This window comes from Pseudophryne corroboree, chromosome 8, assembly GCF_028390025.1.
Source record: "Pseudophryne corroboree isolate aPseCor3 chromosome 8, aPseCor3.hap2, whole genome shotgun sequence".
NCBI classification, from domain to species: Eukaryota; Metazoa; Chordata; class Amphibia; order Anura; family Myobatrachidae; genus Pseudophryne; species Pseudophryne corroboree.
Genome location: NC_086451.1, coordinates 467,939,125 through 468,227,482, shown reverse-complemented (window position 1 = coordinate 468,227,482; position 288,358 = coordinate 467,939,125).

Below are 288,358 nucleotides of genomic sequence, written 5' to 3'. Positions count from 1 at the left end.
CGTCGCATATGTGCAGTGCCTTCGCAGTAGTACACATGCTTATGTTACTTTGCTTTGATTTTAAATGTGATTGGACAATTAAGTCCTCAAAGATTTCAAACTGAAGAGTTTGTCAGCCTAATTGCCCAATAACTTTTTGTTATTTTTATTTGTTAAAGTTACCAAGTGCTGGTTCCCCCCCTCAAAGAAAAAACCCAGCATAATTTAAATGTGTATCATAATGTACGTTACCTTTTTTTTTTTTTTTTCCTTCGGTGTGTAGTGTGTGTTAAAACGGTGTTTGTGAAAAAACAAAACAATCAGCTCCTAACTGTCAGGTAACACTCTTTGGTGTTGAAGTGTCGTTTCTTAGTTCATTAACTAGCCATGTCACACTCTTCAATGTACACTTTTTTGAAACTAAAATCATCTGTACCTATGTTTTTTAAATAAAATAAAATAAAACACAAAACAACATTTGTGAACAAATATGTTATGTATTTTTTTTTATTTTTTTTTGGGGGGGGGGGGGGTTCTGTTTTGTTTTGTTTTTTAATAAAAGTTGTTGTTGTTTTTTTTTAAATGTTGCAGAAAAATTATTTCCGAAAGCAATTATTTCCCCTACAGGGGGCCTCCATACGTTGTAGGCTTTGCCCTATCAAGGCATTGGGATCGCCAACTGCATCATCTGTAATGAATGTAATAATAACTACATTAGTTACTCACATTACACATTATAGAAGCAAGGTACAAAACACACTTTACGCGCTCATTAGCTAGGTCAGGGATGACAAATCTTTGGTGGTTAAGCTGCTGAGGAACTATACATACCAGCATGGCCTGCAAGGTTTACCAAATATACCCATGCTAAAACGGATGCAGGCCATGCTGGTATGTGTACTTCATCCACATCTGGAGTGGCCTGGACTCACCATTTAGTGTGTAGGCCCAGCCTCATCAGACGGCGTCTGTACATCTGCAGGTGAACTACATATCCCAGCATGTCCTGACTCAGTGCTAACATGCCTTAATCCCTTAATCCCAACACCTGTACCTGTATAGAAGTTAAAACTAGTTCCCAAAGATATTTCTGTGTTACAAATGACTTACTCTCCCCCGACGGATGAGCAGCACCCTCCGCCTCCTCAGGGGCCTCAGCTGCTCACTCTGATTGGTCTTTTGTGCAGGAGAAGGGGCCTTGAAAGGGGAAAGGAGGTTGATGGGGGAAGGAGTTTGAATGGGGAAGGAGGTTGGATGGGGAAGGAGGATGGATGGGGAAGGAAGATGGATGGGGAAGGAAGTTGGATGGAGGAAGGAAGTTGGATGGAGGAAGGAGGATGGATGGGTGAGGGTGTTTGAGAGGGGTGGTCGGATTGAGAGGGTGAGGGCGGTTGAGAGGGGAGGTAAGATAGAGAGGGGGAAGGGGCTTGAGAGGGGGAGGAGGAGGAAAAGAAGGCTGGAGCTTCTTGCAGATCGGGATGTTGTGGGGGGAGGGGGGTTCAGAGGAGGATGAGGAGGAGGAAGAGGATTGATGGGGGGTAGGTTGTTGAGGGGGGGAGGGAGTTTGAGAGGGGGTGGAGGAGGAGGAAGAGGATGATAGTGATTGATGGGGGTGGGTTGTTGAGAGGGGGAGGGGGGTTCTGTGGAGGATGAGGATGTGTGATGGGGGAAAGAGGATGGATGGGGAAGGAGGTTGGATGGGGAAGGAAGATGGATGGGGGAAGGAGGATGGATGGGGGACAGAGGTTGGATGGGGGAAGGAGGATGGATGGGGGAAGGAGGTTGGATGGAGGAAGGACGATAGATGGGAGAAGGAGGTTGGATGGGGAAGGAAGATGGATGGGGGAAGGAGGATGGATGGGGGACAGAGGTTGGATGGGGGAAGGAGGATGGATGGGGAAGGACGATAGATGGGAGAAGGAGGATGGATGGGGAAGGAGGTTGGATGGGGAAGGAGGTTGGATGGGGGAAGGAGGTTGGATGGGGGAAGGAGGATGGATGTGGGAAGGAGGTTGGATGGGGAAGGAAGTTGGATGGGGGAAGGAGGATGGATGGGTGAGGGTGTTTGAGAGGGGTGGTCGGATTGAGAGGGTGAGGGCGGTTGAGAGGGGAGGTAAGATAGAGAGGGGGAAGGGGCTTGAGAGGGGGAGGAGGAGGAAAAGAAGGCTGGAGCTTCTTGCAGATCGGGATGTTGTGGGGGTAGGGGGGTTCAGAGGAGGAGGAGAAAGAGGATTGATGGGGTGTGGGTTGTTGAGGGGGGGAGAGGGTTTGAGAGGGGGTGGAGGAGGAGGAAGAGGAGGATGGTGATTGATGGGGGGTGGGTTGTTGAGAGGGGGAGGGGGGTTCTGTGGAGGATGAGGATGTGTGATGGGGGATAGAGGATGGATGGGGAAGGAGGTTGGATGGGGAAGGAAGATGGATGGGGGAAGGAGGATGGATGGGGGACAGAGGTTGGATGGGGGAAGGAGGATGGATGGGGGAAGGAGGTTGGATGGGGGAAGGACGATAGATGGGAGAAGGAGGATGGATGGGGAAGGAGGTTGGATGGGGAAGGAGGATGGATGGGGAAGGAGGTTGGATGGGGGAAGGAGGATGGATGTGGGAAGGAGGTTGGATGGGGAAGGAGGATGGATGGGGGAAGGAAGTTGGATGGGGGAAGTAGGATGGATGGAGGAAGGAAGTTGGATGGGGGAAGGAGGATGGATGGGTGAGGGTGTTTGAGAGGGGTGGTCGGATTGAGAGGGTGAGGGCGGTTGAGAGGGGAGGTAAGATAGAGAGGGGGGTAGGGGCTTGAGAGGGGGAGGAGGAGGAAAAGAAGGCTGGAGCTTCTTGCAGATCGGGATGTTGTGGGGGGAGGGGGGTTCAGAGGAGGAGGAGAAAGAGGATTGATGGGGTGTGGGTTGTTGAGGGGGGGAGAGGGTTTGAGAGGGGGTGGAGGAGGAGGAAGAGGAGGATGGTAATTGATGGGGGGTGGGTTGTTGAGAGGGGGAGGGGGGTTCTGTGGAGGATGAGGATGTGTGATGGGGGAAAGAGGATGGATGGGGAAGGAGGTTGGATGGGGAAGGAAGATGGATGGGGGAAGGAGGATGGATGGGGGACAGAGGTTGGATGGGGGAAGGAGGATGGATGGGGGAAGGAGGTTGGATGGGGGAAGGAGGTTGGATGGGGGAAGGACGATAGATGGGAGAAGGAGGATGTATGGGGAAGGAGGTTGGATGGGGAAGGAGGATGGATGGGGAAGGAGGTTGGATGGGGGAAGGAGGATGGATGTGGGAAGGAGGTTGGATGGGGAAGGAGGATGGATGGGGGAAGGAAGTTGGATGGGGGAAGTAGGATGGATGGAGGAAGGGAGTTGGATGGGGGAAGGAGGATGGATGGGTGAGGGTGTTTGAGAGGGGTGGTCGGATTGAGAGGGTGAGGGCGGTTGAGAGGGGAGGTAAGATAGAGAGGGGCAAGGGGCTTGAGAGGGGGAGGAGGAGGAAAAGAAGGCTGGAGCTTCTTGCAGATCGGGATGTTGTGGGGGGGAGGGGGGTTCAGAGGAGGAGGAGAAAGAGGATTGATGGGGTGTGGGTTGTTGAGGGGGGTTCAGAGGGTTTGAGAGGGGGTGGAGGAGGAGGAAGAGGAGGATGGTGATTGATGGGGGGTGGGTTGTTGAGAGGGGGAGGGGGGTTCTGTGGAGGATGAGGATGTGTGATGGGGGAAAGAGGATGGATGGGGAAGGAGGTTGGATGGGGAAGGAAGATGGATGGGGGAAGGAGGATGGATGGGGGACAGAGGTTGGATGGGGGAAGGAGGATGGATGGGGGAAGGAGGTCGGATGGGGGAAGGACGATAGATGGGGGAAGGAGGATGGATGGGGAAGGAGGTTGGATGGGGAAGGAGCATGGATGGGGAAGGAGGTTGGATGGGGGAAGAAGGATGGATGTGGGAAGGAGGTTGGATGGGGAAGGAGGATGGATGGGAGAAGGAAGTTGGATGGGGGAAGGAGGGTGGATGGAGGAAGGAAGTTGGATGGGGGAAGGAGGATGGATGGGTGAGGGTGTTTGAGAGGGGTGGTCGGATTGAGAGGGTGAGGGTGGTTGAGAGGGGAGGTAAGATAGAGAGGGGGAAGGGGCTTGAGAGGGGGAGGAGGAGGAAAAGAAGGCTGGAGCTTCTTGCAGATCAGGATGTTGTGGGGGGGAGGGGGTTCAGAGGGGGAGGAGGAGGAGAAAGAGGATTGATAAGGGGTGGGTTGTTGAGGGGGGGCGGGGGTTTGAGAGGGGGCGGAGGAGGAAGAGGAGGATGGTGATTGATGGGGGGGTGGGTTGTTGAGAGGGGGAGGGGGGTTCTGTGGAGGATGAGGATGTGTGATGGGGAAAGAGGATGGATGGGGAAGGAGGATGGATGGGGAAGGAGGTTGGATGGGGAAGGAGGATGGAAGGGGAAGGAGGATGGATGGGGGACAGAGGATGGATGGGGAAGGAGGATGGATGGGGGAAGGAGGTTGGATGGGGGAAGGAGGATGGATGGGGAAGGAGGTTGGATGGGGAAGGAGGTTGGATGGGGAAGGAGGATGGATGGGGGAAGGAGGTTGGATGTGGGAAGGAGGATGGATGGGGAAGGAAGTTGGATGGGGAAGGAGGATGGATGGAGGAAGGAAGTTGGATGGGGAAGGAGGATGGATGGGTGAGGGTGTTTGAGAGGGGTGGTCGGATTGAGAGGGTGAGGGCGGTTGAGAGGGGAGGTAAGATAGAGAGGGGGAAGGGGCTTGAGTGGGGGAGGAGGTGGAAAAGAAGAAGGCTAGAGCTTCTTGCAGCTCGGGATGTTGTGGAGGGGAGGGGGGTTCAGAGGGGGAGGAGGAGGAGGAGGAGGAAGAGGATTGATGGGGGGTGGGTTGTTGAGGGGGGGGGAGTTTGAGAGGGGGCAGAGGAGGAGGAAGAGGAGGATGGTGATTGATGGGGGGTGGGTTGTTGAGAGGGGGAGGGGGGTTCTGTGGAGGATGAGGATGTGTGATGGGGGTCGGGATGGTGAGGGATGGATGCTCCATCTTCCTACTGTTCCGGTTGGCTTTGTGCTCAGCCTAAAAAGAGAGAAAGAATCAATTTTTTCATGTTTTTTTTCATCAAAAATGTAATTTATAGTGTAAATGTTAGTGTAATATGCTTCATTTTAGATATTTGTCAGGGTTAATTTTTTTAGAATAAAAATAACTTTTTTTTCTTTTTACCCTTTGCCATTTCTAATATTGACAAAAGTAAAATTGCACACACACACTGGAATATAGTGTGCCACAGGAGTACACGGGAGTTGTGTGGCGTACCACTGTACATTGGCCTCCCACCTGGCCCTATAGGTTTCATGATCCTGCTTGTCCACTTTCATTGTACCTAACACATATGTTAATCCACACTACGCAGGGCTATTTCCATTTTAATGGTACACATTGTGATGATGCTGCTTCCTGCATGTATTAATGAAGGAACACACTCCATGCACTATAAACGTTTATGTAAAACCAAAGTGCGGTCTGTCTCCAGCCTACAGCCTGTGTGGCGATTGGCCACACCCCAACACATGATCCCCTAACCACTCTGTTCCCCAGTGTGTCCTGGAAGCCCTACCCCCACACAGTCTCTAAGCATACAGTACAAGTGTGATGTGTAATGTTGTTTGCAAATATTTTTACACTTTTAAAGCTAAAATGCACACTCGCGCAAACACAGCTTTTATGCGTATTACTTACATTGGCGGATTTGCTGGCGCAGCTGCGCCAGCAATTGTGGCAGACGGCGGCGGAGGTCGGACCACCTCCGCTCTAACTGTACAATGGTCCGCTTTGTGCGGACCCTTGCCTGCAGGACTCTGTGGACCTCCGCGTAGGCCGCACGCTTCAGAGAGTTCGGAATGTAGGGCCCCGCGCGGCCTACGTGGCGGTCCATTATAGCTGTCAGGAGCTGCAGCTCCCACATAGAGAAAGCGGCAGCTCACATGGTGCCAATGGCGTTTTCATTACATGGGCAAATATTTGTACTGTGTGCTAAATGTTGATTGGGCCAAATGTGATGTTGTCATCGGTATTGATAAACTTTATTAATATCACTACATTAACAGTGGTATGGTTTCACTTGCGTACGCATAAGTGAATGTTCGCAGCTTTCACTGTAAAAAAATTCTCACATACACACACACACACACACACACACACACACACACACACACACACACACACACACACACTGTCAAAGTCGGAAAAATATCATGCTACACGTTGCCATATATTCACCTCATGCGCTTGCCCGCTGCACGTGCACATTCTCTCCCGTTCGTGCGGATACTCGCAGCTGCGTGATGGCGCCTCCTCGGCCATGCGCTCGAGCGCGTGGTATGTGCATTTACGGTAGAGTTTGTGTGCGTCTAGCGGGCGACTCAATCGTTAAATAATAAAACCAAATAGTATGTTTTATAGATAATGTTCCCCTTAATAATAACTGTAAGTTTGTTTAATGTAACTGGTCGCTGGACAGAGGAATTCCTCTTTGCATGATACGAAGGGGCAGACAGGGTTTGAGCAGTGGTGTTTGGTACCTAACTAAAGAACATTTTATTAGAAACAATCCGGTGCTGGTTAGGTAAAGATTAATCGCTCCTGCGTATAGTTATGTCTATTAGTAGTTTCTGGACATTTACTATATTTGCGGTTCATTATCCATGCGGCGGGAATTCTCAGATTCCCTCCCACCGGAGCAGTTTGATATAGTCACAGCCCACCTGTTCAAACTAACCTATGACCTTTTGTTATGATGCGAGGAGACATTCCTGTGTCCAATGAACAATGAGATTGTAGGTCCTTTTGTAGTATACTGTACGCAGTGTATATAAGGACAGCCAGCCTGGACAGCTCAGTCTCTTCTCTCCACAAACGGTTTTCATCTTGACTAACTCGGAGCTGGTACCAGGACTAGCGCAGCGATCATTCCCCAGTGTGTGTAAGTAATTCTCTGTAACCATTCTAAATCTCTGTTTGTATTTGCCATATTCTCTCTCTCTGTTATTGTATAAGATTGTGACGATATTGTATATGTATGTGTAGTTAGCCTGCTTAGATATTGATGTTAGCCTGTAGTGTATGAACTGTTAACTGTTTTAACTTTTACATAGCTAGACATTGTTAGTAAAGGTGTTGGAACCTTAGCAAGGTATTGTGTGTTTATTACATTGCTGAGAGTATTCAGAGTGTCTCAATCGCTCATGAGGCTTTCATACAATAGAGGTTAATTAGCATTGCATTGTGCTCACATTACAAAACCAAGGTTTACAGTACAAACTCAATCTTTCACTGTGTTGCATACAAGGTTTACTGAGTGTCATCCTGTGAGCGTCTGCGCCGCTCGTGTTCTCCTCGTGGTCACGAGCGTATGCTACGCTAGTAGCGTAGTATTACGGTAGTCGGCCGTCTATAGCGTGCTCGACACCACGCGTTAAGTTGTGAGCGAGCGTGTCGCATGTGCGTCTCGACCACGACTAAGCGTCTGCTACGCTAAGTGCGTACCCTTACGGTACCCCATATGCCAATTGCGTACTGAGTCTCTTACCCATTTTATAGTGAATGTAATAAGATAAATAGTTAGCTTTATCAACACACACACACAACAAATTATACATAAATATATATATATATATATAGAGAGAGAGAGAGAGAGAGAGAGTGTGTGAGAGAGAGAAAGAGAGAGGAAGACTGAGTGCGCAAACTCACCACATTTGGAGGCATCAATCAGCTAAACAATCCCAGATTGTAGTATTAGTGTGGTCAGATGGTTCGGTAGTTTTGTTTAAAAATTAAAATTATAAAGGGAAAAATTTAAAAAACATGAGAATGGGGTTTTATAAACAAATTCCAAGCAAAAAAAACTAAACTATGTTAACATCATAATTTTTTTTTAGCTGAACAATCCTAAAAAATCAGTACTTAAAAATATATGTGTCCAACACGCAACGATACGGTTGTTCAATGGCCAATTACAGACGTCTCAGTTCACATTCAGTTTTGATACTACTCAAAACACATACACATCACCCATTAAGAAAAACCATGTTTTCAAAATGTCTGCCAGACAAGATTTGTAAATTTTACACCTCTAAGCTAGATTCACATATGCTAAACCTCACATTTAACACAATACTTGCAGAATGATTTGTATAATGTGTTCATAGCATAAGCATACCTGAAATATTGCCGCACTATTCGTGCCCTAATGGCATGGCCACGCTGGGCCTCCATGCCTCGCCTCAATGACCGCCCAACCCCTGGCTCCTCATCCTCTCTGGGCAATTCCTCTGTTCGAGGAAGCTCCACTCGACTCCTCACAGCAATATTGTGCAGGATTGCACACAGGACCACAGTTTTACTTAACATTTCCGGCAAATACATGAGGTCGCCACCAGTGCGGTGGAACACACGGAAGCATCCTTTCAGGATGCCAATGGTGCACTCCACCAGCTGCCTAGTGGCAGTAAGCGTGGAATTAAATGCGGCTTGTGGCCCTGGCTTGGGTGTGCTGTAAGGAGTCATGAGCCAGGGGGTGCAAGGATATCCACGATCTCCTGTAAAAACACAATACAATCATAAGTGTCACATTTAAAGAACATCACCAAAAAAAACAAATCTTTAACACATGATGCAAATACTACTCACCCAATAGCCACATGTCTTGGCCTTCCATCATTCTTAATCTTTGCCAGATCCCTGATTGCTGAATGACATGGGCATCATGGGCACTACCGGGGTACTTTGCATTCAGGGACAGGATCTGGAGGGATGGGCCACAAACAACCAACACATTCAGAGAGTGGAACAGTTTCATGTTCCTATAGATTTCCTCATTATGTTTTGGAGCCACAAGTGGAACATGTGTCCCATCCACAACCCCAATAACGTGTGGGAAGCGACTACCCCCTTCCTGGAATTGCAGCTTCCACACAGCTAGGGACCCAGCATCCAATGGCATTGATATGAACTGCTTGATTCGCTTGAAGAAAGCAGCTATGACGCAACAAAGTACTTTAGAAAAGGCTGCAACGTGCTGGTAGGAACCCGTGGTACAGAAATGTAACACAGCAAGGAATTGTGTCAATGCTGGTATTGATGTAGGATACCAAATTGATGTATCTAGATCACTCTCTATTATGGAGAGAGTTTCTAGGATGACATGAGGGGGCAGCCTGTAGTGGCGCAACACCTCATCATCTGGCATACCAAAAAGGGGCGACACGGGTACAGAAAATACTAGGCCTTGCACACCTCCGTTGCCTTCGGGTATGAGGGGCAGGTTGGGGTTGGACGGTTGGGGAGGCTAGATATGTGGCCAACAGCATCTTGAAAAGGTTAAAAATTACAATCAATACAACATCCAATATGTTCAAAGAAATTCAACATAAAATACAATACTTAATCTTCCCAAAAACTTACTTCAGTCTCATAATCCATCGCTAAATGTTCCACACCAGGAGACAACAAATAAACATGAAGCAAACTATTACACTTAAAAAAAACAAAAAAACAAAAAACACATAACAAACAAAATACACTACAAACACAGAGTTAGCATGCTGCATATACGTACCAAACAATTAAAAAACACACAGATATATACTTACAGGGATACTTAACACACAAAACTAACAAACACCCCACCACCCCTAGCACACCACAGTCCATGCACATACTTACCAGCAGATAGAAATAAATGCACCAATTGAACTGAAAATGCCTCACTTGGGCCAAAAACCAAACAAAAAATATGCACCCTACAAAAAAACAAGATTGGAAACTCAAACTAAGAATCAGACTCCCAGAACAAACACCCCACCACCCCGAACACACCACAGTCCATGCACATACTAACCAGCAGATAGAAATAAATGCACCAAAATGTTAAGAAAAAAAAGGCACACTTGGCCCAAAAAAAAACCACAAAACGCTCTCTAGAAAAATTAAAAACGGATTGTAAACATATAATAGCTAAACTCAAACAATACACTCCAACAATTTTTTTTTTAAATGCAGATACTCACCAACAGATATATATATATATATATATATATATATATATATTATATATACACACACACTTGCTGAAATATAATAAAACAAAATTCTGAAGAAGTCTGATTGAGACGAAACGCGTTGGTTTCCCTGTAGTGACCCCCCTTGCCTATCTTAAAAAGTTAAGTCCGAATTCCTTACCTTTTACAAAGATTTTTTATGCTTTTACTTGTGAAATTTTATGTCCTTATATTCCACTTTTACATATTAAAAAGTTTGTTTTTTAAATTTTATATTTTTTGGTTCATAAATCTTAATCTTTAATGATTCTGTTTTAAACAACCCCAGTCGCCGATACCCATATTCCCCCATTCTATAGAGATATATATATATATATATATATATATACACACACACTTGCTGAAATATAATAAAACACAATTTTAAAAAATGAAGGAGAACCCTACAACAAATGTTGTCCAATAGATTTGGATTCAAACAATAAAAAAAATCGACATTTAACCTACATAATAAATTACATCCTAAAAATGCATACCATTTGCAAAAAAACGCAGCAAAACCGTGGCAGCAGAAGTTTGCACAAAACATACATAAACATAACTTACCTAGCACACCTCTCCAACACAAAATGTTCTTATCTCATCTCCTGCATACACCCACAAACACAGGCCGCATGCAGGATGATTAAATAGGGTATGCAATTAGAGTACGACCAACAATTGTGTATGCAACACCTGTGCAATTTCCCGCAAAAAATCAATCCGCAGGGATAAAACCAGCAAACACAATCTAACGCACGTGCCATCACCAACATGGATTCTGAGACAGAGTGCAGCAGAATGGAGGTAGAGATGCAGCAACTGCAGAGGAAGATGAAAGAGATTGCAGCCAGAGAGGAAAAGGCTGAAACAGCCGGGGCTCCAAAAATGAGCTGCCAGTGCAAACGATGAAGGAGCAGGACCCAGTACTCAACCACCCCCTTCTACAGGGCCCCAAACAGAAGAAGAGTCTGGTGTGAGGGCCCTGCCTGAGGAAAATGTGGCCCAAAGTGAGGGAGAATCCGTGATGAATACCCAAACCCAGCAAAGCACATCACTACCTGAAGAGGAAGCTGGTGATAATTTACAGACTGATGCATCACAGCCACCCGCCAAAAAGAGAAAGAGTCAGCCCCCATTTACAAAGAGGGAGTTGGGCATTTTGGTCCCAGAAGCCATGGATAAAATCCATTTTGGCAACAAAAACATGGGTGCTGGGGCAAAAGACCGCATCTGGAGGGAAATTACAGACAAGATAGATGCAGTTGGCCCAATTGTCTGCACACCGTTGGAAGTCCGAAGACGGTAAGTACATACTGAGGCACATTGGTAATCACTATAGTATGCATTTTTGAAGATGTTCGCCTTAAGTAAAAAGTGTGGTTGCCTATAGCAACCACAACCACGACATGTTGTCTGAAACTATGCTTCACATTAACTTACTATGCATTTGTTTTCCTTTACCCAAAACCAAAACACATACAGTATGTAGTTGGGCCGACTTCAAGTCCCGCCTGAAGCAGAAAAGGGCAGCGGAGTGGAATGCTTCAAGGGCAACAGAGGGAGGCCCTGCCCCTGACACTGTGGAGTATACAGATCTAGAGGAGAGAGCGATGGTCTGTGTGTCCTAGGAGGAGGTGGCAGGTGTGTCACAAATGGACACAGACACACCTGAGATGTTCTGGCCACATGACTTGCCAGGTAAGTTCCCTAACATATTTTGGGAAATGTTTACGTTTACATGTTTGTAATTGATGCTATTTTTTTCCCTTTTATCCGCATATTCCGATTTGGCCCATAACACAGCACAGGAGGGGCATCTCAGTGAGTTACAGGAGGGGCATCTCGCGGAGGCTGAGGCGGGGGGAGGTAGTGACACCTCCAGTGTGGGGCAGGATATACCACCAGCCCAGCCACACACTGGCCCCCCAACCCAACCCTCTCTCCCGGGGATTCTGGCCGAAATCGGCCGACATGGAGTTATGAACAGCGAATTCCATGAAGTGATGACCTGGGAGGCACGTGAGATGTCCTTACGGCTCACTGATCTGACCACCTGTATTCGGCAAGGTGTGGGCAACTTCAGGCAAGGTATGGCCGAATTCACCTCCTCGGTCCAACAATGAAATAGCAAAGTTGGACAACACCTGGGCCATCCCCTACCCCTGCCCAGGAACAAGAACCCACTGGGCAGGGCCCTCGAAGGTCAGGTCGCAGACCAGGGCCGTTTCTAGACAATTTGGCTCCCAGTGCGAGATTTCAAAATGCGCGCCCCCCCCCCCCCCCCAATTGCTATAAAAAAAATTGCGTGCCCCCTTTCATATAGCCGTAAAAAGAAAACGCTCCCGACAAGGGTGTGTGGCCTGATTAAAATGGGCGTGGTCTCATTAAAGTGGGCATGGCCTCATCTGATATCATCACACCCACCACAGGGGGAAAAAAATAAAAATAAAAAAAGTCCCCTTTTTACACATTACAACAGGCAAGTGTCCCCATATTACACAGCACGGCAGGCAGGTATCCCCATTTTACACAGTGCGGCAGGCAGGTATCCCCATTTTACACAGTACGCAGGCAGGTGCCCCCATTTTACACAGTGCGGCAGGCAGGTATCCCCATTTTACACAGTGCGGCAGGCAGGTATCCCCATTTTACACAGTCCGGCAGGCAGGTGTCCCCATTTTACACAGTACGGCAGGCAGATATCCCCATTTTACACAGTACGCAGGCAGGTGCCCCCATTTTACACAGTACGCAGGCAGGTATCTCCATTTTAAACAGCGCGGCAGGCACGTGTCCCCATTTTACACAGTACGGCAGGCAAATATCCCCATTTTACACAGTGCGGCAGGCAGGTATCCCCATTTTACACAGTGCGGCAGGCAGGTATCCCCATTTTACACAGCGCGGCAGGCAGATATCACCATTTTACACAGTACGCAGGCAGGTGCCCCCATTTTACACAGTGCGGCAGGCAGGTATCCCCATTTTACACAGTCCGGCAGGCAGGTGTCCCCATTTTACACAGTACGGCAGGCAGATATCCCCATTTTACACAGTACGCAGGCAGGTGCCCCCATTTTACACAGTACGCAGGAAGGTATCTCCATTTTAAACAGCGCGGCAGGCACGTGTCCCCATTTTACACAGTACGGCAGGCAAATATCCCCATTTTACACAGTGCGGCAGGCAGGTATCCCCATTTTACACAGTGCGGCAGGCAGGTATCCCCATTTTACACAGCGCGGCAGGCACGTGTCCCCATTTTACACAGTACGGCAGGCAGATATCCCTATTTTACACAGTGCGGCAGGCAGGTATCCCCATTTTACACAGTACGGCAGGCAGATATCCCCATTTTACACAGTACGCAGACAGGTGCCCCCATTTTACACAGTGCGGCAGGCAGGTGTCCCCATTTTACTCAGTGCGGCAGGCAGAAATCCCCATTTTACACAGTGCGGCAGGCAGGTATCCCCATTTTACACAGTGCGGCAGGCAGGTATCCCCATTTTACACAGTGCGGCAGGCACGTGTCCCCATTTTACACAGTACGGCAGGCAGGTATCCCCATTTTACACAGTGCGGCAGGCAGGTATCCCCATTTTACACAGTGCAGCAGGCAGGTGTCAAGTGGGGGGGGGAAGGAAGGGGGAGAGAGATAGAGATAATACTTACATCTTCCCGCTCTTCGGGTCCCGCCGACTCACGTCCCTCGCGCCGGCCGCCTCCTCCTTCCAGGCTTATCTCCTCTCCTCCCTCTCCCTGAGTGCTCCTGCTTGGGGAGCGGGGCTTCACGGAATGACGCGTTTGCGTTGTGACGTCACGACGCAAACGCGTCATTCCGCGAAACTCCGCCCCCCGAGCAGGAGCGCTCGGGAAGAGGGAGGAGAGGAGATAAGGAGTCACAAAGTGCCGCGGCGGGCGCCCCGTGCGGTTGCACGGCTTGCCCGCCGCTAGAAACGGCACTGTCGCAGACCAACCAGTGACCATCCACTTCAGGCGGGACGAAAAAGAAAAAGAAGTAATTTCTCTCCAGATGCGGACACATTACCCAGCACCTATGTTTCTTCTGTTCCAAAATGGATTTGCTATGGTTTGTGGGACCAGAATGCCTAACTCCCTCATGCTGAATGGGGTTTGCAGGATTGTTGTTGTTTTTTCTTAGCCTGTGATGCATTATCCTGTGAACTTGTCCCACCTTCCTCTTCACATTGTGGTGTGGATAGTTGTGTTTGGGTATTGTGGCCAGAATCTTCCTCATTTTGACCTACATGATCCTCAGGCAGATGCATGACACCAGTCTCTTCTTGTGTTTGCTGCCCAGTAGATGGGGAGGCCATGAGCACTGGGTTCGGTCTCCCTAATTTATGCACTGGCTGGTGTTTATTTGTTTGTAATGTATTTTTGTTTTCCCATAAAAATTGTCCAAAAATAACAATTATTATTAACAAATACACTTTTTCTGGCTAATGTGTGTTTGTTATTGTTGGTGGGTGTATTTTGTTTTTTTGAGACATCATATTTGGCTACGATTTATTATGCATGTGTTAAAAACAGAACAGCGTAGCATGTGTTTTATATATAAATGCTGTTCCTACAACAAACATGTCTGTGTCTCCTTGCAAAATATAATGGCACATAATTGTTTGGTTACCATGGGCAACATGGTTCCGGTATGAATGGTCGACTATGTTATAGTCGACAGTCATTAGGTGGACCACTATTGGTCGACATGGCATGGTCAACATGGACAAATGGTCGACACATGAAAATGGTCAACGCATGCAAGGTTGACACATGAAAAGGTCGACATGAGTTTTTTTTTTTGTATCGGTTTCTGCGTAACGTGACGGGTAACCCCGTGTGCACAGATTACCGTTTCCCAATCGTAGTCCGCGTGGATCATAAAGTATGGAAAAGTTCCACAAAAGAAAAAAAAATGTGAAAAACTCATGTCGACCTTTTCATGTGTCGACCTTTCATGTGCCGACCATTTTCATGTGTTGACCATGTCAATGTCGACCAATAGTGGTAGACCTAATGACTGTCAACCATTACATGGTCGACCATCCAAATGTATACCGGGCAACATGCCATATTGAATGTAACTGAAGGGCCCTACACATTGATCGATCCACCGCCGAGCTGCCCGACGGCGGATATGGCCAACGGGCGACCCGGCGACGGGGGGGCAGTGATAGGGGGAGTGAAGTTTCTTCACTCCCCCTGTCACCCGGCTCCATAGAAGTGCAGGCAAATATGGACGAGATCGTCCATATTGGCCTGCATGCACAGGCGACGGGGCACAGGCGATGAACGAGCGCTGGGCCGCGCATCGTTCATCGCTGGTGCCTCCACACTCAAAGATATGAACGGTATCTCATTCATCAATGAACGATATCGTTTATATCTTTGAGTATTATCACCCAGTGTGTAGGGCCTATTAGAAGTGTGCGAAATCATCCATAGCAAGGTATTAGGTAAAGCAGCAGATAATCTCAGTATAGTTTTGCCTGCATTATGTTGGTAATGTTGTTTTAACAAACATAAAACTAATGTTGGCTTCTGGAAAACATGGCATGTATGCAGTGGCGGATTTGCCGCTAGGCAACCTAAGCGGTTGCCTAGGGCCTGGCGGGTCGCAAGGGGCCCGAAGCGGGCTCCCCGCTTGTGTCACTGAGACACGCTGCCGCTCAGTCCGGCGGCAGCGTGTCTCAGCTATCAGGAGAGGAGAACGCGGGCGCGCGGCTATGTCTGGCGGCGTGTAGGGACTTCAAACCAGCCGCGGGTTCGTGAGCCAATCAGAGCTTGCGGACCGGCAGCCAATCAGGAGCCGCCGGTCCGTGAGCTCTGATTGGCTCACGAACCGTCGGCTAGTTTGAAGTCCCTACACGCCGCCAGACATAGCCGCGCGCCCGCGTTCTGAGCAGCTTCAGCCCCAGCAGCAGCGCAGCAGTGGTAAGTAGCTGCAGCACTGCTGTGGGGGTATTTCTATACCTGGCACTGTGGGGGCAATTGGCTGGCACTGTGGGGCATTTGTATACCTGGCACTGTGGGGGCAATTGGCTGGCACTGTGGGGCATTTGTATACCTGGCACTGTGGGGGCAATTGTTTACCTGGCACTGTGAGGGCATTTGTATATCTGGCACTGTGGGGGCATTTGTATACCTGTCAGGTATACAATTGCCCCCACAGTGCCAGATCCACAACTGCCCCCACAGTGACACTGTGGGGGCAATTGTGGATCTGGCACTGTGGGGGCATTTGTGGATCTGGCACTGTGGTGGCATTTGTGGATCTGGCACTGTGGGGGCATTTGTGGATCTGGCTCTGTGGGGGCATTTGTGGATCTAGCACTGTGGGGGCATTTGTATACCTGGCACTGTGGGGGCATTTGTGGATCTAGCTCTGTGGGGGCAATTGTGGATCTGGCACTGCACTATTGGGGGCATATGCGTGTGTATCACGTCCCATTTTAATTGGGCACACCCATTTTTTTGGCGCAGACAGTACCTCTATGGGACACTCTCTGTCTGATTGGTCGCCGCTTAGCCCCGCCGGGAGTGCACACAGACGCTCTCATTCTAGTGAATGGGGCGCGTGCGTGTCACTGACACGTGCGCGCCCCAGATGCGGTGATAGGCCCAGGCACAGACGGAACTCCATCTGTAATGTGAGGGGGCATAAGTCAGAACAAAATTATAGTGCTATGGATTGTTTGAGGTAGGGGGGCCCCAAATCGGTATTTCGTTTAAGGCCCCATGAGGTCTAAATCCGCCTCTGCATGTATGTCATACTAGCCTAGTCTCCCGGAATGGCCGGGAGGCTCCCGAAAATCGGGTGACCCTCCCTGCCCGTCCGCCTACTTTGTTTGTAAAGTGGGCGGTCCGGGCAGTCGATGACGTGATTCTTGCTGAATCGCGTCATCATAGCTACGCCCTCTGCCATGTAATGCGGTGATCGCGCCTCCAACCCACCTCCTCCTTACGCCACAGCGCTCCCCGGCCCGCCTGTTGGGCCGACCTGGCTGCTCTCTCCCGCAGAGAGCAGCCAGAATGTTGGTAAGTATGATGTATGTGGGCTTTTAAGTGAAGTCATTGAGTTTGTACACTGGAAAAAAAACAATGGGGGTAGTTCCAAGTTGATCGCAGCAGGAAATTTTTTAGCAGTTGGGAAAAACCATGTGCACTGCAGGGGAGGCAGATATAACATGTGCAGAGAGAGTTAGATTTGGGTGGGTTATTTTGTTTCTGTGCAGGGTAAATACTGGATGCTTTATTTTTACACTGCAAATTTAGATTGCAGATTGAACTCACCACACCCAAATCTAACTCTCTCTGCACATGTTATATCTGCCTCCCCTGCAGTGCACATGGTTTTGCCCAACTGCTAAAAAATTTCCTGCTGCGATCAACTCAGAATTACCCCCTATGTTTGCCTGCACAAAGCAGACATGTGACACATTGCAAATACACATGTATTTGTTTGAAAAAAAACATGTGTGAGGCTTGTCAGTGTAACATTATTTGATATGGGTGAACATTTCAACAAATTGTGGGAGCGAAAATGAACATACTGTACCATTTGTGACTGCTTCTGCTACAATTGCAGTGTTGAAGCATTTGCTGATCAACAACTGCATTTTATTGGCAATTATTAGGTAGCTACCCCTGTCAGCAACTTGTAGCATGACTTCGCTAGCTGTGCGCAGGTCTAAACCTACTTCTGTGCAGCGAACGACTGATTTGTATCTGCTGAGATCAGGTTTGTAGCAGTGCGAAAACCACACTCGCTACTCTTAGCACATTCCCCCACGAGACACCCACCTTCACGCCCCTTTTCGCTAGTTAGCGAAGCCATTCCCCCACACCGCCTTCTACACGCCCCTTTGTCGTTGCGTGGCTGCGAACACAAAAAGCGTTTGCATTCCTGCACATCCGTCGTACGCCTGACTTGGCACATGCGCATTGATTGTTTTGCGCGTGCACACTGGGCCAATCTCCGCTGCTTGCGATGCAAAGATCCGCAGCGATCAACTCGGAATGACCCCCAATGTCTCAATAAATAATTTGTATATCAAACAGAATTAGGTTATTTTGATTGTCACTCATGCAATAGTATTAAAGCCTCTCACAGCTTGTGTCCTGTGTGTGAGTCACACAACCCTTGCAATAATGACACACTGGCATTACAAAGGTCAGCTATTTATTGAATTGAGGAACAAGTGAAGAGCTGTATGTTGGTGTAAGGACAGACATCAGCACATCAAGGCTCTCAGGGGACTACCCTATGGGTGCCTTCAACACAAACTAATGGCTTCCAACTCAACCTTGCACCATAAACATTCACCCAGTACGGTGGTGGCACTGCCCCCTGGCAGGGGGGTCCTGACTTTAATCAAGGAGAGTGCACACAGAAACAGACTAACTAGACCCGGCTGATGATCTGCAGTTCTTTCCCACCACAACAAATAGCCAATAATACAACCTAAAGTCATAATAAAAGGGGGCGATTCTCCCACAAAGAGGCTTAATAGATGTGACACAGGGGTGTATTTACTAAGCCTTGGACGGAGATAAAGTACCAGCCTATCAGCTACTAACTGCCACGTTACAGCCTGTGTTTGAAAAATGACAGGGGCTAATTGGTTGGGAGTTTATCTCTCTCCACTTTATCCAGAGCTGGATTAAGGCTTTGGGGGGCCTGGGGTACTTACGACAGGGGGGCCCTAAAATGTAATATTAAAATCGTAATCACTACAAAGTATAATATAAATATACACACACATATATATATGTGTTTGTGTATATATATATATATATATATATATATACACATAGAGTGACAAACACGCACATATACATATATATATATATATATATATATATACACACATATATACATACATACATAGATATATATATATATATATATACACATACATACATACATATATATATATATATATATATATATACACATACATATATACATATATATATATATATATATACACATATATATATATATATATATATATATACATACACACAAACTGTATAAATTATATATATACCCAGAACCTAAACTTTAACTATAGCCACACTTACTTTCTTTGGACAGCTGTCACTCAGCTGTCCTGTGTGCAGCGCCGGTGGGGAGCCGAGACAGGCAGCGGGGAGCCGGGACAGCCAGTGTTGTAGGAGTCTGAGAGCTGGCTGAGAATGGGTGCTGGGCTGGCTGCTGCCTCCACGGAGTCCACGAGCGGCTGTCCTCCCTCCTCCTTCCCTGCAGCCTGCGCGCCCAGCGGCAGCCAATGACTGAGCCGCAGGCTGTTGCTCTTCACGTTATTGGACAGCTGAGCCGTCGCTCAGCTGTCCTTCCATCAGAGGCAGTGAAGTCACTGCCGCTGCGTGTGGCGCCGGCTCCCGGGAGTGCAGCGCAATACGGCAGATCGGATCTCTGTTCCGATCTGCAGCGGCGACGGGGGGCCCTTTCAAAAAAGGGGGCCCGGGGTACTTATCCCCGGGACCCCCCTCTTAATCCGGCTCTGACTTTATCACTCTCCAAAGCTTACTACATGTACAGGCTTGATTGTTGTGTTGTGTTGCCACAGAGCTGCCTCTATTTGTACAGGTGCTATACAAATTATCCAGCGTTCTCAGTTATGCGCCTGTAGACTGCTCTGTCCCCTAGAACAGGTAATAATTTATGATCTCACATTGGAGGTCATTCAGACCTGATCGCACGCTAGGTTTTTTCGCTGCGGTGCTATCAGGTCAAAACTGCGCATGCGTATGAAGCGCAATGTGCAGGCGCGTCGTACGAGTATAAAGCGGATCATTGCTGAGCGATGGATTTAACGAAGAATCCATTCGCACAGCCGATCGCAAGGTGATTGACAGGAAGAAGGCGTTTGTGGGTGTCAACTGACCGTTTTCTGGGAGTGTTTGGAAAAACGCAGGCGTGTCCAAGCGTTTGCAGGGCGGGGGTCTGACAACAATTCCGGGCCCGGACAGGCTGAAGTGATCGCAGCGGCTAAGTTCAACCTACTCAGAAACTGCACAAAACTTTTTTGTACCGCTCGGCTGCAGATGCGATCGCACACTTGCAAAGTGAAAATACACTCTCCTATAGGCGGCGACTATCTGATCGCAGCACTGCAAAAAGTAGCTAGCGAGCAATCAACTCGGAATGACCCCCATAGTGCAATATGTATTTCCGCTGACAGTCTCACCTACATGGAGTCCCTGTGCTAGAACTCAGCCAGGCGGAATTTTTGTGACCAGAATATAGTAACGTTCTAAACAGAGTATTCCATCAGTCATCAGCTATATAGTAAGTGGAGAGGTGATGCTCAGTATATGTTTGCGGTTCTGCAAAAAAAATTGTTGTATGCAGCATTTCCCATTAACTTTCACGCTTCCCCGAGTGCGTCCTTATGGCGTTGCGGCCGTCCTGGTGCCAGATCACCAATCTGTCCTTATAGCCACAGCCAGCTTTCTTCCATAACACTAGGTTTACAGAGGGTAGTAAATTGACCCTTTTCATATTTTGAAGCATCGCTGCTCTGTTGTTTAGGTGCTTATGGCTACAAAATTGTGCGTCTTTTAATGGTCATTGTAACCACTACGTTTCAGGAGAAGGTGAAATAATGACCCAATGCACTGTAGCAAAGGGGATGCAATAAATTTACTGGCTGTCGAGATCCAGCCGGTCAGGAGACAGACGCCGGAATCCCGACAGCCGCTGGTTGGAATCCCGACCACAGCCCCAATTTCCCACTCGAGTGGTGGTCCACGCCACTATCCGAGGAGGAGCGTGGTGAGCGCAGAGAGCCCGCAAGGGGACTCGCTGCACTCGCCGCCGGGATTCCGGCAGTCAGGATTCCGGCGTTGGTCTCCCGACCACCGGTATTACATACCGGACCCAAGCAAAGTTATTGTAAAGCAACAGTTCCCTTAAACACATATAGGGCGAGATGTACCAAAGGCAAAATGCGGTAACAACTCTGAAAACTGCTGTTTCCTGATACCTAATGCTATCTATAGCTAGCAATGCCCTAATAGGATCGGATGGGCTTCCTAAAAGTGCCTCACACATGGCCGCAACCAGGGGGGGCTAGGGCTAGGGGGGCATGTGACCTGGGTGTATGATCAGTGGGGGCGCCAGGACAGTCACTTCAACCTCCCTAACACCCCCCCCCCCTGCGGCTGCAAGGAGCCAGACGCACGGCAATGAATAAACTGAAAGTAAACTACAGCCCTTGCAAGGGCTGCTGGGAACTGTAGTTTATGTTCAGTTTCTTCACTGCAATGCGCCCGGCTCCTTGCAGTGAAGAAATTGAAAATAAACTACAGTTCCCAGCAGCCCTTGCAAGGGCTGTAGTTTACTTTCAGTTTATCCATTGCAGTGCGTCCGGCTCCTTTTAATCGCAGCCGCAGAGGGAGGGGATGTCAGGGGGAGCCAGATTAAGAGGGAACAAAGGGGGCAAGTTACCTCAGCCCCCCCAAGGTGCAGTCCGAAAAGTGGGCAGAGCAACAAGGCACTGCACTGTCAACGCAAGCCCAGCCAGCATGGGAGAGAGGAGGGGAGGAGAGTGGAGACCTCACTATCCAGCATCATCCTGAACCTGCCGATATGGTGAGTGTGTCTCAGGGGAGGGGCATAATATGTACTTATGTGTGTGATTACTCTCTCTCCCTCACTTCTCTCTCCCATCTCCCCAGGGGCGTAAGATAATACCAGATGCCCGGAGGTGAAAAAGATCATATTGTGCCCCCCCCCCCCCCCCCCTCTGCCCAGTTCAGGTATACACACAAAGCCACATACACACGCATACACACACTTACATATATACAAATACACACCCGGCCGCATATACACACAGCCATATACACACACACACACACACACACACACACACACACACACACACAATACCACTTATACACACATATCTACATACTCACAGTCACATACACACACACACACACACACACACACACACATATACAAACACACATACGCAGCCACATTTACACACACACACACACACACACACACACACACACACACACACACACACACACACACACACATATACAAACACACATACGCAGCCACATTTACACACACACACACACACACACACACACACACACACACACACATATACAAACACACATAGGCAGCCACATTTACACACACACACACACACACACACACACACACACACACACACACACACACACACACACACACACACACTCTCCTCCATCAGTTCCCTCTTCTCACCAGTTGACGGGCAGCTGTGGTGTCAGCATGTGGGAGCCGGAGCCGGGTAGCTGCGCTGTGTGACGGGAGCCGGGCAGCCGTGGTCCGGAAGATGGAGCTGGGCAGATGTGCTGTCTGCGGGGGCGGAAGCCGGGAGTGTCATGCGTGAGCCGGGCAGCCGCAGTGTCACCAGAGGCAATAGAGAAGGTGCCCCCTTCATCGCTGGAGCTCGGCGGCAACCGACTCCATTGCCTCCCAGACTTCCGCCACTGCATCTCTCCCTCTCTCCCCCGTGGCGCGGCGTAATGAGGGATAATACTGTGCAGTGTAATTAGAATAAGTCTTGCACTTTTTTATTTTAGTTTTTTTATTTATGTATCTATTTTTGTATTTATTTATTTTTTATATTTTATTTATTATTATTTTTTTTTTATTATTATTATTATTATTATTTTTTTGGAGGGGGGAGTTGCCAAATTATTGCCTTGCCCCAGGCGCCGAAAATCCTAGTTTTGGCTCTGCCTCACATACTTCTGTATCTTTCATGATGAAAGTTCCATCTTTTCTTATTTTCCTTTCTAGTTTCTTCTTGTTTTCAGGTTATTGTGCTATGTAACAATTTCTGCATATTTACAAAGTTACTGGAAATGTTTCTAATAAACAGTAATTATTTGCAGTGTACATAATTGTCCTGCTTCTTTCCTGCCCATATTCCTCGTCACCTCTAGAGACATGTAGTTTAACACTAGTGTTGCCCAAAACATCATTGAATCTCTAAAAATTAGAGCCAACAGTGGTTGGAAAAAGCCAATGGTCAATTGACCCCCATCGGTAAAGGGAGGTATGAGGATATATCCGGTAAAGCTAGTGTTATTTTTTGCATTTACAAGTATATATGTATTCACAATCGACATCCTTCGGCTCTCCAGTTTCTGGAGGACTACTAGAACCAGAATTCCCTGAGATATGGGTATGTTTAGATCTACCATGTTGGGCCCATTTCAAATAAGTAAATAGTAAAACTAGTAGTTTGCAATAGCTGGAGGGCATCAGATGGCTTATGCATGATGAGATAGGGTTGACAACTTAAAAATCATTTCTCTGCTGCCACCTTGTGGATTATTTCAATAATTACAGCATAGAGAGTTGGTCAATCACAATATGTGCTCCAAAACAAGTTTGTTTTAGGATATAATAAGAGTGGGGTCCCCCCTCTCATAGGGATGACAAAAGAATACCCTAGGGTTGGATCTGCTCTTGTCTAACTTATGATATATATTTGGATCATTGGGGGCTGATCTAAAGTTTGGTGTCAGATGCGCTTTTTATTTAATACTGTTTGTAGGTACATGCTCTACAAACTCTTATGTATCTTATGCATTTTTTATTATAAAAAACAAAATGCAGAATTCCCATAATGCACTGGAATGGTCAGCAATAGAGATATGTATCCCACATGATTATAAACTGCAGGTTACTCAGTCACACAGAATTGAATATAAATAAGCCACCTGCCTCATCAAGGGGCCTCTGCTCTGGTGGTCCTACACTACGTAATAATAGCCCCACTTTGGGTCATATATTCACGTGTTTCTAAATCAGGCATTCCCAACCTCGGTCCTCAAGGCACACTAAACAGTCCTGGTTTTAGTGATATCCAGGCTTGAACATAGGTGACTTAATTAGTAGCTCAGTTATTTTGATTTAACCATCTGTGCTGAAGCCTGGATATCACTAAAACCTGCACTGTTGGTGTGCCTTGAGGACCGCGGTTGGGAATGCCTGTTCTAAATTGAGAGCCAACTCACCTTTAGGCACTATCAGAATCCGAAGCCTAACATCCGTCGCAGTCTCCCGGGGGTTGCCATCTCGGTGGTTGGCGCGGCTGTGATGGTGGGGAGCTGAGTGCAGCGGTCCTTGGGCACGTGTGTGGCTTCCGGAGGTCGGGGGCCGGTGTCTGGTGAGCCGGGCGCTGCGGTGGGTAGTCGCTGCATCAGAGCCCTCTATCGGTGACTCTGTTTCAGGAAGTCGGGGCCGGAGCTGGGTTAGCTAAAGTGCTGCAGCTGAGAATGTCCCCAGTGCTGGGGGTGGCCATGTTGGAGACCAGAGCTTGGCCAATTGAATTCACACTGTGCTTCCAGCCAATCCGGTGCAGTCTTCCCTTATAAAAGGGGGCTGGCTCAGGGAGAGAGTGCCAGTGCTTCAAGTTACTTTCCTGTGAAAGGTGCTCTAGCTCTGTGCTCCCAGGCTGCTCCTGGTTCCTGGTTTCGGTTGCGATCATCAATCCGTGACCTATCGCTGCTGTTGTCCTGTCGCTTAAACCCGTCGCCACTCATGGAGGCGCTCACAGGCTCCCAGTCGTTAAGGGACTTCGGGTGCTAAACGGTGGTTCCTGTGGGCGTCTCGCTAGCCCAAACCACAGTCTTTGTTTCTTCAGAATCTGAGTTCTTCAGCCTTGCTTTCCAAGCCCAAGCCACAGTCTTCGTTTCTTCAAAATCTGAGTTCTTCAGCCTTGCTCTCCAAGCTCAAGCCACAGTCTTTCAGTTCTTCAAAACCAGTCTCCTTCAACCTCGTCTACCAGTCACAAGCCCCAGTCTTTCAGATCTTCAAAACCCAGCCTCCTTCAGCCTTGTCTACCAATCATAAACCACAGTTTTTCAGTTCCTCAAATACCGGTGATCTTCAGCTCCATTCCTCAAATCGTTTAATCATTGACTCCAGTTATTTTCCTGTGTCTTTTAATTCCTCAAGTATCGGTGTACAGTTGTTTCTTCATTAAAGATACAGTTAACCTCCTACAAAGTCCTCACTATTTCTTCTGCTTACCAGCCAACTCTACACCTACTAGGCCTCCACCTCATGAGGAAGAATTACATTCAACCACCTCGTCTACTTCCAACACAGTCAGCTGTCCTCCCAGCCCAAGCTCGGTTGTCGGAACCTCAATCTCCGCCGAGCGTGACAGGCACCGCACAATCCTATAATATGGCACTAAAAGGATCAGCATTCCCTCCAGCTGCTGATCCCATACATGCCACTCAGAACAGTGATACAAAGAATGGAGCTTGCTCAAATCAATTTATGTATGGAATCCAGTAGTTGGAGGGTATGCTGATCCTTGTAGTGCTACCTCTCTGTTTGCATATACTTTTCTCTCTTCTGGCACAAAACTATAACATAAGTATACTACCCTTGTGTTAACCTGCTCTGCTGCAAAAATTCATCCAATTCATGAATCTTATTGTGGATTACTTATTATGACAAATATGTAGAGATAATCTGTAAATCTCCCAAGGTCCATCACTCCCTGATGTGAACTGGTGAAACATTTTTCACATACGAGGGGTGTGCAGTAAGTTTCCGGATGTGCAGTGCATAGAGTAGACACAATGTGACTGTCTGGTTGTAACCTGTAATCTCTGACTAAAGTTCTAGTGAAATGTCAGGGCACAGAACAGTACATAAGCAGCACTGCACACCGAAGAAGTAAGCATGATCCCTTCCTTCACAAACACGTTATGGAGCTCAACAGAGGCCACTGGAAATCTACTATGACTACAAGAGTGGTCTGCGACAGCAGAGGAGTACTGACCGACTGAACTGCTTTTGGGGAGGAAGCACCGTCCTAAACCACTGTGTTTCAGTGGTTTGCAGAATTTCGGCATGGGATACGGCTCCTGGAAGATGAGGAGTACTGCGGATGACCTGTGTCCGCCATCACCGAGGACAACGTTGCTACCGTGGAGGCCAGAGTTGAGGTGGACGTCAGTGAGATCTTGGCCTAGATAGAGAAGGAGATAGGCATCTCATTGAGATCCATTCTCTTGATGCTCCATGAAAAGCTTGGCGTACACAAGGTTTCTACATGCTGGGTGCCCCATCACCCTACTCAAGAGCAGAAGGAGGCTTGGGTGACTTGGTGCATCCTAGCCAGGTTTAATGGCAGTCGCAGTGGTGATGAATCCTGGATCTACAGTTTTGACCTCAAGGCTAAAAAGCAGTCGGCCCCAGTGGACCCCAGTTGGAGGTGCACCGCCACAGAAGTTCCGACGTGATGGCAGATTGTGGCTGTGTTTGTGGTCAAGACTGGTCATTTAGCTACCATACTACTCATGCAGCACTGGCAATGGGGACTGGTACACCAACCAGTGCCTGCCGCAAGAGCTGGAAGCCATTACCAGGCATTGTCCAGGAACTTGAGCTCGTGGTGCCCTTTTCCATCATGACAGTGCAAGTACAGCAAAGTGGTGGATTTTTTGGCCCATGAATGCATCCATGAGATTGATCATCCAGACCTAATCCCCTTCAACTTCTTCGTGTTCCCACAACTCAAGCTCAAGATGTGTGGGGTTCATTTTCAGTCACCGGAAGCTGCAGTGGAGATCTTGATCCAGCATGTAGAAGACACACCTGCTTTGGACTGTTCCGGCTGCTTCACCAAGTGGTTTGAGCGCATGCAACTTTGCATAGACTCCTCTGGTGAATACTTTGAAGAAATGTAATGTTCACTTTGTTCATAAATATTGGAGATGTGCGCCAGCCCATTTTTCGGGTTTTGGATTGGTTTTGCCAAAACCGCCCTTGTGTGTTTTGGTTTTGGTTCTAATTTAAAAAAAATAATAAAAACAGAGCTAAAATCACAGAATTTGGGGGTGTTTTTGTTCGTACAGTATTATTAACCTCAATAACATTAATTTCCACTCATTTCCAGTCTATTCTGAATACCTCACAATATAGGGGGTCATTCCGAGTTGTTCGCTCGTTATTTTTTTTTCGCAACGGAGCGATTAGTCTCTAATGCGTATGCGCAATGTCCGCAGTGCGACTGCGCCAAGTAAATTTGCTATGCAGTTAGGTATTTTACTCACGGCATTACGAGGTTTTTTCTTCGTTCTGGTGATTATAATGTGATTGACAGGAAGTGTGTGTTTCTGGGCGGAAACTGGCCGTTTTATGGGTGTGTGTGAAAAACCGCTACAGTTTCTGGGAAAAACGCGGGAGTGGCTGGAGAAACGGAGGAGTGTCTGGGCGAACGCTGGGTGTGTTTGTGACGTCAAACCAGGAACGACAAGCACTGAACTGATCGCAGATGCCGAGTAAGTGTGGAGCTACTCAGAAACTGCTAAGAAGTGTCTATTTGCAATTCTGCTAATCTTTCGTTCGCAATTTCAATATGCTAAGATTCACTCCCAGTAGGCGGCGGCTTAGCGTGTGCAAAGCTGCTAAAAGCAGCTTGCGAGCGAACAACTTGGAATGACCCCCATTGTTTTTATCCAGCTTAGGCCAAAGGGTTCACTACGGCTGGCCGGCGGTCGGGCTCCCGGCGACCAGCATCCCGGCGCCGGGAGCCCGACCGCCGGCTTACCGACAGCGTGGCGAGCGCAAATGAGCCCCTTGCGGGCTCGCTGCGCTCGCCACGCTACGGGCACGGTGGCGCGCTACGCGCGCCACACTATTTTATTCTCCCTCTATGGGGGTCGTGGACCGCCACGAGGAAAAATAAGTGTCGGTATGCCGGCTGTCGGGCTCCCGGCGCCGGTATACTGAGCGCCGGGAGCCCGACCGCCGGCATACAGAAGACCACCCTAGGCCAAAAGGTTGCACCGAGGTAGGTGGATGACTAAGCTAAGTGACAGAAGTGTGTGTGTGTGTTGGGGTGGGGGGGGGGGGGTACAAACATCTGGCACATCTACCAGTGGCACTGCAGTGGCAGACAGGTTATATATATTAAACAGGACATGCACAGTTTAACAAACCAATCATTTCAGCGACGGGAACCGTCACTTGTGGCTGAAATTACTGGTTTGTTTGGGCCCCCACAAAACAATTTTTTAGAAGGACTTCCTCTGTTAATAATTACTGTGAGGATGTTGATGATGAGGGTGTTAATTACATTATAATCTTGTACAATAAATTTAATGTCTTCGCCGCAAATGACGTAACATGGAGGAGGTGCCTAGATGGGTAACGTTCCTACCTCTACTAATTTTGGCCTCACAAATGAAGCAGATGCTTTCATAAACTTGTAAGTATTGGAGTAAAAATAATCCCACACCAAAGAGGTGGCTTTTTTGGTCTTATGCCCAGGCACTGCAATGGCTTTCTTTTTATCACGGTCAACAACTGCAGTGACTGGTGGCTGAGTTACACAAACCACATCATTATCAACATCCTCACTGTCAGATAGTACACATATATCCCCCTCATCCTGTCCCACTTCCACACATGAATCCTCAATTTGTATCATGTCCTTGTTACAAGCCACCTCTGGTGGGTCTGTGTAATTGCAGCCTGACTCCTATGTCGTCTGTGTGCAGTCCAGCTGCTGCATAATTAGGGCCACTAGCACTAGGCTTTGTGTGTCAGGCTGCTTACATGCAGTGACAGGGCCGTCTTTTCGTATGGGCTCAATGGGCTCTTGCCCAAGGGCCCCAGGAGTATAAGGGCCCTAGGCTGATAGCTGAGGGTCCCCTCTTTCCAGGGGTACCAGATTTTTGAAAATCGGTCCTGGGGAACCAGAGATATCCGACTTAAAAGCAGTGGTCCCCATCCAAGCCTGTTAATTGCTTTTCCCAGCCAGATATCTCGGGTTCTGTCTGACGTAGAGTTTTTCTGAGGGCATCCTCCAAAAGCTGGGACTCTCCCCTTTTGGTGGACACTGGCAGCTTGTCTCTACTATGCCCAGAACCAGAGATATCAGCCTTCCAGCAGCCTGTCCCTGCTCCAGCTCCATATGCCTAATATGCAGTTTTAGATTTTCATTGAATTGCTCTGGCTCCTGAACTCTGATCCCCAAGTCACCAGTATCTCCTGAAAGGTGGGACTCTCTAGTTTATTATTCCTTTCAAAGCTAAGAAATATATTTTCAGGAACTGGAGATATCTGCAGTCAAGCAAGCTGCCCTCCCACTGGAAAATGATTAATATTAAGCCCACTCCACTATCCACCCCTCCCCTACATATTAAACACCCCCTACCACCCTAGAAGTCATGTACCAGGGCTTCTTCATTCAGCCCAATGACCCCTTCTACAGTTTAGCCCCATCTGTGCTGTAAAGGAGTAATTAGCAGAAATTACTGCTCCAGGTCCTACATGCTGAGCGGAAGATAGAACACCCCCTACCGCCCGCGGGACATCAAAGCTGCCGCTGATAGCACCCCCCACCCCTACCGCTGGAGGATGGGTAGGGGGCCCAGTGCATTGCTGTGCCCAGGGGCCCACACTGCTGTTAAGATGGCCCTGTGCAGTGACTCTCCTCATTTAAGGGGCTTGTCCTTTTTGGCTGTCCTGATTGGATATTGTGTCTTTTATTACCCAGCCTGCCTAGGACCTAGCTGCTGGTTATACTCAGTCCTTATCCTAATTGTGTACAAACCTGATCTACTCAGTCTATCCTGATGAACCCTGAACAGTTCGTGTAATCCTGTCATGCTCTGAGCCTGCTGTTTCCCTGCAAGTGCCTGATCCTGGGTGTTCCAGTCTACACTGTCTCTGTTAAGAGCTTCTGTTTATGTACCTGATTCTGTGCACAATCCGGTTTACTCCAGTCTGTATTTGCTCAACTAGAGCTTCTGTTTGTATCCTGTGTAATTACCCGTGTCCTGTCAGTCTGGTCCCGCGGTATGTCATTCTGTGTCACTCGTAGCATCTATTCCACCATTTTATACATGTGCCGTTGGTGTTGCTATTAGTGGTCACTTCAGTATTCCAGCCCTGCCTGTTTGTACATCTGTAGCCGGCGCCGCTCCGCGGTCTGGTCCTGTATTTCTGTCTGCCTGTGCCGACGCTGCTCTGCGGTCTGGTCCAGCAAGTCCATTTGTGAGTTCCTGTATTGCGTGCTATCCGGTCCTGTATTTCTGTCTGCCTGTATTATATTAAGACGCTACCAGGGACTGCGCCCCTATCACCCTCGGCCATTACGGTTCAGTTCCCAGTGCTTGGTTTTCCATCTCCAGTACTGTGGCGCTAGTGTGTACCATCTGCCGCAGTGATCCCGTGCTAGTCGCACACAGTAGTGTGCTGAAGTTATTGTTTGTCCTGTGTGTCTGGTTCTTCCTTTTGTGTCCCAGTCTCACTCCAGTTCCATACTTGCCTTGCCCAGCCTCCCACAGCAGCCTTGCTATCATTAAAACCTGGGGGCACCTGAGTAGTGGGTGGACCTAATCCTCCAGGGAAAGGCGGCTGCTATAGGCGAAGTCTTTGACTGCAGGAGGCTAAAGGACTGCTGGGCATGAGCAACAGCGCCACCTAGTACCACCCTGGTGGCTCCCCTAACAGTGCTCCTCATCAGATTCATCACCGTCTTTACTTGTACTGCTCCCCACATGTTTAGAAATGGTGGAAGGAGGTGAAAGAGGCTTCTCTATGAGGACAGTGTGAGAAATGTCAGCTGACGTGGACACCCCTAAACGTTCCTCAAGAATGTCTGATGGTTCTGATTCTGAATGCGCAGTTTGTCTTACTGCCTCTACAGCTAGCATTCCTTTTGATTTTTTTTCTTTAACACCCTAAAATTAAATGGTTTACATACCCTGACCTAAGCCCTCTATGCCCCTGGGCATCTGCCTTAGCAGATGACGTTGACGGACTTGCATTGTCAATGTCATAACTAGTGGCAGCAGCTTCAGCACTAGTAGTAGCTTCCATTATCAACACAAAGTGGGCTTGACCTTCACTGATAGCATCACACAAATTAGTCAGAAATATATATATAATAAATAATTATACACTGCGGTTGACTTCACCGACAGCATCACACAAATAAGTCAGAAATGTATATAAAAATAATTACACACTGCGGTTGACTTCACCAACAGCATCGCACAAATTAGTCAAAAATATATATACAATAATTACACACTGCGGTTGACTTCACCGACAGCGTCACACAAATGAGTCAGAAATGTATATAATAATAATAATGACACACTGCGGTTGACTTATAATAATAATAATCATTTTATTTATATAGCGCTCTTTCTCCAACAGGACTCAAGGCGCTTTACAGATATAAAAAACAATGCACATGATACAGAGGATTTGAGTAATACAGCAATAGATCAGAAACACCGACATAAAAGAAAACCTTAAGCACACAGAAGCATAATGCAGGATTGGTGTAGGCATTTTGGATAAATAACTTCCAAGGGTACCAGTGCGGCAGCCATCTTGGGCGCACAGCGTAGGATTACCCAGGGTGGAATAGTCTACCCCTAGAAGAGATGACACAAAATGGGGGTGATTTCAGAGTCCTACAGTTCAGAGTAGGGTTCCAACAAACCATCAGGCCTATGTATCTTTCATCCCATCCACAAGCGTACCAGATGGGGCAGCCATGTTGTGCGCATTACGAAGGTTACACTGTGGGAGGTGAGCCATACAATGGCCCAGTGCATATATGGGAAAACTGACACTTGTGTAGTAGTGTGATGTACCCTGTATGTAGGGCGCAATGGCAGGGTGTGCAATCAGTGGAAGTAAACATTACAGGAAAAACACACAGTGGGGTGGAAGAGAGGAAGAAAAAAAAAACAGGGGGGGAATAAACAATAGCAGGTAACCAGTGGCAGAAGGAAAATTGGGATAACATTATTTTGATAAGATCATAGTATGGCTGGGTATGAGAATGTGGGGGGCACACTCAGGAGCAATGGAGATGTCACTGCTGAGCCTGGTCCTGGTGTTCTCCCCCCACAGTTCCCTGCTCATCTTGAGGGTTAAGCCCAGGGGCAGACTTCATGTTCTCAGCCAGAGAGGTGGTAAGTCTGGTCCTGGTGTTCTCATGGTAGAGGTGAGGAGAGGCCACATAATGATCCTGAGCTTTGTGGCTGTAATGCAGTCCTTCTGTTATCTTGTTGGTTTGTTTCCCTTCTGTTTTCCTTCGGTTTAATACAGGTATAACACAGCTATTGATTTTAGCTGCCACTTTATAACTAGCCACTTCTTATACTAGCCACTGCAGCGTCCTATAGGACTGGTGTCCTGATCTATACTGAATAAATAAGTCTAAAGACACATGTTCATCCTGATTGCAACCCCCTCCCCCACACAGCAACCCTTCACCCCCAGCAAAAGGTGTTTATCAAATCTAACAAATGTAAGGTCAGTAAAACCCCACTAAATCACTATAAATTTTTTGCAGATTACAGATATTAATCCATTTAGAACAACTTTCTAAACTTTTAACCATGCAATGTAATGTGCAATAGTCTGCAGTATTTACCGAATAAAACTTTAGCAAGAAAGTTGCAATAGTCTGCAGTATTTACCTGTTGAAGAAAATGAGAGACAGCAGTCAATTTTGATATCAGTTGAAGATGTAACTAATGACATACAGGTATAACACTGCTATTGATTGTAGCTGCCACTTTATAACTAGCCACTTCATATACTAGGCACTGCAGCGTCCTTTAGGACTGGCGTCCTGACCTATACTCACCGACAGCGTCGCACAATACGTGTATCAGTAGGAAATAGTATACTGCGGTCTGAGTGGCAGTGTCACAGTACTTATGAAAATAAAATAAAAATTGTATAGTACACTGAGGTACAGCACAAACAAACAAAAAATTGTAGTTATAATTTTAGGACTGATTGTTAGGCGCCGGGGTCCGCTCGTCGGTGCGGCCCGGCGCCTAGCAACCAGGGACGCCGTGCGCGTACAGCCGCCGGCTCCCTGGCAACGCTAGACGCCGGGCGCACGGAGCCGCACGGACCCTAGCAACGGGGACGCCACGGACGGACCGCGTTCCCCGTTGCTGGGTCCATTTTAATTAATAGGACACCTGTTTCCTGGCCATGCAGCTAGGCAGCTGTATGGCATCTAATCCAATCAGCCTCTAAACAGCTGATTGGAGGACTCCCTGTTAAATACACTTCCGGGGCTTCTCACAGACGCCGGTAATAGCTTCTTGCATGCTGTATCTGTTTGCTGAGAGTGTTTCCAGTCCTGCTGTATCCGGTCGTTCCTGTTCTCAGTTGTCCTGTACTCGGAAGTCGTCATCTGTTCCTGGAGTCCTGACTGAGCACCTTTGAACATCCAGTGGTGTTCGTGAGTCACGGCATAGCCGTGTGTTGCGGCTTGGCCGCTTTATTATTTATTATTTGTGTTTCGGAGCTTTTGCGGAGGATTCCGCTCCCACAGATCCACTCTGGTATCCAGCGGTGCTGGGTAGGAGTAACGGACTAGTGGATTTTGGTTGTCCTTTTCCCTGGTGGGTTTCCGCACATACCTCAGCTTTTGTCAGTTAGCTTGTAGCCCCTGGCCTGGTTGTTTAGTCAGAGGGCCCCTTGTTATCACCCTGTCTCGGATTTCCCTTTGTCTCCCATTAAGACCTGAGGGGGCATCGGAGTTGGGCAGACATAATCCGCCCTTCAAACGCGGCTGCCATGGGCTCAAGCAACCATAGTCTCGCAGGGGATTTCTGACAGCACTGGCGAGACAACGGAGTTAGGGCGCCAGGGGCTACTTTCTATTCCCGCTTCCTTCCCCAGCATTACGTTCCAGTGCTCCAGTCCTTGCAATAGGACCTCCTCAGACCAGAGTGCTGGAATCATAACATTATTACCGGCCACACCCAAATTTAAAATTAAACAGGGTTTGATTTTTTCCTTATTCAGTTTTGTAAGATTTATCGGCCTCATGAATCCCACTGGTTTAGGGCCAAATCCTGGCCAGCTCCTAGTTAGCCAGATTCAAGAACTTACTCAGATGGTTCAGGATCTTTCCCTTCGGGTGAAGTCGCAGGAAGATCTTTTACGAACTTCCCCGAGGGTAGTCCCTGAACCAAAAATGCACTTGCCTGACCGCTTTTCTGGTGATAGGAAGGAGTTTTTTAATTTTAAAGAGTCCTGTAAACTTTATTTTCGTTTAAGACCAATCTCCTCAGGTACTGAATCTCAGCGGGTCGGAATTATTATTTCTTTGCTCCAGGGGGATCCTCAGACCTGGGCTTTTGGTTTAAAAGCAGAGGATCCGGCATTGTTGTCAGTAGACGCCTTTCTGGGGTCTTTAGGGCTTTTGTATGATGACCCTGATAGAGAGGCATCCGCTGAGAGTCAGTTACGCGCTCACAGACAGGGTAGAAATCCTGCAGATGTTTATTCTACGGAGTTTCGCCGTTGGTCGAACGACTGTGGCTGGAATGACCCAGCCCTGCGCAGTCAGTTTCGCCTTGGCTTATCTGAGTCTATAAAAGACAGTCTCCTTCAGTATCCCGCTCCTGAGACTCTCGATAAACTCATGGAGCTTTCTATTAAGATTGATCGTCGTCTCAGAGAGCGGAGGGCTGAAAAAGGAGCACCTGTCAGGTCTACTCCATGTGTATTTTCCATTCCTGAGGACATAGAGGAGCCCATGCAGATGGGTCTCTCCCGGCTGTCTCCAGAAGAAAGAGCCAGAAGGCAAAACTCTGGTCTTTGTTTGTACTGTGGGGGTAAGGGACATTTTGCCCGTAATTGTCCGAATAAGTCGGGAAACGCCTCGACCAAGTGAATTGTGAGGGGGTTCACTTTGGTCTGCAGCTTATCTCCTCGAATAACTCCCTTTTAGTCGCAGCTAAAGTTTCCTTTGGCAGCCTCTGTTCTTCGGTGTCGGCTTTTGTTGACAGTGGAGCTGCAGGGAACTTTATGGACTTAACGTGGGCCAAGGCCTTGGGTATTCCTCAGTTAGCTTTGGGTAGGTGTATAACCATGCATGGTTTAGATGGGAGTCCCTTGTCCAATGGGGTTATTTCCCTCTGTACACCCCCTGTACTACTTACGGTAGGAGCTCTTCATTCCGAAAAAATTGAGTTTTTCCTTACCCATTGCCCAGCAGTTCCAGTGGTTCTGGGTCACCCTTGGCTGGCCTTTCATAATCCCATCATTGATTGGCAGTCGGGGGAGATCTCACAATGGGGTACCATCTGTAATAAGGAATGTATTACATTTCCCGTCAGAATAGCTGCTGCCATTCCCGAACCCATTCCCGTGGAATACCAGGACTTTGTTGATGTATTTTCCAAGGGCAATGCGGACATTCTGCCTCCCCATCGGCCTTATGATTGTGCTATTGAGCTAATTCCTGGTGCCACATTGCCAAAGGGAAGGTTATATGCATTGTCCGGGCCAGAAACTGCGGCCATGAATGAGTATGTTAAGGAGAGCCTAGGGAAAGGATTTATCAGGCCATCTAAATCCCCTTTAAGTGCAGGCTTCTTCTTTGTGGAGAAGAAAGATGGATCACTCAGACCTTGCATTGACTTTAGAGCCCTGAATAAGATCTCAGTTAAAAATACTTACCCTCTGCCGCTGATTTCTGTCCTCTTTGATCAGCTGCGTTCGGCTGTGATTTTTTCTAAAATTGACCTGAGGGGAGCGTATAACCTCATCCGAATCAAGTCGGGAGATGAATGGAAGACGGCGTTCAGTACTCAGTCGGGTCACTACGAGTATCTGGTGATGCCGTTCGGCTTGTCTAACGCTCCGGCAGTTTTCCAGGATCTCATTAACGATGTGCTCCGTGATTTTCTAGGAAGATTCGTGGTCGTTTACTTAGACGACATCCTGATCTATTCTGACTCTATTGAACAACATGTTACCCAGGTGCGTCAGGTTCTTCAAAAATTACGTGAAAATCACCTATATGCCAAGCTGGAGAAGTGTGAGTTTCATGTCACGGAGGTATCCTTTTTAGGGTACATTATTTCCCCTCGGGGATTCTGTATGGAACCTAAGAAGCTCCAAGCCATCCTTAGTTGGGCGCAACCCACCAACTTAAAAGCAATTCAGCGCTTTTTAGGGTTTGCGAATTATTATAGAAGATTTTTTCATGCTTTTTCCGACCTGGTTGCTCCCATTGTGGCACTGACTAAGAAGGGAGCGGATCCTACCAACTGGTCACGTGAAGCTGAGTTATCCTTTCACGCCTTGAAACAAGCTTTTGTCTCAGCCCCAGTCCTCAGACATCCCAACCCTGAATTGCCCTTCATTGTTGAGGTTGATGCCTCGGAGGTTGGAGTGGGGGCTATCCTATCTCAGAAGGATCCGGACTCTCTAGAACTACATCCTTGTGCCTTTATGTCCAGGAAATTCTCATCCGCTGAATCCAACTACGATGTTGGTAACCGGGAGTTACTGGCTATTAAATGGGCTTTCGAGGAGTGGAGGCATTGGCTTGAGGGAGCAACACATACCATTTCAGTATTGACTGACCACAAAAATCTTCAGTACATCGAATCAGCTAAGCGGCTGAATGCCCGGCAGGCTCGTTGGGCTTTATTTTTTACTCGTTTCAAGTTTATTATCACCTTTAGGCCAGGTTCCAAGAATACCAAGGCGGATGCCCTGTCACGCAGTTTTCTTCCAGTTCATAATAACAGTCCTGTTACTTCCATACTTCCGTCTTCAGTCATTTGGGCAGGCCTCACACAAGATTTATTTACCCAGTTAAAGCAGCTTCAACATCAAGCTCCTGGAAATACTCCTGCTGGTCGTCTTTACGTCCCTGAGTTTTTGAGAGCTACTGTTTTGACTGAGTTTCATGATAGCAAAGTTGCCGGGCATCCGGGGATCTCTAAGACTTTGGAATTAGTCTCCCGCTCAGTATGGTGGCCTGGTCTTTCTAAAGACATTAAGGAGTTTGTTTTTTCTTGTCAGGTCTGTGCACAGCATAAGGTTCCCCGTTCCTTGCCTATCGGGCAACTAATGCCCTTAAATGTTCCTCTCAGGCCATGGTCTCATATTTCCATGGATTTTGTGGTAGACCTCCCTCTGTCAGCCGGATTCCGAGTCATATGGGTGGTAGTGGACCGTTTTAGCAAGATGGCCCATTTCATTGCTCTTCCCCGACTGCCATCTGCCCAGGGATTGGCAGTTTTGTTTCTCCGCCATGTTTTCAGACTTCATGGGTTGCCCACTGATATTGTTTCTGATCGGGGTCCACAATTCATTGCACAATTCTGGAAGTCTTTTTGTGCCTCATTAAAGATGAAATTGTCTTTAACATCCGGCTACCATCCCCAATCCAACGGGCAGACCGAGCGAGTTAATCAATCATTAAAACAGTATTTGCGTTTGTACTCAGCCAAACTCCAGAATGATTGGTCCGAGTTTCTTCCTTTGGCGGAGTTTGCTTACAACAATTCTTGTCATTCCTCCACTAATGTGTCTCCATTCTTTTCAGTTTTTGGTTTTCACCCCAGAGCTAATTCTTTTTTTCAACATTCCTCTGTTTCCTCGCTAACCTTAACCTCTCATCTCAGAGTCATTTGGAAAAAAGTGCACCTTGCTCTCAGAAAAGCGGCATTTCGAGAGAAAAAAATTTCTGACAGGCTCCGGCGTCCTTGCACTTTTGAGGTGGGAGATAGGGTATGGTTGTCGACTCGTAACATTAAACTTCGACAAACCTCAGCTAGATTGGGCCCCAAATTTATTGGACCATTTCATATTATTAAAAAAATCAATCCAGTTGCTTTCCGGTTACGTTTACCAAGAGCTCTCCGGATCGGAAATACGTTCCATTGCTCCTTGTTGAAACCATACGTTTCTTCCAGTAGATTTCCTCGGAAGATCTCTCAGGGGAAATCACCAGTAGATGTACAGGGTCATCAGGAGTTCTTGGTGGAGAAGGTTCTCGATTCCAAATTGTCCCGGGGTCGGCTTTATTTTCTGGTGCACTGGAGAGGCTATGGTCCAGAGGAAAGGTCTTGGGTCCTGGATAAGGATCTCCATGCCCCGAGGCTCAAGAGGGCATTTTTTCGGGAATTTCCTCGGAAACCTGGCTTTAGGGGTTCCTTGACCCCTCCTCAAGGGGGGGGGGTACTGTTAGGCGCCGGGGTCCGCTCGTCGGTGCGGCCCGGCGCCTAGCAACCAGGGACGCCGTGCGCGTACAGCCGCCGGCTCCCTGGCAACGCTAGACGCCGGGCGCACGGAGCCGCACGGACCCTAGCAACGGGGACGCCACGGACGGACCGCGTTCCCCGTTGCTGGGTCCATTTTAATTAATAGGACACCTGTTTCCTGGCCATGCAGCTAGGCAGCTGTATGGCATCTAATCCAATCAGCCTCTAAACAGCTGATTGGAGGACTCCCTGTTAAATACACTTCCTGGGCTTCTCACAGACGCCGGTAATAGCTTCTTGCATGCTGTATCTGTTTGCTGAGAGTGTTTCCAGTCCTGCTGTATCCGGTCGTTCCTGTTCTCAGTTGTCCTGTACTCGGAAGTCGTCATCTGTTCCTGGAGTCCTGACTGAGCACCTTTGAACATCCAGTGGTGTTCGTGAGTCACGGCATAGCCGTGTGTTGCGGCTTGGCCGCTTTATCATTTATTATTTATTATTTGTGTTTCTGAGCTTTTGCGGAGGATTCCGCTCCCACAGATCCACTCTGGTATCCAGCGGTGCTGGGTAGGAGTAACGGACTAGTGGATTTTGGTTGTCCTTTTCCCTGGCGGGTTTCCGCACATACCTCAGCTTTTGTCAGTTAGCTTGTAGCCCCTGGCCTGGTTGTTTAGTCAGAGGTCCCCTTGTTATCACCCTGTCTCGGATTTCCCTTTGTCTCCCATTAAGACCTGAGGGGGCATCGGAGTTGGGCAGACATAATCCGCCCTTCAAACGCGGCTGCCATGGGCTCAAGCAACCATAGTCTCGCAGGGGATTTCTGACAGCACGGGCGAGACAACGGAGTTAGGGCGCCAGGGGCTACTTTCTATTCCCGCTTCCTTCCCCAGCATTACGTTCCAGTGCTCCGGTCCTTGCAATAGGACCTCCTCAGACCAGAGTGCTGGAATCATAACACTGATACAGCACACAGGGCACCCCTGGACTGATACAGCAGACAGAGCACCCAAGGACTGATACAGCAGACAGGGCACCCCAGGACTGATACAGCAGAGAGAGCACCCCTGGACTGATACAGCAGACAGAGCACCCCAGGACTGATACAGCAGAGAGAGCACCCCTGCACTGATACAGCAGACAGAGCACCCCAGGACTGATACAGCAGACAGGGCACCCCTGGACTGATACAGCAGACAGGGCACCCCTGGACTGATACGGCAGACAGGGCACCCCTGGACTGATACGGCAGACAGAGCACCCCTGGACTGATACAGCAGACAGAGCACCCCTGGACTGATACAGCAGACAGGACACCCCTGGACTGATACAGCAGACAGGGCACCCCTGGACTGATACAGCAGACACGGCACCCCTGGACTGATACAGCAGACAGAGCACCCCTGGACTGATACAGCAGACAGAGTACCCCTGGACTGATACAGCAGAGAGAGCACCCCTGGACTGATACAGCAGACAGAGCACTCCTGGACTGATACAGCAGACAGAGCACCCCAGGACTGATACAGCAGAGAGAGCACCCCTGGACTGATACAGCAGAGAGAGCACCCCTGGACTGATACAGCAGACAGGGCACCCCTGGACTGATACAGCAGACACAGCACCCCTGGACTGATACAGCAGACAGAGCACCCCTGGACTGATACAGCAGAGAGAGTACCCCTGGACTGATACAGCAGAGAGAGCACCCCTGGACTGATACAGCAGACAGAGCACTCCTGGACTGATACAGCAGACAGAGCACCCCAGGACTGATACAGCAGAGAGAGCACCCCTGGACTGATACAGCAGAGAGAGCACCCCTGGACTGATACAGCAGACAGGGCACCCCTGGACTGATACAGCAGACACAGCACCCCTGGACTGATACGGCAGACAGAGCACCCCTGGACTGATATGGCAGACAGAGCATCCCTGGACTGATACAGTAGACAGAGCACCCCTGGACTGATACGGCAGACAGGGCACCCCTTGACTGATACGGCAGACAGAGCACCCCTGGACTGATACGGCAGACAGGGCACCCCTGAGCTGATATGGCAGACAGGGCACCCCTGGACAGATACGGCAGACAGGACACCTCTGGACTGATATGGCAGACAGAGCACCCCTGGACTGATACAGCAGACAGAGCACCCCTGGACTGGTACAGCAGACAGGGCACCCCTGGACTGATACAGCAGACAGAGCACCCCTGGACTGATACAGCAGACACATGGCACCCCCGGACTGATACAGCAGACAGAGCACCCCTGGACTGATACAGCAGACAGGGCACCCCTGGACTGATACAGCAGAAAGGGCACCCCTGGACTGATACAGCAGACAGAGTACCCCTGGACTGATACAGCAGACAGAGCACCCCTGGGCTGATACAGCAGACAGAGCACTCCTGGACTGATACAGCAGACAGAGCACCCAAGGACTGATACAGCAGACAGAGCACCCCTGGACTGATACAGCAGACAGAGCACCCCAGGACTGATACAGCAGACAGAGCACCCCTGGACTGATACAGCAGACAGAGCACCCCTGGACTGATACAGCAGACAGAGCACCCCAGGACTGATACAGCAGACAGAGCACCCCTGGACTGATACAGCAGACAGAGCACCCCTGGACTGATACAGCAGAGAGAGCACCCCTGGACTGATACAGCAGACAGGGCACCCCTGGACTGATACAGCAGACAGAGCACCCCTGGACTGATACAGCAGACAGGGCACCCCTGGACTGATACAGCAGACAGAGCACCCCTGGACTGATACAGCAGACAGAGCACCCCAGGACTGATACAGCAGAGAGAGCACGCCAGGACTGATACAGCAGACAGAGCACCCCTGGACTGATACAGCAGACACATGGCACCCCTGGACTGATACAGCAGACAGAGCACCCCTGGACTTACACAGCAGACAGGGCACCCCTGGACTGATACAGCAGACAGAGCACCCCTGGACTGATACAGCAGACAGCGCACCCCTGGACTGATACAGCAGACAGAGCACCCATGGACTGATACAGCAGACAGAGCACCCCTGGACTGATACAGCAGACACATGGCACCCCTGGACTGATACAGCAGACAGAGCACCCCAGGACTGATACAGCAGACAGGACACCCCAGGACTGATACAGCAGACAGAGCACCCCTGGACTGATACAGCAGACAGAGTACCCCTGGACTGATACAGCAGACAGAGCACCCCTGGACTGATACAGCAGACAAGGCACCCCTGGACTTATACAGCAGACAGAGCACCCCTGGACTGATACAGCAGACAGAGCACCCCTGGACTGATACAGCAGACAGAGCACCCCTGGACTGATACAGCAGACACATGGCACCCCTGGACTGATACAGCAGACAGAGCACCCCAGGACTGATACAGCAGACAGAGCACCCCTGGACTGATACAGCAGACAGGGCACCCCTGGACTGATACAGCAGACAGAGCACCCCTGGACTGATACAGCAGACACATGGCACCCCCGGACTGATACAGCAGACAGAGCACCCCTGGACTGATACAGCAGACAGGGCACCCCTGGACTGATACAGCAGAAAGGGCACCCCTGGACTGATACAGCAGACAGAGTACCCCTGGACTGATACAGCAGACAGAGCACCCCTGGGCTGATACAGCAGACAGAGCACTCCTGGACTGATACAGCAGACAGAGCACCCAAGGACTGATACAGCAGACAGAGCACCCCTGGACTGATACAGCAGACAGAGCACCCCAGGACTGATACAGCAGACAGAGCACCCCTGGACTGATACAGCAGACAGAGCACCCCTGGACTGATACAGCAGACAGAGCACCCCAGGACTGATACAGCAGACAGAGCACCCCTGGACTGATACAGCAGACAGAGCACCCCTGGACTGATACAGCAGAGAGAGCACCCCTGGACTGATACAGCAGACAGGGCACCCCTGGACTGATACAGCAGACAGAGCACCCCTGGACTGATACAGCAGACAGGGCACCCCTGGACTGATACAGCAGACAGAGCACCCCTGGACTGATACAGCAGACAGAGCACCCCAGGACTGATACAGCAGAGAGAGCACGCCAGGACTGATACAGCAGACAGAGCACCCCTGGACTGATACAGCAGACACATGGCACCCCTGGACTGATACAGCAGACAGAGCACCCCTGGACTTACACAGCAGACAGGGCACCCCTGGACTGATACAGCAGACAGAGCACCCCTGGACTGATACAGCAGACAGCGCACCCCTGGACTGATACAGCAGACAGAGCACCCATGGACTGATACAGCAGACAGAGCACCCCTGGACTGATACAGCAGACACATGGCACCCCTGGACTGATACAGCAGACAGAGCACCCCAGGACTGATACAGCAGACAGGACACCCCAGGACTGATACAGCAGACAGAGCACCCCTGGACTGATACAGCAGACAGAGTACCCCTGGACTGATACAGCAGACAGAGCACCCCTGGACTGATACAGCAGACAAGGCACCCCTGGACTTATACAGCAGACAGAGCACCCCTGGACTGATACAGCAGACAGAGCACCCCTGGACTGATACAGCAGACAGAGCACCCCTGGACTGATACAGCAGACACATGGCACCCCTGGACTGATACAGCAGACAGAGCACCCCAGGACTGATACAGCAGACAGAGCACCCCTGGACTGATACAGCAGACAGAGCACCCCTGGACTGATACAGCAGAGAGAGCACCCCAGGACTGATACAGCAGACAGGGCACCCCTGGACTGATACAGCAGACAGAGCACCCCATGACTGATACAGCAGACAGAGCACCCCTGGACTGATACAGCAGACAGAGCACCCCTGGACTGATACAGCAGACACATGGCACCCCTGGACTGATACAGCAGACAGAGCACCCCAGGACTGATACAGCAGACAGAGCACCCCTGGACTGATACAGCAGACAGAGCACCCCAGGACTGATACAGCAGAGAGAGCACCCCAGGACTGATACAGCAGAGAGAGCACCCCTGGACTGATACAGCAGACTGAGCACCCCTGGACTGATCCGGCAGACAGGGCACCCCTGGACTGATACAGCAGATACATGGCACCCCAGGACTGATACAGCAGACAGAGCACCCCAGGACTGATACAGCAGACAGAGCACCCCTGGACTGATACAGCAGACAGAGCACCCCTGGACTGATACAGCAGACAGGGCACCCCTGGACTGATACAGCAGAGAGAGCACCCCTGGACTGATACAGCAGACAGAGCACCCCAGGACTGATACAGCAGAGAGAGCACCCCTGGACTGATACAGCAGACAGAGCACCCCAGGACTGATACAGCAGAGAGAGCACCCCTGGACTGATACAGCAGACAGAGCACCCCAGGACTGATACAGCAGACAGGGCACCCCTGGACTGATACAGCAGACAGGGCACCCCTGGACTGATACAGCAGAGAGAGCACCCCTGGACTGATACAGCAGACACATGGCACCCCTGGACTGATACAGCAGACAGAGCATCCCAGGTCTGATACAGCAGAGAGAGCACCCCTGGACTGATACAGCAGACAGAGCACCCCAGGACTGATACAGCAGAGAGAGCACCCCTGGACTGATACAGCAGACAGAGCACCCCTGGACTGATACAGCAGACAGAGCACCCCTGGACTGATACAGCAGACACATGGCACCCCTGGACTTATACAGCAGACAGAGCATCCCTGGACTGATACAGCAGACAGAGCACCCCAGGACTGATACAGCAGAGAGAGCATCCCAGGACTGATACAGCAGAGAGAGCACCCCTGGACTGATACAGCAGACAGAGCACCCCTGGACTGATACAGCAGACAGGGCACCCCTGGACTGATACAGCAGACAGGGCACCCCTGGACTGATACGGCAGACAGAGTACTCCTGGACTGATACGGCAGACAGAGCACCCCTGGACTGATACAGCAGACAGAGCACCCCTGGACTGATACAGCAGACAGAGCACCCTTGGACGGATACAGCAGACAATGCACCCCTGGACTGATACAGCAGACAGGGCACCCCTGGACTGATACGGCAGACAGAGTACCCCTGGACTGATACGGCAGACAGAGCACCCCTGGACTGATACGGCAGACAGAGCACCCCTGGACTGATACGGCAGACAGAGCACCCTTGGACGGATACAGCAGACAAAACACCCCTGGACTGATACAGCAGACAGAGCACCCCTGGACTGATACGGCAGACAGAGCACCCCTGGACTGATACAGCAGACACATGGCACCCCTGGACTGATACAGCAGACAGGGCACCCCTGGACTGATACAGCAGACAGAGCACCCCTGGACAGATACAGCAGACAGAGCACCCCTGGACAGATACAGCAGACAGAGCACCCCTGGGCTGATACAGCAGACAGAGCACTCCTGGACTGATACAGCAGACAGTGCACCCCTGGACTGATACAGCAGAGAGAGCACCCCTGGACTGATACAGCAGACAGGGCACCCCTGGACTGATACAGGAAACAGGGCACCCCTGGACTGATACAGCAGACAGAGTACCCCTGGACTGATACAGCAGACAGAGCACCCCTGGACTGATACAGCAGACAGAGCACCCCAGGACTGATACAGCAGACAGAGCACCCCTGGACTGATACAGCAGACAGAGCACCCCAGGACTGATACAGCAGACAGGACACCCCTGGACTGATACAGCAGACAGAACACCCCTGGACTGATACAGCAGACAGGGCTACCCCGGACTGATACAGCAGACAGGACACCCCTGGACTGATACGGCAGACAGAGCACCCCTGGACTGATACAACAGACAGGGCAATCCTGGACTGATACAGCAGACAGAGCACCCCTGGACTGATACAGCAGACAGGGCACCCCTGGACTGATACAGCAGACACATGGCACCCCTGGATTGATACAGCAGACACATGGCACCCCTGGATTGATACAGCAGACACATGGCACCCCTGGATTGATACAGCAGACACATGGCACCCCTGGACTGATACAGCAGACACATGGCACCCCTGGATTGATACAGCAGACACATGGCACCCCTGGACTGATACAGCAGACAGAGCACCCCTGGACTGATACAGCAGACAAAGCACCCCTGGACTGATACGGCAGAGAGAGCACCCCTGGACTGATACAGCAGACAGAGCACCCCTGGACTGATACAGCAGACAGAGCACCCCTGGACTGATACAGCAGACAGGACACCCCTGGACTGATACAGCAGACAGGGCACCCCTGGACTGATACAGCAGACACGGCACCCCTGGACTGATACAGCAGACAGAGCACCCCTGGACTGATACAGCAGACAGAGTACCCCTGGACTGATACAGCAGAGAGAGCACCCCTGGACTGATACAGCAGACAGAGCACTCCTGGATTGATACAGCAGACAGAGCACCCCAGGACTGATACAGCAGAGAGAGCACCCCTGGACTGATACAGCAGAGAGAGCACCCCTGGACTGATACAGCAGACAGGGCACCCCTGGACTGATACAGCAGACACGGCACCCCTGGACTGATACAGCAGACAGAGCACCCCTGGACTGATACAGCAGACAGAGTACCCCTGGACTGATACAGCAGAGAGAGCACCCCTGGACTGATACAGCAGACAGAGCACTCCTGGACTGATACAGCAGACAGAGCACCCCAGGACTGATACAGCAGAGAGAGCACCCCTGGACTGATACAGCAGTGAGAGCACCCCTGGACTGATACAGCAGACAGGGCACCCCTGGACTGATACAGCAGACATAGCACCCCTGGACTGATACGGCAGACAGAGCACCCCTGGACTGATACGGCAGACAGAGCATCCCTGGACTGATACAGTAGACAGAGCACCCTTGGACTGATACGGCAGACAGGGCACCCCTGGACTGATACGGCAGACAGAGCACCCCTGGACTGATACGGCAGACAGGACACCTCTGGACTGATATGGCAGACAGGGCACCCCTGGACAGATACGGCAGACAGGACACCTCTGGACTGATATGGCAGACAGAGCACCCCTGGACTGATACAGCAGACAGAGCACCCCTGGACTGGTACAGCAGACAGGGCACCCCTGGACTGATACAGCAGACAGAGCACCCCTGGACTGATACAGCAGACACATGGCACCCCCGGACTGATACAGCAGACAGAGCACCCCTGGACTGATACAGCAGACAGGGCACCCCTGGACTGATACAGCAGAAAGGGCACCCCTGGACTGATACAGCAGACAGAGTACCCCTGGACTGATACAGCAGACAGAGCACCCCTGGGCTGATACAGCAGACAGAGCACTCCTGGACTGATACAGCAGACAGAGCACCCAAGGACTGATACAGCAGACAGAGCACCCCTGGACTGATACAGCAGACAGAGCACCCCAGGACTGATACAGCAGACAGAGCACCCCTGGACTGATACAGCAGACAGAGCACCCCTGGACTGATACAGAAGACAGAGCACCCCAGGACCGATACAGCAGACAGAGCACCCCTGGACTGATACAGCAGACAGAGCACCCCTGGACTGATACAGCAGAGAGAGCACCCCTGGACTGATACAGCAGACAGGGCACCCCTGGACTGATACAGCAGACAGAGCACCCCTGGACTGATACAGCAGACAGGGCACCCCTGGACTGATACAGCAGACAGAGCACCCCTGGACTGATACAGCAGACAGAGCACCCCAGGACTGATACAGCAGAGAGAGCACCCCTGGACTGATACAGCAGACAGAGCACCCCAGGACTGATACAGCAGAGAGAGCACCCCTGGACTGATACAGCAGACACATGGCACCCCTGGACTGATACAGCAGACAGAGCACCCCTGGACTTACACAGCAGACAGGGCACCCCTGGACTGATACAGCAGACAGAGCACCCCTGGACTGATACAGCAGACAGCGCACCCCTGGACTGATACAGCAGACAGAGCACCCCAGGACTGATACAGCAGACAGAGCACCCCTGGACTGATACAGCAGACACATGGCACCCCTGGACTGATACAGCAGACAGAGCACCCCAGGACTGATACAGCAGACAGGACACCCCAGGACTGATACAGCAGACAGAGCACCCCTGGACTGATACAGCAGACAGAGTACCCCTGGACTGATACAGCAGACAGAGCACCCCTGGACTGATACAGCAGACAAGGCACCCCTGGACTTATACAGCAGACAGAGCATCCCTGGACTGATACAGCAGACAGAGCACCCCTGGACTGATACAGCAGACAGAGCACCCCTGGACTGATACAGCAGACACATGGCACCCCTGGACTGATACAGCAGACAGAGCACCCCAGGACTGATACAGCAGACAGAGCACCCCTGGACTGATACAGCAGACAGAGCACCCCAGGACTGATACAGCAGAGAGAGCACCCCAGGACTGATACAGCAGACAGGGCACCCCTGGACTGATACAGCAGACAGAGCACCCCATGACTGATACAGCAGACAGAGCACCCCTGGACTGATACAGCAGACAGAGCACCCCTGGACTGATACAGCAGACACATGGCACCCCTGGACTGATACAGCAGACAGAGCACCCCAGGACTGATACAGCAGACAGAGCACCCCTGGACTGATACAGCAGACAGAGCACCCCAGGACTGATACAGCAGAGAGAGCACCCCAGGACTGATACAGCAGAGAGAGCACCCCTGGACTGATACAGCAGACTGAGCACCCCTGGACTGATCCGGCAGACAGGGCACCCCTGGACTGATACAGCAGATACATGGCACCCCAGGACTGATACAGCAGACAGAGCACCCCAGGACTGATACAGCAGACAGAGCACCCCTGGACTGATACAGCAGACAGAGCACCCCTGGACTGATACAGCAGACAGGGCACCCCTGGACTGATACAGCAGAGAGAGCACCCCTGGACTGATACAGCAGACAGAGCACCCCAGGACTGATACAGCAGAGAGAGCACCCCTGGACTGATACAGCAGACAGAGCACCCCAGGACTGATACAGCAGAGAGAGCACCCCTGGACTGATACAGCAGACAGAGCACCCCTGGACTGATACAGCAGACAGGGCACCCCTGGACTGATACAGCAGACAGGGCACCCCTGGACTGATACAGCAGAGAGAGCACCCCTGGACTGATACAGCAGACACATGGCACCCCTGGACTGATACAGCAGACAGAGCATCCCAGGTCTGATACAGCAGAGAGAGCACCCCTGGACTGATACAGCAGACAGAGCACCCCAGGACTGATACAGCAGAGAGAGCACCACTGGACTGATACAGCAGACAGAGCACCCCTGGACTGATACAGCAGACAGAGCACCCCTGGACTGATACAGCAGACACATGGCACCCCTGGACTGATACAGCAGACAGAGCATCCCTGGACTGATACAGCAGACAGAGCACCCCAGGACTGATACAGCAGAGAGAGCACCCCAGGACTGATACAGCAGAGAGAGCACCCCTGGACTGATACAGCAGACAGAGCACCCCTGGACTGATACAGCAGACAGGGCACCCCTGGACTGATACAGCAGACAGGGCACCCCTGGACTGATACGGCAGACAGAGTACTCCTGGACTGATACGGCAGACAGAGCACCCCTGGACTGATACAGCAGACAGAGCACCCTTGGACGGATACAGCAGACAATGCACCCCTGGACTGATACAGCAGACAGGGCACCCCTGGACTGATACGGCAGACAGAGTACCCCTGGACTGATACGGCAGACAGAGCACCCCTGGACTGATACGGCAGACAGAGCACCCCTGGACTGATACGGCAGACAGAGCACCCTTGGACGGATACAGCAGACAAAACACCCCTGGACTGATACAGCAGACAGAGCACCCCTGGACTGATACGGCAGACAGAGCACCCCTGGACTGATACAGCAGACACATGGCACCCCTGGACTGATACAGCAGACAGGGCACCCCTGGACTGATACAGCAGACAGAGCACCGCTGGACAGATACAGCAGACAGAGCACCCCTGGACAGATACAGCAGACAGAGCACCCCTGGGCTGATACAGCAGACAGAGCACTCCTGGACTGATACAGCAGACAGTGCACCCCTGGACTGATACAGCAGAGAGAGCACCCCTGGACTGATACAGCAGACAGGGCACCCCTGGACTGATACAGCAAACAGGGCACCCCTGGACTGATACAGCAGACAGAGTACCCCTGGACTGATACAGCAGACAAAGAACCCCTGGACTGATACAGCAGACAGAGCACCCCAGGACTGATACAGCAGACAGAGCACCCCTGGACTGATACAGCAGACAGAGCACCCCAGGACTGATACAGCAGACAGGACACCCCTGGACTGATACAGCAGACAGAACACCCCTGGACTGATACAGCAGACAGGGCTACCCCGGACTGATACAGCAGACAGGACACCCCTGGACTGATACGGCAGACAGAGCACCCCTGGACTGATACAACAGACAGGGCAATCCTGGACTGATACAGCAGACAGAGGCAGAGCACCCCTGGACTGATACAGCAGACAGGGCACCCCTGGACTGATACAGCAGACACATGGCACCCCTGGATTGATACAGCAGACACATGGCACCCCTGGATTGATACAGCAGACACATGGCACCCCTGGATTGATACAGCAGACACATGGCACCCCTGGACTGATACAGCAGACACATGGCACCCCTGGATTGATACAGCAGACACATGGCACCCCTGGACTGATACAGCAGACAGAGCACCCCTGGACTGATACAGCAGACAAAGCACCCCTGGACTGATACGGCAGAGAGAGCACCCCTGGACTGATACAGCAGACAGAGCACCCCTGGACTGATACAGCAGACAGAGCACCCCTGGACTGATACAGCAGACAGGACACCCCTGGACTGATACAGCAGACAGGGCACCCCTGGACTGATACAGCAGACACGGCACCCCTGGACTGATACAGCAGACAGAGCACCCCTGGACTGATACAGCAGAGAGAGCACCCCTGGACTGATACAGCAGACAGGGCACCCCTGGACTGATACAGCAGACACGGCACCCCTGGACTGATACAGCAGACAGAGCACCCCTGGACTGATACAGCAGACAGAGTACCCCTGGACTGATACAGCAGAGAGAGCACCCCTGGACTGATACAGCAGACAGAGCACTCCTGGACTGATACAGCAGACAGAGCACCCCAGGACTGATACAGCAGAGAGAGCACCCTGGACTGATACAGCAGAGAGAGCACCCCTGGACTGATACAGCAGACAGGGCACCCCTGGACTGATACAGCAGACACAGCACCCCTGGACTGATACGGCAGACAGAGCACCCCTGGACTGATACGGCAGACAGAGCATCCCTGGACTGATACAGTAGACAGAGCACCCCTGGACTGATACGGCAGACAGGGCACCCCTGGACTGATACGGCAGACAGAGCACCCCTGGACTGATACGGCAGACAGGGCACCCCTGAGCTGATATGGCAGACAGGGCACCCCTGGACAGATACGGCAGACAGGACACCTCTGGACTTATATGGCAGACAGAGCACCCCTGGACTGATACAGCAGACAGAGCACCCCTGGACTGGTACAGCAGACAGGGCACCCCTGGACTGATACAGCAGACAGAGCACCCCTGGACTGATACAGCAGACACATGGCACCCCCGGACTGATACAGCAGACAGAGCACCCCTGGACTGATACAGCAGACAGGGCACCCCTGGACTGATACGGCAGACAGAGCACCCTTGGACGGATACAGCAGACAATGCACCCCTGGACTGATACAGCAGACAGAGCACCCCTGGACTGATACGGCAGACAGAGCACCCCTGGACTGATACAGCAGACACATGGCACCCCTGGACTGATACAGCAGACAGGGCACCCCTGGACTGATACAGCAGACAGAGCACCCCTGGACAGATACAGCAGACAGAGCACCCCTGGGCTGATACAGCAGACAGAGCACTCCTGGACTGATACAGCAGACAGTGCACCCCTGGACTGATACAGCAGAGAGAGCACCCCTGGACTGATACAGCAGACAGGGCACCCCTGGACTGATACAGCAAACAGGGCAGGCACCCCTGGACTGATACAGCAGACAGAGTACCCCTGGACTGATACAGCAGACAGAGCACCCCTGGACTGATACAGCAGACAGAGCACCCCTGGACTGATACAGCAGACAGGACACCCCTGGACTGATACAGCAGACAGAACACCCCTGGACTGATACAGCAGACAGAGCACCCCAGGACTGATACAGCAGACAGAGCACCCCAGGACTGATACAGCAGAGAGGACACCCCTGGACTGATACAGCAGACAGAGCACCCCTGGACTGATACAGCAGACAGAGCACCCCAGGACTGATACAGCAGACAGGACACCCCTGGACTGATACAGCAGACAGAACACCCCTGGACTGATACAGCAGACAGGGCTACCCCGGACTGATACAGCAGACAGGACACCCCTGGACTGATACGGCAGACAGAGCACCCCTGGACTGATACAACAGACAGGGCAATCCTGGACTGATACAGCAGACAGAGCACCCCTGGACTGATACAGCAGACAGGGCACCCCTGGACTGATACAGCAGACACATGGCACCCCTGGATTGATACAGCAGACACATGGCACCCCTGGATTGATACAGCAGACACATGGCACCCCTGGATTGATATAGCAGACACATGGCACCCCTGGACTGATACAGCAGACACATGGCACCCCTGGATTGATACAGCAGACACATGGCACCCCTGGACTGATACAGAAGACAGAGCACCCCTGGACTGATACAGCAGACAAAGCACCCCTGGACTGATACGGCAGAGAGAGCACCCCTAGACTGATACGGCAGACAGAGCACCCCTGGACTGATACAGCAGACAGAGCACCCCTGGACTGATACAGCAGACAGGACACCACTGGACTGATACAGCAGACAGGGCACCCCTGGACTGATACAGCAGACAGAGTACCCCTGGACTGATACAGCAGAGAGAGCACCCCTGGACTGATACAGCAGACAGAGCACTCCTGGACTGATACAGCAGACAGAGCACCCCAGGACTGATACAGCAGAGAGAGCACCCCTGGACTGATACAGCAGAGAGAGCACCCCTGGACTGATACAGCAGACAGGGCACCCCTGGACTGATACAGCAGACACAGCACCCCTGGACTGATACAGCAGACAGAGCACCCCTGGACTGATACAGCAGACAGAGCACCCCTGGACTGATACAGCAGAGAGAGCACCCCTGGACTGATACAGCAGACAGAGCACTCCTGGACTGATACAGCAGACAGAGCACCCAAGGACTGATACAGCAGAGAGAGCACCCCTGGACTGATACAGCAGACAGGGCACCCCTGGACTGATACAGCAGACACAGCACCCCTGGACTGATACAGCAGACAGAGCACCCCTGGACTGATACAGCAGAGAGAGCACCCCTGGACTGATACAGCAGACAGAGCACTCCTGGACTGATACAGCAGACAGAGCACCCCAGGACTGATACAGCAGAGAGAGCACCCCTGGACTGATACAGCAGAGAGAGCACCCCTGGACTGATACAGCAGACAGGGCACCCCTGGACTGATACAGCAGACACAGCACCCCTGGACTGATACGGCAGACAGAGCACCCCTGGACTGATACGGCAGACAGAGCATCCCTGGACTGATACAGTAGACAGAGCACCCCTGGACTGATACGGCAGACAGGGCAATCCTGGACTGATACGGCAGACAGAGCACCCCTGGACTGATACGGCAGACAGGGCACCCCTGAGCTGATATGGCAGACAGGGCACCCCTGGACAGATACGGCAGACAGGACACCTCTGGACTGATATGGCAGACAGAGCACCCCTGGACTGATACAGCAGACAGAGCACCCCTGGACTGGTACAGCAGACAGGGCACCCCTGGACTGATACAGCAGACAGAGCACCCCTGGACTGATACAGCAGACACATGGCACCCCCGGACTGATACAGCAGACAGAGCACCCCTGGACTGGTACAGCAGACAGGGCACCCCTGGACTGATACAGCAGACAGGGCACCCCTGGACTGATACAGCAGACAGAGTACCCCTGGACTGATACAGCAGGCAGAGCACCCCTGGGCTGATACAGCAGACAGAGCACTCCTGGACTGATACAGCAGACAGAGCACCCAAGGACTGATACAGCAGACAGAGCACCCCTGGACTGATACAGCAGACAGAGCACCCCAGGACTGATACAGCAGACAGAGCACCCCTGGACTGATACAGCAGACAGAGCACCCCTGGACTGATACAGCAGAGAGAGCACCCCTGGACTGATACAGCAGACAGGGCACCCCTGGACTGATACAGCAGACAGAGCACCCCTGGACTGATACAGCAGACAGGGCACCCCTGGACTGATACAGCAGACAGAGCACCCCTGGACTGATACAGCAGACAGAGCACCCCAGGACTGATACAGCAGAGAGAGCACCCCTGGACTGATACAGCAGACAGAGCACCCCAGGACTGATACAGCAGAGAGAGCACCCCAGGACTGATACAGCAGACAGAGCACCCCTGGACTGATACAGCAGACACATGGCACCCCTGGACTGATACAGCAGACAGAGCACCCCTGGACTTACACAGCAGACAGGGCACCCCTGGACTGATACAGCAGACAGAGCACCCCTGGACTGATACAGCAGACAGCGCACCCCTGGACTGATACAGCAGACAGAGCACCCCAGGACTGATACAGCAGACAGAGCACCCCTGGACTGATACAGCAGACACATGGCACCCCTGGACTGATACAGCAGACAGAGCACCCCAGGACTGATACAGCAGACAGGACACCCCAGGACTGATACAGCAGACAGAGCACCCCTGGACTGATACAGCAGACAGAGCACCCCTGGACTGATACAGCAGACAAGGCACCCCTGGACTTATACAGCAGACAGAGCACCCCTGGACTGATACAGCAGACAGAGCACCCCTGGACTGATACAGCAGACAGAGCACCCCTGGACTGATACAGCAGACACATGGCACCCCTGGACTGATACAGCAGACAGAGCACCCCAGGACTGATACAGCAGACAGAGCACCCCTGGACTGATACAGCAGACAGAGCACCCCAGGACTGATACAGCAGAGAGAGCACCCCAGGACTGATACAGCAGACAGGGCACCCCTGGACTGATACAGCAGACAGAGCACCCCATGACTGATACAGCAGACAGAGCACCCCTGGACTGATACAGCAGACAGAGCACCCCTGGACTGATACAGCAGACACATGGCACCCCTGGACTGATACAGCAGACAGAGCACCCCAGGACTGATACAGCAGACAGAGCACCCCTGGACTGATACAGCAGACAGAGCACCCCAGGACTGATACAGCAGAGAGAGCACCCCAGGACTGATACAGCAGAGAGAGCACCCCTGGTCTGATACAGCAGACTGAGCACCCCTGGACTGATCCGGCAGACAGGGCACCCCTGGACTGATACAGCAGATACATGGCACCCCAGGACTGATACAGCAGACAGAGCACCCCAGGACTGATACAGCAGACAGAGCACCCCTGGACTGATACAGCAGACAGAGCACCCCTGGACTGATACAGCAGACAGGGCACCCCTGGACTGATACAGCAGAGAGAGCACCCCTGGACTGATACAGCAGACAGAGCACCCCAGGACTGATACAGCAGAGAGAGCACCCCTGGACTGATACAGCAGACAGAGCACCCCAGGACTGATACAGCAGAGAGAGCACCCCTGGACTGATACAGCAGACAGAGCACCCCAGGACTGATACAGCAGACAGGGCACCCCTGGACTGATACAGCAGACAGGGCACCCCTGGACTGATACAGCAGAGAGAGCACCCCTGGACTGATACAGCAGACACATGGCACCCCTGGACTGATACAGCAGACAGAGCACCCCAGGACTGATACAGCAGAGAGAGCACCCCTGGACTGATACAGCAGACAGAGCACCCCAGGACTGATACAGCAGAGAGAGCACCCCTGGACTGATACAGCAGACAGAGCACCCCTGGACTGATACAGCAGACAGAGCACCCCTGGACTGATACAGCAGACAGAGCACCCCTGGATTGATACAGCAGACAGAGCACACCTGGACTGATACAGCAGACACATGGCACCCCTGGACTGATACAGCAGACAGAGCATCCCTGGACTGATACAGCAGACAGAGCACCCCAGGACTGATACAGCAGAGAGAGCACCCCAGGACTGATACAGCAGAGAGAGCACCCCTGGACTGATACAGCAGACAGAGCACCCCTGGACTGATACAGCAGACAGGGCACCCCTGGACTGATACAGCAGACAGGGCACCCCTGGACTGATACGGCAGACAGAGTACCCCTGGACTGATACGGCAGACAGAGCACCCCTGGACTGATACAGCAGACAGAGCACCCCTGGACTGATACAGCAGACAGAGCACCCTTGGACGGATACAGCAGACAATGCACCCCTGGACTGATACAGCAGACAGGGCACCCCTGGACTGATACGGCAGACAGAGTACCCCTGGACTGATACGGCAGACAGAGCACCCCTGGACTGATACGGCAGACAGAGCACCCCTGGACTGATACGGCAGACAGAGCACCCTTGGACGGATACAGCAGACAATGCACCCCTGGACTGATACAGCAGACAGAGCACCCCTGGACTGATACGGCAGACAGAGCACCCCTGGACTGATACAGCAGACACATGGCACCCCTGGACTGATACAGCAGACAGGGCACCCCTGGACTGATACAGCAGACAGAGCACCCATGGACAGATACAGCAGACAGAGCACCCCTGGGCTGATACAGCAGACAGAGCACTCCTGGACTGATACAGCAGACAGTGCACCCCTGGACTGATACAGCAGAGAGAGCACCCCTGGACTGATACAGCAGACAGGGCACCCCTGGACTGATACAGCAGGCAGAGTACCCCTGGACTGATACAGCAGACAGAGCACCCCTGGACTGATACAGCAGACAGAGCACCCCAGGACTGATACAGCAGACAGAGCACCCCTGGACTGATACAGCAGACAGAGCACCCCAGGACTGATACAGCAGACAGGACACCCCTGGACTGATACAGCAGACAGAACACCCCTGGACTGATACAGCAGACAGGGCTACCCCGGACTGATACAGCAGACAGGACACCCCTGGACTGATACGGCAGACAGAGCACCCCTGGACTGATACAACAGACAGGGCAATCCTGGACAGATACAGCAGACAGAGCACCCCTGGACTGATACAGCAGACAGAGCACCCCTGGACTGATACAGCAGACACATGGCACCCCTGGATTGATACAGCAGACACATGGCACCCCTGGATTGATACAGCAGACACATGGCACCCCTGGATTGATACAGCAGACACATGGCACCCCTGGACTGATACAGCAGACACATGGCACCCCTGGATTGATACAGCAGACACATGGCACCCCTGGACTGATACAGCAGACAGAGCACCCCTGGACTGATACAGCAGACAAAGCACCCCTGGACTGATACGGCAGAGAGAGCACCCCTGGACTGATACAGCAGACAGAGCACCCCTGGACTGATACAGCAGACAGAGCACCCCTGGACTGATACACAGACAGAGCACCCCAGGACTGATACAGCAGACAGAGCACCCCTGGACTGATACGGCAGACAGGGCATCCCTGGACTGATACAGCAGAGAGAGCACCCCTGGACTGATACAGCAGACAGAGCACCCCTGGACTGATACAGCAGACACATGGCACCCCTGGACTGATACAGCAGACAGAGCACCCCTTGACTGATACAGCAGACAGAGCACCTCTGGACTGATACAGCAGACAGGGCACCCCTGGACTGATACAGCAGACAGAGCACCCCTGGACTGATACAGCAGACAGAGCACCCCTGGACTGATACAGCAGACAGAGCACCCCTGGACTGATACAGCAGACACATGGCACCCCTGGACTGATACAGCAGACAGAGCACCCCAGGACTGATACAGCAGAGAGAGCACCCCAGGACTGATACAGCAGAGAGAGCACCCCAGGACTGATACAGCAGACAGGGCACCCCTGGGCTGATCCGGCAGACAGGGCACCCCTGGACTGATACAGCAGACAGAGCACCCCTGGACTGATACAGAAGACACATGGCACCCCTGGACTGATACATCAGACAGAGCACCCCTGGACTGATACAGCAGACAGAGCACCTCTGGACTGATACAGCAGACAGGGCACCCCTGGACTGATACAGCAGACAGAGCACCCCTGGACTGATACAGCAGACAGAGCACCTCTGGACTGATACAGCAGACAGAGCACCCCTGGACTGATACAGCAGACAGAGCACCCCTGGACTGATACAGCAGACACATGGCACCCCTGGACTGATACAGCAGACAGAGCACCCCAGGACTGATACAGCAGAGAGAGCACCCCAGGACTGATACAGCAGACAGGGCACCACTGGACTGATACAGCAGACAGAGCACCCCTGGACTGATACAGCAGACAGGGCATCCCCGGGCTGATCCGGCAGACAGGGCACCCCTGGACTGATACAGCAGACAGGGCACCCCTGGACTGATACAGCAGACAAAGCACCCCTGGGCTGATCCGGCAGACAGGGCACCCCTGGACTGATACGGCAGACAGAGCACCCCTGGACTGATACGGCAGACAGAGCACCTCTGGACTGATACAGCAGACAGAGCACCCCTGGACTGATACAGCAGACAGGGCACCCCTGGACTGATACAGCAGACAGAGCACCCCTGGACTGATCCGGCAGACAGAGCACCCCTGGACTGATACAGCAGACAGAGCACCCCTGGACTGATACAGCAGACAGAGCACCTCTGGACTGATACAGCAGACAGAGCACCCCTGGACTGATACAGCAGACAGAGCACCCCTGGACTGATACAGCAGACAGGGCACCCCTGGACTGATACAGCAGACAGAGAACCCTTGAACTGATACAGCAGACAGAGCACCCCTGGACTGATACAGCAGACAGAGCACCCCTGGACTGATACAGCAGACAGAGCACCCCTGGACTTACACAGCAGACAGGGCACTCCTGGACTGATACAGCAGACAGAGCACCCCTGGATTGATACTGCAGACAGAGCACCCCATGACTGATACAGCAGACAGAGCACCCATGGACTGATACAGCAGACAGAGCACCCCTGGGCTGATACAGCAGACAGGGCACCCCTGGACTGATACAGCAGACAGAGCACCCCTGGACTGATACAGCAGACACATGGCACCCCTGGACTGATACAGCAGACAGAGCACCCCTGGACTTACACAGCAGACAGGGCACCCCTGGACTGATACAGCAGACAGAGCACCCCTGGATTGATACTGCAGACAGAGCACCCCATGACTGATACAGCAGACAGAGCACCCATGGACTGATACAGCAGACAGAGCACCCCTGGGCTGATACAGCAGACAGGGCACCCCTGGACTGATACAGCAGACAGAGCACCCCTGGACTGATACAGCAGACACATGGCACCCCTGGACTGATACAGCAGACAGAGCACCCCTGGACTGATACAGCAGACAGAGCACCCCTGGACTGATACAGCAGACAGAGCACCCCTGGACTGATACAGCAGACAGAGCACCCCTGGACTGATACAGCAGACAGAGCACCCCTGGACTGATACGGCAGACAGAGCACCCCTGGACTGATACGGCAGACAGAGCACCCCTGGACTGATACGGCAGACAGAGCACCCCTGGACTGATACGGCAGACAGAGCACCCCTGGACTGATACGGCAGACAGAGCACCCCTGGACTGATACGGCAGACAGAGCACCCCTGGACTGATACGGCAGACAGAGCACCCCATGACTGATACAGCAGAGAGAGCACCCCATGACTGATACAGCAGAGAGAGCACCCCTGGACTGATACAGCAGACACATGGCACCCCTGGACTGATACAGCAGAGAGAGCACCCCTGGACTGATACAGCAGACAGAGCACCCCAGGACTGATACAGCAGAGAGAGCACCCCTGGACTGATACAGCAGACAGAGCACCCCTGGACTGATACAGCAGACAGAGCACCCCTGGACTGATACAGCAGACAGAGCACCCCTGGACTGATACAGCAGACAGAGCACCCCTGGATTGATACAGCAGACAGAGCACCCCTGGACTGATACAGCAGACACATGGCACCCCTGGACTGATACAGCAGACAGAGCATCCCTGGACTGATACAGCAGACAGAGTACCCCAGGACTGATACAGCAGAGAGAGCACCCCAGGACTGATACAGCAGAGAGAGCACCCCTGGACTGATACAGCAGACAGAGCACCCCTGGACTGATACAGCAGACAGGGCACCCCTGGACTGATACAGCAGACAGGGCACCCTTGGACTAATACGGCAGACAGAGTACCCCTGGACTGATACGGCAGACAGAGCACCCCTGGACTGATACAGCAGACAGAGCACCCCTGGACTGATACAGCAGACAGAGCACCCTTGGACGGATACAGCAGACAATGCACCCCTGGACTGATACAGCAGACAGGGCACCCCTGGACTGATACGGCAGACAGAGTACCCCTGGACTGATACAGCAGACAGGGCTACCCCGGACTGATACAGCAGACAGAGCACTCCTGGACTGATACAGCAGACAGAGCACCCCAGGACTGATACAGCAGAGAGAGCACCCCTGGACTGATACAGCAGAGAGAGCACCCCAGGACTGATACAGCAGACAGAACACCCCTGGACTGATACAGCAGACAGGGCTACCCCGGACTGATACAGCAGACAGGACACCCCTGGACTGATACGGCAGACAGAGCACCCCTGGACTGATACAACAGACAGGGCAATCCTGGACTGATACAGCAGACAGAGCACCCCTGGACTGATACAGCAGACAGGGCACCCCTGGACTGATACAGCAGACACATGGCACCCCTGGATTGATACAGCAGACACATGGCACCCCTGGATTGATACAGCAGACACATGGCACCCCTGGATTGATACAGCAGACACATGGCACCCCTGGACTGATACAGCAGACACATGGCACCCCTGGATTGATACAGCAGACACATGGCACCCCTGGACTGATACAGCAGACAGAGCACCCCTGGACTGATACAGCAGACAGAGCACCTCTGGACTGATACAGTAGACAGGGCACCCCTGGACTGATACAGCAGACAGAGCACCCCTGGACTGATACAGCAGACAGAGCACCCCTGGACTGATACAGCAGACAGAGCACCCCTGGACTGATACAGCAGACACATGGCACCCCTGGACTGATACGGCAGACAGAGCACCCCAGGACTGATACAGCAGAGAGAGCACCCCAGGACTGATACAGCAGAGAGAGCACCCCAGGACTGATACAGCAGACAGGGCACCCCTGGGCTGATCCGGCAGACAGGGCACCCCTGGACTGATACAGCAGACAGAGCACCCCTGGACTGATACAGAAGACACATGGCACCCCTGGACTGATACAGCAGACAGAGCACCCCTGGACTGATACAGCAGACAGAGCACCTCTGGACTGATACAGCAGACAGGGCACCCCTGGACTGATACAGCAGACAGAGCACCCCTGGACTGATACAGCAGACAGAGCACCTCTGGACTGATACAGCAGACAGAGCACCCCTGGACTGATACAGCAGACAGAGCACCCCTGGACTGATACAGCAGACACATGGCACCCCTGGACTGATACAGCAGACAGAGCACCCCAGGACTGATACAGCAGAGAGAGCACCCCAGGACTGATACAGCAGACAGGGCACCACTGGACTGATACAGCAGACAGAGCACCCCTGGACTGATACAGCAGACAGGGCACCCCTGGGCTGATCCGGCAGACAGGGCACCCCTGGACTGATACAGCAGACAGGGCACCCCTGGACTGATACAGCAGACAAAGCACCCCTGGGCTGATCCGGCAGACAGGGCACCCCTGGACTGATACGGCAGACAGAGCACCCCTGGACTGATACAGCAGACAGAGCACCTCTGGACTGATACAGCAGACAGAGCACCCCTGGACTGATACGGCAGACAGGGCACCCCTGGACTGATACAGCAGACAGAGCACCCCTGGACTGATACAGCAGACAAAGCACCCCTGGGCTGATCCGGCAGACAGAGCACCCCTGGACTGATACAGCAGACAGAGCACCCCTGGACTGATACAGCAGACAGAGCACCTCTGGGCTGATACAGCAGACAGAGCACCCCTGGACTGATACAGCAGACAGGGCACCCCTGGACAGATACAGCAGACAGAGAACCCTTGAACTGATACAGCAGACAGAGCACCCCTGGACTGATACAGCAGACAGAGCACCCCTGGACTGATACAGCAGACAGAGCACCCCTGGACTTACACAGCAGACAGGGCACCCCTGGACTGATACAGCAGACAGAGCACCCCTGGATTGATACTGCAGACAGAGCACCCCATGACTGATACAGCAGACAGAGCACCCATGGACTGATACAGCAGACAGAGCACCCCTGGGCTGATACAGCAGACAGGGCACCCCTGGACTGATACAGCAGACAGAGCACCCCTGGACTGATACAGCAGACACATGGCACCCCTGGACTGATACAGCAGACAGAGCACCCCTGGACTTACACAGCAGACAGGGCACCCCTGGACTGATACAGCAGACAGAGCACCCCTGGATTGATACAGCAGACAGAGCACCCCATGACTGATACAGCAGACAGAGCACCCATGGACTGATACAGCAGACAGAGCACCCCTGGGCTGATACAGCAGACAGGGCACCCCTGGACTGATACAGCAGACAGAGCACCCCTGGACTGATACAGCAGACACATGGCACCCCTGGACTGATACAGCAGACAGAGCACCCATGGACTGATACAGCAGACAGAGCACCCCTGGGCTGATACAGCAGACAGGGCACCCCTGGACTGATACAGCAGACAGAGCACCCCTGGACTGATACAGCAGACACATGGCACCCCTGGACTGATACAGCAGACAGGTTGGATTCTGGAGCTTCCATCGCCCAGTTTTCCTCAGAGTCTAGGACATACAGTTGTTTGCCCCTGGTTCATAGGCGTTTCTATAATGGGTGCAGTGTGTGCAGTGTACATGGGCCCAGACTGCACACACTGCACCCATATATTATACTTACCACTCTACCTCCAGTGCGGTGGCACCTCTATAGTGACTACCTGGAAGGACATACGTCTTACTGGTGAAAAGTCTTGGAGCCCAGCAGGGTGTTTTTCTTGGGCACACCCCACTTCTACACCTCAGTGGCTCCACCACCATACACCGGGTATATGTCACACTGAGACAAGCTGACTTTTGTGTCTTATTATCCTTTGCAATTTTACTATTGGGTCCATGCACATCACCCTATAGTTTTTACAACGTTTTACATGCTTTCTATACGTCTGTTATATGTTATATACGCTATATAAAATCTGATTCATATTAAATACGTGTATACTCAAATTCAACCTGCGCCCGGTGAGCCAAAATACCAAATCCATATTTTCGTATCCATTATAAGGGATTACAGGAAAATCCCCGGTGTTTAGACCCCAGGTAGCTAAGGGAACGGAGCGCTTCAGATTCCCGCAAACCACACCTATTGCTGTAATCCTGCCCAGTAACTGTTCCAACTTTCGTGGCATTTAGAACTTTGGGGTCTATTTACTAAGCTTTGGATGGAAATAAAGTGGCTGGAGATAAAGTACCAGCCAACCAGCTCCTAACTGTCATTTTTTAAACCCAGCCTGTAATATGACAGTTAGGAGCTGATTGGCTGATACTTTATCTCCGTCCACTTTATCTCCACCCAAGGCTTAGTAAATCGACCGCTTTATTATTATTATTATTATTATGATTATCCTTTATTTATATGGCGCCACAAGGGATCCGCAGCGCCCATTACACAGTACATAATAAAATGAGCAAACAAGAAAACAGCACTTACAGTACAGGACAATATAGGACAGGTATAGAAATTAGAAACCCCGGGGTCAGGTGCCATCAGAGGGAGTATGGAGTATAAGATAGTGTAAGTAAGAAAAGGAAAGGAACATGAGGAAAGAGGTCCCTGCTCTTGCAAGCTTACAATCTAAAAGGTGAGGGGCTAACAGACCAGAGTGACACAGAAGGGGTAGACAGTGAGCATAGACAAGAGGGTTAGCAGGAGAGTTGGCTGGGTTTGGTGAAGTAGTGGGTCTTGAGAGCCTGTTTGAAGTTTTATAAAGAGGTGGAGAGTCGGATGGGGAGAGGTAGGGAATTCCAGAGATAGGGAGCAGCACATGCAAAATCTTGTAGGTAGGAGTGGGAGGAGGTAATCAGTTGACAGGAGAGTCGGGGTGCATTAGCAGAGCGAAGAGGCAGTAGCGGGGGGCGATCAGGGCGAACGCCCCCCTACATATACCGGCACCGGGATGGAGGCCGGGTCCCGGCGCGGTATTGGGAACGGGGTGGAGAGCTCTGCAGCGCGGCGGGGGACGAGGAGAGAGAGGAGCGTCCTGACACGCGTACAGCGACCTCTGTTCTGACCACGCCCCCTCCTTCCTGTACGCGCGTCAGGACGCTCCTCTCTCTCCTCGTTCCCCGCCGCGCTGCAGAGCTCTCCACCCCGTTCCCAATACCGCGCCGGGACCCGGCCTCCATCTATGAGGTGTGTGTGTGTGTCCCAGTGTGTGTGTCCCAGTGTGTCCCAGTGTGTGTGTGTGTGTGTCCCAGTGTGTGTGTGTGTCCCAGTGTCCCAGTGTGTGTGTGTGTCCAAGTGTGTGTCCCATTTCTCTCCCCCTCTTTATTTGGCTGAATTTTGCCTCATACAGTGTGCTATAATCCCCTCATTCTGCGTGCTATTATGTGCTATCATGTGAATTTTGCCTCATTGTGCGTGCTATAATGTCATTTTTGTCTCATACAGTGTGCTATAATGTGGTTTATAATGTGATTTTTCCCTCATTCTGCGTGCCGTCATGTGAATTTTGCCTCATTCTGCATGCTATAATGTCAATTTCGTCTCATTCTGAGTGCTATAACATGATTTTTGCCTCATACAGTGTGCTATAATGTCATTTTTGCCTCATTCAGTATGCTATAATGTCAATTTTGGCTCATTCTGCGTGCTATAACGTAATTTTTGCCTCATACAGTGTGCTATAACGTCATTTTTGCCTCATACAGTGTGCTATAATGTGATTTTTCCCTCATTCTGCGTGCTATCATGTGAATTTTGCCTCATTCTGCGTGCTATAATGTCAATTTTGGGTCATTCTGCGTGCTATCATGTGATTTTCCCCTCATTCTACGTGCTATCATGTGACTTTCGGCTCATTCAGTGTGCTATAATGTGAATTTCGGCTCATTCGGTGTGCTACAATGTAAATTTCGGCTCATTCAGTGTGCTATGATGTGAATTTCGGCTTATTCAGTGTGCTATAATGTGAATTTCGGATCATACTGTGTGCTATAATGTGAATTTTAGCTCATTCTGTGTGCTATAATGTGAATTTCGGCTCATACAGTGTGCTACAATGTGAATTTCGGCTCATTTAGTGTGCTATGATGTGAATTTCAGCTCATACAGTGTGCTATAATGTGAATTTCGGCTCATACAGTGTGCTACAATGTGAATTTCGGCTCATTCAGTGTGCTATGATGTGAATTTCGGCTCATACCGTGTGGTATAATGTGAATTTCGGCTCATACAGCGTGCTATAATGTGAATTTCGGCTCATACAGTGTGCTGTAATGTGAATTTCGGCTCATACAGTGTGCTGTAATGTGAATTTCGGCTCATACAGCGTGCTATAATGTGAATTTCGGCTCATACAGTGTACTATAATGTGAATTTCAGCTTATACAGTGTGCTATAATGTGAATTTCGGCTCATACAGCGTGCTATAATGTGAATTTCGGCTCATACAGTGTACTATAATGTGAATTTCAGCTCATACAGTGTGCTATAATGTGAATGTCGGCTCATTCAGTGTGCTACATTGTGAATTTCAGCTCATACAGTGTGCTATAATGTGAATTTCGGCTCATTCAGTGTGCTATAATGTGAATTTCGGCTCATTCTGTGTGCTGTAGAAACAGAATTTGTCGGCAGATAAGAACCACTTGGCCCATCTAGTCTGCCCCTTTTTTTATTTTTTTACATTATTTTTATCTCTAACCTTATCTGATCCTTATTTCTTTGTAAGAATATCCTTATGTCTATCCCATGCATGTTTAAATTGCCCTACTGTCTTATCCTCTACCACCCCTGATGGAAGGAATGGCGATTCGCCAGTCTGTATCACCAGTGCGCAGGGTTCTCTCCACTAACTGGCAACATTTTATTAGTAATGGCAACAATAGGAAATTTAGAAGCGAAAGGGAAGGGCATTACTAAGTGGGAGGGGCTATGATTAGGGGGAGGAGTCATTATTCTTAAACCGCCCCCCCTAAAAGTTAAGTCTAGATCCGCCACTGCGAAGAGGACGGGTGGGAATGTAAAGAGAGATAAGGTCAGAGATGTAGGAGGGAGAAGAGTGGGTGAGGGCTTTGTAGGTGAGTGGGAGAAGCTTGAATTGGATTCTGAATGGGAAGGGAAGCCAGTGAAGGTCCTGCAAGAGAGAGGATGTTGGTATAGTACGTTTGGTGAGGAAGATGAGATGGGCAGCAGCATTGAGGATAGATTGAAGTGTGGAGAGGTATTTTTGAGGGAGGCCAGATAGAAGGAGATTGCAGTAGTCCAATCTGGAGATGACCAGTGAGTGGATGAGGGTCTTAGTAGCATACTGGGTGAGAAAGGGTCTGATCCTGGAGGTGTTTTTGAGATGGAAATGGCAGGTTTTTGAGAGGTACTGAATGTGTGGTTTGAAGGAGAGGAAGGAGTCAAGGATTAATCCAAGACATCGCACTTGGGGGCTAGAGGAGATAGTCGTGCCATCAATGGATAATGAAATTGTGGGAGGTGAGGTTATGTGGGAGGGAGGGAAGATGATCAGCTCAGCCTTAGACATGTTAAGTTTAGGAAAGCGCTGGGACATCCAGGAGGAGATAGCAGAGAGACAGTTGGAGATACGAGTGAGGAGAGCAGGGGAGAGGTCAGGGGAGGAAAGGTAGATTTGAGTATCATCAGCGTAGAGATGATATTTTAAGTCAAAAGAGCTAATGAGCTCACCTAATGAGGATGTGTAGAGAGAGAAAAGGAGAGGCCCAAGAACAGAACCTTGGGGGACAGCTACTGGTAGAAGAAGTGGGGGGAGGTGGAGTCATGAGGAGACAGAGAAGGAATGGCCAGAAAGGTAGGAGGACAGCCAGGAGAGAGCAGTATCATGCAAACCAAGGGAGTAAAGAATTTGCAGGAGGAGAGGGTGGTCTACAGTGTCAAAAGCGGCAGAGAGGTCAAGGAGAATAAGTAGAGAGAGTAGTGGCCCCTGGATTTAGCAGCACGGAGGTCATTGCAGACTTTCGTGAGGGCAGTTTCAGTGGAATGCTGAGGATGGAAACCAGACTGGAAAGGGTGAAGCAGTGAGTGGGAAGAAAGAAAGACAGTGAGGCGGTTGTAGACAATACGCTCATGGAGTTTGGAGGCAAAAGGGAGAAGAGAGATGGGTCGGTAGTTGGAGAGATTGGTTGGATCAAGGGTAGGTTTTTTAAGAATAGGGGAGACAAGTGCATGCTTGAAGGCAGAGGGGACAGTGCCTGATGAGAGTGGGAGTTTGAGTAGATGGGCAAGATGGGAACAGGCAGAAGAAGTGAGGAAGCGGAGAAGGCGGGAGGGAATAGGGTCAAGTGGGGAGATGAAGGGGGATGAGGACCGGATGAGGACCATGACTTCCTCTCCAGATACAGGGAAGAAAGATGTCAGAGTTGGTAGGAGGGAAGGAGAGGGGGGTTTAGAAATGGAGGAGGGGGGTTGCTCAGGTTCTGGTGGGATGTTATGTCCTGACGAATGGAGTCAATTTTGGATGTGATGTAGGTGGCAAAGTCAAGAGCAGAAAGCGAAGAGGGGAGTTGAGGCGGGGGTGGGCAGAGGAGCGAGTTGACAGTGGCCTAGAGGCGCCTGGGCTTTGAGGATTGGGAGGAGATGAGGTTTTTGAAGTAAGATTGTTTTGAGAGGGTAAGGGCAGCAAAGTAGGATGAGAGCATACATTTGTAGTGGAGGAAGTTGGCCTTATTGCGTGATTTCCTCCACTGACACTCAGCGGTACGTGAGCATTTTTGCAGATATCTGGAATATTGGTGTGCCAGGGTTGAGGTGTCGATCTGCGAGGGTGAATAGTGGTTAGTGGTTTATCTCCTATTCCCCTGACATTTGCAGACAACTTTAGTGACTTGAACCAACTTTGATTACAGCTGAAGTGCCTCGTGGCTCCTGAGTCCATGTACCCTCAATGTTTAAGGTGACTGTTGGCTACATTATATGCTGACTCAATCTATCTATCTATCTATCTATCTATCTATCTATCTATCTATCTATCTATCTATCTATCTATCTATCTATCTATCTATCTATATATCTCTTCTTGTCTCCTCTGTTGCTGTGAAGTCAGTAGTCCTGTGAGTGCCGCCTATTGCCGTATAGAATCTATCTATCTATCTATCTATCTATCTATCTATCTATCTATCTATCTATCTATCTATCTATCTATCTACTGGAAGTACCCCTGGGTACCACAGTCTGTGGGTTTAAGCCCCAAATTTAAATGGGTATTGCATTTAAATGTTATAACAATACCTCACTTCATAGCAGGGTTGGACTGCCCATCTGGCACTACTGGCAAATGCCATAAGGGCCGATGTGCTAGTGGTCTGGTCCGGTCCACAGAGAGACGGGAAGGCCGCACGCAGTGCAGCTTCCGGCTCTCTGGTTTGTACCCCGCTGCCGCCCGTAGTGCCCAGTTGCTAACCAATAGGGGGGCGTGCTGCGAGTTCACGCCCCGACTCGCAGCACGCCCCCATTTGCAGTGTCCACGTGCCCCTTTCTCGTCGCGCGTACTCCCTTTGACGGATGCCAGGGCCGGAAAGAGGCCACAGTCCGTCCCTGCTTGGTAGTAAATTCATTGCCCTGTGACATGTTATATTGGTTTTTAAACCTTATGGAATACCAAATACAGCCAGCAGGTGGCAGCACAAACCCAGTAACCTCAGCCCTCTACCCGCTCTATACATATAACACTGTATACACAGGGCATGGGAAAAGCATAAAATGTCAGAATTAAATATTGCTGTGTTTGCTGCCCACAGGAGTCTGTAAACGTTCAACAACGTTGGAGCCAAGGTTGCAATTAGCACAAGTATATCATTTTACCGTTTATACTGTATACATTGGCTTCGTCTGTTCTGTATAAGCCTGTCATACAATGAACTCTCCACAGTGTAATGCTGCTTACAACTGAGAGATGTGGGCACCACGACTAGTGTCTGTGAGAAGAGGAGGGGCGCAGAGATTATATAGCGTATACGGGATTATACCTAATTATACAGTATGAAATATTGCTGTTATATAGAGATGGGGAAATTGTATCCTATACATACAGGAATCACAACTGAAAATAACAATACGTATTATTAATACTATTTTCTCTATCGTCCTAGTGGATGCTGGGGTTCCTGAAAGGACCATGGGGAATAGCGGCTCCGCAGGAGACAGGGCACAAAAAGTAAAGCTTTAGGATCAGGTGGTGTGCACTGGCTCCTCCCCCTATGACCCTCCTCCAAGCCTCAGTTAGATTTTTGTGCCCGGCCGAGAAGGGTGCAATCTAGGTGGCTCTCCTAAAGAGCTGCTTAGAAAAGTTTAGCTTAGGTTTTTTATTTTACAGTGAGTCCTGCTGGCAACAGGATCACTGCAACGAGGGACTTAGGGGAGAAGAAGTGAACTCACCTGCGTGCAGGATGGATTGGCTTCTTTGGCTACTGGACATTAGCTCCAGAGGGACGATCACAGGTACAGCCTGGATGGTCACCGGAGCCTCGCCGCCGGCCCCCTTGCAGATGCTGAAAAGAGAAGAAGGTCCAGAATCGGCGGCAGAAGACTCCTCAGTCTTCTTAAGGTAGCGCACAGCACTGCAGCTGTGCGCCATTGCTCTCAGCACACTTCACACGGCAGTCACTGAGGGTGCAGGGCGCTGGGAGGGGGGCGCCCTGGGAGGCAATGTAAACCTATTTTTTGGCAAAAAATACCTCACATATAGCCTCCGGGGGCTATATGGAGATATTTAACCCCTGCCAGAATCCGTTGAAGAGCGGGAGACGAGCCCGCCGAAAAAGGGGCGGGGCCTATCTCCTCAGCACACAGCGCCATTTTCCCTCACAGAAAGGCTGGAGGGAAGGCTCCCAGGCTCTCCCCTGCACTGCACTACAGAAACAGGGTTAAAACAGAGAGGGGGGGCACTAATTTGGCGTTAGAAATATATAAAAAGATGCTATAAGGGAAAACACTTATATAAGGTTGTCCCTATATAATTATAGCGGTTTTTGGTGTGTGCTGGCAAACTCTCCCTCTGTCTCTCCAAAGGGCTAGTGGGTCCTGTCCTCTATCAGAGCATTCCCTGTGTGTGTGCTGTGTGTCGGTACGTGTGTGTCGACATGTATGAGGACGATGTTGGTGAGGAGGCGGAGCAATTGCCTGTAATGGTGATGTCACTCTCTAGGGAGTCGACACCGGAATGGATGGCTTATTTAGGGAATTACGTGATAATGTCAACACGCTGCAAGGTCGGTTGACGACATGAGACGGCCGACAAACAATTAGTACCGGTCCAGACGTCTCAAAAACACCGTCAGGGGTTTTAAAACGCCCGTTTACCTTAGTCGGTCGACACAGACACAGACAAGGACACTGAATCCAGTGTCGACGGTGAATAAACAAACGTATTCCTTATTAGGGCCACACGTTAAGGGCAATGAAGGAGGTGTTACATATTTCTGATACTACAAGTACCACAAAAGAGGGTATTATGTGGGATGTGAAAAAACTACCTGTAGTTTTTCCTGAATCAGATAAATTAAATGAAGTGTGTGATGATGCGTGGGTTCCCCCCGATAGAAAATTATTGGCGGTATACCCTTTCCCGCCAGAAGTTAGGGCGCGTTGGGAAACACCCCTTAGGGTGGATAAGGCGCTCACACGCTTATCAAAAAAATATCATATAAAAGTATATATACACACATACTGGTGTTATACTGCGACCAGCGATCGCCTCAGCCTGGATGTGCAGAGCTGGGATGGCTTGGTCGGATTCCCTGACTAAAAATATTGATACCCTTGACAGGGACAGTATTTTATTGACTATAGAGCATTTAAAGGATGCATTTCTATATATGCGAGATGCACAGAGGGATATTTGCACTCTGGCATCAAGAGTAAGTGCGATGTCCATATCTGCCAGAAGATGTTTATGGACACGACAGTGGTCAGGTGATGCAGATTCCAGACGGCACAAAGGTGTATTGCCGTATAAAGGAAGAGGAGTTATTTGGGGTCGGTCCATCGGACCTGGTGGCCACGGCAACTGCTGGAAAATCCACCGTTTTTACCCTAAGTCACATCTCTGCAGAAAAAGACACCGTCTTTTCAGCCTCAGTCCTTTCGTCCCTATAAGAGTCATATTTGCCCAGGGATAGAGGAAAGGGAAGAAGACTGCAGCAGGCAGCCCATTCCCAGGAACAGAAGCTTTCCACCGCTTCTGCCAAGCTCTCAGCATGACGCTGGGAACGTACAGGACCCCTGGATCCTGCAAGTAGTATCCCAGGGGTACAGATTGGAATGTCGAAAGTAACGTTTCCCCCTCGCAGGCTCCTGAAGTCTGCTTTACCAAGGTATCCCTCCGACAAGGAGGCAGTATGGGAAAAAATTCACAAGCTGTATTCCCAGCAGGTGATAATCAAATTACCCCTCCTACAACAAGGAAAGGGGTATTATTCCACACTATATTGTGGTACTGAAGCCAGAAGGCTAGGTGAGACCTATTCTAAATCTAAAAAAATTTGAACACTTACAAAGGTTCAAATCAAGATGGAGTCACTCAGAGCAGTGATAACGAACCAGGAAGAAGGGGACTATATAGTGTCCCGGGACATCAGGGATGCTTACCTCCATGTCCCAAATTTGCCCTTCTCACTAAGGGTACCTCAGGTTCGTGGTATAGAACTGTCACTGTCAGTTTCAGACGCTGCCGTTTGGATTGTCCAAGGCACCCCGGGTCTTTACCAAGGTAATGGCCGAAATGATGATTATTCTTCGAAGAAAAGGCGTCTTAATTACCCCTTACTTGGACGATCTCCTGATAAGGGCAAAGTCCAGGGAACAGTTGGAGGTCGGAGTAGCACTATCTCGGATACTGCTACAACAGCACGGATGGATTCTAAATATTCCAAAATCGCAGCTGATCCTGACGACACGTCTGCTGTGCCTAGGGATGATTCTGGACACAGTCCAGAAAAAGGTGTTTCTCCCGGAAGAGAAAGCCAGGGAGTTATCCGAGCTAGTCAAGAACCTCCTAAAACCAGGAAAAGTGTCAGTGCATCATTGCACAAGGGTCCTGGTAAAAATGGTGGCTTCCTACGAAGCAATTCCATTCGGCAGATTTCACGCAAGAACTTTTCAGTGGGATCTGCTGGACAAATGGTCCAGATCGCATCTTCAGATGCATCAGCGGATAACCCTATATCCAAGGACAAGGGTGTCTCTCCTGTGGTGGTTACAGAGTGCTCATCTTCTAGAGGGCCGCAGATTCGGCATTCAGGATTGGATGCTGGTGACCACGGAGGCCAGCCCGAGAGGCTGGGGAGCAGTCACACAAGGAAAAAATTTCCAGGGAGTGTGATCAAGTCTGGAGACTTTTTGTTGAAATATGGACAACAGACTATGGTTTCGTTTATATGCATGTAGTTACCGTACAGGGGCAGCAGATGGCGCTGTATAGTTACAGAGATGTAGTGTTTGTCTGTTGCATATGTTATGTACTTGTTTGTTTTACCTCACATGTGTTATTCTAGAAGAGTCTCTGAGGGAGAAGGACATAAGCTGATGATACTGAAACCTGTTGTATTGATCCTGCTATTTCAGTACTATATAAAGGAGATATACATCTCAAGTCTCGTTCTGTCTGTATACAAGGTAACTCCTGAGGTAATACTTTATCTAAGGCTCCCCACTGCACACCTATGGTATCGATCCATCGCACTATACCAACAGGTTATGGGCCCAGACTGGAGTCTGTACAAGATAAAGTTTTCAGGAGTGCATCCTAAGCAGCATCCAGATCACGAGTCGCACTGCAAGTCCCAGCAGGCGCAGACAGCAGACTGTGTAACGCACAAGAAACAACCCAGGAGAACCTTGGAAAGAAAACTGTGAGTAAAACAAGTTTAATACCACAGAAGAATAGAGAGATCTATACAAGGAAGGGTTATGGCAAATTACACAGATCTCAGACTAGCTGCAAGCAAGCTTTCTAATGAGAACTATCAAACATGGAAGTTTAAAGTAGAAATGCTATTAACCAGAGATGATTTATGGGATGTTATAAATGCAGACAGACCTGAAGGAGAGGATCAGCAGTGGATTAAGAAGGACAGACAGGCAAGAGCCACTATAAGTTTACTAGTGGAAGATGAACAGCTTATACACATAAGACAAGAGAGTACAGCTAAAGGCATGTGGTGTGCTTTGCAGAGAGTGCATGAAGGAGCAAGTTTGAACAGCAAACTATTCCTATTAAGAAAATTATATCAAATGAGATTTAATAAAGGCAAGACAATGCAAGAACACATCAGTGCACTACTAGAGATAACCATACAGCTCAGGTCAATGGGAGAAGAAATCAAAAGCAACCACATAGCAGCCATCCTCCTTTGCAGTTTACCAGATACATACAGTGCACTAATAAACGCACTAGAAATGAGACCTGAAGCAGAAATCACACCAGACTTTGTGAAGAACAGGCTCATAGAGGAGTATCAACGCAGAAAGGAGCTTACAGAGTGCAATACTGAAAGTGACACAGAGAAAGCACTTAAAATGGCGGACACTAAGCCACACACCAGGGAAACAAGAGCATGTTTCAGATGCAAGAAAGTGGGTCACCTGAAAAGAGATTGCACCATATGGAAGACAGAGCAGCACAAACCACCAGAAAGATTACACAAACAAAGAGCCAAAGCCACACTTACAGATACAGGAGCACACAAGTGGAATGGAACATTTAAAGCGACAGTAAACCAATTATCAGAAAAGTGGTATGTAGACTCAGGAGCGACTAGTCACATGACAAATAACAAGGACTTCTTTACTGAACTTGATTTGAACCATAAAGAAACAATCTACCTAGCAGATGGAACAAATATCATTGCAGAAGGGAAAGGGAATGGTCAATTCCTATGCTCCAAGGGTAATGGCAGCTATACAGAAATACCCGTAACAGATGTGCTATATGTTCCCAAGCTTGAGGGAGCACTGCTATCAGTAAAGAATCTAGTAGAAAAAGGACTTACTGTAAAGTTTCAGAATAATAAGTGTTTTATCCAAAACGGAAGAGAAACACTAGCTACAGCCAGAATAAAAGAACATTTATACTGTCTGGATATTGCAGCACAGCAGGCAAAGCTGAGTACACAGAAACACGCTGACTGTATTCACAAGTGGCATAGAAGATTAGGACACAGACACCCAGATTGCATAAAGGAAATGCAGAAGAGAGACCTAGCCAGGGATCTCAAAGTGTCAGACTGTTCAGAAATGATGAAGTGCCAATGCTGCATAAAAGCGAAAGCAACGAGGATTACAATTCCTAAGAAAAGTGAAAACAGAGCTTCCAGACCACTAGACCTGGTACATAGTGATGTATGCGGACCTATGAAAACGCGAACCGTAGGAGACAAAAGGTATATGCTGACAATCATTGATGACTACTCCAGGTTCACAGTCACTTATCTAATAAAAAGTAAAGATGAAGTCTTAGAAAAGCTGCAAGACTATGTGAACATGACCAGAAACAAGTTCAAGAGGAATATGCTAACTCTACGCAGCGACAATGGAGGCGAGTTCACAGGACAGAAAATAGAACGGTACTTAAGAGGACTCGGTATTGAGCATCAGAAGACAGTACCATATACACCAGAGCAAAATGGCGTATCTGAGAGGAAAAACAGATCACTAACAGAAATGATAAGGTGCATGCTTACAGATTCAGGACTACCTGATAAATATTGGGGTGAAGCAGCAGCAACAGCCACCTATCTTCAAAACAGACTACTTTCCAAAGCAGTAAGGAAGACACCATATGAGCTGTGGCACGGTAAGAAACCCAGCTTAAAGCACATTAGAGTTTTTGGATGCAGAGCCTTCGTTTACATTCCTGCTGAAAAACGAAGCAAGTTGCAGAACCGAGCAGAAGAGGGAGTTCTAGTCGGCTATAGTGAACATTCAAAAGGCTACAGAATCTTAAATCCAAGAACTGGAAAAGTAGTTATAAGCAACAGTGTGACATTCATAGAAGAAACACGAGATGATGTCATAACTCCAGTAGACTCTACTGAAGAAGAAGAAAGCACCAAATCCAAAGAAACAGATGATGTAGAGATCACTCAAGAAGTTGAAGTACAACACAAGACAAATACCAGCGACACTCATGAGAGTGCATCCGAGGGGGTGAGACGCTCTTCAAGAGAAAATAAGGGAAAAGCACCTACACGTTTATCTTACAAAGCAAAAGCCATTAACATACAAGAACCGGCATCATGGGAAGAAATTGCAAATTTTTCTGAAAGAGAAGCACAGAAATGGCTAGGAGCCGCAAAAGAAGAAATGGAATCAATGGAAGACAATCAGACATGGACATTGACCAGACTACCATTAGACAAAAAGGCCATAGGATGTAAATGGACTTTTAAGGTCAAGTATGATTCTGAAGGAAAAATAGAAAGATACAAGGCAAGACTTGTTGCTAAAGGATATTCACAGAAATTTGGAGAAGATTATGATGAAACGTTTGCTCCAGTTGTGAAGCACACTACCATTAGAACCTTACTCCTAACAGCAGCCATAAAGGGTATGCAAGTGAAACATTTCGATGTAAAGACGGCTTTCCTACATGGTGAACTAAAGGAAGAACATGGTGAACATGGAACAACCACCAGGCTTCGTGAATTCTCAGAACCCAGATCACGTATGTAAACTGAACAAGAGTATATATGGTCTTAAACAAGCAGCAAGAGCATGGAATACAAAGATAAATGGAGTTCTGACAGAAAAGGGATTCATCAGAAGCAAAGCAGACCCATGTCTCTATACGAAGTTGATAGAGGAAAGATGGTTCTATATATTAATTTACGTGGACGATTTGCTAGTTTGTTTCGAACAAGAAGGGGACGAAGTTGAATTGTTACAAGAACTAAACCGTCAGTTTGAAACAAAAGACATCGGCCACATAACGCATTACTTGGGAATGCAAATCTCAAGAGAAGGTGATGGAACATTCACACTAAGTCAAGAAGTGGTATGGTTAATGCAACTACTATCAGACCTAGGAATGCCTCAAGAAGAACCTATCAAGATATATGAGGATAATCAAGGATGCCTTGCATTAGCGCAAACAGAAAGAGTGAACCCAAGAACCAAGCACATTGATGTCAAGCATCACTTCCTGAGGGATCTACAGGAACAAGGTCTTATAGAGTTGAACTATTGCCCAACAGAAGGTATGACAGCTGATATCATGACTAAGCCTCTTACCAGAGAGAGACATTGGAGACTTACGTCAAAGATGGGTCTAACTGAAGAAACCCAGTCTGTTGAGAAGGGGTGTTGAAATATGGACAACAGACTATGGTTTCGTTTATATGCATGTAGTTACCGTACAGGGGCAGCAGATGGCGCTGTATAGTTACAGAGATGTAGTGTTTGTCTGTTGCATATGTTATGTACTTGTTTGTTTTTACCTCACATGTGTTATTCTAGAAGAGTCTCTGAGGGAGAAGGACATAAGCTGATGATACTGAAACCTGTTGTATTGATCCTGCTATTTCAGTACTATATAAAGGAGATATACATCTCAAGTCTCGTTCTGTCTGTATACAAGGTAACTCCTGAGGTAATACTTTATCTAAGGCTCCCCACTGCACACCTATGGTATCGATCCATCGCACTATACCAACACTTTTCTCCACATAAATATACTGGAGCTAAGGGTAAATTTATAATGCTCTAAGCTTAGCAAGACCTCTGCTTCAAGGTCAGCCGGTATTGATCCAGTGGGAAAAACATCACGGCAGTCGCCCACGTAAACAGACAGGGCGGCACAAGAAGCAGGAGGGCAATGGCAAAAACTGCAAGGACTTTTCGCTGGGCGGAAAATCATGTGATAGCACTGTCAGCAGTGTTTCATTCCGGGAGTGGAAACTGGGAAGCAGACTTCCTCAGCAGGCACGACCTCCACCCGGGAGAGTGGAAACTTCATCGGGAAGTTTTTCCACATGATTGTGAACCGTTGGGAAATACCAAAGGTGGACATGATGGCGTCCCGTCTGAACAAAAAACGGGACAGGTATTGCGCCAGGTCAAGAGACCCTCAGGCAATAGCTGTGGACGTTCTGGTAACACCGTGGGTGTACCAGTCGGTGTATGTGTTCCCTCCTCTGCTTCTCATACCTAAGGTACTGAGAATTATAAGACGTAGAGGAGTAAGAACTATACTCATGGCTCCGGATTGGCCAAGAAGGACTTGGTACCCGGAACTTCAAGAGATGCTCACAGAGGACTTATGGCCTCTGCCGCTAAGAAGGGACTTGTTTCAGCAAGTACCATGTCTGTTCCAAGACTTACTGCAGCTGCGTTTGACGGCATGGCGGTGGAACGCCGGATCCTAAGGGAAAAGGCATTCCGGAAGAGGTCATTCCTACCCTGGTCAAAGCCAGGAAGGAGGTGACCGCACAACATTATCACCACATGTGGCGAAAATATGTTGCGTGGTGTGAGGCCAGGAAGGCCCCACGAAGAAATTTCAACTCGGTCGATTCCTGCATTTCCTGCAAACAGGAGTGTCTATGGGCCTCAAATTGGGGCCCATTAAGGTTCAAATTTCGGCCCTGTCGATTTTCTTCCAGAAAGAATTGGCTTCAGTTCCTGAAGTCCAGAAGGTTGTCAAGGGAGTATTGCATATACAACCCCCTTTTGTGCCTCCAGTGGCACTGTGGGATCTCAACGTAGTTCTGGGATTCCTCAAATCACATTGGTTTAAAACCAGTCAAATCTGTGGATTTGAAGCATCTCACATGAAAAGTGACCATGCTCTTGGCCCTGGCCTGGGCCAGGCGAGTGTCAAATTGGTGGGTTTTTTCTCAAAAAAGCCCATATCTGTTTGTCCATTCGGACAGGGCAGAGCTGCGGACTCGTCCCCAGTTCTCTCCCTAAGGTGGTGTCAGTGTTTCACCTGAACCAGCTTATTGTGGTGCCTTGCGCCTACTAGGGACTTGGAGGACTCCAAGTTGCTGGATGTTGTCAGGGCCCTGAAAGTATAGGTTCCAGGACGGCTGGAGTCAGGAAAACTGACTTGCTGTTATCCTGTATGCACCCAACAAACTGGGTGCTCTTGCTTCTAAGCAGACTATTGCTAGTTGGATGTGTAGTACAATTCAGCTTGCACATTCTGTGGCAGGCCTGCCACAGCCAAAATATGTAAATGCCCATTCCACAAGGAAGGTGGGCTCATCTTGGGCGGCTGCCCGAGGGGTCTCGGCTTTACAACTTTGCCGAGCGGCTATTTAGTCAGGGGCAAACACGTTTGTAAAATCCTACAAATTTGATACCCTGGCTAAGGAGGACCTGGAGTTCTCTCATTCGGTGCTGCAGAGTCATCCGCACTCTCCCGCCCGTTTGGGAGCTTTGGTATAATCCCCATGGTCCTTTCAGGAACCCCAGCATCCACTAGGACGATAGAGAAAATAAGAATTTACTTACCGATAATTCTATTTCTCGGAGTCCGTAGTGGATGCTGGGCGCCCATCCCAAGTGCGGATTATCTGCATTACTTGTACATAGTTACAAAAATTCGGGTTATTATTGTTGTGAGCCATCTTTTCAGAGGCTCCGCTGTTATCATACTGTTAACTGGGTTCAGATCACAGGTTGTACAGTGTGATTGGTGTGGCTGGTATGAGTCTTACCCGGGATTCAAAATCCTTCCTTATTGTGTACGCTCGTCCGGGCACAGTATCCTAACTGAGGCTTGGAGGAGGGTCATAGGGGGAGGAGCCAGTGCACACCACCTGATGCTAAAGCTTTACTTTTTGTGCCCTGTCTCCTGCGGAGCCGCTATTCCCCATGGTCCTTTCAGGAAGCCCAGCATCCACTACGGACTCCGAGAAATAGAATTATCGGTAAGTAAATTCTTCTTATTATTATTTTATTATATTATATTACTTTTTTGTATATAAGAACTAGCAAAGGTAACTTTGTAGCTGATTCAGAGGTGGGCGCAGTATCGATGCCGCACGCAATCGGACAATGGGGGTCATTCCGAGCTGATCGCTCGCTAGCTGTTTTTAGCAGCCGTGCAAACGCTATGCCGCCTCCCACTGAGAGTGTATTTTAGCTTAGCAAAAGTGCAAACGAAAGTATCGCAGAGCGGCTACAAAATAATTTTGTGCAGTTTCAGAGTAGCTCCAGACCTACTCAGCGCTTGCGATCACTTCAGACTGTTCAGTTCCTGTTTTGACGTCATGAACACGCCCTGCGTTTGCCCAGCCATGCCTGCGTTTTTCCTGGCACGCCTGCGTTTTTTCGAATACTCCCTGAAAATGGTCAGTTGACATCCAGAAACGCCCACTTCATGTCAATCACTCTGCGGCCAGCAGTGCGACTGAAAAGCTTCGCTAGACCTTGTGTGAAACTACATCGGCCGTTGTAAAAGTACGTCGCGCGTGCGCATTGTGCCGCATACGCATGTGCAGAAATGCTGTGTTTTTGCATCATCGCTGCACAGCGAACATTGTCAGCTAGCGATCAACTCGGAATGACCCCCAATGTTGTAAGTCTGCGCGTGTGTCTGAGCCACTGTTTATAGAAGTATAAGTGCCACTTGTGATGCCACGTATAAGTCGCAGCACCGTGGTGGAAGCAGTCCTGGCTCCCAAGCGGTCCGGCTGCCGGGAATGCCGCTGGTATAGATGTCTGAACTTATTTATGCTGCTTAGCTAATTTAGGAACGCCTTTATGCTGAAAAATGTGTCTGGTCTTCTGCCCGCACCCCTGGGCCCTGGCAGACATTTATGTACAGCTTGTAACTGTGGAAGGGAGGGAAAGAAAAAGATAAAATATTTTTTTTAAATAAAACATATAAACATAAATACTCATTAAAAGGGCAAGAAATGCCAAAATCAAAGGAAATAATAAGATTTTAAACCTACCGGTAAATCTTTTTCTCCTAGTCCGTAGAGGATGCTGGGGACTCCGTAAGGACCATGGGGTATAGACGGGCTCCGCAGGAGACATGGGCACCTATAAAGAACTTTTAGTATGGGTGTGCACTGGCTCCTCCCTCTATGCCCCTCCTCCAGACCTCAGTTAGAGAACTGTGCCCAGAGGAGATGGACAATATGAGGAAAGGATTTTGTTAACCCAAGGGCAAGATTCATACCAGCCCACACCAATCATACCATATAACTTGGAGTACACATAACCAGTTAACAGTATGAACAAAAAACAGTATCAGTCAAAGACCGATTCCAACTGTAACATAACCCTTATGTAAGCAACAACTATATACAAGTCATGCAGAGGTAGTCCGCACTGAGACGGGCACCCAGCATCCTCTACGGACTAGGAGAAAAAGATTTACCGGTAGGTTTAAAATCTTATTTTCTCTTACGTCCTAGAGGATGCTGGGGACTCCGTAAGGACCATGGGGTTTATACCAAAGCTCCAGACCGGGCGGGAGAGTGCGGATGACTCTGCAGCACCGATTGAGCAAACATGAGGTCCTCGTCAGCCAGGGTATCAAACTTGTAGAATTTAGCAAAAGTGTTTGAACCCGACCAAGTAGCTGCTCGGCAAAGCTGTAATGCCGAGATGCCTCGGGCAGCCGCCCAAGAAGAGCCCACCTTCCTAGTGGAATGGGCCTTTACCGAATTTGGTAACGGCAATCCAGCCGGGGAATGAGCCTGCTGAATCGTGTAACAGATCCAGCGAGCAATAATCTGCTTAGAAGCAGGTGCGCCAACCTTGTTGATTGCATACAGGACAAACAGGGCCTCTGTTTTCCTCACTCTAGCTGTCCTAGCTACATAAATTTTTAAGGCCCTGACTACATCCAAGGACTTGGAGTCCCCCAAGTCATTCGTAGCCACAGGCACCACGATAGGTTGGTTCATATGAAATGAAGACACCACCTTAGGCAGAAATTGAGGACGAGTCCTCAATTCCGCTCTATCCACATGAAAAATCAAGTAGGGGCTCTTGTGAGACAAGGCTGCCAATTCTGACACTCGCCTTGCAGATGCCAAGGCCAATAACATGACCACCTTCCAGGTGAGAAATTTCAATTCAACCGTTTGAAGGGGCTCAAACCAGTGTGATTTAAGGAACTGTAACACCACGTTAAGGTCCCAGGGTGCCACTGGGGGCACAAAAGGAGGCTGGATGTGCAGCACTCCCTTTACAAAAGTCTGGACTTCTGGTAGAGAAGCCAATTCCTTCTGAAAGAATATCGACAGGGCCGAAATCTGTACCTTAATGGAGCCTAACTTCAGGCCCATATCCACTCCTGTCTGTAGGAAGTGGAGAAAACGACCCAGATGGAAATCTTCCGTAGGAGCATTCTTGGTTTCACACCAAGAGACATACTTCCGTCAGATACGGTGATAATGTTTCGCCGTCACCTCCTTCCTAGCCTTTATCAGAGTAGGTATGACCTCCTCCGGAATACCTTTCCCAGCTAGGATTCGGCATTCAACCGCCATGCCGTCAAACGTAACCGCGGTAAGTCTTGGAACACGCAGGGCCCCTGCTGCAACAGGTCCTCCCTGAGAGGAAGGGGCCAAGGATCTTCTGTGATCATTTCCTGAAGATCTGAGTACCAGGCCCTTCGAAGCCAGTCTGGAACAATGAGTATTGTATGTACTCTTTTTTGTCTTATGATCCTCAAAACTTTTGCGATGAGAGGAAGAGGAGGAAACACATAGACCGACTGAAACACCCAAAGTGTCACCAGGGCGTCTACTGCTACTGCCTGAGGGTCCCTGGACCTGGCACAGTACCTCTGAAGCTTTTTGTTGAGGCGTGACGCCATCATGTCTATTTGAGGAATTCCCCAGAGACCTGTTATCTCTGCAAAGACTTCTTGATGAAGTCCCCACTCTCCTGGATGGAGATCGTGTCTGCTGAGGAAGTCTGCTTCCCAGTTGTCCACTCCCGGAATAAAGACAGCTGACAGAGCGCTTACGTGATTTTCTACCCAGCGAAGAATCCTGGTGGCCTCCGCCATCGCGACTCTGCTCCTTGTCCCGCCTTGGCGGTTCACATGAGCCACTGCTGTGACATTGTCTGATTGAATCAGAACTGGTAGGTTGCGAAGAAGACTCTCCGCTTGTCGTAGGTCGTTGTATATGGCTCTTAATTCCAGGACGTTGATGTGCAGACAAGCCTCCTGGCTTGACCACAGTCCCTGAAAGTTTCTTCCTTGTGTGACTGCTCCCCACCCTCGGAGGCTCGCGTCCGTGGTCACCAGAACCCAGTCCTGAATGCCGAACCTGCGACCCTCTAGAAGGTGAGCACTGTGAAGCCACCACAGGAGAGATACTCTGGCCCTGGGGGACAGTGTTATCGTCTGATGTATTTGTAGATGGGACCCGGACCACTTGTCCAGAAGGTCCCACTGAAAAGTCCTTGCATGAAACCTGCCAAAGGGGATGGCCTCGTAGGCTGCCACCATTTTTCCCAGAACTCGAGTGCATTGATGAACTGACACTCTTTTTGGCTTTAGCAGATCTCTGACCATGGTCTGGAGATCCTGGGCTTTTTCCGACGGGAGAAAAAATAAGAATTTACTTACCGATAATTTTATTTCTCATAGTCCGTAGTGGATGCTGGGGACTCCGTAAGGACCATGGGGAATAGTGGCTCCGCAGGAGACTGGGCACATCTAAAGAAAGCTTTAGGACTATCTGGTGTGCACTGGCTCCTCCCCCCATGACCCTCCTCCAAGCCTCAGTTAGGATACTGTGCCCGGACGAGCGTACACAATAAGGAAGGATTTTGAATCCCGGGTAAGACTCATACCAGCCACACCAATCACACCGTATAACCTGTGATCTGAACCCAGTTAACAGCATGATAACAGAGGAGCCTCTGAAAAGATGGCTCACAACAATAATAACCCGATTTTTGTAACAATAACTATGTACAAGTATTGCAGACAATCCGCACTTGGGATGGGCGCCGAGCATCCACTACGGACTACGAGAAATAGAATTATCGGTAAGTAAATTCTTATTTTCTCTAACGTCCTAAGTGGATGCTGGGGACTCCGTAAGGACCATGGGGATTATACCAAAGCTCCCAAACGGGCGGGAGAGTGCGGATGACTCTGCAGCACCGAATGAGAGAACTCCAGGTCCTCCTCAGCCAGGGTATCAAATTTGTAGAATTTTACAAACGTATTTGCTCCTGACCAAGTAGCTGCTCGGCAAAGTTGTAAAGCCGAGACCCCTCGGGCAGCCGCCCAAGATGAGCCCACCTTCCTTGTGGAACGGGCTTTTACAGATTTTAGCTGTGGCAGGCCTGCCACAGTATGTGCAAGCTGAATTGTACTACAAATCCAACGAGCAATAGTCTGCTTAGAAGCAGGAGCACCCAGCTTGTTGGGTGCATACAGGATAAACAGCGAGTCAGATTTCCTGACTCCAGCCGTCCTGGAAACATATATTTTCAGGGCACTGACAACGTCTAGCAACTTGGAGGCCTCCAAGTCCCTAGTAGCCGCAGGCACCACCAATAGGTTGGTTCAGGTGAGACGCTGAAACCACCTTGGGGAGAAACTGAGGACGAGTCCTCAATTCCGCCCTGTCCGAATGGAAAATCAGATAAGGGCTTTTTCAGGATAAAGCCGCCAATTCTGACACGCGCCTGGCCCAGGCCAGGGCCAACAGCATGACCACTTTCCATGTGAGATATTTTAACTCCACAGATTTAAGTGGTTCAAACCAATGTGACTTTTGGAACCCAAAACTACATTGAGATCCCAAAGTGCCACTGGAGGCACAAAAGGAGGCTGTATATGCAGTACCCCTTTTACAAACGTCTGAACTTCAGGGACTGAAGCTAGTTCTTTTTGGAAGAAAATTGACAGGGCCGAAATTTGAACCTTAATGGACCCCAATTTCAGGCCCATAGACACTCCTGTTTGCAGGAAATGTAGGAATCGACCCAGTTGAATTTCCTCCGTCGGGCCTTACTGGCCTCGCACCACGCAACATATTTTCGCCAATTGCGGTGATAATGTTTTTGCGGTTACATCCTTCCTGGCTTTGATCAGGATAGGGATGACTTCATCCGGAATGCCTTTTTTCCTTCAGGATCCGGCGTTCAACCGCCATGCCGTCAAACGCAGCCGCGGTAAGTCTTGGAACAGACAGGGTCCTTGCTGGAGCAGGTCCCTTCTTAGAGGTAGAGGCCACGGATCCTCCGTGAGCATCTCTTGAAGTTCCGGTTACCAAGTCCTTCTTGGCCAATCCGGAACCACGAATATAGTGCTTACTCCTCTCCATCTTATCAATCTCAGTACCTTGGGTATGAGAGGCAGAGGAGGGAACACATACCCTGACTGGTACACCCACGGTGTTACCAGAGCGTCTACAGCTTATTGCCTGAGGGTCCCTGGACCTGGCGCAATACCTGTCGAGTTTTTAATCATGTGGAAGACTTCTGGGTGAAGTCCCCACTCTCCCGGGTGGAGGTCGTGCTGAGGAAGTCTGCTTCCCAGTTGTCCACTCCCGGAATGAATACTGCTGACAGTGCTATCACATGATTTTCCGCCCAGCGAAGAATCCTTGCAGCTTCTGCCATTGCCCTCCTGCTTCTTGTGCCACCCTGTCTGTTTACGTGGGTGACTGCCGTGATGTTGTCCGACTGGATCAACACCGGCTGACCTTGAAGCAGAGGTCTTGCTAAGCTTAGAGCATTGTAAATGTCCCTTAGCTTCAGGATATTTATGTGAAGTGATGTCTCCAGGCTTGACCATAAGCCTTGGATATTCCTTCCCTGTGTGACTGCTCCCCAGCCTCGCAGGCTGGCATCAGTGGTCACCAGGACCCAGTCCTGAATGCCTAATCTGCGGCCCTCTAGAAGATGAGCACTCTGCAACCACCACAGGAGGGACACCCTTGTCCTTGGTGACAGGGTTATCCGCTGATGCATCTGAAGATGCGATCCGGACCATTTGTCCCGCAGGTCCCACTGGAAAGTTCTTGCGTGGAATCTGCCGAATGGGATTGCTTCGTAGGAAGCCACCATTTTACCCAGAACCCTTGTGCATTGATGCACTGAGACTTGGCTCGGTTTTAGGAGGTTCCTGACTAGCTCGGATAACTCCCTGGCTTTCTCCTCCGGGAGAAACACCTTTTTCTGGACTGTGTCCAGGATCATCCCTAGGAACAGAAGACACGTCGTCGGAACCAGGTGCGATTTTGGAATATTGAGAATCCAATCGTGCTGCCGCAACACTACCTGAGATAGTGCTACACCGACCTCCAACTGTTCCCTGGATCTTACCCTTATCAGGGAATTGTCCAAGGAAGGGATAACTAAAATTCACTTCCTTCGAAGGAATATCATCATTTCGGCCATTACCTTGGTAAAGACCCGGGGTGCCGTGTACCATCCATACGGCAGCGTCTGAACTGATAGTGACAGTTCTGTACCATAAACCTGAGGTACCCTTGGTGAGAAGGGTAAATTTTGACATGAAGGTAAGCATCCTTGATGTCCCGAGACATCATGTAGTCCCCTTCTTCCAGGTTCGCAATCACTGCTCTGAGTGACTCAATCTTGAATTTGAACCTCTGTACGTAAGTGTTCAAAGATTTTAGATTTAGAATCGGTCTCACCGAGCCGTCCGGCTTCGGTACCACAACAGTGTGGAATAATACCCCGTTCCCTGTTGCAGGAGGGGTATCTTGATTATCACCTGCTGGGAATACAGCTTGTGAATGGCTTCCAAAACTGTCTCCCTGTCAGAAGGAGACATCGGTAAAGCCGACTTTAGGAAACGGCGAGGGGGAGACGTCTCGAATTCTAATTTGTACCCCTGAGATATCACCTGAAGGATCCAGGGGTCTACTTGCGAGTGAGCCCACTGCGCGCTGAAATTCATTGAGACGGGCCCCCCACCGTGCCTGATTCTGCTTGTAAAGCCCCAGCGTATACTGAGGGCTTGGCAGAGGCGGGAGAGGGTTTCTGTTCCTGGGAACTGGCTGATTTCTGCAGCCTTTTTCCTCTCCCTCTGTCACGGGGCAGAAATGAGGAACCTTTTGCCCGCTTGTCCACGAAAAGACTGCGCCTGATAATACGGCGTCTTCTCATGTTGAGAGGCGACCTGGGGTACAAACGTGGAATTCCCAGCTGTTGCCGTGGCCACCAGGTCTGAAAGACCGACCCCAAATAACTCCTCCCTTAATAAAGCAATACTTCCAAATGCCGTTTGGAATACGCATCACCTGACCACTGACGTGTCCATAACCCTCTACTGGTAGAAATGGACAACGCGCTTAGACTTGATGCCAGTCGGCAAATATTCCGCTGTGCATCACGCATATATAAAAATGCATCTTTTAAATGCTCTATAGGCAAAAATATACTGTCCCTATCTAGGGTATCAATATTTTCAGTCAGGGAATCCGACCACGCCAACCCAGCACTGCACATCCAGGCTGAGGCGATTGCTGGTCGCAGTATAACACCAGTATGTGTGTAAATACCTTTTAGGATACCCTCCTGCTTTCTATCAGCAGGATCCTTAAGGGCGGCCATCTCAGGCGAAGGTAGAGCCCTTACAAGCGTGTGAGCGCTTTATCCCCCCTAGGGGGTGTTTCCCAACGCACCCTAACCTCTGGCGGGAAAGGATATAATGCCAATAACATTTTAGAAATTATCCGTTGTTATCGGGGGAAACCCACGCATCATCACACACCTCATTTAATTTCTCAGATTCAGGAAAACTACAGGTAGTTTTTCCTCACCGAACATAATACCCCTTTTTTGGTGGTACTCCTATTATCAGAAATGTGTAAAACATTTTTCATTGCCTCAATCATGTAACGTGTGGCCCTACTGGAAGTCACATTCGTCTCTTCACCGTCGACACTGGAGTCAGTATCCGTGTCGGCGTCTATATCTGCCATCTGAGGTAACGGGCGCTTTAGAGCCCCTGACGGCCTATGAGACGTCTGGACAGGCACAAGCTGAGTAGCCGGCTGTCTCATGTCAACCACTGTCTTTTATACAGAGCTGACACTGTCACGTAATTCCTTCCAACAGTTCATCCACTCAGGTGTCGACCCCCTAGGGGGTGACATCACTATTACAGGCAATCTGCTCCGTCTCCACATCATTTTTCTCCTCATACATGTCGACACAAAAGTACCGACATACAGCACACACACAGGGAATGCTCTGATAGAGGACAGGACCCCACTAGCCCTTTGGGGAGATAGAGGGAGAGTTTGCCAGCACACACCAGAGCGCTATATATATATACAGGGATAACCTTATATAAGTGTTTTTCCCCTTATAGCTGCTGTATAGTTAATACTGCGCCTAATTAGTGCCCCCCTCTCTCTTTTTAACCCTTTCTGTAGTGTAGTGACTGCAGGGGAGAGACAGGGAGCTTCCCTCCAACGGAGCTGTGAGGGAAAATGGCGCCAGTGTGCTGAGGAGATAGGCTCCGCCCCTTTTTCGCTGACTTTTCTCCTGCTTTTTTATGGATTCTGGCAGGGGTTAAATGCATCCATATAGCCCAAGAGCTATATGTGATGCATTTTTTTTGCCAGCCAAGGTGTTTTTATTGCGTCTCAGGGCGCCCCCCCCCCAGCGCCCTGCACCCTCAGTGACCGAAGTGTGAAGTGTGCTGAGAGCAATGGCGCACAGCTGCAGTGCTGTGCGCTACCTTGTTGAAGACAGGACGTCTTCTGCCGCCGATTTTCCGGACCTCTTCTGCCTTCTGGCTCTGTAAGGGGGCCGGCGGCGCGGCTCTGGGACCCATCCAAGCTGGGCCTGTGATCGTCCCTCTGGAGCTAATGTCCAGTAGCCTAAGAAGCCCAATCCACTCTGCACGCAGGTGAGTTCGCTTCTTCTCCCCTTAGTCCCTCGATGCAGTGAGCCTGTTGCCAGCAGGTCTCACTGAAAATAAAAAACCTAATCTAAAACTTTCACTAAGAAGCTCAGGAGAGCCCCTAGTGTGCACCCTTCTCGTTCGGGCACAGAGATCTAACTGAGGCTTGGAGGAGGGTCATGGGGGGAGGAGCCAGTGCACACCAGATAGTCCTAAAGCTTTCTTTAGATGTGCCCAGTCTCCTGCGGAGCCGCTATTCCCCATGGTCCTTACGGAGTCCCCAGCATCCACTTAGGACGTTAGAGAAACCTTCTTTCGTTCCGTGTCCAGAATCATGCCTAGGAACAATAGTCGAGTCGTTGGAACCAATTGAGACTTTGGCAGATTGAGAATCCAACCGTGCTGTTGGAGCACTCTCAGGGAGAGCGCCACGTTCTTCAGCAACTGATCTCTTGATCTCGCCTTTATCAGGAGATCGTCCAAGTATGGGATAATTGTGACTCCTTGTTTGCGCAGGAGTACCATCATTTCTGCCATCACCTTGGTGAAAATCCTCGGGGCCGTGGAAAGCCCAAACGGCAACGTCTGAAACTGGTAATGACAGTCCTGTACAGCGAATCTCAGGTACTCCTGATGAGAGGGATGTATGGGGACATGAAGGTAAGTATCCTTTATGTCTAGCGACACCATAAAATCCCCCCCTTCTAGGCTGGATATTACAGCTCGGAGTGATTCCATCTTGAATTTGAATTTTTTCATGTACAGGTTCAGGGATTTTAGATTTAAAATGGGTCTGACCGAACCATCCGGCTTCGGAACCACAAACAGGGTCGAATAATACCCTTTTCCCTGTTGGGCAAGGGGGACCTTGACAATCACTTGCTGTTGGTACAGGGTTTGAATTGCAGCTAACACTACTTCCCTCCCTTGGGGAGAAGCTGGTAAGGCCGACTTGAAAAATCGGAGAGGGGGCACCTCTTCGAATTCCAGCTTGTAGCCTTGGGAAACAATTTCCATCGGCCAAGGATCCACGTCTGACCGGACTCAGACCTGGCTGAATAATCGAAGGCGCGCCCCCACCAGTGCGGATTCCCTTAAGGGAGCCCCAGCGTCATGCGGTGGATTTTGCAGAAGCCAGGGGAGGACTTCTGCTCCTGGGAACTAGCCGAAGCAGGTGTTCTTTTTCCTCTGCCCTTACCTCTGGCAAGGAAGGAGGAGCCACGCCCTCTTCTGGGCGTATGCGACCGAAAGGACTGCATCTGATACTGTGGAGTTTTCTTTTGCTGTTGGGGAACAAAAGGTAAAAAGGTAGATTTACCCGCGGTAGCTGTGGAAACCAGATCCGCGAGCCCCTCCCCAAACAACACGTCACCCTTGTAAGGTAAAACCTCCATATGCTTTTTTGAGTCCACACCACCCGTCCATTGGCGGATCCATAAGGATCGTCTCGCAGAAATAGCCATGGCATTGGCTCTGGAACCCAGCAGTGCAATGTCTCTCTGAGCATCTCTCATATATAAGACTGCGTCCTTAATATGGGCTAAAGTTAATAAAATGGTATCCCTGTCTAGGGTATCAAGGTCAGCTGACAAGGAATCTGTCCAAGCTGCAACTGCGCTACATACCCATGCTGACGCAATTGCCGGCCTGAGCAAAGCACCAGTATGTGTATACAAAGACTTTAAAGTAGTCTCCTGCCTGCGGTCCGCAGGATCCTTGAGGGCTGCCGTGTCTGGAGACGGCAGCACCACCTTTTTGGACAGGCGTGTTAAAGCCTTGTCCACTGTGGGAGAGGATTCCCAACGTACCTTGTCCTGCGTAGGGAAGGGGTACGCCATAAGAACACTTTTGGGAATCTGCAGTCTCTTATCTGGAGTTTCCCAAGCTTTATCAAATAACTCGTTAAGTTCATGAGATGGGGGAAAGGTTACTACCTGCTTCTTCCCCTTAAACATGTGCACCCTCGTGTCGGGAACAGAGGGTTCATCAGTGATATGCAAAACATCGTTTATTACAATAATCATACACTGAATACTTTTTGTCACCCTAGGGTGCAATCTAGCTTCATCGTAGTCGACACTGGAGTCAGACTCCGTGTCGGTATCTGTGTCTACTATTTGTGACAAGGGACGTTTCTGAGACCCTGAAGGGCCCTGTGAGTCGGTCCAATCCGTGGATTGACCCCCTGTTGTCTCCCTGGACTCTGCTTTGTCCAGTCTCTTATGTAGTGATGCCACACTTGCATTTAACATATGCCACATATCCATCCACTCTTGAGTCGGCACCACCGACAGGGACTCACCACTCATCTGCTCCACCTCCTCCTTGGAAGAGCATTCCGCTTCAAATATGCCGACACGCACGTACCGACACCCCACACACACCGGGATATAGCTATAAGGGGACAATTCCCTAATAAGGCCCTTTGGAGAGACAGAGAGAGAGTATGCCAGCACACACCCAGCGCTCACTGACACTGGAGAAATACCAGACAGCTCTTTTTGATATGATATAACTCACTGTGCCAAGAATTGTGCGCCCCCTCCTCTTTTTAAGCCCTCTGTCCTGAATTCAGCAGGGGAGAGTCCAGGGAGCCAGCGTCTCTGCAGCTTCTGTGGAGAAAATGGCGCTGGTTAGTGCTGAGGAACAATCTCCACCCCCTCCAGCGGCAGGCTTCGGTCCCGCTAGAAATTACAAAAAATGGCGGGGGTTCACATATTTACTAGAGATGAGCGGGTTCGGTTCCTCGGAATCCGAACCCGCCCGAACTTCTTTTTTTTTTACACGGGGCCGAGCGACTCGGATCTTCCCGCCTTGCTCGGTTAACCCGAGCGCGCCCGAACGTCATCATCCCGCTGTCGGATTCTCGCGAGGCTCGGATTCTATCGCGAGCCTCGGATTCTATATAAGGAGCCGCGCGTCGCCGCCATTTTCACACGTGCATTGAGATTCATAGGGAGAGGACGTGGCTGGCGTCCTCTCCGTTTATAGAGAAGAGAGTGAGACTAGAGTAGATAGAGACACAGTAGTAATTTTGGGGAGCATTAGGAGGAGTACTACTACTTGCTGAAGTGATAGATAGATAGATAGTGTGACTGTATAATGTATATCTGACTTGTGGGGGAGACACTGACAGTGGGGAGCAGTTAGAGTCTGAGAGCAGGACTCAGGAGTACATATAACGTACAGTGCACACTTTTGCTGCCAGAGTGCCACACTGCCATTGTGACCACACTGACCACCAGTATAATATATATTGTGATTGTCTGCTTAGGAGTACTACTTGCAAGTTGCTGATAGTGTGACCAGTGACCTGACCACCAGTTTAATAATCACCACCAGTTTAATATATATATATATAAAATTGTATATAATATATATATAATATTGTATACCACCTACCCGTTTTTTTTTTCTTTCTTCTTCTTTATACATACTACTATAGTAGCTTACTGTAGCAGTCTGCGGTGCTGCTGAGCTGACAGTGTCCAGCAGGTCCGTCATCAGTCATTACATAATAAATATATATACCTGTCCGGCTGCAGTACTAGTGATATTATATATATATATATTGATTTCATCTCATTATCATCCAGTCTATATTAGCAGCAGACACAGTACGGTAGTCCACGGCTGTAGCTACCTCTGTGTCGGCAGTCGCTCGTCCATCCATAATTGTATACCACCTACCCGTGGTTTTTCTTTTTCTTTCTTCTTTATACATACTACTATAGTAGCTTACTGTAGCAGTCTGCGGTGCTGCTGAGCTGACAGTGTCCAGCAGGTCCGTCATCAGTCATTACATAATAAATATATATACCTGTCCGGCTGCAGTACTAGTGTGATATTATATATATATATATTGATTTCATCTCATTATCATCCAGTCTATATTAGCAGCAGACACAGTACGGTAGTCCATGGCTGTAGCTACCTCTGTGTCGGCAGTCGCTCGTCCATCCATAATTGTATACCACCTACCCGTGTTTTTTTTTTTCTTTCTTCTTTATACATACTACTATAGTAGCTTACTGTAGCAGCCTGCGGTGCTGCTGAGCTGACAGTGTCCAGCAGGTCCGTCATCAGTCATTACATAATAAATATATCTACCTGTCCGGCTGCAGTACTAGTGTGATATTATATATATATATATTGATTTCATCTCATTATCATCCAGTCTATATTAGCAGCAGACACAGTACGGTAGTCCACGGCTGTAGCTACCTCTGTGTCGGCAGTCGCTCGTCCATCCATAATTGTATACCACCTACCCGTGGTTTTTTTTTTTCTTTCTTCTTTATACATACTACTATAGTAGCTTACTGTAGCAGTCTGCAGTGCTGCTGAGCTGACAGTGTCCAGCAGGTCCGTCATCAGTCATTACATAATAAATATATCTACCTGTCCGGCTGCAGTACTAGTGTAATATTATATATATATATATTGATTTCATCTCATTATCATCCAGTCTATATTAGCAGCAGACACAGTACGGTAGTCCACGGCTGTAGCTACCTCTGTGTCGGCAGTCGCTCGTCCATCCATAATTGTATACCACCTACCCGTGGTTTTTTTTTTCTTTCTTCTTTATACATACTACTATAGTAGCTTACTGTAGCAGTCTGCGGTGCTGCTGAGCTGACAGTGTCCAGCAGGTCCGTCATCAGTCATTACATAATAAATATATCTACCTGTCCGGCTGCAGTGCTAGTGTGATATTATATATATATTGATTTCATCTCATTATTATCCAGTCTATATTAGCAGCAGACACAGTACGGTAGTCCACGGCTGTAGCTACCTCTGTGTCGGCAGTCGCTCGTCCATCCATAATTGTATACCACCTACCCGTGGTTTTTTTTTCTCTTTCTTCTTTATACATACTACTATAGTAGCTTACTGTAGCAGTCTGCGGTGCTGCTGAGCTGACAGTGTCCAGCAGGTCCGTCATCAGTCATTACATAATAAATATATCTACCTGTCCGGCTGCAGTACTAGTGTGATATTATATATATATATATATATATTGATTTCATCTCATTATCATCCAGTCTATATTAGCAGCCGACACAGTACGGTAGTCCACGGCTGTAGCTACCTCTGTGTCGGCAGTCGCTCGTCCATCCATAATTGTATACCACCTACCCGTGGTTTTTTTTTTTTCTTCTTTATACATACTACTATAGTAGCTTACTGTAGCAGTCTGCGGTGCTGCTGAGCTGACAGTGTCCAGCAGGTCCGTCATCAGTCATTACATAATAAATATATATACCTGTCCGGCTGCAGTACTAGTGTGATATTATATATATATATATTGATTTCATCTCATTATCATCCAGTCTATATTAGCAGCAGACACAGTACGGTAGTCCACGGCTGTAGCTACCTCTGTGTCGGCAGTCGCTCGTCCATCCATAATTGTATACCACCTACCCGTGGTTTTTTTTTTCTTTCTTCTTTATACATACTACTATAGTAGCTTACTGTAGCAGTCTGCGGTGCTGCTGAGCTGACAGTGTCCAGCAGGTCCGCCATCAGTCATTACATAATAAATATATCTACCTGTCCGGCTGCAGTACTAGTGTGATATTATATATATATTGATTTCATCTCATTATCATCCAGTCTATATTAGCAGCAGACACAGTACGGTAGTCCACGGCTGTAGCTACCTCTGTGTCGGCAGTCGCTCGTCCATCCATAATTGTATACCACCTACCCGTGGTTTTTTTTTTCTTTCTTCTTTATACATACTACTATAGTAGCTTACTGTAGCAGTCTGCGGTGCTGCTGAGCTGACAGTGTCCAGCAGGTCCGTCATCAGTCATTACATAATAAATATATCTACCTGTCCGGCTGCAGTACTAGTGTGATATTATATATATATATTGATTTCATCTCATTATCATCCAGTCTATATTAGCAGCAGACACAGTACGGTAGTCCACGGCTGTAGCTACCTCTGTGTCGGCAGTCGCTCGTCCATCCATAATTGTATACCACCTACCCGTGGTTTTTTTTTTTCTTCTTCTTTATACATACTACTATAGTAGCTTACTGTAGCAGTCTGCGGTGCTGCTGAGCTGACAGTGTCCAGCAGGTCCGTCATCAGTCATTACATAATAAATATATATACCTGTCCGGCTGCAGTACTAGTGTGATATTATATATATATATATTGATTTCATCTCATTATCATCCAGTCTATATTAGCAGCAGACACAGTACGGTAGTCCACGGCTGTAGCTACCTCTGTGTCGGCAGTCGCTCGTCCATCCATAATTGTATACCACCTACCCGTGGTTTTTTTTTTTTCTTTCTTCTTTATACATACTACTATAGTAGCTTACTGTAGCAGTCTGCAGTGCTGCTGAGCTGACAGTGTCCAGCAGATCCGTCATCAGTCATTACATAATAAATATATCTACCTGTCCGGCTGCAGTACTAGTGTGATATATATATATATATTGATTTCATCTCATTATCATCCAGTCTATATTAGCAGCAGACACAGTACGGTAGTCCACGGCTGTAGCTACCTCTGTGTCGGCAGTCGCTCGTCCATCCATAATTGTATACCACCTACCCGTGGTTTTTTTTTTTCTTTCTTCTTTATACATACTACTATAGTAGCTTACTGTAGCAGTCTGCGGTGCTGCTGAGCTGACAGTGTCCAGCAGGTCCGTCATCAGTCATTACATAATAAATATATATACCTGTCCGGCTGCAGTACTAGTGATATTATATATATTGATTTCATCTCATTATCATCCAGTCTATATTAGCAGCAGACACAGTACGGTAGTCCACGGCTGTAGCTACCTCTGTGTCGGCAGTCGCTCGTCCATCCATAAGTATACTAGTATCCATCCATCTCCATTGTTTACCTGAGGTGCCTTTTAGTTGTGCCTATTAAAATATGGAGAACAAAAATGTTGAGGTTCCAAAATTAGGGAAAGATCAAGATCCACTTCCACCTCGTGCTGAAGCTGCTGCCACTAGTCATGGCCGAGACGATGAAATGCCAGCAACGTCGTCTGCCAAGGCCGATGCCCAATGTCATAGTACAGAGCATGTAAAATCCAAAACACCAAATATCAGTAAAAAAAGGACTCCAAAATCTAAAATAAAATTGTCGGAGGAGAAGCGTAAACTTGCCAATATGCCATTTACCACACGGAGTGGCAAGGAACGGCTGAGGCCCTGGCCTATGTTCATGGCTAGTGGTTCAGCTTCACATGAGGATGGAAGCACTCAGCCTCTCGCTAGAAAAATCAAAAGACTCAAGCTGGCAAAAGCACCGCAAAGAACTGTGCGTTCTTCGAAATCCCAAATCCACAAGGAGAGTCCAATTGTGTCGGTTGCGATGCCTGACCTTCCCAACACTGGACGTGAAGAGCATGCGCCTTCCACCATTTGCACGCCCCCTGCAAGTGCTGGAAGGAGCACCCGCAGTCCAGTTCCTGATAGTCAGATTGAAGATGTCAGTGTTGAAGTACACCAGGATGAGGAGGATATGGGTGTTGCTGGCGCTGGGGAGGAAATTGACAAGGAGGATTCTGATGGTGAGGTGGTTTGTTTAAGTCAGGCACCCGGGGAGACACCTGTTGTCCGTGGGAGGAATATGGCGGTTGACATGCCTGGTGAAAATACCAAAAAAATCAGCTCTTCGGTGTGGAAGTATTTCAACAGAAATGCGGACAACATTTGTCAAGCCGTGTGTTGCCTTTGTCAAGCTGTAATAAGTAGGGGTAAGGACGTTAACCACCTCGGAACATCCTCCCTTATACGTCACCTGCAGCGCATTCATAATAAGTCAGTGACAAGTTCAAAAACTTTGGGCGACAGCGGAAGCAGTCCACTGACCAGTAAATCCCTTCCTCTTGTAACCAAGCTCACGCAAACCACCCCACCAACTCCCTCAGTGTCAATTTCCTCCTTCCCCAGGAATGCCAATAGTCCTGCAGGTCATGTCACTGGCAATTCTGACGATTCCTCTCCTGCCTGGGATTCCTCCGATGCATCCTTGCGTGTAACGCCTACTGCTGCTGGCGCTGCTGTTGTTGCTGCTGGGAGTCGATGGTCATCCCAGAGGGGAAATCGTAAGACCACTTTTACTACTTTCACCAAGCAATTGACTGTCCAACAGTCCTTTGCGAGGAAGATGAAATATCACAGCAGTCATCCTGCTGCAAAGCGGATAACTGAGGCCTTGGCATCCTGGGTGGTGAGAAACGTGTTTCCGGTATCCATCATTACTGCAGAGCCAACTAGAGACTTGTTGGAGGTACTGTGTCCCCAGTACCAAATACCATCTAGGTTCCATTTCTCTAGGCAGGCGATACCGAAAATGTACACAGACCTCAGAAAAAGAGTCACCAGTGTCCTAAAAAATGCAACTGTACCCAATGTCCACTTAACCACGGACATGTGGACAAGTGGAGCAGGGCAGGGTCAGGACTATATGACTGTGGCAGCCCACTGGGTAGATGTATGGACTCCCGCCGCAAGAACAGCAGCGGCGGCACCAGTAGCAGCATCTCGCAAACGCCAACTCTTTCCTAGGCAGGCTACGCTTTGTATCACCGGTTTCCAGAATACGCACACAGCTGAAAACCTCTTACGGCAACTGAGGAAGATCATCGCGGAATGGCTTACCCCAATTGGACTCTCCTATGGATTTGTGGCATCGGACAACGCCAGCAATATTGTGTGTGCATTAAATCTGGGCAAATTCCAGCACGTCCCATGTTTTGCACATACCTTGAATTTGGTGGTGCAGAATTTTTAAAAAAACGACAGGGGCGTGCAAGAGATGCTGTCGGTGGCCAGAAGAATTGCGGGACACTTTCGGCGTACAGGCACCACGTACAGAAGACTGGAGCAACACCAAAAACGCCTGAACCTGCCCTGCCATCATCTGAAGCAAGAAGTGGTAACGAGGTGGAATTCAACCCTATATATGCTTCAGAGGTTGGAGGAGCAGCAAAAGGCCATTCAAGCCTATACAATTCAGCACGATAGAGGAGGTGGAATGCACCTGTCTCAAGCGCAGTGGAGAATGATTTCAACGTTGTGCAAGGTTCTGCTGCCCTTTGAACTTGCCACACGTGAAGTCAGTTCAGACACTGCCAGCCTGAGTCAGGTCATTCCCCTCATCAGGCTTTTGCAGAAGAAGCTGGAGACATTGAAGGAGGAGCTAACACGGAGCGATTCCGCTAGGCATGTGGGACTTGTGGATGGAGCCCTTAATTCGCTTAACAAGGATTCACGGGTGGTCAATCTGATGAAATCAGAGCACTACATTTTGGCCACCGTGCTCGATCCTAGATTTAAAACCTACCTTGGATCTCTCTTTCCGGCAGACACAAGTCTGCTGGGGTTCAAAGACCTGCTGGTGAGAAAATTGTCAAGTCAAGCGGAACGCGACCTGTCAACATCTCCTCCTTCACATTCTCCCGCAACTGGGGGTGCGAGGAAAAGGCTCAGAATTCCGAGGCCACCCGCTGGCGGTGATGCAGGGCAGTCTGGAGCGACTGCTGATGCTGACATCTGGTCCGGACTGAAGGACCTGTCAACGATTACGGACATGTCGTCTACTGTCACTGCATATGATTCTCTCCCCATTGAAAGAATGGTGGAGGATTATATGAGTGACCGCATCCAAGTAGGCACGTCACACAGTCCGTACTTATACTGGCAGGAATAAGAGGCAATTTGGAGGCCCTTGCACAAACTGGCTTTATTCTACCTAAGTTGCCCTCCCACAAGTGTGTACTCCGAAAGAGTGTTTAGTGCCGCCGCTCACCTTGTCAGCAATCGGCGTACGAGGTTACTTCCAGAAAATGTGGAGAAGATGATGTTCATTAAAATGAATTATAATAAATTCCTCCGTGGAGACATTGACCAGCAGCAATTGCCTCCACAAAGTACACAGGGAGCTGAGATGGTGGATTCCAGTGGGGACGAATTGATAATCTGTGAGGAGGGGGATGTACACGGTGATATATCGGAGGATGATGATGAGGTGGACATCTTGCCTCTGTAGAGCCAGTTTGTGCAAGGAGAGATTAATTGCTTCTTTTTTGGTGGGGGTCCAAACCAACCCGTCATTTCAGTCACAGTCGTGTGGCAGACCCTGTCACTGAAATGATGGGTTGGTTAAAGTGTGCATGTCCTGTTTATACAACATAAGGGTGGGTGGGAGGGCCCAAGGACAATTCCATCTTGCACCTCTTTTTTCTTTAATTTTTCTTTGCGTCATGTGCTGTTTGGGGAGTGTTTTTTGGAAGGGCCATCCTGCGTGACACTGCAGTGCCACTCCTAGATGGGCCAGGTGTTTGTGTCGGCCACTAGGGTCGCTTATCTTACTCACACAGCTACCTCATTGCGCCTCTTTTTTTCTTTGCGTCATGTGCTGTTTGGGGAGTGTTTTTTGGAAGGGCCATCCTGCGTGACACTGCAGTGCCACTCCTAGATGGGCCCGGTGTTTGTGTCGGCCACTAGGGTCGCTTATCTTACTCACACAGCTACCTCATTGCGCCTCTTTTTTTCTTTGCGTCATGTGCTGTTTGGGGAGTGTTTTTTGGAAGGGCCATCCTGCGTGACACTGCAGTGCCACTCCTAGATGGGCCCGGTGTTTGTGTCGGCCACTAGGGTCGCTTATCTTACTCACACAGCTACCTCATTGCGCCTCTTTTTTTCTTTGCGTCATGTGCTGTTTGGGGAGTGTTTTTTGGAAGGGCCATCCTGCGTGACACTGCAGTGCCACTCCTAGATGGGCCAGGTGTTTGTGTCGGCCACTAGGGTCGCTTATCTTACTCACACAGCTACCTCATTGCGCCTCTTTTTTTCTTTGTGTCATGTGCTGTTTGGGGAGTGTTTTTTGGAAGGGCCATCCTGCGTGACACTGCAGTGCCACTCCTAGATGGGCCCGGTGTTTGTGTCGGCCACTAGGGTCGCTTATCTTACTCACACAGCTACCTCATTGCGCCTCTTTTTTTCTTTGCGTCATGTGCTGTTTGGGGAGTGTTTTTTGGAAGGGCCATCCTGCGTGACACTACAGTGCCACTCCTAGATGGGCCCGGTGTTTGTGTCGGCCACTAGGGTCGCTTATCTTACTCGCACAGCTACCTCATTGCTCCTCTTTTTTTCTTTGCGTCATGTGCTGTTTGGGGAGTGTTTTTTGGAAGGACCATCCTGCGTGACACTGCAGTGCCACTCCTAGATGGGCCCGGTGTTTGTGTCGGCCACTAGGGTCGCTGATGTTACTCACACAGCTACCTCATTGCGCCTCTTTTTTTCTTTGCGTCATGTGCTGTTTGGGGAGTGTTTTTTGGAAGGGCCATCCTGCGTGACACTGCAGTGCCACTCCTAGATGGGCCAGGTGTTTGTGTCGGCCACTAGGGTCGCTTATCTTACTCACACAGCTACCTCATTTGCGCCTCTTTTTTTCTTTGCGTCATGTGCTGTTTGGGGAGTGTTTTTTGGAAGGGCCATCCTGCGTGACACTGCAGTGCCACTCCTAGATGGGCCCGGTGTTTGTGTCGGCCACTAGGGTCGCTTATCTTACTCACACAGCTACCTCATTGCGCCTCTTTTTTTCTTTGCGTCATGTGCTGTTTGGGGAGTGTTTTTTGGAAGGGCCATCCTGCGTGACACTGCAGTGCCACTCCTAGATGGGCCCGGTGTTTGTGTCGGCCACTAGGGTCGCTTATCTTACTCACACAGCTACCTCATTGCGCCTCTTTTTTTCTTTGCGTCATGTGCTGTTTGGGGAGTGTTTTTTGGAAGGGCCATCCTGCGTGACACTGCAGTGCCACTCCTAGATGGGCCAGGTGTTTGTGTCGGCCACTAGGGTCGCTTAGCTTACTCACACAGCTACCTCATTGCGCCTCTTTTTTTCTTTGCGTCATGTGCTGTTTGGGGAGTGTTTTTTGGAAGGGCCATCCTGCGTGACACTGCAGTGCCACTCCTAGATGGGCCCGGTGTCTGTGTCGGCCACTAGGGTCACTTATCTTACTCACACAGCTACCTCATTGCGCCTCTTTTTTTTTGCGTCATGTGCTGTTTGGGGAGTGTTTTTTGGAAGGGCCATCCTGCGTGACACTGCAGTGCCACTCCTAGATGGGCCCGGTGTTTGTGTCGGCCACTAGGGTCGCTTAGCTTAGTCATCCAGCGACCTCGGTGCAAATTTTAGGACTAAAAATAATATTGTGAGGTGTGAGGTATTCAGAATAGACTGAAAATGAGTGGAAATTATGGTTTTTGAGGTTAATAATACTTTGGGATCAAAATGACCCCCAAATTCTATGATTTAAGCTGTTTTTTAGTGTTTTTTGAAAAAAACACCCGAATCCAAAACACACCCGAATCCGACAAAAAAAATTCGGTGAGGTTTTGCCAAAACGCGGTCGAACCCAAAACACGGCCGCGGAACCGAACCCAAAACCAAAACACAAAACCCGAAAAATTTCAAGTGCACATCTCTAATATTTACTGCCTCTGCAGCCTAATATCTCCCAATATGCCAGTTCTGAGGTTTATTGCTGCCCAGGGCGCCCCCCCCTGCGCACTGCACCCATCTGTGCCTGCTGTGTGTGTGTGTCCCGGGAGCAATGGCGCGCAGCGTTACCGCTGCGCGTTTACCTCTGTGAAGATCTGAAGTCTTCTGCCGCCTTTGAAGTCTTCTTTCTTCTCATACTCACCCGGCTTCTATCTTCCGGCTCTGTGAGGAGGACGGCGGCGCAGCTCTGGGACGAACGGCAGGGTGAGACCTGCGTTCCGACTCCCACTGAAGCTAATGGTATTCAGTAGCCTAAGAAGCAGAGCCTAGCATTTAAGTAGGTCGGCTTCTCTCTCCTCAGTTCCACGATGCAGGGAGCCTGTTGCCAGCAGTGCTCCCTGAAAATAAAAAACCTAACAAAATACTTTAAACAGAGAAACTCAGGAGAGCTCCCTGTAATGCACCCTATCTCCTCTGGGCACAAGATCTAACTGAGGTCTGGAGGAGGGGCATAGAGGGAGGAGCCAGTGCACACCCATACTAAAAGTTCTTTATAGGTGCCCATGTCTCCTGCGGAGCCCGTCTATACCCCATGGTCCTTACGGAGTCCCCAGCATCCTCTAGGACGTAAGAGAAAAATAAGAATTTACTCACCGGTAATTCTATTTCTCGTAGTCCGTAGTGGATGCTGGGAACTCCGTAAGGACCATGGGGAATAGCGGGCTCCGAAGGAGGCTGGGCACTCTAGAAAGATTTATGACTACCTGGTGTGCACTGGCTCCTCCCACTATGACCCTCCTCCAAGCCTCAGTTAGGACACTGTGCCCGGACGAGCTGACATAATAAGGAAGGATTTTGAATCCCGGGTAAGACTCATACCAGCCACACCAATCACACCGTACAACTCGTGATACTATATCCAGTTTGACAGTATGAAAACAACTGAGCCTCTCAACAGATGGCTCAACAATAACCCTTTAGTTAGGAATAACTATTTACAAGTATTGCAGACAATCCGCACTTGGGATGGGCGCCCAGCATCCACTACGGACTACGAGAAATAGAATTACCGGTGAGTAAATTCTTATTTTCTCTGACGTCCTAAGTGGATGCTGGGAACTCCGTAAGGACCATGGGGATTATACCAAAGCTCCCAAACGGGCGGGAGAGTGCGGATGACTCTGCAGCACCGAATGAGAGAACTCCAGGTCCTCCTCAGCCAGGGTATCAAATTTGTAGAATTTTGCAAACGTGTTTGCCCCTGACCAAGTAGCTGCTCGGCAAAGTTGTAAAGCCGAGACCCCTCGGGCAGCCGCCCAAGATGAGCCCACCTTCCTTGTGGAATGGGCATTTACAGATTTTGGCTGTGGCAGGCCTGCCACAGAATGTGCAAGCTGAATTGTACTACAAATCCAGCGAGCAATAGTCTGCTTAGAAGCAGGAGCACCCAGCTTGTTGGGTGCATACAGGATAAACAGCGAGTCAGCCGTCCTGGAAACATATATTTTCAGGGCCCTGACAACGTCTAGCAACTTGGAGTCCTCCAAATCCCTAGTAGCCGCAGGCACCACAATAGGCTGGTTCAGGTGAAACGCTGACACCACCTTAGGGAGAAACTGGGGACGAGTCCTCAATTCTGCCCTATTCATATGGAAAATCAGATAAGGGCTTCTACATGATGAAGCCGCCAATTCTGACACTCGCCTGGCTGAAGCCAAGGCCAATAACATGACCACTTTCCACGTGAGATATTTTAGATCCACGGTTTTTAGTGGCTCAAACCAATGTGATTTTAAGAAACTCAACACCACGTTGAGATCCCAAGGTGCCACAGGAGGCACAAACGGGGGCTGAATATGCAGCACTCCTTTCACAAATGTCTGAACTTCAGGTACTGAAGCTGGTTCTTTTTGAAAGAAAATCGACAGAACCGAGATCTGTACTTTAATGGAGTCTAGTTTTAGGCCCATATTCACTCCTGCTTGCAGGAAATGCAGAAATCGACCTAGTTGAAATTCCTCTGTTGGGGCCTTTTTGGCCTCGCACCATGCAACATATTTCCGCCATATGCGGTGATAATGATTTGCCGTAACATCTTTCCTGGCTTTAATAAGCGTAGGAATGACTTCTTCCGGAATACCCTTTTCCTTCAGGATCCGGCGTTCAACCGCCATGCCGTCAAACTCAGCCGCGGTAAGTCTTGGAACAGACAGGGCCCCTGCTGTAGCAGGTCCTGTCTGAGCGGCAGAGGCCACGGGTCCTCTGAGATCATCTCTTGAAGTTCCGGGTACCACGCTCGTCTTGGCCAATCCGGAACCACGAGAATTGTGTTTACTCCTCGCTTTGTTATTATTCTCAATACCTTTGGTATGAGAGGCAGAGGAGGGAACACATAAACTGACTGGTACACCCACGGTGTCACTAGAGCGTCCACAGCTATCGCCTGAGGGTCCCTTGACCTGGCGCAATATCTTTTTAACTTTTTGTTGAGGCGGGACGCCATCATGTCCACCTGTGGTTTTTCCCAACGGTTTACCAGCATCTGGAAGACTTCTGGATGAAGTCCCCACTCTCCCGGGTGGAGGTCGTGTCTGCTGAGGAAGCCTGCTTCCCAGTTGTCCACTCCCGGAATGAACACTGCTGACAGTGCTAATACATGATTCTCCGCCCATCGGATAATTCTTGTGGCTTCTGCCATTGCCATCCTGCTTCTTGTGCCTCCCTGTTGATTTACATGGGCGACTGCCGTCTGACTGGATCAGCACCGGCTGGTGTAGGAGCAGGGATTTTGCTTGACTTAGGGCATTGTAAATGGCCCTTAGTTCCAGAATATTTATGTGAAGGGAAGTCTCCTGACTCGACCATAGTCCTTGGAAGTTTCTTCCCCGTGTGACTGCCCCCCAGCCTCGAAGGCTGGCATCCGTGGTCACCAGGACCCAGTCCTGTATGCCGAACCTGCGGCCCTCTAGAAGATGGGCACTCTGCAGCCACCACAGTAGAGACACCCTGGTTCTTGGAGACAGGGTTATTAAGCGATGCATCTGAAGATGCGATCCGGACCATTTGTCCAATAGGTCCCACTGAAAGATTCTGGCATGGAACCTGCCGAAGGGAATTGCTTCGTAAGAAGCTACCATCTTTCCCAGGACCCGCGTGCAGTGATGCACCGATACCTGTTTCGGTTTCAGGAGGTCTCTGACTAGAGATGACAACTCCCTGGCTTTCTCCTCCGGGAGAAACACTTTTTTCTGGACTGTATCCAGAATCATACCCAGGAACAGTAGCCGTGTCGTCGGAACCAGCTGTGACTTTGGGATATTCAGAATCCAGCCGTGCTGGTGCAGCACTTCCTGAGACAGTGCTACTCCCACCAACAACTGTTCCTTGGATCTCGCCTTTATTAGGAGATCGTCCAAGTACGGGATAATTAAAACTCCCTTTTTTCGAAGGAGTATCATCATTTCCGCCATAACCTTGGTAAATACCCTCGGTGCCGTGGACAGTCCAAACGGCAGCGTCTGGAATTGGTAATGGCAATCCTGTACCACAAATCTGAGGTACTCCTGGTGAGGATGGTAAATGGGGACATGCAAGTAAGCATCCTTGATGTCCAGGGATACCATGTAATCCCCCTCGTCCAGGCTTGCAATAACCGCCCTGAGCGATTCCATCTTGAACTTGAATTTTTTTATGTATGTGTTCAAGGATTTCAAATTTAAAATGGGTCTCACCGAACCGTCCGGTTTCGGCACCACAAATAGTGTGGAATAGTAACCCCCGGCCTTGTTGAAGTAGGGGTACCTTGATTATCACCTGCTGGGAATACAGCTTGTGAATTGCCGCTATCACCGCCTCCCTGTCTGAGGGAGCAATCGGCAAGGCAGATTTTAGGAACCGGTGGGGTGGAGACGCCTCGAATTCCAGTTTGTACCCCTGAGATACTATTTGAAGGATCCAGGGATCCACCTGTGAGCGAGCCCACTGACCGCTGAAATTCTTGAGGCGGCCCCCCACCGTACCTGGCTCCGCCTGTGGAGCCCCACCGTCATGCGGCGGACTTGGAAGAAGAAGCGGGGGAGGACTTTTGCTCCTGGGAACCTGCTGTTTGTTGCAGCCTTTTTCCCCTACCTCTACCTCTGGACAGAAAAGACCCGCCTTTTCCACGCTTGTTTTTCTGGGTCCGAAAGGACTGAACCTGATAAAACGGCGCCTTCTTAGGCTGTGAGGGGACATGGGGTAAAAATGCTGACTTCCCAGACGTTGCTGTGGAAACTAGGTCCGAGAGACCATCCCCAAATAATTCCTCACCCTTATAAGGCAAAACTTCCATGTGCCTTTTAGAATCTGCATCTCCTGTCCACTGGCGAGTCCATAAGCCTCTCCTAGCAGAAATGGACAATGCACTTACTTTAGATGCCAGCCGGCAGATTTCCCTCTGTGCATCTCTCATATATAAGACTGAGTCTTTGATATGGTCTATGGTTAGCAGGATCGTGTCTCTGTCTAGTGTGTCAATATTTTCTGACAGTTTATCTGACCACGCAGCGGCAGCACTGCACATCCAAGCTGACGCAATAGCTGGTCTAAGTATAATGCCTGAGTGTGTGTATACAGACTTCAGGATCGCCTCCTGCTTTCTATCAGCAGGTTCCTTGAGGGCGGCCGTATCCGGAGACGGTAGTGCCACCTTTTTAGACAAACGTGTGAGCGCTTTATCCACCCTAGGAGGTGTTTCCCAACGTGACCTATCCTCTGGCGGGAAAGGGTACGCCATTAGTACCTTCTTAGGAATTACCAATTTTTTATCAGGGAAAGCCCACGCTTCTTCACACACTTCATTTAATTCATCTGATGGGGGAAAAACTGCGGGTAGTTTTTTCTCCCCAAACATAATACCCTTTTTAGTGGTACCTGTATTTATATCAGAAATGTGTAACACCTCTTTCATTGCCTCAATCATGCAGTGAATGGCCTTAGTGGGCATCAGGTTAGACTCATCGTCGTCGACACTGGTGTCAGTATCAGTGTCGACATCTGGGTCTGCGGTCTGAGGTAGCGGGCGTTTCAGAGCCCCTGATGACCTTTGAGACGCCTGGACAGGCACGAGCTGAGAAGTCGGCTGTCTCACATTTGGCATGTCGTCAAATTTCTTATGTAAGGAGTCTATACGTGCACTCATTTCTTTCCATAAGCTCATCCACTCAGGTGTCTGCCCCGCAGGGGGTGACATCCCTTCTAAAGGCATCTGCTCCGTCTCCACATCATTATCCTCATCAAACATGTCGACACAGCCGTACCGACACACCGCACACACACAGGGAATGCTCCAACAGAGGACAGGACCCACAAAAGCCCTTTGGGGGGACAGAGTGAGAGTATGCCAGCACACACCAGAGCGCTATATAATGCAGGGACTAACTGAGTTATGTCCCCTATAGCTGCTTTTTCTATATAAATGTATACTGCGCCTAAATTTAGTGCCCCCCCTCTCTTTTTTTACCCTTTTCTGTAGTGTAGACTGCAGGGGAGAGCCATGGAGCTTCCTTCCAGCGGAGCTGTGAGGGAAAATGGCGCCAGTGTGCTGAAGGAGATAGCTCCGCCCCTTTTCCGCGGACTATTCTCCCGCTTTTTCCTATATTCTGGCAGGGGTATTTTCCACATATATAGCCTCTGGGGCTATATATTGTGGTATTTTTGCCAGCCAAGGTGTTATTATTGCTTCTCAGGGCGCCCCCCCCCAGCGCCCTGCACCTTCAGTGACCGGAGTGTGAAGTGTGTGTGAGGAGCAATGGCGCACAGCTGCAGTGCTGTGCGCTACCTTGGTGAAGACTGATGTCTTCTGCCGACGATTTTCCGGACCTCTTCTTGCTTCTGGCTCTGTAAGGGGGACGGCGGCGCGGCTCCGGGACCGAACACCAAGGCTGGGCCTGCGGTCGATCCCTCTGGAGCTAATGGTGTCCAGTAGCCTAAGAAGCCCAAGCTGGCTGCAAGCAGGCAGGTTCGCTTCTTCTCCCCTTAGTCCCTCGCTGTAGTGAGCCTGTTGCCAGCAGGTCTCACTGAAAATAAAAAACCTAATTTCTATACTTTCTTTCTAAAGGCTCAGGAGAGCCCCTAGTGTGCATCCAACCTCGGCCGGGCACAAAATCTAACTGAGGCTTGGAGGAGGGTCATAGTGGGAGGAGCCAGTGCACACCAGGTAATCATAAATCTTTCTAGAGTGCCCAGCCTCTTTCGGAGCCCGCTATTCCCCATGGTCCTAATGGAGTTCCCAGCATCCACTAGGACGTCAGAGAAATCATATTATCCACAGTTCAGCGCACACTTACCGAAATCCAGATGTCCCTCTCTGGGTGGTGGTGGGTGCGTTTGCATCATCGTAACCACGCCCCCCACTATATAATGATGAGACTACTGGCATTGTACACAAGGGGGGGGGGGGGGGGTTTGCTATTCTGCCATCCAGTGGCTGGGAGTAATCTGGCAGCTGGGGACAGATGATGGCCAGCTCCGGGAGACTTGGCCACGCCCGACTCCCGGCCATTTCGGAAGAGTATGCAAGTATGGTTCAAAGCATAGGCGTTTCTATAATGTGTGCGGTGCACACGGGCCTCTGGGTCGAGGGGGCCCCCACCACACACTGCACCCATATATTATACTTACCACTCTCATACCTCCAAACTTTGAATCCTTCGGTGTGTGGACACTCATGCAGCTACGCGCCCCCCGATAAAGGGGCGTGGCATCGTATGGGAGGGGTGTGGCTATGACAAAGTGGGCGTGGTCACGCACCAAGGACCCATTTTCCACCATTTTGGGGGCGTGCCCAGCGATCCCTGAGCAGCTGGGCAGCCCCCTGCTCCACTGCCCGCACAGAATAGATGTGGTGCGCGTGTGCATGACATCTATTCAGAGATCACTCGCTGTTTTGCAGAGGAGAGTAGCGGCTGATCAAAGCCTCCCCAACTGCGGGAGGGACAGCGGGACAGTGTCCGAATAGCGGGACTGTCCCGCTGAAATCGGGACATTTGGGAGGTATGCACTCTGGAGTCCTGCAGCGGCCAGAGTCTACTTGCTGCCGGAGAGGAGGGGGCACATGACAGAGGCTGCACATGGGTCCCCTCCTCTCTTAAAACTCTCCTGGTTCAAAGAGTACTGTGGACAGATATCTGTCAGTTCCCAAGTTAAATAAGTTGTTATGAGCATCTCCTATATATTAACCCAGAGTGACTTTGTGTATAACGCTGGGCGGAGTCTGGAGTCTGAGTCATACACTCACATCATCTGCAGGGAGCTGCACCATTTCCTGTGCCAGCAGCAGAGTGACTGTGTGTATAACGCTGGGCGGAGTCTGGAGTCTGAGTCATACACTCACATCATCTGCAGGGAGCTGCACCATTTCCTGTGCCAGCTGCAGAGTGACTGTGTATTACGCTGGGTGGAGTCTGGAGTCAGAGTCATACACTCACATCATCTGCAGGGAGCTGCACCATTTCCTGTGCCAGCTGCAGCTGGAGTCAGAGTCATACACTCACATCATCTGCAGGGAGCTGCACCATTTCCTGTGCCATCTGCAGCTGGAGTCAGAGTCATACACTCACATCATCTGCAGGGAGCTGCACCATTTCCTGTGCCAGCTGCAGAGTGACTGTGTATAACGCTGGGTGGAGTCTGGAGTCAGAGTCATACACTCACATCATCTGCAGGGAGCTGCACCATTTCCTGTGCCAGCTGCAGCTGGAGTCAGAGTCATACACTCACATCATCTGCAGGGAGCTGCACCATTTCCTGTGCTAGCTGCAGCTGGAGTCAGAGTCATACACTCACATCATCTGCAGGGAGCTGCACCATTTCCTGTGCCAGCAGCAGAGTGACTGTGTGTATAACGCTGGGCGGAGTCTGGAGTCTGAGTCATACACTCACATCATCTGCAGGGAGCTGCACCATTTCCTGTGCCAGCTGCCGAGTGACTGTGTATAACGCTGGGTGGAGTCTGGAGTCAGAGTCATACACTCACATCATCTGCAGGGAGCTGCACCATTTCCTGTGCCAGCAGCAGAGTGACTGTGTGTATAACGCTGGGCGGAGTCTGGAGTCTGAGTCATACACTCACATCACCTGCAGGGAGCTGCACCATTTCCTGTGCCAGCAGCAGAGTGACTGTGTGTATAACGCTGGGCGGAGTCTGGAGTCATACACTCACATCATCTGCAGGGAGCTGCACCATTTCCTGTGCCAGCAGCAGAGTGACTGTGTGTATAACGCTGGGCGGAGTCTGGAGTCATACACTCACATCATCTGCAGGGAGCTGCACCATTTCCTGTGCCAGCTGCAGAGTGACTGTGTATTACGCTGGGTGGAGTCTGGAGTCAGAGTCATACACTCACATCATCTGCAGGGAGCTGCACCATTTCCTGTGCCAGCTGCAGCTGGAGTCAGAGTCATACACTCACATCATCTGCAGGGAGCTGCACCATTTCCTGTGCCATCTGCAGCTGGATTCAGAGTCATACACTCACATCATCTGCAGGGAGCTGCACCATTTCCTGTGCCATCTGCAGCTGGATTCAGAGTCATACACTCACATCATCTGCAGGGAGCTGCACCATTTCCTGTGCTAGCTGCAGCTGGAGTCAGAGTCATACACTCACATCATCTGCAGGGAGCTGCACCATTTCCTGTGCCAGCAGCAGAGTGACTGTGTGTATAACGCTGGGCGGAGTCTGGAGTCTGAGTCATACACTCACATCATCTGCAGGGAGCTGCACCATTTCCTGTGCCAGCTGCAGAGTGACTGTGTATAACGCTTGGTGGAGTCTGGAGTCTGAGTCATACACTCACATCATCTGCAGGGAGCTGCACCATTTCCTGTGCCAGCTGCAGAGTGACTGTGTATAACGCTGGGCGGAGTCTGGAGTCTGAGTCATACACTCACATCATCTGCAGGGAGCTGCACCATTTCCTGTGCCAGCTGCAGAGTGACTGTGTATAACGCTGGGTGGAGTCTGGAGTCTGAGTCATACACTCACATCATCTGCAGGGAGCTGCACCATTTCCTGTGCCAGCTGCAGAGTGACTGTGTATAACGCTGGGTGGAGTCTGGAGTCTGAGTCATACACTCACATCATCTGCAGGGAGCTGCACCATTTCCTGTGCCAGCAGCAGAGTGACTGTGTGTATAACGCTGGGCGGAGTCTGGAGTCATACACTCACATCATCTGCAGGGAGCTGCACCATTTCCTGTGCCAGCAGCAGAGTGACTGTGTATAACGCTGGGTGGAGTCTGGAGTCTGAGTCATACACTCACATCACCTGCAGGGAGCTGCACCATTTCCTGTGCCAGCAGCAGAGTGACTGTGTGTATAACGCTGGGCGGAGTCTGGAGTCAGAGTCATACACTCACATCATCTGCAGGGAGCTGCACCATTTCCTGTGCCAGCTGCAGAGTGACTGTGTATAACGCTGGGTGGAGTCTGGAGTCTGAGTCATACACTCACATCATCTGCAGGGAGCTGCACCATTTCCTGTGCCAGCAGCAGAGTGACTGTGTATAACGCTGGGCGGAGTCTGGAGTCAGAGTCATACACTCACATCATCTGCAGGGAGCTGCACCATTTCCTGTGCCAGCTGCAGAGTGACTGTGTATAACGCTGGGTGGAGTCTGGAGTCTGAGTCATACACTCACATCATCTGCAGGGAGCTGCACCATTTCCTGTGCCAGCAGCAGAGTGACTGTGTATAACGCTGGGCGGAGTCTGGAGTCTGAGTCATACACTCACATCATCTGCAGGGAGCTGCACTATTTCCTGTGCCAGCAGCAGAGTGACTGTGTGTATAACGCTGGGCGGAGTCTGGAGTCAGAGTCATACACTCACATCATCTGCAGGGAGCTGCACCATTTCCTGTGCCAGCAGCAGAGTGACTGTGTATAACGCTGGGTGGAGTCTGGAGTCATACACTCACATCATCTGCAGGGAGCTGCACCATTTCCTGTGCCAGCAGCAGAGTGACTGTGTATAACGCTGGGTGGAGTCTGGAGTCTGAGTCATACACTCACATCACCTGCAGGAAGCTGCACCATTTCCTGTGCCAGCAGCAGAGTGACTGTGTGTATAACGCTGGGCGGAGTCTGGAGTCATACACTCACATCATCTGCAGGGAGCTGCACCATTTCCTGTGCCAGCAGCAGAGTGACTGTGTATATCGCTGGGTGGAGTCTGGAGTCTGAGTCATACACTCACATCACCTGCAGGGAGCTGCACCATTTCCTGTGCCAGCAGCAGAGTGACTGTGTGTATAACGCTGGGCGGAGTCTGGAGTCAGAGTCATACACTCACATCATCTGCAGGGAGCTACACCATTTCCTGTGCCAGCTGCAGAGTGATTGTGTGTTTAACGCTGGGCGGAGTCTGGAGTCAGAGTCATACACTCACATCATCTGCAGGGAGCTGCACCATTTCCTGTGCCAGCTGCAGAGTGACTGTGTATAACGCTGGGTGGAGTCTGGAGTCTGAGTCTTACACTCACATCATCTGCAGGGAGCTGCACCATTTCCTGTGCCAGCTGCAGAGTGACTGTGTATAACGCTGGGTGGAATCTGGAGTCTGAGTCATACACTCACATCATCTGCAGGGAGCTGCACCATTTCCTGTGCCAGCAGCAGAGTGACTGTGTGTGTAACGCTGGGCGGAGTCTGGAGTCATACACTCACATCATCTGCAGGGAGCTGCACCATTTCCTGTGCCAGCAGCAGAGTGACTGTGTATAACGCTGGGTGGAGTCTGGAGTCTGAGTCATACACACATCACCTGCAGGGAGCTGAACCATTTCCTGTGCCAGCAGCAGAGTGACTGTGTGTATAACGCTGGGCGGAGTCTGGAGTCAGAGTCATACACTCACATCATCTGCAGGGAGCTACACCATTTCCTGTGCCAGCAGCAGAGTGACTGTGTGTATAACGCTGGGCGGAGTCTGGAGTCAGAGTCATACACTCACATCATCTGCAGGGAGCTGCACCATTTCCTGTGCCAGCTGCAGAGTGACTGTGTATAACGCTGGGTGGAGTCTGGAGTCTGAGTCATACACTCACATCATCTGCAGGGAGCTGCACCATTTCCTGTGCCAGCTGCAGAGTGACTGTGTATAACGCTGGGTGGAGTCTGGAGTCTGAGTCATACACTCACATCATCTGCAGGGAGCTGCACCATTTCCTGTGCCAGCTGCAGAGTGACTGTGTATAACGCTGGGTGGAGTCTGGAGTCTGAGTCATACACTCACATCATCTGCAGGGAGCTGCACCATTTCCTGTGCCAGCAGCAGAGTGACTGTGTATAACGCTGGGTGGAGTCTGGAGTCTGAGTCATACACTCACATCATCTGCAGGGAGCTGCACCATTTCCTGTGCCAGCTGCAGAGTGACTGTGTATAACGCTGGGTGGAGTCTGGAGTCTGAGTCATACACTCACATCATCTGCAGGGAGCTGCACCATTTCGTTTGCCAGCAGCAGAGTGACTGTGTATAACGCTGGGCGGAGTCTGGAGTCAGAGTCATACACTCACATCATCTGCAGGGAGCTGCACCATTTCCTGTGCCAGCTGCAGAGTGACTGTGTATAACGCTGGGTGGAGTCTGGAGTCTGAGTCATACACTCACATCATCTGCAGGGAGCTGCACCATTTCCTGTGCCAGCAGCAGAGTGACTGTGTATAACGCTGGGCGGAGTCTGGAGTCTGAGTCATACACTCACATCATCTGCAGGGAGCTGCACTATTTCCTGTGCCAGCAGCAGAGTGACTGTGTGTATAACGCTGGGCGGAGTCTGGAGTCAGAGTCATACACTCACATCATCTGCAGGGAGCTGCACCATTTCCTGTGCCAGCAGCAGAGTGACTGTGTGTATAACGCTGGGCGGAGTCTGGAGTCAGAGTCATACACTCACATCATCTGCAGGGAGCTGCACCATTTCCTGTGCCAGCTGCAGAGTGACTGTGTATAACGCTGGGTGGAGTCTGGAGTCTGAGTCATACACTCACATCATCTGCAGGGAGCTGCACCATTTCCTGTGCCAGCTGCAGAGTGACTGTGTATAACGCTGGGTGGAGTCTGGAGTCTGAGTCATACACTCACATCATCTGCAGGGAGCTGCACCATTTCCTGTGCCAGCTGCAGAGTGACTGTGTATAACGCTGGGTGGAGTCTGGAGTCTGAGTCATACACTCACATCATCTGCAGGGAGCTCTGCACCATTTCCTGTGCCAGCAGCAGAGTGACTGTGTATAACGCTGGGTAGAGTCTGGAGTCTGAGTCATACACTCACATCACCTGCAGGGAGCTGCACCATTTCCTGTGCCAGCAGCAGAGTGACTGTGTGTATAACGCTGGGCGGAGTCTGGAGTCAGAGTCATACACTCACATCATCTGCAGGGAGCTGCACCATTTCCTGTGCCAGCAGCAGAGTGACTGTGTATAACGCTGGGTGGAGTCTGGAGTCTGAGTCATACACTCACATCATCTGCAGGGAGCTGCACCATTTCCTGTGCCAGCAGCAGAGTGACTGTGTGTATAACGCTGGGCGGAGTCTGGAGTCAGAGTCATACACTCACATCATCTGCAGGGAGCTGCACCATTTCCTGTGCCAGCTGCAGAGTGACTGTGTATAACGCTGGGTGGAGTCTGGAGTCTGAGTCATACACTCACATCATCTGCAGGGAGCTGCACCATTTCCTGTGCCAGCAGCAGAGTGACTGTGTATAACGCTGGGCGGAGTCTGGAGTCAGAGTCATACACTCACATCATCTGCAGGGAGCTGCACCATTTCCTGTGCCAGCTGCAGAGTGACTGTGTATAACGCTGGGTGGAGTCTGGAGTCTGAGTAATACACTCACATCATCTGCAGGGAGCTGCACCATTTCCTGTGCCAGCAGCAGAGTGACTGTGTATAACGCTGGGCGGAGTCTGGAGTCTGAGTCATACACTCACATCATCTGCAGGGAGCTGCACTATTTCCTGTGCCAGCAGCAGAGTGACTGTGTGTATAACGCTGGGCGGAGTCTGGAGTCATACACTCACATCATCTGCAGGGAGCTGCACCATTTCCTGTGCCAGCAGCAGAGTGACTGTGTATAACGCTGGGCGGAGTCTGGAGTCTGAGTCATACACTCACATCATCTGCAGGGAGCTGCACTATTTCCTGTGCCAGCAGCAGAGTGACTGTGTGTATAACGCTGGGCGGAGTCTGGAGTCAGAGTCATACACTCACATCATCTGCAGGGAGCTGCACCATTTCCTGTGCCAGCAGCAGAGTGACTGTGTATAACGCTGGGTGGAGTCTGGAGTCATACACTCACATCATCTGCAGGGAGCTGCACCATTTCCTGTGCCAGCAGCAGAGTGACTGTGTATAACGCTGGGTGGAGTCTGGAGTCTGAGTCATACACTCACATCACCTGCAGGAAGCTGCACCATTTCCTGTGCCAGCAGCAGAGTGACTGTGTGTATAACGCTGGGCGGAGTCTGGAGTCATACACTCACATCACCTGCAGGGAGCTGCACCATTTCCTGTGCCAGCAGCAGAGTGACTGTGTGTATAACGCTGGGCGGAGTCTGGAGTCAGAGTCATACACTCACATCATCTGCAGGGAGCTACACCATTTCCTGTGCCAGCTGCAGAGTGACTGTGTGTTTAACGCTGGGCGGAGTCTGGAGTCAGAGTCATACACTCACATCATCTGCAGGGAACTGCACCATTTCCTGTGCCAGCTGCAGAGTGACTGTGTATAACGCTGGGTGGAGTCTGGAGTCTGAGTCTTACACTCACATCATCTGCAGGGAGCTGCACCATTTCCTGTGCCAGCTGCAGAGTGACTGTGTATAACGCTGGGTGGAATCTGGAGTCTGAGTCATACACTCACATCATCTGCAGGGAGCTGCACCATTTCCTGTGCCAGCAGCAGAGTGACTGTGTGTATAACGCTGGGCGGAGTCTGGAGTCATACACTCACATCATCTGCAGGGAGCTGCACCATTTCCTGTGCCAGCAGCAGAGTGACTGTGTATATCGCTGGGTGGAGTCTGGAGTCTGAGTCATACACTCACATCACCTGCAGGGAGCTGCACCATTTCCTGTGCCAGCAGCAGAGTGACTGTGTGTATAACGCTGGGCGGAGTCTGGAGTCAGAGTCATACACTCACATCATCTGCAGGGAGCTACACCATTTCCTGTGCCAGCTGCAGAGTGATTGTGTGTTTAACGCTGGGCGGAGTCTGGAGTCAGAGTCATACACTCACATCATCTGCAGGGAGCTGCACCATTTCCTGTGCCAGCTGCAGAGTGACTGTGTATAACGCTGGGTGGAGTCTGGAGTCTGAGTCTTACACTCACATCATCTGCAGGGAGCTGCACCATTTCCTGTGCCAGCTGCAGAGTGACTGTGTATAACGCTGGGTGGAATCTGGAGTCTGAGTCATACACTCACATCATCTGCAGGGAGCTGCACCATTTCCTGTGCCAGCAGCAGAGTGACTGTGTGTGTAACGCTGGGCGGAGTCTGGAGTCATACACTCACATCATCTGCAGGGAGCTGCACCATTTCCTGTGCCAGCAGCAGAGTGACTGTGTATAACGCTGGGTGGAGTCTGGAGTCTGAGTCATACACACATCACCTGCAGGGAGCTGAACCATTTCCTGTGCCAGCAGCAGAGTGACTGTGTGTATAACGCTGGGCGGAGTCTGGAGTCAGAGTCATACACTCACATCATCTGCAGGGAGCTACACCATTTCCTGTGCCAGCAGCAGAGTGACTGTGTGTATAACGCTGGGCGGAGTCTGGAGTCAGAGTCATACACTCACATCATCTGCAGGGAGCTGCACCATTTCCTGTGCCAGCTGCAGAGTGACTGTGTATAACGCTGGGTGGAGTCTGGAGTCTGAGTCATACACTCACATCATCTGCAGGGAGCTGCACCATTTCCTGTGCCAGCTGCAGAGTGACTGTGTATAACGCTGGGTGGAGTCTGGAGTCTGAGTCATACACTCACATCATCTGCAGGGAGCTGCACCATTTCCTGTGCCAGCTGCAGAGTGACTGTGTATAACGCTGGGTGGAGTCTGGAGTCTGAGTCATACACTCACATCATCTGCAGGGAGCTGCACCATTTCCTGTGCCAGCAGCAGAGTGACTGTGTATAACGCTGGGTGGAGTCTGGAGTCTGAGTCATACACTCACATCATCTGCAGGGAGCTGCACCATTTCCTGTGCCAGCTGCAGAGTGACTGTGTATAACGCTGGGTGGAGTCTGGAGTCTGAGTCATACACTCACATCATCTGCAGGGAGCTGCACCATTTCGTTTGCCAGCAGCAGAGTGACTGTGTATAACGCTGGGCGGAGTCTGGAGTCAGAGTCATACACTCACATCATCTGCAGGGAGCTGCACCATTTCCTGTGCCAGCTGCAGAGTGACTGTGTATAACGCTGGGTGGAGTCTGGAGTCTGAGTCATACACTCACATCATCTGCAGGGAGCTGCACCATTTCCTGTGCCAGCAGCAGAGTGACTGTGTATAACGCTGGGCGGAGTCTGGAGTCTGAGTCATACACTCACATCATCTGCAGGGAGCTGCACTATTTCCTGTGCCAGCAGCAGAGTGACTGTGTGTATAACGCTGGGCGGAGTCTGGGAGTCTGGAGTCAGAGTCATACACTCACATCATCTGCAGGGAGCTGCACCATTTCCTGTGCCAGCTGCAGAGTGACTGTGTATAACGCTGGGTGGAGTCTGGAGTCTGAGTCATACACTCACATCATCTGCAGGGAGCTGCACCATTTCCTGTGCCAGCTGCAGAGTGACTGTGTATAACGCTGGGTGGAGTCTGGAGTCTGAGTCATACACTCACATCATCTGCAGGGAGCTGCACCATTTCCTGTGCCAGCTGCAGAGTGACTGTGTATAACGCTGGGTGGAGTCTGGAGTCTGAGTCATACACTCACATCATCTGCAGGGAGCTCTGCACCATTTCCTGTGCCAGCAGCAGAGTGACTGTGTATAACGCTGGGTAGAGTCTGGAGTCTGAGTCATACACTCACATCACCTGCAGGGAGCTGCACCATTTCCTGTGCCAGCAGCAGAGTGACTGTGTGTATAACGCTGGGCGGAGTCTGGAGTCAGAGTCATACACTCACATCATCTGCAGGGAGCTGCACCATTTCCTGTGCCAGCAGCAGAGTGACTGTGTATAACGCTGGGTGGAGTCTGGAGTCTGAGTCATACACTCACATCATCTGCAGGGAGCTGCACCATTTCCTGTGCCAGCAGCAGAGTGACTGTGTGTATAACGCTGGGCGGAGTCTGGAGTCAGAGTCATACACTCACATCATCTGCAGGGAGCTGCACCATTTCCTGTGCCAGCTGCAGAGTGACTGTGTATAACGCTGGGTGGAGTCTGGAGTCTGAGTCATACACTCACATCATCTGCAGGGAGCTGCACCATTTCCTGTGCCAGCAGCAGAGTGACTGTGTATAACGCTGGGCGGAGTCTGGAGTCAGAGTCATACACTCACATCATCTGCAGGGAGCTGCACCATTTCCTGTGCCAGCTGCAGAGTGACTGTGTATAACGCTGGGTGGAGTCTGGAGTCTGAGTAATACACTCACATCATCTGCAGGGAGCTGCACCATTTCCTGTGCCAGCAGCAGAGTGACTGTGTATAACGCTGGGCGGAGTCTGGAGTCTGAGTCATACACTCACATCATCTGCAGGGAGCTGCACTATTTCCTGTGCCAGCAGCAGAGTGACTGTGTGTATAACGCTGGGCGGAGTCTGGAGTCATACACTCACATCATCTGCAGGGAGCTGCACCATTTCCTGTGCCAGCAGCAGAGTGACTGTGTATAACGCTGGGCGGAGTCTGGAGTCTGAGTCATACACTCACATCATCTGCAGGGAGCTGCACTATTTCCTGTGCCAGCAGCAGAGTGACTGTGTGTATAACGCTGGGCGGAGTCTGGAGTCAGAGTCATACACTCACATCATCTGCAGGGAGCTGCACCATTTCCTGTGCCAGCAGCAGAGTGACTGTGTATAACGCTGGGTGGAGTCTGGAGTCATACACTCACATCATCTGCAGGGAGCTGCACCATTTCCTGTGCCAGCAGCAGAGTGACTGTGTATAACGCTGGGTGGAGTCTGGAGTCTGAGTCATACACTCACATCACCTGCAGGAAGCTGCACCATTTCCTGTGCCAGCAGCAGAGTGACTGTGTGTATAACGCTGGGCGGAGTCTGGAGTCATACACTCACATCACCTGCAGGGAGCTGCACCATTTCCTGTGCCAGCAGCAGAGTGACTGTGTGTATAACGCTGGGCGGAGTCTGGAGTCAGAGTCATACACTCACATCATCTGCAGGGAGCTACACCATTTCCTGTGCCAGCTGCAGAGTGACTGTGTGTTTAACGCTGGGCGGAGTCTGGAGTCAGAGTCATACACTCACATCATCTGCAGGGAACTGCACCATTTCCTGTGCCAGCTGCAGAGTGACTGTGTATAACGCTGGGTGGAGTCTGGAGTCTGAGTCTTACACTCACATCATCTGCAGGGAGCTGCACCATTTCCTGTGCCAGCTGCAGAGTGACTGTGTATAACGCTGGGTGGAATCTGGAGTCTGAGTCATACACTCACATCATCTGCAGGGAGCTGCACCATTTCCTGTGCCAGCAGCAGAGTGACTGTGTGTATAACGCTGGGCGGAGTCTGGAGTCATACACTCACATCATCTGCAGGGAGCTGCACCATTTCCTGTGCCAGCAGCAGAGTGACTGTGTATAACGCTGGGTGGAGTCTGGAGTCTGAGTCATACACTCACATCACCTGCAGGGAGCTGAACCATTTCCTGTGCCAGCAGCAGAGTGACTGTGTGTATAACGCTGGGCGGAGTCTGGAGTCAGAGTCATACACTCACATCATCTGCAGGGAGCTACACCATTTCCTGTGCCAGCAGCAGAGTGACTGTGTGTATAACGCTGGGCGGAGTCTGGAGTCAGAGTCATACACTCACATCATCTGCAGGGAGCTGCACCATTTCCTGTGCCAGCTGCAGAGTGACTGTGTATAACGCTGGGTGGAGTCTGGAGTCTGAGTCATACACTCACATCATCTGCAGGGAGCTGCACCATTTCCTGTGCCAGCTGCAGAGTGACTGTGTATAACGCTGGGTGGAGTCTGGAGTCTGAGTCATACACTCACATCATCTGCAGGGAGCTGCACCATTTCCTGTGCCAGCTGCAGAGTGACTGTGTATAACGCTGGGTGTAGTCTGGAGTCTGAGTCATACACTCACATCATCTGCAGGGAGCTGCACCATTTCCTGTGCCAGCAGCAGAGTGACTGTGTATAACGCTGGGTGGAGTCTGGAGTCTGAGTCATACACTCACATCATCTGCAGGGAGCTGCACCATTTCCTGTGCCAGCTGCAGAGTGACTGTGTATAACGCTGGGTGGAGTCTGGAGTCTGAGTCATACACTCACATCATCTGCAGGGAGCTGCACCATTTCCTTTGCCAGCAGCAGAGTGACTGTGTATAACGCTGGGCGGAGTCTGGAGTCAGAGTCATACACTCACATCATCTGCAGGGAGCTGCACCATTTCCTGTGCCAGCTGCAGAGTGACTGTGTATAACGTAGAGATGAGCGCCGGAAATTTTTCGGGTTTTGTGTTTTGGTTTTGGGTTCGGTTCCGCGGCCGTGTTTTGGGTTCGACCGCGTTTTGGCAAAACCTCACCGAATTTTTTTTGTCGGATTCGGGTGTGTTTTGGATTCGGGTGTTTTTTTCAAAAAACCCTAAAAAACAGCTTAAATCATAGAATTTGGGGGTAATTTTGATCCCAAAGTATTATTAACCTCAAAAAACATAATTTACACTCATTTTCAGCCTATTCTGAACACATCACACCTCACAATATTATTTTTAGTCCTAAAATTTGCACCGAGGTCGCTGTGTGAGTAAGATAAGCGACCCTAGTGGCCGACACAAACACCGGGCCCATCTAGGAGTGGCACTGCAGTGTCACGCAGGATGTCCCTTCCAAAAAACCCTCCCCAAACAGCACATGACGCAAAGAAAAAAAGAGGCGCAATGAGGTAGCTGTGTGAGTAAGATTAGCGACCCTAGTGGCCGACACAAACACCGGGCCCATCTAGGAGTGGCACTGCAGTGTCACGCAGGATGTCCCTTCCAAAAAACCCTCCCCAAACAGCACATGACGCAAAGAAAAAAAGAGGCTTTTTACTGATATTTGGTGTTTTGGATTTGACATGCTCTGTACTATGACATTGGGCATCGGCCTTGGCAGACGACGTTGCTGGCATTTCATCGTCTCGGCCATGACTAGTGGCAGCAGCTTCAGCACGAGGTGGAAGTGGATCTTGATCTTTCCCTAATTTTGGAACCTCAACTTTTTTGTTCTCCATATTTTATAGGCAGAACTAAAAGGCACCTCAGGTAAACAATGGAGATGGATGGATTGGATACTAGTATACAATTATGGACGGACTGCCACGGTTAGGTGGTATAAAAAAACCACGGTTAGGTGGTATATATTATAATAATAATACAATTATGGATGGACGGACTGCCTGCCGACTGCCGACACAGAGGTAGCCACAGCCGTGAACTACCGCACTGTACACTGGTTGATAAAGAGATAGTAGTATACTCGTAACAATTAGGATGACACTATGACGGTATAAAGAATGAAAAAAAAACCACGGTTAGGTGGTAGGTATATAATAATAAATAATACAATTCTGGTCGGACGGACTGCCTGCCGTGTGCCGACACAGAGGTAGCCACAGCCGTGAACTACCGCACTGTACACTGGTTGATAAAGAGATAGTAGTATACTCGTAACAATTAGGATGACACTATGACGGTATAAAGAATGAAAAAAAAACCACGGTTAGGTGGTAGGTATATAATAATAAATAATACAATTCTGGTCGGACGGACTGCCTGCCGTGTGCCGACACAGAGGTAGCCACAGCCGTGAACTACCGCACTGTACACTGGTTGATAAAGAGATAGTAGTATACTCGTAACAATTAGGATGACACTATGACGGTATAAAGAATGAAAAAAAAACCACGGTTAGGTGGTAGGTATATAATAATAAATAATACAATTCTGGTCGGACGGACTGCCTGCCGTGTGCCGACACAGAGGTAGCCACAGCCGTGAACTACCGCACTGTACACTGGTTGATAAAGAGATAGTAGTATACTCGTAACAATTAGGATGACACTATGACGGTATAAAGAATGAAAAAAAAACCACGGTTAGGTGGTAGGTATATAATAATAAATAATACAATTCTGGTCGGACGGACTGCCTGCCGTGTGCCGACACAGAGGTAGCCACAGCCGTGAACTACCGCACTGTACACTGGTTGATAAAGAGATAGTAGTATACTCGTAACAATTAGGATGACACTATGACGGTATAAAGAATGAAAAAAAAACCACGGTTAGGTGGTAGGTATATAATAATAAATAATACAATTCTGGTCGGACGGACTGCCTGCCGTGTGCCGACACAGAGGTAGCCACAGCCGTGAACTACCGCACTGTACTGTGTCTGCTGCTAATATAGACTGGTTGATATTTAAAGAGATATTAGTAGTATACAACAATACTATACTGGTGGTCAGGCACTGGTCACCACTCCTGCAGCAAAAGTGTGCACTGTTAATTAATATAATTGTACTCCTGGCTCCTGCTAACAACCTGCAGTGCTCCCCAGTCTCCCCCACAATTAATTATAAGCTTTTAATTTATACATTGATGACTGTGCAGCACACTGGGCTGAGCTGAGTGCACACAGACTGAGTCACACTGTGTGACTGACTGTGCTGTGTATCGTTTTTTTTTTCAGGCAGAGAACGGATATAGCAGAGAGAAGTGAACGGATATATTATATTAAATAAAAGTTAACTAGCAACTGCACTGGTCACTGACTGTGGTAAACTAACTCTGTCTGCGACTCTGCACAATCTCTCTCTATCTAATCTATCTATCTCTATTCTAATGGAGAGGACGCCAGACACGTCCTCTCCCTATCAATCTCAATGCACGAGTGAAAATGGCGGCGACGCGCGGCTCCTTATATAGAATCCGAGTCTCGCGAGAATCCGACAGCGTCATGATGACGTTCGGGCGCGCTCGGGTTAACCGAGCAAGGCGGGAAGATCCGAGTCGCTCGGACCCGTGGAAAAAAAAGTGAAGTTCGTGCGGGTTCGGATTCAAAGAAACCGAACCCGCTCATCTCTAGTATAACGCTGGGTGGAGTCTGGAGTCTGAGTCATACACTCACATCATCTGCAGGGAGCTGCACCATTTCCTGTGCCAGCAGCAGAGTGACTGTGTATAACGCTGGGCGGAGTCTGGAGTCTGAGTCATACACTCACATCATCTGCAGGGAGCTGCACTATTTCCTGTGCCAGCAGCAGAGTGACTGTGTGTATAACGCTGGGCGGAGTCTGGAGTCAGAGTCATACACTCACATCATCTGCAGGGAGCTGCACCATTTCCTGTGCCAGCAGCAGAGTGACTGTGTATAACGCTGGGTGGAGTCTGGAGTCATACACTCACATCATCTGCAGGGAGCTGCACCATTTCCTGTGCCAGCAGCAGAGTGACTGTGTATAACGCTGGGTGGAGTCTGGAGTCTGAGTCATACACTCACATCACCTGCAGGAAGCTGCACCATTTCCTGTGCCAGCAGCAGAGTGACTGTGTGTATAACGCTGGGCGGAGTCTGGAGTCATACACTCACATCATCTGCAGGGAGCTGCACCATTTCCTGTGCCAGCAGCAGAGTGACTGTGTATAACGCTGGGTGGAGTCTGGAGTCTGAGTCATACACTCACATCACCTGCAGGGAGCTGCACCATTTCCTGTGCCAGCAGCAGAGTGACTGTGTGTATAACGCTGGGCGGAGTCTGGAGTCAGAGTCATACACTCACATCATCTGCAGGGAGCTGCACCATTTCCTGTGCCAGCTGCAGAGTGACTGTGTATAACGCTGGGTGGAGTCTGGAGTCTGAGTCTTACACTCACATCATCTGCAGGGAGCTGCACCATTTCCTGTGCCAGCTGCAGAGTGACTGTGTATAACGCTGGGTGGAATCTGGAGTCTGAGTCATACACTCACATCATCTGCAGGGAGCTGCACCATTTCCTGTGCCAGCAGCAGAGTGACTGTGTGTATAACGCTGGGCGGAGTCTGGAGTCATACACTCACATCATCTGCAGGGAGCTGCACCATTTCCTGTGCCAGCAGCAGAGTGACTGTGTATAACGCTGGGTGGAGTCTGGAGTCTGAGTCATACACTCACATCACCTGCAGGGAGCTGAACCATTTCCTGTGCCAGCAGCAGAGTGACTGTGTGTATAACGCTGGGCGGAGTCTGGAGTCAGAGTCATACACTCACATCATCTGCAGGGAGCTACACCATTTCCTGTGCCAGCAGCAGAGTGACTGTGTGTATAACGCTGGGCGGAGTCTGGAGTCAGAGTCATACACTCACATCATCTGCAGGGAGCTGCACCATTTCCTGTGCCAGCTGCAGAGTGACTGTGTATAACGCTGGGCGGAGTCTGGAGTCTGAGTCATACACTCACATCATCTGCAGGGAGCTGCACCATTTCCTGTGCCAGCTGCAGAGTGACTGTGTATAACGCTGGGCGGAGTCTGGAGTCTGAGTCATACACTCACATCATCTGCAGGGAGCTGCACCATTTCCTGTGCCAGCTGCAGAGTGACTGTGTATAACGCTGGGTGGAGTCTGGAGTCTGAGTCATACACTCACATCATCTGCAGGGAGCTGCACCATTTCCTGTGCCAGCTGCAGAGTGACTGTGTATAACGCTGGGTGGAGTCTGGAGTCTGAGTCATACACTCACATCATCTGCAGGGAGCTGCACCATTTCCTGTGCCAGCAGCAGAGTGACTGTGTATAACGCTGGGTGGAGTCTGGAGTCTGAGTCATACACTCACATCATCTGCAGGGAGCTGCACCATTTCCTGTGCCAGCAGCAGAGTGACTGTGTATAACGCTGGGTGGAGTCTGGAGTCTGAGTCATACACTCGCATCACCTGCAGGGAGCTGCACCGTTTCCTGTGCCAGCAGCAGAGTGACTGTGTGTATAACGCTGGGCGGAGTCTGGAGTCAGAGTCATACACTCGCATCATCTGCAGGGAGCTGCACCATTTCCTGTGCCAGCTGCAGAGTGACTGTGTGTTTAACGCTGGGTGGAGTCTGGAGTCTGAGTCATACACTCACATCATCTGCAGGGAGCTGCACCATTTCCTGTGCCAGCAGCAGAGTGACTGTGTGTATAACGCTGGGCGGAGTCTGGAGTCAGAGTCATACACTCACATCATCTGCAGGGAGCTGCACCATTTCCTGTGCCAGCTGCAGAGTGAGGTACAATGTGCACAGTGACACTATTTACAGTATAGGGGGGTATACATGGCCAGCGGGAGCAGCAGCAACAGGTACACTATGGACACTGACAGCATCTGCAGGGAGGGTAACATCACGGATACTGAGGGTACTTGCAGGCAGCAGGTTGCCGCCCGCCGCTCCTCTCCCGGTTACATAACTTGGCTGCCTGTTGACCCCCACACCTCAGGGCTAACTCCTGCGGCTGCAACATAGGCTGGTGCCTGCTGGGCGCCAAAGGGGACGGGACATGTGCTGCGGACCGCCACTAACACATATTTCTCTACAATCACCTTTTCGGCTGCGCCGGAGCGCCCTCCGTCTTCAGCCTAGGTCCGCCCGTTGCTCCGCTCCAGGGTAAGCGTGATGCCTGGCGGAACACAGCCAGACCACCAGTCGGGCACCAAGATAAGACCACCTGCCGCAGACAGACACAGTGAAGGCATGAGGCCCGTCAGGCGGAACATACCTTATACACCCGACCGGGGACAGTATGCAACACTGACCGCGACCCATTGCTACTGACCCGCAGCGCCCACAACGGCAGCTGAATCACCATCTCACATCACCAGCGAGGGGCTTACAAAATACACGCTCATTATTACGTCACAGATATGTCACACATGACAGCAAAGGAAATCACACTGGTACGTCACACCTATACTCCACGTCTATAGCTACTGAGGACTCCCCACCACTCCACGTCACACCTATACACCACGTCTATAGCTACTGAGGACTCCCCACCACTCCACGTCACACCTATACACCACGTCTATAGCTACTGAGTACTCCCCACCACTCCACTCCACGTCACACCTATACTCCACGCCTATAGCTACTGAGTACTCCCTACCACTCTACATCACACCTATACACCACGTCTATAGCTACTGAGTACTCCCCACCACTCTACGTCACACCTATACTCCACGTCTATAGCTACTGAGTACTCCCCACCACTCTACGTCACACCTATACTCCACGTCTATAGCTACTGAGTGCTCCCCAGCACTCCACTCTACATCACACCTATACTCCAAGCCTATAGCTACTGAGTACTCCCCACCACTCTACGTCACACCTATACTCCACGCCTATAGCTACTGAGTACTCCCCACCACTCTACGTCACACCTATACTCCACGCCTATAGCTACTGAGTACTCCCCACCACTCTACGTCACACCTATACTCCACGCCTATAGCTACTGAGTACTCCCCACCACTCTACGTCACACCTATACTCCACGCCTATAGCTACTGAGTACTCCCCACCACTCTACGTCACACCTATACTCCACGTCTATAGCTACTGAGGACTCCCCACCACTCCACGTCACACCTATTCTCCACGTCTATAGCTACTGAGGACTCCCCACCACTCCACGTCACACCTATACACCACGTCTATAGCTACTTAGGACTCCCCACCACTCCACTCTACGTCACACCTATACTCCACGTCTATAGCTACTGAGGACTCCCCACCACTCCACGTCACACCTATACTCCACACCTATAGCTACTAGGACTCCCCACCACTCCACGTCACACCTATACACCACAACTATAGCTACTGAGGACTCCCCACCACTCCACGTCACACCTATACTCCACGTCTATAGCTACTGAGGACTCCCCACCACTCCACGTCACACCTATACACCACGTCTATAGCTACTGAGGACTCCCCACCACTCCACGTCACACCTATACACCACGTCTATAGCTACTGAGGACTCCCCACCACTCCACGTCACACCTATACACCACGTCTATAGCTACTGAGGACTCCCCACCACTCCACGTCACACCTATACTTCACGTCTATAGCTACTGAGGACTCCCCACCACTCCACGTCACACCTATACACCACGTCTATAGCTACTGAGGACTCCCCACCACTCCACGTCACACCTATACACCACGTCTATAGCTACTGAGTACTCCCCACCACTCCACTCCACGTCACACCTATACACCACGTCTATAGCTACTGAGGACTCACCACCACTCCACGTCACACCTATACTCCACGTCTATAGCTACTGAGGACTCCCCACCACTCCACGTCACACCTATACTCCACGTCTATAGCTACTGAGGACTCCCCACCACTCCACGTCACACCTATACTCCACGTCTATAGCTACTAGGACTCCCCACCACTCCACGTCACACCTATACTCCACGCATATAGCTACTGAGGACTCCCCACCACTCCACGTCACACCTATACTCCACGTCTATAGCTACTGAGTGCTCCCCACCACTCCACGTCACACCTATACTCCACGCCTATAGCTACTGAGTGCTCCCCACCACTCCACTCTACGTCACACCTATACTCCACGTCTATAGCTACTGAGGACTCCCCACCACTCCACGTCACACCTATACTCCACGTCTATAGCTACTGAGTACTCCCCACCACTCCACGTGACACCTATACTCCACGCCTATAGCTACTGAGGACTCCCCATCACTCCACGTCACACCTATACTCCACGCCTATAGCTACTGAGTGCTCCCCACCACTCCACTCTTCGTCACACCTATACTCCACGTGTACACCTCCGTCACTGGAAATTATTATTTGTGCGAACGAACTTTAATACATTTTCTTTATTAAACTGTATCTTTGGGTCTCAGTTATCTTGATCTTCACAGAGAGAGGAGATTAAATGATACTCTATAGCCCAGGATTTTATACAGAATTGCAAGAAAAGATTTACTCTTTCTTTTATGTATCTCACAGGGTATTACATACCTCCCAGCTTTAACTATGCGTGTCCTCACGCATAACTTTCACTTATTCACAACCTATTATTTATTTATTTATTTTATATATATGTATTCCTTAAAACCTAACTGATTGGGTCAAAGATCACACAATATCAGATATATATATATATACAACAGCATTTAGCATCTGTACCTAGAAGGTAGAATGCCTTGTGTTCTTCTTCCCGACCTTCTCAGTATAGAGTTGGGTTCGATAACATTTCTATTATCTTCATTACCTGCTACTCCATTAGACAATGGGAAATCTAGATCAAGATCATGCACAGGGTCACTATTTTCTCTAGTGTCAGTAGCTAATATTTTCCTTGTAATAGGAACAATTCTAGGATAAGCAGGGGCTAGCACAGGCCAGAACAGCTTCATCATATCATTCCAAGAAGTCGGGTAGGACTACGGGGGCTGAGCTCCCTCTCTCTGCCTTTACATCTCCATCCTTCTCCCCGCCGGAGGCTGTAGTTATACATCTTTTTAACTGGTTTCGATGTACCACTAACGAATAATGTCCATCGTCTTTAGCTATCTGATATACTGCAATCTCGGGTCGCGGGCTCCCTATTATTTGGTATGGTGTAATTTCCCAATAACTCTCTAACTTGCTGTGCCAATGATTGTGTTTCTTCAGGACCCAATCTCCTATATTCAGGGGCTCGGCTAAAGCATTCTTGTTATAATATTTGGCCTGTCGCTCTCGTACTTGATCCATTCTTTGGTTAACAATTGTTTGCGCAGCCTTTAAGCGTTGCTGATGTTCTTTTACCCAATTTGTACGAGGAATGATTTCTTGGGCGACTTCTTGAGGTACATCCAATCTCAAATCTGCAGGCAACTTGCCCTCCCGACCAAGCAATAAATAAAATGGAGTGTATCCCGTAGAGCTATGTTCCGTGTTGTTATATAGAAAGACGACCTCTGGCAATAGTATCGGCCACTCCTGACGCTCGGGTGATGGAATAGATCTCAACAGGCTAATTAGCGACTGATTCATTCTTTCACATAACCCATTACATTGGGGATGATATGCAGTAGTTCTCAGCTTCTTACACCCGTATAATGTACATTGGGGGTCATTCCGAGTTGTTCGCTCGGTATTTTTTTTCGCAACGGAGCGATTAGTCACGAATGCGCATGCGCAATGTCCGCAGTGCGACTGCGCCAAGTAAATTTGCTATGCAGTTAGGAATTTTACTCACGGTTTTTTCTTCGTTCTGGTGATCGTAATGTGATTGACAGGAAGTGGGTGTTTCTGGGCGGAAACAGGCCGTTTTATGGGTGTGTGCGAAAAAACGCTACCGTTTCTGGGAAAAACGCGGGAGTGGCTGAAGAAACGGAGGAGTGTCTGGGCGAACGCTGGGTGTGTTTGTGACGTCAAACCAGGAACGACAAGCACTGAACTGATCGCAGATGCCGAGTAAGTTTGAAGCTACTCAGAAACTGCTAAGAGGTGTGTAATCGCAATTTTGAGAATCTTTCGTTCGCAATTTTACTATGCTAAGATTCACTCCCAGTAGGCGGCGGCTTAGCGTGTGCAAAGCTGCTAAAAGCAGCTTGCGAGCGAACAACTCGGAATGAGGGCCATAGTTCTTGAAAGAGGAGTGATTCAAAAGCGGGCCCCTGATAAGTTAATATGTTCTCTGGGTATCCGTATGGACGAACAAAGGCCCTCCAAAGCAGTTCTGCAGTGGTTTTTGCTGATAGATCACGCACTGGAAAGACCACAGCAAACTTTGAGTAATGATCTATAATAGTAAGAGCATATTGATATCCAATTCGACTAGGCTCCAATTTGATATGATCAATGGATACTAGTTCTAATGGATGGGTAATCACTATCGGGTGAAGAGGAGCTTTTTGAGTAGCGGGAGCTTGTTTGCGCAGGACACAAGTCGAACAGCTGGCACACCATCTCACTATATCTTCCCACATCCTAATCCAGAAGAACCTTTTACGTAGTTGAGCTTCTAGTTTCTTAGCTCCAAAATGCCCTGATTGATCGTGGTACGCTTGAAATAGAAAATCGATATTTTGACGAGGTAGTACAATCTGAGTGACAGGGCGATGTGTTCTTGGATTAATCCCACAACAAACAAGAAGCCCTTTTTTTATTTGTAGACAATCTCTTTGGCGCCACAGTTTAAGCAATTCTGTTTCGGTGGATTGTCGCTCCATTTTATTCAGTATTTTTCCAGAGAGCAACAGATTTTTTAAACTGGTTAATGTGGAACTCGCTTGCTGAATTTGACGCCACTTCTCTTCTGACTCTACCTCCGTGCTACTTGAGCTGTTCTGACATTGCACCGTCTGTGCACTGGTAGTCATATACAGTGTTTGTACAAACAGATCCTGAAACTTCGGCATTTCGACATCCTCCCATTCATCTTCTTCACAAACAGGTTTGGTTGCAGCAGGCATTCGCGACAGCGCGTCAGCGTTGAGGTTATTCTTCCCGCTTCTGTATTTGATTGTAAATTCATAGTTAGCTAATCGGGAGCACCATCTTTGCTCTAAAGCCCCTAAATTAGCCGTTGCTAAGTGTGAAAGAGGATTATTGTCGGTAAACGCAATAAACGGAGTGGCGACTAAATAGTTCTTAAACTTCTCTGTAACCGCCCATACTAAGGCCAACAACTCCAATTTAAACGCACTATAATTTGCGTCATTTCGCTCAGTCTTTCTCAAACTTCTGCTCGCATAAGCGATGACTCTTTCTTTTCCTTGTTGTTTCTGTGACAAGACAGCTCCTAACCCTTGATAACTGGCGTCTGTATAAAGTTGAAAAGGTTGGCTGTAATCAGGGTATGCCAATATAGGGGATAAGTCACAGGTAGTCACAGGTAGTAACAGTTTCAATCGATCAAAGGCATCTTGTTGAGCAGTGGTCCATACTATGGGTGTGTTCCGATGTTGTTGGATCCTAGGTTTTCCGCGGAGTAGTTCATGTAATGGGGCTGCGATGTGAGCAAATCTCTTCACAAATCTTCTATAATAACCTACAAAGCCTAGAAATGTTCTCACTTCTTTTAAAGTGGTCGTGTATGTCACCGTTGTACTGCAGCAATTTTCTCTGGGTCAGGTGTCACTCCTTCTGCACTCACAACATGCCCCAAATATTGTACACTGGTTTTCAGGAGATGGCATTTTTAGAGCTTTACTTTTAGACCGTACTCAGCTAATCGCTGGAAGACTTCATGTAGATGTTGTAGGTGTTCTTGATAGGTTCTCGAAAAAACTATTATGTCGTCTAAATACAACAGTACCATATCGAAGTTCTTGTACCCTAGGCAATGCTCCATGACTCTTTGGAACGTTCCTGGCGCATTACAAAGCCCGAATGGCATTCTTTCAAATTCATAAAGTCCCATGGGTGTAGTGAAAGCTGTCTTCTCCCAGTCACCAGGTGCCATCTGAATTTGCCAGTAGCCACTGGTTAAATCAAGTGTCGAGAAATAAGTGGCTGATTTTAATGCTGTCAGGGACTCCTCAATCCTTGGTAACGGGTAAGCGTCTTTGTGTGTTATTTGATTGAGTTTCCTGTAATCTACACAGAAACGTAAGTTTCCATCCTACTTCTTTACTAGCACTATGGGGGCTGCCCACGGGCTATGACTTTCTCTGATGACCCCTGAATTGCGCATTTCCTCTAGCATTTGTTTCACCGGTTGATATAATGTTGGGGCTAAAGGTCTGTATCGCTCTTTTTTTTTTTTTGAGAAAAAGTTTTATTGATTTTTGATTTTTAACAATTAACAAGATATTCGAAAAGCAGGAGTTACAAGTATCATACAATGGCACATATCGCACTCAATAGCTAAATATTAGTAACAGAATATCTACCTAGAGATGATATCGTGAGTGCGGTAGGCCAAACAAATAAGTGTGCCTATGCATACTGGACCACTCAGAGGTGGTATTGCGCATCAAGTATGAACCGTAGCTAAAGACAGAGGAATATCTCTCAATGAAACAATACAAACTACAAGAGAAGAGCAAGAAATAAACGTAGCAATAGAAAAAAGAACAAAAGAGGGGGAATGAAATAGAGGGGGGGGGGGGGGGATAGCCGGTCGGTCCCAACCGCCGGAGCAATGCGTCAGATTAATACAGATTGGATAAGATTTTATGTTAAATTATATTATATTATATGGTAGCTAACGGGGGTTCAGCACCAAAGTATGCCCTCCAGGGAGCCCACGTGGCAATAAAGTTGTCTGGGGTGTCACGGAGTACCACAGTAATGCGTTCTAGTCTATAGGTTTGCCATATTGCATTTATGGTAGTAGGGATTGTAGGGGGTGACATAGATTTCCAGTTAGCCGCAATTTGGCATTTGGCCGTATTTAGAATATGCTTAGTTAGCTTCTGCTGCTGGCGAGGAGTGTAAGGTACTGGGCGAGAGAGCAGTGAATAGAAGGGTGACATCGGGATCGCTAGGCCAAGGACGTTAAAAATAAGTTTATGGACCCTAGTCCAATATCCCTTAATCCGCGGGCAATTCCACCAAATGTGCAGCAGGGTTCCGCGTTGACCACATTGACGCCAACATCCATCCGAGCAGGAGGGGTATATTGAATGGAGACGCGAGGGCACCAGGTATGAACGATAGTATAATTTGTAGGCATTTTCTTTAATTCGAACCGATATGGAGCTCGTGGAGATTTCCTGCCTGATCTCAGACCAATCATCTGGCGTCAGGGTTTCACCTGACGGGAACGGGAACCTCCCGTTCCCAAGCCGTCTCATGTGGCTCTTTCAGGGGCGAATTGTGAGCCAAGAAGATTTGATATATAGCTGAGAGCAAGCCTTTAGTTGACCGACAAGTGCAGCACAGGGATTTAAAGCTCGATTTACCTCCCATGGGTGGTGATCTAGGGATAGAGTTAAAAAAGTGGCGTATCTGTAAGAATTGATAAAAGGTTGAGCGCGGGAGGGAGAAACGGGATTGCAGGTCAGCAAATGTGGGTAACGTGTGTAGCGGGGCAATGTCCAGAAGGAAGAGTGCGTTATGGCTGGTCAAAAGCCAGATGATTCTCCCCCGGCGGGAAATCAGGATTGTTCCACAGGGGGGTGAGTAGAGGGTGGAAGGAACGTAGCCGATAAAGTTGAGAACAAAGGTCCCAGATGGAAAGGGTAAATCGCACCGTGGGCAACAGAGAGGAAGCGGGGGGACGACTATTTGGCCGGCACCAGAGCAGGCTATAGGGGGAGTACCTTTGGAGTGTGGTAGCCTCCAAATGTGTCCAGACTCTATGTCCAGGTTTATCATGCCAGAGGACACACGTGGTTAGGTGAGCAGCTCTATAATATTTAAGAAGGTCAGGAACTCCCAGACCCCCCTCCAGCCGGTGCTTTTGAAGGATTCACATCTTTAATCTGGGCTTTCGCCCTGCCCAGATAAATCTGGTAAGATCGGCCTGAAGATTTTTAAGAACTGAGGTGGGGACGTGGATGGGGAGAGTTTGCCACAGGTATAACAGACGAGGTAATAAAGTCATTTTAACAGCCGTCATTCATCCAATCCAGGACAGGATATATTTGTTCCAATTGGTCATATCATGTTTAATAGAGGATAGTAACCTGGGAAAATTGGCAGCATAGAGACCAGAATAGGACTTAGTTAAATAGATGCCCAAGTATTTGAGTTTATCAGCCTGCCAAGTACACGGGAAGGAGGCCTGTAGGAGCCGAAGATCCGGATCCGCGACCTGCAAGGCCAAAATTTCGGTTTTGTCCGAATTAATATTATAATTTGAAAACCGACTGTACGTAGCTATCTCCTCCATCAAGTGTGGGAGGGAGACATGTGGGTCGGTCAGGGTAAGGATAACGTCGTCGGCATACAGTGCAATTTTGTGATTCTGGGTTCCCGACATGATACCAGATATATTATGGTTCAGTCTAATTCTAGCTGCTAATGGCTCCATAATGAGGGCGAAAAGTAGGGGGGAAAGGGGACAGCCCTGTCGGGTGCCGTTACGTATGGGCAGAGGGTCAGAAGACAGACCATTGATTAAGATGGAGGCAGAGGGATTCTGATATAGCGATGTGACACCTTTATAAAAGGCCCCATGTAAGCCCATATTGAGAAGCGTCTGTTGTAAGAATGGCCAGGCCACCCTGTCGAAGGCCTTCTCTGCGTCGAGAGCCACGACTAGAGTCGAAAGAGACTTATCTTGTGCCAACTGGATAAGGTTGATGAGACGCCTGGTGTTATCTGTGGCCTGTCTAGAGGGAATAAATCCGACCTGGTCGGGGTGAATGAGAGAGGGCAAAAATGGGGCAAGTCTGTTTGCCAAGATTTTAGCAAAAAGCTTTAGGTCGACATTTAGGAGCGAGATAGGTCGATAATTCTTCATTTCCAGAGGGTCCCTATCTGGCTTTGGGAGGATAAGATTGGCCCTAGTGGTGGCCGCATCGAATGAACCCCCGTCCAGGACTGAGTTAAACAGAGATTGAAGCATGGGGAGTAAAGGGGTTGTAAATTTTTTATAATACAGAGCAGTAAAGCCATCCGGGCCAGGGGCTGCGGTGCGGCGTAGCTGTTGAATGGCCGCCGAGATTTCTTCTGCGGAGATGGGGGCATTAAGCGTCGACACGTCCGGGTCGGAGAGCTTAGGAAGTTTACAAGCGGATAGATAGTCTCGAAGTTTAGTGACGTGATGAGAATCAGCGTCCAAAGTGGAGGGGAGGTTGTACAGAGATGTGTAATAGTCCCGAAATTGGGAAGCCATTCGTGTCGGATCAAACGTGGTGGAACCGTCAGCGCAACGTAGTGAGACAATGCGGTTTTGAGTACGTTTCGCTCGAAGTTTCTGGGTTAGCAAAGTATCGGCCTTGTCTGACTTCTCGTAGAACCTCTGGCGTGTCCACAAGAGTGCCTTGACTGCCTTCTTGGTGAGAATCTGAGACAACTGACCCTTAATTGCTAGGAGTTTGGAATACGTTTTCTTTTTGGGGCGGCGTTGATGCAAAAGGGTCAGGGCAGCAAGTTCCGATTCTAGGTCTCGGATCCGTTGTGCTTCGATTTTCCTTTGAGCTGCCGAGAGGCTTATGAGGTAGCCTCGAATGGTGGCCTTATGTGCCTCCCATAACAAGGAGGAAGGAATGTCTGGGGTCACATTGTCTGTATAAAATAATTATTCAGTGCGGTGGTAATATCCGCAACATTGCATTTCTTGAGTAGGAGAGACTCATTTAGGCGCCAGAATCGGGTAGTGGGGGGTGAGGAAGATGAAATCTCAAGCAAAACAGCTGAATGATCTGACCAGGTGATGGGGAGCGTCTGGGCACTGAGGAGTTTACGGGTTGTGTCCCGGTCGACAAACACATAGTCTATACGGGTATAGAGGTCATGAGGTGGGGAGTAATGAGTAAAACCCTTTGCTGAGGGATACAGAGTTCTCCAACCGTCATATAAATTATAAAGTGATAAATGTGCTTGTAGACGCTTAGCCAGTTTGGTGGGAGTAGAAGCCGTCACACCGGGACGAGACCTGTCCTGGACTGGGTCCATAATGACATTGCAATCTCCACCAATTATAGTCATGCCCGTCGGAAGACGGGAGAGGCTGTCAAAGAAGGTTGTAAAGAGAGAAACCAAACTGAAATACAACAACAATAAGGCTGCGCTTAGAGAGATGAATTGTCTGAATGTCAAAAATTAAAAATTTATTAGATTTAAAATCTGTCCATTGGACAATTAAAAATAAGTATACACTGTGATCAATCGCCTCTAATCACCATTTAAATAACACATGAGCTTGTTCCATATATACCATAGGACCCTGTGTACTTAGAACCAATTGAATCCTGGGGCTATAGCATAGTCCCTGGGCTGGAAGAATATGTCCCAACGCTGGAGGATTAGCAGTTCCAATAATGAATCATGATTAAGGAAAGTCCTCACCAGTTGTGTGTTTTGAGTGAACAAAAGTCCAGTCCTTAGTTGCGGATGTGGTTCAAGTTCAGCTGTTTGTAGGGTCCACGGTGGTCCAAGCTGGGATGATGAGTTGTGATGAGATGATAAAGAGGCTCACAGGGAGAGTTAAGGCCGTTAGCATTAACCGAGATAACTTTCAAAGTCATGGTGGGAAAAAATGTGGGTGACGCAGAGTGAAGGGCGGGAGGGGACCGGATCGACCATGGGGATGGAGAGGAGGAGAGAAGGAGAAAAGAAAGAGAGAGAAGGGAGAAGAGTCTGTATAAGAATACAGAAGGGAGAAACCCTTTCCTGTAGGAGGGCCGGGTTTAACAAATAAAGGATAGGCGCCGTCCGGGCGCATCCTTCGGTGGGGGACGTGGGCTTGTGACAAAGCAACAAGGAGGGTGAGGAGAATCATAGGGGAAAAAAGGGTATAATGAAGGCGACCAAGTGACAGGGGGATAGCGGAAGCTAACAGAATTGCATCATTGAGACCGATAGGGACAGTGCGAGCAACAGGAACATAAGGAGGGGGTGGGAAAGAACATGCAATGATATCAGATATTAAACAGTCATCAATCTTATCAGGATAATATGGATAAGAACAAATAAACATCAAACTAATCAGGGACAAACCTGAAAACAAATTTTTAGAAATAAAAAAGCTACGTGGCTCTCACGTGTAGTCGGGTGGACAGCATCGCTCATGGCGTCGCAACCAGTAGGCCACACGGAGAGTATGAAAAACAGATATGAATACATAGCAAACTGAAATGGAGTAGCAATCAGAAACCATAGAAATCACAATTAACAAAAGTTGTGTCATGGGGTGTCTGAGAATGTACAAGTGGAGCTTCTAACAGTAAAGTAGGGTGTGTACATCACAATAGTATTAGGGGTCGGGTCTAGGAGGGAATTAACAGAGAGTCCCATAGTTCGTATCTAGAAAAAGATAACAACAATAATAAAAAACTGGACCTGGTGAAGTGGTAGTCATCCATGAGCGGGTGGCGGGTCAGTTAATGAACAGGCGTCCGCATGCGGCCGACACAGCGAAGCCAAATAGATAACCACAACGTGTCGCCAAATGAGGAGATCCGCCCGGCAACCCAACCACCAGGCTATATAGAAAACTTTGGGGGAAAATGTGAAAACGAAACTTATAAATAAAAAGATAAATGACCACGGCATATCGCCGGGTGGAGAGGTCCGTCCGCTGCCTCATAACCACCAGGCCGTGTAGAGAACATGGGAGACTAATGTTAAAGTGAGACAAATTGGAACATAAGAGATATCTAAACAGTAGGAATCACATCAACGAAGACTGCGTCATGAAATACCAGCAAATGTTCAAGTGGTGAACCAGTCCGGAGCTGGAGTTCCTGGGCCCAAGGTAGAGGGCGACAGCTGGTTCTGGGTCGCCCCGGGTAGGTCCTCAAAAATGCCAAGAGTCTTAAGCCAATCAACTCCCTGCATCGGGGTCCTGGCTGCGAGCATAGTCTCGTTTCGTGTAACCAGAGAAAGATCAAATGGTAGATCATTCCGGGATAGGAGCCCAGAAATGAGTTCAGATAGAAGACCATTCCGAGGCTGGGGCTCTAGGGCCCGAAGCCGGGGGTGATAGTTGATTCCGTGCCGACTCAGGTAGATCGTCGTGTATGCCAAGAGTCTTAAGTAAATCAGCTCCCTGCGTCGGGGTTTTGATTGCAAACATAGTTCCATTCTGAGTGACTTGTAATTGAAAAGGGAAGCCCCACTTGTACCTAATGGAACGGGCACGAAGTGCCTTGGTTACAACGCTGAGGTCTCTGCGTTTCTGGAGGGTAGAGGGAGCAAGATCCTGAAAAAGTTGCAGCTGGGAGCCGGCATAAGAAACTGACGGTGCTCCTCTAGCCGCTAGCATGATTCTCTCCTTGGTAGCGTAGTAGTGAAAGCGTATAATAACATCACGGGGTGGTTGGTTAGGAGGTGGTTTAGGTCGGAGGGCCCTATGGGCGCGGTCCAAATGAAGAAGGGCCATAGGAACATCCAAAACCAGCTGTAGAAAGAGGTTCTCCAGGTACTCGAGGAGAGACTCAGAGGGTACACTCTCAGGGATGTTTCGAATTCGGATATTGTTCCGGCGATTGCGATTGTCAATATCCTCTAAGTGGTCTCTGTACGCTTCCATATCAGCCCGGATGTCCAAGAGCTCCTGCTCAACTACAGTTTGAAAGTGGCAAACATCGTCGACCTTGCGCTCCAAGGAGTCCGTACGGGAACCCAGGTCCGCTAGCTCAGATCTGAACTCCGTTAAGACCGCCCTCATTTCCGATTGGATCGTTTTCGTAACAATAGCCACGATATCTTGAGTAGAGATTGGAGCATTGGGGGTGGTGGCATCAGCAGAGTCAAGGGATTGGTCAGCTGATGGTGAACTCCGGGTGGAAGTGCCGGCCTTCTCCCAGGCCCGCAGAATACTAGGTTTAGGCGTCTGAGAATTCTTGCGATTTTTTTGAGACATTATGAACATAGAGTCTCGGTTCAATATAGTAGGGTAATGCAATATATGTGGCAGTGTCCCCCGTCACTAAATGGTCGCTATGATTAGGGAGACATGAACCCCAGGAGGTTCACTAAGCGTTTACAGAAGCCTTGAAACAGCATGGGGATTGTCACGGCAAGGGGAGTAGGAAACTATAGCGGCCCGCGAGCCAGTAACATAACCCGCAGTTATCCCGGTAATTGTCCACCAGTCCTGGGCCAGCCAAGGAGCGAGTATGAATTCCCGGGAAGTAGGTAATACAACAGGTGGTGAGGGTAGCCAGGGGTATATAAAAGAGGACAGTCTCTCACCTTGTCTCAGGGAGGATCCAGGTGGGCAGTGGACAGACACCTTCACATCCAGCCAGGTTGGGGCCGGGAGAAATCCGGACTGCCACCCCAGCCCAGCAGGGTCGGCCCTCCTCTGCTTGTGCTGCGCAGTGCAGTGTTGAGTTTCCACCCTCTGTTATGTGGGGGGTAGCGGGGCTCCTGCGGATGCAGGGGGCCGGCAGGTGAAGCCAGAGGGAGACCCGTGGTTCCGAGTGCGGGAGCCCGAGTCCTCCGCGTCACGGAGCTCTGAAGATGGGGCTGTATCAAACCTCGGGCCCAGGATCGCCGGCCCGACCAGGCCGCAGCACGTGTAGATGGGCCACGGAGACCCCGGATCCCGCGGTAGGCAGCGGGCTGCTCCGAAGGACTCCCGCAGGGCAGACAGGAGATCAGGGCCCGGTCCGGCAGGCGGATGGCGGAGGGGAAGAAGAGGGCCTGCAGGAGACCCCACCAAGATGGCCGCCACGCATCTCACCCGGCGGGCAGGCCGCGCCACAATTCACCACTCACCCGGAAGGACGGCAGGCCGGGGCGGCAGAAGGGACCCTCGTGTAGTGTTCGGCGGCGGTAGAGGCTCCAGCAAGGGAATCGAGCCGCCGCCGGGTGTGTCCGTGTCCCTGGAAGTCAGCGGCGGGTCAGCATAGAAATCGAGGCCCCAGGCTGGAGAGCTCAGGTAGGCCACAGAGCTCCAGATTTGCTCCCCGACTCCGCAGCACACACCTGGCCACTTGAAGGGGAAGCAGGGGAACACCTAGCAGTGGTGTGGGTATGGGAATAGAGGAATAGGCTGATTTTAGATGTTCAAACTGCAGGAGCTCCCTACAGTCACGTCCGTTCTCCTCAGCAGCTAGGCCACGCCCTCTCTCTGTATCGCTCTTTAATAGGCGGTGCATTCCCTGTCGGAATATGATGTTGAACCTGAGCCACTAATCCAAAATCAGCCGAGTATTTACTGAAAGTGGCAGAGTTCTCTTGTACCACTTTTAAGACCCCTTGCTTGAGCTCTTCTGAAGTATCTGCTTCCCCGATTTGTATTTCCATCCACCAGGGTGATATATCCTTCTTTTCGTCATCCTCGGTCGAGTTGACACTTATCTTAGTGGGCATAGTCACCACATCAACAATGTCCTGAAAAGTTACCCACATCAGTTTAGCCAGAGTCTGATTTCGAAATAATTTGACAGGATAGTCATGGGGATTGAGAATACGGAGAGATACTCGTCCCCCTTTCAGGGTATTACACACGTCTATAGCTACTGAGTACTCCCCACCACTCCACTCTACATCACACCTATACTCCACGTCTATAGCTACTGAGGACTCCCCACAACTCCACGTCACACCTATTCTTCACGCCTATAGCTACTGAGTGCTCCCCACCACTCCACTCTACGTCACAACTATACTCCACGCCTATAGCTACTGAGTACTCCCCACCACTCCACTCTACATCACACCTATACTCCACGCCTATAGCTACTGAGTACTTTCTACCACTCCACTCTACGTCACACCTATACTCCACGCCAATAGCTACTGAGTACTCCCCACCACTCCACTCTACATCACACCAATACTCCACGCCTATAGCTACTGAGAACTCCCCACCACTCCACTCTACATCACACCTATATCCACGCCTATAACTACTGAGAACTCCCCACCACTCCACTCTACGTCACACCTATACTCCATGCTATAGCTACTGAGTACTCCTCACCACTCCACTCTACATCACACCAATACTCCACGTCTGTAGCTACTGAGTACTCCTCACCACTCCACTCTACATCACACCTATACTCCACGCCAATAGCTACTGAGTACTCCCCACCACTCCACTCTACGTCACACCTATACTCCACGCCTATAGCTACTGAGTACTCCCCACCACTCCACTCTACATCACACCTATATCCACGCCTATAGCTACTGAGAACTCCCCACCACTCCACTCTACATCACACCTATACTCCATGCTATAGCTACTGAGTACTCCTCACCACTCCACTCTACATCACACCAATACTCCACGTCTGTAGCTACTGAGTACTCCTCACCACTCCACTCTACATCACACCTATACTCCACGCCTATAGCTACTGAGTACTCCCCACCACTCCACTCTACATCACACCAATACTCCACGCCAATAGCTACTGAGTACTCCCCACCACTCCACTCTACGTCACACCTATACTCCACGCCAATAGCTACTGAGTACTCCCCACCACTCCACTCTACATCACACCAATACTCCACGCCAATAGCTACTGAGTACTCCCCACCACTACACTCTACGTCACACCTATACTCCACGCCAATAGCTACTGAGTACTCCCCACCACCCCACTCTATGTCACACCTATACTCCACGCCAATAGCTACTGAGTACTCCCCACCACTCCACTCTACATCACACCAATACGCCACGTCTGTAGCTACTGAGTACTCCTCACCACTCCACTCTACATCACACCTATACTCCACGCCAATAGCTACTGAGTACTCCCCACCACTCCACTCTACATCACACCAATACTCCACGCCAATAGCTACTGAGTACTCCCCACCACTCCACTCTACGTCACACCTATACTCCACGCCTATAGCTACTGAGAACTCCCCACCACTCCACTCTACATCACACCTATACTCCATGCTATAGCTACTGAGTACTCCTCACCTCTCCACTCTACGTCACACCTATACTCCACGTCTGTAGCTACTGAGTACTCCTCACCACTCCACTCTACATCACACCTATACTCCACGTCTATAGCTACTGAGTACTCCCCACTACTCCACTCTACATCACACCTATACTCCACGTATATAACTACTGAGTACTCCCCACCACTCCACTCTACGTCACACCTATACTCCACGTCTATAGCTACTGAGTGCTCCCCACCACTCCACTCTACATCACACCTATACTCCACGTCTATAGCTACTGTGTACTCCCCACCACTCCACTCTACGTCACACCTATACTCCACACCTATAGCTACTGAGTGCTCCCCACCACTCCACTCTACGTCACACCTATACTCCACGTCTATAGCTACTGAGTGCTCCCCACCACTCCACTCTACGTCACACCTATACTCCACGTCTATAGCTACTGAGTGCTCCCCACCACTCCAATCTACGTCACACCTATACTCCACGCCTATAGCTACTGAGTACTTCCCACCACTCCACTCTACGTCACACCTATACTCCACGCCTATAGCTACTGAGGACTCCCCACCACTCCACGTCACACCTATTCTCCACGCCTATAGCTACTGAGTGCTCCCCACCACTCCACTCTACGTCACACCTATACTCCACGCCTATAGCTACTGAGTACTCCCCACCACTCCACTCTACATCACACCTATACTCCACGCCTATAGCTACTGAGTGCTCCCCACCACTCCACTCTACATCACACCTATACTCCACGCCTATAGCTACTGAGTACTTCCTACCACTCCACTCTACATCACACCTATACTCCACGCCTATAGCTACTGAGTAATCCCCACCACTCCACTCTACATCACACCTATACTCCACGTCTATAGCTACTGAGTGCTCCCCACCACTCCACTCTACGTCACACCTATACTCCACGCCTATAGCTACTGAGTACTCCCCACCACTCCACTCTATGTCACACCTATACTCCATGCCTATAGCTACTGAGGACTCCCCACCACTCCACGTCACACCTATTCTCCACGCCTATAGCTACTGAGTGCTCCCCACCACTCCACTCTACGTCACACCTATACTCCACGCCTATAGCTACTGAGTACTCCCCACCACTCCACTCTACATCACACCTATACTCCACGCCTATAGCTACTGAGTGCTCCCCACCACTCCACTCTACATCACACCTATACTCCACGCCTATAGCTACTGAGTACTTCCTACCACTCCACTCTACATCACACCAATACTCCACGCCTATAGCTACTGAGTAATCCCCACCACTCCACTCTACATCACACCTATACTCCACGTCTATAGCTACTGAGTGCTCCCCACCACTCCACTCTACGTCACACCTATACTCCACGCCTATAGCTACTGAGGACTCCCCACCACTCCACGTCACACCTATTCTCCACGCCTATAGCTACTGAGTGCTCCCCACCACTCCACTCTACGTCACACCTATACTCCACGCCTATAGCTACTGCGTACTCCCCACCACTCCACTCTACATCACACCTATACTCCACGCCTATAGCTATTGAGTGCTCCCCACCACTCCACTCTACATCACACCTATACTCCACGCCTATAGCTACTGAGTACTTCCTACCACTCCACTCTACATCACACCTATACTCCACGCCTATAGCTACTGAGTACTCCCACCACTCCACTCTACATCACACCTATACTCCACGCCGATAGCTACTGAGTACTTCCTACCACTCCACTCTACGTCACACCTATACTCCACGCCAATAGCTACTGACTACTCTCCACCACTCCACTCTACATCACACCAATACTCCACGCCTATAGCTACTGAGAACTCCCCACCACTCCACTCTACATCACACCTATACTCCATGCTATAGCTACTGAGTACTCCTCACCTCTCCACTCTACGTCACACCTATACTCCACGTCTGTAGCTACTGAGTACTCCTCACCACTCCACTCTACATCACACCTATACTCCACGTCTATAGCTACTGAGTGCTCCCCACCACTCCACTCTACGTCACACCTATACTCCACGTCTATAGCTACTGAGTGCTCCCCACCACTCCACTCTACGTCACACCTATACTCCATGCCTACAGCTACTGAGTACTCACCACCACTCCACTCTACGTCACACCTATACTCCACGTCTGTAGCTACTGAGTACTCCCCACCACTCCACTCTATGTCACACCTATACTCCAAGTCTATAGCTACTGAGTACTCCCCACTACTCCACTCTACATCACACCTATACTCTACGCCTATAGCTACTGAGTACTCCCCACCACTCCACTCTACATCACACCTATACTCCACGCCTATAGCTACTGAGTACTCCCCACCACTCCACTCTACGTGACAACTATACTCCACGCCTATAGCTACTGAGTGCTCCCCACCACTCCACTCTACGTCACACCTATACTCCACCCCTATAGCTACTGAGTACACCCCACCTCTCCACTCTACGTCACACCTATACTCCACACCTATAGCTACTCAGTGCTTCCCACCACTCCACTCTACGTCATACCGGTACTCCACGCCTATAGCTACTGAGTATTCCCCACCACTCCACTCTACGTGACACCTATACTCCACGCCTATAGCTACTGAGTGCTCCCCACCACTCCACTCTACGTCACACCTATACTCCACCCCTATAGCTACTGAGTACACCCCACCTCTCCACTCTACGTCACACCTATACTCCACGCCTATAGCTACTGAGTTCTCCCCACCACTCCACTCTACGTCACACCTATACTCCACCCCTATAGCTACTGAGTGCTCCCCACCACTCCACTCTAAGTCACACCTATACTCCACGCCTATAGCTACTGAGTACTCCCCACCACTCCACTCTACGTCACACCTATACTCCACGCCTATAGCCACTGAGTACTCCGCACCACTCCACTCTACGTCACACCTATACTCCACGCCTATAGCTACTGAGTACTTCCTACCACTCCACTCTACGTCACACCTATACTCCACGCCTATAGCTACTGAGTACTCCCCACCACTCCACTTTACATCACACCTATACTCCACGCCTATAGCTACTGAGTACTTCCTACCACTCCACACTACGTCACACCTATACTCCACGCCTATAGCTACTGAGTGCTGCCCACCACTCCACTCTACGTGACACCTATACTCCACGCCTATAGCTACTGAGTACTCCTCACCACTCCACTCTACGTCACACCTATACTCCACGTCTATAGCTACTGAGTACTCCCCACCACTCCACTCTACGTCACACCAATACTCTACGCCTATAGCTACTGAGTACTCCCCACCAATCCACTCTACGTCACACCTATACTCCACGCCTATAGCTACTGAGTACTCCCCACCACTCCACTCTACATCACACCTATACTCCACGCCTATAGCTACTGAGTACTCCCCACCTCTCCACTCTACGTCACACCTATACTCCACATCTATAGCTACTGAGTACTCCCCACCACTCCACTCTATGTCACACCTATACTCCACGTCTGTAGCTACTGAGTACTCCCCACCACTCCACTCTACGTCACACCTATACTCCACGTCTATAGCTACTGAGTGCTCCCCACCACTCCACTCTCCATCACACCTATACTCCACGTCTATAGCTACTGAGTACTCCCCACCACTCCACTCTACATCACACCTATACTTCACGCCTATAGCTACTGAGTTCTCCCCACTACTCCACTCTACGTCACACCTATACTCCACGCCTATAGCTACTGAGTACTTCCTACCACTCCACTCTACGTCACACCTATACTCCACGCCAATAGCTACTGACTACTCCCCACCACTCCACTCTACATCACACCAATACTCCACGCCTATAGCTACTGAGAACTCCCCACCACTCCACTCTACATCACACCTATACTCCATGCTATAGCTACTGAGTACTCCTCACCTCTCCACTCTACATCACACCTATACTCCATGCTATAGCTACTGAGTACTCCTCACCTCTCCACTCTACGTCACACCTATACTCCACGTCTGTAGCTACTGAGTACTCCTCACCACTCCACTCCACATCACACCTATACTCCACGTCTATAGCTACTGAGTTCTCCCCACCACTCCACTCTACGTCACACCTATACTCCACGTCTATAGCTACTGAGTGCTCCCCACCACTCCACTCTACATCACACCTATACTCCACGTCTATAGCTACTGAGTACTCCCCACCACTCCACTCTACGTCACACCTATACTCCACGTCTGTAGCTACTGAGTACTCCCCACCACTCCACTCTACATCACACCTATACTCCACGCCTTTAGCTACTTAGTACTACCCACCACTCCACTCTACGTCACACCTATACTCCACGCCTATAGCTACTGAGTTCTCCCCACTACTCCACTCTACGTCACACCTATACTCCGCGCCTATAGCTACTGAGTACTCCCCACCACTCCACTCTACATCACACCTATACTCCACGTCTGTAGCTACTGAGTACTCCCCACCACTCCACTCTACGTCACACCTATACTCCACGCCTATAGCTACTGAGTACTCCCCACCACTCCACTCTACATCACACCTATACTCCACGTCTATAGCTACTGAGTACTCCCCACCACTCCACTCTACGTCACACCTATACTCCACGCCTATAGCTACTGAGTACTCCTCACCACTCCACTCTACATCACACCAATACTCCACGCCAATAGCTACTGAGTACTCCCCACCACTCCACTCTACGTCACACCTATACTCCACGCCTATAGCTACTGAGTACTCCTCACCACTCCACTCTACATCACACCAATACTCCACGCCAATAGCTACTGAGTACTCCCCACCACTCCACTCTACATCACACCTATACTCCACGCCTATAGCTACTGAGTAATCCCCACCACTCCACTCTACGTCACACCTATACTCCACGCCTATAGCTACTGAGTACTCCCCACCACTCCACTCTACGTCACACCTATACTCCACGCCTGTATCTACTGAGTACTCCCCACCACTCCACTCTACGTCACACCTATACTCCACGCCTATAGCTACTGAGTACTCCGCACCACTCCACTCTACATCACACCTATACTCCACGCCTATAGCTACTGAGTACTCCGCACCACTCCACTCTACATCACACCTATACTCCACGCCTATAGCTACTGAGTACTCCCCACCACTCCACTCTACGTCACACATATACTCCACGCCTATAGCTACTGAGTACTCCCCACCACTCCACTCTACATCACACCTATACTCCACGCCTATAGCTACTGAGTACTCCCCACCACTCCACTCTACATCCCACCTATACTCCACGGCTATAGCTACTGAGTACTCCCCACCACTCCACTCTACGTCACACCTATACTCCATGCCTATAGCTACTGAGTACTCCCCACCACTCCACTCTACGTCACACCTATACTCCACCCCTATAGCTACTGAGTGCTCCCCACCACTCCACTCTACGTCACACCTATACTCCACGCCTATAGCTACTGAGTGCTCCCCACCACTCCACTCTACATCACACCTATACTCCACGCCTATAGCTACTGAGTACTCCCCACCACTCCACTCTACATCACACCTATATCCACGCCTATAGCTACTGAGTAGTCCTCACCACTCCACTCTACATCACACCAATACTCCACGTCTGTAGCTACTGATTACTCCCCACCACTCCACTCTACATCACACCAATACTCCACGTCTATAGCTACTGAGTGCTCCCCACCACTCCACTCTACATCACACCTATATCCACGCCTATAGCTACTGAGAACTCCCCACCACTCCACTCTACGTCACACCTATACACCACGCCTATAGCTACTTAGTACTCCCCACCACTCCACTCTACGTCACACCTATACTCCACGCCTATAGCTACTGAGTACTCCCCACCACTCCACTCTACATCACACCTATACTCCACGTCTATAGCTACTGAGTGCTCCCCACCACTCCACTCTACATCACACCTATACTCCACGCCTATAGCTACTGAGTGCTCCCCACCACTCCACTCTACATCACACCTATACTCCACGCTTATAGCTACTGAGTGCTCCCCACCACTCCACTCTACATCACACCTATACTCCACGCCTATATCTACTGAGTACTCCCCACCACTCCACTATACGTCACACCTATACTCCACGCCTATAGCTACTGAGTACTCCCCACCACTCCACTCTACGTCACACCTATACTCCACGCCTATAGCTACTGAGTACTCCCCACAACTCCACCCTGTCACCCTCATCCTGCTCACTAACCGCCTGTCTGTGTACTGGTGATATCGTACCCTGCACACATCACCTCCCAATACCCTCCCCCATCCACCCAACCACTCCATGTGGCCCTCCCCCACCCACTGCACCTCTGGTCACCCTCCTCCATCCCCCTGTCCACCGCATCCGCAAATCCCCCAAGCACACCTCCCCACCCCTCCCCCATCCCCCACCCCTCAGGCCGCAGTATATACAGACTCCCTTCCGCAATATACATACAGATATACTCTCCCAACCACAGCACCTATTTGGTGATTCATCGTGCCCTGCATGCGCTATTCACGCCATCGCAAGGGCCTGCGCCCCCAAGGGCGTGCAAGGGTTATGGGGACGTAGCCACTTGCGACGGTGTGAAGAGCGCCCGTAGGGTGCGATGATCACCTAGTAGTAATGTAACAGCAGTATTGCAGCACAGGACATGCCAGTGCACAGGTACCAACTACCAAGTCCTTCCTCCATCACTTCTATTACTGGGCCACAGATTAACCAAGTGTGAGAGAGAGGCAGAGTCACCACATGAGCCCCAGGAGGTTAACCCCTTCTTTACGTAAGACAGTCTGTCACTCTGCCACAATGAGAAACAGTTTAGATTGTTAGCTCTTCCCATCATTAAACCGTCATCATCTATTTTCCAGTAGGTATTGCCTGCGTCGGCAGTTCTGACTCTCTTGGTAATATGCTGGATCTATATAAAAAGTAACAACATTATAAGTTATCATTTCAACTATTTCAGTAAAGTATCTTTAGACACTGAGTCTGCCGGCCAATCCAGGGCCTGATGAGGAGCCTATGTGGCAAGGCTGCTGAGACTTGGTCAAGCCTGGGTGCTGAGGAGGCGTGGCTATGCCAACCTGTTACGTACATTACTGTGGCGAGTACATCGGAGGGGGCGTGACTGTGACATAATGGCGGGGTGTGGTTACCCCTCCCCTGCACACCCCTACATAACCATGGGTAATCTGTACGCACCTCCTTCCATCTAGGCGCCCCTGTGGATTGGTCGCCTTTCCGCCACCCTTGTTTTTATTGTCTGCGCTACAGAAATCTTTTTTTTTTTTTTCTTATGAAATTCATTTATCCAGGACAAAAGTTGTTTTTTTTGTAATGCAATTTAATAAAGAACAAATATACTATTTATATACAGTATATTTATACCTGGTCATTCCTTTTTGGTCATTCCAACTTTATAATATAGCTCACTGTGGGGACGATGTACTAAGCATTGGAGAGAGGTAAAGCGGACGGAGATAAAGTACCAGCCAATCAGCTTCTAACTGTCATGTTACAGGCGGTATTTAAAAAATGACAGTAGCTGGGTGGTTTATCCCCTGTGTGTAGGTTGATGTTTATAATGAGTACACTTTATAGCATTCCTTATAGTAGAGTAATGGGCCCTACACACTGGGAGATAATACTGAAAGATATGAACAATCTCATTCATTAATGAACGAGATACCGTTCATATCTTTCAGTGTGGAGGCACCAGCGCTGAACGATGCACGGCCCCGCGCTCGTTCATCGCTGGTGCCCCGTCGCTTGTGCATGCAGGCCAATATGGACGATCTCGTCCATATTTGCCTGCACTGCTATGGAGCCGGGTGACGGGGGGAGTGAAGAAACTTCACTCCCCCCGTCACTGCCCCCCCGCTGACGGATCGCCCGTCGGCCGTATCCGGCGGCGGATCGCAAAGTGTGTAGGGCCCATTAGGGACAGTCTAGTCACAGAACAGTGTCCGAGATTCATTTTATCAGGTCATATTTCCTCCTCCAGCGCCAAAGATACTTCTTTATTTTTCCTGCAAACGGTGTTGTGCTGAGACTTACGGAAGGGGCTTCATTGCATTGATTTAACCCTAACCACCTGCCAGTCATTATTCCCATAACGGAAACTGTGTCGTTTCTGGCTTCCACCAACTTTCTGGTGTCAATGAGCAAGAAAACAAGGAGAACACTCTGCTCGTAGGCGGTGTCGCAGAGAGAGGGGGAGGGGAGGGAGAGGGTACAAATGACCTGGGCCCAGGTGTGATGGAGGGGCCCAGGTCCATGCCTCCTGTCATTAGGCCTTGCCTCATGAAAAGTACCAGGGACCAGCCAGGCTCTCTACTGCCCTGGCTGGGAGGCATGGTCCTGTGAGTGTGTGCTTCTCATGTGCTAGACACGCCCCCAAAGAGGTGTGGCTATGCCCCCAGCATGCTGTGGCCACACACCCTACATGGGGGGGAGCAGGGGGGCCCAGGAAGAAGTTGTACAGGGGCCCAGGATTTCTCTTGGCAGCCCTGCTCGTAGGTCATAGATCTGAGTGTTATCTGGGTGGCAGCCGCTCAGTGTCGGCAGCTGACATCTTTGATTGGAGCCACTGTTCCCTTCTGGAACTATTATATACAGCAGAGCGAGCGTCTCCTTCTAGAACTGGAATATTTCACTTTCAGAACTCTGGTGACATTCTAAAGGCCCGTACACACTGGTCGATACATCGGCCGTTCTCTTGAACGGCCGATATATCGCGGGTCCGTCGGCCAGTGTGTACGGCCGATATGTCTGTGAACTCCGTCGTTCACAGACGTGTCGCGTCGGCCGTGCAGCACAGCCGACGGCCAATATATCTACCGATATATTGGCGCGTCGCTGTGTGTGTACGGGGCGGTCGGCCGACCGCCCGTACACATGCTGCGGCGGCTGGCGGTGATTGACAGCTGAACTGGGCGGGAGTGTGTACACACCCGCACAGTTCATGACGTCAGTCCCCGACGGATCGGGCAGTGTGTATGCACAGCACACCGCCCGATCCGTCCATACATATATCTGCAGATCAATTGTGTGTACCCACCTTAAGAACAGTGAGAATTTAACCCATGCAATACCAGATCAGTGCTTGGGTAGATGGATGGATAGATAGATAGATAGATAGATAGATAGATAGATAGATAGATAGATAGATAGATAGATAGATAGATAGATAGATAAATAGATAGACCCCCTACCCCCTTACACATTGTGCCCCTAGTTACCACAGTAGACTACTTACAGTCTTTAAAACATATTTTCAGTCTTCGCCGTAGTGCATCACCGATATACTGTATATAAAACTGACAACTCACAAACCACAGTTCCTATAAACACACCGCTTTATGTTTGGAGCAGTAATTAAATATTTGTGCTTTGATGAACAGGAAATATATGTCTTGGCAGAGTATCACATGTCTTGTATACTAAACATTAGGCGATGAGGTTATTCTCTAATTTTCACTCATTCTTTGCAAAAGATTAAATGGATTAAATGAACCCGGAATAGAGCAAATTTAATCCGTCAAATGAACCCAAAAAAGAAAATATTTGTGATTCCCATTGAGATCCCATTCAGAATACTAAGTGCATCTCATTGCAAGTGATGAAAGCGACACAGAGGTGGCCGACGCTGAGAGGACGTGGCCCTGCCGTCGTGGGTGATTGGCAGTCAGTCAGGGATGGGAACTAGGCGAGGTGAAGAAAGCTGCCTAGTGTCCCTAAACTAACACGTCCTATAAATGGTGTCACATGACCAGCCTGAGAGCGCCATTCCGGCTCCCGGATTCCTTGCCACAAGTGAAGGGTGAGAGGAACAGACTGCATTTATCATAACACAGTGGTTCCCAAACTCAGTCCTCAAGGCACCCTACAGTAACAGTCCAGGGTTTAAGACTATTCATGCTGAAGCACAGGTGACTTAATTAGTGTCTCAGTCAGTTTGATTATACTATTTATACTATTTTATAAATCCTGAAAACCTGGACTGTTAGGATGCCTTAAAGACTGAGTTTGGGAAACCCTGTTTTGACTGCTAAAAGGCTGTATGAAAATAATACATATGATACATGTTTTATCATAAAGATAATACGGGGTGGTCAATTTACCTACAATCAAAATCCCGACAACGTCAAAATACCGACAAGGTCAAAATACCAACATTTAAAATGTCGACAGGTCGCAAAGTCGACATGAGTCTTTCTTTTTTCATTTTCATTGAATCCGACTTGTTCATACTTTATCATTCCAGTGGACCTGGAAGGGGGATATAATGGTGTACCGGGCACAGCAAGGCACCGTGCCCCGAAGCCGCTCGCCATGCGAGGGGACTCTGTGCACTTATACGGTGTCCATGTCAACCTATGTTGACATAAACACACACAAAAATGAAAAACTTGTGTTGACTTTTTTACCTGCCGACATTTTAAATGACGGTATTTTTACCTTCTCTGGATTTTGACAGTAGGTCAATTGTTGTCGGGATTTTGACTGTCTGGATTTTGATTGTCGATATTTCATACTAAACCACGTGTGCTAGAGGGTAAAGACTCTGGCACAACGCCATGGTCTTTACTTTCAGTGTGCGGTTGCCATCTTCCCGAAGATATCACTGGGATAATGGCTCTGGCCTTAAGAATTGGTATACTCCGGAGTGGGGCAGCAGATTTGGCCCCCGCCGGGCCCCTCCAGCAACCCGGGCCTGGGTAATTTGTACCCGCTGCACCCCTTCTCGGTACCGGCTGTCCCCACCTTCCCCTTCCTTCCTGCAGTCAAGTTGGAGCTGCTGCAGATCTCGGCAGCCTCTGCATAAAAGGAAAATTAGAGCATCCAGGCCTCAATATAAGAGCGAGGACATTATATCAATGTAACAAGAACCTACAGTCAGTAGATCCCCGTATTAATACAAGAGGTTAGAGATTATCTGGAGCAGGCAGAAACAATGGGGGTAATTCCAAGTTGATCGCAGCAGGAACTTTTTTTAGCAGTTGGGCAAAACCATGGCCCTCATTCCGAGTTGTTCGCTCGGTATTTTTCATCGCATCGCAGTGAAAATCCGCTTAGTACGCATGCGCAATGTTCGCACTGCGACTGCGCCAAGTAACTTTACTATGAAGAAAGTATTTTTACTCACGGCTTTTTCTTCGCTCCGGCGATCGTAATGTGATTGACAGGAAATGGGTGTTACTGGGCGGAAACACGGCGTTTCAGGGGCGTGTGGCTGAAAACGCTACCGTTTCCGGAAAAAACGCAGGAGTGGCCGGAGAAACGGTGGGAGTGCCTGGGCGAACGCTGGGTGTGTTTGTGACGTCAACCAGGAACGACAAGCACTGAAATGATCGCACAGGCAGAGTAAGTCTGGAGCTACTCTGAAACTGCTAAGTAGTTAGTAATCGCAATATTGCGAATACATCGGTCGCAATTTTAAGAAGCTAAGATTCACTCCCAGTAGGCGGCGGCTTAGCGTGTGTAACTCTGCTAAAATCGCCTTGCGACCGATCAACTCGGAATGAGGGCCCATGTGCACTGCAGGGGAGGCAGATTTAACATGTGCAGAGAGCATTAGATTTGGGTGGGGTGTGTTCAATCTGCAAACTAATTTGCAGTGTAAAAATAAAGCAGCCAGTATTTACCCTGCACAGAAACAATATAACCCACCCAAATCTAACTCTCTCTGCACATGTTATATCTGCCTCCCCTGCAGTGCACATGGTTTTGCCCAACTGCTAACAAAATTCCTGCTGCGATCAACTTGGAATTACCCCCATTGTTGCTAATTAATTGAGAAACAATAAACTGTCAACTGAGAATAATTCAGGGAGCTACAATTGATACAATACAATGAAAGTATTGGTTGAGATTCAGACTTTCCTAACTAAAACAAATCCCTGAACTAATTTAGGGGGGGGCGTAATTCAACTGAGGACGAAGTGCAGATTGCTGCTGCAGCAACATTTACATACAGGCAGCCTGACTAGCACCCTTCGCCCAACCGATTCACACCCCAATTCCCTCAAAAGTGCTCACTACTTTATGAAGTAGCTAACATGAGATCCTGTGGCTGGAAAGTGCGGCGGCTGCCGCGCAAATTTGGCTGGCCATAGACATTCACCTCAATTGTAATATCTTACAGGGAGCCTGAAAGTTCCGGAACGTGAACCAACGAGGCTGAACTGCTTTATCATAATACAGTATAAGGGGCTTCAAAGGTTAAAGTTACTTATATGTTCCAGCATTTTTATTTACTGTGTGTAGAACATTATTGAGATTGCAAACTGTTAATGTATTTTGCATTGAAGTTGATATACGACAATAAGTGCTTGGTTCAGTTATAGAATTGTCTAATTCTAAACAAAGTGCACGTGTTTAAGTCTATTATTACTAAGTATTTACTATATGGTGTAATTGTTTATACTGATTAACCAAACTTTCTTTCAGCTGGAGAATACGACCTAATTGAGCCCCAGCTGAATAAATATAGTTCTGGTTGTCTGGAGTGAGAGTTGTATCATTTTATTGTGCATTGTGAACCGTTGTTGTTATTAACTGTATACATTTGATGTAAACCTTTTTACCCCTCTGTGAAACCGAGGCGAAAGCTGTGTCAGTCGGAGAACCCAATCGTCCAGATCCTGTGAGAAGTACGGAGAAGGTTTAGATCACACTCACATATAATATTAGAACTTAAAGCAGCAGAGCGTTCCGCCCAAGCCTGCCCCTACTCATATAGGACTGCACCATGGTGTAACCAGCAGAGCATTCCGCCCAAGCCTTCCCCTACTCATATAGGACTGCACCATGGTGTAACCAGCAGAGCGTTCCACCCAAGTCTGCCAAATCTCATATAGGACATTACCATGGTGTAACCAGCAGAGCGTTCCGCCCAAGCCTGCCCCTACTCATATAGGACTGCACCATGGTGTAACCAGCAGAGCATTCCGCCCAAGCCTGCCCCTACTCATATAGAACTGCACCATGGTGTAACCAGCAGAGCGTTCCGCCCAAGCCTGCCCCTACTCATATAGGACTGCACCATGGTGTAACCAGCAGAGCATTCCGCCCAAGCCTTCCCCTACTCATATAGGACTGCACCAAGGTGTAACCAGCAGAGCGTTCCACCCAAGTCTGCCAAATCTCATATAGGACATTACCATGGTGTAACCAGCAGAGCGTTCCGCCCAAGCCTGCCCCTACTCATATAGGACTGCACCATGGTGTAACCAGCAGAGCATTCCGCCCAAGCCTGCCCCTACTCATATAGAACTGCACAATGGTGTAACCAGCAGAGCGTTCCGCCCAAGCCTGCCCCTACTCATATAGGACTGCACCATGGTGTAACCAGCAGAGCATTCCGCCCAAGCCTGCCCCTACTCATATAGGACTGCACCATGGTGTAACCAGCAGAGCATTCCGCCCAAGCCTGCCCCTACTCATATAGAACTGCACCATGGTGTAACCAGCAGAGCGTTCCACCCAAGTCTGCCAAATCTCATATAGGACATTACCATGGTGTAACCAGCAGAGCGTTCCGCCCAAGCCTGCCCCTACTCATATAGGACTGCACCATGGTGTAACCAGCAGAGCATTCCGCCCAAGCCTCCCCCTACTCATATAGGACTGCACCATGGTGTAACCAGCAGAGCGTTCCGCCCAAGCCTGCCCCATCTCATATAGGACATTACCATGGTGTTACCAGCAGAGCGTTCCGCCCAAGCCTGCCCCTACACATATAGGACTGCACCGTGGTGTAACCAGCAGAGCGTTCCGCCCAAGCCTTCCCCTACACATATAGGACTGCACCATGGTGTAACCAGCAGAGCGTTCCGCCCAAGCCTGCCCCTACACATATAGGACTGCACCATGGTGTAACCAGCAGAGCGTTCTGCCCAAGCCTGCCCCTACTCATATAGGACTGCACCATGGTGTAACCAGCAGAGCGTTCCGCCCAAGTCTCCCCCTAAACATATAGGACTGCACCATGGTGTAACCAGCAGAGCGTTCCGCCCAAGCCTCCCCCTACACATATAGGACTGCACCATGGTGTAACCAGCAGAGCATTCCGCCCAAGCCTCCCCCTACTCATATAGGACTGCACCATGGTGTAACCAGCAGAGCGTTCCGCCCAAGCCTGCCCCTACTCATATAGGACATTACCATGGTGTTACCAGCAGAGCGTTCCGCCCAAGCCTGCCCCTACACATATAGGACTGCACCATGGTGTAACCAGCAGAGCGTTCCGCCCAAGCCTTCCCCTACACATATAGGACTGCACCATGGTGTAACCAGCAGAGCGTTCCGCCCAAGCCTGCCCCTACACATATAGGACTGCACCATGGTGTAACCAGCAGAGCGTTCCGCCCAAGCCTGCCCCTACACATATATGACTGCACCATGGTGTAACCAGCAGAGCGTTCTGCCCAAGCCTGCCCCTACTCATATAGGACTGCACCATGGTGTAACCAGCAGAGCGTTCCGCCCAAGTCTCCCCCTAAACATATAGGACTGCACCATGGTGTAACCAGCAGAGCGTTCCGCCCAAGCCTCCCCCTACACATATAGGACTGCACCATGGTGTAACCTGCAGAGCGTTCCGCCCAAGCCTCCCCCTACACATATAGGACTGCACCATGGTGTAACCAGCAGAGCGTTCTGCCCAAGCCTCCCCCTACACATATAGGACTGCACCATGGTGTAACCAGCAGAGCGTTCCGCCCAAGCCTGCCCCTACTCATATAGGACTGCACCATGGTATAACCAGCGGAGCGCTCCACCCAAGCCTGCCCCTACTCATATAGGACTGCACCATGGTGTAACCTGCAGAGCGTTCTACCCAAGCCTGCCCCTACTCATATAGGACTGCACCATGGTGTAACCTGCAGAGCGTTCTACCCAAGCCTGCCCCTACTCATATAGGACTGCACCATGGTGTAACCTGCAGAGCGCTCTGCCCAAGCCTGCCAAATCTCATATAGGACTGCACCATGGTGTAACCAGCAGAGCGTTCCGCCCAAGCCTGCCCCTACTCATATAGGACTGCACCATGGTGTAACCAGCAGAGCGTTCCGCCCAAGCCTGCCCCTACTCATATAGGACTGCACCATGGTGTTACCAGCAGAGCGCTCCGCCCAAGCCTGCCCCTACTCATATAGGACTGCACCATGGTGTTACCAGCAGAGCGTTCTGCCCAAGCCTGCCCCTACACATATAGGACTGCACCATGGTGTAACCAGCAGAGCGTTCTGCCCAAGCCTGCCCCTACTCATATAGGAGTCCACCATGGTGTAACCAGCAGAGCGTTCCGCCCAAGTCTCCCCCTACACATATAGGACTGCACCATGGTGTAACCAGCAGAGCGTTCCGCCCAAGCCTGCCCCTACTCATATAGGACTGCACCATGGTGTAACCAGCAGAGCGTTCCACCCAAGCCTGCCCCTACTCATATAGGACTGCACCATGGTGTAACCTGGAGAGCGTTCTACCCAAGCCTGCCCCTACTCATATAGGACTGCACCATGGTGTAACCTGCAGAGCGTTCTACCCAAGCCTGCCCCTACTCATATAGGACTGCACCATGGTGTAACCTGCAGAGCGCTCTGCCCAAGCCTGCCCCTACTCATATAGGACTGCACCATGGTGTTACCAGCAGAGCGTTCCGCCCAAGCCTGCCCCTACTCATATAGGACTGCACCATGGTGTAACCAGCAGAGCGTTCCGCCCAAGCCTGCTCCTACTCATATAGGACTGCACCATGGTGTTACCAGCAGAGCGCTCCGCCCAAGCCTGCCCCTACTCATATAGGACTGCACCATGGTGTTACCAGCAGAGCGCTCTGCCCAAGCCTGCCCCTACTCATATAGGACTGCACCATGGTGTAACCAGCAGAGCGTTCCGCCCAAGCCTCCCCCTACACATATAGGACTGCACCATGGTGTAACCAGCAGAGCGTTCTGCCCAAGCCTCCCTCTACACTTATAGGACTGCACCATGGTGTAACCAGCAGAGCGTTCCGCCCAAGCCTGCCCCTACTCATATAGGACTGCATCATGGTGTAACCTGCAGAGCGTTCTACCCAAGCCTGCCCCTACTCATATAGGACTGCACCATGGTGTAACCTGCAGAGCGTTCTACCCAAGCCTGCCCCTACTCATATAGGACTGCACCATGGTGTAACCTGCAGAGCGCTCTGCCCAAGCCTGCCAAATCTCATATAGGACTGCACCATTGTGTAACCAGCAGAGCGTTCCGCCCAAGCCTGCCCCTACTCATATAGGACTGCACCATGGTGTAACCAGCAGAGCGTTCCGCCCAAGCCTGCCCCTACTCATATAGGACTGCACCATGGTGTAACCAGCAGAGCGTTCCGCCCAAGCCTGCCCCTACACATATAGGACTGCACCATGGTGTAACCTGCAGAGCGTTCTACCCAAGCCTGCCCCTACTCATATAGGACTGCACCATGGTGTAACCTGCAGAGCGTTCTACCCAAGCCTGCCCCTACTCATATAGGACTGCACCATGGTGTAACCTGCAGAGCGTTCTACCCAAGCCTGCCCCTACTCATATAGGACTGCACCATGGTGTAACCTGCAGAGCGTTCTACCCAAGCCTGCCCCTACTCATATAGGACTGCACCATGGTGTAACCTGCAGAGCGTTCTACCCAAGCCTGCCCCTACTCATATAGGACTGCACCATGGTGTAACCAGCAGAGCGTTCCGCCCAAGCCTGCCCCTACTCATATAGGACTGCACCATGGTGTAACCAGCAGAGCGTTCCGCCCAAGCCTGCCCCTACTCATATAGGACTGCACCATGGTGTAACCAGCAGAGCGTTCCGCCCAAGCCTGCCCCTACTCATATAGGACTGCACCATGGTGTTACCAGCAGAGCGTTCTGCCCAAGCCTGCCCCTACTCATATAGGAGTCCACCATGGTGTAACCAGCAGAGCGTTCCGCCTAAGTCTCCCCCTACACATATAGGACTGCACCATGGTGTAACCAGCAGAGCGTTCCACCCAAGCCTGCCCCTACTCATATAGGACATTACCATGGTGTAACCAGCAGAGCGTTCCGCCCAAGCCTCCCCCTACACATATAGGACTGCACCATGGTGTAACCAGCAGAGCGTTCCGCCCAAGCCTCCCCCTACACTTATAGGACTGCACCATGGTGTAACCAGCAGAGCGTTCTGCCCAAGCCTCCCCCTACTCATATAGGACTGCACCATGGTGTAACCAGCAGAGCGTTCTGCCCAAGCCTCCCCCTACACATAGGACTGCACCATGGTGTAACCAGCAGAGCGTTCCGCCCAAGCCTGCCCCTACTCATATAGGACTGCACCATGGTATAACCAGCAGAGCGTTCCGCCCAAGCCTGCCCCTACTCATATAGGACTGCACCATGGTGTAACCTGCAGAGCGTTCTACCCAAGCCTGCCCCTACTCATATAGGACTGCACCATGGTGTAACCTGCAGAGCGCTCTGCCCAAGCCTGCCCCTACTCATATAGGACTGCACCATGGTGTTACCAGCAGAGCGTTCCGCCCAAGCCTGCCCCTACTCATATAGGACTGCACCATGGTGTAACCAGCAGAGCGTTCCGCCCAAGCCTGCCCCTACTCATATAGGACTGCACCATGGTGTTACCAGCAGAGCGTTCCGCCCAAGCCTGCTCCTACTCATATAGGACTGCACCATGGTGTTACCAGCAGAGCGCTCTGCCCAAGCCTGCCCCTACTCATATAGGACTGCACCATGGTGTAACCAGCAGAGTGTTCCGCCCAAGCCTGCCCCTACACATATAGGACTGCACCATGGTGTAACCAGCAGAGTGTTCTGCCCAAGCCTGCCCCTACTCATATAGGAGTCCACCATGGTGTAACCTGCAGAGCGTTCCGCCCAAGCCTGCCAAATCTCATATAGGACTGCACCATGGTGTAACCAGCAGAGCGTTCTGCCCAAGCCTGCCAAATCTCCTATAGGACATTACCATGGTGTAACCAGCAGAGCGTTCCGCCCAAGCCTGCCCCTACTCATATAGGACTCCACCGTGGTGTAATCAGCAGAGCGTTCCGCCCAAGCCTGCCCCTACTCATATACTAGGACTGCACCATGGTGTTACCAGCAGAGCGCTCCGCCCAAGCCTGCCCCTACTCATATAGGACTGCACCATGGTGTAACCAGCAGAGCGTTCCGCCCAAGCCTTCCCCTACTCATATAGTACTGCACCATGGTGTAACCAGCAGAGCGCTCCGCCCAAGCCTGCCCCTACTCATATAGGACTGGACCATGGTGTACCCAGCAGAGCATTCCGCCCAAGCCTGCCCCTACTCATATAGGACTGCACCATGGTGTAACCAGCAGAGCGCTCTGCCCAAGCCTGTCCCTACTCATATAGAACTGCACCATGGTGTAACCAGCAGAGTGTTCCGCCCAAGCCTGCCCCTACTCATATAGGACTGCACCATGGTGTAACCAGCAGAGCGTTCCGCCCAAGCCTGCCCCTACTCATATAGGACTGCACCATGGTGTACCCAGCAGAGCATTCCGCCCAAGCCTGCCCCTACTCATATAGGACTGCACCATGGTGTAACCAGCAGAGCGTTCCGCCCAAGCCTGCCCCTACTCATATAGGACTGCACCATGGTGTACCCAGCAGAGCATTCCGCCCAAGCCTGCCCCTACTCATATAGGACTGCACCTTGGTGTAACCAGCAGAGCGCTCTGCACAAGCCTGCCCCTACTCATATAGAACTGCACCATGGTGTAACCAGCAGAGCGTTCTGCCCAAGCCTGCCCCTACACATATAGGACTGCACCATGGTGTAACCAGCAGAGCGTTCTGCCCAAGCCTGCCCCTACTCATATAGGAGTCCACCATGGTGTAACCAGCAGAGCGTTCCGCCCAAGTCTCCCCCTACACATATAGGACTGCACCATGGTGTAACCAGCAGAGCGTTCCGCCCAAGCCTGTCCCTACTCATATAGAACTGCACCATGGTGTAACCAGCAGAGTGTTCCGCCCAAGCCTGCCCCTACTCATATAGGACTGCACCATGGTGTAACCAGCAGAGCGTTCCGCCCAAGCCTGCCCCTACTCATATAGGACTGCACCATGGTGTACCCAGCAGAGCATTCCGCCCAAGCCTGCCCCTACTCATATAGGACTGCACCATGGTGTAACCAGCAGAGCGTTCCGCCCAAGCCTGCCCCTACTCATATAGGACTGCACCATGGTGTACCCAGCAGAGCATTCCGCCCAAGCCTGCCCCTACTCATATAGGACTGCACCATGGTGTAACCAGCAGAGCGCTCTGCCCAAGCCTGCCCCTACTCATATAGAACTGCACCATGGTGTAACCAGCAGAGCGTTCTGCCCAAGCCTGCCCCTACACATATAGGACTGCACCATGGTGTAACCAGCAGAGCGTTCTGCCCAAGCCTGCCCCTACTCATATAGGACTGCACCATGGTGTAACCTGCAGAGCGTTCTGCCCAAGCCTGCCCCTACTCATATAGGACATTACCATGGTGTAACCAGCAAAGCGTTCCGCCCAAGCCTTCCCCTACTCATATAGGACTGCACCATGGTGTAACCGGCAGAGCGCTCTGCCCAAGCCTGCCAAATCTCATATAGGACAGGACTACTCCATGGTGTAACCAGCACGGGGCTCCGGGACAGGGTCACTGTTAGGGCGCTCTGTCTCTTCCGCCTTCTGATACCCTCCATGTAATACTAAGCAGAAAGGCCAATCCCAGAAACTGTGACATTTATATGGAACTGTAAGAGAGTGTTGCCGGAGAAATGCTGCCCTGCGTAATACAGTATTCTCTCTGTTCTACATATTGTACAAATCTGGAACAGGCATTTGATTGACCCCTAGAGAGAGGCAACATGTTCAGTGGAAAACTGACCTCACTCAGGACTTGGGCAGAGAAATTTGGAAACTGACGGACATCACACGTATTATACCCCAACCACAGCGCAGAGCAGATTAAACGGAGACCAGTTTTGCCGCCACAATATGAATTACATGAAATGTGCAATGCAGATTTTGCATATACAATGCGAAGCGTAAATCACCGGAACGTAGCGTCACGACCTGATCATGTGACACACTGCTGCAACTTTGCTGCACCCTATCAATGACTTGAAAACCTAAAATCTAGAGCTTGAATAAGAAGTGAATAAGAAGCTGGCCGAATAAGAAGCTAACTTCAGCCTCGTAAATCTAGAGTGGTTTATATAAAAGAACTTCTAATATAGTGAGCATAACTACAGTGATCACTGATCAGGGCAAAGCTGGTAAAAAAAATAAGTCCAGCTCTCTATTCCTTCAAACCACGTGGCCCATGATCCTCCAAATAAGCCCCAACCTTCCATTCACACCCACTTTCAGACATAACATTTGTGTCCTATATGACGCCAATGATTACTGTGTAATTGGATTTTCCACTAGACTCCATTTTCAGATCACGCTAATTTATTGGTTTGAGTAAACCGCCACGTTTGACTAAATATACTGATTTATGTGTTGTGTCTGTGCTCTTCAGCCATGTACTTATAAAATAACAGTAGTTTATTTTTATTGTTTCTGGACACAACGCAGCTCTGTGGTGCTTTCTGTTTTGGATACAACTGCATGTAAGAAACAATTTTATAACAGACCCAAGTACTTAAAAAAAATAAACTACGACCGATGATGTAAAGACATGCCTCAAAACCACAGAAGGGACCAGAAGGATAAAGCAATAGCAAACATTTCAGGAGGGAAATGCGGTGGATGAAAGTTATCTAATGTAGGGGGAACGCCGTTCTGTAGTACCACACATCAGCCAGTAGATGGCGATGCTTTCATTTCTTTCTTTTCTCAATTTACTACTGTATGTGTTGAATTCTGTCTAGAAACAATAGAGAGGCGCCTGCTACTGGGGGTATGAACAGTGGGGCCAATTGAGACCTGGTCGCTAGGCTGCATTTTATCACAGCCTGCAATCAGATCTGAACTGCGCATGCACCGCAATGCGCAGGTGCGACAGTCCGCAGCAATGGGGATCGCTGGTCAGTGACGGGATGGTGCAATAATTCCGAATGCATCGGCGATCGCAAGGAGAGTGACAGGAAGAGGGCGTTTGTAGGTGGCAACTGACCGTTTTAAAGGAGTGTCCGGGAAAACGCAGGAGGCACCAGGCGTTTTGGGGGAGGGATTCTGACGTCAGCTCCGGCCCCGGTCATCGCAGCAGCTGAGTAAGTCCTGGGCTGAGCAGAGATTGTACAAACTGATGTTTGTGAGGTTCTTCTACACAAGCGATCGCACACCTGCACACACACCATACCCTCCCCCTGTAGGCGGAGACTATCTGATCGCAGGGATGCAGAAAACGCACCCTAGCGATCAGGTCGGTATTACCCCCAGTATTGTCACCTTTTTGCAAAATTTGGAAATGCAGCGCCGCAGCGGCACCAGATTTGGCTTGGCGTGGTTGCACTCATTGCGGTAAAACTGATGATACAGTAAATGTGCAATAATAGGGTAATAATAGTACAGTATATATGTATGCAGGGCAGAGAACAAGCTGTTGCAGTGAGCCAGTGCAGTGCAGACAGGCCCTGCAGAGGCTGCATGAATTGCACAGATGACACCCAGGCTTCTACATGCAACGATCCTCAGCAAATGGTCTGTGTCACTCTGTCGCTGATTGTGGATAATTGTGCAATGTTTCCTAAAATAGAGCACAGCAGCCTCTGTATTTTGCTACCGTGGCTGCCGGCCAGCTCCAGATTTACACATCCAGTGAGTATTGCCAGATTCTGGCCGCAGCGTCAGTATTCCATACCCCTAAACGCGAGGCCCATCGTAGTAAGTATTTATACAATTCCGTATGGAGATTACTGAACCGGCTCCAAGGTGAGTTGTGTTTATCATCCACTGCAGAACTCTCCTCTCTCACTTCCCTCACTTACAGACACACAAAAACATCTGTGCAATGCACTTTGTACAGAGTAATATGTGACCCTTGTTTATGTGTGTTGCTGGTTTATTGGTGATAATTTTCCATCGTGTTTGGCCACCTTGATTGCAGGAGACATACTGTATGTTGGAAAACGTTTTACTACTTTCTTTATGAGGGAAACATATCTCTTTTGCATATGGGGGGTCATTCCGAGTTGTTCGCTCGTTGCTGATTTTCGCAACGGAGCGATTAATGCGAAAATGCGCATGCACATGGTACGCAGTTCGCATGCGCTAAGTATTTTAGCTCAAAACTTAGTAGATTTACTCACGGCAGAACGAAGAATTTTCATCGTTGAAGTGATCGGAGTGTGATTGACAGGAAGTGGGTGTTTCTGGGCGGATACTCAGCGTTTTCACGGCGTTTGCGGAAAAACGCAGGCGTGCCAGAGAAAAACGCGGGAGTAGCTGGAGAAACAGGGGAGTGGCTGGCCGAACGCAGGGCGTGTTTGTGACGTCAAACCAGGAATGAAACTGACTGAACTGATCACAGTGGCAGAGTAAGTCTCGAGCTACTCAGAAACTGCTAAGAATTATTTATTCACAATTCCGCTAATCTTTCGTTCGCAATTCTGCCGCCCAGAGGGCGGCGGCCTAGCGTGTGCAATGCTGCTAAAATCTGCTAGCGAGCGAACAACTCGGAATCACCCCCATGGTTCACAGAGCCGGCCCTAGGCATAGGCAAACTAATCAAATGCCTATGGCATTTGGTATGCATAGGGGCACAAGCAGCTTCTGCCGGTTAAAATGATATGCGGCATGCCTATATTCTGTGTGTGACTGCAGCTGTATCTGCATACGAAATGCTATGTTACAGTGTATTCCTGGAAATCACTGTAATGTAGCATTTCGTATGCAGATACAGTAGCAGAGTCACACAAAGAATATAGTCATACTACATATCATTTTAATTAGCAGAAGCTGCTTGTAAGTCCTATTCACATAATAATGCAAATAAGACACATTTTCATTTTAAAAAAAGGCACCCGACGTTAGTAGAGCTGCCAGCTGACTCATGCCAGGCATCTTCTGCTGCATGGCGTATTGAGGCAAGATGTATGAGGACACATCTGTATCCAAGCAGAGGCAGAGGTCACAGTGTTAGCGGCCATGTGAGTGCTGTGTGTGGGTGGGTTGGTTGTGCAGTATTGTTCGGCATATGTGTAAGGGGTATTATGTGTGTCATTATGTGTATAAGTGCACTAATAATGTGTGACATATGTGTAAGGGACATTATGTGTATAAGGGCATTAATAAAGGTTGGCATAATGTGTAAGGGGCATTACTATGTGGTATTATGTGTATAAATGCATCACTAATGTGTGGCATTATGTGTATAAGGTGCTCTACTGTGTGGCGTAACGTATAGAAAGGGCACTACTGTGTCGTCTAATGTGAATAAAGAGCAATATGGTGTGGTGTAATGTGAATAAGGAGCACTACTGTAAGGAGTAACGTATATAAGGTAAAGTGGTAGTACTGTGTGATGTAACGTGAATAAGAAACACTATCACATGATAAAATGTGAATAAAGTTGCAGTACCATGTGGCGCAATTTGAATTGGGGGTACTATTGTGTGGCCATGCCCCTTCCCAGCAATAACACGCCTCTTTTTGGGCTGTTGCTATTTAAAATATACTGTATGTAATGGCCGGTATCAGCCCTTCCCCCGGTGTAGTAGTCTGCATCTGAGGACTGAGACTCTGCATGCTGTAATACCACCAGTATTTCTTTACACACCACCACTGTTAGCGCCATCAACACTTGCCCCCCATGGGGGTATTAGGAGAGGAGGGGGCTTGTGTGCAGTCTCCGTCCGGGCCTCTCCTCTCGAGTGGGACTCTGAGCACTAGGGTCACTAGAGACCCCAGCGTTGTACCAGAGTTCAGTGCGCAGGTCTCCTGGAAAATGGCGCGGCAGCAATTTACCCTGCGATCTTCTTATTTGCGCATGCGCGAAAATGCTGGGAAAATGGCTGCTGCACCATGTGTCCGGTGTTTTGTGCAGCACTGCAGGACTCCGGAGGGTTAAGTATTCAAGAAATGGGTGCAGGGTGTGCAGTGAGGGCCACCCAGGACCCAGGGGCCCGTATGCACCGCACACACTGCACCCATTATTATAGATACGCCACTGAATGCACCAGCCGTATGGCAGCTGCAGTGTTTCAGTCTGACTCTGACCTCCTATACCTGCAGCTGCAGTGTCTCAGTCTGACTCTGACCTCCTATACCTGCAGCTGCAGTGTCTCAGTCTGACTCTGACCTCCTATACCTGCAGCTGCAGTGTCTCAGTCTGACTCTGACCTCCTATACCTGCAGCTGCAGTGTCTCAGTCTGACTCTGACCTCCTATACCTGCAGCTGCAGTGTCTCAGTCTGACTCTGACCTCCTATACCTGCAGCTGCAGTGTCTCAGTCTGACTCTGACCTCCTATACCTGCAGCTGCAGTGTCTCAGTCTGACTCTGACCTCCTATACCTGCAGCTGTGCTTTGGGAACGCAGCCACTTTCACTGGTCAAACTCCCATAAACGTCCACTGCGTTACCCATTTTTGCGTCCACCTCCCGGCCACCACCGATTGAAAGCCCATCACTTTCCGCCCCATTACTCTTACTGGGCCTAATTCAGACCTTTTCGCAGCAGCAAAATTGTTCTCTAATAGGCAAAACCATGGCCCTCATTCCGAGTTGATCGGTCGCAAGGCGAATTTAGCAGAGTTACACACGCTAAGCCTACGCCTACTGGGAGTGTATCTTAGCTTCTTAAAATTGCGACCGATGTAATCGCAATATTGCGATTACAAACTACTTTGCAGTTTCTGAGTAACTTCAACCTTACTCTGCCTGTGCGATCAGTTCAGTGCTTGTCGTTCCTGGTTTGACGTCACAAACACACCCAGCGTTCGCTCAGACACTCCCCCGTTTCTCCAGCCACTCCTGCGTTTTTTCCGGAAACGGTAGCGTTTTCAACCACGCGCCCATAAAACGCCGTGTTTCCGCCCAGTAACACCCATTTCCTGTCAATCACATTACGATCGCCGGAGCGATGAAAAAGCCGTGAGTAAAAATACTATCTTTATTGTTAAATTACTTGGCGCAGTCGCAGTGCGAATATTGCGCATGCGTACTAAGCGGATTTTCATTGCGATGCGATGAAAAATACTGAGCGAACGACTCGGAATGAGGGCCCATGTGCACTGCAGGTGGGGCAGATGTAACATGTGCAGAGAGAGTTAGATTTGGGTGGGTTATTTTGTTTCTGTGCAGGGTAAATACTGGCTGCTTTATTTTTACACTGTCATTTAGATTTCAGTTTGAACATACCCCACCCAAATCTAACTCTCTCTCTGCACATGTTACATCTGCCCCACTTGCAGTGCACATGGTTTTGCCCATTAGAGAACAATTTTGCTGCTGCGATCAGGTCTGAATTAGGCCCACTGTCTGTCCCCAGCTACTGTACAGCACCTTTGTGCATACACGCTGTATAATACAGGCACTGTAGGAGATTGCAGAATTTACATTCTATTCTACTAGTAAAAGACATGAGAAAACCGTGAGAATGTGATATTGGGAACGAGCCATAGGAAACCATCCATTCTATGTGTGATGTGGGTTTCAGGCTTCATTTAGTGTCTGACAAGAGCATTATTAGCGGATGGATAGGTGGGAACGAGGCTTTTCTATTACACTCAGAATGTAATTCAAAGGTGTTGAGTAAATTAATTTAACACTGGATACCTTATCCAAGCCTCGCTAGCATCTGGGAATGCTATACCCACTGATCCACCCTGATCTGATTTTAGTTACACCTTTACAGAGGATCTACTGGAACTTCTTTGGGGTTTCTAATTTGCTGAACCGGTTTGGTAAATGGCTCCACAAGCTCCGTTATTATTACCCACGTGAATCTACGCCATCTGGACCCACAGACTCATCTACAGTTTATTTAGAGTATTCAAGTAACTCGTCTGCTGCAGTAATTACAGCAGGACGGATCTTCCCCTCTTGTGTGGGTGACCCCACTGAAACCCCACTGCGGCCGCTGCGCATGCGCATTCCGTACCCGTTCGCACCGCAGCGATAATCCGCTGCGTGCGAACGGGTCGGAATGACCCCCTAAATCCAGTAACTTATCTCGATTGGTTTGTTTTTGTCACATGACCATCAAATGTAGATATATGTATTAAAATCAGTAAAGCTTATCTGTCCACTGAGGAAGTCAAGGGTAGACAGTCAGAACCATCGCGTTTCGCCCTTTCCTCAGGACTTCAAGGGGGATAAATAAAATTGCTTTAAAAAAACTGTGAATTTTTATGCAGGTGGTGGGCCAATCAGGGGGCAGAGCATCAGGAAGGGGCGGAGATATGTCCCGGTGCTATCAATCGTGGGGAACCATCAATGGCACGTCAATTATCAGTAGCAAACCATCAATGGCCATCCCTAATCCAGATGTAAATGAAAATACCCCAAACGCGTTTACTGGGTTATTTCAGCAGCTGGGGGACCTGTTACTCTTCATTTAAACATCATTGTGTTAACATGGCGAAGCAGACTCCCATTGAGACATCAGCGGAGAAGTCTAATTGCACGTATCAGACTGTAGTTGGCATTTAGCAGCCAGCTGGCAGCCCCAGCTTGTGGTTGGGAGAGACATCAATATGCAGAAAGTGGCAGGCTGGGTACAGAGAGGTGCAACCATATTGCTGCCTTGCAGGCTGGGAGAACGGCCCTCATTATCTCTCGATTCACAACGAGGTGACATTATAGACAAGGACAATCTGTAGATTCACGATCCATGTCATTAAATATGCAGCAGAACTGGCAGGTAGTGCACCGCCAGTAAATAGAACGCGTATTGATGGTCTGACCTCGTACGTGCATTGATGCTGAATTAACTCCGTCCTTTGTCCTGCTCTGCGAGACGGGCTCATTCAGGGCGGCGGAAAAGATAATTAAGCTGAACTACCGAACAGAGACCTGAAGAATGGCTGACACCTCACGGATGAATGTGCGGCGATAAATTAGCCCTTCATTCCTGCACAAATAATACTGACTGCCATAGGAGCGTCACCTCCTAGGAAACAATCTCTCCCAATAGCGGTCCTACATCTATTCTTAGCACCAGAGGGCTCAATAGAGGCTCCCCAGCAGTTTTCTATGTGTTCCCCTAACAGTACAGGAGAGAGATTAAGCTCCGCAGTATACAGTATATTGCAGAATACGTATTAATGATGAGACATCAACAAAGGTCCAAATATTTCTCTAACACATCAGAGACAGCTCCCCGTCCCCTCTATATTATGTCGATGTTCAGCTTATCGACACTGATGAAATGTCAACATCCATATACTGTAAAATGTAATTTAGCACTTTTTTAACACTTTCAAATAATGTTTTACTAATACAGGTTGAGTATCCCTTATCCAACATGCTTGGGACCAGAAGTATTTTGGATATCGGATTTTTCCGTATTTTGGAATAATTGCATACCATAACGATATATCATGGCGATGGGACGTAAATCTAAGCACGGAATGCATTTATGATTTATATACACCATATACACACAGCCTGAAGGTAATTTTAGCCAATATTTTTTATAACTTTGTGCATTAAACAAAGTATATCTACATTCACACAATTCATTTGTGTTTCATATACACCTTATACACACAGCCTGAAGGTCATTTAATACAATATTTGTAATAACTGTTTGTATTAAACAAAGTTTGTGTACATTGAGCCATCAAAAAAACAAAAGTTTCACTGTCTCACTCTCACTCAAAAAGTCCGTATTTCGGAATATTCCGTATTTCGGATATTTGGATATGGGATACTCAACCTGTACTACTCTTTGTAGCATTTTCAATAACACCTTTCACTTGTGCATCACCTTATAACACATAGATTTTGCTTCTTTCTTATTAACACTCACTAACACCTTAGCTTTTCACTAGGTGGCTGCCCTGGGGCGGCTGGCTTTCACTGGCTTGGTGGGGTCCCGTGCCCCAAACTTGATCTTAGTATTACGGACCCACCAGAGATGAGGTCACCTAGACGCTGGTTGGTGGACTGGTATTTTTTGGCCAAAAGATGTGCCAAGAACCTCAGTTTTGCTCTATATCAGATTGCAACGATGCCTACGGGCAATTTTGGGAATACCAAGACACCCGGTTACAGCATCTTGCAGAAGTGTATTTCCATCTCAATTCTTCTTTAGATGCACAATCAAAACTTGCACCACCCTAATGACAGGTGCATTATCTGCGTCTGTGTATGGCCTCCTCTGTGCGCAATGTGCGTATTTGGACGCAGCCGTTACAGCGACGCGCCCGCATCTGCTTAGCCACCCCCCTTGTTACCTCCCAGGAACGGCCGCTGACATCCACACACCGTGGGCCCCATTCTGTGTCTCTGAGCGCTAACAATCGGAGTGCATGCGATGTGCGACTGGGATGATTGCACAGACATAAAACACCAGTCAGCCGCGTGCGTCATCGACACGGCGCGCAACTAAGACTAAGGCCCAGGGTGAGGACTGTGGACATAACAACATAACTATGAAAGAGACGCTACACGGACATTTCTGTATTCTGAGGCCAAATTATTTTTGCAAATCAGTTTCCCGTTTCACAAGTTGGCATCTGTATAGGAGTTGTGTGACTGTCATATTGTCATGTCCCCACCCGATGCCCGGGAAGAGACAGCCCAATTCCATTTATTTACACTCATTTAGTTTTGTTTTCCAGGCCCTAATTAAGTACAAAGGACAACGGCTGCAAGGCAATACCGCATCTTGGGCGAACACCCTCCCCGCACACGCTGTATTTATGTACATTCCCAATTGTTAATCAGATCAGTTTCCCTTCCAGCCAATGAAAACGCTCTCGCTTTTTTCACGTGGTTAAAGTTCACCCCAGAGGGTCTGACCTTCCCCCCCCAAAGTATTAATCAGATAAAGCCCCCCACCCAGGGTTACAACATTCCAGAGGCTGCCCATGTGTCACCGGAGAACGCTGAGCAAACAAACACCAAAGTTCTACTTTACACAACATCACAACCACAAGATCATCACAACTCAACGCAACCGACTCTCCTCTCCGAGAGCTGAAACACTATTTATACGAGTGTGATGAGTCCTCGCTGCACTGATGAAAGGGATGTGGCATTTTCATTCCAGCCTGATTTGCTAGGGTCCGTAAAAGTTTATGTTGGAGGGGAAACCACCTGCTGTGGCGTTCCAGGAGCTTCTGACAAAGCGTATAATCCGACCGGAATACATTATCAGCTGTATTACATTTCTGCATGATTTATGTCATATGTGTGACATAACGGGGGTAATTCCAAGTTGATCGCAGCAGGAAATTTTTTAGCAGTTGGGCAAAACCATGTGCACTGCAGGGGGTGCATATGTAACATGTGCAGAGAGAGTTAGATTTGGGTGTGGTGAGTTCAATCTGCAATCTAAATTGCAGTGTAAAAATAAAGCAGTCAGTATTTACCCTGCACAGAAACAAAATAACCCACCCAAATCTAACTCTCTCTGCACATGTTACATCTGCCTCCCCTGCAGTGCACATGGTTTTGCCCAACTGCTAAAAAATTTCCTGCTGCGATCAACTTGGAATTACCCCCAATAATAATAATAATAATGATAATAATAATAAAATTATTATTATATTTACACAAAAAGGGCCTCATTCAGATGTGGTTGAAACGTTCATGGTGTCACAACTGAGCTATTATAGCGTTGTGGCCGCAGTGCGCAGGCACCAAGGTATCTTTGTGTTGCCGATCGCAGTGAAGAATCAGTTGCAGAGTGATTGACAGGAAGAGGCCGGTTGGGGGAAGGTAATGGGGGGTGTCTGCAAAAACGCAGGCGTAGCGTGACCATTTCCGGGGCATGTGTCGGTGTGCAACTGCGATCTCGTACGCATAAAACATGGCGCCAGCATTGCAGCTACCGCGGCTATTCTGCGAGGTCATAGAGGCGATGTTCCTCAGATGTGCGTTGCGGTTGGGACAGAGTATACAGTTGCTGAGCATGTTGCGATGTTGCGGTTGGGACAGAGTATACAGTTGCTGAGCATGTTGCGATGTTGCGGTTGGGACAGAGTATACAGTTGCTGAGCATGTTGCGATATTGCGGTTGGAACAGAGTATACAGTTGCTGAGCATGTTGCGATGTTGCGGTTGGAACAGAGTATACAGTTGCTGAGCATGTTGCGATGTTGCGGTTGGGACAGAGTATACAGTTGCTGAGCATGTTGCGATGTTGCGGTTGGAACAGAGTATACAGTTGCTGAGCATGTTGCGATGTTGCGGTTGGAACAGAGTATACAGTTGCTGAGCATGTTGCGATGTTGCGGTTGGGACAGAGTATACAGTTGCTGAGCATGTTGCGATGTTGCGGTTGGAACAGAGTATACAGTTGCTGAGCATGTTGCGATGTTGCGGTTGGGACAGAGTATACAGTTGCTGAGCATGTTGCGATGTTGCGGTTGGAACAGAGTATACAGTTGCTGAGCATGTTGCGATGTTGCGGTTGGGACAGAGTATACAGTTGCTGAGCATGTTGCGATGTTGCGGTTGGAACAGAGTATACAGTTGCTGAGCATGTTGCGATGTTGCGGTTGGGACAGAGTATACAGTTGCTGAGCATGTTGCGATGTTGCGGTTGGGACAGAGTATACAGTTGCTGAGCATGTTGCGATGTTGCGGTTGGAACAGAGTATACAGTTGCTGAGCATGTTGCGATGTTGCGGTTGGAACAGAGTATACAGTTGCTGAGCATGTTGCAATATTGCGGTTGGGACAGAGTATACAGTTGCTGAGCATGTTGCGATGTTGCGGTTGGAACAGAGTATACAGTTGCTGAGCATGTTGCGATGTTGCGGTTGGGACAGAGTATACAGTTGCTGAGCATGTTGCGATGTTGCGGTTGGGACAGAGTATACAGTTGCTGAGCATGTTGCGATGTTGCGGTTGGGACAGAGTATACAGTTGCTGAGCATGTTGCGATGTTGCGGTTGGGACAGAGTATACAGTTGCTGAGCATGTTGCGATATTGCGGTTGGAACAGAGTATACAGTTGCTGAGCATGTTGCGATGTTGCGGTTGGAACAGAGTATACAGTTGCTGAGCATGTTGCGATGTTGCGGTTGGGACAGAGTATACAGTTGCTGAGCATGTTGCGATGTTGCGGTTGGAACAGAGTATACAGTTGCTGAGCATGTTGCGATGTTGCGGTTGGGACAGAGTATACAGTTGCTGAGCATGTTGCGATGTTGCGGTTGGAACAGAGTATACAGTTGCTGAGCATGTTGCGATGTTGCGGTTGGGACAGAGTATACAGTTGCTGAGCATGTTGCGATGTTGCGGTTGGGACAGAGTATACAGTTGCTGAGCATGTTGCGATGTTGCGGTTGGAACAGAGTATACAGTTGCTGAGCATGTTGCGATGTTGCGGTTGGGACAGAGTATACAGTTGCTGAGCATGTTGCGATGTTGCGGTTGGAACAGAGTATACAGTTGCTGAGCATGTTGCGATGTTGCGGTTGGGACAGAGTATACAGTTGCTGAGCATGTTGCGATGTTGCGGTTGGAACAGAGTATACAGTTGCTGAGCATGTTGCGATGTTGCGGTTGGGACAGAGTATACAGTTGCTGAGCATGTTGCGATGTTGCGGTTGGGACAGAGTATACAGTTGCTGAGCATGTTGCGATATTGCGGTTGGGACAGAGTATACAGTTGCTGAGCATGTTGCGATGTTGCGGTTGGAACAGAGTATACAGTTGCTGAGCATGTTGCGATGTTGCGGTTGGGACAGAGTATACAGTTGCTGAGCATGTTGCGATGTTGCGGTTGGGACAGAGTATACAGTTGCTGAGCATGTTGCGATGTTGCGGTTGGGACAGAGTATACAGTTGCTGAGCATGTTGCGATGTTGCGGTTGGGACAGAGTATACAGTTGCTGAGCATGTTGCGATGTTGCGGTTGGAACAGAGTATACAGTTGCTGAGCATGTTGCGATGTTGCGGTTGGGACAGAGTATACAGTTGCTGAGCATGTTGCGATGTTGCGGTTGGAACAGAGTATACAGTTGCTGAGCATGTTGCGATGTTGCGGTTGGGACAGAGTATACAGTTGCTGAGCATGTTGCGATGTTGCGGTTGGGACAGAGTATACAGTTGCTGAGCATGTTGCGATGTTGCGGTTGGGACAGAGTATACACTTGCTGAGCATGTTGCGATGTTGCGGTTGGGACAGAGTATACAGTTGCTGAGCATGTTGCGATGTTGCGGTTGGGACAGAGTATACAGTTGCTGAGCATGTTGCGATGTTGCGGTTGGAACAGAGTATACAGTTGCTGAGCATGTTGCGATGTTGCGGTTGGGACAGAGTATACAGTTGCTGAGCATGTTGCGATGTTGTGGTTGGAACAGAGTATACAGTTGCTGAGCATGTTGCGATGTTGCGGTTGGGACAGAGTATACAGTTGCTGAGCATGTTGCGATGTTGCGGTTGGAACAGAGTATACAGTTGCTGAGCATGTTGCGATGTTGCGGTTGGGACAGAGTATACAGTTGCTGAGCATGTTGCGATGTTGCGGTTGGGACAGAGTATACAGTTGCTGAGCATGTTGCGATGTTGCGGTTGGGACAGAGTATACAGTTGCTGAGCATGTTGCGATGTTGCGGTTGGAACAGAGTATACAGTTGCTGAGCATGTTGCGATGTTGCTGTTGGGACAGAGTATACAGTTGCTGAGCATGTTGCGATATTGCGGTTGGGACAGAGTATACAGTTGCTGAGCATGTTGCGATGTTGCGGTTGGAACAGAGTATACAGTTGCTGAGCATGTTGCGATGTTGCGGTTGGGACAGAGTATACAGTTGCTGAGCATGTTGCGATGTTGCGGTTGGAACAGAGTATACAGTTGCTGAGCATGTTGCGATGTTGCGGTTGGGACAGAGTATACAGTTGCTGAGCATGTTGCGATGTTGCGGTTGGAACAGAGTATACAGTTGCTGAGCATGTTGCGATGTTGCGGTTGGGACAGAGTATACAGTTGCTGAGCATGTTGCGATGTTGCGGTTGGAACAGAGTATACAGTTGCTGAGCATGTTGCGATGTTGCGGTTGGGACAGAGTATACAGTTGCTGAGCATGTTGCGATGTTGCGGTTGGAACAGAGTATACAGTTGCTGAGCATGTTGCGATGTTGCGGTTGGGACAGAGTATACAGTTGCTGAGCATGTTGCGATGTTGCGGTTGGGACAGAGTATACAGTTGCTGAGCATGTTGCGATATTGCGGTTGGGACAGAGTATACAGTTGCTGAGCATGTTGCGATGTTGCGGTTGGAACAGAGTATACAGTTGCTGAGCATGTTGCGATGTTGCGGTTGGGACAGAGTATACAGTTGCTGAGCATGTTGCGATGTTGCGGTTGGGACAGAGTATACAGTTGCTGAGCATGTTGCGATGTTGCGGTTGGGACAGAGTATACAGTTGCTGAGCATGTTGCGATGTTGCGGTTGGGACAGAGTATACAGTTGCTGAGCATGTTGCGATGTTGCGGTTGGAACAGAGTATACAGTTGCTGAGCATGTTGCGATGTTGCGGTTGGGACAGAGTATACAGTTGCTGAGCATGTTGCGATGTTGCGGTTGGAACAGAGTATACCAACAGTTGCTGAGCATGTTGCGATGTTGCGGTTGGGACAGAGTATACAGTTGCTGAGCATGTTGCGATGTTGCGGTTGGAACAGAGTATACAGTTGCTGAGCATGTTGCGATGTTGCGGTTGGGACAGAGTATACAGTTGCTGAGCATGTTGCGATGTTGCGGTTGGGACAGAGTATACAGTTGCTGAGCATGTTGCGATGTTGCGGTTGGAACAGAGTATACAGTTGCTGAGCATGTTGCGATGTTGCGGTTGGGACAGAGTATACAGTTGCTGAGCATGTTGCGATGTTGTGGTTGGAACAGAGTATACAGTTGCTGAGCATGTTGCGATGTTGCGGTTGGGACAGAGTATACAGTTGCTGAGCATGTTGCGATGTTGCGGTTGGAACAGAGTATACAGTTGCTGAGCATGTTGCGATGTTGCGGTTGGGACAGAGTATACAGTTGCTGAGCATGTTGCGATGTTGCGGTTGGGACAGAGTATACAGTTGCTGAGCATGTTGCGATGTTGCGGTTGGGACAGAGTATACAGTTGCTGAGCATGTTGCGATGTTGCGGTTGGAACAGAGTATACAGTTGCTGAGCATGTTGCGATGTTGCTGTTGGGACAGAGTATACAGTTGCTGAGCATGTTGCGATATTGCGGTTGGGACAGAGTATACAGTTGCTGAGCATGTTGCGATGTTGCGGTTGGAACAGAGTATACAGTTGCTGAGCATGTTGCGATGTTGCGGTTGGGACAGAGTATACAGTTGCTGAGCATGTTGCGATGTTGCGGTTGGAACAGAGTATACAGTTGCTGAGCATGTTGCGGTTGGGACAGAGTATACAGTTGCTGAGCATGTTGCGATGTTGCGGTTGGAACAGAGTATACAGTTGCTGAGCATGTTGCGATGTTGCGGTTGGGACAGAGTATACAGTTGCTGAGCATGTTGCGATGTTGCGGTTGGAACAGAGTATACAGTTGCTGAGCATGTTGCGATGTTGCGGTTGGGACAGAGTATACAGTTGCTGAGCATGTTGCGATGTTGCGGTTGGGACAGAGTATACAGTTGCTGAGCATGTTGCGATATTGCGGTTGGGACAGAGTATACAGTTGCTGAGCATGTTGCGATGTTGCGGTTGGAACAGAGTATACAGTTGCTGAGCATGTTGCGATGTTGCGGTTGGAACAGAGTATACAGTTGCTGAGCATGTTGCGATGTTGCGGTTGGGACAGAGTATACAGTTGCTGAGCATGTTGCGATGTTGCGGTTGGGACAGAGTATACAGTTGCTGAGCATGTTGCGATGTTGCGGTTGGGACAGAGTATACAGTTGCTGAGCATGTTGCGATGTTGCGGTTGGGACAGAGTATACAGTTGCTGAGCATGTTGCGATGTTGCGGTTGGGACAGAGTATACAGTTGCTGAGCATGTTGCGATGTTGCGGTTGGAACAGAGTATACAGTTGCTGAGCATGTTGCGATGTTGCGGTTGGGACAGAGTATACAGTTGCTGAGCATGTTGCGATGTTGCGGTTGGGACAGAGTATACAGTTGCTGAGCATGTTGCGATGTTGTGGTTGGGACAGAGTATACAGTTGCTGAGCATGTTGCGATGTTGCGGTTGGAACAGAGTATACAGTTGCTGAGCATGTTGCGATGTTGCGGTTGGGACAGAGTATACAGTTGCTGAGCATGTTGCGATGTTGTGGTTGGAACAGAGTATACAGTTGCTGAGCATGTTGCGATGTTGCGGTTGGGACAGAGTATACAGTTGCTGAGCATGTTGCGATGTTGCGGTTGGAACAGAGTATACAGTTGCTGAGCATGTTGCGATGTTGCGGTTGGGACAGAGTATACAGTTGCTGAGCATGTTGCGATGTTGCGGTTGGGACAGAGTATACAGTTGCTGAGCATGTTGCGATGTTGCGGTTGGGACAGAGTATACAGTTGCTGAGCATGTTGCGATGTTGCGGTTGGAACAGAGTATACAGTTGCTGAGCATGTTGCGATGTTGCTGTTGGGACAGAGTATACAGTTGCTGAGCATGTTGCGATATTGCGGTTGGGACAGAGTATACAGTTGCTGAGCATGTTGCGATGTTGCGGTTGGAACAGAGTATACAGTTGCTGAGCATGTTGCGATGTTGCGGTTGGAACAGAGTATACAGTTGCTGAGAACGTTGCGATGACTTCGGTAGGGTCTCTGTTCACTTGTGGGTGGCTGCTATACCTGTGATGCCTCACAGTTCCGTCATTGAAAAAGGTCGCTTCTGTGTCGGCAATCTAACCGCATCTGAATGAGGCCCAATATTCATCTATTTTCCCAATTGGCTGAAAAACTTTGCACATTTTGCTGTTTGTTTAATGATCTCTGCGCCTGATTCAGTGGTCGCTAATGCAATCGCAATTGCGATTTTTCTTCTATGTAGCGGATGTGCGAAAATATGGTGTACTGAGGTGTACTGCAACTGCGCACAAACACCCAGCGGCGGTCCAAGATCCTTTGATAATTGATCATCTGAGTTTCCTATGGTCACGCAGAATGGCCGCGGGAACTGTGACGCTGGCTCCCTGTTTTCTGCGCACAGGATCACAGCTGTAGGCTGAGAGGGTGGTATTCAGTATGCCGGCTGTTGGGATCCCGTCATACCGACAACTATTCTCCCTCTTGGGGGTCCACGACCCCCCTGGAGGGAGAATAAATAGCGTTGTGCACCACCGTGACCACAGCTTGGCGAGCGCAGCGAGCCCACAAGGGACTCATTTGCGCTCACCCCGCTGTCGGCATGCCGGCGGTCAGGATCCCGGTGCCGGTATGCTGGGCGCCGGGAACCCGACCGCCGACAAAACATACTACACCCCTGAGACAGTCCCTGGAAAAATGTCTGGGGCATTTAATCCATCCAGTCTGCATCGTAGATCTGCACCATAGCGGTATGAATGGATTGTAAGACTCTGTTATGAGATGCACAGCGGGTGTTTTATGTGCTGGATGGGTCGTGCGCAGTGTGCCCGCTCAACGCGCTGCAGCCCCCCTTAACCTGGTACCATCTTTGCGGTGATGTATTCATATAGATGGAGAATGCGCAGAAGAGACTCTTGCGCAGTGTCTGAGCCATTGCTGCTCCTGTGCGGAGCCGTCTCACCAGATATATCACCAGAATGATGGTGCCGCCGGACGTGTATAAGGGAGGGGGGTGCTGCATGGGCAGCCGCAGTAAAGAATCAGTCAGTTCAGACTATGCGGCACCCACGGGCCCATATTCACCGCATACTCTGCATCCATGATAGATTTGCCACTTGGAGCTGCAGTGATATGAAATGCAATAGGTCAGCAGCTTGTAGTAACAGAGGGATTACAGGGGGTGACCTCTCCTATTTGTTTTACTTATGTTACATTAAGAGGCATCCAAAGATGCCTCCTCTAACTTGATTTTTAACACATGTTGGAAAACCTTGCACTAATCCCAATAATCCGCCCGGGCTTCCAGGAATAGTTTGGGATCCCCCTAGCAACTAGTGGTGATGTCCTGTGCCGTACTGACTGGTATATATGCCATGAGGAGTTTGTGCTGAGCGGACAGACGAGGGCAAGCTACTATATGTGGAATCAGACCAGCGTTTGGGGGTCTTCTGACTGAGATCTCTGTTTTGCATAACAGGAAAGCCCCCTCATACTGCTGCACTGGGGGGGGTAATTCCGAGTTGATCGCACGTAGCAACTTTTTGCTGCTCGTGCGATCAACTAGACGCCGCCTATGGGGGAGTGTATTTTAGCATAGCAGGGGTGCGATCGCTTGTGCAGTCCTGCTGTGCTAAAAAAGTTTCCTGCAAAACAAGACCAGGATCATACCTACTTGCCCTGTGCGACGGATCCAGCGACGAAGGTCCCGGGATTGTCGTCAGACATCCGCCCTCCAAACGCCTGGATCCGCCTGCGTTCGCCTCACCACTCCTCGGAAACGGTGAGAAGACATCCCGAAACGCCTCCTCCCTGTCACTCTTCTTGCGATTGCGCTAGCGATCACTTTCTTCTTTGTTCTGGCCGCTGCCCGGCGACAGCCGTCGGCGGGCAACAACGTGCATGCGCATTTGCGGGCACCGCGCTGCCGCAGTTCCGAACCGTTTGCACCGCAGTGAAGAACCGCTGCGTGCGAACGGGTCGGAATGACCCCCTGGATGGTGAGAAGATGTAAGTAAAATGGAAAATTTTCTTTCTTACTTACTTAAATGCACTTTTGTTTGAATTCAGTATAAAAATGTCTTAAATGTGCAGAAAAGTTCACGATCCCTTTTCAATGTTACAGCATAAGGAAGAGTCAGCGAACAGGCAGATAAGACCGAACACTAAGGAGGTGACAAAGATTCAGTGTGCGCTGTCTCCTCCTCCGGCGGTGACATTGCAGGGGATTAATCCTGCTCAGTTATTAACGTTACGCTACATTGCTTTGTGCAATACTGGCGTTCCCAGCGAGGGCCCAGGAATGAAAGCAGGACAGAATTTCTTTTCATCTTTTTTTAAATAGCCTCATTGAAGTTATTTCTGTTTATATAAAACTTCTGATTTTGCAGAGATAAAAAGCAGCAGAACCTCGTAAAGTGGATCAGAGCTGGAAATGACCTGTAACGCAGGAGTAGGCTGCTCTCACTACGGGCTGGGTGAATCAAACTGTAAAATGTGGCAAAATCTCCAAAAACTGCGGTGTGTCGGGACTCTAGGTCGACACTGTCTAGGTCGACACACATTTGGTTGACACCTATTGGTCGACGTTGGTTAGGTCGACACATGAAATAGGTCGGAACGACATTTAGGCCGACATGAACAAGGTCGACACGGAAAAAAAGTCGACACAAGTCTCTCATTTTTTTTTTTTTTTTTCATACTTTACGATTCACGTGGACAACAATTGGGAACGAAGCACGCTGCAGTAATTAAGGTTCCCGGTCACTTTACGAACAAAACAACAACAAAAAAACATAAAAAACTCATGTCGGCCTTTTTCCATGTTGACCTAATGGCCATGTCGACCTAGTCATTGTCGACCAATAGGTTTCAACGTAATGTGTGTCGACTCATCGTACATATTAATAAGGTCGGCAACAAATTTAGGAGAAATCTGCCGTGGACCTGCGATAGCAATTTATGGGGCTAATTCAGATCTCGAAGGACCTGCATCCTGATGCACAAAGGACCGATTCTCTGTACTTTCTGCGCATGCACGAATTAGTCTTTCGACACAGAACGCAGTACGGCGTCAGATCGTCAGTGATCCACAGTCTGGTGCTGTTTGGGGGCCGGGAGGGGGCTGAGATGGCCTACGTTTGTGAAAGCTGAGGCGTGTCGCCGCCATTCGGGGGAGGGAAGAGGCCCGGGATCTCCGTTGTTGGATGGAGATGGATCTGTGATGGATGACTTGTGCTGCACCATGGGTGCTGCAAGCCACCCGATGGTGTCACAGTGATCCAATGCATCCTAGGGTTGCAATGCAGCAGGAGGCATCTGCAATGACGTCATCACGAATTAGTCTTTCGACACAGAACGCAGTACGGCGTCAGACCGTCAGTGATCCACAGTCTGGTGCTGTTTGGGGGCCGGGAGGGGGCTGAGATGGCCTACGTTTGTGAAAGCTGAGGCGTGTCGCCGCCATTCGGGGGAGGGAAGAGGCCCGGGATCTCCGTTGTTGGATGGAGATGGATCTGTGATGGATGACTTGTGCTGCACCATGGGTGCTGCAAGCCACCCGATGGTGTCACAGTGATCCAATGCATCCTAGGGTTGCAATGCAGCAGGAGGCATCTGCAATGACGTCATCATATCCATGCCCCCTGTCTGAGATTACCGGCATTATACAGCAGGGGGCGTGGCTACGATGACGCAAATTCAGCGAGAATCACGTCATCAGCTGCCCGGACCGCCCATTTCACTCGCAATGTCGGGAGCCTCCTGGCCATCCAGGAGAGTAGGCAAGTACGATAGAAGTCTATGGGCTACTGTATGCCAGAACTCCCCAGAGATCCCTCTCCAGTCCGCGCACTTGCGCGTTTTGCAAATTAAAGTTTTGCAAGTCCTATCAGGACAATGGTGCTATATAAATATAATTATTACTATGTCACAGTAGATAGTCAGGGCCCGCCGTTGTATGAATGGCCAAAACGGCAATGGTCTTAGTTCTTTGGCCGACCCAAAATGAATAGTTTTGTATATGAACAGAAAATAAATATTAGAATAGATAATAGTAGTACTAGCAGTATGTTTATTTAAGGCCGCATCAGATTGTCATATTCTCTTCAGATTTCCTTTCTCATCATAAGTAATGTTTACCTTCTCCCCTTTGTTCAGGATACTCGGACAGGCGAAATATTAAACATCCTGAATCGTACACTGCGCCTCTCCCCAGAGCCCCAAGAGTTCACTTTGTAACTTCAGATACTGGAGATTAAATAGCCCTGATTCTTAAATATTAAACAATTGCCATTCCAGGATTACACAAGTAAAACTAATAGTAATTCCAAAGACCTTGTGTGCGCTTCCCAAGTTCATCTAGTCTTACTGTATTAACTCCTTAGTACAACTATCCATCAGCAAGTGGCAACCCTTATTTCTCAGGGAAAGGAGTTATAACTGGTTGTTGCAATGTAACAAGTGGGTTTCTCTAACAAACAGGCCGCCTCGTACTTACACAGTTCATGCCCGAAAGGGGACTCTTTCGCCTCACCCCGCTCGGGATACTGACAGCCGTCCTTCCGCCCGCCGGTAGATCATACTGAACCCGTATCAAAGCTTGGAGAAAGATAAAGTGGAGACAAATAACGTACCAACCAATCAGCTCCTGTTATTTCTCAAACACAGCCTGCAAAATGAGAGCTAGGAGCTGACTGGGTGGAACTTTATCTCTCTCTACCTTATCTCTATCTAGGGGCTCTCGTCTCATGTAGGTAAAAATAAATTGTCTTAAAACACTATCACAAAAAACACAATCTATGCCCAAAAACTAAAGGACCAATCGGTGTCAGCGTAGCATTCACAAACAGGTCAAGGGGTTTACTAGTGGTTCTCTAGTGCCGGCTGTTCGTCGTCGTCGTCATCATCATCATTTGCTATTTTTTTTATCCATCTCTGGCTCCACCCCCCCAACATGACCCCTGAAGTCTCGGTCCCAACTCTGATTGGCCAACTGCCTGATGAGTTATAGAGCAGGGATGACCATTGTTGGCCAAAATCATCAATGTTTTCCTCTCTGTTTTTTTTTTGTGCTATCGAAGTTAATCACCAATGCTACCCGTAGGAATGACCATCAGTGTCTTAACCTCCTGCAGGTCCCCGTATCTCAGGCCTCCAACCGGACAGCTTTTCTTTCTCCGCATGTGACCACTTCCAGCTCTCCTCCACCTCTCTGCCCGACCAATGGAAGCAGAGGGATGGCGGAAAGCTTGGGGTGGTCACCTGCACAGGAAACAAAAATGTCCAGTTGGGGACCTGAGATATGGGCACCATCCAGAGAGAGGAGGGTCCAGGACACCTACATCCACCTCAGTCAGGATTTGCAGGCACCAATAATCCTGCCCACTAACTACTTCTGATTCATAGCATGAGAAGTAGAGATGAGCGGGTTCGGTTTCTCTGAATCCGAACCCGCCAGAACTTCATGTTTTTTTTCACGGGTCCGAGCGACTCGGATCTTCCCGCCTTGCTCGGTTAACCCGAGCGCGCCCGAACGTCATCATGACGCTGTCGGATTCTCGCGAGGCTCGGATTCTATCGCGAGACTCGGATTCTATATAAGGAGCCGCGCGTCGCCGCCATTTTCACACGTGCATTGAGATTGATAGGGAGAGGACGTGGCTGGCGTCCTCTCCGTTTAGACACTTGATTTACTAATTTTGGGGAGCATTAGGAGTACTCAGTAGTGTACAGTGCAGAGTTTTGCTGATAGTGACCAGTGACTGACCACCACTTTTATTTATAATCCGTTCTCTGCCTGAAAAAAGCGATACACAGCACACAGTGACTCAGTCACATACCATATCTGTGTGCACTGCTCAGGCTCAGGCCAGTGTGCTGCATCATCTATTATCTATATATAATATTATATATATCTGTCTGACTGCTCAGCTCACACAGCTTATAATTGTGGGGGAGACTGGGGAGCACTACTGCAGTGCCAGTTATAGGTTATAGCAGGAGCCAGGAGTACATAATATATTATATAGTGAGTGACCACCAGACACACAGTGCAGTTTATTTAATATATCCGTTCTCTGCCTGAAAAAAGCGATACACACAGTGACTCAGTCAGTCACATACCATATCTGTGTGCACTGCTCAGGCTCAGGCCAGTGTGCTGCATCATCTATATATATTATATATCTGTCGGACTGCTCAGCTCACACAGCTTATAATTGTGGGGGAGACTGGGGAGCACTACTGCAGTGCCAGTTATAGGTTATAGCAGGAGCCAGGAGTACATAATATTATATTAAAATTAAACAGTGCACACTTTTGCTGCAGGAGTGCCACTGCCAGTGTGACTAGTGACCAGTGACCTGACCACCAGTATATAATATTAGTAGTATACTATCTCTTTATCAACCAGTCTATATTAGCAGCAGACACAGTACAGTGCGGTAGTTCACGGCTGTGGCTACCTCTGTGTCGGCACTCGGCAGCCCGTCCATAATTGTATATACCACCTAACCGTGGTTTTTTTTTTTTTCTTTATACATACATACTAGTTACGAGTATACTATCTCTTTATCAACCAGTCTATATATTAGCAGCAGACACAGTACAGTGCGGTAGTTCACGGCTGTGGCTACCTCTGTGTCGGCACTCGGCAGCCCGTCCATAATTGTATATACCACCTAACCGTGGTTTTTTTTTCTTTCTTTATACATACATACTAGTTACGAGTATACTATCTCTTTATCAACCAGTCTATATATTAGCAGCAGACACAGTACAGTGCGGTAGTTCACGGCTGTGGCTACCTCTGTGTCGGCACTCGGCAGCCCGTCCATAATTGTATATACCACCTAACCGTGGTTTTTTTTTCTTTCTTTATACATACATACTAGTTACGAGTATACTATCTCTTTATCAACCAGTCTATATATTAGCAGCAGACACAGTACAGTGCGGTAGTTCACGGCTGTGGCTACCTCTGTGTCGGCACTCGGCAGCCCGTCCATAATTGTATATACCACCTAACCGTGGTTTTTTTTTCTTTCTTTATACATACATACTAGTTACGAGTATACTATCTCTTTATCAACCAGTCTATATATTAGCAGCAGACACAGTACAGTGCGGTAGTTCACGGCTGTGGCTACCTCTGTGTCGGCACTCGGCAGCCCGTCCATAATTGTATATACCACCTAACCGTGGTTTTTTTTTCTTTCTTTATACATACATACTAGTTACGAGTATACTATCTCTTTATCAACCAGTCTATATATTAGCAGCAGACACAGTACAGTGCGGTAGTTCACGGCTGTGGCTACCTCTGTGTCGGCACTCGGCAGCCCGTCCATAATTGTATATACCACCTAACCGTGGTTTTTTTTTCTTTCTTTATACATACATACTATTTACGAGTATACTATCTCTTTATCAACCAGTCTATATGTTAGCAGCAGACACAGTACAGTGCGGTAGTTCACGGCTGTGGCCACCTCTGTGTCGGCACTCGGCAGCCCGTCCATAATTGTATATACCAGTGACCTAACCGTGGTTTTTTTTTCTTTCTTTATACATACATACTAGTTACGAGTATACTATCTCTTTATCAACCAGTCTATATATTAGCAGCAGACACAGTACAGTGCGGTAGTTCACGGCTGTGGCTACCTCTGTGTCGGCACTCGGCAGCCCGTCCATAATTGTATATACCACCTAACCGTGGTTTTTTTTTCTTTCTTTATACATACATACTAGTTACGAGTATACTATCTCTTTATCAACCAGTCTATATATTAGCAGCAGACACAGTACAGTGCGGTAGTTCACGGCTGTGGCTACCTCTGTGTCGGCAATCGGCAGCCCGTCCATAATTGTATACTAGTATCCAATCCATCCATCTCCATTGTTTACCTGAGGTGCCTTTTAGTTGTGCCTATTAAAATATGGAGAACAAAAATGTTGAGGTTCCAAAATTAGGGAAAGATCAAGATCCACTTCCACCTCGTGCTGAAGCTGCTGCCACTAGTCATGGCCGAGACGATGAAATGCCAGCAACGTCGTCTGCCAAGGCCGATGCCCAATGGCATAGTACAGAGCATGTCAAAACCAAAACACCAAATATCAGTAAAAAAAGGACTCCAAAACCTAAAATAAAATTGTCGGAGGAGAAGCGTAAACTTGCCAATATGCCATTTACCACACGGAGTGGCAAGGAACGGCTGAGGCCCTGGCCTATGTTCATGGCTAGTGGTTCAGCTTCACATGAGGATGGAAGCACTCAGCCTCTCGCTAGAAAACTGAAAAGACTCAAGCTGGCAAAAGCACCGCAAAGAACTGTGCGTTCTTTGAAATCCCAAATCCACAAGGAGAGTCCAATTGTGTCGGTTGCGATGCCTGACCTTCCCAACACTGGACGTGAAGAGCATGCGCCTTCCACCATTTGCACGCCCCCTGCAAGTGCTGGAAGGAGCACCCGCAGTCCAGTTCCTGATAGTCAGATTGAAGATGTCAGTGTTGAAGTACACCAGGATGAGGAGGATATGGGTGTTGCTGGCGCTGGGGAGGAAATTGACCAGGAGGATTCTGATGGTGAGGTGGTTTGTTTAAGTCAGGCACCCGGGGAGACACCTGTTGTCCGTGGGAGGAATATGGCCGTTGACATGCCAGGTGAAAATACCAAAAAAATCAGCTCTTCGGTGTGGAGGTATTTCACCAGAAATGCGGACAACAGGTGTCAAGCCGTGTGTTCCCTTTGTCAAGCTGTAATAAGTAGGGGTAAGGACGTTAACCACCTCGGAACATCCTCCCTTATACGTCACCTGCAGCGCATTCATAATAAGTCAGTGACAAGTTCAAAAACTTTGGGTGACAGCGGAAGCAGTCCACTGACCAGTAAATCCCTTCCTCTTGTAACCAAGCTCACGCAAACCACCCCACCAACTACCTCAGTGTCAATTTCCTCCTTCCCCAGGAATGCCAACAGTCCTGCAGGCCATGTCACTGGCAATTCTGACGAGTCCTCTCCTGCCTGGGATTCCTCCGATGCATCCTTGCGTGTAACGCCTACTGCTGCTGGCGCTGCTGTTGTTGCCGCTGGGAGTCGATGGTCATCCCAGAGGGGAAGTCGTAAGCCCACTTGTACTACTTCCAGTAAGCAATTGACTGTTCAACAGTCCTTTGCGAGGAAGATGAAATATCACAGCAGTCATCCTACTGCAAAGCGGATAACTGAGTCCTTGACAACTATGTTGGTGTTAGACGTGCGTCCGGTATCCGCCGTTAGTTCACAGGGAACTAGACAATTTATTGAGGCAGTGTGCCCCCGTTACCAAATACCATCTAGGTTCCACTTCTGTAGGCAGGCGATACCGAGAATGTACACGGACGTCAGAAAAAGACTCACCAGTGTCCTAAAAAATGCAGTTGTACCCAATGTCCACTTAACCACGGACATGTGGACAAGTGGAGCAGGGCAGGGTCAGGACTATATGACTGTGACAGCCCACTGGGTAGATGTATGGACTCCCGCCGCAAGAACAGCAGCGGCGGCACCAGTAGCAGCATCTCGCAAACGCCAACTCTTTCCTAGGCAGGCTACGCTTTGTATCACCGCTTTCCAGAATACGCACACAGCTGAAAACCTCTTACGGCAACTGAGGAAGATCATCGCGGAATGGCTTACCCCAATTGGACTCTCCTGTGGATTTGTGGCATCGGACAACGCCAGCAATATTGTGTGTGCATTAAATATGGGCAAATTCCAGCACGTCCCATGTTTTGCACATACCTTGAATTTGGTGGTGCAGAATTTTTTAAAAAACGACAGGGGCGTGCAAGAGATGCTGTCGGTGGCCAGAAAAATTGCGGGACACTTTCGGCGTACAGGCACCACGTACAGAAGACTGGAGCACCACCAAAAACTACTGAACCTGCCCTGCCATCATCTGAAGCAAGAAGTGGTAACGAGGTGGAATTCAACCCTCTATATGCTTCAGAGGTTGGAGGAGCAGCAAAAGGCCATTCAAGCCTATACAATTGAGCACGATATAGGAGATGGAATGCACCTGTCTCAAGCGCAGTGGAGAATGATTTCAACGTTGTGCAAGGTTCTGATGCCCTTTGAACTTGCCACACGTGAAGTCAGTTCAGACACTGCCAGCCTGAGTCAGGTCATTCCCCTCATCAGGCTTTTGCAGAAGAAGCTGGAGGCATTGAAGAAGGAGCTAAAAGGGAGCGATTCCGCTAGGCATGTGGGACTTGTGGATGCAGCCCTTAATTCGCTTAACAAGGATTCACGGGTGGTCAATCTGTTGAAATCAGAGCACTACATTTTGGCCACCGTGCTCGATCCTAGATTTAAAGCCTACCTTGGATCTCTCTTTCCGGCAGACACAGGTCTGCTGGGGTTGAAAGACCTGCTGGTGACAAAATTGTCAAGTCAAGCGGAACGCGACCTGTCAACATCTCCTCCTTCACATTCTCCCGCAACTGGGGGTGCGAGGAAAAGGCTCAGAATTCCGAGCCCACCCGCTGGCGGTGATGCAGGGCAGTCTGGAGCGACTGCTGATGCTGACATCTGGTCCGGACTGAAGGACCTGACAACGATTACGGACATGTCGTCTACTGTCACTGCATATGATTCTCTCAACATTGATAGAATGGTGGAGGATTATATGAGTGACCGCATCCAAGTAGGCACGTCACACAGTCCGCACTTATACTGGCAGGAAAAAGAGGCAATTTGGAGGCCCTTGCACAAACTGGCTTTATTCTACCTAAGTTGCCCTCCCACAAGTGTGTACTCCGAAAGAGTGTTTAGTGCCGCCGCTCACCTTGTCAGCAATCGGCGTACGAGGTTACATCCAGAAAATGTGGAGAAGATGATGTTCATTAAAATGAATTATAATCAATTCCTCCGCGGAGACATTGACCAGCAGCAATTGCCTCCACAAAGTACACAGGGAGCTGAGATGGTGGATTCCAGTGGGGACGAATTGATAATCTGTGAGGAGCGGGATGTACACGGTGATATATCGGAGGATGATGATGAGGTTGACATCTTGCCTCTGTAGAGCCAGTTTGTGCAAGGAGAGATTAATTGCTTCTTTTTTGGGGGGGTCCAAACCAACCCGTCATATCAGTCACAGTCGTGTGGCAGACCCTGTCACTGAAATGATGGGTTGGTTAAAGTGTGCATGTCCTGTTTTGTTTATACAACATAAGGGTGGGTGGGAGGGCCCAAGGACAATTCCATCTTGCACCTCTTTTTTCTTTTCTTTTTCTTTGCATCATGTGCTGATTGGGGAGGGTTTTTTGGAAGGGACATCCTGCGTGACACTGCAGTGCCACTCCTAGATGGGCCCGGTGTTTGTGTCGGCCACTAGGGTCGCTAATCTTACTCACACAGTCAGCTACCTCATTGCGCCTCTTTTTTTCTTTGCGTCATGTGCTGTTTGGGGAGGGTTTTTTGGAAGGGCCATCCTGCGTGACACTGCAGTGCCACTCCTAGATGGGCCCGGTGTTTGTGTCGGCCACTAGGGTCGCTAATCTTACTCACACAGCTACCTCATTGCGCCTCTTTTTTTCTTTGCGTCATGTGCTGTTTGGGGAGGGTTTTTTGGAAGGGACATCCTGCGTGACACTGCAGTGCCACTCCTAGATGGGCCCGGTGTTTGTGTCGGCCACTAGGGTCGCTTATCTTACTCACACAGCGACCTCGGTGCAAATTTTAGGACTAAAAATAATATTGTGAGGTGTGAGGTATTCAGAATAGACTGAAAATGAGTGTAAATTATGGTTTTTGAGGTTAATAATACTTTGGGATCAAAATGACCCCCAAATTCTATGATTTAAGCTGTTTTTTAGTGTTTTTGGAAAAAAACACCCGAATCCAAAACACACCCGAATCCGACAAAAAAAATTCGGTGAGGTTTTGCCAAAACGCGTTCAAACCCAAACACGGCCGCGGAACCGAACCCAAAACCAAAACACAAAACCCGAAAAATTTCAGGCGCTCATCTCTAATGAGAAGCAGTTTGCATTCGGGATCATTGGAGCAACCCAGTCACCCCTGTCAGGCCAGGACCCTGACAAGTGCCCCACTTGATGGCTGCCCGAGACCCTGTTGAGAATCAACGTTTTTGTGGTCCCAGAAAAATGAGCCATTGCCACTGCAAAATGTTTGAGCATCCTTACTGCACGGGGGACTGCGTCATTTATTTATCCTAGTTCATGTTTCAGGACTCAACTTCCAGACACGTTTGTGTTAAATTTGCTCCTAGTGGATTTGCCATTTAAAACTTTGGCCCTCATTCCGAGTTGTTCGCTCGGTAAAAATCTTCGCATCGCAGCGATTTTCCGCTTAATGCGCATGCGCAATGTTCGCACTGCGACTGCGCCAAGTAAATTTGCTATGCACTTAGTAATTTTACTCACGGCTTTTTCATTGTTCTGGCGATCGTAATGTGATTGACAGGAAATGGGTGTTACTGGGCGGAAACAGGCCGTTTTATGGGCGTGTGGGAAAAAACGCTACCGTTTCCGGAAAAAACGCAGGAGTGGCCGGAGAAACGGAGGAGTGTCTGGGCGAACGCTGGGAGTGTTTGTGACGTCAAACCAGGAACGACAAGCACTGAACTGATCGCAGATGCCGAGTAAGTCTGAAGCTACTCAGAAACTGCAACGAGGTGTGTAATCGCAATATTGCGAATACATCGTTCGCATTTTTAAGATGCTAAGATTCACTCCCAGTAGGCGGCGGCTTAGCGTGAGCAACTCTGCTAAAATCGCCTTGCGAGCGAACAACTCGGAATGACCTCCTTTGTTTTTTAAAAAAAAACGAAAACATATAAAGAAAATATTCTAATATATTAACTCGTTTAATAAGCGATATACATTAAGGGGACTTTTTATGTTCTGAAATAAAAAATAAAATAAAAACAATTGAGCAAATAGATTTGCCCAGAAACAAGATATTGCCCCCATTAGGGCAAATAGTCAGGGTGTAAAATGGATGGAGAACTGCTCAGCTGTACTATTTGCTGGTGATGTGGGGTGGCTCTTCATAAAAATACAGCAACGAGCGGTGAGCAACATCAGCGCTTGTGGTACTCCGGGAGAAGCGTGGAGCCAAATGCAGCCTACCTAATGATGGGTCTAATTCATACCTGATCGCTTCTCTGCGAAATTGCAGAGGTTTGCGATCGGATAGTCGCCGCCCAGACAGAGTGAAAATCCACACCGTGCAAGTCTGCGTACGCCATGTGAATAGCCTTGCATACACTGGTCAGCTGCAAATCCCTTCGCAACTCGCTCACCATTGAATGATTTTTCCAGTCTGTGCAGTGTGTGTGTAGCCCAGGACTTACTCCTACAGTGCGATATAAACAGGCTGATCGGGGCCGGAGCTGACGTCACACACCCTCCCTGAAAGCGCTTGGCCTCGCCTGCGTTTTACCTGACACTCCCAGAAAACGTCCTGTTACCACCCACAAACGCCCGTTTCCTGTCAATCAGCCTGCGTTCGCCTAGCGATAAAAAAGACGCAGGATTTTTTCGTAGTTTGGCCTCGCTACTACGATCCGTACACATGCGCAGTCGTTTGATAATCGCTCGCCTTGCGGTATCGCACAACACGTCTGAATTAGACCCTACTGTATATTTGGCAGGATTAGTGTTACTAGCGTCATGGGGAAACAGGGCCAGCTAAAAAAAAACTTGTTTACAAAAATACTGAAGTATTTTTTAAGCTACCGATGGTGTTCAATGGGTTAATTTTCATTTCAGCTGCATATTTAATAGCAAACTCAAGAAAGCGTGACATCAGCGTATAAAAACAGTGAGGAATTCAGTGGCGTTCTTGGCTGCACCTCCATCAGATAGCGGAGACTTGCTATCACATCCTCATCTCCGCATATCTCACTGAGGAAAACAACCGGCGATACAGCACCGGCAAACAAGGCCAAACGCATCGGAAAAACTTCTCCGGAGGGTGGAAGCCCGGCCCCTCGAGCAAACTCTATTATTTTTCTGAGTTGCATTTGGTATTTCCTTATTGTGCAGCCGGATTCCTCAAGGAGCTCAGGATTAGTGGATGGAATAAGAGAGGAAGCGACGTTCTTCTTTTGTATATCCTCTGATGATGGACTTCCGCCACCTGCGGGAAATATCTAATTATACGGACCAGAGAAATATTTCATAAACAAAACAGGAAGCCACGTACGCGTAAGAAACCGGGGAAATACTTTATTTTCCTGAATTCCTGAAGCGTGTGTCGTCTGATATTTACAGCCATCACATAACTCTGATAGAGTCAGACAATACAATAATTGCACCTGCCCTCCTCAGTTCCAGTGCCAAAAACACTTATCTACTGCACGCGGAAAACTTCAAGTACAATAAATCATTAGAACAGCAGGTGCAGGAACGAAACATCTGATAATGGAACTTCATAAAAACCTTTGTCTTAACAATATATATTCTATGAAACAGACTTGATCGCTGCTCTGCGAAATTGCATAGAGGGCGATTATCGAATGACTGCACGTGCGTATGCACCGAAATGCGGTGGCGCGTCGCCAAACAGCGACAGGATGGTGCAAAAATGTAGATTGCACGGGCATTTGCAAACTGATTGACAGGAAGCCGGCGTTTGGGGGTGGTAACTGCACGTTTTCTGGGAGTGTTAGGGAAAACGCAGGCGTTCCCAAGCGTTTTCAGGGTGGGTGTGTGTCGTCAGCTCCGGCTCCGATCAGCCTGTATGTAACGCACTGTAGGAGTAAGTACTGGGCTACGCACACACTGCACACACTGGAAAAATCATTCGATGGTGAGTTGCGAACGGATTTGCAGCTGCCCGATGTGTGGCGGATTTTCCGCACGCCGTATACATGCAATCGTGCACTTGCACGGGGCGGGTTTTCACTCTACATGGGGCGGCGGCTATCTGATCGCAGACTGCTGCAAAAACGCACAGACGCCATCAGGTCTGAATCGGGCCCTACGTTTTTAATTGAGAATATTGCAGCTGAGTTTTTTTAATTTCTTAGTGCTCCCATTGGGGCTAATTCTTAATTGGAAGCAAAGCAGAAACGCCAGTACCTTTGCACCTGAACAAACCATGCTGCAATGACAGGGGAGCAAATACATATATTTGTTTGCGTGCAGGGTAAATACTGGCTGCTTTTGCATGTAGCCCGTAAATGCTGAGCAGTTTTATTTTTACTCTGCAATTTAGATCTGCGTTTGGAACATACTTGCCTGTATATTTAAAGTCTCTTGCTGGTCCCTGGGGTCTGGACTATCACGTCACTAGGACATGCCCCCATTGCGGTAAAATGCAGTAATTTGTGGGTTCGTGTGCAGGGGACGGGGCTACATTTATGTGATTTTGCATCATTTGGCCCTGTCCCCTAGATACAAAGCCGCAAACCCCAGGTACAGTATAACCTCCTCATTCTGCCCTCTTCACTAGGAAGTGGACGGGATGCGGGGAATCTGGTCACTCTTCCATGGGTGTGGCGGTCTACCAGGAAAATCAGGAGTCTCCCATAACTTGCAGAAAATGTAGGCAGGTATGGCTTTGGACACATCCCTCCCAATTTTCTCTCTGCACATGTTACATCTGCTTCATTCTCAGCGTAGCACGGTTTTGCCCAGGGGCACAGTTATTGCCGTATTTGTGTTTTGCCCCCAACTCAGAATCAGCCCTATTAACTCACCAGCCAGGTGCCATAGTTAGAAATGTGCTTTTTGCCCATAAGCCATAGGGTAGAGGTGTATGATCAGAGAGATGATGCTGTAACAGACTATTGGTTTGGAAGTCTCCCCGGTCCCCGGTGTCCTATGGATTTCACAGTAATGCGGCACAGATCTGAGCAGCACTACTGATACATCGCACACTTGTTTGCTTAAGGAACAAAAATAAAAGACAAAGACAATTTTGCCTGTGATATTTCCCCTATATTCAGGCATAAAAGCATCGCTGGGTCACGTCACCTTTGAGGCTTACATCCTATTCGCGCGGGCAATGCAATTCCTTGTGTATCACTAATTGTGCAACATCTGCGCTGCTTTCTATCTCTCTGTGTAAATGTGTCAGCCGTGTTTAGTTTTAGTTACAGGTGACAATAGAGTTTAACATTCGTGCAAATAGCCCCCCGGTCCTTCTCTATGCAGCTTCCAGCCAAAGGTTGATGCACCTCCCCCGCCCCCCCCACACTCGCATATCGACCTCCACTTACCTGTAAAATGGTGCATTATTGGAAAGACTGGTGCATTCTGCCTCAAAAAGGCCTCTGTACTGTATTTGTACAGTTTACTACATAAGTCTAACAGGACGGAGGGGTTCCAGTCCTTCAATGGGATATAATAATGGACACTGGGCCTAATTCAGACAGCAGCAAAATCGTTTTCCAATGGGCAAAACCATGTGCAGTGCAGGTGGGGCAGATGTAACATGTGCAGAGAGAGTTAGGTTTGGGTGGGGTGTGTTCAAACTGAAATCTAAATTGCAGTGTAAAAATAAAGCAGCCAGTATTTACCCTGCACAGAAACAATATAACCCACCCAAATCTAACTCTCTCTGCACATCTTACATCTGCCCCACCTGCAGTGCAGCATGGTTTTGCCCACTAGAGAACAAATTTGCTGCTGCAATCAGGTCTGTATTAGGCCCTATATTATCCTACTACTGCCAATATCATGTGACTGCTTGGATATATTCAAATCTGGGAATATAATTGCTAGAAGATTATCATATTACCCTGTAATGTGTAAAATGTCGGCTCATCCTGTAATTTGTATTAGGAGGGAATTCCTTACATGTCAGCACCAATAATCTCCAGTGGATTATTCTAATCACAAACTATCAGGAATTTAGAAAAAAAAACACAAAAAACCAACGTTCTCCAAATCTCTCCATAGATTACCCCAGGGGTTACGTAATTACGCTCATTATGCTGTAATGAGTTACAGTATAACGATGACACGTGAGTGATCCGTAACTGGTCATTTCCTTCATCTATACCACTAGTCACTGACCCAAATCCGGCGGGGTTAGCAAAGCCGTATCAATGTCCATCGCCCAGTAGGACCAGTATATATAGAGCGTAGGCCTTGGGATTAGTGGCTGCGCCGCCCTGTAAGCAGAGAGGAAGCGGGAAAATCAGAAGACAGGAATAACACAGGCATTAGGATTCCCTATGATTACTCTAGCTATAGTTTCTGCCACCTCCAGATAGAAAGCAGCCCTCGCCTATACCCTGAGGGGACATTTAAAGTAAAAACACATCTGGGCTGATTGGGAACACGTGGCGGGTGTAGTGGCTGCCTGTAAGTGAGCTCGTATGACCAGCATTATCACAGTGGGCCAGCATACTGCATCGCTACATCGCTACATGTCCTCCATATCTATTCTGCTGTATCATAAAAAAGCCACATGCTAGCCGTCATGTCCCAGGGATTAGCCGGATCAGACGTGGGCTAATCAGCGACAAATGCGCGGCTTATGTAATGGGAGGCTGTAGCCTTTCATGGGGAAAATCCAATCCTGTAATATTACATTATTCATGTTATGCCGGAGAGACAGAAAACATGAGCTGCGCTGGAAGGCTACACATTGCAGGATATACGCCAGGGCAGCGCGGCGACATGAGAAACAGCAATATCTGATCGTCTGCACAAGATGTGGATGATTAACGGTAACGTTCTCTTCCTACTTGTATTTACATGTAGGCACACAAACACACACATACATATATACACACACACACGCACACATACATACACACACACATACACACACACACACATACATACGCACACACACACACATACATACATTACATACATACATACACACATACAAACACACACATACACACACATACATACACACACATACACACACATACATACACACACATACACACACACATACAAAATACAAATTCCGCTGCGCTTTACAATTGAAAACAATAGCACCCCTCCCAACTGTCCCGAATTTAGCGGAACAGTCCCGCTAATTGGACACTGTCCCGCTGTCCCACCCGTGGGCTGCAGTGAACCGTGGGCGAGGGGGGCGAGTTGGGAGAGCCAGTGATCACTGAATAGACGCCGTGTGCATGGAGGGAAGCTGGGGGCTATCCGGCCGCTCAGGGAGCGCTGGGAACGCCCCCAAAATGATGAAAACAGGTATCGCAGCACTAGGACACGCCCTTCAACTCGAGGCCCTACCCCTCCACCCAAAGTCCCACCCCTTTCCAGCCGCAGTGGCGACTCCGGCGCGGCATGTCCCTGTTCTGAGGAGACATAAGTTGGGAGGTATGCAATAGTGATAAAACAAAACTGGGTAATACTAATAACAGGTCATACATACATACATTCATACATACACACACACACACACACACACACACACACACACACACACACACACACACACACACATATACATACATACACACACACACACACACACACACACACACACACATACATACATACATACACACACATATACACACACATATACACATACATACATACATACATACATACATACATACATACACATACATACATAGTATACATACATACATAGTATACATACATACATACATACATACTATACATAAATACATACATATGTACATAGTACATACATACATAGTATACATACATACATACATAGTATACATACATACATAGTATACATACATACATACATACATACATACATAGTATACATACATACATACATACATAGTATACATACATACATACATACATACATACATACATACATAGTATACATACATAGTATACATACATACATACATACATACATAGTATACATACATACATACATACATACATACACACACATACCTCCCAACTGTCCCTATTTCAGACACTGTCCTGCTGCCGCAGTGTCCCGTGAGAGGGGGGGAGTGTTGGGAGCATATGACCACCTCTGCTCTGCACAGAAAAGCAGAGGGTGATCTTTGAATGGATGCGTTCTGCACACCTCCCTACTGCCCCGCTTTCAGCGGGACAATCCCACTATTCGGACCCTGTCCCGCTGTCCCATCTGTGGGCAGCAGTTTCCCGTGGGCAGGGGGGGTCAGTTGGGAGAGCCTTCAATCAACCGCTGCTCTGTAAAGCAGCCGGTGATCACTGAATACTTGCTGTGCGCACGGCATGTATTCATAGCTAGGAGGGAAGCGGGGGCTGCCCAGCTGCTTGGGGAGCGCTGGGCAAACCCCCAAAAGGCAGGAAAATGGTCCGTTTGGCGAGGCCACGCCCGTCACGATCGAGGCCACACCCCCTTTTAGTCCCGTTTTCCTCAACCCAAAAGTTGGGAGGTATGCGTTGTTTATACGCACGGAATCTAAACAGTGCAGAGAGGTGAGCCTGGGGCATTTGTTGGGAGGAATGTATACTTACAGGGCCTAAATTATCCACAGAGCTACCTAGGCAGCTATCTAGGGCCCCGTGGCCTAAAGGAAGTATACATAGATCGGAGGAGGGGACCACAATCACCTATAGGAGTCTTAGGGGGTAATTCAGACCTGATCGCAGCAGCAATTTTGTTAGCAGTTGGGCAAAACCATGTGCAGTGCAGGTGGGGCAGATGTAACATGTGCAGAGAGAGGTAGATTTGGGTGGGGTGTGTTCAGACTGAAATCTAAATTGCAGTGTAAAAATAAAGAAGCCATTATTTACCCTGCACAGAAACAATATAACCCACCCAACTCTAACTCTCTCTGCACATGTTACATCTGCCCCCCCTGCAGTACACATGGTTTTGCCCAACTGCTAACAAATTTGCTGCTGCGATCAACTCTGAATTACCCCCTTAATCCGGCTCTAGACACACAATAACACACAGACACACACACACACACACACACACACACACACACACACACACACACACACACACACGATAGATAGATAGATAGATAGATAGATAGATAGATAGATAGATAGATAGATAGATAGATAGATAGATAGATAGATAGTCAGCGCATTGTGGAAGTCTTAAGGGGGGTACACATGGAGAGATCCGTGCTTAAATTCTAAGCTATCTGACTAGATTGCTTAGAAATTAAGGGGGTCATTCCGAATTGATCGCTCGCTGACGTTTTTCGCAGTGCAGCGATCAGGTCTCTACTGCGCATGCGTATGCATCGCAATGCGCAGGCGCGTCGTACGGGTACACAGCGGATCGTTGCTGAGCTATTGATTTAACGGAGAATCCATTCGCACGGGCGATCGCAAGGAGATTGACAGGATGAGAGCGTTTGTGGGTGGCAACTGACCATTTTCTGGGAGTGTTTGGAAAAACGCAGGCGTGTCCAGGTGTTTGCAGGGCGGGTTTCTGACGTCAATTCCGGGACCGGACAAGCTGAAGTGATCGCAGCGGCTGAGTAAGTCCAGACCTACTCAGAAACTGCAAAAAATGTTTTTTGCAGAGCTCGGCTGCACAGGCGTTTGCACACTTACAAAGCCAAAATACACTCCCCGGTGGGCGGCGACTATGCGTTTGCACGGCTGCTAAAAGTAGCTAGCGACGAGCGATCAACTCGGAATGAGGGCCTAAGCACGGATCTCTCCGTGTGTATGCTCATAGCGATAGTGATGTGCGGCTCCGCATGCATGCCAAATCTAATTAGATCGCTCACCTTACCGCTGGGTGAAGTGAGCTTCACCCCCCCCCCCCTCGCTCAGCACACATCGCGCTGTGTGTAGGAGCGAGGGAGATGTTTGCTGAGCGGTCTGTGCTAGAATGCTCCACACACATCTCTGGGAGAAATCTCCCTGTGTGTACCCCCCTTAAGTGTCCTCTTAGATAATAGTGATCTAAATATAGTAATTTCTAATAAAGTGTGAGCTCTTGTCACTGATATTATTTATTTTCAGCCTCTCTTGAGCATTTCCCCGGGGAACTCTCCAGCTGGTGTCAGACCAGCACTCCCCGTATCGCCTGTCACCCGGAGAGCGTACAGTAAGCTGGATGCAGTGATATTCCCCAGCGGTCACCATCATTACTGATTACTTACAGTACGGCTCTGAATTACGCTGGCTGGAAATTATATAAACCATTCAGCCTCAGCCAGAGACACGAGGAATTAGTGCTGGAGATATAGGCCCTCATTTCGAGTTAATCGCTCGCTGCAGATTTTCGCAGCACAGCGATCAGGCTAAAGTCGGCATTTCTGCACATGCAGTTTTACACAGGGCCGAGCGACGCTTTTCAGTCGCTCTGCTGATCGTAGTGTGATTGACAGGAAGTGGGTGTTTCTGGGTGGTAACTGAGCGTTTTCCGGGAGTGTGCTAAAAAACGCAGGCGTGCCAGGTAAAAACGCAGGAGTGGCTGGAGAAACGGGGGAGTGGCTGGCCGGACGCTGGGCGTGTTTGTGACGTCAAACCAGGAACTAAACGGACTGAGGTGATCGCAATCTAGGAGTAGGTCTGCAGCTACTCAGAAACTGCAGGAAAATATTTAGTAGACTAGCAATTCTGCTATTCTTTCGTTCGCAGTTCTGCTAAGCTAAGGTACACTCCCAGAGGGCGGCGGCCTAGCGTGTGCAATGCTGCTAAAAGCATCTAGCGAGCGAACAACTCGGAATGAGGGCCATAACCCGACCAAGCAGCAAGGACTGGGAAATTACTGTTACTCCTATACTCAGTCATCCGCTACCTGTCTGGCGTTATTCTCAGTGCCGTCAGAATCAGTCACCTGTATACGTCATAAATCATTTCACAGTGCAATGTAAAGCTTACACTGTAGTTACATTACTGTATGCAGCACGGCGGAATTTCCATGTACACTGAGGGGTCTTGATCTTTAAGACTGTGGGGGTCATTCCAGCACAGCTACGATCTTCTTCCCTGACATGCAGGGGGACGCCCAGCACAGCTACTCATCGCTCTCCGGCCTGCAGCGGCTGCGTGTGACGTCACGCAGCCGCTACGGCCCGCCCCCCCCCCCCCCCCCCCCGTTCGGTCCGGCCACGCCTGCATTGGCCGGACCAAACCCACGAAACGGCGGCCAAACGCCGCCGTTCCGCCCCCTCCCGCCCAGCGATTGCCTCTGCCTGTCAATCAGGCAGAGGCGATCGTATCCCTGCTATGGCCTTCGGCCGTCTGGCATGCGTCGACGCACTACGGCGCCGGCGCATGCGCAGTAAGGACCCGTTTGCTCTGCTGCGTTAAAACGCAGCGAGCGAACAGGTCAGAATGACCCCCTGTGACCACTATTATGTTGCACATATTAGGGTTACAGCTAATCCAACTTTGTGACCTATCGTTTTATTTCCATTAATACTTGTACTACTTTTATTTGCTTTTGTGTTATTTACAGACATATCAGTAATTCAGTATATAAATATAAAATATAAAGAACAGCAGACAAAGTAATAACCTGTAAATGTAATTAGTAATATATTAGTTTGCAGCAGATAATTGGTTTGAGAAGAGATGGTGATGGGCAGAGCCGGCCATAGGCATAGGCAAACTAGGCAATTGCCTAGGGCATTTGATATGCCTAGGGGCATCAGCAGCTTCTGCTGATTAAAATGATATGCGGCATGCCTATATTCTGTGTGTAGCATTTCATATGCAGATACAGCCACAGTCTCACACAGTATATAGGAATGCTGCATATCAGTTTAATCAGCAGAATCTGCTTGTGTATCCTAGCCACATAGCAATGCAAATAAGATGCATTTTCATTAAAAAAAGGTGCCTGACATTAGCATTGAGGCAAGATTTATGAGGACACATCTGTATCCAAGCAGAGGCAGAGGTCACAGTGTTAGTGGCAGTGTGATTGCTGTGTGCATGTGAGTGGGTTGGTTGTGCAGTAGTGTTCAGAATATGTGTAAGGGGCATTATGTGTTTCATGTAAAAATGCATTAATAATGTGCAACATATGTGTAAGGGGCACTCTGTCATTATGTGTATAAGGGCATTAATAATGCGTGGCATATGTGTAACAGGGTACTACTGTATGTGTGTCATTATGTGTATAAGGGCACTAATAATGTGTGGCATATGTGTAACAGTGTACTACTGTATGTGTGTCATTATGTGTATAGGGGCACTAATAATGTGCAGCAAATGTGTAGGGGGCACTATGTGTGTCATTATGTGTATAAGGGCACTAATAATGTGTGGCATATGTGTAACAGGGTACTACTGTATGTGTGTAATTATGTGTATAGGGGCACTAATAATGTTCAGCAAATGAGTAGGGGGCACTATGTGTCATTATGTGTAAAAGGGCATTAATAAAGGTTGTCATAATGTGTAAAGCACATTATGTTTATAAGGACATTAATAAGGTGTCTCATATGTGTAAGGGGCATTACTGTGTGGAATTATGTGTATAAATGCATTACTAATGTGTGGCATTATGTGTATAAGGTGCTCTACTGTGTGGTGTAACGTACAGAAAGGGCAATACTGTGTGGTCTAATGTGAATTAACAGCAATATGGTGTGGTGTAATGTAAATAAGGAGCAATTCAGTGTGATGTAATGTGAATAAGAAGCTCTACTGTGAGGAGTAACGTTTATAAGGTAAAGTGATACTACTGTGGGATGTAATATGAATTATGGACACTATCGCATGATAAAATGTGAATAAAGTTGCAGTACTGTGTGGCGTAATTGGAATTGGGGTTACTATTATGTGGCCTTGCCCCTTGCCAGCAAAAATATACCCCTTTTTGGGCTGTGAGCCAAATGTGCGAGCTGTTCCTATTTAAAATATAGGGGGTACAAACACCAAAATAGGGACTGCTATGGGTGAGGTATGATGGTGCTGGGAAAGAGGTGCAATGTCAGAGGCAGAACCAGCGGTGGTGCTAGGGGGCCCAGACAAAATCTTGCCTAGGGCATCCTATTGGTTAGGGCCGGCTCTGGTGATGGGAACCCACCATGTAAGATGCGTGTACCACTCTACCTATGTATGTATGTGTATAACACACGTGTTGAGGAGGATGGGCTCCTGGCCATATTACATTATGTCTCGAGACTGGTTTAGGGCCATGGCAGCAGCAGCACGCAGGCTTCCCAGTACTGGATTTTATTGTGATGTGGTTGTTGTGTAACGATAGTAACGACGATCATTTACCAAGAATGCATTTTGGTGTATAATTTGTTTATATAGCTCCGGCACATTCCGTAACTCTGCGATCGCTGCATGTGATAACGTAACAATAGTTACTGTCTATCCTATCTGTGTCACCCTGTCTGTCTGCCCCTCCCCTTTACAATGTAAGCTCTCACGAGCAGGGCCCTCTGCCCTCATGTGCTTTCCTTCTCTTACTTAGACTATCTTCTACTCCATACTCCCTACAACGGCACCTAACCCTCAGATCTGGCCACCCTGATGCTTATTTTAGTGTCATGTCCGCTGATGCAGCAATGTGTATATACCATGTAGTTGTCCTACACTGTCTTGTACTGTAAGTCGCTGTTTTCTTGTTTTGCTCATTTGTTTATGTACTTTGTTAGGCGCTGCAGAACCCTTGTGGCGCCATATAAATAATAATAATAATAATAATAATAATAATAATTTCACAGCCACTTGTAAAAGCCAATTACAGAATATGTTTTCCAGAATCTGGACAAAGTCCAACCACATGTCCCCATCTCCTGAGCCTCTGGAATTTCCTTTCCACATTATAATCCGCGTGTGAGGAAGAGCTGAGGAGAATCTGAGGAGCTCTGAGGTAACGCATTGTTGTGCGATGTGATAGGAATCTGTACAGGACGCAGATACAGCCACCTTGGCAGAAGGTTTGCTTTATAACAATGCGGATTCCACCGGGATAGGTGTGATCAGCACTTAGAGGGGAGCGCTGCACCTCTTCCGAATGGGGGCTTCCATCCATACGGATGCAGCGGGGAACTTGGACTAGCAGGTGCCGAACTTGGACGGCCGTGAGCGCTTTTCCTCATTGCTCTTCAAGACGTCTAGTAGTAATACAGGAAAGGCGAAGGAAAGGTCTGAGCGGGCGACATCTGCAGACCCTCTTATGCTCATCCTGTGTACATTCCTTCTCCCCGAGCAGCTCGGAATGCGGAAATCTCCATCACATAACTCTTCTGAGGGGAAACGGCACACAGGGCAACCAGGCCAAAGGATGCTATAGCCGGGGCAGGCAACCTGCGGCTTCCCAGCTGCACTGTGGGACTACAAGTCTCAGCAAGCACTGACATCTCTAGTAGCAGTTATTCATATAGTGCATGCTTATTGAGCAGCACTTTACAGATAATATGTTGATATATGAATCACGATTCCTATGTTGAAAAAGAGAAAATTAGCAAATTAGCTAAGACTAATATCAAAGCCGAATGTAGCATCATCCCCGCTCCTGAATCCCCCCCCTCAACCCCTGCTGCCATTGTGTATACAATTGCCATTGCTGGCCCCACTGCTGGGTCCTGATGCTGACGATATTTTAATGTGTACTCGGCAAATTAATTATGCTGCACTGTATAAGAAACTGTTAATAAATAGATAGATTAACATCCAATAATGTGACGTTGTTTCTATAAATGGCTCAAAAGGAAGTTCCAAATGCAGCGTTTCTATTGGTGCTGTTCTGAATTTATGTTCTTTCAAATGACACAAATACTGTATGTATGTATTGAATACACTCTGGAGGTAATTCTGAGTTGATCGCAGCGGCAAGTTTGTTAGCAATTGGGCAAAACCAGGGCCCTCATTCCGAGTTGTTCGCTCGCAAGCAGCATTGCACACGCTAAGCCGCCGCCTACTGGGAGTGAATCTTAGCTTAGCAAAATTGCGAACGAAAGATTCTCAAAATTGCGAATAGAAATTTCTTAGCAGTTTCTGAGTAGCTCGAGACTTACTCTGCCACTGCGATCAGTTCAGTCAGTTTCGTTCCTGGTTTGAAGTCACAAACACACCCAGCGTTCGCCCAGACACTCCCCCGTTTCTCCAGCCACTCCCGCGTTTTTCCCAGAAACGGCAGCGTTTTTTCACACACTCCCATAAAACGTCCAGTTTCCGCCCAGAAACACCCACTTCCTGTCAATCACATTACGATCACCAGAACGAAGAAAAAACCTCGTAATGCCGTGAGTAAATTACCAAACTTCTTAGCAAATTTACTTGGCGCAGTCGCAGTGCGAACATTGCGCATGCGCAATTAGCGGAAAATCGCTGCGATGCAAAGAAAATTACCGAGCGAACAACTCGGAATGACCACCCAAGCGCACTGCAGGGGAGGCAGATATAACATGTGCAGAGAGAGTTAGATTTGGGTGGGTTATTTTGTTTCTGTGCAGGGTAAATACTGGCTGCTTTATTTTTACACTGCAATTTAGATTGCAGATTGAACACACCACACCCAAATCTAACTCTCTCTGCACATGTTACATCTGCCCTTCCTGCAGTGCACATGGTTTTGCCCAATTGCTAACAAAAATCCTGCTGCGATCAACTCAGAATTACCCCCTCTATTCCCAAATATGGTATAATGTTAAACAGTATGTATGCGTCCCCAGTGTAAATAAGTAACATGCTTAGTAATGCGGTGAAATTGCGCAATCTTTAGTAAAAATGACAAAACAGGAGATTGTCCATGTTGAAGTGTAACCTAAAAAACAGGGGGTCATTCCAAGTTGATCGCTCGCTAGCAGTTTTTAGCAGCCGTGCAAACGCATTGTCGCCGCCCACTGGGGAGTGTATTTTCGCTTTTTCAGAAGTGCGAACTCTTGTACAGCAGAGCGCCTGCAAAATCTTTTTTGTGCAAAACAAGACCAACCCTGTAGTTACTCTTCATGTGCGTTGATTCTAACGACGAAGGGATGGCTTTTGACGTCACACACCCACCCAGCAAACGCCCAGCCACGCCTGCATTTTTTCAGCCACGCCTGCGTTTTTCTAAGCGCTCCCTCAAAACGGTCAGTTGACGCTCAGAAACGCCCACTTCATGTCAATCTTCCTGCGTTCGGCTGTGCAATTGGAATCGTCGCTAGAACCAATGCAAAACCACGATGGACTTTGTACCCGTACGACACACACGTGCGCATTGCGGAGCATACGCATGCGCAGATTAGACTTTCTTCCACTGATCGCTACGCAGCAAACAACGGCAGCTAGCGATCAACTCAGAATGACCCCCAGAAATAGTAAGAAAATAAATGCACTTTGGTAGCAGTTTTTATTGTCTGCATAACACCCCTCCTTCCCCAAAGAGCATGGCTGTGGGGGTCTTATGCCATTCTGAAAGATCATCCTCCTAGGAAGCGGCTGACTGTCCATTTCTATCACACGTGCCGGTTGTTGATGTAATAAACAAACGCAGTTACGTTTGAATTTCAAATGATCGTGGTTGTCAATATAGACAGAAGACGCAGTATAAAGCGCTCCCAAACTGCCGCACTTCCTTCCATTGCATCCCTATAGTTCTGCTTGTAGGGAGCAGACATAGGTGAACTCTTTCTACAGGGTAGGGATCCTGGAGTCTGCTGCAAGTTCCTGGGGAGGGTAATGTTGAGATCAGTAAGGGGCACGCCAGCCAAGTCCTCCTCACCCCTGGCCCAATAACGGTTAGAACCATGGACATACCACCACTCGTCAAAGGTCAAAGAAAAAGGTCAGGGCAGGCAGCAAACAAGAGAATGGTCAGAATCAGCTAAAGTCAGAACCAGAACATAAAATGGAAAAAGAACCAGGAAGGAACAGACAGTGATGATTACAATTGTCTGCACTAGTGAGGTGTAGGCAGCCTATCAAACTGGTGCTAGGAGCCAGGGGCCCCTAGCATCCAATTATGTTGCAGTGCAGTCATGTGACTGTCCTTTTAAACTGTCCACCCATTGTTTACAGTAACACAATGGATGGATCAGTGGTGGATGCCTCATTAATGTATATTGGTAATGTATATATACTCACGGATACAAGGGATAATAATCCTAGGAACTGCATGCTCAGCAATCAATTAGTCTTTAGTATAATAGTACATGATTAATGGTGTAATATGGATTTACTTAGGGTACGTAAATCATATGGCCAAGATGTCAATGGGGATTATTATGTGAAATATTTGTACAATATTATTGTACGAGTCTATGATCTGTCAGCGGATTACAGGGATGTAGTAAGCCGGATTTTACAGTATAAGTATATTTTATCCCAGTGCCAAGCATGGAATTTTAATAGCATTTTTTTCTTGCTTGCGGAACGTTGAGTATTGAGGAAATAAAACAATGAATATTGGGTTTTGCAGTTTAACTCAGTTAGTACCATTTAATCCGAATAAATGAATGATCCGGAATGGCCATTTTGTAGGGATTAAAGTTTTATGGGATATAGGTTACTCGATGCTGTTTCCAAGTCATATTCTGGGGAAAGCACTCTTTTCCACTACGTAAGGGACCCTTATTGCACCCAGGTGCAGACCTGCACTAAACCATGACCACCAATCAGACGCTGGCTTTCATTTAGTGTGGACTACAAGGATTAAAGCTCATTGGTTGCTGTGGTGGAATGCAACTTCTGTACTTAAGTGCAATGTTAATAAATGTTATTTTATTTTGAAAAATAATTAAATCTTATTAAGTTACTTAGGACCTGATTCATACCCGATCGCTGCTGTGCGTATTCGCACAGCAGGGCGATCAGGTAGTAACTGCGCATGCGTATGCACCGCAATGCACACGCACGTCGGACAACAACAAAGGGCACCGCTGGTCAGCGACAGGACGGTGCGAAAATTACGATCGCACAGGCATTCGCAAAGTGATTGACTGGAGGAGCCCGTTTGTGGATGAGAGCTTATTGGGAGTGTCCGGAAAAACGCGGGCATGCCCAATTGTTCTCGGGACGGGTGTGTGACGCCAGCTCTGGGCCTGATCAGCCTGTTCTCATCGCACTGTAGGAGTCCTGGGCTGCGCAGAGACAGCACGCAGTGGATTTTAGCAGCTCGGCGTACACATGGGATCGCACACTTGCACGCCGAATTTTCACTCCCCCAGGAGGCGGTGACTATCTGAACGCAGGACAACAAAGTTAGCAGCCCAGCGATCAGGTCTGAATCCCCCCCTTAGATTCCATTGAAAATACAAGTGGACAGTGTCACCATCTCTAGATTTCAAGGGCAGTCCCATGTTATTAATACTCACTGTACAGTACAATTTCTCCTATTCCTTATAGTGAATGCAGATCTCATTACATATTTTGTACTTAATTAAAATATTTATGAAAACATTAAAATTTTAGCATCTAAAGATGAAAATGTTACCGTATGGCTGTGGTGTGCTGCACTGAGAAGCTCCTGGATGGTCATCCATCCTACTCTGCACCCTAGCCCAAGCCTCATGTTGTTGACGTCACACAGTAATTAAAGAATAATTCCACGCACAACCTAAATCCTGAAACAACAAGGTTCATTTTCTGGCCTCTGGAGATGGTCATTCTCACTGGCAGCATTAGTGCAGGAGTCTCATCGCTCATAATGATCCAGTCTGTTTATATGGCGGGAGTGAGCATGTACAGACATTGTGGCTGGTGGAGTAGAGCAACAGCTACAGGCTGAGTGTTGCTTGAGAAGCTGTGCTGGAGGAACAGCAGGTGGCGCTGTGTCTTAAGTTGTCACTATTTTATTCCGTTACATCTCACTGTCTTCCTATCTCGTGTGTTAGTCCTCTATGCTATGAAGTACACCTCTCAAATTTATCCCACAATCGTCATTACATGTTGATAATAGAACAAAGCGGCACACTTTGCAATAGTGGGACCCTTTGGCTGTGGTGAACGTTAATGATTTTCTGGGATAAGGCTAATTGTAAGATGTTTCATACAAAGCAGAATTACTCATTTTGTGTGAGGTTGTCCTACAAAGCTAATTCCAAGGGATGGGACTGTATGCCATCAATGGTTTCATCTTGCTCTCCCCAGTTTGGCATAACTGGTATTTTCCATAATCGTACCATCGACTCACATTTCAGCATCTTAGCATTGCCTATGAGAAAGAGCCTAAGGAAGTGATAAGAAGGGTTTTGTGTCCAGTAATGGTCTTACACCGATGTAAACTAGGACAGTCATTTGAATTCCCCTACTTTGGGCATAGAACCTGTTTGGATGTGTCGGATAGGAATATTGTGCTTCCTGGGGGTCTCTGCTCATAATAGGAATGTGGGGACAGAGATTAAATCTGTTCACACCACTCAATACAGACTGTCGTATGAGCGAGTCTATGAATTCTTTACAGCTTTCTTACATTTTTACTTTTAATTCAACGTACTCTTTCATCTTTCCACTCCTAAGTGCACTGCAAGAATTTGGGAGGGTTTCTAGAGAGGATTAGCCTATAACCATTAGATTATAACCCACGTTATATGGAATGACTTGTTTCAAGCTATTCAAAAGTTTATACCCAAGTCTATTTTGGAGGTCGTTACTTCAATGTTTCTATCTATCTATACTGTTTACACTACAGCAGCTGTTTAGCACACATCCAATAACTACAGACTTGAGTTAGAGAATGTTGTGATTAAGACTAATTGTAGCCTTCAAGCCAGAAGCATTTCAAATGAATCATTGATTTCTGCGCGTTCTGCAGCAGAGGGTCGATGCCACGTGTTTGGGGAAAACGATATGTATAATGTATGTCAGACATGTTTACACTGTAGCAGGGACTTAGCGCCTCCCTGTATTACTGTAAATAAGCTGTGAGAATGAGATATACTTGCAGTATGCTTATGCATCTGATATTAAGGGGTCTATTATACCCCTTTTACACCGGCAGCATATACTGTAACACGGGTTATTGCACATGAACGTGCATAACCCGTGTGCTGGCTGGTGTGTAAACGGGCAGAGTTGGAATAATCCGGGTAGTTTGCGGGGTTGAACACGTGTTCAACCCGGCAAACTGTTCAGTGTAAACGGGAGCCGGATCGCGCGACCTGGCTTCCCGTTTACACTCTATGTGCGGGGGCGCCGGGCGGCGCTTGGAGATCATGTGATCTCCAAGCGCCGCCCCTGTCGTGTCACTGGCAACGTCACCAACCTGGCAATATGCTGGGCTGGTGACACCGGTCTAAAAGGGGGCTGACGCGGGTCGCAGCCGGGTAGCACCCGTGTCAGTGCTCCCGGCTGCGACCCGCTATATTGGTGTAAAAGCGGTATTACTAAGCCTTGAATGGAGATAAAGTGGATGGAGATAAAGTACCAGCCAATCAGCTACTACCTGCCATGTCACAGGCTGGGTTTGAAAAATGACAGTTAGGAGCTGGTTGGCTGGTACTTACGGGAACATTTACTAAGCAGTGATAAGAGCGGAGAAGTGAGCCAGTGGAGAAATTTCCCCAGCAACCAATCAGCAGCTCTGTATCATTTTATAGTATGCAAATTATAGATGTTACTTCAGTGCTGATTGGTTGCTATGGGCAACCTCTCCACTGGCTCACTTCTCCGCTCTTATCACTGCTTAGTAAATGTACCACTTAATCTCCGGGCACTTTATCTCCATCTAAGGCTTAGTAAATAGACCCCTAAGAAATGTAAGATTTCACAGTTTCCTTGCTGTTGCCTAGCAACACACTTACTATGATGGAAACAGTAACATACTATCAGTATGTTTATAACACTGCTGTATTCACCACATAGAACTGGGCATAAGGCCACTGCCAGCCGTGTCATGGGTGTGCTACTGTCCTGACTGTAGTGTTACAGACCCAGTTTACGAGGGTTCACTACGGCTGGCCGGCGGTCGGGCTCCCGGCGACCAGCATCCCGGCGCCGGGAGCCCGACCGCCGGCTTACCGACAGCTTGGCGAGCGCAAATGAGCCCCTTGCGGGCTCGCTGCGCTCGCCACACTACGGGCACGGTGGCGCGCTACACGCGCCACACTATTTTATTCTCCCTCTATGGGGGTCGTGGACCCCCACGAGGGAAAATAAGTGTCGGTATGCCGGCTGTCGGGCTCCCGGCGCCGGTATACTGAGCGCCGGGAGCCCGACCGCCGGCAAACAGAAGACCACCCGTTTACGAACCACCCAAAATAGAGGAATTTCCCCAAAAAGTGAAAGTTTCTTGGACAATATGGGAGGGGTTTGAGCTATAGCGGATTTATAACAACTCTGCGTCTCTAAATGTTTGGATGTATAAAATATTCAGACTGTCTTGCAGTTTAGACCTCCCTGTATCATGTGTGCCTCATGCCTGGTATACAGTCATTCCAGTCTCCGACACCCTGTGCCTCATGCCTGGGATACAGTCATTCCAGTCTCCGACACCCTGTGCCTCATGCCTGGTATACAGTCATTCCAGTCTCCGACACCCTGTGCCTCATGCCTGGTATACAGTCATTCCAGTCTCCGACACCCTGTGCCTCATGCCTGGTATACAGTCATTCCAGTCTCCGACACCCTGTGCCTCATGCCTGGTATACAGTCATTCCAGTCTCCGACACCCTGTGCCTCATGCCTGGTATACAGTCATTCCAGTCTCCGACACCCTGTGCCTCATGCCTGGTATACAGTCATTCCAGTCTCCGACACCCTGTGCCTCATGCCTGGTATTCAGTCATTCCAATCTCCCATACCCCTGTACCTCATGCCTGGTTTCCAGTCTCCAACACCCTGTGCCTCATGCATGGGATCCAGTAATTCCAGTCTCCGACACCCTGTGCCTCATGCCTGGTATTCAGTCATTCCAATCTCCCATACCCCTGTACCTCATGCCTGGTTTCCAGTCTCCAACACCCTGTGCCTCATGCATGGGATCCAGTAATTCCAGTCTCCGACACCCTGTGCCTCATGCATGGGATCATTGGTCGCACATTGAATGTCTTTCTCAATTAAGGGCCTGCACTGTGAACAAATTTGCCGTCGCTGGCTGGGGCACGCCCAGAAAGTGGTCACAACGCACCTGCATTTTGTAGCCACCCTTGTTACCGCCCACAGACGGTCACTACCTGACACTCCTCGCTGTGCCCGCTGTCGCTAATCAATCGCCGCTCACGTGCGGTGCCACTGTGGTGCATGCACTGTACAAAAAATGTCTCAACTGCGCAAAAACATTGACACAAAATCAGGCCCAGAGAGTGTTCATGGTTGTCCCGTCTTCTGCCTGTTAACGCTATAAAGTAAAGGGATATGTGATAAAAATCAGGACTGTGGGGGTTATTCAGAGTGATTAGCCATTTTTGATAAATTAGCAAAAACAGCAAAGGACCAAGGGCCTAATTCAGACCTGATCGCAAAAGCAAAATCTTTCTCTAATGGGCAAAACCAGGGGGGGGTAATTCAGACCTGACCGCTGTGCTGCTAATGTTACTGACCTGCAATCGTATAATAGCCGCATCGGATCATCCTGATGACACACCTGCGTTTCGTGCTCCACCCCCAAATGCCCGCCGACTGTCAGTCATAGTGCAATCGTATAATGAAAGCTCATGTACGGGCGAAAAGTGTCCTTTTGCAAATTCTACTAGACTGCATCCATCTCTGAACAGCCCCCTGTGTCAGGAGATCTGCAGCATGGTAGTATCCGAATCATTCACCACAGGTGGACATTGGGGTAATACAAAACATACGTGTAGTAACATAGAAACATAGAATTTGACGGCAGATAAGAAACACTTGGCCCATCTAGTCTGCCCCTTTTTTATCCTTTATGTAATCTCAACCCTTTTTGAACCTTAATTCTTTGTAAGGTTATTCACATGCCTATCCCAAGCATGTTTAAATTGCTCTACAGTCTTAGCCTCTACCACCTCTGATGGGAGGCTATTCCACTTATCCACTACCCTTTCTGTGAAGTAATTTTTCCTTGAATTTCCCCTGAACCTGCCTCCCTCCAGTCTCAGTGTATGTCCTCGAGTTCTAATACTTCTCTTCCTTTGAAGAATGTTTCCCTCCTGAACTTTGTTAGGACCCTTGGCAATGGTATAGCTGAACGTTCTATCATGTCTCCCCTTTCCCTTCTCTCCTCCATACTATACATGTTAAGATCTTTTAGCCTTTCCGGGTATGTTTTGTGATGTAGGCCATGCACCATTTTAGTTGCCCTTCTTTGTACACTCTCTTATGTATTTAGCCTTTGGGTTTTTGAGACCCAAGTGCATGATTTAGCATTTTTTAGCATTAAACTGTAGCTGCCACGTTCTTGACCATTTCTCAAGCCTACCTAGGTCATCGATCATTTGTTTTACCCCTCCCGGTGTGTCTACCCTGTTGCATATGTTTGTATCATCTGCAAAAAGGCATACTTTCCCTTCAATACCATTTGCAACATCACCAACAAAGATATTAAAGAGAACTGGTCCAAGTACAGATCCCTGGGGTACTCCACTGGTAACATTTCCCTCCAAAGATTGCACTCCATTTACTACAACTGTCTGTTTCCTATCCTGCAACCAGGTTCTTATCCATTTAACTTTTTTATAATCCACCCCTATGCTTTCAAGTTTATTTAGCAGTCTGCGATGTAGGACAGTGTCAAATGCCTTACTAAAGTCTAGATATGCTACACCTACAGCTCCCCCTTGATCTATTATTTCCGTCACAGGCCAATATTTACTAAAAAATCGAGTTTGTCCGATTTGTGTTTTTTTTTCTAAGTCCCAATCCGGGAATTCACTAAGCAGCAATCTCGGCAGTGTTTGGACTATTCGTAATGGTTTGATTAGCAAAGTTCCGAAATACGAATGAATAGACCATCGGTCAAACGCGGCTGATATTTCATACAATACGGGCATTCACTATTCATTCGTATTTTGGTGTTAGTTTCTGAGTGCTCAAGTGCGGGTCTGTTTTTTTTTCGAATCGTTAAAAAAAGCAGCAAAAAAATAGACCTGCTTTTTCCAGTCGAGTTTGGCTAACCATGCATGGATCAGTGAGATCTGTGCATGGTTATCTATGGGAAAGGGTCTGTTTAGTGTAGAAACTTTAAAAAAAAATTGCGTTGGGTCCCCCCTTCTAAGCATAACCAGCCTCGGGCTCTTTAAGCCGGTCCTGGTTGAAAAAATATGGGGGGGAAAATGACAGGGGTTCCCCCATATTTAATCAACCAGCACCGGGCTCTGCACCTGGTCCTGGTTCCAAAAATATGGGGGACGAAAAGCGTAGGGGTCCCCCGTATTTTTGAAACCAGCACCGGGCTCCACTAGCCAGGTACATAATGCCACAGCCGGGGGACACTTTTATACTGGTCCCTGCGGCCCTGGCATTACATACCCAACTAGTCACCCCTGGCCGGGGTACCCTGGAGGAGTGGGAACCCCTTAAATCAAGGGGTCCCCCCCTCCAGCCCCCCAAGGGCCAGGGGTGAAGCCCGAGGCTGTCCCCCCCATCCAAGGGCGGTGGATGGGGGGCTGATAGCCTTGTGAAAAATTTTGAATATTGTTTTTATAGCAGTACTACAAGTCCCAGCAAGCCTCTCCCGCAAGCTGGTACTTGGAGAACCACAAGTACCAGCATGCGTTGGAAAACCGGGCCCGCTGGTACCTGTAGTACTACTACTAAAAAAATACCCCCCAAAAAACAGGACACACACACCGTGAAAGTATAAGTTTATTACATACATGCACACCTCCATACATACATACATACATACTTACCTATGTTCCCACGAGGCTCGGTCCTCTTCTCCATGTAGAATACTTGGGGTACCTGTGAAAAGAATTATACTCACATAATCCAGTGTAGAATCTGACCTTTGAATAATCCACGTACTTGGCAAAAAAATAAAATGGAAACCCGACCACGCACTGAAAGGGGTCCCATGTTTACACATGGGACCCCTTTTCCCGACTGCCAGGACCCCCCCTGACTCTTGTCAAAGAGGGTCCCTTCAGCCAATCAGGGAGCGCCACGTCGTGGCACTCTCCTGATTGGCTGTGTGCTCCTGTAGTGTCTGTCAGGCAGCACACGGCACAGATACAATGTAGCGCCTATGCGCTCCATTGTAGCCAATGGTGGGAACTTTGCGGTCAGAGGTTGACCGAAAGTAACCTCACCGCTGACCGCAAAGTTCCCACCATTGGCTACAATGGAGCGCATAGGCGCTACATTGTATCTGTGCCGTCTGGGAGAGGAGCGGGAGCAAATGAATGTGGTGTCTCCGCTGACGGCGCCGACACCTGATTGGATGGATATGTGGAAGGTTTTAAATGATAATGTTAATTCCTTGCATAAAAGATTTGACAAGGCTGAGGCATTGGGACAGTCAGGGTCCCAACCCGTATCTGAAAATAGTAGGTGATCAAAAGCTCTATGCGCAATGTACTGCTGCCTGCTTGCATGAACTCTTATGAGGTTTCCTTAATCCCTCACCAACATAATAAAGTGCAAACAAAGAATGTAGATCTCAAATAGTGCAGGCTAATTACCGGATGACAATGGAACCGTGGCCAAACAGTTCCAAGTCGTAAGGGAGCCTTCTGGGACTTCAGGGAGCGCGAGGCACATTAACGGTGACCGGCGTGGATATCGATTGGATTCATTCCAATTTCCAACATTTGTCCTTGCCAAAATTGGAACTGTTTGGCCACGGTTCCATTGTCATCCGGTAATTAGCCTGCACTATTTGAGTTACCAGAAGCTAATGGTGGAAATATTGACAGAATTTTATACCTTTGATTTTAATCTGTGTTTGTAAATTGTTTCTCATTGTATTAAACAAACTTCACTATTGCCACTTTGTTTCCTTTTCCCTATGGTGAAACTTAATGACATGCAAATGGAAGTTTGATGGTTATTTCCAGATGAGATCTACATTCTGACAGCGCCAGCTAAGTCATTTACTCTTATTTCTTTGTTTGCAGGGTCCCAACCCGTGCCTGACCCTATGTTGCAGGGATCGCGTCGGCCTGGGTGTGTAGTGCTGTAGCGGCATGGACGGATACCTTATCTAAGGAGATTGATACCCTAGATAAGGATACTGTATTATTGACCCTGGGGCATATTAAAGAAGCTGTCCTATATATGAGAGATGCTCAAAGAGACATTAGTCTTCTGGGTTCTAGAATAAACGCTATGTCGATTTCTGCCAGAAGGGTCCTGTGGACTCGGCAATGGACAGGTGATGCCGACTCAAAAAGGCATATGGAGGTTTTACCTTACAGGGGTGAGGAATTGTTCGGGGAGGGTCTCTCGGACCTGGTCTCCACAGCTACTGCTGGAAAGTCAAATTTTTTGCCTTATATTCCCTCACAGCCTAAGAGAGCACCGCATTATCAAATGCAGTCCTTTCGATCACATAGAAACAAGAAAGTCCGAGGTGCGTCCTTTCTTGCCAGAGGTAGAGGCAGAGGAAAGAAGCTGCACAACACAGCTAGTTCCCAGGAACAGAAGTCCTCCCCGGCCTCTACAAAATCCACCGCATGACGCTGGGGCTCCAATGGCGGAGCTGGGCCCGGTGGGGGCACGTCTTCGAAATTTCAGCCACATGTGGATTCACTCCCAGGTGGATCACTGGGCAATAGAAATTGTGTCTCAGGGCTACAAGCTGGAATTCGAAGAGATGCCCCCTCACCGATATTTCAAATCGGCCCTACCAGCTTCCCCCCAAGAGAGGGAAATAGTGTTAAAAGCAATTCAAAAATTGTATCTTCAACAGGTGGTGGTCAAGGTTCCCCTCCTTCAACAGGGAAGGGGTTATTATTCGACCATGTTTGTAGTCCCGAAACCGGATGGTTCGGTCAGACCCATATTGAATTTAAAATATCTGAACCTATACTTGAAAAGGTTCAAGTTCAAGATGGAATCGCTAAGAGCGGTCATCGCAAGCCTGGAAGGGGGGGATTTTATGGTGTCTCTGGACATAAAGGATGCATACCTTCATGTCCCCATTTATCCACCTCATCAGGCGTACCTGAGATTTGCGGTACAGGATTGTCATTACCAATTTCAGACATTGCCGTTTGGTCTCTCCACGGCACCGAGAATATTCACCAAGGTAATGGCGGAAATGATGGTGCTCCTGCGGAAGCAAGGTGTTACAATTATCCCGTACTTGGACGATCTCCTCATAAAAGCGAGAATAAGAGAGCAGTTGCTGAACAGCATATCACTTTCACTGGAAGTGTTACGGCAACACGGCTGGATTCTCAATATTCCAAAGTCGCAGTTGGTTCCTATGACTCGTCTGCCTTTCTTGGGCATGATTCTGGACACAGACCAGAAAAAGGTTTATCTCCCGATAGAAAAAGCCGAGGAACTCATGACCCTGGTCAGGAACCTATTGAAACCAAAACAGGTGTCTGTGCATCACTGCACTCGAGTCCTGGGAAAGATGGTGGCATCATACGAGGCCATTCCATTCGGCAGGTTCCATGCGAGGACTTTCCAATGGGACTTACTGGACAAGTGGTCCGGGTCACATCTTCAGATGCATCGGTTAATCACCCTGTCCCCCAGGGCCAGGGTGTCACTGCTATGGTGGCTGCAGAGTACTCACCTTCTCGAGGGCCGCAGATTCGGCATTCAGGACTGGGTCCTGGTGACCACGGACGCAAGCTTCCGAGGTTGGGGAGCAGTCACACAGGGAAGAAATTTCCAAGGTCTGTGGTCAAGTCAAGAGACTTGCCTTCACATCAACATCCTGGAACTAAGGGCCATATACAACGCCCTGCGTCAAGCGGAGACCTTGCTTCACGACCAACCGGTTCTGATCCAGTCAGACAACATCACCGCAGTGGCTCATGTAAACCGCCTAGGCGGCACAAGGAGCAGAGTGGCGATGGCGGAAGCCGCCAAAATTCTTCGCTGGGCGGAGAATCATGTAAGCGCACTGTCAGCAGTGTTCATTCCGGGAGTGGACAACTGGGAAGCAGACTTCCTCAGCAGACACGACCTCCACCCGGGAGAGTGGGGACTTCATCAAGAAGTCTTCGCACAGATTACAAGTCAGTGGGAACTGCCACAGGTGGACATGATGGCATCCCGCCTCAACAAAAAGCTACAGAGGTATTGCGCCAGGTCAAGAGACCCGCAGGCAGTAGCTGTAGACGCCCTGGTGACACCGTGGGTGTTCCAGTCGGTCTATGTATTTGCTCCTCTTCCTCTCATACCCAAGGTGCTGAGGATAATAAGAAAAAGAGGAGTGAGAACAATCCTCATTGTTCCAGATTGGCCACGAAGGACTTGGTATCCAGATCTGCAAGAAATGCTCACAGAGGACCCGTGGCCTCTTCCTCTAAGACAGGACTTGTTGCAACAGGGGCCCTGTCTGTTCCAAGACTTACCGCGGCTGCGTTTGACGGCATGGCGGTTGAACGCCGGATCCTAACAGAGAAAGGCATTCTGGATGAGGTCATTCCTACGCTGATAAAGGCTAGGAAGGATGTGACATCTAAACATTATCACCGTATATGGCAAAAATATGTTTCTTGGTGTGAGGCCAGGAATGCTCCTACGGAGGAATTCCAGCTGGGCCGTTTTCTTCACTTCCTACAGTCCGGAGTGAATTTGGGCCTAAAATTAGGCTCCATTAAGGTCCAGATTTCGGCCCTATCCATTTTCTTTCAAAAGGAGTTGGCTTCTCTACCAGAAGTTCAGACATTTGTAAAAGGAGCACTACATATTCAGCCTCCTTTTGTGCCTCCGGTGGCACCCTTGGATCTTAACGTGGTGTTAAGTTTCCTAAAGTCACACTGGTGTGAACCACTTAAAACGGTGGAGTTAAAATATCTCACGTGGAAGGTGGTCATGTTATTAGCCTTGGCTTCGGCTAGGCGTGTGTCAGAATTAGCGGCTTTGTCACATAAAAGCCCCTATCTGGTTTTCCATATGGATAGAGCGGAATTGCGGACCCGTCCACAATTTCTGCCAAAAGTGGTGTCATCTTTTCATATGAACCAACCTATTGTGGTGCCTGTGGCTACACGTGCCTTGGAGGATTCCGAGTTACTTGATGTGGTCAGGGCTTTGAAAATTTATGTGGCCAGAACGGCTAGGGTCAGGAAAACGGAGTCGCTGTTTGTCCTGTATGCATCCAACAAGATTGGTGCTCCTGCTTCAAAGCAAACTATTGCTCGCTGGATCTGTAACATGATTCAGCAGGCTCATTCTGCGGCTGGCTTGCCGTTACCTAAATCGGTTAAGGCCCATTCCACTAGGAAGGTGGGCTCTTCATGGGCGGCTGCCCGAGGGGTCTCGGCATTACAGCTATGCCGAGCAGCTACTTGGTCAGGTTCAAACACTTTTGCAAAGTTCTACAAGTTTGATACCCTGGCTGAGGAGGACCTCTTGTTTGCTCAATCGGTGCTGCAGAGTCATCCGCACTCTCCCGCCCGTTTGGGAGCTTTGGTATAATCCCCGTGGTCCTTACGGAGTCCCCAGCATCCACTAGGACGTTAGAGAAAATAAGATTTTACTTACCGGTAAATCTATTTCTCGTAGTCCGTAGTGGATGCTGTGTGCCCGTTCCAAGTGCGGACTTCTTCTGCAATACTTGTATATAGTTATTGCTTCAATAAGGGTTAAGTTATTGTTGCTTCGGGCATGACCTGATGCTCTGTTAATTATCATACTGTTAACTGGGTTGTTATCACATGTTATACGGTGTGATTGGTGTGGCTGGTATGAATCTTGCCCTGGATTACCAAAATCCTTTCCTTGTACTGTCAGCTCCTCTGGGCACAGTTTCTCTAACTGAGGTCTGGAGGAGGGACATAGAGGGAGGAGCCAGTGCACACCAGGAACTAAATTCTTTCTTAAAGTGCCCATGTCTCCTGCGGAACCCGTCTATCCCCATGGTCCTTACGGAGTCCCCAGCATCCACTACGGACTACGAGAAATAGATTTACCGGTAAGTAAAATCTTATTTTTTCCCACCTCTCCTGCACTCCTTCCAAGTTACTCCTGTCCGCCAATGAATCACTTAAACATCTCCCCATTTTTGCAAAGTCAGCATTTCTAAAATCCAACACCTTTGTTTTTGTGTGACAGGAGTTGGATCCTGTCTTTATACTAAACCATACTGCTTGATGATCACTGGATCCCAGATGCTCACCCACATATATGTCTGATATCCTGTCACCATTTGTAAGAATTAAATCTAATATTGAGTTTTTGTGAGTTGGCTCTCTCACCAATTGCTTGAGAGAAGCTCTCTGAAAGGAATTTAGAAATTTGCCACTTGTAGCTGAACCTACAAAAGACCCCTCCCAATTTACATCAGGTAAATTAAAGTCTCCCATGATTATGACTTCTCCCTTTAAAGCCATTTTTTTGATGTCCAACAATAGGTTCCTGTCCAAATCCTGCCCCTGGCCTGGTGGTATATAGATCACCCCAATGCGAATAATGTCCTTCTCCCCGGTTTCTATGGTGACCCAAAGAGCCTCAGTTTTGTCTTCAATATTTTGTATTAAAGTAGCATTTATGCTTTTTTTCCACATACATTGCTACCCTTCCTCCTATTGTTCCCATTCTATCCTTCCTAAATAAATTGTATCCTGGTATAGCTATGTCCCAGTCATGATTCTCATTGCACCATGACTGTAATTGCCACAATATCTAGGTTATCCCTTGTCATTATCGCAATTATCTCTGGAATTTTGTCTCCTAAGCTCCTAGCATTTGCACACATAGCTTTCAGAATTTTGCCTGTGCATCTGTTATTAGTAGCCATGTCCAGACAGTACAGAACAAATGACAAGTTTAAAGTTGAAATGACCTGTTTGGTGATGTTGCTCAGTGTTTGGTATTTGTTTTTGTTTTTTACTGATCAAGAATCACACTCTGTCCTTTACACCACGACTACACCTCACTAAATGTAAAGATATAGTACACCTGACCACAAATGGCCAAACGATCAAAGGAGGTAGACACCAGACAGCATGCAATAATACTAAATAAACTATGTTTCACGGAGCAACTTCCCCACACATGCAATGCCAATTACAAGCAAATCATTACATAAAAAAATACATACATTAATTTGCGTAAGAGAGAACTGTAGTGAGCAAATTGGGGATGTCTTTTCATAGTTTAAAAAGACAGATAACATTGGTATAGGTGAGAATTCAGATGTTTCTGGAAAGCGATAGACATAAATTTGAGTAGTTGAGGATGAAGTGGAAAGGTCTTGCAGCGTTCCTAACACAGATTTAAACTATGGATGTTATTGTTTTAGAGAAAAAAACTATGGGCCCTCATTCCGAGTTGTTCGCTCGCAAGCTGCTTTTAGCAGCATTGCACACGCTAAGCCGCCGCCTACTGGGAGTGAATCTTAGCTTAGCAAAATTGCGAACGAAAGATTCTGAAAATTGCGAATAGAAATTTCTAAGCAGTTTCTGAGTAGCTCGACACTTACTCTGCCACTGCGATCAGTTCAGTCAGTTTCGTTCCTGGTTTGACGTCACAAACACACCCAGCGTTCGCCCAGACACTCCCCCGTTTCTCCAGCCACTCCCGCGTTTTTCCAAGAAACGGCAGCGTTTTTTCGCACACTCTCATAAAACGGCCAGTTTCTGCCCAGAAACACCCACTTCCTGTCAATCACACTCCGATCACCAGAACGAAGAAAAAACCTCGTAATGCCGTGAGTAAAATACCAAACTTCTTAGCAAATTTACTTGGCGCAGGCGCAGTGCGAACATTGCGCATGCGCAGTTTGTGGAAAATTGCTGCGATGCGATGAAAAAGAACGAGCGAACAACTCGGAATGAGGGCCATGGAGTACAATGAAGAAAATTAATTTGTGGTACATGGTTCGTTTCAGATAAAAGTACAGTTCTTTAGGCTTGGAGTGTAAAATGTTGCAATATTTAAATGTAAACATTCAAATACCTGTTTACTGGTGTTGTTCAGCTGTTCATTTACAAACACTTAGTATTATGAATAATTTACGTATGTGAAGGCAAATTGATCAGCAAAGCTGACCCTAGATTGCATCTAAAGGAATTCTTGGTAAATGAAAAAAGGCTACCAGTGTGGCAAAGTTTAGTTGGTTATAGGTGAAAGTGAGTACTTTGTGAGTATGCAAACACCAGGCCAGCATGCTATCATTGACTATGCATAGGCAAGCAACAATTGCAAACCCAGGTATTAAGTCGAGTCGCAAGCAAATCATGATATAACAACTGTTCTTAGACTGCATGAGGATGTGAGAGAGAAACATATATACATACGTTTAAATGGACAGATGAATTTGCATGAGGTTGCAAGGCACGTTGTATGTCTCAGGGGCGGAACTACTGGCGGGGCAGGCAGTGCATTGCACTGGGGCCCCGCCGCACTGAAGGGCCCACAGCCGCCGGCTGGCATTTAGAACAGATTGACATGCGGACGAACGTCCGCATGTCAATCTGCGGTCTCCTCTCCCTCCCTGCTGTGGTGCCTGCTCCCCCGGCCCCCCCCCCTATGTGTTGGAGGGACACGAGCGCATCGCGCGTCTCTCCTGTGTCCCTCCTGGCTCTCCCCCGGCCGATCTAAGGAAGCATGTGCCGTTCGTGAGCTCTGATTGGCTCACGAACGGCACTTCCTTCATTAGACCGGCCGGGGGGAGAGCCAGGAGGGACACAGGAGAGACGCGCGATGCGCTCGTGTCCCTCCAACACATAGAGGGGGGAGGGGGGGCCGGGGGAGCAGGCACTGCGGCATATACCTGGCACTGGGGGGACATATACCTGGCACTGGGGACATATACCTGGCACTGGGGGGACATATACCTGGCACTGGGGACATATACCTGGCACTGGGGACATATACCTTGCACTGGGGGGGGCATATACCCGGCACTGAGGGCATGTACCTGGCACTGGGGGGGCATATACCCGGCACTGGGGGGGGGGGCATATACCTGGCACTGGGGGCATGTACCTGGCACTGGGGGCATATACCTGGCACTGGGGGGGGCATATACCTGGCACTGGGGGGGAGGCATATACCCAGCACTGGAGGCATATACCTGGCACTGGGGGGGAAGCAGGCACTGGGGGGGAATATCTGGCACTGGGGGCATATACCCGGCATTGGGGGGGCATATACCCGGCACTGGGGGCATATACCCGGCACTGGGGGCATATACCTGGCACTGGGGGGGGAAGCAGGCACTGGGGGGGAATATCTGGCACTGGGGGCATATACCTGGCACTGGGAGCATATAACTGGCACTGGGGGGGCATGTACCTGGCACTGGGGGCATATACCTGGCACTGGGGGCATATACCTGGCACTGGGGGCATATACCTGGCACTGGGGGGGAATATCTGGCACTGTGGGAGAATATCTGGCACTGGGGGGGCATATACCCGGCACTGGGGGCATATACCCGGCACTGGGGGCATATACCTGGCACTGGGGGGGAAGCAGGCACTGGGGGGAATATCTGGCACTGGGGGCATATACCTGGCACTGGGGGCATATAACTGGCACTGGGGGGGCATGTACCTGGCACTGGGGGCATATACCTGGCACTGGGGGGGAATATCTGGCACTGTGGGAGAATATCTGGCACTGGGTGCATATACCTGGCACTGTGGGGGAATATCTGGCACTGGAAGCATATGTGGCACTGGGAGCACGGCCCTAGCAACAAGCACTACCCACTAGCAACGAGCATGACACCCAGTGCATGAAACCCCTGGCAACGAGCATGACATCCTGGCACCGTGCATGGAACCAAGTGCATGAAACCCCTGGCAACAAGCAGGTAATTTAAAAGTAATTGGAAGCCTTACTGTAGAACTTAATGTGTAATGGGCATTACGGTGTGTGGCATAATGTATCACGGACATTGCGGTGTGTGTCATAATGTTTCAGGCATTACGGTGTGTTGTATACTATATCACGGGCATTGTGGTATGTGGTATAATGTCTCAGGATCATTGTGGTGTGTGTCATACTGTGTCACAGACATTGTATGTGCTATAATGTATCAGGGGCATTGCAGTGTGTAGCATAATGTATAACGGGCAATGCGGCGCACGCATTTTTCTACCTTTGCTAGTGCCAATTACGGGGTGTATGGGGGGGGGGGGGGCGCCGAAGGATTTTTTGGCTTGGGGGAGAAAAATTTCTAGTTACGCCACTGGTCACAATGACTCATTGTATGTCATGCCGCAGCCGCACACCAGCGCTCCCGTGACCCGCCCGTCATAAGGAACGATTCTGGTCACCCGCACACGAAGGAGGGAGGAGGGTCCGTCCCTCCCTCCCTCATATACAAACAGGTCACAGTCTCTCAGTGAAGGAGAGAGCCGCAGCAGCGCTTTGTTACTGGTGGAGGCGCTGCTGCTGCTGCTCCTCTGCTTCACTATAGGCTGTCTCTGAGAACAGCCTATAGGGAAGCAGAGGGGCAGCAGCAGCAGCGCCTCCACCAGTAACACAGCGCTGCTGCGGCTCTCTCCTTCACCTCCCTCCTCCTTTTTCTCTACTGCCCGGGAAGCTGCACCGAGGAGCCTGAGCCAACAGAGAGGGTAAGTATAATTCTTCCTTCTTTCTTTCTTTCTTTCTTTCTTTCTTTCTTTCTTTCTTTCTTTCTTTCTTTCTTTCTTTCTTTCTTTCTTTCTTTCTTTCTGTCTCTTTCTTTTTTTATTTGTTGGGACTGCCTGCCGCAATGTGTAAAAAGGGGGGACTGCCTGCCGCTATGTATAAAAATGGGGAATCTGCCTGCCGCAATGTAAAAATGGGGAATCTGCCTGCCGCAATGTGTAAAAATGGGGAATCTGCCTGCCGCAATGTAAAAATGGGGAATCTGCCTGCCGCAATGTGTAAAAATGGGGAATCTGCCTGCCGCTATGTGTAAAAATGGGGAATCTGCCTGCCGCTATGTATAAAAATGGGGAATCTGCCTGCCGCTATGTATAAAAATGGGGAATCTGCCTGCCGCTATGTATAAAAATGGGGAATCTGCCTGCCGCTATGTGTAAAAAGTTAGAATCTGCCTGCCGTAATGTGTAAAAAGGGCACGCTATCTGCCGTTATGTGTAAAAGTGTATGGTGTCTGCCGTAATGTGTAAAATGGGGACGCTGTCTGCCGTAATGTGTAAAATGGGGACGCTGTCTGCCGTAATGTGTAAAAAGTGCACGCTGTCTGCCGCTATGTGTAACGAGGGCACGCTGTCTGCCGCTATGTGTAACCAGGGCACGCTGTCTGCCATTGTGTAAAAAGTGTATGCTGTCTGCCGCTATGTGTAACGAGGGCACGCTGTCTGCCGTTATGTGTAAAAAGTGCACGCTGTCTGCCGTTATGTGTAAAAAGGGGAATCTGTTCGCTGTAAGGAGTAAAAGGGTCTCTACCTGGTGTAGTGGTGCTACTGTGCGGCGTAATTTGAAGAATGGAGACTACTGTGCACCGTTTTATGAATTGGTATTATTTTGTGGACACACCCCTTCCCCACGAAGCCACGCCACTATGTATTTTTGCGCGCCTACGGCGCGCACTGCCCATGGGGTGGACTTGGATGGGATGGGGGGGGGGGCCCAAAGCATTTTGTTGCACCTGGGCCCACCGCTTGCTTGTTCCGCCACTGGTATGTCTGTTCCTTTGCTGTAATGTTGTTTGTCTGTTTCCGTCCTGTTTAAGTCCTGAATAAGTCCTTTTTATAATATTCCATAGCCCTTTTAAACAACCCTTCTAATACAACCCTGGTCAGCTCGGCTGATCAGCCTAGCACCTCTCCTTAAGAATGGATTCTATTCGGCTGTAGTGGACCCCATCACATACACTGCCTACAAATAGGGCCTAACTCAGACCTGATTGACGTGTTGTGTGAATTCACAAGGCGGCCGATTATCGAACCACCCCGCATGCGTACGGTTCGTAATGAGAAAGAATCCAGCGTCTTTTTTTATCACTAGGTGAACGCAGGCTGATTGACAGGAAGCGGACGTTTGTGGGTTGTAACTGGCAGTTTTCTGGGCGTGTCAGGAAAAACGCAGGCGTTCCCAAGCGTTTTCAGGGCGGGTGTGTGACGTCAGCTCCGGCCCGATCAGCCTGTTTGTATCGCACTGTAGGAGTAAGTCCTGGGCTACACACACACTGCACAGACTGGAAAAATCATTCGATGGGGAGTGAGTTGCGAACGGATTTGCAGCTGACCGACATACGCAAAGCTTTTTTGCATGGCGTATGCAGACTTGCACAGGGCGGGTATTCACTGTCTGGGCGGCAACTATCCGATCGCAGACCTCTGCAAATTCGCAGAGGAGCGATCAGGTCTGATTTAGGCCCACAACCACTGCTCACTGTCATATTCCCAGCATCCGACCAGGAATAATTTACACTATAATCCAGAATATCTGATTAGCAGGATGATTACTGATTACTAGTATATCTAACAGAAGAAGCTGCACCCTGCAGAGTGTTATCACTGAGTGTTGTGACGGTAAATGTCTCTAATAGATGATTGGATATCTGTATAGAGGCTAAATCAATACATGACCATTAGCGAGGTCCTCACCAATGCAATATCTGCTTGTGTGAGGTGTTTGCTGTTTTCTTAGGTAAATTGGTTATAACCCAATATTTCTGGCCTTGTGAATGACCAGTCAAGTAATCAAGCCTGGCTACAAACAGACTGTGTATGAGCATGTTCACTTTTATGAATAACCATCCCCATGAGGGGGGCCCCTCTGGGCCCTTACTGTGCAGCATAGCATGAGACAGCAGATAAGGAGCACACGGCTTATCAAATCTTTTTACTTTTACTCCCAAATACCTCAATCCTGCTTGATTCTTTTTTTTTTTTTTTACATTTGTGTGTCTATTCAGGATTAGCGGCAGTGGGTAGAAATTGTTATGTATTACTGAATATCACAGTGAAATATAATAATGCAACAGTGATTATAAACCCCATCCTGTGTAATTATACACAGTAGCCTTATAGTTCCCGGCCAGCAGATTGGACGTAGTGAGCTACCTGCAACCTGACAACACGGGCCAGATGCTAAACTGACTGCAGAAATACAGTACCTGCAAAGCTCTCTATGTAGAGGTAACTGTATGTCCTCTTGCCTTAAAGCCATGTAAAATCATTGAAGGGAGCTAACCCAAGGTGACCCTGTAGACCTTAGTACCCCAAAGTTAATAAAAAATATTGCTAATAATTCCAAAGTCTGCAGTCCATGTGCTGTACACCCCACAGACTTCGGGTCTTCAATGTTGCCCGTTTCTTGGTGCTTCAATGCTGAGAAATACAGGTAGGTACTTATCCATCATGCAATACCATCAGGGAGGCGTCTTAACTGGCTCCAAATTTATTCTGCAGCAGGATAATGACCTCAAACATACAGTAAATGCCATTAAGAACTATCTTCAGCGTAAAGTAGAACAGGGACTCATGGAAGTGATGGTATGGCCCCCACAGAGCCCTGATCTCAACATCATTTTGTCTGTCTGGGACTACATGAAGAGACAGAAGGATTTGAGCAAGCCTACATCCACAGAAGATCTGTGGTTAGTTCTCCAAGATGTTTGGAACAAGCTCTCTGCCAAGTTCCTTCAAAAACTGTGTGCAAGTGTACCTAGAAGACTTGATGCTGTTTTGGCAAAGGATGGTGACACCAAATATTGATTTGATTTAGATTTCTCTTCTGTTCATTCACTTTGCATTTTGTTAACTGATAAAAATAAAACTTTTGCACAGAACTGTATGTATGACCTGAGATTTGTGTTTCTGTTTATTATCCGAGTGATGCCGGCTGTACATATATATACACACACATACACACACAACCCTCCATTAAGTCCTTAGAACAGATGTGTCTGGCATACTAGGCATGCTGTGTATATTAGTGCGGGAGAATGAGCATTCAGTGACACAGCACATCCTCCAACTATAACACCCAGCCATGTCTAATCGGGTCGTTATGGCTTCTATTCACTTTTATAACTGGTAGACGCTCCCTGGATCTGACAAGGAAAACACAATTCCCATCCTCAAAGGAAAAAATAAAACTTGTGAGTACTGTATTAACCAAAGACGGGTTATAAAGTTCTAAAACTGCTCTCTATAAAGTGAGAACGTAAAAAAGCCACGAGGAGGCTGAAACCAGCAAAACTCTTTAAATAAACCAGTGTTTGTTCTGGGGCCATTGTAAGTACAGCCTACATCTTCCGCACTGCCAGACGCATCGCTTTGTGTTTCCTTCTGCTAGAGGTTACAAAAGGGAAAGATGCCACCATAAAATAAAGTGACTTCTTCAGGATTTTGTGGGTTATTCAGAGTTGTTAGCAAACCAAAAAAGTTAGCAATTGGGCAAAACCATGTGCAGTGCAGGTGGGGCAGATGTAACATGTGCAGAGAGAGTGAGATTTGGGTGGGGTGTGTTCTAACTGAAATCTAAATTGCAGTGTAAAAATAAAGCAGCCAGTATTTACCCTGCACAGAAACAATATAACCCACCCAAATCTAACTCTCTCTGCACATGTTATTTTTGCCCCCCCCTGCAGTGCAGCATGATTTTGCCTAATTGCTAACTTTTTTGGTTTGCTAACAACTCTGAATAGCCCACTTCATGCACAAATAATCCTGATAATGGGTAAACTGGTGATCATGTCTCACCCTTCTCTAGGTAAGACTCAGTTCTTTAATTTTGTCTGGAGAGTTTTGAGTCGCTTGAGAGTATGTGCTGCATTGAAGTGGACAAGAGCAGTGTGCTATCATATTCCCTCGGAGCCTTTGTCTGAATGAGTACGGGTGCAAGGCCCCCTTCAGCGGTTCCCAATTTGAAAAGTGATCAAACAAATTGTGATCTGGTTATTTTTACCCTTAGCGGATGGTCAAGTATGCCAAATAGGAGCACTTTCTAAATGAGCTTTGTGGCTAAGTGGGCAGGATCTGTGTGCAGTGGTGTGGAGGCAGGGAGTACACGTGTCGGAGGGCCCTGCAGGTTGGAGGTCCTATCTGTCATGCCCAGCTGACACTACCCTCTGGGGGATTGGTTACCATTACAGGGGTGGAGGGAAATGCAGATTACAGAGCAGCAGTGAATACCTCCTAACCTTCCTGCCCGCATGGGATGGAGTGACAGAGACCCCAAATCGGGGCTGTCCCGCCTGACTCAGGACAGTTGGCAGATATGGAACCGCACTATTTTCCTTTGCCCCAGTTCTGTTTTTCCCACTTATTCTCTGACAGCAGTAATCTAAGCTGCATTAAATCTTTCATGTTAAGTGCTGCGCTTTCATTATTTAGCTTGGGGGAAAAGTGCAATTTCATTTATTTTATTCAGAATAAAAAAAAAAAAGGTTTCTTAAATAATTACTTTTTGTTGCGATTTCAAAATGTATCTAGTAAATGATTCCATAAATAATACAATGTAGCGGCTTTCAGCAGTACGCTGTACGAGTTTCTGACATACGGTACTGAATGAGGAGAGCGCTGGATCATAGATTTCACAATGATCTATGTAAGACAGTAACGCACAACCCATGGTGTCCGGGGATGTGACATTAACTGTAAGCCCGCAAGGACTCCCGCGCTAAAGGCTGGCGAGTTCTCTTCAAGGGTTCTAATGAGTGATGTTCTAAACACCCATTCAGCCGAGGTCTTTTCAGTCATCACAAGACACACAACATAGGCCCTCATTCTGAGTTGATCGCAGCAGCAAGAAAGTTAGCAATTGGGCAAATCCATGTGCACTGCAGGGGAAGCAGATATATTATGTGCAGAGAGAGTTAGATTTGGGTGGGTTATTTTGTTTCTGTGCAGGGTAAATACTGGCTGCTTTATTTTTACACTGCAAATTAGATTGCAGATTGAACACACCACACCCAAATCTAACTCCCTCTGCACATGTTATATCTACCCCTCCTGCAGTGCACATGGTTTTGCCCAATTGCTAACTTTCTTGCTGCTGCGATCAACTCAGAATGAGGGCCATAGATTTCTCCTAAACCTTAATTAAATCTGCCTAAATATGTCACAGTAATAATAATGTTTGCTGTACGGATGATTAATTACACTGCAGACTTACATGAACTACAGATAACCTATATATGGCCTGATCTTTCGGTCTGTCAATGGTGGATGCTTACAGTGGCCATGTCTGTATATAGAGGGAGGCACAAAATGTTGTGTGTTGTGTGGCTCCACTTACAGAACCATCGTCTGTGCAAATGATTTTGGGAAACACATTCACACTTACCAGACCATGTACTCTCTAACGGTTACCCAAGCCACTATGGAGGATGGCTCCGCCCGCTCTGAAGGCTGGCCACACCACTAAATGTGGGCCCCTATCACTGCATTCCCTCGGTGGGCCCTTCTTGCACCAGTCCGACACTACCCCAAGTGTCAGTGTGCCATTGTTCTGGGACCCCAAGTGTCAGTGTGCTATTGTTCTGGGACCCCAAGTGTCAGTGTGCCATTGTTCTGGGACCCCAAGTGTCAGTGTGCTATTGTTCTGGGACCCCAAGTGTCAATGTGCCATTGTTCTGGGACCCCAAGTGTCAGTGTGCCATTGTTCTGAGACCCCAAGTGTCAGTGTGCCATTATTCTGGAACCCCAAGTGTCAGTGTGGTATTATCTGAGGACCCCAAGTGTCAGTGTGCCATTATTCTGGAACCCCAAGTGTCAGTGTGCCATTGTTCTGGGACCCCAAGTGTCAGTGTGCCATTGTTTTGAGACCCCAAGTGTCAGTGTGCCATTGTTCTGGAACCCCAAGTGTCAGTGTGGTATTATCTGAGGACCCCAAGTGTCAGTGTGCCATTATTCTGGAACCCCAAGTGTCAGTGTGCCATTATTCTGGGACCCCAAGTGTCAGTGTGCCATTATTCTGGGACCCCAAGTGTCAGTGTGGTATTATCTGAGGACCCCAATTGTCAGTGTGCCATTATTCTGGGACCCCAAGTGTCAGTGTGGTATTATCTGAGGACCCCAAGTGTCAGTGTGGTATTATCTGAGGACCCCAAGTGTCAGTGTGCCATTATTCTGGGACCCCAAGAGTCAGTGTGGTATTATCCCAGGACCCCAAGTGTCAGTGTGCCATTATTCTGGGACCCCGATTGTCAGCGTGTCATTGTTCTGTGCCCCTAGTTTTCAGTATGATATTATTTTGGGATCCTGAGTGTAAAGATGAAAATATTTTGAAAAGTTACCCAACTGAATGTATCTCACAATGGTCACCCTACAAACTGTGTCTGAGACCCTACTTGGAGACCAGACCCCCAGGAACAATGGTAGCCAACTAGAGATGAGCGGGTTCGGTTTCTCTGAATCCGAACCCGCCAGAACTTCATGTTTTTTTTCACGGGTCCGAGCGACTCGGATCTTCCCGCCTTGCTCGGTTAACCCGAGCGCGCCCGAACGTCATCATGACGCTGTCGGATTCTCGCGAGGCTCGGATTCTATCGCGAGACTCGGATTCTATATAAGGAGCCGCGCGTCGCCGCCATTTTCACACGTGCATTGAGATTGATAGGGAGAGGACGTGGCTGGCGTCCTCTCCGTTTAGAATTAGAATAGATTAGAGAGACACTTGATTTACTAATTTTGGGGAGCATTAGGAGTACTCAGTAGTGTACAGTGCAGAGTTTTGCTGATAGTGACCAGTGACCACCACTTTTATTTATAATCCGTTCTCTGCCTGAAAAAAGCGATACACAGCACACAGTGACTCAGTCACATACCATATCTGTGTGCACTGCTCAGGCTCAGGCCAGTGTGCTGCATCATCTATTATCTATATATAATATTATATATATCTGTCTGACTGCTCAGCTCACACAGCTTATAATTGTGGGGGAGACTGGGGAGCACTACTGCAGTGCCAGTTATAGGTTATAGCAGGAGCCAGGAGTACATAATATAATCCGTTCTCTGCCTGAAAAAAGCGATACACAGCACACAGTGACTCAGTCACATACCATATCTGTGTGCACTGCTCAGGCTCAGGCCAGTGTGCTGCATCATCTATTATCTATATATAATATTATATATATCTGTCTGACTGCTCAGCTCACACAGCTTATAATTGTGGGGGAGACTGGGGAGCACTACTGCAGTGCCAGTTATAGGTTATAGCAGGAGCCAGGAGTACATAATATATTATATAGTGAGTGACCACCAGACACACAGTGCAGTTTATTTAATATATCCGTTCTCTGCCTGAAAAAAGCGATACACACAGTGACTCAGTCAGTCACATACCATATCTGTGTGCACTGCTCAGGCTCAGGCCAGTGTGCTGCATCATCTATATATATTATATATCTGTCTGACTGCTCAGCTCACACAGCTTATAATTGTGGGGGAGACTGGGGAGCACTACTGCAGTGCCAGTTATAGGTTATAGCAGGAGCCAGGAGTACATAATATATTATATAGTGAGTGACCACCAGACACACAGTGCAGTTTATTTAATATATCCGTTCTCTGCCTGAAAAAAGCGATACACACAGTGACTCAGTCACATACCATATCTGTGTGCACTGCTGCTCAGCCCAGTGTGCTGCATCAATGTATATATATATCTGACTGTGCTCAGCTCACACAGCTTATAATTGTGGGGGAGACTGGGGAGCACTGCAGTGCCAGTTATAGGTTATAGCAGGAGCCAGGAGTACATAATATTATATTAAAATTAAACAGTGCACACTTTTGCTGCAGGAGTGCCACTGCCAGTGTGACTAGTGACCAGTGACCTGACCACCAGTATATAATATTAGTAGTATACTATCTCTTTATCAACCAGTCTATATTAGCAGCAGACACAGTACAGTGCGGTAGTTCACGGCTGTGGCTACCTCTGTGTCGGCACTCGGCAGCCCGTCCATAATTGTATATACCACCTAACCGTGGTTTTTTTTTCTTTCTTTATACATACATACTAGTTACGAGTATACTATCTCTTTATCAACCAGTCTATATATTAGCAGCAGACACAGTACAGTGCGGTAGTTCACGGCTGTGGCTACCTCTGTGTCGGCACTCGGCAGCCCGTCCATAATTGTATATACCACCTAACCGTGGTTTTTTTTTCTTTCTTTATACATACATACTAGTTACGAGTATACTATCTCTTTATCAACCAGTCTATATATTAGCAGCAGACACAGTACAGTGCGGTAGTTCACGGCTGTGGCTACCTCTGTGTCGGCACTCGGCAGCCCGTCCATAATTGTATATACCACCTAACCGTGGTTTTTTTTTCTTTCTTTATACATACATACTAGTTACGAGTATACTATCTCTTTATCAACCAGTCTATATATTAGCAGCAGACACAGTACAGTGCGGTAGTTCACGGCTGTGGCTACCTCTGTGTCGGCACTCGGCAGCCCGTCCATAATTGTATATACCACCTAACCGTGTTTTTTTTTTCTTTCTTTATACATACATACTAGTTACGAGTATACTATCTCTTTATCAACCAGTCTATATTGATAATATATATATCTCCATTGTTTACCTGAGGTGCCTTTTAGTGCCTTTTAGTTGTGCCTATTAAAATATGGAGAACAAAAATGTTGAGGTTCCAAAATTAGGGAAAGATCAAGATCCACTTCCACCTCGTGCTGAAGCTGCTGCCACTAGTCATGGCCGAGACGATGAAATGCCAGCAACGTCGTCTGCCAAGGCCGATGCCCAATGGCATAGTACAGAGCATGTCAAAACCAAAACACCAAATATCAGTAAAAAAAGGACTCCAAAACCTAAAATAAAATTGTCGGAGGAGAAGCGTAAACTTGCCAATATGCCATTTACCACACGGAGTGGCAAGGAACGGCTGAGGCCCTGGCCTATGTTCATGGCTAGTGGTTCAGCTTCACATGAGGATGGAAGCACTCAGCCTCTCGCTAGAAAACTGAAAAGACTCAAGCTGGCAAAAGCACCGCAAAGAACTGTGCGTTCTTTGAAATCCCAAATCCACAAGGAGAGTCCAATTGTGTCGGTTGCGATGCCTGACCTTCCCAACACTGGACGTGAAGAGCATGCGCCTTCCACCATTTGCACGCCCCCTGCAAGTGCTGGAAGGAGCACCCGCAGTCCAGTTCCTGATAGTCAGATTGAAGATGTCAGTGTTGAAGTACACCAGGATGAGGAGGATATGGGTGTTGCTGGCGCTGGGGAGGAAATTGACCAGGAGGATTCTGATGGTGAGGTGGTTTGTTTAAGTCAGGCACCCGGGGAGACACCTGTTGTCCGTGGGAGGAATATGGCCGTTGACATGCCAGGTGAAAATACCAAAAAAATCAGCTCTTCGGTGTGGAGGTATTTCACCAGAAATGCGGACAACAGGTGTCAAGCCGTGTGTTCCCTTTGTCAAGCTGTAATAAGTAGGGGTAAGGACGTTAACCACCTCGGAACATCCTCCCTTATACGTCACCTGCAGCGCATTCATAATAAGTCAGTGACAAGTTCAAAAACTTTGGGTGACAGCGGAAGCAGTCCACTGACCAGTAAATCCCTTCCTCTTGTAACCAAGCTCACGCAAACCACCCCACCAACTCCCTCAGTGTCAATTTCCTCCTTCCCCAGGAATGCCAATAGTCCTGCAGGCCATGTCACTGGCAATTCTGACGAGTCCTCTCCTGCCTGGGATTCCTCCGATGCATCCTTGCATGTAACGCCTACTGCTGCTGGCGCTGCTGTTGTTGCCGCTGGGAGTCGATGGTCATCCCAGAGGGGAAGTCGTAAGCCCACTTGTACTACTTCCAGTAAGCAATTGACTGTTCAACAGTCCTTTGCGAGGAAGATGAAATATCACAGCAGTCATCCTACTGCAAAGCGGATAACTGAGTCCTTGACAACTATGTTGGTGTTAGACGTGCGTCCGGTATCCGCCGTTAGTTCACAGGGAACTAGACAATTTATTGAGGCAGTGTGCCCCCGTTACCAAATACCATCTAGGTTCCACTTCTGTAGGCAGGCGATACCGAGAATGTACACGGACGTCAGAAAAAGACTCACCAGTGTCCTAAAAAATGCAGTTGTACCCAATGTCCACTTAACCACGGACATGTGGACAAGTGGAGCAGGGCAGGGTCAGGACTATATGACTGTGACAGCCCACTGGGTAGATGTATGGACTCCCGCCGCAAGAACAGCAGCGGCGGCACCAGAAGCAGCATCTCGCAAACGCCAACTCTTTCCTAGGCAGGCTACGCTTTGTATCACCGCTTTCCAGAATACGCACACAGCTGAAAACCTCTTACGGCAACTGAGGAAGATCATCGCGGAATGGCTTACCCCAATTGGACTCTCCTGTGGATTTGTGGCATCGGACAACGCCAGCAATATTGTGTGTGCATTAAATATGGGCAAATTCCAGCACGTCCCATGTTTTGCACATACCTTGAATTTGGTGGTGCAGAATTTTTTAAAAAACGACAGGGGCGTGCAAGAGATGCTGTCGGTGGCCAGAAAAATTGCGGGACACTTTCGGCGTACAGGCACCACGTACAGAAGACTGGAGCACCACCAAAAACTACTGAACCTGCCCTGCCATCATCTGAAGCAAGAAGTGGTAACGAGGTGGAATTCAACCCTCTATATGCTTCAGAGGTTGGAGGAGCAGCAAAAGGCCATTCAAGCCTATACAATTGAGCACGATATAGTAGGTGGAATGCACCTGTCTCAAGTGCAGTGGAGAATGATTTCAACGTTGTGCAAGGTTCTGATGCCCTTTGAACTTGCCACACGTGAAGTCAGTTCAGACACTGCCAGCCTGAGTCAGGTCATTCCCCTCATCAGGCTTTTGCAGAAGAAGCTGGAGGCATTGAAGAAGGAGCTAAAAGGGAGCGATTCCACTAGGCATGTGGGACTTGTGGATGCAGCCCTTAATTCGCATAACAAGGATTCACGGGTGGTCAATCTGTTGAAATCAGAGCACTACATTTTGGCCACCGTGCTCGATCCTAGATTTAAAGCCTACCTTGGATCTCTCTTTCCGGCAGACACAGGTCTGCTGGGGTTGAAAGACCTGCTGGTGACAAAATTGTCAAGTCAAGCGGAACGCGACCTGTCAACATCTCCTCCTTCACATTCTCCCGCAACTGGGGGTGCGAGGAAAAGGCTCAGAATTCCGAGCCCACCCGCTGGCGGTGATGCAGGGCAGTCTGGAGCGACTGCTGATGCTGACATCTGGTCCGGACTGAAGGACCTGACAACGATTACGGACATGTCGTCTACTGTCACTGCATATGATTCTCTCTACATTGATAGAATGGTGGAGGATTATATGAGTGACCGCATCCAAGTAGGCACGTCACACAGTCCGTACTTATACTGGCAGGAAAAAGAGGCAATTTGGAGGCCCTTGCACAAACTGGCTTTATTCTACCTAAGTTGCCCTCCCACAAGTGTGTACTCCGAAAGAGTGTTTAGTGCCGCCGCTCACCTTGTCAGCAATCGGCGTACGAGGTTACATCCAGAAAATGTGGAGAAGATGATGTTCATTAAAATGAATTATAATCAATTCCTCCGCGGAGACATTGACCAGCAGCAATTGCCTCCACAAAGTACACAGGGAGCTGAGATGGTGGATTCCAGTGGGGACGAATTGATAATCTGTGAGGAGGGGGATGTACACGGTGATATATCGGAGGGTGAAGATGAGGTGGACATCTTGCCTCTGTAGAGCCAGTTTGTGCAAGGAGAGATTAATTGCTTCTTTTTTGGGGGGGGTCCAAACCAACCCGTCATATCAGTCACAGTCGTGTGGCAGACCCTGTCACTGAAATGATGGGTTGGTTAAAGTGTGCATGTCCTGTTTTGTTTATACAACATAAGGGTGGGTGGGAGGGCCCAAGGACAATTCCATCTTGCACCTCTTTTTTCTTTTCTTTTTCTTTGCATCATGTGCTGATTGGGGAGGGTTTTTTGGAAGGGACATCCTGCGTGACACTGCAGTGCCACTCCTAGATGGGCCCGGTGTTTGTGTCGGCCACTAGGGTCGCTAATCTTACTCACACAGTCAGCTACCTCATTGCGCCTCTTTTTTTCTTTGCGTCATGTGCTGTTTGGGGAGGGTTTTTTGGAAGGGACATCCTGCGTGACACTGCAGTGCCACTCCTAGATGGGCCCGGTGTTTGTGTCGGCCACTAGGGTCGCTAATCTTACTCACACAGTCAGCTACCTCATTGCGCCTCTTTTTTTCTTTGCGTCATGTGCTGTTTGGGGAGGGTTTTTTGGAAGGGACATCCTGCGTGACACTGCAGTGCCACTCCTAGATGGGCCCGGTGTTTGTGTCGGCCACTAGGGTCGCTAATCTTACTCACACAGTCAGCTACCTCATTGCGCCTCTTTTTTTCTTTGCGTCATGTGCTGTTTGGGGAGGGTTTTTTGGAAGGGACATCCTGCGTGACACTGCAGTGCCACTCCTAGATGGGCCCGGTGTTTGTGTCGGCCACTAGGGTCGCTAATCTTACTCACACAGTCAGCTACCTCATTGCGCCTCTTTTTTTCTTTGCGTCATGTGCTGTTTGGGGAGGGTTTTTTGGAAGGGACATCCTGCGTGACACTGCAGTGCCACTCCTAGATGGGCCCGGTGTTTGTGTCGGCCACTAGGGTCGCTAATCTTACTCACACAGTCAGCTACCTCATTGCGCCTCTTTTTTTCTTTGCGTCATGTGCTGTTTGGGGAGGGTTTTTTGGAAGGGACATCCTGCGTGACACTGCAGTGCCACTCCTAGATGGGCCCGGTGTTTGTGTCGGCCACTAGGGTCGCTAATCTTACTCACACAGCTACCTCATTGCGCCTCTTTTTTTCTTTGCGTCATGTGCTGTTTGGGGAGGGTTTTTTGGAAGGGACATCCTGCGTGACACTGCAGTGCCACTCCTAGATGGGCCCGGTGTTTGTGTCGGCCACTAGGGTCGCTAATCTTACTCACACAGTCAGCTACCTCATTGCGCCTCTTTTTTTCTTTGCGTCATGTGCTGTTTGGGGAGGGTTTTTTGGAAGGGACATCCTGCGTGACACTGCAGTGCCACTCCTAGATGGGCCCGGTGTTTGTGTCGGCCACTAGGGTCGCTAATCTTACTCACACAGTCAGCTACCTCATTGCGCCTCTTTTTTTCTTTGCGTCATGTGCTGTTTGGGGAGGGTTTTTTGGAAGGGACATCCTGCGTGACACTGCAGTGCCACTCCTAGATGGGCCCGGTGTTTGTGTCGGCCACTAGGGTCGCTAATCTTACTCACACAGCTACCTCATTGCGCCTCTTTTTTTCTTTGCGTCATGTGCTGTTTGGGGAGGGTTTTTTGGAAGGGACATCCTGCGTGACACTGCAGTGCCACTCCTAGATGGGCCCGGTGTTTGTGTCGGCCACTAGGGTCGCTAATCTTACTCACACAGTCAGCTACCTCATTGCGCCTCTTTTTTTCTTTGCGTCATGTGCTGTTTGGGGAGGGTTTTTTGGAAGGGACATCCTGCGTGACACTGCAGTGCCACTCCTAGATGGGCCCGGTGTTTGTGTCGGCCACTAGGGTCGCTAATCTTACTCACACAGTCAGCTACCTCATTGCGCCTCTTTTTTTCTTTGCGTCATGTGCTGTTTGGGGAGGGTTTTTTGGAAGGGACATCCTGCGTGACACTGCAGTGCCACTCCTAGATGGGCCCGGTGTTTGTGTCGGCCACTAGGGTCGCTAATCTTACTCACACAGCTACCTCATTGCGCCTCTTTTTTTCTTTGCGTCATGTGCTGTTTGGGGAGGGTTTTTTGGAAGGGACATCCTGCGTGACACTGCAGTGCCACTCCTAGATGGGCCCGGTGTTTGTGTCGGCCACTAGGGTCGCTTATCTTACTCACACAGCGACCTCGGTGCAAATTTTAGGACTAAAAATAATATTGTGAGGTGTGAGGTATTCAGAATAGACTGAAAATGAGTGTAAATTATGGTTTTTGAGGTTAATAATACTTTGGGATCAAAATGACCCCCAAATTCTATGATTTAAGCTGTTTTTTAGTGTTTTTGGAAAAAAACACCCGAATCCAAAACACACCCGAATCCGACAAAAAAAATTCGGTGAGGTTTTGCCAAAACGCGTTCGAACCCAAAACACGGCCGCGGAACCGAACCCAAAACCAAAACACAAAACCCGAAAAATTTCAGGCGCTCATAAGCCAACCCGCAGCTTTCCCAGATGTTGCGGACTTCCAGTTAGGGCAGCTGCAGCTTAATAACAGCTGGACAGAGTGTACAAGACTGCCCTAGACCATTTATATATATACGGTGGACCCCAAGATGGACGGGCGTGGGCACAGCTGCCACTTTCCTATAATGTGAAAAGTGAGGAATTAGCAGGCGTGAAACTATTGTGCGTATCGTGTTACTGAGGACCCTGCTAATTGTACCGATAACAATATAAGTGCAGTGTAATCAATTACATGTGTCACATATGGCCAGCAAAGGAATTTAGCACATGTGGTTTTGGCTAACACCGGCAGGCGTGTTGTGGCATTCCTGGCATCTGCTTGGGGAAAATGCAGGGGACAGATACAACTGCTGTGATATTATCTAGTGGCCGGCACTCAACCAAGTACTGTATGTTCTGTTACTCAGAAGATGAAGCTATGGGGGTAATTCAGAGTTGATCGCAGCAGCAAATTTGTTAGCAGTTGGGCAAAACCATGGGGGTCATTCCGAGTTGATCGCTAGCTGCCGTTGTTCTGTAATTTCTGCGCATGCGTAGGCACCGCAATGCGCATGCGCGATGTACGGGTACAAAGGCTTTTGTGGTTTTGCACAGGTTCTAGCGACGTTTTCATTCGCACTGGCGGCCGCAAGAAGATTGACAGGAAAGGGGCGTTTCTGGGTGTCAACTGACCGTTTTCACGGAGTGCTTAGAAAAACGCAGGCGTGCCGGGGAAAACGCAGGCGTGGCTGGGCAAACGCTGGGCGGGTGTGTGACGTCAAAAGCCAACCCTCCAACGTTACAATCAACGCACACAAAGGGTAGCTACAGGGCTGGTCTTGTTTTACACAAAATGTTTTTGCAGGAGCTCTGCTGCACAAGCGTTCGGACTTCTGCAAAGCGAAAATACACTCCCAGTGGGCGGCGACTATGCGTTTGCACGGCTGCTAAAAACTGCTAGCGAGCGGTCAACTCGGAATGACCCCCAATGTGCACTGCAGGAGGGGCATATGTAACATGTGCAGAGAGAGTTAGATTTGGGTAGTGCACATGGGGGGTCATTCCGAGTTGTTCGTTTGTTATATTTTTCTCGCAACGGAGCGATTAGTCGCTAATGCGCATGCGCAATGTCCGCAGTGCGACTGCGCCAAGTAAATTTGCTATGCAGTTAGGTATTTTACTCACGGCATTACGAGGTTTTTTTCTTCGTTCTGGAGATCGTAATGTGATTGACAGGAAGTGGGTGTTTCTGGGCGGAAACTAGCCGTTTTATGGGTGTGTGCGAAAAAACGCTACCGTTTCTGGGGAAAACGCGGGAGTGGCTGGAGAAACGGAGGAGTCTCTGGCCAAACGCTGGGAGTGTTTGTGACGTCAAACCAGGAACGAAACTGACTGAACTGATCGCAGTTGCAGAGTAAGTGTGGAGCTACTCAGAAACTGCTAAGAAGTGTCTATTCGCAATTTTGCTAATCTTTCGTTCGCAAATTTGATAAGCTAAGATCACTCCCAGTAGGCGGCGGCTTAGCGTGTGCAAAGCTGCTAAAAGCAGCTTGCAAGCGAACAACTCGGAATGAGGGCCTTGGTTTTGCCCAACTGCTAACAAAATTCCTGCTGCGATCAACTCTGAATTACCCCCCATGTTGCTGGTCACACAGGACTCATTCATGGCTTCAGGATCTAATCCCTCCTCAGACAGCGGCACCTGGGAAGAGACAGTAGGGGGGCAAACATTTACAAGTGTCTGTCTCATTTCCATGGTGTACAGTGCACACAGCAATGATCTATAATATGCTACGCTTATATTATATTATGCTTTCTGGTGGTATTTTCTAGATGTAACAATTATTATATAATAACTGATAACGAACTTCGTTTAATAAACTTAGTTTATGAAACAGGATTTCAGGTTGCTGCAATAAATATGAAATAGAGAGAACTGTAATTAACCGGCATCATCCAGTAGAAACAAAGCAGGTGTTAGTAAGGGGATGTAGTCATGTGACTGGCGGTCGGGCGTTACTCAGTACTTGGCATAGATGGAGATAGGTGAGGTGATCATCATTTTATTTTATAGGGAAATGGCAGTTTGATACATGAGGCCCGGACTAATTAAATGTATAAAACAATGTAATAAAGTATTTTTTGGTTTGGAGCCATGTTGAGTGTCTACAGATTTCTCCTGAATGAAGGAGCCGCAGAGTTAGCACTACACCAGCTTGCGTAGAATACATTGCGTTAAAATCGGCTTGCGCCTGCCCAGGAAACGGATGCATGCATACGTGCCTACGCAGACTTGCATCATTCTGGTACCTGAAAGTCGCCAATAAATCCACAGGAGGTTGGATCTCAGTGATATCTACAATCTGCACATGCGCCATAGAAAGCAATTGTGTACTGCGCATACCGTCCGTACGCACACACGGATGGCGATCAGAAGTGCGGACAATCTGATCTATTGCTTGGCGAAACATTCTTTGCATGAAATGGACATTTCTTGGTGGCAACTGGGCATTTACCGTGCGGACACACGGAACAGATTCGCTGTGGGAGTATAGGCCAACTTAGCAGCGAGGCACCTTGACCGAAGCATGGCGAGCAAAGCACTCATTGGGGTTCCCGGTCACTTTACAAAGAAAACGACACCCCCCCCCATAAACAACTCATGTCGACCTTTTTCCATGTCGACCATGTTAATTTCGACCTGATGGCCATGTCGACCTATTTCTGGCATCGACCTAGTCACTTTTGACCAATAGGCGTCGATCTAATGTCTGTCGACCTAGACACTGTCAACTTTGAGTCCCATACCCATTCACACTAGCATAAAGGTCAGTAGTACTAGTAAGCAGGCTGGGAAACAGGAGCGGGGATGGTGAGTATTTATTTTTTTTTTTTTTTTTTTTGGGTGATCGGCGCTACTGGGGGCATAGCACAGGGGGCACAACTGCTGAGGGTACAGCTACAGGGGGCATAACTGACCACGCCCCTTCGCTGAAGACACCCCCCTATTTTTTCACCCTGGGTGCCACAAGGCATAGATCCTGCCCTGCAACCAACCCACGCTGGATAGCAAGTCTGCCAGACTGTCAGTCACTCTCTACATGTGCAGATAGAATGTGTACAAATGAAACCTGCTGAGCCCCTAACCCTCTGTGTACCCAACCTCTCTCAGGCCACAAACATACATACATACTGTACATACTAACCCAGACACGCATAGCACAGACACTGAGAATAGCGTCCATTATACAGGAATTAGAGATGTGCACCGGAAATTTTTCGGGTTTTGATTTTGGATTCGGTTCCGCGACCGTGTTTTGGATTCGGATGCGTTTTGGCAAAACCTCCCTGAAAATTTTTTGTCGGATTCGGGTGTTTTTTTTTCAAAAAACCCTCAAAAACAGCTTAAATCATAGAATTTGGGGGTAATTTTGATCCTATAGTATTATTAACCTCAATAACCACAATTTCCACTCATTTTCAGTCTATTCTGAACACATCACAGCAGAGGCGTCACTCACCTCTGTGACACCCGGTGCGGCAACGAGTATAAAGGGGCGGAGCTTCACTGGAATGGGCGTGGCTTAAACAGATGGCGGGGCTTCACGGGCGGAACCCGTTTTTTGATTATTGAAGGCACACAAAGGGGCGGGGCTTTGCAAAGGGGCGGGGCTTCGCTTCCCGACACCCGTTTTTTTTTTCCACTGCGGGGTGTGGGAGGTGAGGGCTCACTCCCGGGAGGTGCTGTCCCTGCAGTGCTGCCTCCTACACAGTGACAGGAGCCGAGTGCTACACATAATATATCAGTGCAGCACTCGGCTTCTGTCACTCTGCAGGAGCCGGCATTTTGGTGTCACCCCTCGGCGGGTGACACCCGGGAGCGGGCCGCACCCCCCGCACCCCCCTTGTGACGCCACTGCATCACAATACTATTTTTAGTCCTAAAATTTGCACCGAGGTCGCTGGATGACTAAGCAAAGCGACCCAAGAGGGCGGCACAAACACCTGGCCCATCTAGGAGTGGCACTGCAGTGTCAGACAGGATGGCACTTAAAAAAATTGGCCCCAAACAGCACATGATGCAAAGAAAAGAGAAAAAGAGGTGCACTGTGGTCGCTGGACGGCTAAGCTAAGCGACACAAACACCTCAATATCACAGGAATTATTAGTTCTAATCAATGGTATTATTGGTCCAAATCACTGGAAGAAAATGACAAAATCACTGGAATTATTAGTTCTAATCAATGGTATTATTGGTCCAAATCACTGGAAGAAAATGACAAAATCACTGGAATTATTCATTCTAATCAGTGGTATTATTGGTCCAAATCACTGGAAGAAAATGACAAAATCACTGGAATTATTCATTCTAATCAATGGTATTATTGGTCCAAATCACTGGAAGAAAATGACAAAATCACTGGAATTATTAGTTCTAATCAATGGTATTATTGGTCCAAATCACTGGAAGAAAATGACAAAATCACTGGAATTATTCATTCTAATCAGTGGTATTATTGGTTCAAATCACTGGAAGAAAATGACAAAATCACTGGAATTATTCATTCTAATCAATGGTATTATTGGTCCAAATCACTGGAAGAAAATGACAAAATCACTGGAATTATTTGTTCTAATCAATGGTATTATTGGTCCAAATCACTGGAAGAAAATTACAAAATCATTGGAATTATTAATTCTAATCAATGGTATTATTGGTCTAAATCACTGGAAGAAAATGACAAAATCATTGGAATTATTCGTTCTAATCAATGGTATTATTGGTCCAAATCACTGGAAGAAAATGACAAAATCACTGGAATTATTCATAAACATTTGTACAAAGTCGCTGCTTTCTGATTACAGAAATGCTCAGATATTCCTGCGAATCCACAATCCCTTCCCAAAGGAAAAAGAAATTGAGAAACCGTTGTTTGAGAACGTTTGTTCTCTTTCCCTTACAAAGGAACAAACCACTTTCCAAGATAACTGATGTTTTTGGGATTATGGAGACATAATGTTTTTGAATATAAATCCTAAAGCAGGTGGTGTATTAGAGCAAAAGAGTGCAAGAGACCAGCCATGCAGTTTCTGAAATATTATGACAAAATGTTACTGTATTTCATAAGTACTCATTCCTAACTCTGCTAAGTACTGTTTGGTATACTGTATCTGGCTTCCATGAGGTAGTTGTCCATTATTTCAGCTTCCATTGACCTTTTTGAAAGCGGTAGTAGTTATCGATTCTTTTTTTTTATTTTATTTTCCCCTATTTTTAATTTTCTCCTGCATAGCCCAGTAAAATGTTGCAATGTTAAGTATTGGCTTGTGCCTTCTGGGGGTCCACTTCTTCACCAAACCCAGCCAAATCTCATCCTAACCCTCTGTTCCACGTTCTCTATGTACCCCATCTGTGTCACCCATGTCTGTCTACCCCTCCCCTTTAGATTGTAAACTCTCATGAGCAGGGCCCTCTTCCCTCATGTGCTTATCCTTTGTCTTACTTTAATAATCTTCAACTGTACCACATCCAGCAGTCTTCTGCCACCTGATACTTATTCCAGTGTCATCTGCTGATGTAACTATGTGTATTTAGAGTCCATTAGACTCTCCCCGACCTTGCAAAGCTTCAAACGGGCACTAAAAACCCACCTATTCTTTAAAGCATACCCTCCCGATGCATAACCCAGTGCTGAAGCCACGCCTCCACCCCCCTGCCTCATGCCGTGAACATCTCAGCTTTGCTTGCATACTGCCATCAGGCTTCCTCCCACTTGCCTGCACCTCTTGTCATCTGTCTTTCGCCCCTCCCCACTAGATTGTTAGCTCTTCAGAGCAGGGCCCTCTTTCCTCTTGTTATCTAAGCCCTCGTCTCAACACATTTCACTCACAGCTCTCCCCTACTCAATTACCATCTTTATCCTGCTAGTAAAGGCTCATCTCCATCTATGGCCACCAGCCTCTAGTAGTACGATGATCACTCCATCAATACTTACATCTTAGCTGTATTATGTCTTGAGAACGTGTGGTGCTCTGTTACCTGTACTCTATTTCTGTTATTTATTTACTGTAATGCTATGTTTTGTCTCCCTGTACTGTCCTTTGTACGGCGCTGCGAAACACATGTGGCGCCTTATAAATAAAATGTAATAATAATAATAATAATTTACCCTGTACTTGTCCTATACTGTCATCAACTGTAAGTTGCTGTTTTCCTTTTTGATTATTTATGTACTCTGTAATTGGGCGCTGCAGAACCCTTGTGGTGCCATATAAATAAAGGATAATGATAATAATAATATAGGGTGTATAATCCCCAGGTGTATCTCACACATCGCTCAGTACAGATTACAGATGTATAATCACCAGGTGTATAACACACGTCGCACAGTACAGGATACATACTGGTCACAACAATGCAGCAGATATTGAGCACTGATCAGGATACTAGAAGTGACACAGAGCTGCAAGATACAGCAATGGCCTACTGTACTGTACTATATATGTATACTGCTGGTCACCAAAATGTTGCACTGTCCTACTATATACTGCTCACAAAAATGCAGCACAGATATGGAATGGATACTTGCAGTGACACAGAGCTGAAAGATACAGCAATGGCCTACTGTACTGTACAACTATATACTGTTAGTCACCAAAATGCTGCACTGTAATACTATATATACTGCTCACAAAAATGCAGCACAGATATGGAATGGATACTTGCAGTGACACGCAGGGCTGTTTCTTGGGGCAGGCGAGCAGTGCAACCGCACTGGGCGCCCGCTGCGGCACTAACTGTGGCTCCCTGCTCCCCCCTCCTATTTCTCCCCGAGTAACCCGCTCGGGGGCGGAGTTTCATGGAATGACGCGGTTGCGCCGTTACGTCACGACGCAACCCCGTCACTCCGCGAAACTCCCCCCCCCCCCCGAGCGAAGTACAGAGGGGGATACAAGTTAGGAAGAGGGAAAGGCCGGCGCGAGGAGCGATTGGTGAGGCGGGCCGAGGAGCGGTAATCGCCTCTGTAAGTATTCTCTCTCTCTCTCTCAATGTGTAAAATGGGGACACCTGCCGTAATGTGTGAAATGGGGACTCTTGCCTGCCGTAGTGTGGGAATTTAATGTATCAAGGGCATTGCAGTGTGTGGCATAATATGGTGCAGGGGGCATTACTGTGTGGGGCTTAATATGGTAGAATTTTTTTTTCCTGTGGTGGTCGTGATCTGTTGGAGCAGGGTCAAAAACTGGATTGTGAGGTAGTCTTTTCAGACGAGGCCATGCCCATTTAAATGAGGCCACACCCATTTAGATGAGGACACGCCCCCTTTTCGGGCGCGCACGTAGTTTTTTTTTATCTAGGTGGGCGTGGGGGGGGCATTTTTTTATATCATGGGGGGGGGTGCATTTTTAAATCTCGCACTGGGAGCCAAATTGGCTAGAAACAGCCCTGGACAGAGCTGCAAGATACAGCAATGGCCTACTGTACTGTACTACTATAAGTATAATTATATACTGGTGGTCCCCAGTCCCCACAATGCAGCACACTGAGTACAGATATTTGCAGCGCACTGAGTACAGATATGGAGCGTTTTCAGGCAGAGAACGTAGATATTTTCAGCGGTATCCGTTCAGATGGTCGACAATGTTATGGTCGACAGTCATTAGGTGGACCACTATTGGTCGACATTGACATGGTCGACATGGACACATGGTTGACACATGAAAGGTCGACACATGAAAATGTCGACATGAGTTTTTCACATTTTTTTTCTTTTGTTGAACATTTCCATACTTTACGATCCACGTGGACTACGATTGGAACGGTAATCTGTGCCGAGCGCAGCGGTAGCGGAGCAAGGCACCTTGCCCGAAGCATGGCGGGCGAAGCCATGCGAGGTGACGCGGTGCACTAATTGGGGTTCCCTGTCACTTTACGCAAAAAACGACCAAAAAAAAAAATAGGTAAAGTTCGGGGGGGTTCGGATCTCGACGAACCGAACCCGCTCATCTCTAACAGGAATATGGCTCTACCTCCAACAGTTTTGCACATTTTCTCACAGAAGATTGATCCTGCTCCCAGCCAATGGTGTCGCAATAAGAACCAGTCTACTATAATTGCCCATTATAGCCAAAAAGCCAGCTGTCAGCTTGTGTGAAATTGTATCCGACCCACAGTGTGTCTCTATGACTGAATGAGCTGTACATGTGGCAGCCATTTTTCTGGAGACTAAAAAAGGCACTGAGACCTATGCAAATATCTCAGCCACAATGGCATCAGGATTGGAGACAAACTGATGGTTCAACCAATCAAGTAGTGAGTATTATCCTCAGTGCCTGGCACCTTCAACAGTCTGGCCCCCTTACAAGTGTACCCCCTTTACCCAACTAGTGGCAGTCCTGGAGAAACATCTCCCTCCTAACATGGCGGCCACCCACAGCGGCGTGACACATGTAATGTATAGTACGGTATATACTCTTCAGTTACGTCATGTGTATTATTCAACTCAGTAATCCATATATTTCCATTTATATTAATGCCAAACAGTGTCTTTTCTTCCACTTCGGTGTTTGAATTGTTACTAAAATGTTACTATGGGGTCTATTCATGAAGCAGTGAAAAGAGTGGAGAAGTGAGCCTGTGGAGAAGTTTCCCATGGCAACCAATCAGCTGCTCCGTATAATTTTATAGTGTGAAAATTATAAAAGTTACTTCAATGCTGATTGGTTGCCATGGGCAACTTCTCCACTGGCTCACTTCTCCACACTTTTCACTGCTTCATGAATAGACCCCTATGTCTGTCAATGTTTAGCTCTATAAAGGTCGTCCAAAGGAGCAATATTGTGAATAAGCGTCTCCACCGGGAACACAGCAGGTGAGGGCAGAGGTCGCTGTCAGTCTGCTCATAAACCCGCACACTGGATACTACTATTTATCTTACAACTGGGGAAATCTCAAATGTGTAAAATGATGAGATCTAGAGTCAGAACGGCGCATCTTATTTTGGCTGCAGGAACGGAACTTGGTCTGATAAAGTCCCTCCTCCCTACAGTGCAGAATCATAAACATCAAATAAAACCGTATGCTTCGTCTTTTTCCCTGAAGACATTCGTGCCTGAGGCAGCTCTGGCGTGCAGCCAGTTACGCACTGTATGGAGGTGTTTGGCTTTTATCTAGAAACACGGGAAAGAATCGGAGGGGAAACTTTAAAAAAAAATCATTTACTTAGAGCTCAGATCAGATAAACCTCCTGCATTGTCTATTGTCAAATTCTGCCGAAAGAATAAAAGAATATAAATAATAATTTGCTTTATTTGGGCCTACTTGAAAGCGTTGTCTTACTTCAATGGAAAAGTCACTTTGAGACATTATATGGGATGCTTGTTAGACAAGATTTTTATTTTGTTTAGGATTTTAACATCATCATATCTGTAAGGACCGGTTACCAGGTGCAGGTAACATAGTAACATAGTAATTGAGGTTGAAAAGAGGCAAAATACCCATTGCGTTCAACCTGTATTTTGTATTAAGTCGAGTTGATTTTACTGTACCTGCTGAAGAATGTTTTATGACTAGTTGACAACTACAAATCATGTTACACCCAGATTGACAACTTCAATATTTTAAATGTTGTAACCTTGGATATCCTTTTCAATCAGAAATTCATCCAATCCCCTTTTAAATGCATTTACAGAGTCCACCATTACCACCTTCCCTGGCAAGGAATTCCAAATCCTTATTGCCCTAACAGTGAAGAACCCTTTCCTCCGTTGCGTGCGAAATTTTCTCTCCTCCAGCGTCAGCTAATGCCCACGTGTCCTAAACAGTGTTCTTTTAATAAATAATTCCTCTGCTAACTCTTTGTAATGCCCCTTTACATATTTGAAGATATTAATAATGTCTCCTCTTAGACGCCTCTTTCCCAGTGTATACATGTTCAACCTAGTAAGCCTTTCCTCGTAATCCAGTCCCTCTAGCCCTTTAATCAATTTAGTAACTCGCCTTTGAACCCTTTCGAGTTCACCGATATCTTTTTTATACAGTGGTGCTAAAAACTGAACACAATATTCCATGTGTGGCCATACCAATGATTTGTACAGCGGCAGAATTACATCCTCATCCCTTGTCTCAATTCCCCGTTTTATGCACGCTAACACCTTACTTGCCTTCTTTACTGCGCTTTGACACTGTATACGATTATTAAGCTTATTATCAATGAGTACCCCCAAATCCTTTTCCAAAACTGTTACCACTAGACTTTCCCCCGTTTAATATGTAGGATGCAAGTTTGTTTTTAGTCCCAAAATGCATAACCTTGCATTTTTCTATATTGAACCTCATTCTCCATTTAGTCGCCCAGATTTGAAGTTTAGATAAGTCATTCTGCAAAGACTCCACATCTTTTTCTGATTTAATTACCGTACACAGTTTAGTATCATCTGCAAAGATTGACACTGTGCTTTCCAGGCCTATTTCTAGGTCGTTTATAAATATGTTGAACAGTAGTGGCCCAAGTACGGACCCCTGTGGTATTCCGCTGACTACTGATGTCCAGCTTGAGGACAAATCACGTTGACAACTACTCGCTGTACCCTGTTATCCAGCCAGTTACTTATCCATGTACAGACAGTTTTTCCTAGGCCAAGCTCCTTTAATTTGATGCTTAGTCTCCTGTGAGGCACTCTATCGAAGGCTTTTGCAAAATGTATTTATTATTTATTTATTAACAGTTTCTTATATAGCGCAGCATATTCCATTGCGCTTTACAATTAGAGCAACAGTAATAAAACAAAACTGGGTAAAAACAGACAGACATAGAGGTAGGAAGGCCCTGCTCGCAAGCTTACACTCTATAGGGAAATAGGCATAGATACACAAGGATAGATGCTACCTGGTGCATAATGGTCCTCCAGATTGCTAGGTTCTTAATGGGTTGTATGATGATACCCCGCAGTGTTGGCCAAGTGTCAGGAGGGTGTGAGAGTAAAGAAAGACAAGATATGTGATGTTATGTGGACTGTACAGAGAGGATGTAATTAGATAGGGAAGCACTGAAGGTTATGTGTGTGGGTCTGGAATTTGATAGGCTTGTCTGAAGAGGTGAGTTTTCAGGGAACGTTAAAAGGTTTGGAGACTAGAGAGTATACCACATCCACTGCTTTTCCTTGGTCAAGATTATTGCTCACTTCCTCGTAGAAGTTATCGAAGTTTGCTCGACATGATCTGTCCTTCACAAACCCATGCTGGTTCTTGCTAATAATCTTAGTGTTCTGCAGATACTCCTGTATGCTATCCCTTAGAATTCCTTCCAATATTTTCCCCACTATAGATGTCAAACTAACCGACCTGTATTTACCCGGATGATTTTTGGATCCCTTTTTTTATAATGGCGCTACCTCAGCTATACGCCAATCATTCGGTACCATGCCAGATCTAATTGAACTATTGAAAATCAAGTACAGGGGTCTTGCTAGTTGTGACCTAAGATCCATAAGAACCCTTGGATGAAGTCCGTCCGGGCCATGTGATTTATTAATCTTTATTTTGCGTAATCTCTCCCTGACTACTTCTTCACTTAAACAAGTATCCAACCACGAATCCTTACTGTCACTATCGCTATGCACTACTCCCACTGTCAGTTCTTCTCTGGTGAACACTGATGAAAAAAATGTGTTCAGTATTTCTGCTTTTGATTCGTCATCATTTACCAAAACTCCAAATTCATCTTTTATTGGACCTATATTCTCCTTTTTTAACATTTTACTGTTTATGTATTTAAAAAATTTTTAGGATTGGTTTTAATCTCTATAGCAATTTGCTTTTCGTTTTCAATTTTAGCTGCTCTTATTGCATTTTTGCTTCTTTTATTGCATTCCTTGTAGTACTGGAATGAATCCTCCTTTCCATTAGATTTAAATGCTTTGAAAGCATGCTTCTTTTTATCCATTTCGGCCTTGACCTTCTTGTTAAGCCACATCGGTTTGAGTTTGGTACTCCTGCGCTTACTGCCCATGGGAATAAATTTGTGAATATTACTATCTAGCAACCCTTTTAAAGCATTCCACATTTCCGAAGTGTTTTTACCATGAAACAAAACTTCCCACTCAATGTTGTTTAATGCACATCTCAGCTTACTGAAGTTAGCCTTCCTAAAGTTAAATGTTTTTGTTGAACCCTTATAGCTATGTTTCCTGAAACTGATGTCGAATGTGATCATATAGTGATCACTGTTACCCAAAGTCTCCCCAACTTTAGTATTCGATATGATGTCCACATTATTAGTAATTACTAGATCTAGAATAGTTTTACCCCTAGTTGGGTCCTCCACTAATTGAGACAAGTAGTGATCTTTTAACATATTTAAGAACCTGTTGCCCCTAGCTTTAACACATGAATCGTTATTCCAATTAATATCAGGATAGTTAAAATCCCCAATCACTAGGATGTCCCCCAATCCCGCAGCCCTTTCAATTTGTGGCAAGAGTTGTTCTTCCTCATGTATGCTAATATCCGGCTGTTTGTAGCACGTGCCTATAACTAGTTTTTTTGCATCAATACCCCCACTTGAGATTTCAACCCATAGTGACTCCACATTCTCTCCAGTCCCCTCATAAATAACCTCCTTTAAGTATGGTTTAAGAGATGGTTTAACATAAAGACATACACCTCCTCCTCTTTTACTTGCCCTGTCCCTCCTGAAAAGAGAATACCCCTCCAAGTTTGCAACCCAGTCGTGAGAGTCGTCCCACCATGTTTCCGTAATACCTGTAATGTCATACTCAGCCTTTGATGCTAACAATTCCAATTCCCCCATTTTACCTGCTAGACGGTGTGACGGGCAACACGGTCACGCGTGTGCAGAACAGGGACGGATCTAGACTTTTCTTTAGGGGGGGGCGGTTTACTGTTTAATCTTGACTCCTCCCTCTACAATCCCAACTCCTCCCATCTGCAATCCTAACTCCTCCTCTCTCAATTCTGACTGAACTTTTTGAGTGAGACTGAGATAGAGCTTTGTGATTGTTCTATGTACATATGACTGTGCTATGGGGTAATTGTATTTATTAGCCCTAGTACCCACACACCAGCAAGTGAGGGGCAAATGCTCTGTAACCCTTGCTCTCCTGGCTCCTCTGTGCTGCTGTGGTATAAGCTGCAGCACATCATTCTGCCTCAGGCTCTCCCCGGAGAGCTCTCTTCTGCTCAAAAGTGGGCGTGGCTATGACTGTGTTAGGGGGGGGGGCGTTCGCCCCCTTCGCCCCCCCCCCCCCTAGATCCGGCCCTGGTGCAGAAGGACAACACGAATGGCCGGGTGAGAGAAAATTTTACTTTCTGGCCCTATTTGATGAATAGGCCCTATTTAATAACTACATGGCTACTCAATGACAAAGTGGGCTAAATATTAGCAATTGTGGAGTGTAAAGTGTCCTGTAAAAGGGATTATGGTAGGTGGTATAATACAGTGTTGTGGGATAACATTAAACTAATCTGCAACAATGTTGCGTTTTATTTATGAGTTGCACTGATGAGACCAGACAGCAGGACGCAACGTTTTATGGTGATCACACCCAGGTTTACAACCTTCACTCAGCAGCCTCATCAGAAAGGCGATACCCATTGTCTTCCCAGGCCATTCACTCCAACAACAGTGTACGTACATGACCATAAAGGTATGTACAGTATAACACCATGAGTTATCCCGATACAGATCTGTCCTCTAACACTGTGGCTCAAGTGATGCCAAATAGTCCCTATCGATGCCCCCGGCAGTCCCATACGTCTTTCTCACTCAAAATTTGCATCTTATTTGCAGTATGGATGGTGTAATGGTTATCATTACTGCCTCGCATCACTGAGGTCATGGGTTCAATTCTCACCATGGCCCTCACTGTGTGGAGTTTGTATATTCTCCCCGTACTTGCGTGGGTTTCCTCCGGGTAGTCTGATTTCCTCCCACAAACCAAAAATATACTGGTAGGTTAATTGGCTCCCAACAAGATTAATCCTAGCGTGAATGTGTCTGTATGTACATGTGATAGGGAATATTGGGGGTCATTCCGAGTTGTTCGCTCGCTAGCAGTTTTTAGCAGCCGTGCAAACGTTATGCCGCCTCCCACTGGGAGTGTATCTTAGCTTAGCAGAAGTGCGAACGAAAGGATCGCAGAGCGGCTACAAAATAATTTTGTGCAGTTTCAGAGTAGCTTCAGACCTACTCAGCGCTTGCGATCACTTCAGACTGTTCAGTTCCTGTTTTGACGTCACAAACACGCCCTGAGTTCGCCCAGCCACGCCTGCATTTTTACTGGCATGCCTGCGTTTTTACGAACACTCCCTGAAAACGGTCAGTTGACACCCAGAAACGCCCACTTCCTGTCAATCACTCTGCGGCCAGCAGTGCGACTGAAAAGCTTCGCTAGACCTTGTGTGAAACTACATCGGCTGTTGTGAAAGTAGGTCGCGCGTGCGCATTGCGCCGCATACGCATGCGCAGAAGTGCCATTTTTTGACATCATCACTGTGCAGCGAACATTTTCAGCTAGCGATCAACTCGGAATGACCCCCATAGATTGTAAGCTCCACTGGGGCAGGGACTGATGTGAATGGGCAAATATTCTCTGTAAAGCGCTGCGGAATATGTGTGCGCTAAATAAAATAACTGGTAATAATACTTAAAACAATTTGAAGCAGCAAAACTGTATTGCTAGCATACATAGACCACAGAGGTGTGTGATATTTATATATCTGAGTGCGACTGAGTCTGAATTTGTGTAAAAAGGGCTCTTAAACCAGCGGCTGCGACTTTTGCTCATGCCAAGTTCTGTAGTGCTTCATCTATTACTTTGTATTTGCGTTATACTAATTCCTGTGTAAAAAAGATGCAGCCCAGTGTCTCTGGTACACTGTCAGCAGCTTTTCCTCATTCCAAGTTGCATCGTGTTCTGTCTTTGACTTTGTACATTTGTAATACCAATACTGTGAGCGGGTTTTTACAAAAATACAGTACGATACTCGTCACTCAGCATCTCAGTTGCAGCGGGAGTCTTGTGCTGTATTGTGACATACACATCTGTGAGACGCTACGACCGTTACATAAGTAAGTGGTATTTCCATTTACAATTTGATCCAAAATTTATTTTATAGGGCAGAACTCACTGTGCATCTCAGAGATTATTATTACCAGTTATTTTTAATCTATATTCCCTACCACATGTACACACACATACCTACCAGTGTGGTTTTTGGAGTGTGGGAGAAAAACAGGAGTGCCCAGCGAAACCCATACAAACATGACCGGAACATACAAACTCCACACAGATAGTTCACTGGTTGGAATTGAATTTACAACCCCAGTGCTGTGAGGCAACAAAGTTAGATGAACTGTAATGAGTTTTGGTTCGTCTCACTAAAAGCTCTGATGGGAACACCCTACACAGGTGATGCAGCTCCCCCCTCTTCTCTGAAGCGCGATCACGACCCCCTTTTAGTGTGCGCAATTAAATTTAAAAAGTTCCAATTTTGCAATAATCGTTATTCGCCCATTACTGCTGCGAGCATTGGATTTTGCAGCGTTATGAGCCAAACACATTGTACAAGGTCACACTAGACAGCGGATTCTCAATGTGGCCTTTCACGGTTCTCATTAAATAATTCACATTTACATACGTATTGCACAGTTCACAGCGACTTGTCATTGTATGCCATCTATAACAGGTGATGTTATGTTTATTTGATTTGTGTTTTACTTTGTGTTCAAATGTTTCCAACATACAAGATACAGTAATATGATAAAAGCCAGCTCACATACCAAGGATATTGGTTAGAAGATACTACTGAAGCCCTACCAGACCAAACATGAATTGCTGAGTAACCTAAGTTCCTACATACAGAGGTGTCAGGTAAATAGGGAATTACACATTCTCAGTAATTGCACAAAATAACTGAGTGATTATTTCGCTACTGTATCTGTATCTGCATGTCGCTATAATTTGCAAAAAGCAGAATAAAGTCAGCAACATGACGGTGCATGCACTTGTGTATTATCAGGAGACAGGAGTATATTATATATATAGACAGAGGAGTATATTATGTATATAGACAGAGGAGTATATTATGTACTGTATATAGACAGAGCAGTATATTATGTATATAGACAGAGTAGTATATTATGTATATAGACAGAGGAGTATATTATGTACTGTATATAGATAGAGCAGTATATTATGTATATAGACAGAGCAGTATATTATGTACTGTATATAGATAGAGCAGTATATTATGTATATAGACAGAGGAGTATATTATGTACTGTATATAGACAGAGCAGTATATTATGTATATAGACAGAGCAGTATATTACAGTATGTGCTTCCCCTATTCTGAGACAGAAATTTGTATTTTTATTGTCTTTACAGAATTTCTAAGGTCCGCCCAAGTTATAATCACAGTAATTACAGTATCTTTTTACTGTTAAACACTGTCTGCATTTCTGATTAAATACCACTGTCTGCGCCCATGTAACTGTGCAGATATTACGTTATTATAATTATTATAATACTTTTAGTAGATTTACAGATGAGGGAACTCCCACAGTTTGGATCTGGATAGTTTCAACTAATTGATCTCTCAATCTTTTGTGAACTGTTTTAAACATAAATACATTTTCAGAAAAGTTTTAGTGTAATGTAAATTTCTCATACATCCTAGAGGATGCTGGGGTCACCATAGAACCATAGGGTATAGACGGGATCCGCAGGAGACATGGGCACTTTAAGACTTTCAAAGGGTGTGAACTGGCTCCTCCCTCTATGCCCCTCCTCCAGACTCCAGTTTTAGAATTGTGCCCAGTGAGACTGGACGCACTACAGGGGAGCTCTACTGAGTTTCTCTGATAAAGACTTTTGTTACGTTTTTTATGTTCAGGGAGGCTGCTGGCAACAGACTCCCTGCTTCGTGGGACTTAGGGGAGAGGAGTATGACCAACTTCTAGTGAGTTCAATGGCTCTGCTTCTGGCTACAGGACACCATTAGCTCCCGAGGGTGCTGATCGCTGGGTACGCCTAGATGCTCACTCCCGCAGCCGGCCGTCACCCCCTTTCAGAGCCAGAATCCAGAAGACAGGTGAGTAACAGAAGAAAAGAAGATTTCTTCTTCAGTGACGGCATTTTCTTAGGTACCGCGCAGTGAATGGACGCTGTGCGCCAAGCTCCCACACACAGCACTACAGGGTGCGGGGGGGAAGGGGGGGGCGCCCTGGGCAGCTAAAGAAATCCTCAATATACCACTGGCAAGAGGGGACACTAGTGCCAAAGCACTGTCCTAACCCCCGCCAGTATAATTATTAAAAAAGCGGGACAGAAGCGCGCCATTAAGGGGGTGGAGCTTCCTCATGGCTCACGGCACCATTTCCTCTCCGCAAGCTGCAGAGACGCTGGTCCTCCTCACACTGACAAGTATCAGGGGGTGCAAAACGGGGGGAGGCACAGTATAAATTGGTGCAATATACGTGATAGTTAAAGCGCTACAGGTCTGAGGCAATTTCTTAGTGGTTTCAGACCCGTTGATTTGGCGCTGGGTTGTGAGCTGGCAAATCCCCTCTGTGTCTCTCTGACAGACTTTACTGTGGGTCTGTCCCCTATATGCCCGGTGTGTCTGTGGGTGATTGGTGCACGTGTGTGTCGACATGTCTGAGGCTGAAAGGTCTTCACAGGAGGAGGCTGTATAGGGGACACAAAAGACGGCTGGGGTGACCCTATCGGCACCGCCGACACCTGATTGTGTAAATGTGTTGAACGCTTTGAATGCTAATGTGGCTCTTATTAGTAAGAGGTTGGATAAGTCTGAGTCTCAGACCCAGGCATGGAAGAAATCTGTGGAAGATATGTTATTGCAAGTTCAGGTCCCTTCAGGGTCTCAAAAATGTAAGTTGGCCCAGTTGGCAGACACTGATACCAACACAGACTCTGATTCCAGTGTCGACTATAGCAATTCCAGATTAGATCCAAAGTTGGCAAAAAGCATTCAGTACATGATTGTGGCGGTTAAAGAGGTACAACATATCACTGAGGACCCGGCTGTCCCTGATAAAAGGGTCTGTATGTATAAGGAAACCTGAGATAACGTTTCCTCCCTCTCATGAACTGAACACGCTATTTGAAAAAGTCTGGGAAAGTCCTGACAGAAAGTTTCAGATTCCCAAAAGAATTATGGTAGCTTATCCGTTTCCCTCTGCAGATAGGGAAAAGTGGGCGTCACCCCCCACCGTGGACAAGGCCCTGTCACGTTTGTCTAAAAAGGTGGTTCTCCCGTCACCTGGCACGGCAGCCCTTAAGGATCCTGTGGATCGGAAACGGGATCAGTACTAAATGCCGCCAGCCGGAATCCCGGCGGTCGAAATACCGATGCCGGAATCCCGACCACACAATCCCGACAGGGGTGGCGAGCGGAAAGCAGCCCCTTGTGATCTCGCTTCGCACGCTGGACACCCACGGAGGGAGAATATGTCGGGATTGTGGCGGTCGGGATTCCGGCGTCGGTATTTCGACCGCCGGGATTCCGTCCGGCGGCATCTTGACCGCATCCCTCGTAAACAAGAAGCTACGTTAAAGTCCATTTATGCGACCACAGGTACACTACTCAGGCCTGTCATTGCATCTGCGTGGGTAAGTAGTGCTATCGAAAAGTGGGCAGACAACTTGCCTTCTGAAGTAGATACCCTAGATAGGGATAGCATCCTCTTGACACTGGGTTATATCAAGGACGCTGCAGCATACCTAAAGGAAGCTGCGAGAGATATTGGCCTTTTGGGATCAAAGGCCAATGCCATGGCAGTCTCAGCTAGACGAGCGTTGTGGATTCACCAATGGAATGCTGATGCGGATTCCAAGAAAAGTATGGAATCTCACCTTAGTTTAACAATAAGTCCTGTCCTCTAAATGTCCGTCTCCCTGGGAACAGTTCCTATAACTGGAGTCTGGAGGAGGGGCATAGAGGGAGGAGCCACTTCACACCCTTTGAAAGTCTTAAAGTGCCCATGTCTCCTGCGGATCCCGTCTATACCCTATGGTTCTATGGTGACCCCGGCATCCTCTACGGACTAAGAGAAAAGGATTTACCGGTAAGTATTAAAATCCTATTGTGTTCAATTTGTTGTTTCATTTACGTAACATACTACAATATGGACCAGCGCTAATAATCGCAACCACGCCAAAAGTTATTCAACCATATTGGTGTGGTTGCAAAATGCAATTATTAGTGCTGGTCCATGGGGGGTAATTTGCAGTCTGAATTACTATGCGCAGTGCACATGTGCAGCCAGTGAGATGCTATCAGCATCTCACTGATGCGATCGCCTCTGCCTGATTGACAGGCAGAGGCAGTCGCAGGGTGGGAGGGATCGTGCCAACGGCGGCGTTAGAATGCTGTTGGCGGGGCGCAGTCCGGACAACGGAGGAGTGTCTGCACCGTTGGGGGGCTGGCCACGGTGGCTGTGTGACTTCACACACAGCCGCTGCGACATAGGACACGGCGGGTAGCCCCCTGCCAGCATGCCGGAGCTGCGCTGGCAGGGAGCTACCCGCCAGGTACAAAAGCATTGCCACCGTGAGATGCTTTTGTACCTGTGTGTGTGTGTGTGTGTGTGGGGGGGGGTGTTGGCAGGGCCTGACATGCGGGGCGGACTAGCCCTGTACTGGGCGTCCCCCCACATGTCACGGTAACTCATCGTAGATGTGCTAAATTTAGCACACCTGCGGTCGGAATGCAGTCAGTTTACCTCCAATCAAAATCCCGACGTTCAAAATCCCAACACCAATTGACCGATGGTCAAAATCCCGACAAGGTCAAAATCCCGACATGGACAAAATACCAACATTTAAAATACAGACAAGGTCAAAATACCGACATGTAAAATGCCGACAGGTCAAAATACCGACATGAGTTTTTCTTGATTTTTTTCATTGAAACCGACTTGTTCATACTTTACCATCCCAGTGGACCTGGAGGGGGAATATAATAGTGTGCCGAACGCAGCGAGCCATGCGAGGGGACGCGGTACACTTTATATGTTGTCCATGTTGACTTATGTCGACATACACACACACACACACAAACAACGCATGTCGGTATTTTGACCTGTCGGCATTTTACATGTCGGTATTTTGACCTTGTCGGTATTTTAAATGTCGGTATTTTGTCCATGTCGGGATTTTAACCTTGTCGGGATTTTGACTATCGGTCAATTGGTGTCGGGATTTTGAACGTCGGCATTTTGAGTGGAGGTATTTCATACCGATCCCCTACGGTCAGGTCTGAATTACCCCCCATATTGTAGTATATTGTGCTTTCCTATAATGGACTGACATGCAGTGATCCACTAGTGATTACAGCAGCTGTAAGATTATAATATGGATTATTTACTTATTTAATGCACATATATTAGTGCCGGATAATAGGTTATAGTCTTTGATTCATTTATGTGTACGTAAGTCTAATTAAAAGATTTTTAAAGCAGAATTTTCATCAAATCCTCTTAATACGAATTCCCCTTTCATACAATTTGGTCCTTCAGACTTGTGCTCAAAGTTGTTGAACTTGGTGAAATTAGAGTGTTTTGCTCACATTAACTTTTTATACATGTTCTGTCCCACTTGTATCATATACAGACCATGGAAATTATTTCTTGGGTAACTATAACCATGATGTAAGTTATACCCCTTTTACACTCGCATGAAAATCCCGGGATATTGCACGTGAACGCGCATCATCCCGGGATTTTTGTCAGTGTGAAAGCGTAAAGGGACAATTTCCCGGGTCGAGCATCCCGGGATTTCAACCCTGGTCTCGACCAGGGTTGGTCCCGGGACCGTCCCGGGAAGCTGGGTAGTGTGAAAGGGCCCGTCCCGGGATTCACTACCCGGGACTGTTAAAAGGCCTCCGATTGGAGCTTTCATGGGCTCAGAAAAGATGATGTCATCTTTCAGAGCCCTGGGGAGCGTCCTTGATGCGTGTGAGGAAGGCAGCATGGCGACCTGGACAGACCAGGAGGTTAGAGAGTTGCTGAGCATTAGGGGAGAGGAGGAAATAATGAGGCAGATCACAGGCACAGTTAAAGATGCAGTCATTTATAAAAACATCTCCAAGATGCTGGAAGCCAGGGGAATCATCCGCACACAGCAGCAAGTGTTAAACAAAATGAAAACTCTTAAAAAGCAGTTTCTGAAGGTGCATGACAACAACAGGAAAAAGAGCGGTGTTGGCCGTATCGACTGGCAGTACTATGACATCTGCGCCAATATCTTTGGAAACACAGCTATATGCAGTCCGGTGAGTCTGTCTTCCAGTTCACAGTACACTGCTACAGAAGGCACTCCAGAAGAGACACAGACAAGCAGTGACGTCTGTCCGCCATCACCGCTGTTAATTGACGACACACCTGAGGACAGCGACACATCCTCCCAGCCGTCCATAAACACATCCAGAAACGACGACAGCATAACTGCAACCATTGAAGACGTCGTGGAAGCTCAGACCAGTGACAGTGGGACTGTACAAAGTACCGTCCCCCCAACTTTACAGAAAAACAGTAAGTACATGGTTAGAAAATAACACTCATAGCACAAATCCACAATTGTTAATCATCCGGTTATGTGTGTAGTATGAGTGGCCAGTGTGGCAGCAGCGTGGCGAGCGCAAATGAGCCCCTTGCAGGATCACTGCGCTCAGCACGCTGCTGGCACGGTGGCACGCTTTGCAATTTCTGCCCCCACCCAGGGGGGCTTTGTATTTTTATAAATAGTTCAATGTTGCAGAGTAGCTAGTGTGTAGGTGGATTAATGCCACAAACACATGTTTGCTAACGCTGCTATTTTTATATACGCTCATTTTGTATTTCTTCTCTTCACAGTTTACACCGTACCGCCTAGAAGGAAGAAACTGAACAGAGCGGAGCAAGTGGCTAAAGCCATGTCAAATGTCCTTGTCGACCAACTCCGAGAGATGGACGCTACAATGTCCGCACAGGAGGATGCAAGGCTCGACAGGTTTCTAGAGGCAGAACGCCAAATGCATGATGCATTTCTTACCCAAGTCATGACAATGCAGGAACGCATGAGTAGAGAGCAGTATGACCGCCACAGGGAATTGCACCAAATGAACATGGCGTTCTATGAGCGTATGACCAATACCTCAAGAGCACCAATCCAACACCACAACTCACAATACCCTGAGCAGGGTTTTTCATCATTCAATCCTGGCCCATACTATGCCCCAAATACTGCACCATCTAGTGCGCAAAGCACAGAGTTTACTGTATTGCGCAATTTGCCGTGAAACACAGTGAATTTCTTATTGTTGTTATTTGTTGTTAAATAACCACAGTGTGGTCATTGTTTATGCACAACTGTTTGTGCCTTCTTTAATTTTTTTTCTATGTTCTGTTTTGTATAGTGTCTACATTAAAGCACTTTTTATTATTTTTTACACAGTAATAATATATACTGCAGGGACACTGTGGTTTATGGTGTTGTATCTACAAGCCTACCAGTGTTTTTTTTTTTTTTATGCCAATCAAAACTTGTTTGCAAATCTATGCATAACATTCCCATTTGTGCGTAACAGTAGACCATGTTTTCAGTGTTTTCTACATTGTTTCTGCATATATACAAAGTTTGTGGCAATGTGTTTTTTTTTGAAAATCATAAATATTGAAACCAAAGATCAAAGGTGGAATACAAAATAAAAAAAACGTAATTCACCAAACATGTTGTGCTGATTCTTAAACACTATTGTACCAGTGCTGCAAGGTTGGACGTAATAGTGTGGCGTATTTGTTCTGCAGCGGAGTAAACATCCTAGTGATATTTGGTGGACCCCCTTCTTTAAAGTAAACCTTCATTACCTTCACAACCAGAAATAAAGACACGGAGACTTGAATTTTGGCAGAAAAATTGCTAGCTATTTATTTGTCCCTAACCAATAGCAAACCTGTAAATAGAAATTTTTATTAAGATGCCGATCCAGCCGGCATATGGTGGCAGCAAAAAGAACTGCTCTATTAACCTAAATTAACCTTAAATTACTAAAACTTCGAAACGATCCTAATTTTAATACAACCATCACACACCGGTAATAGGTGACAACTCAACCCCCACAGTGACTACCCACCGCTCCTGGGTGCCCTGCCGCTGCCTTCCCGGACGGGTGGTCAAGCGGCCAATAAGTCGATGGAGGTGAGTGCACCTAAACCAATACTAAACTGTAAAACACTACAGTTTACCATACAAATATAAAACTGCCGTTCTTTTCCGCCAATAAATAGCCAACGATAAAACCAGCCAACAACTTAACGCCAAGGCACCACGTGCCAAAATCTCTGACCACAAGGGCGGGAGGGTGGGAAGGCAAAATCCCCACAAGAGAGATTTAAAATGGCCTCACCTTACTTATATATCACCAACCCTCCCCTTCACAAAGGGCTGTACTTTCTTCACAGCTAGGTCCACCCCTCACCAGATGTTTAACTCTTTCCTTTCCTATTCAGTCAATTCTCTCTCCTAAACATCCTAGTGATATTTGGTGGACCCCTTTCTTTAAAGTAAATCTTCATTACCTTCACAACCAGAAATAAAGGCACGGAGACATGAATTTTGGCAGAAAAATTGCTAGCTATTTATTTGTCCCTAACCAATAGCAAACCTGTAAATAGAAATTTTTATTAAGATGCCGATCCAGCCGGCATATGGTGGCAGCAAAAAGAACGGCTCTATTAACCTAAATTAACCTTAAATTACTAAAACTTCGAAACGATCCTAATTTTAATACAACCATCACACACCGGTAATAGGTGACAACTCAACCCCCACAGTGACTACCCACCGCTCCTGGGTGCCCTGCCGCTGCCTTCCCGGACGGGTGGTCAAGCGGCCAATAAGTCGATGGAGGTGAGTGCACCTAAACCAATACTAAACTGTAAAACACTACAGTTTACCATACAAATATAAAACTGCCGTTCTTTTCCGCCAAAAGCGAAAGACTCATCCCCAAAGTCTTCGCACCGCCACCATAACCTACCCTAACTCCTGCAAAACGAAACCAAGATCCTCCAGGAACAACATCATCCCCTCATTGGATAAATGTACCCCATCAGGCCGGAAAAGGTGGCTGTCTCTGAACCGAATCCTAGGGTGGCGGACCACCCTCCCTCCGTGGGACAGCACCCACTTCGCCACTGCCCCGATCACCTTTTTCCGGGCCTCATCAATCTGGCGACCATCCGCCACACCCCTCCAACTCAACCTCGGCACCATCAATGAAAAAACCAACACACAATTGGTCCATGCCGCGGTCACACTTGCCAGATCATGTATCATGGCCCACCGCAGATCCAAGGATGTCCTCTTCCCCAGGTCGTTGCCACCGAGATGGACAACCAAGACCCCAGGGACTCCATGCGTGCTGGCCTGACTAACGAGCCTACTCTTCAGCTCGCTCCACATCATTCCTCGCCAACCAAGCCATCTGACACCCTGTGCTCCAGGCAACGCCTGAGCCCCCTCCGAGGCCACAAACTTGGCTGCCCAGTATACGTAAGAGTGGCCGACCACCCAAATAGCCAAATCGTCTTCAAACCAACCTGAAGGGAAAAAAGGGGTAAAATTGATTACTAAAAGGCTCCCTTAAATGCTTATACCTGAAGGATCTGCCAAAAAGAAAAAACTTTTAGATCTCGCTATTGCAGCAGTCACGGCCTAGCCGATCTGCACCATGCTTCTAGCCAATTTGAAGCGAACATAGACACACAAAGGGGAAGTTCAAAATAAATTCAAACAAAATGAAAAAAAAGGGGGGGGGGGGGAGTATAAAATGGGAAACACATGTAATAACTCAGCTGGAGGTGAAAGCGTAAAGACCTGCTGAGGGACTCTGATTAGAACAGATTAGCCGAATTGTAGATTAGAATTCAGTCCGTCAAGTCAGGCAAAAAATCGCAAAATAACTCCAGACCCCCGCTGCCGACTCATGCCAGCAACGACGAGTAGCTAATCCCTGAGTAGGATAAACAAAGGGGGGAAACCAACAGACGCACAACACCATAACTTACAGAACTGTAACAACATAATACAAACGCGAATCAACATAGCGCCATGCGCAATCCGCCTTCTCAAGCCACGGGGCGAATATATCGTCTGTAACTTGACGACTTCCATCTCCCCACCGCCTGGATTTCAGTTCTGGACAAACCCGCTGCCGCAGCCGACGTCGCCGCGCCTATTCGAAAGGAATGGGTACCGAACTCAGCGGGTGGGAGGCCCAAGCCTGTCAAACAACGACTTAGCATCCAACGAAACTGGTATTTCGTCACCGGCAGCCCGTCATAATGCAATAGCCATGACCCCTTCTTAGCGGGCCGCACCGCCACATATTGCACAGCCAGACCTACTGGGCAAACGCTCTCCTCCTGTGCCGGAACCAAAGTGACCCATCGACCTCTCCCCACTTGGTCCGTCTTAGAGCGCCGCAATCTACAAAGCAAGGACCTCTCACCCACTACCACGTCTCCGACCAGCATGCGCGAATCTGCTCTCTTGGAAGGCGCTACCAACTCCGATACCCTAAAGGCCCCGTGGTAAGCCATTGAGAACGCCAAACTGAACAAAAGCGTCTCATACCTGGACGACGCGACTCGTCCCACCGCCGCGATGACGGCCGGCAACAAAGCCGCATCGATGGGCCGCCTCCTATCTGGAGGCGTCGGCGCTACTCGCGCCCACCCTTTCATTGCCTTCCGCAGAACCTCGCTTTTTGTCACATCGGGGACGCCCCGCAGCTTGCAGAAAAACGAGACTCCAGCCAAGTACCGGGATACCACCGCACGGGACCTACCGGAAACATATAGCTGCCAAATAAAAGAAAGCATCAGCCGATGCCTGCTCTTACCTTTCTGCTGACGACCTTGGACGAACTCCTCCCATTCGCTCCAAGCTTGTCCGTAAGCCTTGAGCGTGGCTGGCGCGACTGACCGCAACGCTAGACCCTCCAGTCCGGCCCGATCACCTGCCAAACATAACCGGGACAATGAAAACCTTGGTCGTCGGCCTCGGGCGCCAACAACCAAAACCTCTCCCACTGTCCTCGCGACAAAGCGTCGGCAATCCCATTCTCCAAACCGGGCACATGCTGCGCGCGGAACCACAGGTTCCTACGCAAGCATGTCAAAAGCAATTGCCCTAACACCCGCAGAACCACCAACGACTTTGCCCTCTGGTTATTAATGGCATGAACCACGCCCAGATTATCGCATCTAAACATTATGCTGCGATTAGCCAGCCGATCGCCCCAGACCTCCAACGCTACCATAATGGGAAAAAGCTCCAGAAGCACCAGATCTTTTGTTAGACCTTCGCTATGCCATTTTGCCGGCCAGGATGCCGCGCACCAAGATCCCTCCAGAAAACAACCGAATCCAGAGGCACCCGCTGCGTCGGTGAACAGCTGCAACCGCTCGCTGTCCACCGCTGGCGCTTGCCATATGCACACCCCGTTGAACTCCTCCAGGAACGAGGCCCATATGGCCAAATCCCTTTTTATTTCGGAGGACAAACGCACAAAGTGATGTGGCCTGGCACACCCCGCCTTCGCCCTTTCCAGCTTCCGGCAGAAAACCCTGCCCATCGGTATTACCCGACAAGCAAAGTTCAACATGCCCAGCAAGGACTGCGCCTGTCGCAGCGTGACTTTACGCAACCCTTCGAACCGGCAAATGGAGTCGCGGAGCTTCGAAACCTTGTCCCGGGGCAGCCGACACTCTCCCGCCACCGTGTCAATTTCAATCCCCAAAAATGACAAGCATGAGGCCGGCCCCTCTGTTTTTTCCACGGCCACGGGTACACCGAAGTGGTAAAATAGAGCTCGGATGCTAAACAACAAGTCCCCGCACCGCGTAGCCTCAGCCGGACCCGCACACAGAAAGTCATCGAGGTAATGTGCAACCCCGTGACCCCCTGACGAAGACTCCACGCACCAATGAAGAAACGTGCTAAAGCGCTCGAAAAATGAGCATGAAACGGAACATCCCATCGGCAAACATTTGTCGATGAAATACTCCGCTCCAATCCGGAAGCCCATAAAACGGAATGAGTCCGGATGCAACGTCAATAACCTAAAAGCTGATTCAACATCAATCTTAGCCATAAGGGCCCCGGTCCCGTAGCTGCGGACCATCTCTAGCGCCTCGTCGAATGACTGATACACCACCGAGCAATGAGCCGGCGGTATTGCGTCATTGACCGACGCTCCCAACGGGTAAGAAAGATGCTGGATAAGCCGGAAAGCGCCTGGAGTCTTCTTAGGAACCACCCCGACCGGAGAGATGACCAGATCATCCACCGGGGGAGACATAAACGGTCCCTCCATCCTGCCCAACCTGACCTCCTTATCCACTTTCTCCCGCAGCACTCCCGGCAAGGCTCTGGCAGATTGGAGGTTCCTTTGTGCCTGCACGGACACCTCACTCGCAACAGGCAAGCGAAAACCAAACTTAAAACCGTCAAACAAAAATTTTGCATCCTCTCTATTCGGATACAATTCCAACCACCAGCCCATAGTCTCCAACTTAATTGGTGTTGGAGCTCTGCGGAGCGGACCCGCTCGCGGCTTGCTTGGGGTACGTTTGCTTACCCCGCGCTCCCTGTCTACCGCCTTTGAAACAAGAGGAGGCTGGGTGGGATCCACCACACAGCAAGCAGGAGTGACGAAAACGACACTGCTTGCCAAAGGAACATGTTCCGCTGTTAAAAGCGAAACACTTTCCTCTCGTGGCGGAACGCCCTCCTGCCCGCCCGGCCGATCCACCTGCCTTGGCAAATCCGCCGTCCGCGCCGGACCCCTGGGCTGATGGCCCTGCCCGTCGCCCGTCCGCCCCCTGTTTCCGGGGTTCCTCCTCCTGCTGCGAGGACCGGGTTACTTTAAGCCAGACTTCCACATCCTTGAATCCGAAGTCCATGACCCGCAACCCGTCCTGCTTCTCCCGAAACTCCTGATCATACCGACGCCACTCCGAGCCCGAGGATGTGCGCTGCATGTCGTGTACAAGATGCAGATACCGGATGACATTCATGTGCTCTTCCGGCCTGTCCTCCAAATAGCACACCGCAAACACCCAAAAACCTGCCAGCCAATTATCGAAGGACCGGAAGGCCTCGGCTCCCATGCCCTTCTTTGCGGCCGCCGCCTTGTAATCCTTCTTCGTGGCCCTTGTTAACACGAACACGTCCACGAAGTCACCCCTCCGGATCTTCTTGCGGCAGCTGTCCCTCAGCCCCCGCATTACTGCGGTGTAGTCGCAGCGAACGACCCCTGGCAAATCGCGGCGCTTTTTGGCCCTACGAGCTTCCTCGCTGATCCGCTTGCGCCGCTTACGCCTCTTCTGCTGCTTTGCTGCCCGCCTGGCAAATTTCGCCGCCCTCTTCTTCGCCCTAGTAGTGCTACTTACTTCGGACGCCTGCGACGACGGAGAAGATGAAGAGGAGGAAGACGAAGAGCTGCGCGAACTCGAGCTCGTGGGAGAAACCGATACCGACTGTACCAACTCACCCGATGACGTCGACCGCTCCGACCTGGCTTCCTCATCCGCTTCAGCCCATACATCGTCCTCCACGGAGTCTGCCATCCCTACTTCCTCGCGGTCCCCTGTAAAAGACAAAGCAGAGGAGGACCCAGCCCGCGCTTGCGGCGCACACCGGGCCCCCCGCGTGTGGGGCGCTGCGGCTGCTCGCCCTTGCCCTTCCTGCTCCGGACCTAGATCCAGCTCCGCCGCGGCCGCCCCAAGCTCCCGGCAGGCACGTGCCATCCGCTGCGCCGCTGAGGCCCTCCGCCTGCCAGACCCGCCTGTCTCCGTAGGCTGGCCGGAATTCCCCGCCGCCCACGGGGAGGCTACTGCGGCCAACGGCCCCAACGCTTCCACCACTGTGGCCAGGGCCGACGCCAGCCCCCGGGAGGAACCTGTCCGCCGCAACGCTCGGCAACGGCCCCCGAAGAATCCCCGGCCCGCGCTTGTGGGCGATCCCGCGCCCGCCGTCGGTCAAACGTGACCCGGGGACCCAACGCAGTCCGCCTCGGCGGGAAGGCGGGGGCCCCCCTGCCGGACCACTCACTCTCCCCTTCCGAAAACGCCTCCTCCCCGAGCGGATCAGAAATATTCCCTGATCCTGGGGAGGACCCGCTGCAATGAGAAGCGGCGCGTAACGCGGCCCTGCGGCCGCTAATCCATTCCCTGTCCCCCCTCCTCCCCCGAAAGCCGCTGTATCCCGGCTCCGGTGAAGTGGTATGGGGAACAGGGAAACCCGCGGCGCAGCTGCGCGGGTTCCCCCGCGCCCTGCGCGGTCCGCGGTGGGCTCGCGCGCATACTGTGCGCGCGTCCCCCGACCGCTTGCTGCCGTGACTGCATCTGCCTGTCCGCTCCTCTGCTGATTTTGCCGCTCAGCGTTGTCCCCAGGAGACAAACGCTGCACCCCCCTGCTCCTCCCCCTCCCCCTGCCGGCATCCGGCAGCCGGGGAGTTACTTGCAAGGCCAAAGGTGCTGGCGGCGCCGCTGCACGCACACGTGCGCGTCCGGCGCCGCCTGAGGTCCCACATCCTCCCGCCATTGATCCCCCGGCCGGTGTCACCGACAAAGCCGCCGCGCGAGGCTCCAGGACAGGCCCCGCGCGGCGACTACCCGACCCCCGTCGAGCCCTCTCCCCCCGCCCGGCACTGTCACTCGGCCGCTGCAAGGGGGGAGAGATCGGGGCCGATCCTGCACCACCACCCGAGCGCCCTCCGCGGCGCGCATGCGCGCGCCCGCGGGCACCCGACACCGCCCCGGACTCTGCCGCTCCCGGAGGCGATGCCCGTCAGCCTCCGGGCGGCCTGCCAGTACCTCCGGTCCCTCACTCCGCCCGCGCCTGGCCGGCACGGCCGGCCCGGCCCGGCCCCCAGCGGCGAGGCCGACCAGGCCCGCCGCGTTACGCCCGCGTTCGTGGAGGCCCCGGGGGACGGAGCCCCGTCCCCCAGGCCACCCACCTCATCACCCGGCCCAGCTCGACCGCCGGAACCGCGGTATCGAGCCGGAATCCGGGCAGAACGCTGAGGGCGGGCGGACATACTGTCAGGGAATATATCCGGCAGGAGAGGAGATATAGCAAAAAGTGGGGTACACTGATATAAAATACTTGAAAATGTGGGACACAATGTCTGCTGCTGCAGCACTTACCCAACAGGCAAAATCCCCACAAGAGAGATTTAAAATGGCCTCACCTTACTTATATATCACCAACCCTCCCCTTCACAAAGGGCTGTACTTTCTTCACAGCTAGGTCCACCCCTCACCAGATGTTTAACTCTTTCCTTTCCTATTCAGTCAATTCTCTCTCCTTTGAGGCAGTCCCAAACAAAGCACCTTCCACATGTGGGTTTATAACCTCAGGGTCCTGCACAGTCCACTCAGGAAGGAATAGCTCATTTTTCAGTTCACAGATGTTGTGCAGTATACAGCACGCAGCTACTACATTAGGCATATTCTTTAGGTCCACATCATTGCGCTTCATCAAACAACGCCATCTTCCTTTTAACCTGCCAAAGGCGTTCTCAACCACCATCCTTGCTGAACTCAGGGTGTGAGTATAGGTTTGTTGCTCTGGGGTTAACTGGACCTGTTGGGTGTAGCCTTTCATAATCCAGGGGCGTAAAGGGTATGCAGCATCCCCGATGATGTGGACAGGGATCTCCACCCCATTCACAATCTTTGCACACTCTTTGGGGTACAGCCAGCTTCCCTGGTTCTCCTCTACGATGTTGTACAGGTCAGAATTGGCAAGAACTCGGGAGTCATGAGATCGGCCTGGCCAGCCAATAAACACATCTAGGAAACTAAAGAACAGTAAAATTGAAAAAAGTTAGAATGTAAAACTCACACATGCAACTCATCCCACCACCCCAAAAATAAACACTTACCAATATTTGTGGTCCACAACAGCCTGTAATATGATGGAGTGCCAGCCCTTCCTATTAAAATAGTCAGCATGGTTGTCACGTGGGGCAATAATGGGGATGTGTGTCCCATCAATCGCTCCTCCACACTGCGGATAGCCTCGCTTCACAAATCCTTTGATGGTATCCTGTAAGCGCTGTCCTTGTGGTAGAGATATGAAGCGCTTGTATAAGGTAGATACAATTGCTTTAGTCACCTGGTGGACTATGACACAGCAGGTGGAGATCGCAACACCGAACAAGCATGAGACTGAGCGGTACTCTCCTGGGGTAGCATACCACCACAATGCAATAGCTAATCTCCTGCGTGCCTCGATGGGTCTCCTAAGCCTGGTGGTCTGCATGTCAAGTGCTGGGGTAAGTAATTCCAGGATGTAGTTAAAGGTTGCACGGGACACACGGAAGTTAGCCATCCACTCCTCATCCTGGTAAGATTCCACGGTCCTCATAAAGGCTTCTCCGTGCCGGCGATCTCTGGACCAAAATGAGCGGTTAGGGCCCATACTCACGCTCAGGATGGTACTCATCCTGGATGATATGAGGGCTCTCCTCCTGCGCAAATATTGGCGGCGACTAGCAGCCCTATCCAGCATAAATTGCGCCCTCCTCCTCCTCATAAAATATATGTGCAGTATACTGCACAGTGTGACAAGCTGCATCATGCTGTCAGTGGCTGTATGAAACATCTGCAAAGCAGAAAGAATCATGAGCTCAGGCATACACACTGGTACTCCGTCGGCCATGACTGCAGCAATGGTGTGAGCAGGCACCACCCCTCCCTTTGTTGACTAGTGTGACCTCATCTATGTGAGCCAGAAAAGGCCATTTCTAATGACATGCATATGCATTTGCAGGGATATCCCGGGATCAGTGTAAATGGGGCTGTCCCGGGTCGATCCCAGGTCTTAGTGCAGTGTGAAAGGGGTCAGTCCCGGGAAGGCATCCTGGGACGCATCCCGGGAAGCATCCCGGGAGTGACCCGGGAGTGCGAGTGTAAAAGGGGTATAACTAGAATCAGTGACCAGGGCAGTAGGAGGTGACAGTGTTAGAGGTGATTGGGGCCAGGAAGTGGGGTGAGAGCCTAGCCTCATCCATCCTTTGGGTGGTGCCACCTGACACAAGACTTTCCCCTCATGGGCGGAACACATGTGAGTGGGAGGAGCCTTGCCTCATCCATCCGGTGGGTGGTGCCACCTGACACAAGGCTTTCCCCTCATGGGAGGAACACATGTGAGTGGGAGGAGCTGTGTCTCATCCATTATTTGGGTTCAAGAAGCAGAGGAGACTCTTCTCATTGACATTCCTACTAACAGTAAGTACTGACCACCTTCTTGTTGCTGCGGCTTCTTCCTGCTAAGTTTTAAGGCAGCTCCCACTGGTGGGAAAAACGTAGTTCAACACTTCCCTTTCATGCACCTGGATGACATTACTAATTGGATAAGAGCAGTTACCAAACGTCTTGATGCTGTTCTGAGAGGCACAGGTGGGACCAGCATTCGGAGGGCATGCTGGTTCCTGCAGTGCCACAGGATAATATAGGGGTATCTCCAGGTAATATTGCTCCCAGTTAGTTGCATCTGTGTATGTGCCATTATCATGTGACCATGAACCAAGCAAATATATGCTGTATGAGTTATGAGGATGAGTTTGGGGTGTGGTGCTCCCTGGACTGGTGGGGCTGGGCTGCTTTGGGTTAGCACACTGTAACATTTAATTTAGCACTTTATATATCACTTTCATACAATTTTCTACTAATAATCACTTTTTAGTTACACTTTTCATGTGTATCGTCTTTTATATATAGCCTCTGCTTCCTAATATTCACTTACACTTTAACCTCACACTGGTGTGCTGCCCTGGGGTGCCTGGCCCATACCGGTTTGTGGGGTGTCACGCCCAGGACTTAGACATAATATTAGGTACCCCGAGTACTCTGAGATGCCTTGAAGCAGCCTGGGGGCTTCCCATACCCTTGCAAATGTGTGCAACTGAGATCTCTGAAATTTCTACCACCATGTAGTTATGAACTCCTGTTGCTTATGTCATCCTGAGTGCTGGGGATACCAATGTTTCTTGTTCAGAATAACCCCTCCATTTCATGCACCTGGATGACATTACTACTTGGATAAGAGTAGTTACCAAACTTCTTGTTGCTCATAATATGCAGAAAGCTACCCGGCCTCTTCACAGGAACAGAATACAGTCACTGACGCGTTTTACCTTACAAACTTGTTGTCACTGTAAATAGCATTACTTTTGTTTTTAGCAGTGAGAGCTACTGATCCCATATTTAACATTTTATGACCAATTACTATTTGCATATATGAAGCGCTGGCAGACGGACTTTATTCTTCATAATGCTGCTTCAGAATGCTAAAGTTTCATTCTCAGGGTGTTTGCTTTTCCATCATACAAACGCGTCATGTTCCCTTTCCATGTTGCAGTTTTGACAGCTATTATTGTTCAACCTTTTTTTTTTTTTTTTGCACAAGTTCCCTGATCTTTGTGGTTTTCTTTTACATTAGTTTTTTTCTGATCTTTATCAAGTACCACAGAATATATAAAATATAACATGGTGGTATGGATGGTGTCATGGTTAGCATTACTGCCTCACAGCACTGAGGTCATGGGTTTGATTCCCACCATGACCTTAACTGTGTGGAGTTTGTATATTCTCCTCCTACTTGCGTGGGTTTCCTCCGGCTACTCCAGTTTCCTCCCACAATCCAAAAATATACTGGTAGGTAAAGTGGCTCCCCACTAAAAAATAACCTGTATGTACATGGGCAGACTAGAGAGATAGTGGTTCTTATCTGCCGTCAAATACAGTGGGGCAAAAAAGTATTTGGACAGCCACCGATTGTGCAAGTTGACCCACTTAAAAAGATGAGAGAGGTCTGTAATTTCCATCAAAGGTACACGTCAACTGTGAGACAGAATCTGAAAAAATAAATAAATAAATCACATTGTATGATTTTTAAACAATTTACTTGTATATTCTTGTGGAATATAAATATTTGGACACCTACCAAGCAGCAAGATTTCTGGCTCACACAGAACTATTACTTCTTCTTTAAGAAGCTCTTCTATCCTCCACTCGTTACCTGTATTAATGGCACCTGTTTGAACTGGTTATCTGTATAAAAGAAACATGTCCACACCCTCAAACAGTCAGACTGCTACCTCTCCACCATGGCCAAGACCAGAGAGCTGTCTAAGGACACCAGGGACAAAATTGTAGAGCTGCACAAGGCTGGGATGAGCTACTCGACAATAGGCAAGCAGCTTGGTGAGAAGAGATCAACTGTTGGCGCAATTATTAAAAAATGGAAGAAATACAAGATCACTGACAATCTCCCTCAACCTGGGGCTCCATGCAAGATCTCACCTCGTGGGGTATCAATGATCTTGAGAACGGTGAGGAATCAGCCCAGAACTACATGGGGGGACCTGGTCAATGACCTCAAGAGAGCTGGGACCACAGTCACAAAGGTTACCATTGGTAATAGAGATGTGCACTTGAAATTTTTCGGGTTTTGTGTTTTGGTTTTGGGTTCGGTTCCGCGGCCGTGTTTTGGGTTCGACCGCGTTTTGGCAAAACCTCACCGAATTTTTTTTGTCGGATTCGGGTGTGTTTTGGATTCGGGTGTTTTTTTCAAAAAACACTAAAGAACAGCTTAAATCATAGAATTTGGGGGTCATTTTGACCCCAAAGTATTATTAACCTCAAAAACCATAATTTCCACTCATTTTCAGTCTATTCTGAATACCTCACACCTCACAATATTATTTTTAGTCCTAAAATTTGCACCGAGGTCGCTGGATGACTAAGCTAAGCGACCCTAGTGGCCGACACAAACACCTGGCCCATCTAGGAGTGGCACTGCAGTGTCACGCAGGATGGCCCTTCCAAAAAACACTCCCCAAACAGCACATGACGCAAAGAAAAAAAGAGGCGCAATGAGGTAGCTGTGTGAGTAAGATAAGCGACCCTAGTGGCCGACACAAACACCTGGCCCATCTAGGAGTGGCACTGCAGTGTCACGCAGGATGGCCCTTCCAAAAAACACTCCCCAAACAGCACATGACGCAAAGAAAAAAAGAGGCGCAATGAGGTAGCTGTGTGAGTAAGATAAGCGACCCTAGTGGCCGACACAAACACCTGGCCCATCTAGGAGTGGCACTGCAGTGTCACGCAGGATGGCCCTTCCAAAAAACACTCCCCAAACAGCACATGACGCAAAGAAAAAAAGAGGCGCAATGAGGTAGCTGTGTGAGTAAGATAAGCGACCCTAGTGGCCGACACAAACACCTGGCCCATCTAGGAGTGGCACTGCAGTGTCACGCAGGATGGCCCTTCCAAAAAACACTCCCCAAACAGCACATGACGCAAAGAAAAAAAGAGGCGCAATGAGGTAGCTGTGTGAGTAAGATAAGCGACCCTAGTGGCCGACACAAACACCTGGCCCATCTAGGAGTGGCACTGCAGTGTTACGCAGGATGGCCCTTCCAAAAAACACTCCCCAAACAGCACATGACGCAAAGAAAAAAAGAGGCGCAATGAGGTAGCTGTGTGAGTAAGATAAGCGACTCTAGTGGCCGACACAAACACCTGGCCCATCTAGGAGTGGCACTGCAGTGTCACGCAGGATGGCCCTTCCAAAAAACACTCCCCAAACAGCACATGACGCAAAGAAAAAAAGAGGCGCAATGAGGTAGCTGTGTGAGTAAGATAAGCGACCCTAGTGGCCGACACAAACACCTGGCCCATCTAGGAGTGGCACTGCAGTGTCACGCAGGATGGCCCTTCCAAAAAACACTCCCCAAACAGCACATGACGCAAAGAAAAAAAGAGGCGCAATGAGGTAGCTGTGTGAGTAAGATAAGCGACCCTAGTGGCCGACACAAACACCTGGCCCATCTAGGAGTGGCACTGCAGTGTCACGCAGGATGGCCCTTCCAAAAAACACTCCCCAAACAGCACATGACGCAAAGAAAAAAAGAGGCGCAATGAGGTAGCTGTGTGAGTAAGATAAGCGACCCTAGTGGCCGACACAAACACCTGGCCCATCTAGGAGTGGCACTGCAGTGTCACGCAGGATGGCCCTTCCAAAAAACACTCCCCAAACAGCACATGACGCAAAGAAAAAAAGAGGCGCAATGAGGTAGCTGTGTGAGTAAGATAAGCGACCCTAGTGGCCGACACAAACACCTGGCCCATCTAGGAGTGGCACTGCAGTGTCACGCAGGATGGCCCTTCCAAAAAACACTCCCCAAACAGCACATGACGCAAAGAAAAAAAGAGGCGCAATGAGGTAGCTGTGTGAGTAAGATAAGCGACCCTAGTGGCCGACACAAACACCTGGCCCATCTAGGAGTGGCACTGCAGTGTCACGCAGGATGGCCCTTCCAAAAAACACTCCCCAAACAGCACATGACGCAAAGAAGAAAAAAAGAAAAAAGAGGTGCAAGATGGAATTGTCCTTGGGCCCTCCCACCCACCCTTATGTTGTATAAACAGGACATGCACACTTTAACCAACCCATCATTTCAGTGACAGGGTCTGCCACACGACTGTGACTGAAATGACGGGTTGGTTTGGACCCCCACCAAAAAAGAAGCAATTAATCTCTCCTTGCACAAACTGGCTCTACAGAGGCAAGATGTCCACCTCATCATCATCCTCCGATATATCACCGTGTACATCCCCCTCCTCACAGATTATCAATTCGTCCCCACTGGAATCCACCATCTCAGCTCCCTGTGTACTTTGTGGAGGCAATTGCTGCTGGTCAATGTCTCCACGGAGGAATTGATTATAATTCATTTTAATGAACATCATCTTCTCCACATTTTCTGGAAGTAACCTCGTACGCCGATTGCTGACAAGGTGAGCGGCGGCACTAAACACTCTTTCGGAGTACACACTTGTGGGAGGGCAACTAAGGTAGAATAAAGCCAGTTTGTGCAAGGGCCTCCAAATTGCCTCTTTTTCCTGCCAGTATAAGTACTGACTGTGTGACGTGCCTACTTGGATGCGGTCACTCATATAATCCTCCACCATTCTTTCAATGGGGAGAGAATCATATGCAGTGACAGTAGACGACATGTCCGTAATCGTTGACAGGTCCTTCAGTCCGGACCAGATGTCAGCATCAGCAGTCGCTCCAGACTGCCCTGCATCACCGCCAGCGGGTGGGCTCGGAATTCTGAGCCTTTTCCTCGCACCCCCAGTTGCGGGAGAATGTGAAGGAGGAGATGTTGACAGGTCGCGTTCCGCTTGACTTGACAATTTTGTCACCAGCAGGTCTTTGAACCCCAGCAGACTTGTGTCTGCCGGAAAGAGAGATCCAAGGTAGGTTTTAAATCTAGGATCGAGCACGGTGGCCAAAATGTAGTGCTCTGATTTCAACAGATTGACCACCCGTGAATCCTTGTTAAGCGAATTAAGGGCTCCATCCACAAGTCCCACATGCCTAGCGGAATCGCTCCGTGTTAGCTCCTCCTTCAATGTCTCCAGCTTCTTCTGCAAAAGCCTGATGAGGGGAATGACCTGACTCAGGCTGGCAGTGTCTGAACTGACTTCACGTGTGGCAAGTTTAAAGGGCAGCAGAACCTTGCACAACGTTGAAATCATTCTCCACTGCGCTTGAGACAGGTACATTCCACCTCCTATATCGTGCTCAGTTGTATAGGCTTGAATGGCCTTTTGCTGCTCCTCCAACCTCTGAAGCATATATAGGGTTGAATTCCACCTCGTTACCACTTCTTGCTTCAGATGATGGCAGGGCAGGTTCAGGCGTTTTTGGTGTTGCTCCAGTCTTCTGTACGTAGTGCCTGTACGCCGAAAGTGTCCCGCAATTCTTCTGGCCACCGACAGCATCTCTTGCACGCCCCTGTCGTTTTTTAAAAAATTCTGCACCACCAAATTCAAGGTATGTGCAAAACATGGGACGTGCTGGAATTTGCCCATATTTAATGCACACACAATATTGCTGGCGTTGTCCGATGCCACAAATCCACAGGAGAGTCCAATTGGGGTAAGCCATTCCGCGATGATCTTCCTCAATTGCCGTAAGAGGTTTTCAGCTGTGTGCGTATTCTGGAAACCGGTGATACAAAGCGTAGCCTGCCTAGGAAAGAGTTGGCGTTTGCGAGATGCTGCTACTGGTGCCGCCGCTGCTGTTCTTGCGGCGGGAGTCCATACATCTACCCAGTGGGCTGTCACAGTCATATAGTCCTGACCCTGCCCTGCTCCACTTGTCCACATGTCCGTGGTTAAGTGGACATTGGGTACAACTGCATTTTTTAGGACACTGGTGAGTCTTTTTCTGACGTCCGTGTACATTCTCGGTATCGCCTGCCTAGAGAAGTGGAACCTAGATGGTATTTGGTAACGGGGGCACACTACCTCAAGAAATTGTCTAGTTCCCTGTGAACTAACGGCGGATACCTGACGCACGTCTAACACCGACATAGTTGTCAAGGCCTCAGTTATCCGCTTTGCAGCAGGATGACTGCTGTGATATTTCATCTTCCTCGCAAAGGACTGTTGGACAGTCAATTGCTTGGTGGAAGTAGTAAAAGTGGTCTTACGATTTCCCCTCTGGGATGACCATCGACTCCCAGCAGCAACAACAGCAGCGCCAGCAGCAGTAGGCGTTACACGCAAGGATGCATCGGAAGAATCCCAGGCAGGAGAGGAATCGTCAGAATTGCCAGTGACATGGCCTGCAGGACTATTGGCATTCCTGGGGAAGGAGGAAATTGACACTGAGGGAGTTGGTGGGGTGGTTTGCGTGAGCTTGGTTACAAGAGGAAGGGATTTACTGGTCAGTGGACTGCTTCCGCTGTCGCCCAAAGTTTTTGAACTTGTTACTGACTTATTATGAATGCGCTGCAGGTGACGTATAAGGGAGGATGTTCCGAGGTGGTTAACGTCCTTACCCCTACTTATTACAGCTTGACAAAGGCAACACACGGCTTGACAAATGTTGTCCGCATTTCTGTTGAAATACTTCCACACCGAAGAGCTGATTTTTTTGGTATTTTCACCAGGCATGTCAACGGCCATATTCCTCCCACGGACAACAGGTGTCTCCCCGGGTGCCTGACTTAAACAAACCACCTCACCATCAGAATCCTCCTTGTCAATTTCCTCCCCAGCGCCAGCAACACCCATATCCTCCTCATCCTGGTGTACTTCAACACTGACATCTTCAATCTGACTATCAGGAACTGGACTGCGGGTGCTCCTTCCAGCACTTGCAGGGGGCGTGCAAATGGTGGAAGGCGCATGCTCTTCACGTCCAGTGTTGGGAAGGTCAGGCATCGCAACCGACACAATTGGACTCTCCTTGTGGATTTGGGATTTCGAAGAACGCACAGTTCTTTGCGGTGCTTTTGCCAGCTTGAGTCTTTTCATTTTTCTAGCGAGAGGCTGAGTGCTTCCATACTCATGTGAAGCTGAACCACTAGCCATGAACATAGGCCAGGGCCTCAGCCGTTCCTTGCCACTCCGTGTGGTAAATGGCATATTGGCAAGTTTACGCTTCTCCTCCGACAATTTTATTTTAGATTTTGGAGTCCTTTTTTTACTGATATTTGGTGTTTTGGATTTTACATGCTCTGTACTATGACATTGGGCATCGGCCTTGGCAGACGACGTTGCTGGCATTTCATCGTCTCGGCCATGACTAGTGGCAGCAGCTTCAGCACGAGGTGGAAGTGGATCTTGATCTTTCCCTAATTTTGGAACCTCAACATTTTTGTTCTCGATATTTTAATAGGCACAACTAAAAGGCACCTCAGGTAAACAATGGAGATGGATGGATACTAGTATACTTATGGATGGATGAGCGACTGCCGACACAAAGGTAGCTACAGCCGTGGACTACCGTACTGTTTCTGCTGCTAATATAGACTGGATGATAATGAGATGAAATTAATATATATATATATAATATCACTAGTACTGCAGCCGGACAGGTATATATATTTATTATGTAATGACTGATGACGGACCTGCTGGACACTGTCAGCTCAGCAGCACCGCAGACTGCTACAGTAAGCTACTATAGTAGAATGTATCAAGAAGAAAGAAAAAAAAAAACACGGGTAGGTGGTATACAATTATGGATGGACGAGCGACTGCCGACACAGAGGTAGCTACAGCTGTGGACTACCGTACTGTGTCTGCTGCTAATATAGACTGGATGATAATGAGATGAAATTAATATATATATATATATATATATATAATATCACTAGTACTGCAGCCGGACAGGTATATATATTTATTATGTAATGACTGATGACGGACCTGCTGGACACTGTCAGCTCAGCAGCACCGCAGACTGCTACAGTAAGCTACTATAGTAGTATGTATCAAGAAGAAAGGGAAAAAAAACCACGGGTAGGTGGTATACAATTATGGATGGACGAGCGACTGCCGACACAGAGGTAGCTACAGCCGTGGACTACCGTACTGTGTCTGCTGCTAATATAGACTGGATGATAATGAGATGAAATTAATATATATATATATATATATATATAATATCACTAGTACTGCAGCCGGACAGGTATATATATTTATTATGTAATGACTGATGACGGACCTGCTGGACACTGTCAGCTCAGCAGCACCGCAGACTGCTACAGTAAGCTACTATAGTAGTATGTATCAAGAAGAAAGAAAAAAAAAACCACGGGTAGGTGGTATACAATTATGGATGGACGAGCGACTGCCGACACAGAGGTAGCTACAGCCGTGGACTACCGTACTGTGGCCCTCATTCCGAGTTGTTCGCTCGTTCTTTTTCATCGCATCGCAGTGAAAATCCGCTTAGTACGCATGCGCAAAGTTCGCACTGCGACTGCGCCAAGTAACTTTACTATGAAGAAAGTATTTTTACTCACGGCTTTTTCTTCGCTCCGGCGATCGTAATGTGATTGACAGGAAATGGGTGTTACTGGGCGGAAACACGGCGTTTTAGGGGCGTGTGGCTGAAAACGCTACCGTTTCCGGAAAAAACGCAGGAGTGGCTGGAGAAACGGTGGGAGTGCCTGGGCGAACGCTGGGTGTGTTTGTGACGTCAACCAGGAACGACAAGCACTGAACTGATCGCACAGGCAGAGTAAGTCTGGAGCTACTCTGAAACTGCGAAGTAGTTTGTAATAGCAATATTGCGAATACATCGGTCGCAATTTTAAGAAGCTAAGATTCACTCCCAGTAGGCGGCGGCTTAGCGTGAGCAACTCTGCTAAATTCGCCTTGCGACCGACCAACTCGGAATGAGGGCCTGTGTCTGCTGCTAATATAGACTGGATGATAATGAGATGAAATTAATATATATATATATATATATATATATATATATAATATCACTAGTACTGCAGCCAGACAGGTATATATATTTATTATGTAATGACTGATGACGGACCTGCTGGACACTGTCAGCTCAGCAGCACCGCAGACTGCTACAGTAAGCTACTATAGTAGTATGTATCAAGAAGAAAGAAAAAAAAACCACGGGTAGGTGGTATACAATTATGGATGGACGAGCGACTGCTGACACAGAGGTAGCTACAGCCGTGGACTACCGTACTGTGTCTGCTGCTAATATAGACTGGATGATAATGAGATGAAATTAATATATATATATATATAATATCACTAGTACTGCAGCCGGACAGGTATATATATTTATTATGTAATGACTGATGACGGACCTGCTGGACACTGTCAGCTCAGCAGCACCGCAGACTGCTACAGTAAGCTACTATAGTAGTATGTATCAAGAAGAAAGAAAAAAAAAAACACGGGTAGGTGATATACAATTATATATATATTATATACAATTATATATGTATATATATTAAACTGGTGGTGATTAATTAAACTGGTGGTCAGGTCACTGGTCACACTATCAGCAACTTGCAAGTAGTACTCCTAAGCAGACAATCACAATATACTGGAGGTCAGTGTGGTCACAATGGCAGTGTGGCACTCTGGCAGCAAAAGTGTGCACTGTACGTTAAAATATGTACTCCTGCTCTCAGACTCTAACTGCTCCCCACTGTCTCCCCCACAAGTCAGATATACAGTCACACTATCACTTCAGCAAGTAGTAGTACTCCTCCTAATGCTCCCCAAAATTACTAAAGTAAATACTGTGTCTCTCTCTACTCTAGTCTCACTCTCTTCTCTATAAACGGAGAGGACGCCAGCCACGTCCTCTCCCTATCAATCTCAATGCACGTGTGAAAATGGCGGCGACGCGCGGCTCTTTATATAGAATCCGAGTCTCGCGATAGAATCCGAGCCTCGCGAGAATCCGACAGCGGGATGATGACGTTCGGGCGCGCTCGGGTTAACCGAGCAAGGCGGGAAGATCCGAGTCGCTCGGCCCTGTGTAAAAAAACCTGAAGTTCGGGCGGGTTCAGATTCCGAGGAACCGAACCCGCTCATCTCTAATTGGTAACACACTACGTCGTCATGGATTGAAATCCTGCAGCGCCCGAAATGTCCCCCTGCTTAAGCCAGTACATGTCCAGGCCCGTCTAAAGTTTGCCAGTGACCATCTGGATGATCCAGAGGAGGATTGGGAGAATGTAATGTGGTCAGATGAGAGCAAAATCAAACTTTTTGGTATAAACTCCACTCGCCGTGTTTGGAGGGAGAAGAATGATGAATGGCATCCCAAGAACACTATACCCACTGTGAAGCATGGGGGTGGAAACTAGAGATGTGCACCGGAAATTTTTCGGGTTTTGTGTTTTGGTTTTGGGTTCGGTTCCGCGGCCGTGTTTTGGGTTCGAACGCGTTTTGGCAAAACCTCACCGAATTTTTTTTGTCGGATTCGGGTGTGTTTTGGATTCGGGTGTTTTTTTCAAAAAACCCTAAAAAACAGCTTAAATCATAGAATTTGGGGGTCATTTTCATCCCAAAGTATTATTAACCTCAATAACCATAATTTCCACTCATTTTCAGTCTATTCTGAACACCTCACACCTCACAATATTATTTTTAGTCCTAAAATTTGCACCGAGGTCGCTGGATGGCTAAGCTAAGCGACCCAAGTGGCCGACACAAACACCTGGCCCATCTAGGAGTGGCACTGCAGTGTCACGCAGGATGGCCCTTCCAAAAAATACTCCCCAAACAGCACATGACGCAAAGAAGAAAAAAAGAGGCGCAATGAGGTAGCTGTGTGAGTAAGCTAAGCGACCCTAGTGGCCGACACAAACACCTGGCCCATCTAGGAGTGGCACTGCAGTGTCACGCAGGATGGCCCTTCCAAAAAACACTCCCCAAACAGCACATGACGCAAAGTAGAAAAAAAAGAGGCGCAATGAGGTAGCTGTGTGACTAAGCTCAGCGACCCAAGTGGCCGACACAAACACCTTGCCCATCTAGGAGTGGCACTGCAGTGTCACGCAGGATGGCCCTTCCAAAAAACACTCCCCAAACAGCACATGACGCAAAGAAAAATTAAAGAAAAAAGAGGTGCAAGATGGAATTGTCCTTGGGCCCTCCCACCCACCCTTATGTTGTATAAACAGGACATGCACACTTTAACCAACCCATCATTTCAGTGACAGGGTCTGCCACATGACTGTGACTGAAATGACGGGTTGGTTTGGACCCCCACCAAACAAGAAGCAATTAATCTCTACTTGCACAAACTGGCTCTACAGAGGCAAGATGTCCACCTCATCATCATCCTCCGATTCATCACCGTGTACATCCCCCTCCTCACAGATTATCAATTCGTCCCCACTGGAATCCACCATCTCAGCTCCCTGTGTACTTTGTGGAGGCAATTGCTGCTGGTCAATGTCTCCACGGAGGAATTGATTATAATTCATTTTAATGAACATCATCTTCTCCACATTTTCTGGAAGTAACCTCGTACGCCGATTGCTGACAAGGTGAGCGGCGGCACTAAACACTCTTTCGGAGTACACACTTGTGGGAGGGCAACTTAGGTAGAATAAAGCCAGTTTCTGCAAGGGCCTCCAAATTGCCTCTTTTTCCTGCCAGTATACGTACGGACTGTCTGACGTGCCTACTTGGATGCGGTCACTCATATAATCCTCCACCATTCTTTCAATGGAGAGAGAATCATATGCAGTGCCAGTAGACGACATGTCCGTAATCGTTGGCAGGTCCTTCAGTCCGGACCAGATGTCAGCATCAGCAGTCGCTCCAGACTGCCCTGCATCACCGCCAGCGGGTGGGCTCGGAATTCTGAGCCTTTTCCTCGCACCCCCAATTGCGGGAGAATGTGAAGGAGGAGCTGTTGACCGATCAAGTTCCACTTGACTTGATAATTTTCCCACCAGCAGGTCTTTGAACCCCTGCAGACTTGTGTCTGCCGGAAAGAGAGATCCAACGTAGGTTTTAAATCTAGGATTGAGCACGGTGGCCAAAATGTAGTGCTCTGATTTCAACAGATTGACCACCCGTGAATCCTGGTTAAGCGAATGAAGGGCTCCATCCACAAGTCCCACATGCCTAGCGGAATCGCTATGTCTTAGCTCCTCCTTCAATGTCTCCAGCTTCTTCTGCAAAAGCCTGATGAGGGGAATGACCTGACTCAGGCTGGCAGTGTCTGAACTGACTTCACGTGTGGCAAGTTCAAATGGTTGCAGAACCTTGCACAACGTTGAAATCATTCTCCACTGCGCTTGAGACAGGTGCATTCCACCTCCTTTGCCTATATCGTGGCCAGATGTATAGGCTTGAATGGCCTTTTGCTGCTCCTCCATCCTCTGAAGCATATAGAGGGTTGAATTCCACCTCGTTACCACTTCTTGCTTCAGATGATGGCAGGGCAGGTTCAGGCGTTTTTGGTGTTGCTCCAGTCTTCTGTACGTGGTGCCTGTACGCCGAAAGTGTCCCGCAATTCTTCTGGCCACCGACAGCATCTCTTGCACGCCCCTCTCGTTTTTTAAATAATTCTGCACCACCAAATTCAAGGTATGTGCAAAACATGGGACGTGCTGGAATTTGCCCAGATATAATGCACGCACAATATTGCTGGCGTTGTCCGATGCCACAAATCCACAGGAGAGTCCAATTGGGGTAAGCCATTCCGCGATGATCTTCCTCAGTTGCCGTAAGAGGTTTTCAGCTGTGTGCGTATTCCTGAAAGCGGTGATACAAAGCGTAGCCTGCCTAGGAAAGAGTTGGCGTTTGCGAGATGCTGCTACTGGTGCCGCCGCTGCTGTTCTTGCGGTGGGAGTCAATACATCTACCCAGTGGGCTGTCACAGTCATATAGTCCTGAATCTGCCCTGCTCCACTTGTCCACATGTCCGTGGTTAAGTGGACATTGGGAACAACTGCATTTTTTAGGACACTGGTGAGTATTTTTCTGAGGTCTGTGTACATTTTCGGTATCGCCTGCCTAGAGAAATGGAACCTAGATGGTATTTGGTACCTGGGACACAGTACCTCAATCAAGTCTATAGTTGGCTCTGAAGTAATGATGGATACCGGAACCACGTTTCTCACCGCCCAGGATGCCAAGGCCTCAGTTATCCGCTTTGCAGCAGGATGACTGCTGTGATATTTCATCTTCCTCGCAAAGGACTGTTGGACAATCAATTGCTTGGTGGAAGTAGTAAAAGTGGTCTTACGACTTCCCCTCTGGGATGACCATCGACTCCCAGCAGCAACAACAGCAGCGCCAGCAGCAGTAGGCGTTACACTCAAGGATGCATCGGAGGAATCCCAGGCAGGAGAGGACTCGTCAGAATTGCCAGTGACATGGCCTGCAGGACTATTGGCATTCCTGGGGAAGGAGGAAATTGACACTGAGGGAGTTGGTGGGGTGGTTTGCGTGAGCTTGGTTACAAGAGGAAGGGATTTACTGGTCAGTGGACTGCTTCTGCTGTCGCCCAAAGTTTTTGAACTTGTCACTGACTTATGATGAATGCGCTGCAGGTGACGTATAAGGGAGGATGTTCCGAGGTGGTTAACGTCCTTACCCCTACTTATTACAGCTTGACAAAGGCAACACACGGCTTGACACCTGTTGTCCGCATTTCTGTTGAAATACTTCCACACCGAAGAGCTGATTTTTTTGGTATTTTCACCAGGCATGTCAATGGCCATATTCCTCCCACGGACAACAGGTGTCTCCCCGGGTGCCTGACTTAAACAAACCACCTCACCATCAGAATCCTCCTTGTCAATTTCCTCCCCAGCGCCAGCAACACCCATATCCTTTTCATCCTGGTGTACTTCAACACTGACATCTTCAATCTGACTATCAGGAACTGGACTGCGGGTGCTCCTTCCAGCACTTGCAGGGGGCGTGCAAATGGTGGAAGGCGCATGCTCTTCACGTCCAGTGTTGGGAAGGTCAGGCATCGCAACCGACACAATTGGACTCTCCTTGTGGATTTGTGATTTCGAAGAACGCACAGTTCTTTGCTGTGCTTTTGCCAGCTTAAGTCTTTTCATTTTTCTAGCGAGAGGCTGAGTGCTTCCATCCTCATGTGAAGCTGAACCACTAGCCATGAACATAGGCCAGGGCCTCAGCCGTTCCTTGCCACTCCGTGTGGTAAATGGCATATTGGCAAGTTTACGCTTCTCCCACGACGATTTTAATTTAGATTTTTGAGTCCTTTTTTTACTGATCTTTTGTGTTTTGGATTTTACATGCTCTGTACTATGACATTGGGCATCGGCCTTGGCAGACGACGTTGATGGAATTTCATCGTCTCGGCCATGACTAGTGGCAGCAGCTTCAGCACGAGGTGGAAGTGGATCTTGATCTTTCCCTATTTTTGGAACCTCAACATTTTTGTTCTCCATATTTTAATAGGCACAACTAAAAGGCACCTCAGGTAAACAATGGAGATGGATGGATACTAGTATACTTATGGATGACGAGTGACTGACGACACAGAGGTAGCTACAGCCGTGGACTACCGTACTGCGTCTGCTAGTATAGAGATGATAATTAATGATATAAAAAAAAAATATATATAACTACTGTAGGTATATATAATATAATGACAGACCTGGTGGACACTGTCAGCAGACTGCTAAACTACTAGTATGAAGAAGATAGAAAAAAAAAACCACCACAGGTAGGTAGGTATACAATTATGGACGAGTGACGACACAGAGGTAGGTACAGCCGTGGCCTACCGTACTGCGTCTGCTAGTATAGATAATATACTAAATATATTACTACTGTAGGTATATAATATAATGACGGACCTGGTGGACACTGTCAGCAGACTCCTAAACTACTAGTATGAAGAAGATAGAAAATAAAACCCCACCACAGGTAGGTATACAATTATGGACGAGCACTGACGACACAGAGATAGCCACAGCCGTGGACTACCGTACTGCGTCTGCTAGTATAGATAATATACTAAATATATTACTACTGTAGGATTATAATGACGGACCTGGTGGACACTGTCAGCAGACTCCTAAACTACTAGTATGAAGAAGATAGAAAAAAAAACCCCACCACAGGTAGGTAGGTATACAATTATGGACGAGCACTGACGACACAGAGATAGCCACAGCCGTGGACTACCGTACTGCGTCTGCTAGTATAGATAATATACTAAATATATTACTACTGTAGGATTATAATGACGGACCTGGTGGACACTGTCAGCAGACTCCTAAACTACTAGTATGAAGAAGATAGAAAAAAAAAACCCACCACAGGTAGGTAGGTATACAATTATGGACGAGCACTGACGACACAGAGATAGCCACAGCCGTGGACTACCGTACTGCGTCTGCTAATATAGAGACGATAAAGATGATAGAGATGAAAAAAATATATATAACACTACTGTAGGTAAATATTTATATAACATAATGAATGACGGACCTGCTGGACACTGTCAGGAGAATGCGTTTATACTATAGAATAATTTAAAAAAACACCACAGGAGTGTTTAACTTTTTCAGGCAGACAATATACTGGTGGTCACTGGCAGCAAAAGTGTGCACTGTACTCCTGCTATAACTGCACCCCAGTCTCCCCCACAATTCAGCTGTGTGAGCAGTGAGCACTCAGCACAGTCAGATATACATAGATGATATATCATGCAGCACACTAAGGCTGAGCACAGATATGGTATGTGACTGTGTATCGTTTTTTTTCAGGCAGAGAACGGATTATAAATAAAACTGGTGGTCACTATCAGCAAAACTCTGCACTGTACTGAGTACTCCTAATGCTCCCCAAAATTAGTAAATCAAGTGTCTCTCTAATCTATTCTAAACGGAGAGGACGCCAGCCACGTCCTCTCCCTATCAATCTCAATGCACGTGTGAAAATGGCGGCGACGCGCGGCTCCTTATATAGAATCCAAGTCTCGCGAGAATCCGACAGCGGGATGATGACGTTCGGGCGCGCTCGGGTTAACCGAGCAAGGCGGGAGGATCCGAGTCTGCTCGGACCCGTGCAAAAAAGGCTGAAGTTCGGGCGGGTTCGGATTCCGAGGAACCGAACCCGCTCATCTCTAGTGGAAACATCATGCTTTGGGGCTGCTTTCCTGCAAAGGGGACAGGACAGCTGATCCGTATTAAGGAGAGGATGAATGGGGCCATGTATCGTGATATTTTGGGCAAAAATCTCCTTGCCTCAGTAAGAGCATTGAAGATGGAACGTGGCTGGGTCTTCCAGCATGGCAATGACCCCAAACTCACCGCCCGGGCAACTAAGGAGTGGCTCCGTAAGAAGCATTTCAGGGTCCTGGAGTGGCCTAGCCAGTCTCCAGACTTCAACCCAATAGAAAATCTGTGTCAGGGAGTTGAAAGTCCATGTTGCCCGGCGACAGCCCCAAAACATGACAGATCTAGAGAAGATCTGCATGGAAGAGTGGGCCAAACTACCTGCTACAGTGTGTGCAAACCTGGTCAAGAACTACAGGAAACGTTTGACCTCTGTAATTGCCAACCGAGGTTATATTACAAAGTATTGAGAGAAACTTTCTGATTGTCCAAATATTTATTTTCCGCAAGAATATACAAATAAATAGTTTAAAAATCATACAATGTGATTTCCTGTTTTTTTTTTTCGTTTTTTTTTCAGATTCTGTCTCTCACAGGTGAAGTGTACCTATGATGGAAATTACAGACCTCTCATCTTTTTAAGTGGGTATACTTTCACAATCGGTGGCTGTCCGAATACTTTTTTGCCCCACTGTATGTTTCTTTGTAACACCCCTGAGTGGGAGAAGCCAGTGCTACATCAGTGAAAGAGACATTGGGGGTCATTCTGAGTTGATTGCTAGCTGCTTTCGTTCGCTGTGCAGCGATCAGGCAAAAAAATCAGCACTTCTGCGCATGCGTATGCGGCGCAATGCGCACGCGCGTCGTACTATTACAACAAACAATGTAGTTTCACACAAGGTCTAGCGAAGCTTTTCAGTCGCACTGCTGGTCGCAGAGTGATGGACATGAAGTGGGCGTTTCTGGGTGTCAACTGACCGTTTTCAGGGAGTGTATGGAATAATGCAGGCGTGCCAGGAAAAACGCAGGCGTGGCTGGGCGAACGCAGGACGTGTTTGTGACGTCAAAACAGGAACTGAACAGTCTGAAGTGATCGCAAGCGCTGAGTAGGTCTGAAGCTACTCTGAAACTGCACAAAATTATTTTGGTAGCCGCTTTGTGATCCTTTCGTTTGCACTTCTGCTAAGCTAAAATACACTCCCAGTGGGAGGCGGCATAGCGTTTGCACGGCTGCTAAAAACAGCTAGCGAGCGAACAACTTGGAATGACCCCCAGTATCCTAAGATAAAGTTTTTTAATTGCTGAACTTCTAAGTGACTGCCATTGGCACCTTTCCAAGTTATTACCACTATTCGCCAGTCTTCCTGCAAAAAATGTATCTGTCGTTATTAGAAATATCTCATCCTCACCTCAATTCTGTTAGCGCTAAAGACACTGGAACCTGCGATGAGTTGCATGGATGTCTGGTTTGTGTCTGGATCGCGGGCGGGGTGTTTCCTCTTGCACACTCCGTGGCCGAGCGCACAGGTACAGGCCAATCAAACTTGTAAGTAACTCAGTCGCATCTCTACTTGTGACTGAGGAGGAATAACGGGCATGCACCTGTAGGCTAAGCGAGGAACTGCAGGCTGTGCAGAGATGCATCTGAGTTCAGATACAGTAGATGTTTTGCAACAAGGACAGAAGCTGGTGCAAGTGTGTGATGATAATGATGACTTACTTAGACTTACTTGTCGTTAGTGCCGGCAGGGTAAGCTGGGCGGCACTGGGACAGCCAAAGGCAGGGAATCTCTAATAACCGCACGCCACCGGGATTGGCTTAGGGTAGCTTGCTTGACATCATCAGTATGTAAGTACAATGGTTGAAGGTGTTGGGAAACCTGCTTTAGCCATGTTATATTTGGCGCATCACGTGCTATTTTCATCCATGCGTTATTTAGGCACTGGTATGGTATTCCTATAGGCTCCATTCTGCAGACATGTCCGAACAGCTTTAAACGCTCTGTTTTAGTATAGGATTCAATTATGGGTTGGTCTGGGCACAGTTTTCGGGTGTTTTAATTTCTCCAGCGTTCTCTTAGTTTTACTTGTAGGATGTTTCATAAGCACCTCATTTGGAAATGTTCCAGCCTTGTTAGGTCGTTTTTAAGGATTGACCATGATTCTGAACCATAAAATAATATTGGGGGTCATTCCGAGTTGTTCGCTAGCTGCTTTCGTTCGCTGTGCAGCGATCAGGCAAAAAAACGGCACTTCTGCGCATGCATATGCAGCGCAATGCGCACGTGCGTCGTACTATTGCAACGAATTATGTAGTTTCACACAAGGTCTAGCGAAGCTTTTCAGTCGCACTGCTGGCCGCAGAGTGATTGACATGAAGTGGGCGTTTCTGGGTGTCAACTGACTGTTTTCAGGGAGTGTTCGAAAAAAACGCAGGCGTGCCAGGAAAAACGCAGGCGTGCCAGGAAAAACGCAGGCGTAGCTGGGTGAACGCAGGGCGTGTTCGGGACGTCAAAACAGGAACTGAATAGTCTCAACTGAAGGGATCGCAAGCGCTGAGTAGGTCTGGAGCTACTCTGAAACTGCACAAAATTATTTTGTAGCCGCTCTGCGATCCTTTCGTTCGCACTTCTGCTAAGCTAAAATACACTCCCAGAGGGCGGCGGCTTAGCGTTTGCACGGCTGCTAAAAACTGCTAGCGAGCGAACAACTCGGAATGACCACCGATCTGTTGAATACCCTAATGAGAATAATGACATCTATGAAAGCAACTATATAGTTTTGGGCAGCACTGTCACATACAACTCAGTAGATGGACAAATATATGCATTTTTCTCTGTGCCCGCAATCAGTGCACTTATTATTATCATAGCTTATATATGTAGAACCAATCCAGAGCCGGCCCCAGGCACAGGTATACTAGGCAAATGCACCAGGGCTATTCATGCCTAGCTTGGGGTGGGCTCAGTTTGCTAGGAACAGTGGCCCCGTACCTCCATTTGCAGCCGGCTCGATGTGCCTGCTGCATTGGAGGTTTTTTTTTATAAAAGGAGGCGTGGCCACAGGGGGTCTGTGATTTGACCATGCCCCCTGACATTGCCGGAGCCCGGAGATCTGTGTGCAACCCTGCCTGCTGTGCTCCCCTATGTCTGGCATGTGCAGGTGGATCTATACAAGCAGCCTGCCATCATATGGAGCAGGCTTGGGCTGGCCCACAGGGGAAACCACCAGTGGGCCCTACTGCCTGGGGGCCCACCTCCTGCTCTAAGATCAGGTTCCAGACTGTGCACTTGAATTATACATGATACATATGTTACCTTATACTGGACTATGGTGTATTTTCTACAGTGCATTGCTGTTATTAAATCTGTTATTAATCTGGTACATTATCATGCATGCAGCAGCTGAATTTACTGTATATATTTATGAAGGGGCCCAGACGTTGCACTCTCTAATGGTTAGTCAAATCAATGAGGTGGCAGGCCACACCCCCTCTGCAGACTGGCCACACCCCTAACATGGGCCCCTACCACTGCATTCCCCCGGTGGGCCCTACATGCCACACTCTGACACTGATATGGATTCAGCAAGATGAAGGAGCAGTCTATTTACACAGCACTGTGTAGAGCATATACTGTATGTCATTCACATCACTGCGGCAGAGGAGCTTACAAGCCGACACACACAACAGTGTATATTTAAAAAAAAAAATGCATTTAGCTTTCCAGTATGTTTCTGGGAGTCTGAGAGTTAACACAGGGAGAACATACAAACTCCACACACATATGGTAATGACTGTCTATTGAACTCATGACTTCAGTGCTGTGAGGACGTAATGTAATGCTACTACGATACCTCTTTGCTGCCC